The sequence below is a fragment of the Mixophyes fleayi genome, chromosome 7, assembly GCF_038048845.1.
Source record: "Mixophyes fleayi isolate aMixFle1 chromosome 7, aMixFle1.hap1, whole genome shotgun sequence".
NCBI classification, from domain to species: Eukaryota; Metazoa; Chordata; class Amphibia; order Anura; family Limnodynastidae; genus Mixophyes; species Mixophyes fleayi.
In genome coordinates this window covers 44,528,089-44,780,277 of record NC_134408.1, presented here as the reverse complement: position 1 = coordinate 44,780,277, position 252,189 = coordinate 44,528,089, and the positions used below count along the sequence as shown (strand labels likewise).

Genomic DNA, 252,189 nt, shown 5'->3' with positions numbered 1-252,189 from the left:
AAATGCTTGATGGTCTGGGATGACCTCCACCTGATCCAGGTGGACCTGTGAGGAAATGACACCTCTAAGGCTTTTAACCAGGATTTTGGTGAACAGTTTGAGGTGAACATTTAACAAAGATATTATACGAGAAGTGCTGCAGTTGTTGGATTCTCTTCCATGTTTTGGAAGAACTGCAACCTCTGTGTCACGGGCACTAGGAGTTCTACCCAGGATTCACCAGTTGATAATGCTTACCAGAGGGGCGGGGTTTACACAGCGGTCCTCTGGGCAGTAGGGTGAATGGTAGGAACGTATATAACAGCAGATGGAGAGAGAATGGAATAGATGAGAGTCAGTGACTTGCAGCTATACTGGTAGGAGAGTAGAGTGGACGTGAACAGGTGAAGGAAGTTAACGGGAGAGTGAGTGGTCTGCGGATAGCAAGTTGTACCACTGCTATGGAGGGAAGACTTGTCCAGGTGTAGGTAGGTAGCGAGAGAGTCAGTGGTCTGCGTATAGCAAGTTGTACTACTGCTGTGATGAGAAGACTTGTCCAGGTGCAGGTAGGTAGCGGGAGAGTCAGTGGTCTGCGTATAGCAAGTTGTACCACTACTGTGAAGGGAAGACTTGTCCAGATGCAGGTAGGTAGTGGGAGAGTCAGTGGTCTGCGTATAGCAAGTTGTACCACTGCTGTGAAGGGAAGACTTGTCCAGGTAGGTAGGTAGCGGGAGAGTCAGTGGTCTGCGTATAGCAAGTTGTACCACTGCTGTGATGAGGTGAGGACTTGTCCAGGTGCGGATAAGTGGAGGAGTGATAAGAGTCTGTAACTGTATAAATACAATTGGAGAGCAAAGGAGCTAGTCCCAAACAGATATGCAGCGTCACAGCTAATAGTCTATAGCGGGTATGTATACCGCTGCTAAGTAGAGAGGCTTGTCCAAAGCGGATATGCAGGATAACAGCTGATAGTCAATAACAAGTATGCATATTGCTTTTGAGTAGAGAAGCTTGTTCAAACAGATATGCAGCGTAACGGCTAATAGTCTATAGCGGGTATGGATACCACTGCTGAGTAGAGAAGCTTGTCCAAAGCGGATATGCAGGATAACAGCTGATAGTCAATAACAAGTATGCATACCGCTGCTGAGTAGAGAAGCTTGTCCAACGAGGATATGCAGGCACAGCAGGAGAGCTAAGAGACTGTAGCGGGTATGGGAACCGCAGGTGAGCAGAGCAGGTATTCCAGCAGACAGCTGAAGACACGAGCAGGACACAGGAGTCAGTAGCGGGTATGGGAACCGCCGATGAGCAGAGCAGGTAATCCAGCAGGAAACTGATGATACGAGCAGGACACAGGAGACACCTTCAGAGAATCACAGGGAATGAGACTCAAGATCAGGCAACGATACCATGGCCACAGGTGCCTTAAATAGGGAGAGGTGATTGATCCACCAATTAGGTTAAAAGCAAGGTCATAAGAGTTCATGGATGCTGCGCATGCGCAGTCCATCAAGATGGCGGACGGCCGCAGCTCAGGACAGGCGCCGGCAGGAAGGATAGAGAACCACGCACCAGCGCAGAGGCACTCACGGTCCGGTGAGTGACACTCTGCCCTGGTGGTGACCTTTGTGATTAAATCATTCTACCAATGTAGGGGTGAGGTGTCTTTGGAATTTCTTGTAGTAGATCACATAAAAAATAAACTTTACTTCTTTCCTTTTTTTGAATTTCCAGCATCGGGTGATAGAGCAAGAAAGGGGAATTGGAGACAAGTAGAATTATATATATATATATATATAAATATATATATATATATAATGTCGACTATGTAGTATATCTAATTACTGATTGCTATTTTCTGTTGAATTCATGTATGACAATATATATTGTATGTAACCTTGTAATGTAATCTCAACGTGTGCTTTGCTAGATGACATGAGTTTGAAGTTATGCAAGTACCATTAATCTTTTGAAACTAGCCAGTCCCGGGATAGATAAGGGTCTTGGGGGAGTTTGAACCCAAAGTTGTACACCATCTAGCCCAGCAAGAAGGACTAGAGGTGAGAACTCAAGGTCTTGTGAACATTCCGATCTCCAGACATCCCTAGCTCACTTTGAAGCCCTGTGACATTTGGGAGATCAATATGTCTATATTCACAGCTAAACTCCAAAAGGTGGGGGGTGAGGGTTATGAGGAAAAAAGTGTTTAAAATCTTCTGCTCTTAGACATCAAATCGTTCATTTATTTGAGGGTGCCTGTCAAGGCTGAAATGTGCCATTCTCCTCAATGTGTATTCCTCACAAGCGAAATCCTGAACTTGTAAGTAAGGACTTTGTTTTTATTTCCTATTTTATTTTCCGAAACTCTTTTGTGCAAAACCTATTGTATGTCTGTTTATTACCTTTTTGTAAATAAGCCTTGGAAATATTTTTCAGATTAAACATATTTTATTTAGCGTACTCTCCGTGATTCTTTGTGAACTTACGAAGCGCAGGGAGGCTCATGCTACAGGTGTATGTGATTTAAGTGTGAAACATTAATACGTGGTTCTGGTGAACGTAAGGACACTATACTAAATCCTTTGCGGTGGCAGAAAAGGTGTATTCATTGTTAATTAACTAAGGTAACACCAGTCACGGCCAGCTGTTCAGATTGCTATATCAGGGACAGGCTGGGCGTTTGTGACAATATATATATATATTGAGGATCAAAAATATAAATATTGGCAAATAGAGAATGAGGGAAATTTAAAAGTGGCAGTGATGAATTCACCCAATAGTACTTAAGTATGTCCTGTCACAGCTCCTGCACACCATCACATAGCGCTGTTATGTCAAACAACTGGCCTTCTCTCCTAAATTTCAGTGTGACTGGACTGTATCTGTTCTTCGTAGTAGGCAACAATAGGGGTGAACTCCATGGCTTTGTTATTGCATAGGTCAGGATGCTAACAGTCATAGTGGCTCACTACCAGCCTACCTAACGGACCAAAGAGGTCACTCAGCTTGACAGGCCACTTATGGCCCATTGGTATAGTACAGCTATCCAGCAACTAAAGTTTTAAATGCCAGGCCAGCAAATCACGGCACCAGACCATCTGGAATTTGCCAGATGGCCAGTCTGTTCCTGCTTATTGGGACATATCATTATGTAAGAGACCTATATTACTGTCACTAAGATTAATTTTCTATTGCCAGTTACAACATCCAAAAGGGGATGTGAGATCCAAGTTCTCCTAATATCTGAATGTTAGCTGGTTTTCCGTCAAGAAATCACTTTATTCATAAAGAATCTCATGTATTTTCATGCTAGTTGGGACTCTATCCTGTAGCTCAGAAGCAGTTTGGCTATTACAACCCTTATGATGCTGTAAAGCCACATTAAGCTGTTTTGTATGTTTTAATTTAAAAAAAATTAGGAATGGGAGGAGAGCAGGGGGCAGCATGACCAGGGCCGCTGGTTTGAGCAGCATGAGGTAAGGGCTATTTAATTAATGGTGGGTGGGGGCTACTGTTTCATTGGTGGGATAATGGTGGAGGTGGAGGCACTGTGAAGGTTACAATAGTACCCACACCACAATAGATATTAGATGACCAGTAAAGCATTTAAAATCTAATTAAGTTAACGGTATCCTGAACTCTCACCCACCTAGAGATCGAGTTTACCATTATTTTACAGCTCCCCTTTCACAAAAGCAGTGTACTCTAACAGTTTAACATATCTGAATGTCAGCAACAACTAAAATGTGGACAAATAAATTGGGGGCATACCACTATTATATCGAACTTTGACAAAAACATTTTTTTAAAAAAAAAATGTTACAAATATTCTTTTTGGATTTTTCAGGGGTATCGTTAAATACTTGTTTTATAGATAGAGACTTTTGATGCTAGCTACAACTATCTTTCTTTTTAAAATGTTATTTTAACACTTTCTATCCATCAGTAAGATTATAAACCGCAAATTTAGGATATATTGAAACATATAAGGGTTAGTATGAGTGGTCTTCAGGGGCTGGCTGGGCTTGGGGGCAGGAGGGTATCTGCCCTCAATGGGCCGGTCGCATAGTGGGCTACCTTGGGCTGGGTCACTGGGCCACCTGCATTTAGTTTTCCCTTAAAATATTCCTAATAGGCTGCTGAGCCGAGTCTCGCCCTTCCCCCCCCATGCTAAAATTTGCCATCCAGCCACTGGTAGTCTTTTTGGACCTTTTTGAGTCATCTTGCCGTGCACAATAGTATGTCATAGTTGATCCAAACAGACAGTAATCTAAGATATAGATTGTGGTCAATGGTCCCTGATGTGCTGACATTCACTGCAGAAGATGGCTGTAAATAGCAAATGAGTTTGTCTTACACTTTCTGAGTCATTTAACCTGGGCAACAAATTGCCATTATATATTACATTTAGCATTTAACTAGACAAATGCTCCACACAGAACACTATTTGAGTCTGGTAAAAAATACAACAAAGCTTTAAAGTAGAAATGTGCACAAAATGTATATTTTTATATTAGATTGAATATTGATTATATGTTTTACTCCCATTATTCAAAGTAAAATTTAATCACTGTGGAAATCCGAAGTAGACAAGATATTGCATTCTTAAGAATTAATGCCAAAACATTGACACAAAATGCCTCAGTGATGTTGTTGATTCCGAGTGAATGGATAGGAAGCGCTGTCCTAAACCTTGGTTTGTCCAATACAATGACTGCCCCCACAGGGTGTAGGTGACAGGTGCAGTTTAAAGAGCTGGGCTGTGAGGTGAAGGAGGCATATATTGAAGAAAATAAGAGTGAAGAAAAAAGTGTGGAAAATACTAAGAGATTTGGTAACTTATTAACCTGATTTAAAGTTGCATGTAGATGCTTTTGTGCTATGTAAAGATGTGTCTTAAATTCAAAATTATTGCACTGCAGAGGTTAAGCACGCTTCTTTTAGAGGTGTCTTATTTGTAGTTACACAGATCTTGAAATACTTTAGCACATTTTGCATCTACATAAACTGGGTGTTATTTTTAAAGTTGATTATAATATTTATCGCACCTTTACTCCAGGCGCATCTAAATTTTTTTCTTTAATATTTTAAGATACTTGCAACCAGGGGCTTGCTGGAAAATGTTCAGCTCAGCAGCCTATTAGGAACAAAGGAAAAAAATATAGGTAGCCCAGTGACCCGGCCCAAGGCAGCTGTCACGGAATTAGCAGGGATGGTCGCTAACCGGTAAGGGGGGGGCAGATGCCCCCTGCCTATAACTGAAAATACAGACATGAAAACAAATTGTTCAGATACATCTTTACTCTCAACACTAAATCACACTCATGGTGAGAATTACAGTAAACAATGTCAATTTCTTTATGCTGAATTAGTATTTGTGGGCCAGGGTATTAAACCAGGGCACCATTGGGCACCATAGGCAGGGCTCTTAATTAGAATAAATAATCCTGCAAAACAAAAAACCTCCAAAAAAACCTTCAAGGGTCACTGAGCAAGTACATCTATCTATCTATCTATCTCTATACATATATATATATATATATATATATATATATATATATATATATATAGTGGCAAGAGCCCGCTACTGCAGAAGCACACGCGAACAACAACTTCCTTTTTATGGTGCTTTATTGTCAGGATGGTTAATGTTTGACACCGTATACTTGCACAGCAATCATGGAGACCCTAAACACTAGCTATACATAGTCCAGCTCTCTCTCAGGACCGACCAACCAATCAGCTCACCCAGCATTGGTCTCAGTGCAGAAATGATATAAACAAGCTTTTATACCTGATACTCCTCCCCCAGCCTTAGCTTGATGGACAGGTGACACACCCACCTTCTCTTTAAAAGGAAACGCCCATCACTAGCTCTGTAATTCAGACACACCCTGTCTGTTTGCTGAGAGGAAGGATTTCAAGTCATGTAAGTTAAACCAAACTTAAACTATTGCTTTTCATACATAGGTCTTTATATTCAATCTAGGTGCATTACTGCACAAATGTTTTACTCTACTTCCCTGCTTTCTCTGCATATTGCCAGCTAAATGCCTCCTTTTGTTACTATATATATATATATATATATATATATATATATATATATATATGGGCCCCGCTGCACTGCTTTGCCCGGGGGCCCATAATATTGTTAAGATAGCCCTGTATTAAACTGAAGAAGGGACCTACAAATCACTGTAGAGTGCAGCAGGTTACACATCTCAATACAGATGAAGATTAAGTTGCCGGAAAGGGACCTGTATAATCAGTAGTCACACTTACAAATAGTCCTGTTCCCATGAACACATTTATTTTCATTACTGTCTGCCTACAGAGGGATTTCTGTGGGATCGATAGGCCACTAGGTATTAGCAATTATTTATGTAGCTCTTCTTAGGCATGCTGACAGGTATTTTCTAGTTTGCCATGCATTGTCTGTCCATATATCAATTCCCCCCCACCTTACAGCCTAGAATGTTGTTGGTTGCATGGATGGGTGTCAACAACGGCAGTGCAAGAAAAATGTAATACGTCTCACAGCAATTCATCAATGCTTGTTTTAGTATTAATGACCAGATCAGGTGCTCTCCACATAAACCTAGACAATAGTAATACATGTATGGCATATTTTTATTGTAAAAAATTTTTTTTTAAGCAGTTAGTATTGATGTATCTGTGTAGACTTGTTACAAATTAAAGAAAGTATTTAAAATAATATGTAAATGCTATAGTTTTTATATTTGTGTCAGACCCTCAAACCTTTTACTATACACCAATAACCAAGGTTATCTCCTCCTATAGCAGTCCCTTTTTCCTTTAGAGCGAGATGTGCTCACCAATATAGTCTGTTGCACAGAATTACTGGTATTTATTACTCAGGTATAAAAAGGACCTAGGATGACTGCCATAAACACAAAAAAAGGAAAGGTTCCTGTGTAAGAGTGTGGAGCAAATGTGGGCAAATCCTGCCCAGCACTTTAAATACTGTTCCAATATTTCATTTAACCATTACTTGGAAAGAAATGAAGAAAAAAATATTTATATAAATTGAATTTCTCAGACTGATTCAATGTTGATTTCTCATGAAATGGAACCATGTACTAGATGAAAAGAAAAGCTCCAAACTCATCTCATTTGCTCTCCAACTCTGCCCTACTCCATTGTTCAAGGATAGATAAGTGTCTTGGGAGATGTATGTAAGAGTGTATTAATGCCATGTGGGAACAGTGTATTAATGCTTTGTGGGGGGTGGTCTGGGGGAAGATTAATAATTTTATTTGAAGGTTTTTGTGTGGGGTATTTATTTTATGTGGGGGCTGATGTAGATGGTGTATGAATGTTTTGTGAGGGCCGGTGTGTGGTATTAATGTTATATGGGAGCTGGTCAGGAGTATTAAGATTATTTGGGGGCTAATGGAGGTATATTAATGTTATGTTGTGGCTCCTTATTAAATATGGGGTTGCTTAGGGTTATTAATGTTATATGGGGGTTCTTTATTAGTTGTTTGTGCTACTAATGTAATGTTGACTTGGCGGGCTATTATTACTTATTGTAGGACCCATTAATGCAATGTGGGGGCTATTTATTGACAGGGGTCATTGGGGGAAATATGTCTATTTATTAAGTTTGAATGCTATTAATTTGATATTAGGGCTGGTTTGGGAGGGGAAGTCTATTTATTAAATTCAATTCAATTCATTTAATGTCAGGGCTAGTTTTGGGGAAAAATGTTTATTTATTAAATGTGAATGCTATCAATTTACTGTCAGGACTGGTCAGGGACAAATTTGCCTATTTATTAGATGAAAATGTTATTAGTTTAATGTTGATGGTTCAGGAGGCCTAATTATTAAAAGTAGACCATATTAATTTAATGTTGGGGCTTAATTGAGGAGAAGGAGTAGTTTCAATTTACTGTGGTTAGTATTGATGTAATGTCGGGGCGGGTTGGGGGGAAAGTGCTCACTATTTGCTTGGTTTTTCAGGAGTTGAATAGTACATATTTGTTTTCTAAACAGGGAGCCAACATTTCAGGACTTAACCCAGCAGCAGCAAATAGTTCAATCTGCGAGAACAGGAAGGACAATATCACAGTCTGCCAGCTGTCCAATATTAGGGGACTGTCCTGCCCTGTCAGGACTTTTGTCCCAATTTTCAGAGCTAGTCATTAGGTATGACCCGATTCATGCTGCTCTCCTAACGGACCTGAGTGCAACCAAGCTACCCCTGCCTGTGACTATAATTTTCAGGGCAGCGCATAATGCATGGATGGTCATTTACTGCACCGTCCTAGTGCCTCTGTTATAATACACTGAACTCCCTCAATCAGGACTCAAAACCTGCTATTCTGACAGCCTTTTGGTGCTCAGCCTCACATAACTGTAAGCTCTCACTGAGCCTCACAAAGAGTTGAACGCATATGTATCCAAAACATACACAAAAAAGCGTGATGCAGAAATGGCACACTTACATGATTATGTTGCGTCTCACATATCTTAAGATTAGAGATGAGCAGTCAGATTTGGAGAAAACTGACAGATCTGAGATTTTGGGCTCCGAGTGAAACCGAGTAATGACTCAGTTCCTCGCACTAAAATTTTATCTGAAGAAATGTAATTTCCGGAAAAAATGCTGGATCTTGCGAGTTTTGGATCCACATCTTCTATATATAGCCCTCTCTCATGTTTTCATCTGTCATTTTACAACAGACAGCTCTGCTGTGAAAATCACATTTAAAGTAGACTACAGTGTTAGACAGGGTACAAAGGACAGATAAAAGAAGAGAATAGCAGTTATTGATTATCATTTATTTTAATGCAGTTTAATTCTCCAAAGATCAGTGAGATAGAGTAATTTGCAGATCAATGTTTCCATATATTATATGAGTTAGACATAATTCTGAACTAATTAGTATTTAGTGGAGAAAGACAGTGTGCTTTTGCTGTATGACTATGAGCAGCAGAACCCCCCAAAAAATTAGATTTATTTATTTTAAGTTTTTCTAGTGAAAGTAATGTTGTGTGGGGCAGTGACATCTGTATTAAGTGGGGAAACACTGGGGGATTGTGTGTGAGGGTCAGCAGCAGAAAAAAATTACTATATATACACCTCCAAAAAAACTACTATATTCTAAACTTTTTTGTCTTTTTCAATACTTGTGAAGTTGTTAAGGATCATACAATGACATCTATATTAAGTGGGAAAAAGGGTGTTTGTGTGCATATTGCAACAGCTGCAAAAAAAATGTCATCTGCATTGTCATCAACTGAAGCAAGCCCATTAGATAAATTAAAAAAAAACAGTGTAGGCAATGTAAGGTGCACAATATAAAAATGTCAAAACACTGCGCACATACTAAATTTGGAACATTAAACTGCATGCATCATGGAGAGTGCAGAGACAGTAAGAAGCAAAGGTCATTAGATAAACAGCAGCATCAGTAAATATTTAGACAAGTAGATAGATACCCAATTGTAAAGGGGTAAGTAATTTGCTGGCACTATATAAATAAATGTTTATGATGATAGACGAAGGTGGCCTGCACCCATGCTAAAAAAAATTCAAAGACAACGCACACGATAAATGTGGAACATAATAGGGCATCCAACACAGACACTGATGCTTCAGAAACAAGCAGAGGTAATTGGATGGACAGTGGTATGAATCGATAAGAGTTAGACATTTAAAAAAGTAAATAGACAATGTTGGCCTGCACAAATACTAAAAAATTGAAAGACTAGTACAGCGCTACGAGTGTAATAGCTTAGGGCGGCCAGAACTCTTAATCAGGCCCTGATGATATATACGAAGGTGGGCTGCACCCATAAAAAAATGTTGAAAGACTACATACTTCTCGCTGGTCAGATGTCATGATACTCACCTCTCCGTTCTCCAGCACCGTCCTGTACACTCTGTCAGAGCCTTGCTTTTCCCGCTATCGGCAGTCACATGACTGCAACTTGGGGTGGGGAATTTGAAAACTGCAAAGGTATTTAAACCTAGCTCTGACACTTGTTTATTGTCAGAGCAACTTGTTGTCATCCCAACTCCTGTCCTGTGTCGGTTTTCTTGTGCTTCATAGTATCCTAATGGTCTCCTGTGTACCAGTTCTGCTTGGCTGACCATTCTTGCTCTCCTGCATTTTGTGTACTCACCCCGGCTTGTTGACTTTTCTCTGCCTCATTGTTTACCTGGCTTCTGGTGTACCACACCCGGGCTTGTCCAGACTCTGTTTCTGCCTGCTGATTCTGCACTTCGTCGCCTGATTGTGTTACCAGACTCAACTTGTCCTGACCCTGACACGGCCTTCTGATTTGCACAGCCGCCAGCTTGTATCTGGATACCAGTGTCTGCCTAATCCGCAGTGCTACATCTTGAGGCAGGCCAGTGGACCGTGACCTGTGAGCTCTCGGCAGCTGAGCCCATCCCACCTTGCAGCGGTCCTTAGAGAACATCGGGGAGCTCGTTAGACTCCGCACCTCTGCTCGGCCAGCGTCAATCTGGGTTAGCACTAAGATCCTATACATTACGGGCCACGGCGGTGCCTCAAGACGCTGCGACTCGCTGTGCTCATCTGATTGCGACTTGCCGCTCTCCATGACGACTGGGACGTCGCTTACGGTTTTATCCTGGCCATTGCTAGGGCAACGGTCGGGATGCTCAGCTGTCAAACCGCCGCATCCCAGCAGGAGGGACAGCCGGGTGCGAGCACAAATGGGTCCAAATTAATTATTAGCCTCCTGTGGCTGAATTCTTCCTGCTGTTACTTCTAGTTTTTGATTGGCTATTCCATGTATTTAAGGCAGGGAGGGCCGGTTATAGCGTTCACTGCCTGTGTTGTTGGTGACCTGCTCTGTCTTCTGGCATTTCTAATTGATCTTCTGTTGTGACCTTGCCTGTTTGCCTGTTGCCTCGACCTTGTGCCTGAATTTTGGATTTCGCCTCTTTTGCTTCTGACCCTGACGTTTACAAGAATTCGGAACCTGCTTATTTGCTGCAAGCCCCTCCTCTCACCTGAACCTTGACCTTCCTGCTTGCTATGGACCCGAGACCTAGGCCTGTTCCTGATTTTCCGCCTCCAGTCTTCCAGTTTCTTACCCTGTGCCATGGTTATTTTGATAAGCCTCTACTACCATAGAGATAAGTCCTGGGGACATCGGAGTACCTGCAAATGTATATAGTTCTACGGGAAAGGCGGCTGCTAAATGTGAAGACCCCTACTAGTCCGGTTCTAAAGGTTTATCAATAGCCGTGGTCCTAACACTAGCCTATTCATTACAGCAGAGCATTCATTGATAACCAAGAGCAGAGCTTTCAAATACCTTATTTTACTTATAAGTGCTTGTTTCTGCTATGAGTAAGGTAGATCTGGCTGAATAGTAATATGTGCTATAATGCTGACTTTGTGGATCAGTTGCCATGTATATCTACATCCAGTTACCATGTATCTCTACATACTAATGTCCAATTTGAGATTAAAATGGCAATCTCAAATTGTCCTTTTGGCTAAGCTCAAGTGTATTATCTGACCTAGTACGGATGTTATATTAGTGAAGTGTAAGAAATATGTTCAGATAGGCCAATAGTTGGCATTCCCACACAAATATCTATGTATAACTAACAATGATACAGATTTGGTTGCTAAAATCATGTGTCTTGACAAGACAATGGAATTGAAAGTCCACATTCTAAAAAATTAAAATGACAGAATTTGGCACTGGCAACGAACACATGTATAAATGGAGATATGATGGCTGACGATTTACACTATGTGATGGAGCTGGAGAACCGTATTAACTGGTTAATTATTTTTTAAATTGAATTGGAGAAAGCAAAAGTTTCAAAATCCTTCATTAAGAGAGCTTGCTGCAGACTTTGACTAAAATTGATGAAAATTTGGACAGTTGTGAAGGGATCATTAGAAAGGAGACTGGAAATGAATGATAGTACTATAAATAGAAATATAGGCGCAAAAACAGCTCAAATTCACATAATTGTACCTATTTTTTTACAATTTCAGCACACATCTCTTCTATAGATATGTGCAGCTCAGCATAGTGTGTTAAATGTTCTTCATGAAAATGCATTTAGAGAAACATCAAGATACACTTTAAACATATCGCAATGTAGCCGCACACTAGAGAAGCCAGTCAGCATATTCAATTTAATTGAAACAAATAAATAATTTTAAAAAATAATCTTTGTCTTCCCCACGAAATACAAAGCTGCAACCAGCACTAGGCTATGACAGACTGGGCTGATCACACTATAACAGGGAAACACATTTCATGGGGTCCCCCTGCAACCAGGGGAGGGCTGGCAGACTTCAGCCCAGAGGGCAAGCACACAGCACTGGCCCATAAGTAGCGGTCCATCCTTAAAGGGTGTTTTTTTGGTACAATATATATTTATCTATATAAAAAGAGGCTATTTTAATGCTGCTTAATCCATATATATATATTTTTATGCCCAGGCCCAGAGCTGGATTAAGGCTCTGGGGGGCCTGGGTACTTTAGACAGGGTAACCCCCTATGATGTAGCATGGTTACCATTTTAGACAAATAAACAGGCAATACTGTGTGCACTACTGTTAGGTGCACACAGTTCTGCCTTCACGAGCAGTACACGGTGAAGCGGGACATACCTCCCAACTGTCCTAAGCGAAACAGTCACACAAATTTGGGACTGTCTCGCCAGATTCAGGACAGTTGGCAGACTATCCTGCTCTCTCCTACCTGTCTTGTCACTGTCACCACTTGTGGCTGCTGGTTACTTTAGCTCATTTGCTGGTTGCCTGGATCCTGGAATGTTGGAGGCCCTATTTGAAAAAGAAATGGGTACATGAAATTTAGAAAACTCCAACCAGTCCCGATGTTAAATCAATAGCACTCATGTTTTATAATTAGGCCTCCCTCCAGCCACATGGAGCAGACCTTCCTAACATGCCCCGCACACCACTTCCACATGTTTTTCACACCTCTCCTACATGCCATTCACACCTATCCATACGTTCTAAAACATCTGCACACCCTACATAACAAAGCAGAACGATGGCACAGAGCAGGGGGCTGTAGATGAAGGCTCTCCGGGCTGCTGGCAGCCCACCCACTGCCTGTTACCCACTGCTGATCTAAGTCTTAAGTTAAAAAACAACTTAAAGCTGTCACCAAATATTTTGAATGACTTGTGGTCACCTGAAAATTGGTCAGGTAGATTTTTTTTGGGTTCCACAACTGCTAGAGACTAACACTCTAGTAGCATCTTTATGAGCAGCAACCTAATCGTTTCATGTACTAACTGGGTCAAGAAGACTTGGAGCTGATTGGCAGACACTTGAGCATGATTTGCCTGCTGGGATAAAGACCAATAAAAACAATAATAACCCAGGCTACTTGTGTTTTCAGCTATAGTAGACACTTTTTCTTTAGAGCTAGATGTGCTCGCTAGATGGTAATCTGTTGCAATTCTAATATACTAAATTCGTTATAGTAATACATAATAGCAAGTGCCACTGTGGGATTAAACATGTCTATAAGTACTGAATAGATGTAGAATGAAGAAAATAAAGACTGTTGCTCCACCACTTATAAGCTGTTGTCACAAAAGTGAAATATGGTGCCAAGGGAACAGTATGCTATTTTTTATATTTTTTTTGTTTACACAAAGTACAAATGAACACTGTGATCAATCTTTAATCGGGGTTCAAGGGAATGCCTTTGTTCAGATTTGATTCCCACTTATTCCTATAGGAGTGTTTAAAAAAAGGTAAAGATTTAATGAAAACACTGTAGATATTAGTTATTAATCTTCCCATATAAACTGAGCCATCTGAGATATCTAGAATTTATTGAAAAGTGTAAAAGGGTCTCTAAAGATCTTTTCTTACTTGCACACTCTTAGGAGCACATGCATTAATGGGCAAAGGCTCTTCACTGCAGTCTCTGAGCACCTATTAGTTTGATGTGTGTTTCTTTCTGTGTTCTAGATGGAACCATTCAAGCACCTAGCACATATTAAATCTATGACGTATAAATCTAGATCTGGCAATGTGCCCTTTGTATGCTGAATGCCTTAGTGGCTTGGTTTGTATTTTGAACCTTGATGTTTTTGCTGATATCTGGATTTCAAATTTGCCTGCTTATTTTGTACTGCTTTGTCAGATTGGTATTATGGACCTGCCTGTCTGTTTTGCCTTCATTGTCTGATTTGTAGTAATCTGATTAATAAATACCTATAAGCAGAGTTTTCATTAGACCAGTATACAGTGGTGTACCATACAACTACTTGTAAATTTCCATGCAGCCACTTTTAAATTTCCACTTCAACTACCGCTTATAACAGGGTGCTAAAGTTATGGGGGCAATAGAGTACTAGTGAACTAGCTGCTAGTAGTGAGGACCATGGTTTGCTGGATATTAGTGTGGATTGGCAGCAATAACAGGACATTTAATAAAAAAAACTAACAGGCCATCATTTTTCAGCATGGCAGTTAATCTAGCGCAGATTGTTGTGGATCAGTTACAAGTTTGAATCGTATAGTTGAGGAAGTTTCGGTCAGACAAAAAACTCAGCAGGATGCTATTAAAAAGCTGCTTCTATACCACCTGCCTCCCAACTATTTGAACCAAAATTAGTCTCCCAGATAATTTTTCTGATAAAAAGATACTTAAACGACCACTAAACACCAAAATGTAATTATTCAGATATGAACCATGAAGGTAAAATTCATTGTTCAGTGTTATCCTGAAACTCAACTGCAGCTCTGTTATAGGTAGAGCAGTAAATCCCCACTACAATAAGGCACCCAGAATTTAATTACCTAGATTGTTGCAAGCCAATCTTGTATACACATATGGAGGAGTTTAGTCTGCTAGACCAATCACTTTTCCATATTTTTTTACAAATATGTTTGACAGTCAGGTTACATTGATTGGCATACTCTTCCAAACATTGATTGGCATACTCAATTTACCTAAAAATTGGAGAATTCTGTAATTTATATTGAAAACATTTCACAATTACATTTTACACATTTTAGATTTTGTTGTAATTAGATACATGAAAAAGTGAACCAATCATTTGTGTAATATATTTTACCACCAAACTCTCTGCTCGTGCTTTGAAGAAGACTTATTTTGTTAGGCTGTGCATCACGATTCTACCTTCTCCAATCCTTCGACCTTGGCTTCCCTTCCCACTATTCTACCTTCATCCCTTACTTTGACTTCTTTCTACCTTCTACAATCTATTGACTGTAACTTGTACCTCATGACCAACCCTCTCAGGACTAAGCAGCTTGGCCGGACTGGGTCTGTCTCTGATAGCTACACCAGCCAAGTGGGTCTTTCCTGCCGGCTCCGTGTCTGAGGAGAGTCCTTGGTTTGATTCCAAAGATCTTCATGCAGATCATCTCAGGGCACGCTTTGTCTGGGCGGGGCATCTCAGGGCACTCTTCTTATGCTCCTCTGCATTGTCTGCATCTGGTTAAATGTAGAGTTCCATTGCAGTCTTTCAGTACCTCTTATGTTATATGGACATGACTCACCCTGCACAATCCCTTGCAGGCACATGCTTCCTGGTACATTGGTATACTGTGACCATACTTAATTCATGTAACCAGTTTGGCATTTATCACCTGTATAAATCCAGGCCTGCAATAACAACTTGTGTGTTTCAGGTTCGCTTTGCTGTAGTTTGGGTTTGCTTCTTCTAGTATCCTGTATTCTTATTGACAAATCTTCTATATGGCAATCGTAGCTTCACTACGCATGTGCTCAATAAATGTGACTCCCACTCTGCTCTTCTTAGAGCAGAGTGGGGACTCGGGGGGCTGACCTGGTTTTGTTGGGCCCTGTTGCGGTAGTGCCCTTTGAAGTGGAAGTAGTTCCTCTCTGCTTTATATTGGGATTTGTAGTTACTCTTCAAGGTCAGATGTTGTTATAAATAAAATAAAATAACGTTAAATAAAAAAATAAAAAAATAATTAAATAGATCTTGTTATTTTTGGCTCTATAACTACCTAAGACAATGAGCAAATACAAATCCTTAGTATCACTAATATTATATACCACTTTTAGTGGCTTTACTCCCATAGATACCATACACTCTATACACCCAACCATCCACCACCTCCTCTACACAAGTACCCGAACCTCTCTGCTTCTTTTATGTGACACTTGTCCAGATGTGTCTTGGTACGTGCATGTACCATGCTGATGTTACTAGTATTGGATTAAAAAGATGAACAGTGCCAGTGGTCTGAGCCTGAGCAACAGGCATTGTGCTATAGTTCAATCCTAAGCATCCCTTGTGCTACTACTACTGGTATTTCCTATCGCAGAGTAACGGGTCCCCTCTAGCTCCAACATCCACCACATGTGTGAGGTGTGGGTCCACACCCCTGCATTGACACCATTGAGGGATGTGGACTGCCTATGAAAGTATGTCAGATTGTCTTGTTGCAGGATGGCACTGACGCAGTGCATTGTAGGAGTTCACAGCTGTGCAATGCATAACGGTTGCTGGCGAATGCTCAGTGGCATCGTCAACCTGCACTTGCAGAATGATATTGCATAAGCGGACCTCAATTTCAATGTGTCCAGGTGTGTGCAGTGTTGTCACATATAGGAGCACAGGATTCAGGGATCACTGAATTGGGCTTTTTAAGCCTGGATCTGGTGCTCCACTCACTCCTTGTGACCACTAGCTCTAACCAATGAGAAAGTATACCTCTTCCCCCACTACCACCATGTAACAACACAGTAAGAGAGAGTTTCCCAAATCCAGTCTTCATAGAATCCTAATAGTACAGTGCATGTTTTCTATATTCCCTTGCTGGAGCACATTACTGACTGACAGATTTTAAAAGATCTACAGGTGGAACTAATTATTCACTTGTGTCCTGGAAATTCTTCACTGTTAGGGCTTCCAGAGGACTGGATTGGGGAAACAATGCACTAAGCTGTCAAGGAAGTACACGAGAGGACACATAGGTAAGTAAGGGTCACAGACAAACAACACGACAATGGACACAAAGATGGAACAAGGCCAGGGTAACAAAACAAAAAGCACAAGAATAAACAAGATAAAGGACACAAGGGAGACACAAGTAACCAAGATACACACAAAGGGTTAATTAAGCAAGAGCACTAAAGATAGCAAGAGCACTAAAATATTACACATAGATGAAAAAAACAGGAAAATTAAAAGCTGCTAAACAAATTATCATATATAAAACAGGCACACGAGTCAATGCGGTGGTCAGCAGAAAGCTGTGATGTTGTATTGTATTTTCTGTGCTGAACCGTTCTATATATGCTGCGTGTAAGATTTTTGTTATTGAAGATATATTTTGTAACATTTTATTTTGTGAGTGCAAGATATTGTTTTATATTGTGTGTGTCTGTATACATATACAGATATATATATATACACATATCTAATGCAATTAAGGGGTATCTATATTATGTACAGTTTTGATACAGGGACTCAAGTGTGGTTATTCTGTGCAAGTGTTGTGTGTTATTTAAGTGGTAAAAGGATGGAGGTATTCTTGTCTGAGTAGCACAAGGGAAAGCGTGAAAAGAATCAAGTAAGTAGTTCTAGTATTCTGGTTTTCTATAATAGAACCTGGATACATTGTTTGGCCTGTGACATTTTGGCTTATTTCCGACTACTTTTATTTCCTAATGACCCTGACCTCAGCTTGTTTCTAACTACTCTTGTTTTCTAGTGACCCTGAGCCAGGATTACTTTCTTAATCTGATACTGTGCTGCTTGCCCTGACCCCGGCCTGTGTTTGATTATACTTTGTGCCTTTTCCATGTCAGTTGCTGCTTACTGGGTTAATCTGGAGTCTGCAACCTGTGGATATTCTGCTGTGAAGTCTAAAACTTTCTAGTCTCCTTACCCAGGTGAGGCTGCAAAAACTGTTAGCAGCAAAGTGGGTCCATATTTGGTCCTGTGACAGCTTGCTCAGGCCATGGAGCTAAGTGCATGTGCCTGTACTTGTACAGTCTGCCTGCTACCTGTATATTCTTTACCTATAATGGAAATTTTTATGCATGTAGGGGTTTTCCTAACCAATGTTCAACACCGTTTGCACCGCTGCTTGGATATTTTGTGTCAGAACATGCCGAAGTGGAATATGACATTTTTTTACTCTCGAGTGAAGCTCTTGCTTGGACCTCGCACTTCTGAGAGTAGAATGATCTTGTTATACAATACTTCAACCTTCATCTCAGCTTTCTGCAAAGTCAAGGGGCTGCAAGTGCCAGTTATGTTTAACTCTAAAATCAGGTGTAAGTTTTGGTGAATGTGCAGTGCATCATAACACATTTTTAAGTGTTTAACTCTGAATCAGACCCTGTTAAGGTGTTATGTACAGGGAGTCGATTTTTTTCCCCCCATGTAATTTCCAATGTCTTAAATCCTGTGCTTTTTGGTCTACCATGACTTCAGTAACATCTTCTATAGACTGGTGATCTAGAAAGGAGTACTACTTGCTTTGACAACAGTCTCTGAAAGTAAAATCAATTCCTACTATACCTTTCACAGTATATGAATTGCAATCCTCTTTGCCATCTGTCTTGCTAATCTTTTTTTAATAAATGCAAGGCTGGAACTTTAGCACCTCATCCACCATACAAACGTGCTATTGATCTCACTCCACCCGTTTGTCATGTTCATCCTGTTTCTTTATTTGAAAATACGATTTAAAGTAAATTAGCATTTTCTGTTGGAACAGGGATCTTTTTAGTAGAGAAAAAAAATTACCTCTATTGATTTAAAGGGTTTTAATAAAATCCCCCCCTCCCCTCAAACAAATTGTACCCGGAAAATATTGCTTACGCTTATTATCCACAGTCCACCTGACAAACCAGGATTCTGGAACAGTATCTTAGAATCTAAAGTATGTGTCTGTACATCACTGCTTGTTGCTCACCGCGGAATTCATTCTAGTACTATTGTGTTTTCAATGAACTGATAACTATAAAGGTATTTTCTATGTATAGTAAATATCTAATTCTACGTTGAATAGTAACATATATTCAGGGGTGGGCTGGGCCGACGGGCAGGGGGGCACAGGGGGGCATCGGGCCGCTCTTTCTGACAGCTATTTGGGCCGCCAACTCCACCCCCCCGCCCCATCAATGACGCGCCAGCATCGCGTGTCATGTGATGCGGCCGCCTGTGCGCCCCCCCCCCCCGGGCTGAACTTTGCCAGCCCGCACCTGCATATATTTTACACATTCTACTGCTGCAGCATTTCAGACTCATTTATTTTACATATAAAATGATCCCCTAAAGAAACAAAGGAAATTTAACTACTAGGAAATGAAATATTTTTCAAAACCATTGACTGCAGTGCTGTTGGCTACATAATTGTATAAAAAATGACCAATTGCTTAATACGGCAGCAAAATAAGAAAATATGCTTGTTTTAAAAACTGTTGAAACTTTGTGATACATGTCGCCTTTTAACAGAGCTCATAAATCATCACACAAAATGTAAATGCTCAGGTTTAGGGAGTAGCTGTGAATACATAATGATTTCACTTAAACAGGAGATGCAAGTTTCAATAACAGCTAGGAGTGTGAGTCCTTTGTTGCTCGCCCTACAGGAATTAGGTAAAGATAACTCCTAATAATTTGCATATCTTTCTTGCGGCTAGATTGTGCCGCATTTAATGAAGGTCTTTCTCTGTGAAATCAGCAGTGACTAGAAATATACAAATTAAGTAGTATTCTAGAAATTGACACTTGGGATGCTGCTAAAATCATTTAGCAATGTTTCTGTGAAGATACATGCTCATGCTTGGGGATTTTAATTGCTATTAGAACTTCAAATGGTGCTATTAACCCATCAAATACATTTAACTTCAATTACAAATAATGAAGGGAAAACTATATCAGTACCAATTGTGTGACCACTTCAATTGTATGCTCAGACAGTAGTGCTCAAACAGTTTGTGTCAATGTGTTATTGTTCTGCAATCCTAAGTGTAGCCCCTGGCCTGCTGGGTTCCTTATTGGACCTAGAAGGGAGGCGTGTCGGGGTGTGTGTGGGGGGTGTATGTGTGTGTGTGGGGGGGGGGGGGGGTGGGTAAATCTCGCCTCTTGGCTGCTATCAAATTGACCCTAGTCTCTCTTTTTGTCTGTGTGTGCATATATATGTTAGGGAATTTAGACTGTAAGCTCCAATGAAGCAGGGACTGATGTGAGCGAGTTCTCTGTACAGCGCTGTAGAATTAGTGGCGTTATATAAATAGCTGATGATGGGGACGACTCACACAGACACACACCAGGTAAAATGGTAAGAGCAACTTTTATTAAATGGCCGGACAACTGGAAAGTCAGTGGGCAACAGATAAGGAAAAAGGAACTTGTCCTCATATAAGATAAAGTGGCTTAAGTGACTGTAACTGTGACATAATAAATGCATGTAAATAGACAATAGTACAAATTCTGTGCAGAAGATTAGCATAATATTAACAACATTGCAGGATATTCAATAATGAAACAGTAGAAGAATCAGCATGAACATTGATGACAATGACACCAGATCACAATAACAATGATAACCAGGGTTCTTTATAACACCATGTGACTAGTAACTGTACCATGTTTAATATCTCACTCTTAACATGTAACCACTTAAATGTGGGGCGACCTATCCTTACATGGTAAATATCATGTAAGGAGTTCAACATGAACTGGAAAAACACAGGGATCAGAGGGATTAATCTCTTAGTATGAACCCATTCTCTGAGTCTCTGAGAGAAAACGGAGAACCACTACAATAATTGTAATAAAATGACAATAAGTTATACTGAGTTCCTCTATAGTAAGAGTAAAGAAGATGATGGAAGGAGTAGTCCCAACAATGATAATGACTATTAAGATACGAGTAGTAGTTCTAACAATACTAATGGACACAAATGTATGTATAAAATGAGGGAAGGAGTAGTCCTGTCGTGGTTAAGTAGTTCAGAGCCAGACTTCTAGCTCAGGAGGGCATCTGTACTGGTGCTCAGTCCTGTATATGGTGCAGTATGTAGATAGGATATTCACACTTGCTGTGGACACTAACCAGTTATGGAGACTGGTGGGCACTAGGTATAAAAGGTCCGGATGGGTTCCTAATGACTCTCCTCACTAGGCTACAAGGTAGAAGTAGTAGCAAATGCAGAAACTTGGATCAGCTGGAATAAATCTGGACACTCTGCTGGCAACTGAAATGATTGCAGGACTCCATATGGACAACCTCTCTCTCCACAATACTCACTCTCCTAGCTGTTAAAAAGTTGAGTGGCAGACTTGGTGGACTTAGCTGCGTTGCTTTGCTTCCTCCATCCCCTTTTCTCAGTCAGGCTGTGGTCCCGGCAATGGCCACGCTTCCTTCCACGCTTCTCTCTCTTTGTCAGAGCCTTGATGGGCTCTGACATAAAGTATGATCTCTCTGCTCCTTAGTCATGCTGAGATGTGTGGGTTTCAATGACTAAGAAAGCTTTGGAATACTCCTAAAGTGCTGTTCCTAATCCACTCTCTATACACTCCTGAGACCCAGCCTCCCTGGACAGGTGAGCGCTTGGGCCGGGGTTACAAGTGTTAAATGTTCAATTGTTCTGTGACCCAAAATGCATGTTGAGGCAAACTGTTGTGGTGACCCATCTCTGTCTGATGAGAGTGTGGTAGTCATGGAAAGTGCACCTTAATGCAGAATCAAGACAGAGAAAAAGAATGTTTATTTACTATTAGAACTACTATGGATCAAGAAAGAAAACAAATATTTTCTTTTATGTTTAATGAAGTGATGAACAAGGTTTTGGGGTGTTGTTTATTAATTTAATGTTTATTTTAAAATTGTGTATCTCTCCATTATATTGGAACCACTTAGGTGGCAAAGTTACCACTCCAGAGTTCCCAATTTTGTTATTTACCCTGTCCACTGGAGCCTGATGGAGGGGGGAGAGTCTTAGCTCTCTTCCGTGTGGGTCTGGTAGCTTCAAGGGGGGCATCCTGTATGTTGCATAGGACCCCCTCCTTAGTCAGGAACCAGCCCATGAGTTTTTGAACTAGCCTGGAGTTTGCCAGATAGTCAGACACTAACTTGTATGTACATACTACACTTTTCATCGGCACTCAGAGAAGTAAAACATTCAAACTTATCTAGAGAAATATGAATTGAAAGCAAAACTTTTATCAAGTCAATATATATTGTTTTATTGCCAGTAAAATGTTTACATGTCAGACTCCAATCCAGACAAAAAAGGTCCGTGTTTGTTTTTCTATATATTTAGAGAAGCTCTTGCCTTCTACTCCAGTTTTCAGTGATTGTTCATTGGTTTTTGTCTCTTCCCTCCTTAACATTGATTTTAGCTGAGATTCATTTATTTATTTTTACTCAATGTTCTTTCTTCTCTGCAATTCCCTGCGGGCATTCTGCTAAGATCTTTATTTTGTTTCTCTCTACTTCTGTTTCCTGTGCACTAGGGAATCAGCTCTCTGTAGAACACACCTGAAGCAATTCCCCTCATTTTGAGCATGAGGTAATTTGTGTCAATCTGGAACAGCTCTCAATGAAGCTTGTTTCTAAGTCTGAGCAAAAAGTTGCAGTCACCTGCCACACTGAATTAATACTATACATCCTATTACACTGACACCATCACTTATACATCTCATTGTACTGTTCTTGCCCATGTCCGTCAATTTTCCCCATTTTCTTGCGCTTGTATCCCCCCCCCACCCCTCCGTCCACACATTGCTCACCTCATCCAAGATGTTCTTAAACAGCTGGCAGGAAGAGCCACAGCTTTCCTGTGGGAGTTGGCAGATAATGAGCTGTCTAGTGGAGCCCAGTGAGAACTCTAAGAGGCACAGCACAAGCAGGCCAAAACTATCCCTAGTATCCTCAAAATATAGATCATGTTCTCTGATAACTCATATGCAAAACAAACATTATTCTCTGATGGCTAGTATGAAGTACAGACTCTATGCTCTGGCAGGGCCGTCTCTTCCATTGGGCACAATGGGCAGGTGCCCGGGGGCCCTGCGAGCCAGGGGGCCCGTCAGAGGAAGCGCTAAAAATAAATCCGGCAAAAAAAATAAAAAAAATTGAAAATACTTACCTTGCGGTCAGCTGGCGATCCGGCTCCCTCCCTGGTCTCCTCCTCCGTGCGGCGCTTGCAGTGCATGTCGGGCATGACGTTATCACGCCTACCCAACATCCATTGCGGAGCGCAGCACGGAGGAGTCCCCTGCGCGAAAATAACTTTAATCAGCAGGCAGCAGCAGTGACTCGGAAGAAAAGTGAAGAGGATCACATCGGAGAATAAGCTTAACAGGTAAGGTAAGGGTTTTGTTTTTTTTAATTATTTCAAGGTACGCTGACGGCTGGCCAGTGCATAAAAAAAGTGATTATATATATATATATATATATATATATATATATATAGGGGCCCCGGTGCACTGTTTTGCCCGGGGGCCCATAATGTTGTTAAGAGTGCCCTGAGCTCTGGTGACTAGCATACAAAAGAGGACAGAACTGACTTAACTATACAGTGGGTCTTGTACCATGCAGAGCTCATCCTGTGATGGATGATGTACAGTACACACTCCATAGTCTAGTGCAAATTATTTACTTAATTTCATTACCACCTTCAATTTAAAACTCTGTCGATAGGTCAATAAAGCTGCTCCCAGCTGGCAGTCAGTTGGCATTCAGAGCAGGTCAGGAAACTGAGCTGCTATCAGGCACAAATTGCAGAACCTGATGGCAGATCTAAGACTCCATTGGAGCACAGGGACAAAACTTTGAGCTAGTCTGATGTGCATAGAAATAGGGGAAACAGCTCTGCTCTAGGAAGCTGTCCCCTCTTCTGTGACATGGCCTGGCCATGAACCCTATCACCCTAATTACATCACTGGATGATTTCTCATACAATGAAAACAACAATGAATACTTACCCTTTAAATGGGGAGCCTAAGTAAAATGCATTGTTACATAATTGGTACAATCTTCATTTACATATAAGGCTAAGAAAATTCTGCTATGGAAAGTTAAGCTCTTACACGATCTGCAAAGCGTTACATTTTCCTTTTCATAGACCTTTTGAGAGTTGTGAAAAGTATTGTCCGCCAACATCAGATAGCAGATAGACTTGTTACTGTGTACAGGAAAGTGAGAATCACCAAACCTTTTCTGAACTGTAAATTTGTGCCTTTTCAAAAGTATAATTGGATATGTCGAGAGAGTTGCAAGAATATGATTACATGCTCAACAAGACTGAATGAAGATGAAAGGTGGAAATGCCTCTGAATTCTGTGAATGGAAATGCCAGGTCTGCTGTATCTCTAGAACAATGCATCAAAAGCCTTGTTGATTTCATACTCCTGCAACTATATATATATATATATGTATAGATATATATATATACCTGCCTCCACGGAGATCTAGCGCCATTTGAGAGAGGGACAGAGAAGGTTTAGGTCACAGTATAGATCAGGAATAGAGCAGTATAGAGCAGGCATTTTTCTGAATTTGCACTACAAAGTATTTGGGGTGTCATATACTCCCTTTTAAAAAAGCTGAATTGTCTAAGTGCTGAACTCCTAATATAGCACAGTATTTTTCTGAATTTGCACTACAAAGTGTTTGGGGTGTCATATACTCCCTTTTAAAAAAGCTGAATTGTCTAAGTGCTGAACTCCTAATATAGCCCAGTATTTTTCTGAACTTGCACTACAAAGTGTTTGGGGTGTCATATACCCCTTTCTTAAAAAGCTGAATTGTCTCAGTGCTGAACTCCTAATATAGCACAGTATTTTCCTGAATTTGCACTACAAAGTGTTTGGGGTCTTAATAAAATGGATTCACAGCAGTACATAGATGAGCAGGAGCAGCAAGCAGCTGCTGCCACCAGTCCTGGTGGTAGTCTTCCTTGTACGTCATCTGGTAAAGCCTATGTAAAAGTACATAGTCTTTTGAAGTCAGGGAAAATATCACACAAAAAACACCTTTTACTGTGTTGAAGAGAAAAAGAGCTGTAATCCAGGAAAAGTTAACTGTCGATAAGAAAAATTGGCAACATGCCATTCTACACACGCAGTGGCAAAGAAAGAATGAGACCTTCGTCTTTCTCTATGAGTGCGAGATCGAAAAATGTTACTGATGCTTCTTCTTGTAAGGTCACTCATGATCAAGCAAGACCAAGTATTTCGGAGTCCAAATGTGGTGCACAACTACTGTTACGTGTGAAAGCCGAGCTGCAAGAAAACAGTAAGGCATTAGAGGAAAATGTATGCTCAGAATCAGAAATAGCACCAATCCCTGAGGAGAGTCCATCCACGAGTGGTATGTGTAATCGTGACCATTCTGATAGTGTACCCATAAAGAAGGGCCCTTTCAGCAATTCATGCTGATGTGTGCTTGAACAGCCCGAGTGTAGCCGGTAATACCCAATTGAGGATGCCACTTTGGAATTGAAAGAGGATGAGGGGGTTATTTGAGTAGCCGATGAGGGTGCTAATGAGGATGTTGATGAGGTTGTTTGTGTAAGTCCTGCACCAGTGGAAGCAATTCTGGCACGTGACAAGAAGAAGGCCATTGTCATGCCTGGACATAAGACCAAAAAAGCCACTTCTTATGTGTGGAATTATTTCTACCCAAATCCTGACAACAGTTGTCTAGCCATTTGTAGTGTATGTAAAGCCACAGTCAGTCGAGGTAGGGACCTTAACCATCTTGGAACCTCATCCATGTTATGCCATTTGACGCGAGTTCATGGCAAGGTGTTGGGAAAAGCTGAAAGTTATGGTAAGAAAATAATAACAAGCAGTCCATCATCAGCTAGGACCCTTCTCTCACCTATATCCCGACGCCTGCAATCTACACCCGCAACACCGTCCTCATCAATATCCTCAGTAGTGATCGGAGTTAGCCCTGCATCCAACTTGGTAAGGCTCGATGACTCCTGCACTATAATTGATTCCTCTGAAGAATTCTTGAGCGTTAGTCCCACTGCTGCTACTGTTGCTGCTGCTGAGGGTGAATCTTCCTCCCATAAGCAGCCCAAGAAGAAGAGCACTAGTGTGAAATAATCTTTTGCTAGAGGAAGCAAGTATGACAGCAGTCACCCAGTCGCAAAGTGGATTACAGACTATGCTAGTGTTAGATCTGCATCCAATATCCACTATAAACACAGCTGTTTTTTCACAGTAAATTGATGTTTGCGTCCCCGTTACAAAATTCCACCGCGACACCATTTTTCAAGAAAAGCTATTTCTCAACTATAACAAAATGTTTGTAAAAATGTACTAATTGGGCTCAAAAATGCCATTCTACCTACTGTACACTTAACCACAGATATGTGAACAAGTGGAAGTGGGCAAACCAAAGACTATATGACTGTGACAGCCCATTGGGTTGGTCACTCACCTTCACAAGCAGGAACAGCAGCAGCATGTACACCACTACGTAACATTTGTCACAGGCAGGCCACTCTTTGTATCACCGGCTTCACTAACAGGCATACGGCTGATAATTTGTTACGAAAACTAAGGAATGTCATTGATACATGGCTTATACCACTTAGACTCTCCTCAGGATATGTTATTTCTGATAATGCCAACAATATTGTGTGAGCATTACAGCTGGGTGAATTCCATCACATTCCCTGTTTTGCTCACACAATAAACTTGGTGGTGCAGAGCTTCTTGAAAAATAACCGTGAGGTGCAGGAGATGCTTTCGGTGGTCAGTAAAATTTCGGGACATTACCGGCATTCTGCCACAGCATGTAGAAGATTGCAGCAGCTCCAAGAACAATTTAATTTGCCCTGTCACCAACTTAAGCAAGATGTGTTAACAAGGTGGAATTTCACCCTGTACATGCTTCAGAGGATGGAAGAACAGCGCAAAGCCATACAAGCCTATTGCACAAGCCATGACATTGGGAAAGAAGGGGGAATGTATTTCAGTCTTGCACAATGGAGAATCCTTTCTGTGCTGTGCAAGGTGCTGAAACCATTTGAAGTTGTGACATGTGAAGTGAGTTCAGACTCTGCTAGCTTGAGCCAAGTCATTCCCTTAATTCGACTTTTGGAAAAGCAGCTTGACAAACTGAAGGAGGAGATGAAAGAAAGCAATTCCGCAAAGTATGTTGGCCTTGTAGATCAAGTACTTAATTTGCTTCACAATGATCCAAGATTTATTAAAATCTTGAAGTCAGATCACTATGTTTTGGCAACTGTGCTTGATCCGAGGTTTAAGACCTACATCGATCCTATGCTTCCAAATGACCGAGATCTGAACAGTTGCAAGGAGCTTTTGGTCAGCAAGTTGACCGCTGAACTTGGCCTTGGCTTGACTACGTCTCTTCCTTCAGTTTCTCAGGCAGCTGCTGCTCGTAAGAAATTGCACTTTCCAAAGAGGCCATAACTCCATTCAATCCTACTATTAACATGCAAAGGATGGTGGAGGATTATTTTCAAGAGTTAATTAATATGGAAATGTCAGAAAGTCCCTTTCCCTACTGGGAGGAAAAACAAGCCATTTGGAAACCCATGTACAAACTTGCTTTACAATACTTAAGCTGCCCACCCTCCAGTGTGAATACAGAAAGTGTATTCAGCACAGCCGGGAACCTTGTCAGTGATCGACGTAGGAGGTTACTTCCTAAAAATGTGGAAAAGATGATGTTCATCAGAATGAACTACATCTTCCACGAGGAAGGCCTTTACCGGCAAATACATCCAAGTACTGACACTTCTCTAATGGCGGATTCCAGTGGAGATGAATTAATAGTCTCTGATGATGATGTACACACTGATGAGGGTGAGGATGATGCTGAAGATGATGACGACATCATGTTGACAGTGTAGAATTCACTTCACAGCACTGTTGGTCTAACATGCCTTTAGGCCATTGATAGCTGTTTTAGTGGGGGCCTAAACAAATCAAGCACTTCAGCCACAAAAGTGGCAGCACTTGACGCTGAAGTGCTTGGTTTGTTAAAGTGTGCATGTCCTTTGTAAGATCTAATATATGGGAGGGTGGCAGGGCCCAAGGACAATTCCATCTTGCACCATTAATCTTTCCTGGCACTGGTGTGTATTTCTGCCATTACTCTAACAAGCCCATTGTTAGCTTGTTTAGGGAGGGCCATTTTGGACTTGCACTTCAACCACAAAAGTGCCACTCCTCGTGGATGAACTGCTTGGCTTGATCAATTGTACATGCTACCTCTCCTAAAATTGAATGGAAATCAATGGAAATTAGTGTTAGTGATATTAATAATAATGTAGGTACAAAATAATAAAGAAATTATGTGATTTTACCCCAAAAAATGAAATTTAATAAAAATAGCTAAACAAAACCAAAACATGCAAGGGCGGTTTTGGCAAAACCAAAACCCGAAGCTAATCCAGATCCAAGACCAAAACCAAAACACGGGGGTCAGTAAGCATCTCATATATATATATATATATATATATATATATATATATATATATATATATATATATATATATATATATATATATATATATTAGAGACCCATATATATATATATGGGTATATATGTATATGTGTGCCTATATGTCTGCCTACTTTCTTCAGTAATTTAGTGTGTTAACCTAATCTCTTCGGGGATTTGATTGTTGGTCTATTATAATAGATGTGTTTTTTCTTTATATTCATTTTCAAGTAGTAATACATGTAAAGTACCAGTATTAAGGATCTCACTGTAGGCTATATTGCAAATTACAGTCAGTACGTTCTGCCCCGGCTAGCTGGTGGCTACGGGCAACCAATACCAGAGGACCCCATCCCCCCCGAATACACAGATGTTTAACACAGTCACATGTGGGCAGACTCTAGTGCGGTGGTGCAGTGCAATGAAATATTGGGCACCAGGCCATCTCAAATCAAAACAGAATAAAACTTTATTGAACTCATCTTCTCCTCCATCACAAAAGAGCATAACGCTTGCAGGTAAAGGTTATATGACCACTTTAAGTCCTCTAGCACACATTTTGCAGCAGTAAAATATTTCTGACAGTTTATGCACCTGATGTTGTAGGAACAGTCATTACACAGCATCAGCAAAGCCAATCATATACACAGACAGTAGCCATGGTCCAATGGTTCTCGCACTACGCTCATGCGCACCATCCCCTGCGTCGGGGACCCTCCTTTTCAACTTGTAGCCACACTGCCTTCATGCAGTGACCCACCTCAAGTATGGGGGTGCTTTCCAAGGGGGCTCCTACTGGTGCTGTACAGAGTAATTCCCCATTATCCAGGGACTTCCCATCATCTCTCTGCTGAAGCTGCATTTAACAATTTGGGGGACCACTTTCAGAATATTTTATAGTTGTTGCACATCCCAGTTGTCAGGGATTCCTGCATCACCTCATCATAGTCACACACTGGCTTACTGACTCACAGTACTCCCCTGACTGCAGGGTCCAACGGTACTGTTACACATGGCACTTTCCCTCCTGCTTAGGGCACACAAATCAATCTAACAGGGCATTTGGCCATGAACTCTCCCCCCGGGTGCTGACATTGGGACTATCCAGGGGCTCTCTTTTCCCCCCTGCTGTCGTACAGATGTGCTTCCGTGGCAGCTGCCACTCACTAACCCCTCACTAACCCCTATCCAGGGTCTCTGGCTGCCATCCATCCATGCCTCTCTCTCTCAGACACACTTCTCCAGCAGCTTCTCCTCCAAAGGCTCTACCTTTGTGCTGGCCTTTGGAGCTGGGGACTCTCCCCCATTTGTCCACTGTCATACCAGTGCTGTACCACTCTATACTCTCTCTCATTCTGCACGGGTGCCAGTTCTGGGGTACCCCTGAAGGTGGGGATCCCCTATTCTTCACTATAGGGCTCTCTTGCATAATTGGAGGCTTTTACCCCCTTGCTTACCACCTCTCACAGGGTAATGTGGGGCTATTGCTGCCCTTGCTGGGCTCCATTCCCCGTACAGGGGTTCATAACTGCCCTGACTGGGCTAGCAAGTTTGCTTATAGGGTTGCTTGCCACTTTTGCTTTTACACTTGCCGGGAACCACCTCCTCCCTCCCGGGTCCCGGCTAGAAGATGACTCTCTTCTATTGGCGCTTATCCCCATTGACCACGCCCACTTCGGCCATTGGCCACGCCCACCACCCATCGACCACGCTCCTTCGATGCCGCAACCACTTGCGTCATCAGTGGCGGAGCCTAACGGCAGCCCTTCTTTCACTAGCACTATAGTATTCAAATGTATACATAACACAAAAATACATATCAAGTACAACGAACCTGACTGAGACCATTTAGTGGTTAACTTGGGCTATGTACTGCCAGTGTCTGGTACATGGATCGGGAGTGATATATAACAAGAGTGAGTACTAAGTTTATGGGAGGGGGGATGTGGAGGAAAGAAAAGTGGTGTAGGTGGAGGAGATAGTATAGGAGAAGTATGTTATAATGACAGGAACAAATGTTGGAAAGAAAAATATGTGCTGTCTGTAGCATAACCGCAGGAGTGTAACTGGGCATTTGTTGTACTGTGCAATGGTGAAAAACTTACATATACATATAGGGCTTTGGCAAGGAAGGTGGGCCCTCCTCTGTTACTGACTCATAGCAACAGCACCCCCTGCACTGATGGTAGTTATGCATGTGCATAGGAGCCAACTTTTTAAAATAATTGAGGGTGCTCTTGTAACCCCCATATGACTGGAACATACAATGCGTGGGCATGGTTAGCGGCAACACAAATATCGGGGGTGTTTAAGCACCCACAACACCTGCAGAGTTGGCATTTATAGACTGTAACATACATTGCCGCTACTAAAGTAGTTTAATCATTACTCCAAGTCAATGTCTAGGGAAGGAGGATAGATGTTCACAGAAATATGACAATGTGCAACAAATTACTTATCAGGAAACATGGCTTTTATAATATACAAGAAACGTAAGACAATGCAATTTACCTTGCCAACAACAAATCAAAACATAATTTTATACTCAAGTTAAGCCTGTTTCGTTTCTTTTTTTAAATCAAGCGGTTTCATTTATTATAATAATTTATACAAAAACAGTACCTTCATCACAAATATAACAAAAAAAAAAACAAATCAAAGAACCAGGAAAACAAGTGTGACAAATCCAATAAAATGTTAGAATAATTATAAATGGCAAGTATGTTTTTATGAAATAACATTTCCCATCAGAATACAGTATATAATTGTTACAGCAATCAAAATATAACAAATAAGGAATGCAATACACAATTATTGATAACATAGTACAGCACGATATAGCATAACTTGTCCTCGCAGGTCAACCACACAAACCAGGTCCCTGCTCTAGACATAAAGCGTAAGGGGAATCGGTCCATCTACTTCAGATACTATCAAATTTTGTTTTAAAACTTTTTATTTGTGTCAACAACAAGTGATACTGAAGAAAAAAGAACATTAAAAGAGAAGAAAAAGATAACAACATCGGAGGGAAAAAATCCGAACTATACATCAGTACACAAATCATAAAAAATGGAAACAGATGAGAATTGGAAACCCGATATAAGGTGTTGTGTTGCGATTTTTGTATCAAGAACAGGAAAAGATATCATAATACAAAACTGGGTACCAAAAAGCATCATGGGTTGTTGGCATTATTTATTTATAATAGGGAAGGAAAAGAGAGGAAAAAGAAGGATAAGAGATAGCAGAGAAGGAGAGGCCAGGATATGGTTTGGCCAGCCCAACCTCATCCGAGCCGAATAGAGAAGAAGAAAAGAACAAGAAAATGCAGGAGGAAAAACTAGGGAGGAAAATATCAATGGCTCAATCACTGACCACAGAAGCAAAAGAGCATGTGAGGGGGATGGGTAGTGAAGGTACTGGGTAGTGGAGAGTGGTAGAAGTCATACCAAGGTTTCCAGACTTTGTGAAAATTGAAGACCGCATCGGGGAGGTTGTATACTCTACCACCACTATATACCAAACGCATGACACAATTGCTCGGAGGCAGGGTGGGAGCTCTTCCATTGCTTGGCAATCTGCATACAGGCTGCGCCACAGACATGTTGCACCAGCTTGTGATTCTGCTTAGAGATTGATTTTGTGTTAGAGCAAAGCAGCATGACCAAGGGGTCAGGAGTTATGCTAATACCCAGAATCTGGGTCAGAAGGGTAGCAACTTGGATCCACAGGGTGGTTATGAGGGAACATTGCCACCAAATGGAAGAAAGAACCCACACCTCCGCAAGCCCTCCAACATAAATTGGAATTCCCAGGGTATAGTCTGTATATTATTGTGGGTGACATGTACCACAGAGTGTAGACCTTGAAATAATAATAATGAGAGGTCTGTTTTCGTACAAAGGGTCGTGAATGACTGATTGACAAATTTACCCAAAATGTGTGTAAATTGGGTGAGACGCGTTTTTTGCCAAGACAGCACGTAGGTCCTGGAATTCCCTGCTGGGAACGATGGGTGTTGCCATATTGGCGTAAGGGGCGAGAGGAATTTAGTGAGTTCCCAGGATTTGATTGTCTGTCCCATATGTTTAAAGTGAACTACAGGGTAGGCTAAGAGTATTGGTCTTTGATTCCGAGGGAGCCAGGGGAGAAATTTCAGGAATCATTGTGGCCTGTGATGCCCATTTAGCTCTTGGTCTGCTTGTCAGCAGTGAATCAGCTTTATTACCTTTCTCGCAGAAAGTCTGATTCATCCAGCATAAACTGCGCTCAGTCTGTTCCGCTTCAATCATCTGGAGCTCCCCCCTGACTTCTTGCAACTGTTTGAGCAGTGACGTGGAATGGGATTGTTTATGCAGGGTCTCTACATTGCGCAACTGAGTTGATAATTTATTAAATGCATGTTCTTTTTTCCGGTGGGGTGCATATTTTATGATGTCCCCTCGGATCACTGCCTTATGGGCCTCCCAAATCGTAAGCATGGGTTAAGTTAAGCCTGTTTTTGTTGGTATCTTTCTGTAACATTGTAATAGTCAGGGTTGCTAATAAAGACAGCAATGATAATATTTTTGACCCGACAATGACTCACGCTGTAGTTTTCTGAAGATGAAACTGCAGCCTTCTTAAATGTTGTAACACTTCCACTGTGAAACATAGAGAGAACAATCCACTTGTAAAAACTATGAGTGTGACATTACCCTTATGATCCAGCCTGATGCTGGTCTTACGAATCATTAGAATTAATCAATATTGACTTTATTCAAGACGACCAGAGTAACCTAATAGTACTTAGAGACAGTGTCAACATTATCCGTGTTTTGATGTTATTAATAAAATATGTTACTGTTGTCAGGGCATGTACATTGTCTAAGAGCATTAGTTCCAATGTTTTTCATGAAAATGTATTTAATAAATGATTAATTAAGTTGCTTGTTAAACTTTGATGTAAAAAGCCAAATTAGAATAAAATATAGATGCTTTTTGTTGCACTTAGGTTCCACAAGTGGTGCAGAGTCAACTGTTAGAGAACCCTTAAATTTGAGGTGTGTTCAGTTTTTGGTTTTTTTTTACATTTTTCAGAAGAGATATTGTACAGAGAAGCATGTGATCCAAGTGGACACAGTTACATAGTACTTAATGCCTAATTTGATCAAAAATTATTCATGCAGAGAAAAAGAAATAATAGAACTAAGAAGTTGGATATGTGAACTTAATTTCATATAGAGGTAATTTGACCCAATAATCTCCATGCATCAGTGTGACAGAAGGGACTATGGGGTTTATTTATTAAAATAGTGCGATGTCAATCAATATGCATTGATGCAAATCACAGCGATACATAAGGAAACACTACTGTAATTTACCATGCCAGGCCCCTCTGGGAGATGTCCTCCCTTCGCCATGAACTCTTTTCATGAACGCTGCCGAGGAATGGAGGAAGCGGTATGTGCATAGTTCTTCCAAGATTGCGGGAACCAGCGAAGCCAGAGAGACTTCAGCTACATCCTGCTGAAATTGACAGGAAACGCCATACTGACAGGTAACGCCATACAGGTAACGCCATATTGAAATGGTGTTGCCTTGCTGCAAAAAAACTTTGCTTTTGCCAGCTTAATAAATTGGAGAACTTTGCTGTTCCCATATTGATATATGGGGTTTGTGTAAATAAACATTAAATGGGTTATGGCAGGAAAATTCTATGATTTCTACTGTGTTGAACCCTTCATAAATGATATGATGGCCATTTTACGGAGAAAACAGCTTACTTCCCCCATGGCGGCTGGTTCTCAACTTGGGGACGCCAAAGAGAAAAATGAAAATGCTTGAGGAGTGACATGATGTCACTCATTCAGTGTATTACGTGTCCCTGGAATTTTGGAATTCTAGTAGTCAACTGTCTTAGTCTAATGGTAGCACTGGACCTGTTCAGGACCATGCTTCTTCCACTATTTAGGGTTGGCAAGTAAATTATATTTTACTGGACTAATAGATAAAAACAATGTGTGTGTAAATGTTATTGAGAAGGCAGGAACATAAATAAGTAAGCCATGTTTCCCCCAGAAGCAGATTCCAGAAGCCTAGCAGAGTCACATTTAGAGGCTGATTCATCAAAGCAGGTGTCTGCCTATTTTGAGCATATCGTATGCAAAGTCAGAACCGGACCATATGCCAGTAAATGCTGCCTTGTCCGCTCCATCTTCATACACAAAAGACACTTACCTCTGCCTATTATTTCAGGTAGAGAACAGGGCAGGGAAGGGGCATTTGGTTGTAGTCAGGGGCGGGCTGGGCCGGTGGGCAGGGGGGCCAGACAAAAAAAAAGATGATTTTGGGCCAGTCCCTAGTCTGTACTTGGTGGCTGACCCTTCCCACGGGACCAACCACCTTCTCTGATTGGCCATGGATCCTAACGATCTGTCCCTCCTCCCTCCCTTCTACTATGTGATATGCTCTCTATTGCTGTCACATGAGACGCGTACCACGTGACAGGTGCCGTCCCATGTGTGAAGAAACTACACAGCGTGCGGATGGATGGAGCTAGGTAAGTAGTATAGTATATTTAAGTGTGTGTGTGCGTGCGCGAGCCACTAAATGAATGTCGTGTGTGTGTGTGGAGGCCACTAAATGAATGTGTGTGTGTGTGTGAGGGGGCCAGTAAATGAATGTAGTGTGTGTGTGAGGGAGGGTGTCTTAATTTAACAGCGGAGTGCAGGTGGTGGGTAATTATTGTGCTGTTTTATTTGTGGGGTGATGGAGGGGGAATTTAATTTAATACTGGGCCCTACAAATTTAAAATGGAGTGATTGGACATTTACTTTAATGCTGGGGTAGATTGGGAGCTATTAATTGATTGTGGGGCTGTTTGGGGAAAATTAGGTCTATTTTATTAAATGTGATTATGAATTATTTAATGCCTGGGATTGTTATATTTAATTGTTATATTTTTTAAACATAAATGCTATTTAATTTATTGCTGGGGTTGTTTAGAGGGAGGGAAATAGCTTTATTTATTAAATGTTTATGCTATTTAATGTCGGGTCTAGTTGGAGGGAAATAGATTTAGTTATCAAATGTGAATACTATTATTTTAATATTTTGCTAGAGGGAGACCTAATTATAAAACGTGGGTGCTATTTTGATTTAACACCGGGGCTAGTTGGAGTTTTTTAAATTTCATGTTGGGGGCCCTATTTGTTTTCCAAATAGGGCCCCCAACATTCCAGGATCCAGACGAGCAGCAACTGATCTAAAGACACCAGCAGCCACAGGTGGTGAAAGTGAGAAGAGCAGGTTTGAGAGAGCAGGGGGTATATTTACTAAACTGCGGGTTTGGAAAAGTGGAGATGTTGCCTATAGCAACCAATTAGATTTTAGTTATTATTTGTTTAGTACATTCTACAAAATGACAGCTAGAATCTGATTGGTTGCTAAAGGTAACATTTCCACTTTTTCAATCCCGCAGTTTAGTAAATAAACTACCCTTTAAGGATGGGCCAGTGCTGTGTGCTAAACTCTGCTAGCCAGCCCCTGGTTGTAGTCTATTTACAGTAGGGGCGTGCCAATCTCAAGCGCACAGAGCCACGTCCGAATCAAGCTCTGGGCATCTAAAAGTTACTTATTTTTCTGCCGTATCTCTTGCTCCAGCTACAGGGCTAGTCTAAGTCCTGATCAGTAGTAATGACAGTTTTGTCTGCATGCTATAATATGTGTTTGCAATCAGGAGCAACTGTGAACATTTATTTTATGTTCAGTAGACATTAAGAACATCCTAATAAATGTATTTCATGGGTGTAAAAGTAAATACAAAAAACTGTTTTATCATTAATGCCTGTATTATTAATAGGTGACATTAATTCAATATTTATTTTTTTCTGTGCGTTCTTTTCCGAATTTATAATCCACATTATTGGACTATCTTGCAGTGTCTTGTGTAGTAGAGAACAGCAGACTTACACCCAAATTTATCTGCACATTTATCTTGAGATCAGTGGTGAGATTCAAATAAATTAACAACTGGTTCTCTGCCCTAATGACCGTTTTAAGTATACAAAAAGATATCAATATCAAGAGGCAGTTATCTAGTCAAACCCAGGTGTGCGTGTGTGTATAAAATATTTCTTATTCTATGCTGCTGATCTCGAGATGATAATAGTAATGAGTTATGTTATGCACACAGTAGTGCACCCATTTCAAATTAATCTACAGTAATGCCCCCAGTTTATATTATGCCACAGTAATGCCCCTCTTCATCACACTCTGCCATGCTGCTTTTGCCCCCCTCCACACTCTGCATGCTGCCATTGCCTCCCCTCCACACTCTGCCGTGCTGCTTTTGCCCCTCTTCACACTCTGCCGTGCTACTTTTGCCCCTCTTCACACTCTGCCGTGCTGCCTTTGCTCCCCCTTCACACTCTGCCGTGCTGCCTATGCTTCCCCTTCACACTCTGCCGTGCTGCCTTTGCTCCCCCTTCACTCTCTGCCGTGCTGCTTTTTCTACCCCTTGCTTCCGTTCCTTCACCTACCTTTTCTATCGGCTTCTTTCTTTTCTTGTCTTCTGTCTTCTTGCTTGCCGCCGACTCCTCTCTGCGCCACTCCTTACTGAATGTTGGGTGTGATGACGTCACGCCCTAGATTCAGTGCGGACTGAGCAGAGAGGAGGAGTTTCGACGCCGCGGACAGGTGAGTTTTTTTTTTCTTTTTTAAAGGAGCTGCTCTCCCCCACCAACGAAGAGGGTGGACTCAGCCTGTAGTCACCAGTTCGCAGAATCGAGCCTGAAATTAGGTGTTTGTTCTGGCGAACCGGTGAGTACCGGCTGAATCCCACCACTGCTTGAGATCCTTTCCTTGTTGAATTTGTGAGTGCACAGAGCCGATTTACGTGCGTTTTTAAAACAAACGCACGTTGCACTCAGTGTGTCTGATTCATTAAGGAAAGTAAAGCAAAAAAATGAGTAACTTTTCACCTTGGCAAAACCATGTTGCATTGGAGCGGGATGTAAATTTAAAATGTGATGGCAGATATATATTTGGGGTAGGGCATGTCCTAGACCACCTTTAAATTTCCTTGTACAAATAAGCTATCAAGTATTTGTGTGCTACATGAAAAAAAGACAGTATTTATCTTATGTGCAAAATAAAAAAAAAATTTGCACCCCTTGCATTGTAACATGGTTTTGTCCAGGAGAAAACTTATTCACTTTTTTGCTTTCCTTTCCTTAATGAATCAGGCCTAGTATGCGTGACTTGATGAATCAGACCCTTAATGTGTAATATTATACGTTTTATCCTCTAACTGCACAATAATATACTTTCCCTTACCTATGTTTTCTTTTGGACAGGTATGTTAATAGAGATCGCAGGTAAGTGTCCTGGAAATGGCCAGTCTGAGTCTGTTTGTAAGGGATTAATGTGACAATACAGAATAATCTGCATGTAAAATTCCAACAAAAAGCATATAGGCCAGCTTCGATATGGGAGACCTGCCGGCCCCATCTCAATATACCGGTGTCCTCTCTTACAGTTCTACCTCTTTGGGGTAACCCTGCCTTTCCTCCTGGGCTCTCCTCTGCCTTCTATAGTCCCTGGGTCACTGCGGGAGTTCGATTTGTCGGAGACCTATTAGTCCAGGGGGCCTTTATTTCCTGGGATGGGCTCCGCTCTAAATATCCAAATCTCCATCCTAAATTCTACGAGTATTTCCAGTTACGACACTTTGTGGGCTCTCTCCTCGGGGGGGGGGGGGGGGGGGGGCTCCTCTCCCCTCTCCCCTCTCCCCTCTCTTAATTCCCCCTTTGAATCCCTATGTCTCTCCTCACCTTTAGGTAGGGGCACGATCTCCTTTATCTACAGCTTAATTCTCAATGCACTTTTACGTCCAGGTGGCATGCATGAGAGAGAGTGGGAGAGGGATCTGCCCCCCCCCCAGAGGAGGATTATTGGGAAATCATAAGGGATCAAGTAGCCACCACCTCTATTTCCACCTTGGTGAAGCAGAATGTATATAAAGTATACTATAGGTGGTACTACATACCTGACAAACTCACTAAAATGTTCCCCTCTAGTTCTCCACTATGTTGGCGGGGTTGTGGCCAGATGGGATCTTTCTTACATATTTGGTGGTCCTGCCCTAAAATATCCTCCTTTTGGGATCGAGTTAGGACCCTCCTCTCCTCCCTCCTTCCATGCCCTGTCCGGAAAGACTCATGGGGCTAGATTTACTAAGCTGCGGGTTTGAAAAAGTGGGGATGTTGCCTATAGTAACCAATCAGATTCTAGTTGTCATTTTGTAGAAGGTACTAAATAAATGAAAGCTAGAATCTGATTGGTTGCTATAGGCAACATCCCCACTTTTTCAAACCCGCAGCTTAGTAAATCTAGCCCATGGTCTTTTCTTCTCTGTTATCCTCTGAGTGAAGATGATAGACATTCTGCGAAATTGGCCTCTCATGTCCTTGCTGTTGCCCGATGTCTAGCAGCTAAGTCTTGGAAACAGGTTGAACCCCCCACTATGTTGGCCCTGCGATCCTATATCTGGTTTATTGCCCAGATGGAACAGATTACATACCACCTGCATGATAAGGATGATAAATTTCACCAGATTTGGGCTCCTTGGCTTTACTTATAACCCCATACCTCTTGTACCAACTCCTTCCCCCTAAGAAGAACTCCCTTTGTTCATAGGTGGCCTGACTATTGATGCTGTCTCCCTTCCCAGAGTATCTAGGTAGTAATCTCCTTTGAATCCTTTTTTATTTGTTTCTCTTCTTAAAAAGGGAAAAGGAAAGATAATGGTAAGGAAATGTGTGGATAAAGAGAAGTGTGTTCTCTTTTTCTTTCTTTCCTGGTGACGACCAGTGCCCCCCCACACACACACACACTCACTATATTGTTATAAAATGTTATAGTTTCTTGAGTATTCTGGATAACAATTGTATACTTACCTGTCTGTTTAATGACAACCTCTTGCTGTGTTTGATATTTGCTACTCAAATATTTTCAGCTCCATTGACATACGCCTGTGTTATGTATTGTTCTCTGTTTTTGTCTCTATTTTGGCAAATATACTAATTGTTGATTCTTATCTGTACATCATAGCTATTTTTCAAAATAAATAGTTAAAAAAGCATATAGGCTCCATATCTATGTTGGAGAAAGATGACATTTCTATTGATACGTCTGTTTGCTTTCCCACACACAGAGATTTGATCAGCCAGTTTAGCAATTGGCCCCAAATTGCTGCGTGTGTGGGCTAAATATACCCAGGAACCCCTATCAACACCTGTTCAGTATAAATGATGTGTTTTACTTAGCATGCATTCAAAAATAAAGTGAAACACATTTACCTCATTTTCTTTTATAAAATGAGGACTGCAAATGGTGACATTGCTTTTCTGAGCATTTTACTATATTTTAATCAGTTAAATATGTTCTTCATTGCTTCATACATTTAATGTGTAGTTTTCAGACCTCATAGATCAGTGTTGGCTAACCTGTGACACTCAAGGTGTTGTGAAACTACAAGTCCCAGCATGCTTTGCCAATATATAGCAGCTTATTGCTGGAAGGGTATGCTGGGACTTGTAGTTTCACAACACCTGGAGTGTCACAGGTTAGCCAACACTGTTATAGATGTATATATTTCACTTTATTGTATCATTTAATTTACAGTATAACAATATGTTAGGTATCGTGTGTCTCTCTATCTGTTGTAGAACTATAGGTCCCAGCATATTAGTTTTTCATTTAACACAAAAAATTGACAATTTATATATTTGCCAAAGATTTACCTAATTCATCTTCTTTGAGCCAAAATTACAAATGGTACCTGTTCACATCAGTCCCAATTGCAGAATTGTTTACAGTCTAAATCCCTTCTACAGTTGCGTGCAGCAACAACCACACTATTTCTAATTTAGTCAGAATCCAATTGGTCTACCATTATGGGAGTAACCCAGAGTACTCTGAAGGCACACACACAAACACGGGGAAAACATACAAACTCCAAGCAGATGGCACCATGTTTGGAATTGTGTCTTCCCTATATTGGTATATTAGACAAATGTCTACACTACTACATATATCTTTGTCCTAAAATCACCAATAATCCTTAAATTGTATAATAAGCAACAACATGAAGACAGTGTCAATTTTTGTTGTACAAATGTGTGTTCATGGGATGAACACAATTCATAACACAATATCATCCATCAGTCAATGGAGCATTCAGTGAAGCATTTTAAGGGCCCCATCTGCCAAGCAGGCCACCATTTAGAGAATGAATTTAATAAATGCATCAGCAAATTGGCTTTGGTATTACAATTTAAGAATTGATATACACTTCCAGCAGCAGGTGGCGATAATGAAAGGCAAATATTTGCTTGGTATTGTCAATGAAACGCTTGCAGCAAATTAACCCAGCTCAACCAAATCATCATTTCACAGCATAGAGCCCAGCAACCTTAACAGCACAATGTTATGTATTTCACTTGTCTACTATAAACTTCAAACACATTTCACTACATAAAAAAATTACCATAATACCGTTTATCTTTGTGCTGGTATTGAATGTGTGTGTGTGTGTGTGTGTGTGTTTGTGGTGAAACTACCACTACCTGGTGCAGCAGGTGAAGTGCATCGGGGCCCATGGAGATAATGGGGCCCACTGAATTGGAGATGCAGAGAGTGTCGAGGGTCCCGGTTCCCCCCTTCCTGCACTGGGGCCCATAGCTTGCTAGTTCCGCCTCTGCATTTATATATATATATATATATGGCTAACATGGAAAATCGAGCTAAACCAATGTGATACAGATGCCCCAGTGCACTAACATTACCAAAAGACAATAACATACATTGAGAAAGAAGATGCATGTCTTCATTAAGGCAATAAATACCAATATCCAGATATAATATTTATATATACTGTATATACAGGGGAACTGGCACTGTACTGGCACTTACACACAGGCACCTATCTCCTTCATGTTTTAAACGGATTGGGGAAAACATGAAAGGAGAGGAACTACAGCCAATCATTTTGTAGAGTATGTACATAAACATTTTCTCTGTGCATCTCTTGTCCTATCATCTGTCCTGACATTAAGCAGTTTCCTGGTTTTGACAACAACCTATCTTTAAGGTTTAGTCAATGGGGTGCATGTAAAAGTGTCATTTTTTTCAAAACATGAACAGCTGTGAGTTATGGCTAAAAAATAATCCCAAAATCTAGACACCAGATAATACAGTAAAAATGAATGAAAAACATATGAAATGAAGACATTTGCAGCATTAAATGTTGGGCACATGAAATGGCACACCGATAACAAGTTATAAATAGGTCAAGCATGTCTTCTGAGTTTGTTTTCTTTTTGTCTATATTTTTTCATGTTTTAATGAGGGGTAAAAGATGCCCATGTGCACATGTCAAACGGAGGCCAATTAGGACAATATATTTTCCCCATGGCGCATTAGTGGGGCACATTATGAATTTCCCTGGTTGGAAGACACTAAGGGGGGGGGGGGACCTCTAGTTAGAGGGACTTGTGGTTTACATATATTTAGGCAAATTAGGCATCTACATATTTTAGATGTATGGAGATATCCTAAGGTCCACTGTACCTGTCTTACTGTGCAAGGGTGTTTATCCAGTTTATGCAATCAATACAAAACACGAGAATTTTAATGTTCAGTAAATTTATGATCCCTAAGAAAATAGTCTATTATGGTTGATGCCTGAACCCGAATAAGAACAGAATAGTTTTACAATGATATTTATTGGGAGTGCATCATAATTTTACTTCACATTATGTAAAGTTGTTTAGTTATTTTCGCATAAAACCACATTCCTATATTAAAACAACAACAACTAGGGTATGTCCAGGAAGAATTGTATTGCATTTGAAGGTAACTGTTTATAATGTTCCATTGATATCTTTCTTTAGCAGCTCATGTGCATAGAGTACAGTGCCAGTAGCAAAACACATAGGGCTCATTTTCTAATCGAACTTGAGTGTAACATTTACCCTGGCAAGCAACCAATCAGCATATGTGGGAATTCTTACATCTAAGTAAATAACAGCACCCGATGGGGCAAGGATTATCATGACAGGTACTGAATAATTCATTGTCAATCCCTCCCTCCATTTATAAAGTGTATTACAATGACAAAACCTCCGGGTAAGAAAACCCAGCTGTAGCAAATCTAGATATTAATTTGTGTCTGTCTAATGCAAATTACGTAATGAAAGAATGGGTGACACATTGTAATTTTGAGCTTCACTAGACCTACAAACACGGTAAAGGTCACCAACTTAGACTTTTGTTTCGAGACATCTCACGTTTCTTTTCTAAATAAATGCCCTACATTTCGTTGTCTAAAGGCAAGTGCCTGGGGTTGAATGACTATAAACAGTTCCGCTTAGACTCTGAGAAATTTTCTGGAGAACTTGATTTTAAATCCATTTTTCATTTGCAACCTACACCAGGACAAGTTACTCTGTGTTCCTCTTGTACTTTAAAACAATATCGATCTGTACACAATTAGCAATATATATTGTAGTTACCTGAAAGTTCAACAATAACATTATATTATAGTCGATCTCTCTGGTAAGATGATTTTTTTTTAATGATGTTGCTAACAGTGTGAAACTATGAACCACATTGGGAGCACCTCAGCAGACAATAGGTTAATCCCGTGTCCCCTTCTGCGGTACCCAGCTTTCATTTAAAAAGAACCCTCATGTGCGCATGCGTGCAGCATCCTTTCTGCTTCTGAACGCTCCGTAGGGATACAGTAACGTCACAACCCAGCCCTCCAGCCTCCCCCCCTAAAAGCTGAGCTGTGGAGCCAAGAGGGAGACATGAGGATGGAGTGAGTGGGAGCAGGCACAGTCCTCCCTCTTCACCCACCCACCCTTCACCTCTCAGCCTACCCAATATCTAGACAAGCAGCAAGGAATCTAATACAAGGAGTACAGAGCAGAAGCAGCTATGCACACATCCATGGAGTTAAAGAAATCCATCTCTGCCACCTTGGAGACAGACAAGCCAATGAAGAGCTATGGAGCAGTGGAGGAGACTGACTGGAAGGCAGGGGGGCTGGGGAGAAGAAGTAAGTACCGCTTTATAATATGCATACTGTAATACATGACAGGGCAGCAGCCTAATTACCCACTCTGTTCATTTTCTACCAGTTCAGCGTTTACTTAATGACATATTACCATTTAATCTACATGCAATATATGGTTAAACTACAGAACTGGTCATTGCGCTCACATGCTGAGTGTGTATATTTCTGTGTCCATCTGTTTTGGTGTTATAGTGTTCAGGGAATGTCTGTACTGTAGCCACTTCATATTGAAATCCTCAGTTATCTGTATTCCTGTTGTCATTACTGCGCATACTGTAAAGAGGAACACGATTTACCCCAGTGTATGTCCTCAAGTATTGCATTTATTTACTTTGACTTCATTTCACCCAGTGTACTCTGTTCTTACACCTGTAAATACTATTGCACACACACATTAGCAAATACAATAACCCATTTGCCACATATTGAATTTTAGTGGTAATACAGAGGATTAAGCTGTTTTATTTTATGGACCCACATTCCGTTAGGATTTATATATTAAGTTGATTTTATAAGTTGGCTTTTTATGATAGTTCAGTTGCAGCTATAAATTCTAGTTATTTTTCCAAAGTATGCAGTATACTAACTGTAATCATATAATAACAATGCTGTTTTATAAGAAAATAACCATGGTATGATATTTTTGCTGATTTAGACTTGAATATTTGAATTTAATTATACAGAATGGCTTTAATGAAAATTTGGGGCGAATTATTATTAGCATTTTATTTACTAAACAGTGCAGTGTGTTTTTCTACAAGCACTTTGTTTATATTTATATAAAAGTCTCTATGGTGCAAATTGTTCATATTCATTTGACATACAGCAAAGAGCAAAGGAAACCAGAGTAGGGACATGAATTACATTTTATTTGAAACAAAACACAATGTCAAGATATCCATTGAGAATATATACATAACAACCTAAATGCAGTGTTGCTGACATTCCAGAACAACATATTTATCTAATCTAAATGGAAGCTAATTTGCTGTACAATGAAGCAAGATTACTATAATAGTTGTCTAATTAGCCCTATTTTTATCCTCTAGTCCTTATTTTTGTTTTATTTTGCTTTGGTGTTTTTCTGCCGCTTGGCTCTCATACACCCTATTTATGCTGCTCACAACAGATACATTCATATTGCTCTGTTTATTTCCACATTGAAATTTAATGACATTGATAAATTAATGTGGACATGGTTCTGATTAAAGATTGGAAGGAGTATGCTGATAAAGTTTGGATTGGTTATCAGAAAGTCATTTGGAACATTAACAGATTCTTGTTACATATCTAGTCCGGCTATTTTAAGTAAATTCTTTGACTCCAGTACACAGTATATGGAAGATGAGTCATTCCGTCGAGAGATCATACACAGTAACTTTAATGAGGCACCATGAAACGAACACTGTATTACTAACTGTAAGCAGATTTTACCAGGGATGCATTGAATATTGCCATCTTTGATCCAAATGGTGGGAGGACATTGTGTTTCTTGGCATGTGATCGTTTACATAGATATTCAGACATTTGCAGGCTTTTGTGTTGTGTTTGATCAGATGTCAATTTGATTTAAATATTTTATGTTAATGTTTATACTTTTCAAGTACAGTTCCACACTTTTACTCAATAGACAGGGGGATTGGTGTTTGTGAAGACTGTTGTTGATGACTACTTACTCTTGAAACCTTTGAGTGGTGGAGATTTAGTAATGCATATTAAATGAATAGTAGAGAGGATATTAAAAATAACGCTTGCTTCACTAAAGACTGTTGATCCCTTGTCAGGTGATAGGCCTATTATTCTCATGTAGACATTTCAGATGTATGAACTTTGTATAATACAAAGGTGCATTTCCATACCCCAGTATCTCATAACACTATTCTGTAGTATCATCATCATCATCATCACCATTTATTTATATAGCGCCACTAATTCCGCAGCGCTGTACAGAGAACTCATTCACATCAGTCCCTGCCCCATTGGAGCTTACATTCTAAATTCCCTAACACACACACACACAGACAGACAGACTAGGGTCAATTTGATAGCAGCCAATTAACCTACCAGTATGTTTTTGGAGTGTGGGAGGAAACTGTAGCACCCGGAGGAAACCCACGCAAACGCGGGGAGAACATACAAACTCCACACAGATAAGGTTATGGTCGGGAATTGAACTCATCACCCCAGTGTTTTGTGGCAGAAGTGATAACCACTTAACCACCATGCTGCCCTATAGTAGTGTAATTACCACCAATGCAGGGGGGTGCAGCCATTGTGAGGCCTCAGACTGGCCCAGCAGCCTCCAGTCTGAGTTGCCCTCTCCCGATTGAGGCTCCATTTTTGCTTTCAAAAGAGCAGAGTTAGGCCTCTTCTGAGCATACGCGGGTCAGGTGGAGACCCAGGTGTTTAAAAAGTAATTTTCGACAATTTCCATATACCCTCACCCCTTCCCTTATACAGCACTGGTCACTATGTGCAATACCACTGGAGAGCATAGGATTCTGAATCTCCTTGGACTAACATCTATTTGATGGACTTCACAAACGTGACTCATTACCATGTGTTATATGTTAGTACAGTACGATAGTGTGCTCACATAGAGATAAGCTAATTTGTTTTGAAATTTCATGTGAATCGCGTTTCGCCGCAAAACAGACTGTTTCGTATAGGTGTGAAGCTCTGGCTATATAATCTTTGAATTTTATTTTTTCCTTGACATTCCACATAATACCATCCTACACTGTATGTGTCAGTTCACCTTCGTAGATTTTATAGTTTATAAACAGATTTGTGACAAAGATGGTCAACGCAGTGTGCTATGGGGTAGAGTTGTGGTAGGACTGGTAACACCTAAGGTAAATTCCAGTGGTAGTTTTGAACATTTTACACACCCCTATGCACACATAGAGAACATAATACTAAGGTAGGGACAGCTGGACAGCACCTTGGATATGGCAATGTGCAGATCTGTGCTACTGTTGTTAGACAGGAGAGAGTTGGAAGTACTAACTGTTTCAAACCTTTGACTTTTATGTTGGTAATTGCAACAGTCCACGGTGAGATCCAAGTAAGCACATCTAGATTTCCTGACAGCCTCTCCATACATGGCTGGCATTTGCCCCACTTTCTGCTGCGCTGGTGAAGCGGTTTGCAAAGAACTAATTTAAAATAAATGGTGGTATATTCATGATAACAGTAGAGCAAGTTATATGGAACTGTGTGCTTCTAAGATCCTGGCTACTTGTCCTGAGCACATGAAATGTACCCATATACTCTGAATATCGAGGTCAGGAGCAAACGCAGGATTTGTAGAGGGGTGTTTCCACACAACGCTGCCAGTGGGCGTGACCAGCATGCATGGGGCGCGGCTATAATTTTATACAGTGCTTGGCTGCTCTCCAACTCTTCCTATGCCCATAATATACATGGGCAATGCTGCGTGTACTACTGTTAGGTGCACGCAGCTCTCCCTTTTCAAGCAGAGCTGTGTGAAGCGGGAGCAGGGTCCAGCCAACTCAATTATAGAGTGCCCCAGGTTTTGCAGGGGGGTTTCCAGGCACTAGGAACCCCCCCCCCCCCTCGGTTTGCCTATGGAGTTGAAGCATATAATAGAACTCCAGTCTTCAAAGATATTTTAGATAAAACCCAAAATCTGCTAGAACAGGAGCTTACCCTTCTCCATCTGTCTTCTTGATATGTTTATCTTAATATTCATGACATTTTTAAAGACGGCAGCAACCAAGATAATGTAGCACATTCTGTGTCTTGCTGAGAGCAAGGTTAAATTAGTTTATCACTATTTTGTGACTCGGTGGTCTCCTTTGTGTGTTTCCAAGCAGGGAAGATTCCCTTTGCCTGCTGACTGCTGGAAATTTTTCAACATTGGAATTGTCAAATCTGTCATGAACAGTTTGAGATTTGCTGGCCTATAAACTACACTCTGACCTTAGAGAGTTTCCTCAGATCAGAGGATTCCCATTTAAAGGGAAGGCAAAGTCACTATTTTATATTAATTTACATTAAATACTGTGTAATACTAGCTGAATACAGTAACTAAATTGGTTATACTTAAATAAATAAGTCTACCATGCCCTTCTTCTCCTACCTGATCATGCAGATAATAACTGACAGTCAGGCAAACGTACTTTGCAGAAATGCACATTATAGATTCAAACACAGGGGCAGAAACAGTAATGTCACAGGAACTCCATTTCAGCTTTACATCCCATACTTTGTACCCCCTGCTCCGGACTCCCTGAAATTCAAACGCAAGTATAGCCTGGAGAGATAATACTCTACGTTTTACATAAATCACTGCCTACTGCATTCCTCATTAGTTTAAACGTTTGCAGATTTTTTCCAAGATAATGTTTGTTTGACTCTCAATAAAGAAGAACTTCAACCAAAATCTACATTCTAGTGTCTTGAGTTCCTCTCACCTCTGATGTCCCATTTGCTGCATCTGTTGGTTCAGAGATGGACTGTCTAACCCAAGTCTCCTGTATACAACGCTCTCATTTCAGCTAATTCAGTAAGGGTAGTTGGTTCTAGAAAGGCTTTTTGTTTTGTTTCAAGAGATTGTATTTTCAGGAGAACCATTTACCAGATTTTTATAGGCAGCTGTGATGTCGATCTCCAACCCATGTGTGCTTCCATTGCTTTATTAACCAATAGGCTGGGGCACATAGTATTTGGGGATGGGAGCGGTGAGATCCTACCTACTTCAGGGCTATCTTAATGCATAGGCATGGTGGGCAGTTGCCCGGGGGCCCCACATGCATGGCGGCCCCATAGGCTTGCCAATTTGTCAATATATTATTCTGGAAATTGTACTCAGAGTGTTCATGTGCATGACGGTGACCAACTGTGCAGGAGAATGTTCATTGTCAAGACTGAAACTGATAATAAAATCAGCTTTGCAGCACAATGGGGCAGCAACGTTTGAACTGGCTTTCACTCATGTGTATAGAAAATGACATCCTGAAGATTATTGACTTCAAGCCAATTATAAAACAATTCGCAAATGTTTGTGTTGAACACATGATTAATAGTAATTTCATACTGTGCCATCTCCGTCTGTATGATTTACCATTTTAATGTTGAATTTCTTGTTTTTCAACTTCAAGGCTCATGTTATATTGTCTAAACGTTTGTGTGGATTAATTTCTGCCGTACAGCATGTTTTTTAATGTTTAAACACTGATTTTGTTGGAGGTACCAATAAATATAACCTTAAATTTATCGATAATTTCCATTTTTATTCTTTGAGTGGTTGTGTAGGTAGGGCCCCAGTGCATTGGAGCACTACCTAGAGGACCCAGAACCACACCATAAGCAAGTGAATGCAGCAACTTTCGAACGCAAAGGACCCTTACTACTACCTACAATTTCATGGGTAGAACAAGGAGAGGAAGGGCACATACACTTAGTCAATGTACAGTAAAGGCGTGCTAACCTCAAGCGCACACCTCTGTCGTATCACTTGCACCAGCTACAGGCCAGGTGTAAGTACCGATTATTAGTGATGACAGTCCAGTATGCATGCTAGAACATGTGTTTGGAGGGTGAATTGTAAAAATCCATTTTTTATACAGTAGACATTAATGTACAGTCCTATTAAATGTATTTCATGAGAAAAAAAATGTTTAATGTTTAGTCAATAATGACTTTATTACTAACAGGTGACATTAATTTAATTATTTTTTTCTGTGCCACATATGTATTGGACGTATTCTGCAGTGTATTGTCTGTTAGAACAGAGCGCACCTAGGGGTAGATTTACTAAAAATTGTGTTATGATCAGTGGTCAAAGTGGGGGTTTATATGGTGATATGCCATGCCGCCACTTCTCCTACTGTCTTCATTGTAAAACTACAGAATTCCATCCACTTACATTGCCATTACATTTTTCATACCGTGCATCATAAATAATTATAGCCCCCCATTAGCAGTCAAATAGTATTGCCTAGTTAATATAATTATATATTTATATTTCCCCATTATATAATAAATTGCATTGCATCCTTAATGTAATGGAAAAAAATTAATTTGCCCCATAAGATAATTCTAAATTAATTTAGCCCCTTAATCAATAAATAATGATTGCCCCCATGATTTATATGCTAATGAAGCTTCTTCTTATGTTCTGAATGGCAAGATAACTCACACAGCATGAGTATGAGCAGTCTCGCCAGTCACGACCACCTCTTTTTTCTGGCGCTTTGTTGAACAGCAGCTTAGTAAATCTGGATGTTTGTTTTTTGATCATGTTAAAAATCGAGATGGCAATTTGTAAAGTGCTGGTTTATTAAACTGTGGTTTTCAACCTTTTAACTGACAGTTTGGCCTCTGGTAAATCTGGCAGTTTTTAAACCGGCAGTTTAATAAAACCGCCTTTTATACCACTTTCATACTGCCACCTCGGCAGTATCCCGGGTACATGAACCCGGGATATTGACGGAGGACAGAGTCTCCCACCTGCCAAATACCTGGGTAGACCGTGTTCACACTGAACATGGGTCTGCCCGGGTCTCCATGGCAACATCACAAGAGGAGCTCTGATTGGCTCCTCTTGTGATGATTTTTTTTTTTACTTTTTAATTGGTTCTCACCGTTCACACTGGCATCTACCCGGGTCGGACCCGGGAATAACCCTGCAAAAGACCTGTGTTCAATTTCAGGTAATCTGACCCCCTTTCCCACCAAGCCAAGACCCGGGTTGCCAGGGCTCGCCCCGGCTATAACCTGGGTCTTTTTTGCAGTGTGAGATGGGTATTAGTAAATCTACATTTACATCCACCCATTGTTGAAAATAGACGTGCATATGCCCGAATTACATGCGTTTTTTAAAAATGCGCACAGAACGTTCATTTTGCATGCCTTAATGTATCAGGCCCAGAGGCATTAAATGGAGCAGATCATAGTTAAGGACACATAAAATTTGTAAGAATGTACTAAAAGTTTCACTTACGAAATGAAAAAAATGAATAACATATGACAATCAATATGTTACTATTTCAATTTATATGGGGCACAATGCAAGCACAGAAGACTCCCTTGTTGGTGGTGTTTGGGGTGTGTGTGAAGGAAGTCGATTTTACATTAAGAAGAATGAGTTTGTTTTTTAGCCTGGTGTGGAAGGCGAGAGGGCAATATGAGCATTTTAGCCTAGGTTGGCCTGAACCCATAAGCAGGCTCTTTGTGTATCAGTGCATCACTCATCACTGTTGGTAAGAGAGCCTTCCCAGTGTGTTTGTAAAATGTAAATGAAAACAATTTGTCTCCCCTATTGTGTGAGTCCTAATAAATGACCCAAATAGCAAAAAAACACAGAATGACAAATAATTAGCCACTAAATTTAATATGGCCCACACACAGGCACTGAACCTGTAATAGGGCACATAGCATTCAGAAGTTATATTTGTGTGGTTGCAATAATGTTGTGAGACTAACAAAGGTATATTTATGGTTACGTATATATTTTAAATTTCTGCTATTTTTCCTGATATAACACAAACCATATGTGGAATAAAGAAATATTTATGTCAGTCCTCAAATCCCAATATAAAATTAATAGTTCTAAAGCTATTTTTCATTTCACTGATGCATAGCAAGCTTGTTAAATTTGGACTGGTCACTAAGGTATAAAACACCTCCAGTAATATCTAATATATATTAGAAGCATCAATGTTAGCGCTGTGTTGTCTTTTAGATTTTTTATGAATGCCAGTACACATGACCTGTTTAGGACTACCTACCTTGTGTGGTATGTAGTCATTTCATCATCCAGCTATTATTGCCCTTTTATAATATTGACAGGTAAAAGAGATGTAAAAATGCTTAATTTGGTTTAAATTTATGGTACTTTGAGGCATTTTATTGTAGATGAATCATTCGCTGTCCTTTCTTTCTTCACAGTCCTGTGTTTCCTTGCTTGTTTTTAATACCCATAGTCCATATTTATTTGCTGTTAACTCATTACATTGAAAATTAAATAACATGAAATAGAATTAGCCGAGCAAGCGGAAACCCACGATATGACATAGTCTAATGAAATTGACACAGATTTAATCCTCTTCTAATATGTTTTGAAACTTGAGTGGCCAGATTTCTGTTTGCTAGAAGCAATGTACTATACAATTTACATACACAACTGGGCTCTCTGTAATAATAATGTTGTCTACCTGAGGCAGCCTACTGCTTATTTTTACACTTAGTACACCTTTAGGAATCTACATTAGCTGCAGGTAGTATTTTGCAGACATTAGGCATTTTGTTTTGGTCATTAGTGTATAAATACCTCTATCTGCAGGGTCTACATGATTGTGTCTAACTGATTATGGAGAATCATCATCATCATCACAATGGCGGATCCGGGGGGGGGGGGGGGGGGGGCGATCGGGGCGTTCGCTCCCCCTAGCAGGGGCTTGCTGCCAGCGGCTGCACACTATATGCAGGTCCGTTCGGCAGTGACAGGTAGGGACAGTGTGCTGCCCGGCCGCTCTGATTGTGTTTAAAACACAATCAGAGCATCCGGGCAGCACACTGTCCCTACCTGTCACTGCTGAACGGAACTGCACATAGTATGCAGCCGCCGGCAGCCTTAGATGTCAAAAAGGGGGTGGGGCCCAAATCGCCCCCCCTAAATCGCCCCGGGTAGAAGAATTCTCTAGATCCGCCCCTGCATCATCGCCATTTATTTATATAGCGCCACTGATTCCACAGCGCTGTACAGAGAACTCATTCACATCAGTCCCTGCCCCATTGGAGCTTACAATCTAAATTCCCTAACATACACACACAGACAGAGACAGACAGACAGAGAGACTAGGGTAAATTTTGATAGCAGCCAATTAACCTACTAGTATGTTTTTGGAGTGTGGGAGGAAACCGGAGCACCCAGAGGAAACCCACGCAAACACGGGGAGAACATACAAACTCCATACAGATAAGGTCATGGTCGGGAATTGAATTCATGGCCCCAGCGCTGTGAGACAGAAGTGCTAACTACTAAGCCACTGTGCTTACCACTAAGCCACCGTGCTGCCCAGAGACCAATTGAAACAGCGATTGTTACCCTTTAGCCTATCCTGATAAATAACCTTTTCAGGGAGATAGGTCTTTAAGTATGATTTAAAATAAAATCTTACCAGCCTAGGGGGCCTGTTTAATATGTCCAGCAATAACCAAGATTTTCTATTGCTGTAATGATAGAAAATTTAGTTGCACCCCAATTTCAGAAAAAAAATTAGTTGGGGGCAACTGAGTTATTCTCTGCTTCTCAGTGATACTGACTGGCCTTACCGCTTTGCCAGCCAGTCCAGGGTGCTTCTGCGCATGCGTGAACCTTCATTGACGGTTTACACATGTGAATTGGAATTGCAAGCTTGGAATTGGGCTTTCAGTTCCACTTTCATTAAATAGAAAGCTTAAAATGGACCGATGCAGAACCAGAATGATCATATGAAATTTAGAAAGCACATTTTATACACGTCTGGTTATGCGAGTGAACATCAGAGAAGTCTTAAAATACAGGGAAACCTTATAACGTCATAGAAGTAATCCATACAGGATAAATAATGTAATTATTCTGACAAAAAGAATTCCACCTAATGATATTCTCCACACTCCAATCAATGCCTGTAATATGCCATCAAACCTAACACCACAGAAAAAGATGGTGAACTGAATGAATGAATAAATAAATAATTCAAGTCAGCTTGAATTCCTTCAACTGCATGGTTTCACCTTGTGTATTAATGATGACGCCCTACCTTGCATAAACTCTTACAAAGTAGAATCTGAAGAAGATTTGAAGAAAATGTAGAGCAGAGGCAAATGGAAATACCATTCCATGTTCCTGTCTCTTTTCTCTTAATCTTCTATTTACTTTAATAGCTAACCTCATTTTAGCTTCCCAGGACGCTGGAGCAGAATAATGAGCCAAACAATTTTTATTGGATTCAGAAAGTCCTAAACTACATTGACTGAGAAGGTCTGGATCTGTTTAGCTCCTGGAGCAAAGTGTTGGATTTCAACTTTGTGTTGTTCAACAGTCTTGCGGTCTTGTTTGTGTGAGCAAAAATTAGCCTATGTAGATGATTTTCTATGTGGATCATTTATCAACTGATTACATGATTGGGTTCCGAGAATGAAAATTAAATGCCCAACCTTGAGGCATGTGATACCTGTCACCCTGTGTTTCTCAATAGCTGCTGGTGATAGAGGATCGACTCTAATGTCATCTCCTGAGCAGCAATCATCATGGACAGATATTGCACCAACTGTGTAACAATTTGATGCTGATAAGTAAAGATTTAAGAAAAACAACCAAGCATACTGTCCCATTATAATGTAATGTGATACCATGAAAACTTTTGATGAACACCAGCAACCCAGGTTACTCATGTTTCTCACCTATAGAAGCACACTTTACCTGAGCTAGATGCGCTCCCCTGCACTCTGTTGCCTCCAGGACTTCAGTATGGATTTATTGGTGTTTGTCACTCAGACATAGAAATTACATGGAATAGGCAGACAAGACAAGTTTAATAACAAACCAAGATCGGGAATCAGATCGGCAGTAACAATACAGACTCAGCAGGCAAATCCTTTATCAAAAAGAAAGCAGCGCAGTTCCTGGACCCATATCACTGATAATAATCAAGGTCCACTCTACAATCTGCAAGCTGATATAATAGTCTGTCTTATTATCATGTAAGGGCCCATCCTTACCCTGTTGGCCTAATTGTTATGGGGGGACCTTTGCAAGCAACAATCCTCCATGTCTTTTTGATTAAAACACCTCAGTGTATCTCTACACAAACCCTGTTTCATTATCTTATCTTATCATATCTACTACAAAATGATGAAAGACAAGAAGGGATCCCAGAAAAGATACTTTGGCTAATAATTAAATCACTATATCATGTCCCTTACCATGGTAGGAGTTTGATGACTCACTTCACCTGTAGCAGATGATAATAGATGCAAACAGCAGCTATTCCTTCCCTTTCTGCAAGAGAAGTCTTTAAGCAGATATCAGCACCGCCGCGGCAAAGTAACACATAGCTGGATAGGGGATCCCTCGTTCCCTCGCTGTAATGTTCCAACCTTATATCTTATCATATATTCCAACAGTCATACAATATATCACCTCTATTTTGTAAGGAAACCGCACTGAACCCCTTTATCAGTCACAAACCGCACTCTGCGCACTTGTGACTTGGAAGCTTACTGTAAGGGAACACAGGATTCCAGCCAAATCTCACACTCACCTCTTCCTCTAAGGCTATCAATTTAGCTGGTCCCGTCCCAACACAAACGCACGCTTCACACCTCTCAGCAACTGCCACCAGCTACGAACAAGGCCCGTAGCAAGCCTATGACTTAATCACCCAATTGCACACACTCTGTGTTGTGATAAACAGTTAACCCCTCACACACTGGTTTCTAAAGAGTTAATCTAGCCAAGCAATCTGTCTCTTCTAAACAGTCAATGAATTTGTTTTAGAGCAATAGGGACAGAACTATTAAATTGTTAGATTTAATATACAAAAAGTGCAATGCTTACAGAGAATAAAAAAAAACAGTAAGATAAAAATTTGACATACAAGTAAAAAATTGCAAACAGTTATAAAAACAAATGGGATGAAAGTACAGAGCATAGTTTACTTATCATAATCTGTATGCCTGGGGGTAGGCAGAAAAGATGGATAGTCCTTCAATTAGATTGATCCCCAAGAAACTGACAACTTGCCCCTTCCCAAAACGGGTTTTTTAAGCAAAATGAAATGGGACGTTCTTCACAGGGGCGTGTTAATGCTAATAGGGGGGCAGGAAAGTCCCGTAGGTGTAATATAGTTTTCTCACAAATATTCCCAAAGTTTTGACCTTTGGGTAATTCTTCACAGATATATCCCAGAGACATAACTCAGTACCTGTCATTCACAACCGTGGTGTGATTTCTGCTCCTCAGTATTGAGTGGCACCCAGATTTCCCAAAATATGAACTATGAAGACATTTTCCTTTGAAACCCATATTTCTATATACCTGTATAGGCATTCAAATGTCGACTTTGTCTCCAAGATTCTCATCGAGGCATCTGGCTCTCTCATTTACACTTAGTGGTTCTTTGTGTTTACAATACCTATAGAAAGGAAGTCAATTAGGAATATATGATCAAAAACAATGGATGTATGTGATCTGCATATGTTAAGCAGGTCTCCTCGCAAAAGGGTTTGCTCAACTTAGTTACCTCCTACTGGGCTAATTGTTTCCTTTTTAAAACATTTGGTCAAACATTTATCTGAGTTGAAAATCAGGTTCATTTATGTATCAATGCAATATTTTATTTGGTCCCTGACATTCAATATTGTATTTCATCATATCAGATTTATGCTCTCATCCTGACAGGGAGACTACTATATTGTGTGTCTCAGCATTGAGTTGTAATGGAACATACTTAATGGAAACCCATGATCTCAGGGTAGATATAGGAGTCTCTCCATAAGAGGAATCATATGCGGTATCTACTTGCACAAGAATTCTTTACCATTTTAAGGGACATGAAATAGTTCTACTAACAAATGTGGATCGGCAAAAGGACCCTGTATTACGCTATAATTATCCTCACGGGGAGCAAGGTGCCCCATCATATCACATTCTACATCACTCACTGTGTTACTCAACAAAATCTACAAATAGTGAGGTGAGCTGGCCACTCGCCTCACTTTTTAGTTTATTTGCTTATATAACGCTCTCAGTTAATTATGTAGTTGCGGATACTGTATTTTCAATATTGTTTTATAATTTCTCATTTAATCTGTACTCCAATTTTTTTGTTATCATTTATTGTTTTTATTTTTTTGTGTCGTATGTATATGGTTAGGTCATGATATAATCTATATCATAGCTAATTATTAATAAATTATTATTTTTCATGCAGTTGGGAGCCCTGTGTGTAGTATTTTGCTATATTATATATATATATATATATATATATATATATATATATATATATATATATATTTTAGTTACTATACATTGAACTTATTACTTGGGTGCTTCTTGTTTGTTTATAATCTGTTTACTTTTTGAGGGAGCTGACATGTAATATTGAGAATTTTAACTCTATAAGTGCCTTGGATATTCGTTTTGGTTCTTGTTAAATACAGTGCCAACCCTGGAAAGGGAACTATCCCCATTTGATACCCAAAACATTTAATTTCACGTATTTACAAGTTTTCAGTGGAGAACCTATTTTTGGGCTGCTGCGCTATACAGAGGCCTGGGATAAAGACCTAGCTAACTCTATTGGTAACCCTCAGTGGGTAAATTTGTTTCAACTTATTCAGGAAAGCTCCAAGAGTATCTCAATGTTTGAGACACAATTTAAGTCTTTACTAGGTGGTATAGATACAAAAGCCAAATCAGCGAGATGTTCCAAGGAGTGTCTAACTCATGTTGGAGATGTGGCTCTGGTGTGGATATTCTGTACCATATATGGTGGGACTATCCTGGGTTCACCATATATTGGCAGGATATTATTAAATTAGCAGATTAATTATAGGAGGTGAGTCCTCCCAAGCCATGGAATTTTGGCTTCTAAATGCAATAACTGCTGTAAATGTTAAAAATCACTACTTAAGCACATTAACAGTTCTGAAAAGGCAATGCTACCGACCCATTGGAGACCCTCTTCCCCAATCCATTGAGGAATGGTGTAAGCTTAATTTCTATATGGATATAAAAGATTTTACATCATCTGCAAAGAACCTTTGCTCTGAGTTCCAAAACACGTGGTATTAATGGCTAAATTACAGGGATTCTCATACTTACAAATCTCATTTCAATCAGGGATTGCAGTCTTCTTGATTCTTCTCTCTCTCTTTGGGATATACAGCATGAAACTATGGGAGTTCTCCTTACCCATTCTCCTAAATACTCTGGAAGCGGAATCATCGATAGCTCCGAAAAGGGATCTGACTTTAAACTCTTCACTGATCACTATCCCCCCTGTACCTACATATCATCAGTATAACTCCACCACACCCATGCTGGAGATTCAGAGGTCCAAGTGTATGATACTGAAGGTTTTCCTTTGGCTTTTTCCTCCATCCGCCCTCTCTCACCCCTTCCCCGTACCCTTTTCCACTTTGTTCATACTGTTTTTTACCATGAATACTGCAATTTCAAATACACTTGTACCAACATGTTTATTGTATTGTAAAAATTATAATAAAAAGATATTATATAAAAAAGAAGCAGGGTCAGAAACTAGTAGAGCAGCGAAGCAGCGACAGTATAAAATAATCAGGGGTAAGGCAAGCTCAAATGATGCAAAAGTCAGGGTTGGACATGTGTAATGAAAGGCTATGGTTCAAAGTTGGTGCACAAGATGTAGGTGTAGACAGGTCCTTCCTGGTCCTTCGTATTCAAAAACTGATTGCTAGGCCAGACCTGACAAAAAGCAACTTATTTCCCTCAAAACTATTAACTAAATAGTTATCTGTAAATTATTGTATATTTAGGGTGTAAAATTCATGTGCTTCATAAAACACACTATATTTGGTCCTGTGTATTAAACCTTTAATTCCACCCAATTGGCAGTGCCTATATATATCTACCATATCAGGCGCGGGCTGGGAGGTATCAGCCCGGGGGGCACATAGGCGGCCGCATCGCGTGTCACGTGATGCGGCTGCCTGTGCGCTGACGTAAAAAAAAAATGACTGCATCCACGGTGGGGAAAGGGGGGAGGCGGCCGGCCCGAACAGCCGCTAGACTGAGCGGCCCGGGTGCCCGCTGCCCCCCTGCCCCTGGTTCAGTCCACCCCTGTACCATATGTATCTTCACTTCACTGATTGTCATTGCTCATTTTGTTAGTTATTACTTTCTTTTTGTGGTTAGTATGAAACATTCTTTAGTTGTCATCTTATCCTTTTGCCAGTGAAAGTGAGTATCTTATGCAGCCAGCCCTCAGCGCTCACAATATCAGATTTAGGCGATTGTTCCTTTGCATCAGCAATTTGATTACAATAATTGTCTTACACCCTAATTCACCATAACTGCCTGTTGAAACAGATAAACACACGATTACTGCATCAAGTCAATCCTCACTATAGATTTTCCAAATCCTTTTAGGAATAGGTTATAATTAGAGTCTCACAATGTTTACAGAGCCTTCTTTAGGGTTAAAAGCAAAGCAAAAAAAGGAACAAATTTGTTCCCGGACTAACTATGCTGTGATGCAAATGTTGCAAATGCATTTGTTTCATTTGTTTTGCATGCAAGGGAAAATTCTGTCTGTGTTTGCATGTAGCACACAAATACTGTGTAGCTTTATTTTTGCACTGTAATTTAGAGTTGAGTTAGGACATCCCGCTCTCAACTCTAAATCTGTCTGCACATTTTTAATTTGTTCCTCCGCCTTCCTGCAGTGCAGCATGAATTTGCCAAGGTGCAAATTTGCTCCTCACTGTGCTCCTAATGCTAAATATGGCCCAATTGTCCTGAATCTCTCGGCTGCATTTGACATCGTTAACCACTCTCTTCTCATGCAAACACTGCAATCCCTAGGTCTTCAAGACACTGTTCTATTCTGGTTCTCATCCTATCTTTCTAATCGCTCTTTCACTGTTAATTTCTCTGGGGCCACCTCTGCTCCGCTTCCTTTATCAGTTGGAGTACCGCAAGGCTCAGTGCTAGGTCTTCTGCTGTTCTCTATCTATACTGCTTCTCCTGGAAATCTAATAAGTTCCTTTGGATTTCAGTATCATCTCTATGCGGATGATACTCAAAATTTTCTATCCCCTCCTGATCTCTCGACATCTGTGTTGTCCCGTGTAACTGACTGTCTTTCTGCCATATCATCCTGGATGTCCTCTCACCAACTCAAACTTAATCTTTCTAAAACAGAATTAATAATATTCCCACCCACCAACAAGAGCATACCTGACATTTCTATCTCTGTTGATAACATGACCATAAATCCCACCCCACAAGCTCGCTGCCTAGGTGTAATCCTTGACTCACATCTATCCTTTGTTCCCCACATTGACTCTATATCTAAATCATGTTACATACATCTAAAGAACATTTCCAGAATTCGCACATATCTCACGCAAGACACTACTAAAACCTTAATTTATGCACTTATCTCCTGCATTGACTATTGCAATTCCCTCCTTATTGGTCTTCCCCAAAACAGACTCAAACCCCTACAATCTATTTTGCACGCTGCTGCAAGATTGATTTTCCTTGCAAATCGTTATTCCTCAGTTGAATCACTCTGTATGTCTCTACACTGGCTGCCTGTTTTCTACCGAATCCAATATAAAATACTTTTACTAACCTACAAGGCCATCAACAAAGCTGCACCAACATACATCTCCTCTCTTGTCTCAAAATATCTCCCATATCGTCAACTCTGTTCTGCACAAGATATGCGTCTCCTATCCACCCTCATTACATCCTCCCATTCTCAGTTACAGGACTTTTTTCGGGCTGCACCCACTCTATGGAATTCTCTCCCTTGCATAATAAGACTCTCCTCTGGTCTACAAACTTTCAAGCGTTCTCTGAAAACCCACCTCTTCAGACAAGCTTATAATATTCCTTACCCTATTACCCGTTACACAATTTCACACAAGACAACTACTCCCTGACCAACATTGTTGTGTGACAGGATCATTTAGCTTATGAGTCACTTTTACCTTTACAGCCTGGATGGGCTGAAATGCAAAATGTAGACTTAGCCTTAGCCTCATGTGTCAAACTCCCATTGTCCCATAGATTGTAAGCTTGCGAGCAGGGCCTGCTCACCTCTTTGTCTGTTTTACCCAGTTTGTTTATTAGTTTATAGAAAAAGGATATATCGGCGCTTCTCCTTTAAAAAGTGTCTAAGCTGCCAAGTGAATAAATACAATACAAAAGGGCATGAAGAGAAAAATTAATCTTTCTCTAAACTCGGCGCATAGGACACAAACATGCAGTGCACAAAAATACATACAAATAAAAATAATAAAAGTGGAACTAAGCACAAACAATGAAATGATAAACTTGCAGTGATGTTTATACTCTTTGCTGCTGTAAGCAAGTGTAAACACTTGGTATGGTATAGCGGAAATAGATCTTACCCTATTCTTTCCCTGTCAGTGTACCGCTCCTCCACGTTCTACTGTAGCCAGATGTATTGCACGCAGTAGGGGAGTCCTTAGAAGTGAGAAGACTGTGTGCGCAGATAATCCTCACTCTTTAGCACACTTTCGATTAGAGCAGTGGCGGTGAGGACGTGGATCGCGTCCCTTCTATGTACAGAAGGTCTGATGGGCCAAAATACCTCCAAGTGTATATCTATGGGTATATAACCAACACGTTTAATCTTACAAAGACTTTTCCAAGGATGGGATAAACTCAACCTCCTATCTCCTTTTATAGTGGATTTTTAAATAAACTTTATTATTAGTAGGAAAAATTAATAATGTCAAATTAAATTAGGAAGAAAGGGGAGAGTATATAAAGATCTTATAAAAAACTTTAAATTCTTGCCAAAAAAGATCAATGTTAAAATAAATTCTTATTGAAGTAAATGTTATGAAAAATGAAAATAAAAGTAGAATTAAAATAAAAATAAAAATACTAAAGTTGCAATCACACATACCAAATGCTATGTCGACATACAGATCTAGAGAATTCACAAATACAATTCATTATGGATAGCATTGAGTTCATACTCACCCACAATTAGGTCCGGGGGCCCCCCCCGTGACCAAAAAAACCCAAAAAACAACCACGAGAGAGAGCTGCTGCGCATGCGCCCACGAATGCATTTCGGCAGCGCTGTCCTATACAGCAGCTGCGGCGCTGCCAAAGAAGCGTCAGCGGCGGTGCTGTATACAATACAGCACCGCCGCAGACGCTTCATTGACAGCGCCGCGGCTGCTGTATAGGACAGTGCCGCTATGGTGGGCACTGAGTTAGCGCGGGGGGGGGGGGGGGGGGGCGTTTCTGGAGACTCAGAAACCCCCCTGCGTGCGCCACTGAGGTCATTTATAAATATGTAATACAATAATGATCCCAGAACAAAGCCTTGAGGGACTCCACAAGTAAAATCTAGGTGGTTGAAGTTGGAACCAACCGCAGATTGACAAAAGCTGGAAGCTTCTTGTAAAATAGGAGTGAATACACTTTACCGCATGTGTTCCAAAGCATGAGCACCAAAGTTTCCTTAACAGTGTAGTGTGACCCACAGTGTCAAAAGTGTTTGTAAAGTATAGGAATAAAGCTTCAGTGAACTGTTCATATTCCATTCCACACTGCAGTTAATATATATATATATATATATATATATATATATATGTGTGTGTATATATATATATATATGTATGTGTGTGTGTATGTATATATATATATATATATATATATATATATATAATATATAATATATATATATGTATATGTGTATGTATGTATGTACATATAAATATACAAGTTAACCCGTGCATGATACTCATGCATTCTAGTCAAATCAAGCTACTTAAGGTCTTAAAAAGGTTCTTGTCATGCATTTGGGCCTAGCCCAGGCCTCCTCAGGGCAAGAGCATTACTTCCCGATGCAAACGGGGGGGAAGGGGGGATGATGGAAGTTAACTGACTTCACTATTCTAATTTTTTTGTCAAATAATGTCAGTATACCAAATTTCAGGTCAATTGGATGAGCCCTTTCTGAGAAAATAGTTTTTTCTTTCATATATTAGATAATGCTAAGAATTTAGTAGGTCAGTGTATAACTCCGCCCAGCAGGTGGCGCTGCAGCTTGGTTTTTTTTCCACACACAGACACACGCCACTAGGCTTTTATATTATAGACAAGTTAACCCGTGCATGATACTCATGCATTCTAGTCAAATGAAGCTACTTAAGGTGTTAAAAAGGTTCTTGTCATGCATTTGGGCCATAGCCCAGGCCTCCTCAGGGGAAGAGCGTTACTTCCCGACGCAAGCGCCCTTTTTTAACGTGGTTTTGTCCACATGTCACCACCTCATAATTTTTCTCCATCACCTCATCCTTCATCTTTATAGCCACATCTATCTAGATGTCTATCCAGACACAGGGATCTCTCTCAGCGGTCCTGAGTATCACACTCCTCTCGCTCTGTCACCCCCGGCAACCACCAACCACTCCCAACTGTCACCCCCGGCAACCACCAACCACTCCCAACTGTCACCCCTGGCAACCACCAACCACTCCCAACTGTCACTTCTCCTTCAAGAAATATATATATATTTTTAAAATCTTTATGAACACTTTTAACAATTAACAAATTAAATTAACAAATTAAAAACATCTTAGTATACCAAATTTCAGCCCTTTCTGAGGTTTTTTTTCCACACACACACTAAGAATTTAGTAGGTCAGTGTATAACTCCGCCCAGCAGGTGGCGCTGCAGCTTGGTTTTATTTTTTCCACACACACACAGACTAACACACACCACTAGGCTTATATATATTAGATATATGTGTGTATATAGATGTATATATTAGAGATGCTCACTGACCCCCATGAAGTGGTTTTGGTTTTAGATCTGTATTTTTTTAAAAAAATTAAAATTGCTAAAATATGCTAAAATCACATAATTAAGTTCTTTTTTTTGGATCCTACATTATTATTAAATTCAATAACACTAATTTCAAGTCATTTGCAGTCAATTTTAACCACCTCACAGGTCACAATATTATTTTCATACACTTTCAAAAAAAGATTGCAGCAGTTCTTGCCAGTGATAAGAAAAAGGCCATTGTCATGCCTGGGCATAAGACCAAAAATCCACCTCTTATGTGTGCAAATATTTTTACAAAAATCCTGACAACAGTTGTCTAACCACTTGTAAAGCCACACTCAGTAGAGGTAGGGACCTTAACCATCTAGGATCCTTATCCATGTTACGGCATTTGAATCGAGTTCATGGAAAGCTATTGTGAGAATCAGAAACTTATGTTAAAGAAATAACAACAAACATCAGCAACCTCCCTTCTCTCATCTAGATCCCAGCACCTGCAATCTACACCCCCAACACCTTCATAATCAATATCCTCACAAGTGATGGGAGTTAGTCCTGCAACCAAGTTGCTAAGGCTAGATGACTCCTCCACTAACCATGATTCCTCTGAAGAATTATTGAGCATTAGTCCCGCTGCTGCTGCTGCTGCTGTTGGGGGTGGATCTTCAACCCAGAAGAAGACTACTAGTAGTTTACAACAATTGACTGTTAAACAATCCTTTACTAGAGGAAGAAAGTAAGAAAGCTGTCACCCGGTCGGAAAGCGGATCACAGACGCCATGGGGACTATGCTAGTATTAGATCTGTGTCCAATATCCACTATTAATGCAGCTGGTGTTGGACAATTACTCTTGAGGTCTTCTGTCCTCATTACTAAATTCCATCACGACACCTCACCTCTACCAGAAGGTTAGTAAAAATTTATTTATTGGGCTACAAAATGCCATTCTACCTACTGTACACCTAACCACAGATATGGGGACAAGCGTAACTGTGCAAACTAATGATTATATGACTGTGACAGCCCACTGGGTCGGTGATTCACCTTTCAGCAGCAGGAACAGCAGTAGCATGTACCCAAGTACGTCAAATTTTTCTGAGGCAGGCTACTCTGTGTATCATCTGCTTCACTAAGAGGCATATTATTGTTAATATATATATATATATATATATATATATATATATATATATATATATATATTTATATTATTATTAGTGTTAATAGTGTTATTGGGGATAAGGTCACCTCTAAAAAGAGATGTGTTTGCAAAGAGCATATAAAGATTTTAAGGCTGTGGGAAAGTCTGATTGAGCGTGGTAGGGAATTCCATAAGTGGGGAGCAGCACGGGAGAAGTCTTGAAGGCGGGAGTGAGAGGTGGTTATCAGACATGAGACAAGGCGCAGGTCAGAGGTAATACCGCTGACAACCTGTTTGAAAAACTAAGGGATGTCATTGCAATATGGCTTATCCTGCTTTGACTCTCCTGAGGATATGTGATTTCTGATAACGCCACCAATATTATTTGAGCATTTAAGTGGGGGGAATTCCATCACATTTCCTGTTTTGCTCACACAATAAACTTGGTGGTACAGAACTTTTTAAAAAATGACAATAACATGCAGGAGATGCTGTCTGTGTCACGAAAACTTTATGGTCATTTTCGGGATTCTGCAACAGCATGTAGAAGAATGCAGCAGCTGCAAGAAGACTAGAATTTGAGGGGGAATGTACTTTAGTCCATCGAAGTAGTCACCTGTGAAGAGAGTACAGACACGATTAGCAAGTGATTGCCTTAATTATAGTTTTTGAGAAGCAGCTACAGAAATTGAAGGAGGAAATTAAATTAAACAAATCTGCTAACTATATTGTAATTGTAGATGAAGTACTTAATTTGCTTCCCCAGGATCAAAGAGCTATCAACATCTTGTAATGACGTCTCCTCCTTCAGTTTTTCTGGCAACTGGTTTTAGGAAAAAACTTAGCTTTTTCCAAGACACCCAGTAGTGATGCAGATGAATCAGCACAACATTTTGACATTTGCTCTGCTCTAAAAGAATTGCCCAAAAATTGTGACAGTCCTGCCAAAAAATGAGCTAAAAATTCCACGAGGAAGGCCTCTATCGGCAATTACATCAAAGTACACAGACTTCTGTGATGGTGGATTCCAGCAGGGATGAATTATTATTGTTTGAGGAACATGTACACAATGATGAGGGTGAATATGATGACAGTGTACATTGCAGTTGCTGAAATCTATCTAAGAGAAGGGAGCTACCTGATGCTGGTATGCCTGGTAATATTTTAGGGAGAATAGCATCTTGGCAATTTTATGTTTTTCTACAGGAAACTTTCACCTTTTTTTAGATAGTTTTTTTTTCTTTAAAATGGTACAAGCTTTTTATTTACATTTTGGTTTTCCTGACTTAAAACTACTATGCACTTGAACATAAGCTTTAGCACATGAGGAAGAGGGATTAGAATCATCATGACTGAGACTGAAGAGTGACAACAACAATGTCACCGCTCCTGTCTCTGTATGAGCTATGGCACAGTACAATGTCACTGGAGACTTTCAAGAACACTGACAGCCCTATTATTACAATTTATGTTTCAGCACTGAACCCTGCCACCTCTCTTGTTTCTGAGTGAGCTATGTTACAGTAAAATGTAACTGCAGATTTAGAGCAAGCCAGCCAGCCCTATAATTTCTATTTCAGCACTGACTATTAGCAATGGAGCACTCCTCTTTGTCTGTTACCTCTATAACACAGTAGAATTTGCCTGCAAATTCAGAAGACAAGCCTGCTAGCTCTCCTATTTGTATTTCAGCAATGACAATTAGCAATTGAGCAATGGAAATCTTGTCTTTGGATGTATATTATTATTATTATTATTAATTTCTATTTATAGGGCGCCACTAGGTGTCAGCGGCGCCGTACAGGGACAGACAAGATTACAATACAAGGTGAGACAGCACAAAACAGTAAACAATAATCACAGTAACTCAGAGGTATATAACACTGTACACTTTTTGGTGCAAATTCAGAAGAAAAGTCTGCAAGGACTAGTATTTCTATTTCAGCAATGACAATTAGCAACACAGCTCTCCTTTTTGTGTTTTACCTATATAACACAGTAGCATTTGACTGCAGAATTTAATTTTTCTACAATGAGATTTAACACTGGAGCTATGAAGCTCTCCTGAATGTCACTGATTACTTTGTTTAACACTGCTACCACTAGATCGCCGTGGAGGGCGGTATTTATAGATTCCAAAACTCGCTAGATCTGACGACATCACAATGACGTTTTGCCTTGCTTTCGAATCCGAAAAAGTGAGAAAGTAGCTTGGTACTCGGATCCCCTAAGTTTGGGTGTGTTCGGTTTCCGAGGAACCGAGCCTGAGCATTTCTAGTATGTATGTGTGTGTGTGTGTGTATGTGTATATGTGTATATATATATATATATATATATATATATATATATATATATATATATATATATATATATATATATATATATATATTATGACTGAATCACTTATAAATAACTTCTGGTATAAATTTATTTAAAGGAAATAGCGCAGGACGCTTATTTATATAATTGCACATGCACTTATTTTTGATATTGTGTATATTCTGGTAAGGGAAATCTGTAATTTCTGAGACCAGGGGGAGAGAATTAGTTTTAGCCTTTTGTATATATTGGTGTAAAGAAATGTCTTGTTTTTGGTTTGTAACTTTTCTTGGGGAATTATTTTCTTTGGAGGAAATGTGTATTCTGCAACTGTTGGAAGAAAGGACTCATGCTACTTAGACCATTTGATGTGTGAGGGTCGTAGGAAGATGTAATTAGACTTGCTGTTAGATGCCCACTGTGTCCAAATTAAGATGCAGGATATCACAGCAAGGTTTTAAGATATCACAGATAAGCGTACATATTGTTAGCTTTGCAATGCACGTAAATCTATGTTTCGGTAAATAGGTTACATCCTGATTCTAAAAATAGCCTGTAAGGCTGTGTCAAAAATAGTATAACAATGGAGCCCTTGTAAACTGAAATGTATCATTTTGATGTTCCATCTGACCTGACCATTTATACCTTTAATCAGTGGTACTGCCCTTGTCAGAACACTTGAGCAAAAATAAATATCACTCTTTGCTTCAAGACCCTGCTTGACAACTTCTTCAGTATTTCTGTATTCCTGTGACCTGCAGACCCTAAATCTAGTCCCTTCTCTGGCTTTTTGTAAGGTTTGGACCCAGCTCTCCAGTACCACTGCTCTGCTGCTACTCAGCAGCTTTGGCCAGTGTAAAAGGAGAGTTGGGATCCATCCACAGCACCATGATCCATAGTAAGCGGTTAGGGCTACCAGCCCAAGTGTACCAGCACGGGAGTACACTAGTGGCGACAGTTACCCAGAAGGAACTGGGTGCCATAAAGGAGTCCAGTGGTGTCAGCAGGCCCCTACTGCGGCAGGAAGGATGTATTTGGAACAACGAAAGGGTGCGGTGGCTTTGTCCCATAGATTGTAAGCTTGCGAGCAGGGTTCTCTTACCTCTCTGTATATATTATCCAGTATTGTTTTGTTAATGTTTGTTCCCAATTGTAAAGCGTTACGGAATTTGCTGGCGCTATATAGATAAATGTTGATGATAATGCTGATGAAAGTAAGCCCAGCCGGTTCCCAGCAACAACAGACAGGGTGGCATAGGCGGTCCATCCTGTCACAATATATATGTATCATACATGTAATATATACACAAGGATGATAAATAGTATATGAATCATGCTCTAGTCTAATCTACAATAAATATATAGTTTGACTTTGATTAGATTACATCGCCATCTGGTTGTCATATGTGACACTTCAAATGAGGTTGTAATTTTTAAAATAATATTACTTGCATTAGTGGCATTCAAAGTATGGAAACGAAGGTTAGGGAGGGACCTGTACATGAGAGAGGTTACAAATTTACAGATAAGGGCAGAGCTGAGACCAAAGGAGCGAGTATGACTCAGAGTGGAAATTTGAACAGTAGTATACTAGTGTGAGTATTATAGTTGGGAGTAGTTTAGGCTTTGGTAGAGAGGTGATTTTGAGAGAGCATTTAAAGATTTGAAGTTTTGGGGAGAGTCTGATCAGGTGTGATAGGGAATACCTTATATGGGTTACAGCACAAGAGAAGTTTATGCATATAACATTTCTGCATTCAGAGTAATTTTTGAAGTATTCATCCTCTCAGGAAGCATATTGTTTTCTACTGGTTTCTTCACGTGAAATAGGTGGGCAGCTAGGGAGGGCATAATTAACAAAACGCAATGCCCCCTGTCTCTTTTTACACCATATTGATCCCTTCATGCTGTTGAAAGAACATGCAGTTAGAAGTTGGTCTGTATTACAGCAGATATGGGGGTTGAGGGTATCCTCAGAATACTTTTCTGGAAAGTAAAATTTCAATATGGAAAGTGTTATTCATACACCTTGTGTACATTGTTTAATTGATTTTGGAATTTAAATAATTGTTAATTTTGAAAGTGTGCCTGTCACCACAGTGGAGACAGGCATTGTTGTGGACTGATCCAATATTTATACTATTGCAATCTATTAGTTCACTAGGAACCAGTGACATTACTAAGGCCCCAATAGTCATGGGTTAGCTATAAAAAATGATATCCAGGACAAATGAAAAATACTCTAAATTACCCATGCAAAAGCACATCCAACTGCTTGTACTAGTGTCTGGTTCCATTTATATTGGATTGGCCCATATGCATATATGAATAAATATAACTAATTGACGAAACAGCCAAATGCCATAGTGCACATATCCGATTGTACAATGAGCACACATGGTGTAATATCAGTCATAGTCCGATTGTATTTCTAAGCAACATCTAAAAGTTCCTGTTCAGATGTTGATCAGCAGTAATTATCTGCTCACATACACTACGATTTACAGTCAGTTAGGTCTAAAATGGCCTAATCACTTGTCAGAACCGCAGTGAGTTATCCTATAATGTGACCCATAATTATCATTTCAATTACACACTGTTTTGCTGACAGTATACACCAAATTAGGAGCATGTACAGAAATAAATCTTGCTGATGTCCCTTAGGAATAAGATGTATCATACAACAGATGTTAATGTCAATGATTGACTGCTGGGTTAAAGTATACAGTATATATCCCACCTCTGCCAACTCAACACGCCATATGGTGTTACATGCTTCAATGCAAGTACACTGCACACAGCTACAGAATTCTGTCCAAACCAGGGATGCCAGCTAGTTACTACTGACAGTTTAATAAGACAATCCTTTTCTGCAGCCATCCTTTGTATACTACAACAATGTTAGAAATATATCACAATCTTGCTTTTTTATTTTGTAATGACAGACTTTCCGTTTTCTTTTTTTACTGAATTTACCAACCCTCTCTTATTTCAACTTGTTGTATTAGGAACCCACAGGCCCGCATATGGCATACAGGCTTGCTCATGGATGCAGTTAAAGCGCTTGAATGTCAGGTCACATACTTCCCAAGATTCCAGGAGAAACATTTTTTCTTAAAAAAATGGATACGGTGCGATCCACACAGCCACTCCCAGTCTGACAGTTTTGACACAATTTACAAAACTATGCCTTAAATCAGGAAACACTGGAAATAGGCACTGTATGGGGTATAAACTAGAGATGCTGAGGCTCGGTTCCTCGGGAACCGAACACACCCGTACTTAGGGATCCGAGTACCGAGCCGTGTTGGCTCGGTACGGTCGCGCGCCCTCGGTATTGAAAACGAGGCAAAACGTCATCGTCTTGGATCTTGCGAGTTTTGGATTCCTTTTTAAGATCCAAAACAACGGTGGGTGGGAGGAAGGGCAGACCCTCCTTTTTCTTTTCTGCCACTGCTGTGTGCCAATGTGTCCTAGATGTGCTTGGAACTGCCGTGTGTTTGAGTCATTGCTCTGTCCCTTAGCATTCAGCCAGATCGCTGCAGTATTTGTCCGAAAGTGTATGAAAATAATAATGTGATCTGTGAGGTGATCAAAATTGACTGCAAATTACTTAAAATTAGTGTTACTGAGGTTAATAATAATGTAGGATCAAAAAAAGGTAAAAATTTTATGTTTTTAACATATATTAGCATTTTTTCTAAAAAATCCAAAACTAAAACCAAAACACACAAGGGCGGTTTTGCCAAAACCATAATACGAAGCTAATCCAGATCTGAAACCAAAACCAAAAACAGTTCATGGGGGTCAGTGAGCATCTCTTGTATAAACTAGTTTGGAAATATAGATGGCTGTGGGGCTTACAGATCCATAAAGACACTGCATGAAAATCATGTTGTCTATTGCTCTACACTGTAAGCCCTAATTAAGCAATATGTTAACTAGACCTACATATTTTACGTGTTATACTAGAGGATAAGTATAAGTACAGTTTTTGCTGTATTTTCCTTGAATGACCGAAAACCTCCATCTTCCCAGAAATTAATGCGTTCTCAATTATCCAGGCAAACCAGAATCAAGGTAATCTTCCGACAATAAAAGGGAAGCTTTAAAATGACAATAAGAATTAATCCGAAAAACTGTAAATCAACTTTTACAACCAGCTACAAGTGAGAGACTGACATTTATGACATTTCAAGATATTGAATGGCTGAGAGTCAGCAAATCCATAGTAATTGCCATGCAGTAATTTTTACAATTGAACTGTAGTGACCAATTGCTCTGTTCTCTGGGCATGTCCGTAAAAACAAGACTTATAATACCAATGTGATTTTTCAAGTAGTAAAACATCTGAATATAAGTAAATATGAATTATTTACAGAATGCTAAAGTAATTGCAATCTCCTGAGAAGATACATTATGGATTTGCTGGGAATTTGGATGTGACAGGCAGACAAAAAGGAAATTGGACAATGTTACATTGTAAAACTGTGTCAACTGAGAAGGTTGCAGACAATCTTAGTTCTCTGATTGAATATATGTTTAAAAATGTCTTATGAATCCAGACACTTTATACATAGTCACAAAAATAATTAACACAGTAAATAGTGATGTTTTCCTTTGTCTGGAAAAAATATTTCATAAGTTCTAACCTCATTCTACCTCTCCCACAGGCAAAACCACCCAATATAGAGAGAACATAAGAAATCAAATTTCACTGACATTTAAATGAAATGGTAATTCAGTTCTGGACAGCATGCAGGAAAACTTCAGGTTCTCCATGCATCATTGCATCAGACAGGCTAGCTCACAGCAAAATAAATCATTTACATACAGTTTCTAGCAACAAGAAATATTCTGGATGGGAGGGTTCACCACGCTCTTGTGGGGTAACAGAACTGGCATTTTATGGCTATAAGCATTGGTTCAACATCTATCAAATATCCACCTCTGTGACACCTGGCAAAGTGTTTTATATCAATCTCAGAAAAAAATCGAATGATATACATTTTCTGTTCCTTTCATAGACCTTAAAAGGAACTTTAATTACATTCCAAGTGTACAACTAATATATGAACACAACACAAAATCTTTGTTTCTTGTCAAGCAGGAAAGGTAATGTGTTTGGGAGATACATTGGTTTATTATTGCAGCCACTGCACAAACTATGCACATTGTCATCCGATTTGATAGCTTATTTGTACACTGAAATTTAAAGATGATATTTGTGTGCTACATGAAAAAACAGCCAGTATTTAACTTATGTGCAAAACAGAATACTAATTTGCACCCCTTGCATTGTAACATGGTTTTGTCCAGGAGACTGAAAATAAGAAGTTTCTTAAGTTAAGATCCTTAATGAATCAGGCCCCTAATCACTAGTTGTATTTGTTTACAATTGCATACCTGTAAATTGTATCATATCATAATCTGCTCCTGTTTTCCCCACTAAATTTTCCATTGTACTAACCTGTAGTGAATGAAATGATTCATAGTAAGACACTTTTAGGGGCCTATTTATGAAAGCGAGAAAACACATTTCTCAGCTGAAAATGAGTGATTTTGCAAGAGAATTATGTCTTCTCCCTATCAATGATGGGGTTTGCCAGATTTCTCCCGGTGAAAGCTTTTTCACAAAAAAGCCTGTTTAAGAATGATCGTGGCAGTACAAATGTACCACTACAATCATCATATCACTTGCAATTGCAAGATATATTTAGAGAAAAAAGTCTTTACTTATTAAGTACAGCATTTTTCCTCATTCGAATGCCGGCATAATAATTTTTTTCTTTTTATGTTTTTTTACCATTATTTTTTACTGCATGACTTTATGCAGAACAGATGACTTCTAAATCTACTGATGGCAAGATAAGTGTCGGTTGGGGTGGAAGATTGTAATAAAGGGGTTTAGCGTCTCTTTCTGTTAGTGTATTATGTCAACCAAGTATAGTTATTTTCAGAAAAATGCCCATTTTTGTGCGATAAGTTTCCTTCTGTTATCTATCACCATATTATAGGTTTTCTCTTGCCAGAGATATAATTTGTCTTCAAGCACAAGTGTGTGAGGTTTTAAATTGCCAAAAAATCTTTCAAGTGGCAGCTGCAGAATACCATTGTCGCTATGTGAGTTGTATTACAACTTTCAGGTCAGATGGGTGGGAAGTTTGGCGTGAAAGGATCTATGTGTCCTCTTAAATTAGGAAGAACTTCTGTTTCTTCTTTTATAACCGTTTTGTTGAAACGCCCTTACACCTGTGTCAGGAACTGGGAGCTATAAGGCAGCAATAATAGGTGCCTCCTATAATTAAAATCAAATTTGAAGCCCAGTTTTGGTATATATGAGCCCAATGTTCAAACAAAAATAACCTACAGAATAGGATTACTATTTTATAAAATATATTTAGGACATTTGAGCTAGCTAACATTAATTACTTGGTTTCTTACAAAATGATTAGGCATTTAAAATGCATAATACCTTTTTTAACCACTTCAAATGTTCCTTATTTTTAATACATCATTGGCTTCACTGCAATGATAGCTCCATACACTGCTAAACATGTCTTCTCATTTCTCATTTCTCTTATTCCCATAAAAGTCATTCCGAGACCAATGTGTGGAGTTGCCCATGTCATCCAATCAGATTTTAGCTATAATTTTCTAGACTGTACTAGATAAACGATAGCTAGAATCTGATAGGTTGCTATGGGCAACACCTACCACCTCCAATTGAACTAAAGACAATACTTCTGTTACCAAAATATATTCCTGAGTGTCTACTGATAACAAATAGATAACACTAGTCTGTTATACATATTGGATGAGTATTTTACATTTTCTGTTTGTTAAATACTGAGACATATTAATTGTAATCAAAGCAACTTAGACATTTTTACTATGCTTGTGTCTCAATTTAATTACAATTTAAAGCTCTCCTTACAAATTGTGACATTGCCAGCAATTTTGTGCATTTGGCAGCAATGCAATGCCTGATAATAATCTGAACTAAATTGGCGGGCATGTTGGATAACACAGTCTGAAGGTGACACAACAACTGGCCCCAGTGTAAGACAGAAGTCCAATTTGGAAGTACACATGGTTGCCTGAGCCAAGCGGCAGGGTCAGCCTGTGTGTGGCCAGCTTAACAACAGATCCTTATTAAGATGGTGATTTTGTTTTTGCTATTGAGCATTATCTTCAACAGGTCTGGACATGTGTGATATAGGTACCAGTATGATTTACCCAAATAGATAACATAACAGACTGTGCCTCCACCACTCTGCACCAACCTGCACCTTCAGCATTCTGCAGCAGCCTGTCACCCCCCAGTGCTCGGCAATAGCCTATGCTAGGTTGTTTTATATAAGGATTTTTTCTTGGGATTCCCATTTTGACCATGACAGATCAAGGAAAATCATTGGGGGCGGTTTATTCAATTAGTTTATTTGAAATTTGTGTTTTCTGCTTTTTTCTTTGGTGTAATGGGCAGATGTCACCACACGGGTCACAATTCTTAATGACTCTGGCCCCCTCAGCACATGGAGGTCAGGAAGTGGTACAGGAATTGTTACAGTGCTGTTAATCATAGGGGTGGTAGCCTCTGAGAATGGAACCAGCCCTGCATGTACCAGCCTGGGTCTGGTTTTCACTATAGCAGGGAGACCCCATGCTTGCGGTTTCCCTGTTTTAGAGGAAACAAGCCAAGGCTACTTAGCGCTAGGCCTGAACATTGGATGGTATGCTGCCCATTATTAATTTTTTTTTTTTTTTCATTACACGGGGCACTTTGTATGGTAAGTGTCTTGTATCATAGATAGATAGATAGATAGATAGCCCCCCATGCAGTTCTACGTAGGTGCAGGTCTGCGTGGACTTTACACAAACCTTTAGTCCAGTGGTTCCCAAACTGTGTGCCACAGCTCCCTGGGGTGCCACGGCGATCTCACAGGGGTGCAGCGGCCAGGGCCGGTGGTAAGCAAGGCGGGGGACTACTTGGTTATTATTTTGGCTTAGGGGTGCCTTGAAAAAATTATTGAGACCCTAGGGGTGCCTCGAAGTGAGAAAGTTTGGGATCCACTGCTTTAGTCATAGCCCTAACATTAGTCCAAGTTACGTCATTCCTAATGATAGTCCAAGCCCTAAACCAGTCATAACCTACACTGCCCTCCTTCACTCTAAAAATGCAATAGATTCATTAGACAGTGGAATTGTACTCCATTCATAACATTAAGTACAGACAAAAGTATATAGTATACATAAATACAAAATAAACACTTACAGTAAAAAGCTTCTAGTAGTGGGGAATTGAATGTGTGCAAAATGTTCTAATGTACAGTATAACATCACAAAAGGCAAGATTACAAACTATTTAAATAACTGGTATTCCAAAAACCTCTGTATATCTTATTGCATTCTGAATCCAAGGTGCACAAACTCTAGGTCGATATCTCACGTGGGGTGGCATACTGACACTTGGTGTCACAAGTGTGTGGCACATTGACAGTTAGGATTCCAAGACAATGACACACTAACACACAGTGTCCTAGTGGTTATCAGAGATCAGGCGAGGAGTACGTCAGAGGTAGATCTAAGAGGGCCAGAGGGAGAGTATTGTGAGTTGAGATTTGAGATATATGAAAAGGTGGCGTTGTTGAGGACTTTGTAAGAATGGGTGAATTATTTCTTTGGATTCTGGAGGACACCTAGAGCCTGTGTAAGGATTTGCAGAGTGATATGACAAATGTGGAGGGGTGAGAGAGGACGGTATACACTCAGTGGACACTTTATTAGGTACACCTTTCTAGTACTGCATGAGACCCTTTCTCCTTTGTCCCCAGAACAGCCTGAATTCTTTGTGGTATAGATTCAACAAGGTGCTGGAAACATTCCTTAGGGATTCTGGTCCCTGGTGATATCGTCATGAAGTTGCTGCAGATTTGTTGACTAAATATTCATGCAGCTAATCTCCCTTTCCATCAGATCCTAAAGGTGCTCTTTTGGATTGAGATTGGGTGACTGTGGAGGCAATTGGAGTACACTGAACTCATTGTCATTTGCGTGGAACCAGCTTGAGATAATGTTTACTTTGTGATATGGTTCCTTATCCTGCTGAAGGTAGCCATTAGAAGATGGGCAAACTGTGGCCATAAAGGCATGTACAGTGTCAACAACAATACAAAGGTGTCAGGATTTCCAGTATAATAACCACTGAGAAAATGCAAGTGGAACAAAGTGGTTTTTATTTAACACGGGTTACACAGGTAAGTGATGCAATAAATGGTAAGGCATGAAAAGTCAGCAGAGTATGGTAGTTATAGCAAGGAGACAAGGTGCAATAGCCTGCGACCAATACACAGGAGATACTGGAGACAGGATGCAATGGTCTGCGAGGCGTTACCACTAGACATTGGAGATGACACAAAGGATGCAATAGTCTGCGGACCGATACACAGGAGATACTGGAGAAAGAATGCGATGGTCTGAAAGGCGTTACCACTAGACGTGGAGATGACACAGAATGCAATAGTCTGCAGACCGATACACAGGAGATACTGGAGACAGGATGCGATGGTCTGCGAGGTGTTACCACTAGACAGTGGAGATGACACACAGGATGCAATAGTCTGCGGACCGATACACAGGAGATACTGGAGACAGGATGCTAAGGTCTGCGAGGCGTTACCACTAGGCAGTGGAGATGACACACAGGCTTGAATAGTCTGCGGACCAATACACAGGATATACTGGAAAGAGAATGCGATGGTCTGCGAAGCATTACCACTAGACAGTGGAGATTACACACAGGATGCAATAGTCTCTGGACCGATACACATGAGATACTGGAGACAGGATGCAAACTGTGGGTGTTATACAAAGCTGAGTCAGGGGTCACAGGAAGAGATGACAAAACGGAGGGACAAGCAGAGGTCAAAACCAGGAAGTCAAACAAGGATCACTCACAAGAGAACCAGCAGAGGTCAAGGCAACAGATGAACTGGCCATGACTGCTGGGGGAAGACAGTCTTTTTAGACCAGGGACAGGTGCTAAGCATCCTGGAATAATGAGCTTAGCTCTGGCAGGTGGGAGAGTTGTCCGAGTACCACAGTGGCCCCTTTGATGGAACAGTGGTACTGCAGGCTGGATACACACAAAGGCAAAAGTCCAACATAGTACCTGGCAGACAGGAGGTGCAGGAGGCAGATCGTGACATAACGTTGACTGTGGCATTTAAACAATGCTCATTAGGTATTAAGGGGTCTAATGTGTGCCAAGAAAACATTCCCTACACCATTACACCCAGTCTACACCTTTGACACAATGTAGGGTGAATCCATGGAATTATGTTATTTATGTCAAATTCTGACATTTGCATGTCGCAGCAGAAATCGACATTCATCAGACTAGGCAATTGCCCAGTTTTGGTGAGCCTATGTCCACTCTAGCTTTGGTTTCCTGTTTTTAGCTGACAGGAGTGGAAACTGGTGTGGTCTTCTGCTACTGTAGCCAATCCATTTCAATGTTCAATGATGCTCTTCTGCAGACCACTGTTATAATGCATGGTCATTTGAGTTACTGTTGCCTTCCTGTCAGCTTGAACCAGTCAGCCCATTCTCCTCTGACCTCTCTCATTAACAAGGTGTTTTCGCTCACAGAACTGATGCTTAATTCTCTGTTGTGCTCAAAAATCCCAGGAGATCAGCAGTTTCTGAAATGCTTAAACCACTTTGCCTGGCACCTGCAATCTTTCCATGATCAAAGTCACTTAGATCACATTTCTTACTCATTCTGATGTTTGGTCTGAACAACAACTGTATCTCTCGACCATGTCTACATGTATACATTTTATGCATTGAGTTGCTGTCACATGATAGCTGATATTTGCATTAACGAGAAGGGGTACAGGCAGTGGCAGAACTACCATTGGTGCGACAGGTGCCATGCACAGGCGCCCATGGAGATAATGGGGCCCGCTGCTAGGCAGAGGCAGAGGGTCAGGGCCCCCAGATTCCCTCCGCCCTGCCTCTCTGCACCGAGACCCACAGCTCGCTAGTTCCGCCTTTGGGTACAGGTAATAAAGTGGCCAATAAAGTGTATATAAATTAGAGATGCTCACTGACCCCCATGTTTTGGTTTTGGTTTTGGTTTTGGATCTGGATTACCTTCGTGTTTTGGTTTTGGTTTTGCAAAACCGCCCTTGCGTGTTTTGGTTTTGGTTTTGTTTGGTTTTGTTTTGATATTTTGATTAAAAATCAATGTTTTTGGGCCTAAAATAACCAAATTTAGTGCTCCACCTGTTTCTAGGATAAGTAATGTAATTGTAAAGCTAATAAATTATCCAAAAAACAGTTTCATTCCTGGTAGGCCTTCATTAATTCTACACACAAACCAGAATGTCTTCCTCTCCATCTATGAATATTGGCAATGCAGCCATCATCTTTGGATGTATATTACACCCTACACTTATACTTAAATATGTAAAGAAATGGACAAAGGCAGTTTGGTTTCTGTTTCTCTGGGCCCCCCTCCAGTTGTTGTAAATACAAAAAAATTCAGCTGTTATAGACTGTACAATATTAATAGAAATGGACAAAGGCAGTTTGGTTTCTGTCTCTATAGGCCCCTCTACATTTGTAGAAAATACCAAAAAATTCAGCCGTTATAGACTGTACAATATTAATTGAAATGGAGAAAGCCAGTTTGGTTTCTGTCTCTCTAGGCCCTCCTCCACTTGTATAAAATACCAAAAAATACAGCCGTTATAAACTGTACAATATTAATTGAAATGGAGAAAGCCAGTTTGGTTCCTGTCTCTCTAGGCCCCCCTCCACTTGTATAAAATACCAAAAAATTCAGCCGTTATAGACTGTACAATATTAATTGAAATGGAGAAAGCCAGTTTGGTTTCTGTCTCTCTAGGCCCCCCTCCACTTGTATAAAATACCCAAAAATTCAGCCGTTATAGACTGTACAATATTAATTGAAATGGAGAAAGCCAGTTTGGTTTCTGTCTCTCTAGGCCCCCCTCCACTTGTATAAAATACCAAAAAATTCAGCCGTTATAGACTGTACAATATTAGTTGAAATGGAGAAAGCCAGTTTGGTTTCTGTCTCTCTAGGCCCCCCTCCACTTGTATAAAATACCAAAAAATTCAGCCGTTATAGACTGTACAATATTAATTGGAATGGAGAAAGACAGTTTGGTTTTGGTCTCTCTAGGCCCCCCTCCACTTGTATAAAATACCAAAAAATTCAGCCGTTATAGACTGTACAATATTAAAAGAAATGGACAAAGACAGTTTGGGGTCACTCTGTGTATGACACCCTACCCTTAAGGAGAAATTGCCCAAACAGCAGCCTTTCAAGACGGAACGTGATATGGAAATGCCACAAGTCCCTTTCCTCTTTGGGGGTAGATTGCACCCTACACTTACATAGAAAGTTTTAAAAAGATGTTATCGTCATCATCTTCAGCTTCATCCTCACCCTCATCAGTGTGTACGTCATCATCACAGACTATCAATTCATCGCCGCTTGAATCCGCCATTAGAGAACAGTCAGTGCTTGGATGTCTTGGATGGTGAAGGCCTTCCTCGTGGAAGATGTAGTTCATTTTTATAAACATAACTTTCTCCATATTTTTGGGAAGTAACCTTCTACGACGATCACTGACTAAGTTCCCTGCTGTGCTGAACACTCATTCAGAGTACACACTGGAGGGTGGGCAGCTTAAGTATTGCAAAGCAAGTTTGTACATGGGTTTCCAAATGGCCTGCTTTTCTTCCCAGTAAGGAAAGGGACTGTCAGACATTTCCATATCGATTACCTCTTGAAAGTAATCCTCCACCATCCTTTGCATGTTAATACTCATATTGGATGGAGTTATGGGCAAGGTCACACATTTTTGGAAAAATCCTTCAAACCAGCCCAGGGGGTAAATGTATCAATATGCGGGTTCTTCAACACCCGCGTGTTCAGCCTCTTCCGCGATTAAATTTCAAGCGGCGCTGCATTGTAAAGGGAAGTTAACCCTTTACAATGCTGCGCCGCTTGAAATTTAATCGCGGAAGAGGCTGAACACGCGGGTGTTGAAGAACCCGCATATTGATACATTTACCCCCAGATGTTAAACTGTTCTGGTCTGCCCTCTGCGTCCTCCCTGCTGTTTTTGGGAAAATTCAATTTTTTTACGAGCAGCAGCTGCTTGAGAAACTGAAGGAGGACATGTCGTCAAGCCAAGGCCCAGTTCAGCAGACAACTTGCTGAGCAATAGCTCTTTGCAAAAGTTCACATCTTGTTCATTTTGAAGCAAAGACTCAATGTAGGTCTTAAACATTGGATCAAGCACAGTGGCCAAAATGTACTGATCCGAACTCAAGATCTTAATAACTCGAGGATCATTGTGAAGCGAATTAAGTACTTGTTCGACAAGGCCAACATACTTTGCTTTCATCTCCTCCCTCAGTTTCTCAAGCTGCTTTTCCAATAGTCTAATTAAAGGAATGACTTGGCTCAAACTAGCAGAATCTGCACTCACTTCACACGTCACAACTTCAAATGGTTTCAGCACCTTGCACAGCACTGAAAGGATTGCCCACTGTGCAAGACTGAAATACATGCTCCCTCCTTACCCAATGTCATGGCTTGTGCAATACGCTTGGATGGCTTTGCGCTGTTCCTCCATCCTCTGCAGCATGTACAGGGTGGAATTCCACCTAGTTACCACCTCCTGCTTAAGTTGGTGACAGGCCAAGTTAAACTGCTGCAATCTCCTACATGCTGTGGCCGAATGCCTGAAATGGCCTGAAATCTTACGGGCCACCAAAAGCATCTCCTGCACCTCACGGTTATTTCGTAGGAAGCTCTGCACCACCAAGTTGATGGTGTGAGCAAAACAGGGAATGTGCTGGAAATCACCCAGCTGTAATGTTCGCACTATATTGTTATCAGAAATGACATATCCTGGGGAGAGTCCAAGTGGTATAAGCCATGTATCAATCCCATCTCTTAGTTTGCGTAACAAATTGTCAGCTGTATGCCTGTTAGTGAAGCCGGTGATACAAAGAGTGGCCTGCCTGTGACAAATGTTACGTAGTGGTGTACATGCTGCTGCTGTTCCTGCTGGTGAAGGTGAATGACCAACCCAGTCGGCTGTCACAGTCATATAGTCTTTGGTTTGACCACTTCCACTTGTCCACATATCTGTGGTTAAGTGGACAGTGGGAAGAATGGCATTTTTCAGCGCAATCTCTACATTTGTACACACTTTTTGGTATAGTTGTGGAATAGCTTTACGGGAAAAATGGTGTCGCGATGGAATTCTTTACCGCGGACACAAAACCTCAATTAACTGTGAAAAACCAGCTGCGTTTATTGTGGATATTGGACGCAGATCTAACACTAACATGGCAGCCATGGCATCTGTGATTCGCTTGGAGACTGGGTGTCTGCTGTCATATTTGCTTCCCCTAGCAAATGATTGTTTCACAGTTAATTGTTGAAATGTAGGACTTTTTCTTGGCCTTCCTCTGAGCTGACAATTCACCCCCAGCAGCAGCAACAGCAGCAGCAGTGGGACTAACGCTTTCTTCAGAGGAATCAATAATAGTGCAGGAGTCAGCCAGCCTTAATAATTGGGATGCAGGGCTTACTCCGAGCGCTACTGAGGATATTGATGAGGATGGTATGGTGGGTGTATTTTGTAGCCGTCGGGATGTCGGTGAGCGGAGGGTCCTAGCTGATGATGGAGTGCTTGTAAATTTTTTTAAAGAACTTTCAGCTTTTCCCAACACTTTGCCATGAACTCTCGTCAAATGGTGTAACATTGACGAGGTTCCAAGATGGTTAAGGTCCCTCCCTCGACTGACTGTGGTTTGACATACACTACAAATGGCTATACAGTTGTTGTCTGGATTGGGGTAGAAATAATTCCACACATAAGAAGTGGATTTTTGGGTTTTATGGCCTGGCATGACAGTGGTCTTTTTCTTATCATGTGCCAGAACTGCTGCCACTGGTGCAGGACTGACACAAACAACCTCATCCTCATCAACATCCTCATTAGCGCCCTCGTCACCTCCACAAATCTCCCCCTCATCCTCTTCTATTTCCAAAGTGGCATCCTCAATTTGTGTATCACCGGCTACACTCGGGCTGTTCAGCCACACATCAGCAGAACTGCTGAAAGGGTCCCTCTTTATGGGTACACTAACAGAATGCTCACGATTAGACATCCCACTGTTGGATGGACTCTCCACAGCGATTGGTGTCATTTGTGATTCAGAGAAAACATTATCCTCTAATGCCTTACTGTTATCTTGCAGCTCGGCTTTGACGCGTAACAGTAGTTGTGCACCATTTGTAGGCTCGGTAACAATTTTAGATCTGCCACTAATAGACAAAGGTGAAGGCCTCATTCTCTCTTTGCCACTGCGTGTATAGAATGGCATGTTGGCAATTTTTTTTTTATCGGCACTTAACTTTTTCTCAGTTACACTTCTTTTTCGCTTCAACACGGTAAATTTTTTTTTGGTGTGTGTTTTTTTGACTGCTTTCAAAAGACTGTGTAGTTTGACATCGCCTTTCCCAGATGACGTGCTGGGAACACTACCATCAGGACTGGTGACAGAACCTGGTTGCTGATTCTGCTCATATGTGGACTGCTTAGAATCCATTATGAGCCCAACGCACTTGTAATGCTACAAATTGTTTTAGATACTGCTGACAAATATGACTTTTGACAGCCACAAAAATTAATGCAAAAGAATGGGGGACACCCCAAAAGCACTTGGGAGTGCTAAAAATTATTTTTCAGACTGCTGACAAACAGGACTTTTGACAGCCAGAAATATTAATGCAAAAGAATGGGGGACACCCGAAAAGCACTTGGGAGTGCTAAATATTATTTTTTTAGACTGCTGAAAAATAGTACTTTTGACTGCCAGAAATATTAATGCAAAAGAATGGGGGACACCCCAAAGCACTTGTAGTGCCAAATATTGAAAAAAAAGACTCCTCTATCCTCCTCTCTTCTCTATCAATTGTTATCAGAATTGGAATCAGAATTGTATTCTCTATCCCTGCTCTCATCAGCCTGTGACTACACCCTGCTCTCTCCCTCTGTCAAATGGCGATGGATTGCTGTGGAGGCGGGTATTTATAATTTTCAAGTATCACGAGAACCGAGCCCCGACGACGTCACAATGACGTTCGGCCTCGATTTGGATTCAGAGCCGGCGGGAGAGTACCGAGCCTGCTCGGCTCGGTACTCGGATAGGCTAAGTTCGGGTGGGTTCGGTTCTCGGGGAACCGAGCCCGCCCATCTCTAATATAAATAGCCTTTGCACCTCTTTTGTTCTGGATACATACTCTTTCTTTATAGAAAGAGTATGTATCCAGAACAGACAGTGTTTGCCAGTTGGAAAAATCCCTTATCATGTGTGCTTTGTTTTTTTATATGATTTCCTGTTCATATCAGACTGTATCCACCAGAAATATAATTTTAAATCAGTTTAATGCGTGCAAAAATAGACAAGAAAGTGATTAAATATTTAGCATATTCAGTCACTCTCTCACCAACTTTCCTGTTCAGCTCCATATATTGTGAAAATCCTCTAACAGTGGCAACCAGAGCACCCTGTAGATGATGTCGCTGTGTTTCATCCTCCCAGGACTACAGCCATTTCTGAAGCTGCCAATTGTGGTGAAGCGAGGTAGTGGAGGTACTAGTATCACCTCCATGGTGCTGTTGTTGTAAGGACCCACTGTCCCTGACAACAGAGCTACCAGCAGAAGAGAGTCAACAGGACAGTGGCTGAACCATCTGTTCTTCCTACATGTTGGCATATTGTCCCTTTCATAAATTACGATGACACAATTTTATCATTTAGGCCCCTATTGCTTACTTTTAACATATAAACTGAAGTTCAGGTTCAGTTTGGTATTTGTCACAATCTTTTGTTGGTTTAAGTATTCATCAGCATCCCACAATATTTACTCATTACAATCCCATCTAATATAAAAATGTATTCAGAACATCTTGTTTCCAGGTTTATTCTGTACATTTAATATTGTTACACATTCCAAAGTGGACTACTTTTCATGTAAGCGGAGTAATGCCAGCTCTTACGTGTCTACGTACAAACAGACAAATGCATCAGACAAGCATGAAAGGCGTCATTTGCCTATGGGCATAGTGCAGTCAGACATGCGCCGGGCCACCAGCTTGGCATAACACATTTCAGAGGTGTTTCACAGTGAATGCATAATTGTATCTGTAAAGGTAAATACCTCTATGTAAGAAATGGGTCATATAATCCGACTACAGCATCAAACATGTAGAAAATAAAACCAAATAAATAGAGACTGAAATAGCAATACAGAATTCCTGCATTAGTGAAATGGCCACTGTGTTACAATACACATATTTGTGCCCTGTGGCAACAAATTTACTGGTTAGTGGTATAAATGTTTGAGTGTAAACACATCTGCTGTGTAATCTGACAGAATAATTTGATGAGGATATTGCATTTTCTGCACAGATTTCATTAAGACGCGACCCATCATTATTTGTTAAACTGTCTCTGCACATGTCAGATGTAAAACCATCTGCCTACTATGAGACAATTAAAATGAAGAACTGTTTTTTAGATTATGTGTTTTAATGCCCATAATACAAGCCTTGAAAATGCCAAAATACACTCCACATAATGAATCAATGTTCATATAAAGATTGTATAACATTATGTTTGCAAAAATATTTTATTTGCTTTGAATACATTCTAATTATGTAGTTAAAGCAAGGCATTATGGTTCCTACACGCAGCACTTAACATTCTGCATAAGCTGCAGTTAACGCAGGATGGACCTACGCTGATTGAGGAGCAGCGAAGCCAGCACCAGTGAAATTGGGTCATGGAGAGCAGGGAGCACTGGTAATTATAGGATTGGGTGTTACCAAATTGTGGGTGTGTGTATGTCTGTGTGTGTGGGGGCCTCACACCCAAAATTGTGAGGCCACATGAGGCAAATACTTCACAGAATAGTTTTGAAAATTATCTCTAGTTTCTATTTCATTAATTGTGCTGGGAACATTGTTCAGCTGGAGTCACTGACTGATATTCATGTCGTGACAGATTCCACTCTTTAGTTTATCTTTGGGAATATGTCCCAGTTTCTAGAGTGGCACTCATGGAAATATCATCTGCTATGTATCCTGTTTTATTCAAATTTGTAAGGAAGCCAAGTCTAGTGAGTGACTATTTTGTTGCATATAGTTCATACCTTGGAGATTTCTGAGCTAGAGCTCCAGGGTGTCTAAAGATACTCTACATTGCCAAAAGTACATGGACACCCCTTCTAATTAGTGTATTTGGTCATTTCATCAACTTTTCCAAAAAAGTAAAAGTTAAATTTCTGCCCTGTATAGAGCTGCCCCGGAGAACTGTAAGTGCTGTTATTGTGAAGTGGAAACACCTTCATTGACTCTGCATTAGTGCTAATGCGTTCACTGAAGTGATGAAACATGCTTCACCATGTGGCAGTCTGAGTTTGGTGAATGCCAGGAGAATGCTTCATACCTGAATGTGTAGTTTCCACTGTAACGTTTGGTGGCGAAGGATTAATGGAACTGTTTAACATGGTTAGGCCTGGGCCCTTTACTTCCAGTGAAGGGAAAGCTTAATGCTAAAACATACAATGACATTCTAGAGAATTGTCATATAGATGAAATAGTTCTCTTTGGCCATATTGAGAGTTATGAAACAATATCATGCTACTATCTGCAAAGTCTTAGTGATCAATATTAGTCTAGCTGAGAGACATGGATACATTGATACAAACATATTATGGTGTTTCACATAACTCTCATTAGTCATACTACACTCTTCAGTTATGTTTCAGGACGTGGAAATCCCATTCTATGACTTAATGTATACAAAACTCATTTGTATTAATTGTTTTCAGAGTATATTATCTAGCAATGTGTTCTACTTCCATACATATGCCGTACAGACATCGGAAAAAACAACAAACAGGATGAATTTTTCTGCTTGTCATAGAAAGTGTCTCAACATTTCTCATCCTCCTGATTCAGATGTCAAATTAATTACAAACAGCAGCTCCTCCAGAGCCCTGATTCCACCCGATTGTTTTACAAACATGTCTACGTCTGGAGTATTTTTCTACATTCCCCAAATGATTAGAAAGCAGTAATAATATTCAAATGGAGCCAAAACCTCATATGCAGAGCTAGAATTAAGTGATCGAAAATGACATAGACTCCATGGAGCTCAGACACATATCCCATGCAGTCTAATCAAGTCTTAGAAGAGCTGTATTGAACTATGAAATTTGTAACAAAGATGTATTATTAGCTACAGGTGTAACCTGCAGAGGAGATTAATACTCTGGTATATTATCTGTAAATATAGCTATTAAATCTATCAATCAGTATAATAGAGAAGGGTGTGTTATTCAGCAGAAAAACTGGCTTTAATAACTGAGAGGTTGAAGTGCTGCGTTGCTATACTTAATGAGGGGTTGGTTACCTAAATCATAGTAGAATATCGTGCTATGACCAGAAATAAATTATATTGGTCTCTGAATATATTTTGTCTGGGGTACATTTTTATTGCTTCCTGTGTGATTAATACATAGACAGTGACAGATATGGGTGACAGCCTGGGAACTAGAACAATAGGGAAGCCACGGCTCTGGCCCCATCTACCCTGGGGACCCACTGATGCCTACCTAACTTCTTGTATTTCTGTCCCTGGCTTATGTGCTATGCAGGATGGGGGTGGTGAAGGGGCATATGCATGTAGGTCTCCCCTCTTCCTTTGGACACTTTCTTAGTTCTTCCCCTGCCGCAATCAAGGCCGGATTAACCTGAGGTCTAACTGGGCTACAGCTCAGGGGCCTCGGGCATCTGGGCGTCCCATCAGAATTCATTGGGTCGGGAGCATCCCCGCCCCCGGCTATGACTGGCAACTGAAAAATGTCAGACAGCTAACAGCAAATGTTATGCTGTTAGCTGCCTGCTGTCACTGTAGTACTTCCGCGGCGCGCAGTAATCTTCTTACTGAGGAGATCTCATCAGAGTGAGACTATGAGTCATAGTCTCATGAGATCTTCTCAGTAAAGAGCTTATTGTGCGCCACGGAAGGACTACAGTGACGGAAGGAGGTAAGCGCTGGGGGGCCCTCATATTACCTTTAGCCCGTGGGCCTCCACTCTCTTAATCTGGCCCTGGCTGCAGTGTCCAGTGGAGGAGGTAGCAGGTCACACCGCTCCTCAGTGATGGGGGTGATCTGTGCAGAATGCCAGTGACAGCATCAGTGGGAGTCACCGGTTCTCTGAGTTCTTTCCCATGTGGAGCCTGATCAGTTGCAGATGCTGTGAAGAAGACCTGTCTGAGAGGAGGCTTTGAGGCATATGTAACAAAGGGACAATGGTGGGGAGGCAGATGTGACAAAGGAGAGTGGGGAGGGCATATGTTACATTATGTGACATTGGTAGGGATGATTGGAGTTATATGAGACAGTGGGAGATAAGATGAAGGTCATATGTGTGGTGGGAGGGTGTGGTCATGTAGAGAGTAGGGCTATGAGTGACAAAGAAAGGAAGGATTGGGTGCATATGTGACAAGGGAAGGGATGTGAATGTGACAAGGGAATGTGCACCAGGATTAAGGTCGGATCATGCAAATCTTGACTATTTATCAAATGTATATTATGGAGTGAATATACAAATAGGGATACATTATGTCTATGTCTGTAGCATTCTACCATTTGGAAATCAGCAGGAAGAGAACACAGGAATTCCCTTCACCGCTGAGTAGAATGAATCCCTTGCAATGTCAGCAGATGGGAGCAGGGCCTGGAATCACACGTTTGCCAGCTATACTGGATCCGCAACTGATGGGCCATAATGTGTCCCCTCAGTGGGCAGACCCCATAGCAGCAACTACCTTTTTTATCCCAGTAGTTACACCACTGGTCCAGACTTACGGCCCTTTCATTTACTATTTTCTTCATTTTCTACTTTGTTGCGACAATGTTGCTGCGCTCATAAAACAGTTAATCCATTATACTGTAGAGAAGCAGATACATTAAAATGTTGTTTTGTCATTATAAGGCATCAGAAAATTAATACAAGTATTATAGACTTCTGATTACTCTGCGCATATCTTCATTTTACAGTTACAGAAACACTATAAATGAAAATCCCAAAAAATCTATTTTGCTTCCTCCATTCCTTTTTTCCTTTATTTATAGATTGCCCGTCATCTACATGAGGTGGAGGCAGTCATTTCTTGGACTGAACCAATATTCCATAGATTGCATTATATTGATTCACTAGCAAGCAGTCACTGAAGGTTTCATGACCAAAATTCATGAAGTCCTAATTCCAAGTGAATTCATAAACTGCATTTATTGATATTAATGAAGCACACAAAATGGCTGCCTCATCTAAACAGCTCCCAGGCCTGTCTGGCAAATAACTAGTCCTGGCCTGGTGGATACAGTTATACAGCTAAGTCACAACTATATCACAAATTATATTTTATTAGTTAATTCCAAATATGTCTTATTTGGAAACCATTCCCCCAATTGGAAAATCAGTACAAATTAGGCTACGCCCCTGATCCACCCAAGCCCTGCCCATTTACCTGCAACTCCTTGTCCATTTGTCAGCTGGCTCCACCAAACATTGGAACCGTTAATAAGTACATATGATAATACACAGTATAACTCCAGTTATAGCAATCCCAATTTATTTTCAGTCAATAATAGTAGTAAGGCTGGGGTACTATAGTTCGAATAAGAAAACACAGACAACAGTACTCTGACATAGTCATTGCGAAGCTGTCATTCCCAACATACTGCTAATCCTGACTGTTTGAAACACTGACCACCAACAATTGCGACCCATCAGCATTCCGGCACCACAGATGGAGGTCACTTTCAAGGGCGACACTATTATACCTGCTGTTAAGGGGGCAATGCAAGGAGGCACAGGTTGTACAATGAAGAAGCCTTCGTAAAAAACATTGTACAACCGGCGCCTCCTTGCATTGCCCCCTTAACAGCAGGAATAATAGTGTCACCTTTGAAAGTGACGTCCATCTGTGATGCGGGATGTTGATGGGTCGCAGCTATTGGAGGTCATTGTTTTAAATAGTCGGGATTAGCAGTATTTTGGGAATGACAGTTTGGGATGACTATGTCGGGTTAAGTGTTGTCAGCGTTTTCTTAATTGCTGTAATGACTACCACCGAGTAGTAGTTGGTTTATCTATAATTAATTGTTGCAAATGTGTATAAAGGTGTGTGTTTATTTGCAGACCCTCTCCCAAGGGTATTGAAGATATTATTTGTTCTATTAGGCATTGAGTGTTGTATGTCAGAGTAATGCATTTTTAGATTTACTGGCATGTAAGGGGTTATTCAGTTGACGTTAAGTCCTCTGTTATAAACCGCATACACAAAATTTTTATCAGAACACAATGTCCTCTAGCTGGTTTACTTTTGTGAGATTGAGTTAGTAATAATCACCAATGTGGATATTTTCTGAGACCTAGGAAATTGATTTTATGTTTATTTATCATTACTTAAATTTGGCATTGGCTTAGTTGCCTGGATAAAACTTGAGCATATAAAATCTGATCAATAGAGAATATATCTCATTACCAGTATATCATGTCTATTAATACACAGGTGACATTTTTAAACATGATTTTAAAGTTGTAGAACACAAAAATGTTTTTTGTCTATACTTTTACATAAGTCAGGCTAGGAAGAATAGGTCATAATGAGTTAAATTACATTGAAATACTTTAAAAAATGTAATGCTGATTAATACAATAAAGGGGCTATCCACTTTTGTACAACCCCATTTACACATCCCCTCTGTCGGATATCAAATAGGACTTCTCTGGTATTTCCCCCACTAACTGAAGCCAGGTGCTTGATCTTGCTGCAGACTGTATTCTACCATGCCATGAGCAGTGTAACAGGTGTCCCAAGTGAGGACCCCTCTCTTTGTTATATGAGGGCTTGTTATATTAAGGTGGGATTGTCCAAAAGTGGACAGCAGTGTACAATCTCTTTAATGATTGTGAATGTGTAGTACAGTCTGGAGTACTTTGTGTACCTCACTCCAATATTAATAGATTTTTGTTAGTTGCCTTTGTCCCTTAAAAAACAAACAAGTTTTCGAAATAGATAAAACAATAACAAGTTTTCAACACTAGTGTTATATTTCAGACAATTATGTAGTTAATGGAAGTTAGATAAAAAATAAATCATTTGAAATAATATTTTTCCTATTTTGGGTGTATTGCAAATATCTACCAATGGTTGAACTGGTTCCTCACCTGCCAGTACAAAGTAAATAGCAGAAAAGATGACGTAGCCGCAATGAGTGTTATGTAATGCGGCCGCCTGTGCACTGGATAGTATTCTGTATATGCGGACGGCACCGCATTCACCAACAGGCGGCGACGGCGGCCCAAAGGAGGTACCACACCGCCCAGCCCGCCCCTGACTGTGGTGTGGGAAAAGGAGAAGCTGCTGGAAACGTCTATCAAGGTGAAAATAAACACGCAAAGTAGATTAGCACAAACAACACACAAACATTTACATACCACTTAAAGGGTGTTATATAACAAAGATCACACAGTATATAATGCATACATTATTATAAAACATTACATTTATCATGTTCTCCCCAGCCACATCATGCCATCCTCACCCACATCATTCTCTCCCCAGCCACATCGTGCTCTCCCCAGCCACATCATGACACCCCCCAGCCATATACACGACACCCTCCCAGACACATCACAACACCAGCTTCACACACACATCACAACACCAGCTTCCCAGACACATCATGACCCCCCACCCCAGAAACATCATAACACCCCCTCCCCAGACACATCATGACACCCCTCCCCAGACACATTATGCCACCCCCAGCCCAATGTAATTACCTATGCTGTGCTGTGCTGGAGCTGCTGACATCCATTAAGGTGGGAACTTCCTGTAGCATGAGCATGGAAGCTCTTAGATTTAGAGCTCCTTGACTTGCTCTGCAGGTTGTGTCCTATCCAGGGACTTGGAGTAGCTATCAGCTCTCTACCCTAACCCCCCCCCCTTTACCTTCACCTTAAATGTAATTTAACAAAATAATAAATACTGCTTCTGGTGGAGACCCACCCAAGCAGGCTCAGGCCCCAGTACTTTGTACCCACTGTTATGTTCGACTAGTCACTATCAATAAATATTGCCCACTGCGATCAATGTGGTTCCAACGCACAAAAGGGATTTAAAAGCAAGATGTAACAAATAACAATTACATAAAATAAAGTACAGCCGATACATACGCAGCGCACTGGATCCAGCATACAGTCATTCAGTCCTGAAGCTTGTGGTCAACGTAGACTGAATGATGGTCTCAGTGCCTGGTTTATATACAGATTGTCTTACATAAAAAACAGTGGTGATGTCATGGCATTTTTCCATTGCCTCAGGATTTAGGACAGTCCAGTATAATACAGGTCATAGATTTGAACGATGCCCTCCAAGGGTGGGGGTCAACTTTCCAAAAGCTGCTTACTTGTCTTCCCACCGAAATACTGGTTCCAACCAGTCTATTAGCATTACAAACACAATATCATTCTGAGCATTAATCCTTTATCACCCATAACTAGCATACGCAAGGTATGATCACTTAGCCGATTGTAGCGGATGTATAATGGTAGAAAGTGGATTAATATGACACTAAACATGATACATTTCCTATATCCTGAACCTTAGATGTCGATAAAGTGGTTTTAACATTATTATATTGAACTATTAAATCTATTACATTTGACTATAAAAGACTATGTGCTGGAACTTTATTTTCGGTGAAGTATTTACAAATGAATGTATGGGTGTAAATGTATATAGAAGTATTCGCTAGTGTTATTGCGTAATACGCCCTTCCACATTGTAGCATGCTATTCGCATATTTTCAGATAAAGCTAATTAAATTGATGGTTATTAATTTGAAACAACTTCTTCTAATTATTTGACTTTCACACCTCCACAACCTTCTTGAAGCACCTGCATGTATTTTAGAAAGGTGAGAAATGTATAATATATAGGGTCCTATTTATAAATCTTCTTCAAAATCCCTTGAAAATGGCAGTTTTCGAGCGATAGCCGCATTTTGAAGGATCGTATCAATTTATAACTAGTGCTTCGCAGAATATATCAGAGATATTGGTCTCTTCCAACGCAAAGCAGTCTTCAAAGGTTTTTATTGGGACTGCTATTTTGCACGACTTGGGAAATCCCAAAATCAAAGATTTTCGGAACTTGTGCCCGATGACTAATGCCATCTGAAGATGGCGTCAGCCATCGAAGCCTATGGGGAGAGCATTGCCATAGAGGGATCTTCGGATCCCTCACCGCATCTTTAAGGGTGGCCACTGTGCGATAGTGACTATATAGGAGAAAGGTAAATTGTGTGTTTGCCGGGACAGTTGTTTATCGTGACTGCTGTTCCAGCAGAACATTTTTCATAAATGATCACAATCTTTGATTCCTTATTATTATTATTATTATTTTTTTTTATTTATAGGGCGCCACTAGCTATCCGTAGCGCCGTACAGGTACAGACAGAAACAAGATACAGGGTGAGACAGCACGGTACAGTTAACAAAAAGCACAGTAACACCGAAGCTCAATGTACAGCTAGATGAGAGGTGAGAGCCCCAAGTGGGGTAGAGAGAGGGGTAGAAGGGCAGGAGGACCTCGTGGAAGAGACAAGGAGCTGAAGAGCAGAGTTAAGGTGGTGGAGAACAGAAGGAGAGGAGGCCCTGCTCGAAGAAGCTTACAATCTAAGGGGAGGGTAGGACGGACAGAGACTCAATGGTAGGAGGAGGGATTGGTGAGAACAGAGGCAGAGACGGAGAGGGGGGAAGAGGAGAATGAAAAGTAGGGAGGTAAGAGGGGGACAGGAGGGAGGGCAGGAGTGGGAGGGGGTAGGGGGAGACTGGGAGGAGGTCAATTAGGTGGGGGACTGGAGGGCTTTAAGGAAGAGGTGGGTTTTTAAGGCCCGTTTGAAGCTGGACAGGTTGGAGGAAGTTCTGATGGAGCGGGAGAGCTGGTTCCAGTGGAGGGGGCAGCGCGGGAGAAGTCTTGGATGCGAGCATGGGAGGAGGTAACCAGGGGGGAAGAGAGGCGGCGGTCGTTAGCCGAGCGCAAAGGGCGGGATGGAGCGTGAATGGAGATTAGGTTGGAGATGTAGGGAGCAGTGGAGTTGGAGAGGGCCTTGAAAGTAAGAGTGAGGAGCTTGAACACGATTCTGTAGGGAATGGGGAGCCAGTGGAGGGATTGGTAGAGGGGGGAGACAGAAGAGGAGCGGCGAGAAAGGAAAATGAACCGAGCGGCAGCATTGAGTACGGAGCGAAGGGGAGCGAGATGAGAGCGGGGGAGGCCAGTAAGGAGGAGGTTACAGTAGTCCAAGCGGGAGATAATAAGAGAGTGGACAAGAGCTTTAGTGGCATCTTGGGAGAGGAAGGGATAATCCTTATCATTGTGATAAGGAATGAAAAACATGTGTTACTTGTTAAATATGCCCCATAGACTGCATTGATTTGATGGCACCATTCACTTGATGGCATTTCCTGTATGTCACACTGCTCTGCTCTGTGTTGCTACATTGTTCTTTGTATGTTTTTCCAATCCAGTTAATTGAATGTAGTCTTGGTTCATTCATGAAAAACATTTTTGAGAAATGGTCTGCACTAAATTGTAAGAACATTACTTTTCTTCCTACTGTTATATGGTGAAAAGAGCATTTTCAATTAAATGGAAAAAGCTGCTCCCTAATCCCTGGTTTTCAGGAATGCTCTATTAATACAGCTCTTTCCTAATAGAAGGGTACATACATAGCTGCATTAAAGGTGATCAACTGGGGCACTAGCACTGGGGTCCCCAAAAACTAATTTTGCCATCACACATTCAGCCTCTGACAACCAATTAATTGTGTGGGATGGTAGCATGCCCTGTTTAAAGAGAGCCCTTTGTGGCTGTTGTCCATTGCTCTGCCAACACTGGGCATTATTAACTGTAGGCAGTCAGTGCAATGCTTGTCCAACCTGTACATGTGTGGGCTGGATTGGGGCATGGATTCCGTGCATGTACAGGTCTGGCAAACTCTTTGGACATGGACGTTTCAGTAGCAGGGGCCCCCCACAAGTTACTTGCCCAGAAGGACACATAAATCTTAATCCGACCCTAGTGCAGTGCCTTATAAGGGCTTTCCTGATGATTTCCTGAAAGTTTTTTTTGTCCAAGGTATATAACGGAGGTGGTCAGGTAGTGTAGCATATTTTATAGATTGGATATTTTCCTAATGTGTCCCAATATGAGCAAATTGTTGTCACTCCTACATAGATAGAGCAGGATATCAATGGACTTGCTCAATGGACTCCAAATCCATTGAGCAGGACTCAATGGATTTGGAAGTAAAAAAAAATCTCTCTGTTTTGCGCTTGTTATAATACATGTAAATAGGTCTGAAAAAGGAACCCATAGTTTCCAATGACTTATAATTTATAAATCAATTAAACTGGAAACCTGTTCTGTGTAGGCAGATCTTGTTGTTATTAGCTTATAGCTAATTCCACCCAAAAACAGAAAACCCGATTTTAGTCTAAGTAATACTCAGTCCTGCGATTTCTGGCAGACTCTCCTTGTTCCTGTAGGGCAGACAGCGTGTTAACCACCAACAACACATTACCAGTGGGTGCATTCAGAAGTGAGCAGAAAAATGGTAGGTGTCTGCAAATATTGGGGGGCCACTGAATAGCATGAACAGTAAACTCTAGGCAAGTAAGCCTTTGGGACTGAGTATATTCCCCTAAAACTAAAACTACAGACTTTAAATTAGCCTTTAATACATAAAGCTGCACAAAAAAAAGAAAAAACAGATTTGAAATGCAAAATCATGACTTAGTTGGGATTGTCATTTTTCAACCTATTGACAATTATTATTATTATTATTATTATTATCGTAGATTTGTAAGGCGCCACAGTGTTCCGCAGAGCCGTACAGTAGGGAAAACAGTACATACATAAAACAAGAACATTCAAGGCAGACAAAATAAGCCCTGACATGAAAACAAAGGGTATGAAGAACCCTCCTCATTAGTGAGCTTACATTCTAAGTGGAAGAGGGCATAGCTGAAACAAGAGGAGCAAATGTGGCTCAGAGTGGAGATTGGGACAGTTGTGAGGTGCATTAGTGTGAATAGTATCATTAGGGATCAGAGATGGGTTTTTAAAGAACATCTAAACATATGAAGGCTGTGGGAAAGTTTGAGCATGGTAGGGAATTCCATAAGTGGGAGCAGCACAGGAGAAGACTTGTAGGTGGGAGTGAGAGGTAGTTACAAGTAGAGATGCTCACTGACCCACGTGTTTTGGTTCTGGTTTTGGATCTGGATTACCGTAGTGTTTTGGTTTTGGTTTTGCCAAACCGCCATTGCGTGTTTTGGTTTTGGTTTTGTTTGGTTTTGTTTTGCAATTTGTTAAAAAAATTTAATTTTCTTGGCCTAAAATAACATAATTTAGGTATTATTTTGTACCTACATTATTATTAACCTCACTAACACTAATTTCCAGTCATATCCATTCAATTTTGACCACCTCCTAGGTCACAATATGATTTTCATATGCTTTCAAAGAAAAATTGCTGCAGTTCTTGCCAGTGATAAGAAAAAGGCCATTGTCATGCCTGGGCATAAGACCAAAAATTCACCTCTTAAGTGTGGAATTATTTTTACACAAATCCTGACAACAGTTGTCTAGCCATTTGTAACATTTTTAAAGCCTCACTGAGTAGAGGTAGGGACCTTAACCATCTGGGATCCTTATCCATGTTACGTCATTTTTCAGCGAGTTCTTGGAAAGCTGTTGGGAAAATCAGAAACTTAGGTTAAAAAAAATAACAACAAGCAGTCCAGCATCATCTGTCACCCTTCTCTCATCTACATCCCAGCACCTACAATCTATCCCCCCAACACCTTCATCATCAATATCCCCAGCACGAATAATTTACAGTTAAACAATCCTTTGCAAGAGGAAGCAAGTATGAAATCTGTCACCCAGTCGCAAAGCGGATCACAGACGCCATAAGGAGCATGCTAGTATTAGATCTGCGTCCAATGTCCATTATTAATGCAGCTGGTTTTAGACAGTTACTTAAGGTCTTCTGTCCCTATTACCAAATTCCATCACGACACCATTTTACTAGAAAAGCTATTCCTCACCTCTACCAGAAAGTTCATAAAAATGTAATTATTGGGCTACAAAATGCCATTCTACCCACTGTACACTTAACCACAGATATGTGGGCAAGCGGAACTGGGCAAAGTAAAGATTATATGACTGTGACAGCCCACTGGGTTGGTCATTCGCCTTCACCAGCAGGGACTGCAGCAGCATGTACCCAAGTACATCACATTTTTCAGAAGTAGGCTACTCTGTGTATCAGCGGCTTCAGTAAGAAGCATACAGCTGACAATCTGTTCCAAAAACTAAGGGATGTCATTGAAAGATGGCTAATCCTGCTTGGACTCTCCTGAGGATATGTCATTTCTGATTACAACCCCAATATTGTTCAAGCATTACAGCGGGGTTGAATTCCATCACGTTTACTGTTTTGCACACACAATCAACTTGGTGTTACAGAACTTTGTAAAAATGACATGCAGGAGATGCAGTTTGTGTCCTGAAAAATTTAGGGACAATTTCTGTTTTCTGCAACAGCATGTGGGAGAATGCAGCAGCTGCAAGAAGACTAGCATTTGAAGGAAATGTATTTTAGTCCAGTGAAGTAGTCAGCTGTGAAGAGAGTGCAGACACGGTTAGCTTGAGTCAAGTGATTGCCTTAATAATACATTTTGACAAGGAGCACAGAAATTTAACATGTGAAATAAAAAAAAGTAAATGTGCTAACTATATTGTAATTGTAGATTAAATACTTAATTTGCTTTGCAAGGATCCAAGAGCTATCAACATCTTATTTGGACGTCTTCTCCTTCAGTTTCTCTGGCAACTGCTTGTTGTACCAAAAATTGCTTTCCCAAGACACCCAGTGATGCAGATCATTCCGCACAACATTTTGATATTTGCTCTGCTGTAAAAGAATTGCCCAAAAATCGTGACAGCTCTGCCCTAAAATTAACTACTAATTCCATTTGGAAGGCCATTATTGGCAATTGCATCATAGTACACAGACTTCTATGATGGTGGGATGAATTAGTATTGTTTGAGTAAGATTAGCACTGAACCCTGCCACCTCTCCTGTTTCTGAGTGAGCTATGGTACAATATAATGTAACTGCAGATTTAGACCAAGACTGTCAGCCCTATTATTTCTATTTCAGCAATTACAACTGGCAATGGAGCAATGGAGCTCTTCTCTTTGGGTGTTACCTATATAACGCAGTAGAATTTGCCTGCAAATTCTATAGACAAGCCTGCTTGTCTTCCTCTTCATCAATGACTCTTAGCAAAAAAATTTTTGGTGTGTGTTTTTTTCCCTGATTTAAAAAGACTATGTACTTTTACATCGCCTTTCCCAGATGACGTACTGGGAACACTACCATCAGGACTGGTGACAGAACCTGGTTGCTGATTCTGCTCATATGTGGACTGCTTTGAATCCATTTTAATGAGCCCAAAGCACTTGTAGTGCCAAAAATTGTATTAGATAGATACTGCTGACAAATATGACTTTTTTTGGACAGCCAGAACATTTTTTGTTTCACACTGGGGAATATTGGACATCCCAAATCACTTGTAGTGCAAAATATTGTCTTATATAGATACTGCTTACAAATATGACTTTTTTGACAGCCAGAAAAATTAGTGTAAAACACTGGGGAATATGGGAGACCCCAAAACACTGGTAGTGCAAATTTTTTTTAGAAATACTGCTGACAAATATCACTTTCAGTGGTAGATCTCAGAGGGCAATTGGCCGTGATTAAGCCTAGTTCCTCCACACATCCATGTAGGTAAAAGTGATGTTATAATACCAACATGACACCATCCAATGGGCCCTACTCCCCAACATAAGAACAATCAAGGTGGATATGGTCGATTAACAGCCAACTTCATATTGAACTAAAACGGACACAGCAGTACAATAATTGCTGGATGACGTCACAAAGCAGAAAGTAACAGCTTTTATGCTCTACCTCTGCCTTTTTACACATAAACGACCTAAAGTGACACTGAACTATTTTTGCTTTTATCTTCTCCAAATTGCATTCTTCAGTGCATATATAAAGGTCCAAGCTGAACCAAAGTATTATTTATATAATTAGTTAAGCAGGATGTTAGCATTTTTAAAGTGTTCTTATAGGAACATTTCTATGAAATGCTCACAGTAATTGCTTCTTGACATCCAAAGTGAAGACAGTAACAATACACATGATCGCTATTTTCTCATTGATATTTGTCTGAAGTAATCGATCGGGTAATCATATAATGCAATATTTTAGCATGTGCACAGTCGTTTATTATACTTTTTACCTTTTCTGTTATTTTTATGCTTATGTTTTTATTAATGTTTTTCCAAGATAGGGGGAAACCAATTCCAATAAACACAAAGGGGGAAGAATATTCTAAGGTGAGAATATAAGAAGGGCCAAACAGAAATGAGAGTTATATAAGGGGGGAAATGAATATATTGAATCTGCAGTTCTGATTGGACCCAATATTTAGGATGAACATGCACTTAACAAGTCAGAGATGTTTCATTCTGCTGTGGACAGTGGACCATGACAGTCTGGGTGACAGGAACACAGAAGTAAGAGCATTAATCAGCAGTCACTGTTATTCCTGTTCACCCAACATATAATATAACCATCACAGACAGAACAATGAGCACTGCCATCAAGGATAAAAGATAAAGAGATTTTGGGGTAATTCCACAAGACATGGAGGGAAGAACTAATTTCTTTGCAGCCATGGAAATAATTTGGATGGAATTTGGGGTGTAACTTTCCTATCCTCCCCAGATTGGTTACTAGAAGTATAAGCATTTTACTTATGTCTGATTTTAGCAATATAGGTAATGCTGATTAGACCGGTTAAACTCCAGTTAGAATAATTTCAGTTCCCTACAGTTCTTCAGTTTGGAGTAATCCCTACAATAGTATATACTTGCCAACTCTCCCAGAAAGTCCAGGACTCTCCCGAAATCTGAGTAGGACTCCCGGGAGGGTAGGCAATTCTCCCGAATCTTGCCCACTTTCAAGTGAAGTGCGCAGGATGAGATCATCAATGATGCAATATAGGTTGAATCACATCATTTTGGCCCCTGCCCCTACAACAATTTGATGATTACATTTTGGGAGCAGGGCCACAATAACCTAATGACCTGCCCCTCCCTTCCCCTTCCATCCACCCACTACACGCCCTCTATCCGGCATCTCTCGGAGCTCCATATATCAAAGTTGGCAAGTCTGCTATATTCATATTTAGTCGACAAGAAAGAAGTGTACCTGCACCAAGGTATTGTATTTAATATATAAATTACAACATCCCCTAGTTTATTAATAATCCAGATCTGTTCAGAATCTAAATATTAATATTTATCTGATGGGTGCATCCAAATAATTAGAACATAAGTATACAAAGTAGGAAGATTCTATATTCTACATATTCAGAATTGTTACACATAACATTCGCATTTATTATTGCCATCATTTTCTTCGAATTTCAAAGGGCAATTCATGACTGGGCATTTCCATCTAAGTACCTAACTTCTAGTGCAGTATGTTGCCCATTATGATTAGTTTACTGCATTTAATTATAATTTGTAAGGTTATATATTAACCAATTATGTCTAGGTAAAATGAACAAACTGAGAGCCTAGCAGCCTATATGGTAAGAGAAAATGCATTGTACAGTTGTTCAGTATTGAAAAAAAAGGGATATTTCCAAAGACAGTGACAGCAATCTTTTTAAACCCTAGAACTATCCCTGGGAATTAGGTATTAGGATTAGTTGATAATTTTGCAAACCACAAATTTGTTTTTGCAGTAATCTCCCGCAAACCAAGAGTGTTTTACATGGCTTCACAAATCATCTGCTGGATGAAATTCCAGAGCTATTTTGTACACCATTAGCTAATATGTCTACATTTTCTATTTTTCAACCTTTGATTTCTTATTCTTGGCACACACCTATACCGCTCCATATAATATAATTACATTGTTTCCTTCTGCCCACACCACATTAAGTAATCTTCCTAATTTCTTGGCTATCTTCCTGCATCTGCATTATGAGATATTCTACTAAAGACCAGAGTTAATCACTACATAGAATATGGAAGTAGGAGTAGATTTTCCTTATAATGAATTGATTTTATCAAAAGATATGTATTATGACATAAAAGAAGGTTAAAAAATATTCAATATTATTTAATAATGTTTTTCCAGGGCACATATGAATGATTTCTATTTTTTCTAACAGCTTTTTAAGATAAAAAGTGGAGAACATTAAACAATGATTAAACCTCTATTCATTATAAAGGCAAACATAAGAACAAACATTCTGTTCCTAAATACGTCAGCCTTTTGTTGACATTTTGCAGATTCGTGATACTGACAGTGTCTCAAGAATGTTTATAGAGATTTTATACAAAATTATATTATGCTTTTGTTTAGCTAGTCATCTCTTTAGCACCATTACTTGTGATTAGCTCCTAAACTAGATGATAATTATCCTTACACAGTTGAATACATGTATGTGAACCACTGAGGACTTATAACATATACAAAAATCCCAGAACTCCCAAAATATGCTATACTGGTAAAAATAAAAATAAAAAAAATAATTGTTATTTATTATAGCAAATATATAAAATATTGCAAACATGACATTTTAAACATCAATGTGCCTACAAATGAAATGTATCCCCAAAAATACAGTGAAAAAGAGCCTGACAAAATGAACAAAATAATAACAGCAACATATTTAGAAATGACAACAAGATGCATCTAAATATAACTACGCACTTAACAAAGACTCGCGGGTATGAATACGTTCTCCTAGAGAGGGACCCAGGTGCGGCCAGGTTTAATCATAGGTGCTACCTCAGGGAAATAACAGGCAATGGGGAACATCAGCTAACTCCTCCCAATATCTCCAGGGCTAGACAATCAAAATACTAATGTTCTACAGATGGGAGATCGGGTAAACAAAACAAGGAAATAAAAAAATGGGAATAAAAATTTGTGAGACTAATCACCATCAAAGTCAACCGGAGGGTATGGCTGGATCACGCAGAAATAATTTATTGTAGAAATTTATTCCAATTAGTGGTGGAGGCACCAATTCACATTGTTGCAAATGTACTTTTTTATATTGGTATGTCTTTGTATGTAAATGTATGGCATTCTGATGCAGAATGTCATGTTTTGGTTTTGTAACTTTGCTAGAGGAAGTCCCAAGTAAGCATATGAGTGGAAGGGATGTGTTTTGACAACTGGCTGGAAACAGGTAATCTCATGTTAATTAGAACTTTTCATCGCTGAATGGCCAACATGTCTGTTGAACCTGAAAGCACAGGAGGGGTAATTAGATTTGTTGGTAGACTTCCTATGTGTGTAAGTCTCAGGACGCAAGTGATCACAGATTAATGTGAATTTTGCAATTTAAACTGCCTTTAAAGTATGATTAGAGAAAATGTTACATCCTGATGGTAAACATTCAATATAAAACCTCAGACAATGTGGTTCCACTAGTAACAATGTGAAAAGGTGTCAAACCCCTCCAGGCTGAATTATGTGCAGGCTGCAAGAAACACCTGATTGTTTAGAGGGACAGGTCTCTGTGTAAATCTGTATAAAAAGTGGACTGTTTGACCATGTAATGTATTATTAGTCCATCTGTAACTCTTGAAAGATCACGAGTACTAGTGTAACTGTCCTTATTAGGACATTTGAACTAATAAAATATCACTGCTTCAAGATCCTGCTTTAATGCCTACTTACCTGCAGGAATTCCTGTGACCTACAGATTAGACCAATCTTATCCGTTATCTGGATGTTCTGAGGTTGGAAACCAGTATTCCAGTACCAATGCTCTGTCCGCTACTCTGCAGCTCTGGCCAGTGTGATAGGCCAGGGGGAACCATCCACAGTAACCCTGATCTGAAGACAAGAGGTCAGGTGTACCAGCCAGGTGCCGATCAAGGGGGTACACTAGCAGTGAAAGTTACCAAGAAGAGCACAGTTCTAGGTGCTGGTGAAGAAGCCTAGTGGTGGCAGCAACAAAAGTCCCTCCTACTGCAGTTAGCGGGCGCAGTTTGGGAGAATGAAAGGGGATGGTGGCAAGGTAAGCCCAGCCGGTCCCCAGCAACAACGGACAGGGTGGCATAGGAGGTCCATCCTGTCACAGAGGATCATCCTCGAAAAGTCTGGTTTCATACCATGAGGTAGATTTAAAACAGGACTGGATTTGACTGTTGTTGGGGCTGGACAGAATATTAATAGCTTTCCCAAATTCTTTAAGAAAGGAGGATTCAATCCGGTCCATCCAAAAGATATAGAACAATTTAGTTTTAAGGCCAGATAATGTTGGTAGAGATTCCTGAATCCACACCTGCAGGATGCTTTTTCAAGCAGCTGCAGATACGACTAACTATAGTTTGCTACTATATTTTGTCATTTTATATGAGGGAAAATAGCTAAAACAGCCCACTCTGGAGTCAAAGGAGGAACAAAATTTGTGCATCTGCCTCCAGATTCATTTAATGTACGGACACTCCCACATACAATGATAAAATTGAGCATCACCAACATGACACTTAGGGCAGCTACTAGACACAATAAGGACTACAATAAACCTACGTGTGGGGACAAATACCCCCGATTAAAGATATTATAAAACATTTCTCTATATATAATGAGTGAGAAGAGATAGTGTAATGATTTAAGAATTACTTATATGGATATGTGAGGAAATGCTCTTAACCAATAGGACATCTCCTCAGATATTTATAATATGTCGAGTTAGGATTCCTTGCCTATCCAGCAGCAAATCAAGGTCATTACTCTAATCAGCAGAGGACAGAGAATCCATTATAGTATGTACATAATGTCTGGCCTGGAAAATTGCAAACTTCTGCGTGTGTGGTAATTCAAACTTCTTCAAGACCTGTGGTAATGTAAGGGATATCTGTGAGGGAGTAATGACTCGGATAATACCCCTGGACTGCCAATGGTTGAAAGGATAGGAGGCCTGGCCAGATTAAAAATCGAGATTATGTAAAAATGGTAAATATAATGAGTGGTGACTATTGGGGTTGAACTTGTGCCAAATAAAATATCTAGACTCTTCAGGCATTTCTTGCTTATGAAAATGAAGAAAGGCGGTCAAGCGGACATCCGACAAAAATGATTGCGCTAAGTCATAATTGGCATAGGTGTTACCAGCACGCAGCCAATCTCTAATATAGAGTAAGGTTCTTGCGTAGCTGTATAATCTTAAATTAGGGAAGTTAATGCCTCCATTTGATGTACACTGCTGAAACGTAAAGACAAAGAAATGCGTAGCTTTGTAGGGTACATGAGGGTTAATCTAACATGGTCAAAAAGGAACTTACATAAAAGGGGGAAATTCCCTCTTCTTCTGAGAAACTATAGACAAAAAAAATCTCGAAACGCCAATACTTTATAACCCCAATCAGAAACAGATCCCTTCCTTCTATAGGAATACAAGATAGCCTCCTTGTCTCTAAAAAATTTGGCAATAACAGCTCAAGATAGATTGTCACTGTTATTATTTCCACGATCTGGCCTCAACCTATGCGCCTTTCAATGATTACTGTCAGACATTTCCAGAGTGGAAACAAGTTCTGTTTGGAGAAAGTTTAGGAGATTTGGACCTCTAACGGATCCTGAAATGCCCACAAAGTGTAAATTATTTCACCTATGGCGATTTTCAAGATCATCTAGTTTCTCCATCAGCGAGGAGATAGATTTAAATTGGGCAGCTATAGTGTTCTGTAAAGAAGCTGAATTATTCTCCACATCACTGCTGCCGCAATAGCGGTTTGGACACTTTCTAGTTTTTGTTCAATGATGGTCATATTAGCAGTAAGCATTCTCTGGTAGTATCAGAGACATTTGGAGCAGTCTCGGCACAGTGTAGATAACCTAGGCCACCCCGACAGATGGTATCCATCCCAGGGCACCCTTGAGATATCCAGCTAGCCAGTCCTTAGGAGACCCTAAGCAGGCAGATATTGTAAATACCACAATGATATAGCCAGGAGGGACGTCAGGGAAGATGGAACAAGGCCCTGTCTATAGGCTGATGAAATATGCCAAGTAGCCATACAATAGTACATGCTGATATCAACAGTACCTGTGAGATAAACAACCTCTTCTTATCGCCTCCAAGCTGGTAAAATGACTCCAGTGACAGCCAGTGAGAGTCCCATGTAATCCACCATGAGGTGGCTAATTTAGCCGTCTCTAGAGGTGCAGTCTGATGTATTACCAGTAAAAGGAGCCACCACTGGAGAGAACCGCCCCGATACAGGAACCAACCGCTGGCCGTTGCTCAGGCAAAGTGATTTACAACTTCGGGCATAGAGGGGTGACTGGCGGGTCTCAACAGCTCAGTAGAAGGGGAGGTTGGCAGAAATGCCAACACCCTCCATTCATGGCCCAGCGGGATCTCAACCAGTCTAACAGAGTACTCGGCAGTGAGGATAGTCCCAACTGTGTATCACAAAGTGGGCAAGATGGCAGATATGGCTGCCCTGGATCTCAGGATCGGACTCTGGGTACAATTTAATTGAAGGGAGTCGGTGCCAGTACAACACACCTGCCTCCGCTTATTCCAGGGAGTACTCCGATGGGGGTGCGTGCATTACCAGTCATGATAACACCCCAATTTGCATAGATAGGAATTGTAATACTAGAACCTAAGTAAAATGTGGCCACTCTTGAGCTTCACCCACCCGGAAGTTAGCAAAATATTTAATTTTGTTCTAAATTTATATCATACCATTTTGTAATTTTCTGATATAGCACACCAAAGGTTTTTCGAGTATTGAGAGTTGTGTATTATAATAGTACAATTACTTTGTATAACATCCTTTATAATATACTGTATATTGACAATATAATATACACAAGCTTCCATGGGATCTGTAAGTCATACCTCTTGATTTCCAGTGGAACAGAGCTGTGTATCTCAAGTCCATTTCTCAAGCACCCCCAACAGATCATGTTTTGAAGGCTTATTTAATAGTGCACAAGTAAATGATTCAATCTGATTGAGAAAGTAAGTATACCTCCTGCTCCTTCAGAAATTCTGAAAACATGTCCTGAGGGTAGTTGAGAGTTGGAGTCAGTGGCGGATCCAGGAAGGGGGGGGGGGGGGGCGATCGGGGCGATCGCCCCCCCCCTAACAGGGGCTTGCTGCCGGCGGCTGCACACTATGTGCAGGTCCGTTCGGCAGTGACAGGCAGGGACAGTGTGCTGCCCGGCTGCTCTGATTGTGTTTTAAACACAATCAGAGCATCCGGGCAGCACACTGTCCCTACCTGTCACTGCTGAACGGACCTGCACATAGTATGCAGCCGCCGGCAGCCTCAGATGTAAAAAAGGGGGCGGGGCCTAAATCGCCCCCCTAAATCGCCCCGGGTAGAAGAATTTTCTAGATCCGGCCATGGTTGGAGTTGAGGAACCCTGACATAGACAATGGTGCTCAGAGTGTAATGGAAAGAGCAAGAAATTCACAAGTGTGACAACATCCCACTTAATTGTGCTTGGCCACAGGGCCAACAGTTGCTGATATTTCCCAACTAGTTAATAATAATATGGTATTTGCAAATAAGTTTCTAAATAAATTAATAAAACTGTTCATTAATTAATAATTTAGATTTTAAGTAAACAGGGCCTGTTTGTGCTTTTCTGTATCTTTTCATTGTATGTTCATGTAAAGTTTGCATGGTATATTCAATGCTGCTCAGTGTCTAGTTGTATAGAGGTGTAAATAATGTTAGTCATATAAATTAATGAATAATAGTACAATAAATCCCCAGTAAAGCCAACCACAAATAGATTAGTACAACAATACTGTTTAATGAATACAATCAACAAATCGTTTATGAAATTCTCAGTTGTGATTACTTTAGTTACAGCTCCTGAGCAGCAGCACATAGGACACTAGAAGGTCTCATCTCTCAACATTTTAAGTGACAAGTGACAGAAAATTGCTTCAAGGCGCTAGTAGAACTGAAGCAATAATGCATCTGTCTCAATATTGTGGCAGAAGTGTTTATTATAGGGAAAACAGATTGGTGAATATATTGGGCTCTTTATTAAAGACATATCTAGGGACAGGTCATGTTCCAAAGAGACTGGTATAAAATGAAATTCATTTAATATATGAGACAATGACTGGCAGTAAGTGAGGGTGTCTGTGTGAAGAGGGGACAATGTAAATACAATACCACATTTGTAGCATATGGTGTATTGTTTCTCAATATTTTTTTTTTAATTAAGTATCATATTTGGAAATAATAATAAATAATATCATCATGTTTACTGAAACACCATGTCAGTCAGATATATACTACATGGCTAAAAGTATGTGGGCTCTCGAACATCATATCCATATGTGCTTGTTGAATATCCCATTCCAAAACCATGGGGATTATTACGGACCCCCCCCCCCTTTTCTGCTATAACAGCCTCCACTCTTTCCTCAGATTTTGAAACATGACTGTAAGGATTCCCATCCATTTATCCAAAAGAGCAATAGTGAGTTTGGGCACTGATAGTGGATGATAAAGTCTGGCTCACAGTCCGTGTTCCAAATCAAGCCAAGATGTTCAGGGGTTGAGGTCAGGGCTCTGTGCAGGACAGTAAAGTTGTTCCACACTAAACTCGGGAATCTATTTTCTTAATTCAGCTTGCTTTGTTCATAGAGGCATTGTAATGCTGAACAGGAAAGGGCCTTCCCCAAGTTGATATATTTAAACCATTTTTTTCACTTGTTTATTGCAAATTAATGCTGTAGGCCTTACATTAATCTGTCTGGTGGTGCCAGGAAGAAACTGAAGTCTCAAATAAATAAACTCCTTTGTTTCTTTGAAGGTAATTGCATAACAAGTGTATATGCACAATGTTACATGGTGTGTCAATCCCTATAGCAAATTTGAATGAGAAGTATAAAGTTATATATTTAACCTTCTTTTAAATCTACAGGTCTTTGCAGATAAAGAGTATCTAAGCCAAATAATTCAAATTGCACCCACTAGCATCGCATCTATTTTAGAAAGGTAAAATATTCCTTTTTCAATCTTGTTGAGCACTAAGTAGCCCTTTAATGCTGCACTACCACCTACACATTACATTTTACTAACCGGCTTCCTCCCCTAGGCATAGCCCCGGGACCAGCTCCCTACAGTCATTTTTCCCAGGGCTCTGTCGTTATACTCACAATCCTGGATGAGTTGCTGTATGATGCTGTAGATGGGATGTGTCAGCCTTAGAACCATTCATAGCTGCTTACACTTCCCCTACACAGCCATATAAAAGTGGCATATGAAATTGATTTGGAGCAGCCTCTAGGACTTCGGCGAGGGAGGAAGTAGGTAAGTAAAATGTATGAAGCAGATGAGTGCAGCTTTCATCCTTGTGTCATCTTTTCTACCAGCCAGTGAATTGTAGGACAGTTAACTAGCAGTTAGTTATCAGCAATTAAAGGTCTGTATTATATCTAAGTATAGTTACTATATATCTCTGTTTATTTTTGGGAAGCAATATTTCCTTAATTTGAATTCTGCTGCAAATATGTTATGATTGTCTACAATTAGACTGACAAAGCCTCATCTACAAAAACCTTATAACACATCAATTTTGCTATGCAAATCATATAACATCCCAATCTATTAACCCATGTCAAAATTTAGAAAAAAAGAGGAAGAATTTTAAAAGGTTGAATGAATCAAGTAGAAATGCCTTTTAAAGGTTGAAATTATACTTTCAGATTATCATTTATTGTGGCCTATTAGCGACTTTACCATAATTGATAAGTCATAATCCTACAAAGCAGGTCAATGACATTTTTGAAAAATATTACTAATTTATTTTGTACATGATCTGTCAAATTATGTCTGAAAATAATAAAGCTAAGATAATTTCAACTTGGAATGTGTTTTAATATTGGAATATTTATAGAGAAAATGCTAAAATACACCTTAAAATATATTATGTGAAGCTGAGTTGCGTACAAGTGATCTGGGACTTTTGTCAATATGAGCATGAGTTTTTGTCAACCTTTGTGTCAGCATTACCTGATTTCTGTTTACTCCCAGGCTTACAAAAGTCTATTTGTATTACAGCACCTGGTAGAACAAATCGGGGGTACACAGTGATGGATTAAAATAGAAGCTTTTAAGTGTTTGTAACAAGGGCTGTAGTAAGCCCCCCCCCCCCCTGATGATGCGAATGATTGTGTCATCGACGGATTGTGACCAACGTCTCCATGGGGCGTGGTCAACGGGTATAAACGCCAAGAGAGGGGAGCCATCTTCTAGCCGGGACCTGGGAGGGAGGAGGTGGTCCTGGCACCCTGTAAGCAAACTTGCTAGCCCAGTGAGGGCAGTTATGAACCCTGTACGGGGAATGGAGCCCAGGGAGGGCAGCAACAGCTCCACATTACTCTGTGAGGGGTGGTAAGCAAGGGGGTAAGAGCCTCCAATTATGCAAGAGAACCCTATAGTGAATAGGGCTGCAGAGGGGATACCCACCTTCAGGGGTACCCCAGAATTGGCACCCATGCAGAATAAGAGACAGCATGGAGAGGTGCAGCACTGGTATGACAGTGGACAAGAGGGGAACAGTCCCCCACTCCAAAAGCCGAAAGAAAGGCAGAGCCTTTGGAGGAGAAGCTGCTGATAAAGTGTGCCTGAGAGAGAAAGGCATGGATGGATGGCAACCAGAGACCCTGGATAGGGGTGAGTGAGTGGCAGCTGCCACGGAAGCACATCTGTACGACAGCAGGGGGGAAAAGAGAGCCCCTGGATAGTCCCAATGAGTGGCAGCACCCGGGGAGAGAGTTCATGGCCAGATGCCCTCTTAGACTGATTTGTGTGCCCTAAGCAGGAGGTAAAGTACCATGTGTATCAGTACAGTTGGACCCTGCAGTCAGGGGAGTACTGTGAGTCAGTAAGCCAGTGTGTGACTATGATGAGGTGATGCAGAAATCCCTGACAACTGGGATGTGCAAAATCTATAAAATATTCTGAAAGTGGTCCCCCAAATAGTTAAATGCAGCTTCAGTAGAGAGATGATGGGAGGTCCCTGGATAATGGGGAATTACTCTGTACAGCACCAGTAGGAACCCCCTTGGAAAGAACCCCCATACTTGTGGGGGGAATCACTGCATGAAGGAGGTGTGGCTACAAGTTGAAAAAGAGGGTCACCGACTTAGGGGATGGTGCGCATGAGCGTAGTGCGAGAACCTCTGGACCATGGCTACCGTCTTAACCATTGGACAATGGCTACCGTCTGTCTGTGTATATGATTGGCTCTGCTGATGCTGTGTAATGACTGTTTCTACAACATCGGGTGCATAAACTGTCAGACATATTTTATTGCTGCAAAGTGTGTGTTAGAGGACTTAAAATGGTCATATAACCTTTACCTGCAACTGGTATGCTCTTTTGTGCTGGAGTAGAAGAGGAGTTCAATAAAGTTTTAGTCTGCTTTGAATTGAGATGGCCTGGTGCCCAATATTTCATTGCACTGCACCACACCACTGCACTAGAGTCTGCCTACATGTGACTGTGTTAAACATCTGTGTATTTGGAGGGAGTCCTCTGGTACTGGTTGCCCGTACCCACCAGCTAGCCGGGGCAGAACGTACTGACTGTAAATTGCAGCTATGGCCACCAGAGCGATCCTACACATTTTGGTCCAGTCAAAGGCTGTAAATCTTTCCTCATTCAAAATAAATGGTGCAAGTATGACAATGACAAGAGATAAAGGGGGTCATTTTGATTTATATTACACTTTTTACATGTACCAGGAAAGTCAGCGAGTGTTTATAAAGTGGAAATATATAAGAACTATGGACACATAATATGAATGTATATGAAATAAACATACAACATATGGACATGTTTTGAATATTTCATCTGTTTTTTGTAAACTTTATAATTATCTATTTTATATCATCAATCCATATTTTGATGTAAGGTAGATTACAGATTTTTATGCTGTATGGGACATCTATACAAGATTGATATCAGTAGGTCCATAAACAGTGGAACAATTATTACTTATTAACACCGGGCTGTTATAGGTTAGCCCGGTCACACTATATCAGGGAAACCTGTAGAGCTGTTCTTGTTTACTAACATGTTAGATGAAGGACTGTAATAAAATGTAAAATGTAAAAATGGTCCAGTCAGAAGAAAACAGACCCCCCTCCCCCCCATGATACCTGTCCTTATGAGCAAAACAAGAGTTCTACAATTCTAAACCCAACTTGGCACTGATTATAGCAGTCTATACCTTGTATAGTATAGATACAAAACCAATTCAAAAAGCAATTAATATACTTAGATAGGAAAAAATTGCTGCTTATTTATAGAAGTTGGTGTGTATCAACTTCAGTTATGATGGAAGAAAACAAAAAACCTAAAATCAAGCGCAAATAGATCCTATCTAATTAATGCCACTGTAGATTTAAAATATATAATAAAATGTATTTGTACAACCATTAATATATATATTAAGCAAAAAATTTAAAAGAAAAGAAAATATCAAAACATACTTTAATACCATTAATTCAAAATAATTTTGGTCTTAAATTTTGTTGAAATCACCTATAGTGCACATATAGGGAAAAAAAGGTCTCATAGACAATAGTTCATTGCATAATCTGGAATTTTTGATAATAAGAGATCACTGGATTAGCTCACAGTATAAGACATGATTGTATCTATTAAATTCCGCACATTCATGTCTGATATACACCACACTATTATGTGATCACAATTCCTTCTTCAGTCACGATCATTCATATGATACAGCCATCAGTATAACAACCTGGAGATGCAGATCATGCTCAGTACATCTGACTCATGAGGTCCTGCAAGCGGCTTTTAGCTCTGACTGCTAGAGCTACATCCCGAATCACTCTTCTGCAATTTAAACTGGTTCTCTCTCCGTTATATCGATCTTACCCCACTCCAGGCTTCATAAAAAGGGGGAATGTGCAATATTGATGGTGGAATCCAACTGAGATTGTGATCTCTCCTTAAATCAGTCGATCCGATCAGTAGAGTTATAATTTGCAAGGATTGAGATTTGATAAAATAACTCAACATTTTTTATACGTAATAGTTTCTAAAAAGGAAATAAAAAGAAATGCAGTTTACTAACTACAACATTGTTTTAGTTTGTTACACATACATTGTTAAGGTTTTCATGAAAGCATGAAAACCCTAATTTGGACATTAATCTATATCAAAATCTATGTATTACATACCCAAATAAATAAATGTGCTAAGCACGCTCTGCGTTCTATCCTTTGAATGAAGCAAAAGTGCTTCTTTGTCTTGCATCTCTTTGAGGCAATGGAAATATCAGAGGTAGTTTAGTAGCTTGCAGTCTCATAGGTAACAGAAACATTCTATGCAGGTTAGAGGCATTGCCAGTGATGTCACAACAATCATAGCAGCTGACATCTTATGCTATTTTTGAAAATAATTAAACTTTATTTTTAACAAAACTGTAATGCCAGTGTAAAACTAAACAATGTATTTTCCTTCAAATTTAGTTATGTGATTTACCTAGTTTATTTGACATCTTCTATGAACATATCATAGCTTTACATTAAATGTAAGACATGTTGTAACAAAATGAAGCACTGCTCAGCCAGAGGTGATGACCCCGGTGGCAGGTGGCCATTGCTGAAATGTATACAATCAGCAAAGAGGATGCACTAACTAGTGGTAATGATATTGTATAAAGAACTAGTAGTAAGGGTAGACTAGCAAACAAGGATCAATTCTGCAATTCAGCGGTCTGCAACAACAGGATTCATATAAGTAACAGAAGCACTCGAATTCTGGTAATAGGTAGCAGGCGCAGGTGTAACTTATTGAACAATGTTAAAACATAGGCCAGAGCCTGATATGTACATAATGAAGTAACAGCAAAGAAATTGGCATCTTGATGCAATCGGTAACAGTGTAGCAGCAGACAGGTTTACAACACAGAATCAGTGGTCGATGTGGGCCGCTATATGGAGGGTATGTCATACTGCCACTTCTTCTACAACTTTCATTGTATGCCATTTACCATACCGTTACTTCTAAGTTTCCACTTTGACCACTGGGCAGAATCATATTCATGAGAACCAGACAATAAGTGGCTAAACCTTCAGCTACAGTTACGACTGACAGCAATTATATTTCAGAGACATAGGGGTAAATGTATCAAGCTGAGAGTTTTCCGGCGGGTTTGAAAAGTGGAGATGTTGCCTATAGAAGCCAATCAGATTCTAGCTGTCATTTTGTAGTATGTACTAAATAAATGATAGCTAGAATCGAATTGGTTTTTCAAACCCACCGGAAAACTATCCCATAGTCTGGTGCTCAGTGAGGAATTAAGAGCAGGCAAGCTGCAGTTGATTCAAGTCCAGTATACAGAAAGAAATAGCAACAGTTAGGTTCTCAGCTGAAGTCTGGTTTACAAATACTGAATAAGCAGGAGTCAGGGTTCACAGCCCAGTATTGAAGCAGGGAATAATCAGCGGTAATATTCACAGCCTGTGTTCCATTCACAGGTAGTGAAGTCAGACATCAAAGCCAATTCCAGATACACAGGAGAAGGAAAAGCAATAGTAGGGTTCACAGACAAGGTCTGGTACACAAATGTAGGGTAACTGGAAACTCTAAACACTGAGCCATGGGATTCAATAATCTGTGTTTGCAGTATTCACTTATAGTCACAGGTGAATGTCAGGCACCTGTGAAGACATTACTCCTTGTTAGGAAACTTTCTGTTAACCTGTCTCAACCTGAAAGCTAGTGTAGCAAAGCTGTATGACTTGTACCATCTCAACAGTTTTCTGCAGGTTCTAACAGCACAGGAGCTCATATTGTCATGGTTTTGTGACACATGTGCTTTTGTTGCTGATACTTGGAGTTACAAAACATGGGAAGCAACAAAGCTTCTCTTGTTTGATGACACTACTCTACACTGTCTTCAGTAAAACATATTTTGGATATGTCGCAGAGGTAGGTGAATAAGTCCTACCTATTACCAAGCAGGGGCAGGCTGGGTTGGGGGGCATGGGGGTATGGGGGCATCTGCCCCCGGGCCAGTCCCATAGTAGGTCAGAAGGCCACCTTCTATTTTTTTCCTTTAAAATGTTCTTAATCGGCTGCTCAGTCGAGACGTGATCACGGGGCTAAAATTTGCCAGCCCACCCCTGCTATCAAGTCACTGACTTATAACCTATTTGTGATGATAATGGACTCAAACACTGTGACATAAGTTTTCCAGCATGTATTTTAACTACTTTGTAACTATCCAGTGTGATATAAATAGGATATTTCCCCAGACTGGTAATAATAAGACTGGAAGAACTGGTAAGTCTATATCAGAAGTAATCAGGTCAGGCTGGGGCTGGCCATTTAAGATCCAGGCAATCCTCTAGTTGGTCTCAACCATTAGGTGCACTACATCTGGAATATGTGATACAAGGTAACATAGGAATTATGACCTTACCTGACATAATAAATTAAATGATGTTCATATTGTAGATTATTTTGCATTTATGATATAAAATACATGAACATACATAATGAAATATAATATTTTGTACTCTGCAGTGGGCTCCTGTACCTGGATGTATTGGTGGGCTTTGCATACCACACTGCAACAGTGAATCCAGTCAATGTTACATCTGGGTGTGCATTGAATCCATGGACATCATCCTGTAAATTTGCAGAAAGAAATAAGCTGCATATTTAAATAGTCTGCTTGTTAAAATCAGTCCACTGAGAGTGAAATTACAGGCTGCTTGGATGACTGGTAAAATTATGAATTTTACAGGAGATTTGTATTTGTGGCTTTTACATCGGCTCATGTAACTTTAATTAGCAAATGTGTGTTGGCAGCCAACGTTCCAGCATGACGTAAAACTTTGCTTCTGGTCCAGAACTGTTCAGTTCACTCACGAGCTGCAGGTCACCAGTAAAAGCTCATACGCAGGCTAATTTCTGCTGTGTCTAGGAAGCATTGCTTAGATTATTTTGGAGAGTGAGTGGAGAATAAATAAAATACCAGGGATATTCGTTTTACCGACACAAAAAGAAAAACATTTGTTTTATCAAAAAATGTAAACTATTTTAGTATGTCTCTTTATCAATAGTCATTTGTTTGCCTTACATTAATGTACAGCCTGGGAGTGGATGCGGCAGAGTGGTCAAAGGCTGTTAACATTTAAATTTATTTCTTGGGCTATGAAGAGTGCAGGAATATCACCTATCTATCTTAAACCAAACTATGCCCCCCGCGTATCTTGGTGCTCCTAGATACATGGGACCAAGTATGAATTTGTGCAACGTGATGGCTGTTGTTCCTTTGGGCTCTGGGTACTAACGAACATAGCACAGCATGGAGATACTTAACTGGGTTATAGTAGGAGGTAACCCCTTTGATGTATAGGGAGATGCGATAACAAGCCCTGGTGGTGGTGAAAACACCCATAGTCCTTGGCAATAGGTTTCTTTATCCTTTGATAAATAGATCCAATATAGTGTAGGTAATATTGTTGCTAATGAGATATCCATCTGTGACACCAAATTATATAGACCAGAATGTAACACTAGTTTTCTGATTATATATAGCAGAGGCACTTTTTTGTATAATGTTGTCAATGTGTGTGTGTGTGTGTCTGTGTGTCTGTTTATGTGTTCTTTTATGCTTTCAATCGTCAAAATGACAACAATATGAATTCAATACAAAAGATTAATATATAGATAAGCACATTTGCATGGCAAGCATCATTGTCATAATGCAACGATCAGCATAAGTACTAAAGTCAACTATATTTCAGTACATAATAACGATAATAGAAAGATTAGCATATTACTATGTGACTGGTATAAATTTAGTAATAAATACTTCACTTTTAGCATACAACCACTCAAACCTAGGGTTTAGTGCAGGCAACATTCATATTTGGACTTACAGGCGCACACACACCAAACTTGCCAATTTTATGTAAATAAACACAATATAGATAACACAAAGAAGAAACAGGTGTGATCTTAAATAAATTATACAATTTTGATGAGTTTGTACTCTGAATCATAAAAAAGGTAATGTAGGAGCAGGTATTGTTAAATATCACTGTGGTAATTGTAGTATGAAGACCATGAGTTACATTAAGTCCTTACCTAAATAATAGTTATAAAATGATGTATCTCTCTCTTGAAGAAGATGAGGGGAGTAGTCCCAGCAATAATAATGACCAAAAATATATGAGGAAGATGAGGGTAGGAGCAGTGTTAAACAGTTGAAGGCCAGACTTCTAGTTCAGCAGGCCGTTGTGATGGAGCTTAGCACTGTGTATTGTGTACTAAATGATTAAGCAGGTTATTTACACTTTCCTTGGACATAGACCAGTTCTAAAGACCTGGTGGACACTTGAATTAAATATCCAAGGTTTTGATGTGTCCCAAATAGCTCTTTTCACTACACCAAACAGATGGTAGCAAATGCAGGAAATTGGAACAAGTCAGGTGCCCATGCGTACAAATGGAACCGTTAAAATTTTCCATTGGACACCTGATCTGGATCTGGAAAGCTTCTGGATACCTGGACCAGATCTTAACTCCCTATGGACACCTGGACTGGATCTGGACTTCCTCTGGACACCCGCACTGAGTATGGATTCCCCTCCCCCCTCTGCAGCTTTCTCCCTAGCCAGTACAACTCTGTATCTGGCAGCTTTCTCTCTCACACTAGCAGCTCACTCTCTGGTACTGGCGATTTGCTCTGCTTTGGTAGCTTACTCACTGACAGTGGCAGACCCCCCACTATGCCCCCGGATCTGGCAGCTCTCAGTTTGATATTGGCAGTTCCTTTACTGATTCAGGGAACTCTCTCCAACAATTCTTCCTGGCTCCTTCTCTGCTGCCAAGCTCCTCCTGGGCATGCTGGAAGGTGTAGTTTCCAGCATGTCAGGAAGTTATGCGCAGCCAGCAGCTCTTCTTTCCCTATCTCTCTGCCTCCGGAGCCCACAACCACTGGGTCTGAGGGGTATATAAGCAAGGAACATCCTAATCCGCATAGCACGTCCATTCAGAAGAAGCAAACTTTTATATTCCCTGCAGTTGCCACTATTTTGCAATGGCATCTTTTTGAGCAAAAATTGGCGCATAACATCACAAAACTGCCTTTGAGCTACCAGCTTTCAGATTTAAAAATTTTTGAATGACTTTTATTGTATTTAATTATTTCTTTGGATGTTTTTGGTAGATCTGCTCAGGTGAATAAAACAGATTAATTTAATACCCCCATTCATACTGCACCAAAATCACGGGTTTTTGCCGGGGCGAGCTCAAACGAATGGTACAAGTCAAAAATCCCGGGTCTAAAAACCCGGGTCTTCAACCCGGGATTTATCGAGGGGTAATTCCCGTGTCGGACCCGGGTTGCCTGCACTATAAATGGTGCAACCCGGGTTTTTCAACCCGGGTTGCACAGAAAACAAGCTGATTGGCTGTCTGACCTGTAATGCTCACAATATTTACATTAACTGCATACATAAAACCAGGAAAAAAAAACTTGAGAGGAAAACAACAGTATGGACTGAAACAACTACTTCTATCATCCACACTATAAGAAACAAACGAAAGAGAAAGGTCGCACATACTTTACATAGGTGACTAAAGTAAAGTACGGAGCGGTGAGCAGTACAGAACGGAATTGGTGGAAACACTGAAGAAATGTCCGATTGTTTACAAATGATACAATGGAACAATAAAAATTAAAATATCTTATAAGATACACTCACACATCTTTATGGACAAAACAGCAGAAAAGCAGACTATTACAAAAAAAAATGTTTTCAGCCAATAAAAACTGCTCTGGTGATGACTCCCACAAATTGCCAGGGCACAGACTTGTGCAGTATGAACGGGGTCAACCCGGGAAATTCCCGGGTCCGAGGTGCAGTATGAATGGTGTTTCTGAGCTGGGACGCTCCGAGCCCCGGCAAAAACCTGGCTTGAAAAACCCGGGATATTGCCGGGGCGGCAGTATGAAAGCGGTATCAGTTTCTCTTAAGTGTGCTTGACCTCGGTCCTAACAATGCTATCTTTTCATGATTTGGAATCTTATCATCTAGTTTTGACCTCAGCTATTACTGACACCTCTTTGCTTACTCCTTTAGTACTCTGTCTGGTTTGATTTTGACCTAGCATGTCCACTCTCCTCCTCAGTTTATCACCAGCTACCACGCCAGAACTGTCCATGAGGCCAAGTCCATACTTCCTTGCATGGGTCCCTGGTGAACACCAGGGGCGTGTTAAACACCATTTCTCCATGTCTTGTGGTCAATCTAGCAGGTACATCCTTTTTCAGCTGACAGGGTAAGTCAGAATTCATTATAGCGTTGTCTCTCCTCTGTATAAGCTGCACAAATACTCTGTGAAAAAATTGAGGATAATGTTTATCCTCAATTTTTTCACATGATTTATATAGGTGCGTCTTATACAGTGGAGCGTCCTATACGTGGGGAAATACGGTAAATGTTCTCGGGGACAAACCATGTTACAATGCAGGGGGTGCAAATTAGTTTATTATTTTGCACATAAGTTAAATACTGGCTGTTTTTTCATGTAGCGCACATACTTTATAGCTTTAATTTTACAATGAAATTTAAAATTGATCTAGGACATGCCCTATCCCAACTACAAATCTGTCCGCACAATTTTACATTTTTCTCCGCCTCCAATGCAACATGGTTTTGCCCAGGTACAAAGTTGCTCCTTTTTTTATGCATTGCTCTCCTTAATGACTCAGGCCCATAGTGTTTAACACTGTAGCAATCATTAATTTTTATCGTAGAAAATTTTACTTTACACCAAGTGCATGCTACAGTAGAAGTGATTACAGTGAGCAGCATATTGGTAGAAAACTTTAAATGTTTAAATGTGGGAGCTGGGCCAAAAGTGATAGAAGTGCATGCTTAGTGGTGGCGTTTGGACCAAGTTGCCTAATGGGAGCCTGCTCAGATCTTTCGAAGCAATTGCTCATATATAGAAATGCTGCAGCTCTATAAGTCTTTCTTGTCATAATGACCCCCACTCAATTTAAGTTGCCCTACCTTTGCATTATAGCTCAGCCCCCCGGGGTGGCTGCTCGGTGCAGTCATTTTCCCCCAAACTCTGTGGTAAGTCTCGCAGCCCCAGCTGAAAACCAGTGATGTGTGAAATTTTGTTTTTAATCCAGCTTTAATCAGTGGCGGATCAAGGGGGGGGCCATCGGCCATCGCCCCCCCTAGCAGGGGCTTGCTCCCGGCGGCTGCACACTATGTGCAGATCCGTTCAGCAGAGAGAGTTAGGGAGAGAGTCCTGCCCAACTGCTCTGATTGACACAATCAGAGCAGCCGGGCAGGACTCTCTCCCTAACTCTCTCAGCTGAATGGATCTGCACATAGTGTGCAGCCGTCAGCAGCCTTAGGTGTCAAAAAGGGGGCGGGGCTAAATCACCCCCCCCTAAATCGCCCCCGGTACAATTAACTTCTGGATCCGCCCCTGGCTTTAATAGGGCTGATACTCCTTTATGTTGGAAAAATCTCTGCATTTGCATTTCTACATAATAGCACATGGAATATTTTATATAGTGGAGAATGATTAACATTTGTGAAAGCATTCCAGGAAAACGAAGTATTATGTCTTATTGTCTCTTGTTAGGGAGGTAGGATTGCTGGTCGTATGATGAATAAATTATTAAGAGAGCTAAAAATACTCCAATGTGTAGTAAATTCTTTGATGTTATTGCCTATGTTTCTAGAATTCAATGTACAGTAATTGGAAACAAGTATAACCATGAATCCTTAGCTTGATTTGTCTACAATTATTTTGCTCTTGCTGGGTAAATCATGAGTTCTCCCTTGTGCAAGTGATACTTGGTTCAGGAGTGATTGCTTGGCAATGACAAGTAAGAATTTGTAAATGTTTGTTGACCCTTGAAGCCCTCTTTCCACATCATGTAGGCATTGCTGGGAGGTGAGGTAGGCAGTGGAAACACCTGCCTAGGGCACACACTGACTTTTAGAGAGAATATTCCACCTAATCAGTGCTGCCACTCACAATTGCTTTGTCTGTGCACCTAACTTGTCAACTGCAATAATCTGTTTAAGCTCTACATCTCCATGTATCAATTAGTTGAAACGGGCAGATGCAAAAATAGTGAATCATAATTCCATCACTTTTATGTCCCTGATGCACCAACCAATTGGTGACAATGACGTTTAATTACTAGTAGCTTATCCCTGCTCCATATTATTATTATTATTATTATTATTATTATTATTATTACTAATAACTTGTATTTATAGGGCATCACATGTAGTCCGCAGCACCTTACAGAGGGCAAACAACTCTCAACACAGCTGCTGATAGCGTGGATGGGTAATGGGGTGCAAGTTGAAACCTGTGTCCATTAGCATGGTCGCAACTAACAGGTTTAAAGCCACTGAAGGAAGTGCGAAGACAATGGATTAGTGGAGGGGCAGAGAGCCCATGGTGGAGGTGTGCAGTGTAGCTGGTGAGCAAAAGTTATAGATATTGTATCTGATTTAACTATTTGTTTCTGTATATCTATTTGTTCCTTTAATCCTCTTAACAAGTCAAATGTAAGATCCATATAATGTTAATTAAGCAATAAGCCTATTGCTGCATTTACTGTGAATTATCCTGCAATCATCCAATCTTCTAGATCACACCACTGTTCTTTGAGAAGCTGCCACCTAGCAATAGTTGGTAGGTAGTTGGTAGTCTCACCAGTGGTCGAAGTGGAGACTTAGAAGTGGTGGAATGAAGAAGGAGGATGAGGGAGGGAGGGACAGAGCTGGAGATGTTAGTGCAAGACAATAGGGGATGGAGGTAGAACCGTAGCTAGGGGGGAATAGAGCTGGCAGTCAGGTGAGGGTGGCAGAGACAAAGGTCTGGGTAAGGGTGGCAGATGTCAGAGAACAGGACCCAAGTGGGGACAGTTCATGGACAGAGTAAGATGTCCAGGTAGCGATCGGGTCCACGAGGCACACGGTGAGGTATGGCACAACAGGATGGCAGTGGGAGTTCAAAGAGCAGCTTCGTTCAAACACTAGGTCACAGAGACGGTTTCAGAGTTGTTAGCAGAAATCGGGTCCACTGATTGGCAACTAAAGTTATGAACACTGTTGGAGAATGCACAATACTCCTGCTATAACAGTGCAAAATAGGATCAGCAGCAGAAGATGCTGCAGGCAGCAGAATGTTGGTAGGTGGGCTGATGATCCATCGGGTCATGCAGTAGGTAGGGTAGCGCAGGACAGCTGGGACCCAGTGACGGAGACAGACTACCGAAATGGCAGATCTAGAGATGAGCAGGGAATATACCTCAAGCATGTTGGCGTTTCAAGCCTAGGTCGTCCGCGGGTCTTTTTAACTTCTCTGAATACAGAATCTGAGAAGTTTTGTTCCACAGGTGGGCAGTGTTCCCTAGCTGTATTGTGAGTATGATTTAAAGATGGAGGATGGGGAGCCCAGATGGTAAAGGATTTAGACAAGTTCACTATGGTACTGCAGTGAGAGAAGTGGCTGTATAGCATACCGCCGTATACTGCCTCACTTCGACCACTGAGTCTCAGGAATAATTCTGACTCCTTACCTAAGGAAGGCTACTGTAATGAGTCTATTTTTTAGGCAAAACATTCCTAGAACGTTTCCTGATTTGTTTAGGTTTTTCAAATGAAAAAAAGGGCTATTTGAAGTTGAGTAATACCAACTCAGAAGTGCTAACTTCAGATTTAGAACTTTATGTATGGAAATTAATATCTGTTTAGTTTAATGAAATTTTGAGAAAAAATCAATAGATCTTCTGCTAACTAAGAAATGGGTAAAACCAGTTTGTCTATGATTCGTGTAGGACATTTGGAAAAAAACGCTCCCTTAAAAACTTGCCTACACACCCTAGGGCCCTCAACCCTAGATCTGAGTGTGACTATGTAAAGTATGCGTTTTGCTTCTCTCTTAGTAAAAGGAGTGATCCTATTCTAAGAAACCATATTGGCATTTCTGATTTACAGAACTTTATTGAATCTGAGGTTGACCATAGAGCTAATGAAAACCTTTGTTTTGAAACATTACATCTCTTTGGCCCAGACTTCAACAAAATGGTGAATATGCAGCACTGATGAATGCGAATGATTTCTTTGTTTCTTCTACAGATTAAAAATGTGTGAAACACATTACGTTTTGAGGCGGAATAGGCCGTTTTGCAGATATACGAAGTCTTAGTGATACAATTTTCAAATTCTGCTTTTGCTTTGTTATTGCCGCAGAATGTAATTCCGCACAGAATTTGAACATTCTCACATAGCAGAATTGATACTATATGAATAGAGGTGACATGACAATGATCAGTTAATTCTGCTGTGTGGTACGGTTGGGATAGAAATGAATAAACGGCCTCGTTTCACCATTATACCAACAGATGAGTAATAGTTGACTCTATCTTTCTTTCAGAAGATGTACTCTGCAAACTGATACTTCAACTTAAACACATCACACCTTACATGAGACTCTGGCAAAGGCCTTGAGATAAAGAAAAAACAGGACTCACAGTTACAGATTTACAATGACAAGATTTCTTCTTCTTAATGAATAGTCACTTACTACATTAAGCTGGTTTTGAACTTTGGAATTCATACTATAAAATTTCCAAAGATCACGGATATTTTTCCCTGTTTTCATTAGAATGGACATTTCTACTAGTGGACAGTTGTGATATTTGACCTGTCAAAAGCTCCATACAGCTTTTCACATGTAATATGAACAGTTATATTTCTCGTTAGACAAAATGGGGTACTATACGTTTCTAATACATAGACAATATCAAAGTCTTCCACCCTGACCTGGCCAATCTATTGCAACACAGAAATTTGATGATTACTTTACATCAGAATTTGTGTTTCAATCTCATTCTGAAGAAAAAAAATAAACTTTACAACAACATCTAGATTTTCTTGGAATTATTTTAAATACCATCTCATTATTCCCAAATTGAAATGAGTAGTGAACCAAACTTTTATCATTAAGAGTTGGGATATTCTTCTACACCCACTGCTTTTACCCAAATACAGTCAGGTCCATAAATATTGGGACATCGACACAATTCTCATATGTTGGGCTCTATACACCACCACAATGGATTTGAAATGAAACTAACAATATGTGCTTTAACTGCAGACTTTCAGCTTTAATTTGAGGGAATTTACATCCAAATCAGGTGAATGGTGTAGGAATTACAACGGTTTCTATATGTGCTTCCCACTTTTTAAGGGACCAAAAGTAATGGGACAATCGACTCAAAAGCTATTTCATGGACATGTGTGGGCTATTCCCCCGTTATTTCATCATCAATTAAGCAGGTAAAAGTTCTGGAATTGATTCTAGGAGTGACATTTGCACTTGAATCTGTTGCTGTCTACTCTCAATATGAGATCCAAAGAGCTGTCACTATCAGTGAAGCAAGCCATCATTAGGCTGAAAAATCAAAACAGACCCATCAGAGAGATAGCAAAAACATTAGGTTTGGCCAAATCAACTGTTTGGACCATTCTTAAAAAATAAAAACGCACCGGAGGGCTCTGCAACACCAACAGACCCGGAAGAGCACGAAAGACAACTGTGGTGGATGAAAGAAGAATTTCTTCCCTTGTGAAGAAAAACCCCTTCACAACAGTTGGCCAAATCAAGAACACTCTCCAGGAGGTAGGTGTATATGTGTCAAAGTCAACAATCAAGAGAAGACTTCACAAGAGTGAATATAGAGGGTTCACCACAAGATGTAAACCATTGGTGAGCCACAAAAACAGGAAGACCAGATTAGAGTTTGGCAATCAACATCTAAAAAATCCATTACAGTTCTGGAACAACATCCTATGGACAGATGAGACAAAGATCAACTTGTACCAGAGTGATGGGAATAGTATGGAGAAGGAAAGGAACTGCTCATGATCCAAAACTTACCACCTCATCAGTGAAGCATGGTGGTGGTAGTGTCATGGTGTGGGCATGTATGGCTGCCAATGGAACTGGTTCCCTTGTGTAACCCCTGGGGATGCTGCAATTGGACTTGAGCTCCCAGGGGCTAATAATCACAATTGCATCAGTAAGAAAAGAGATGGCTATAGCTATTTACCAGTCCAGGAGGAGGAACTACATCTCCCAGAAAGCTATTCTGAAAAGGGGGCGGAGCCTAAGAAGACTAAGAAACCAGAGGGCGGAGAGAGAGAGAGAGAGAGAGGAGCATCCTGGGGGAGACTGAGCTGTGTGACCAGTCCAGATAGGTGACCCTAGGCAGAAGGGCATTGGATTGGTGGTCTGAGCAGAGAGAACAGACAGTCTGCAGAGATATCAGAGCTCAGTGCAGTCCTGAACAGAACCTGCTGGAAGTCACAGTTTGAAGCTGTAGGAGGAGGTTTGCATGCACCTCTGAAGAAGGACATTTTACAAGTCAGCCATTTTGGAGATAATCAAGTTCAGACCTGTGACACACACGGGTGCAGATAAGTTACTGTTTTTTTTACCTATCTGTTATTATTCAAGTGGGGTTTGGACTATATCTGGCCACAAGGGCTGAAGAGTTAGGGAGAGATGGGTGGGCAGGTAAATGTGCACCAAGTGTTTTTCTAATCAGCATTTGTGGAACTACAAGTCCCAGAATACAAATAGGAAATGATTTTACAGTTGTTGCTACAGGAGGGTTTGCATACTGTGACTGCTGTACCTCACTGCAAGTGATTTATAGACCTTTAAAAAAGCTGCAAACTGGACACATGATGCGTTCATGCCATGCTGCATCCATACAGAAGGGCCCCAACTTGCAGTGCACTGCTCCATTTGTGTGGTGTGTTTGAATACTGCTGATGTGTGCGTTTGGCAGTACATTGTAGAGCTATAAGGAAAAATATATACATTCACCCCGCAAGATATTCCCAGTATCAGGAGCAAGTAAGGTATCTGATATATTTTTCCATGTGTATAAGGCTGTGACAGTTAATGTTCATATTGTATGCTGTTAATGTTATTGATTTATTGCAAGTTATTTTGTTAACTTGGTGTTCATAGTAAGAACTATCCACACTGTCTTATTACTGTATTGTTTGCACTATTATTTCAACTTATACCAAAGTATATTTTTCTATAAAATTACAAAGCTGCATTCAGGGTTTCAATTTCAATAAATGTGCCTGGATGACTTTTGCAGCACACAGTTTGTCACAGAGTGTTAATACTAGGCAGGGGGTTTCCCGAATCTCCCCCTGGTGTATCTTTTGAACACCCCCCAGAAGAGAAAGCAGCGATTCGGGTGGAGGCACTGAAAATCAAGTACCGAGGTGAGAAGCATCTGCATTGTTCAATATATATACACCCTCACAACGCTTAATACAGAAGGGGGTGTTACACTTGTATTTATTGATGATGTGACTGCTGACAAAAGCAGCAGGATGAATTCTGAAGTGTTTCGGGCAATATTATCTGCTCATATTCAGTCAAATACTTCAGAGCTCATTGGACGGCGCTTCACAGTGCAGATAGACAATGACCCGAAGCATACTACAAAAGCAACCAGAGTTTTTTTAAGGCTAAAAAGTGGAATGTTATGCAATGGCCAAGTCAATCACCTGACCTGAATCCGATTGAGCATGCATTTCACTTAATGAAGGCAAAACTGAAGGGAAAATGCCCCAAGAACAAGCAGGAACTGAAGACATTTGCAGTAGAGGCCTGGCAGAGCATCACCAAAGATGAAACCCAGCGTCTGGTGATATCTATGTGTTCCAGACTTCAGGCTGTAATTGACTGCAAAGGATTTCCAACAAAGTGTTAAAAAGTGAAAGTTTGATGTAGGATTGTTCAGTTTGTCCCATTACTTTTGGTCCTTTAATAAGTGGGAGGCACATATAGAAACCGTTGTAATTCCTACACTGTTCACCTGATTTGGATGTAAATCCCCTTAAATTAAAGCTGAAAGTCTGCAGTTAAAGCACATATTGTTAGTTTCATTTCAAATCCATTGGGGTGGTGTATAGAGCCCAAAATATGAGAATTGTGTCGATGTCCCAATATTTATGGACCTGACTGTATAACCTGTTATTGACAACAGATGGCTCAAATTACAATCCATAAAGCTATAAGAGGGTCTGGTCAAAAGAATAAAAATGTAATTTAAATCTAACAGAACTCTTGTAAGTTTTGTTGGGTCTTCAACGTATGATTCCTTTAAATTTCCTAACAACATTACTTATTCAAACAGACAACAAAACTACAGTCTAATAAATTGTATGATGACATTTAAATCCAGGAATTTGTGCTTAGAGGCAGTAAACATATGGCAAACTTTCCTTTCTCACCGAATATCTGTACTCACAACGTATTTCCCAGGGGAGGAAAATGAGTTAGCAGATGCTCTCTCAAGTCAAAATTTATCGTTATCCCTAGTTTCCCTCAAGGAAGACATCTTTCATAAGAAAGACAACAGAAATTAAGAGAAACGATCTTTGTGTTCACAACCTCAGCCCAAACACAGAAGTTTGTGGTAAGGATATGGTCCCCAGGGACATGGGACATTTTTAAAACCTACTCCTTCCTTTGACTACCAAAGTCTTTTAGTTAATTCAGAGGTTGGGAGTTCAACATACTTTCCTAATATGTCCAATTAGTCCATCAAAGCCAAAACCTTCCTCCATGAACTGCTCAGTTAGACCACACACCAAAAATTATGGGAAGCAATGATTGCAAAATTGGGATAACTCCAAATAGACTAATTCAGGTCTAATCTATTCCTTGAAAGAGGCTCTTAATGTTCTTTCACAGAAGTTCTACATTGAATTTGCTACAACTGCCATAAAATCATACAAACCTGCTCACGAAAATGTTAAATTTCTAAACTTACATACAAAAAACTTTTAATGAAGTTCACCCATGCTCACTCTTCTCTTGGAAGCTCTATCTTCTTTTGATAATACTTCTATTGAAGTGTTATCCCCACTGTTATAGTATCACCATTCTTGGCAGAATTTTTCTCATACGTTCCTCCAACTCTTGGTTTACTATCACTCCAGGCTTATTGGTATATTTTAACAAAACAACTCCTTGTTTACCCCAAGAAATCATAAGATTTATTTAAAAAAAAAAAAAAAAAAAATTAATTTCAGTCTTCAGTGAGAATTAATTTGTTTTGTTTCAGGATAAGCTATTACGAGTCTTCCGGAAAAAAAATCAGAGTAGGATCTTAATAATGCAACATCTTGGACATCTCACGTTATCACTAAACAGTTTTGCTATCATTGATATGACCATTCTTCAAAAGGCTGACTACTACACATCTGTTGCTGAGTGGCTATCCTTATTCCAAGGAACAAATTAAGTTTTTCGGTCATAAATTCCGGCCAAATCAATTGTTTACAGTCCTTGTGGTTTGTTATAGACAATTGCATTAAATGCAGTTATAGTCTTTGGTGTGTGTTACAACCCCTTTAAAAAGCACCTATTGTAGTAATCTATTATGAATGATTAAACCAACATATTTACAACGCATTTCACCAATCAGGCTTAATTTACAATTTCGTTAGGCCACTTTCTGTATATATTTAAAAATATTTAAAACAATAAAACCATATTTAAAAATATTTAATCAATGGAAAAATGTTTAATTTAAAGAATAGTAAAGCATCCTGAAATGGCGATTATAGGACAAGTAATTTTGGGTTGCATGTACGGCTGCAACCCTTAAATAGGCTTCCCCTTGCAAAGACACAGTAACGAAATCACTGTCAGTATCCTTTTGGTGTATAGGGTGAAGCGGTAAAAAAAAGCCCTATCTCCGGCAGAAGGCAATAGGGCTTTTTGCCCTTGGAAGAATGTGACCTAAATTTTTCTTTGCTATTGTAAAAAAAAAACATTTGACACACGCACTTTGCCCGAAAAGTTTATCTCAACCTGTGCTCGCCCTAGGTACAGGTACACTGTGTCTAGTGCTAAACCGGAGACAGCCTATAGGACAGAAAGATGAGTACCTACACTACATTTTACTGAACATTTATAGAACAAAGGTAAATATAAACCTTACTAACTAATAAGTCATATTTATACTTTACCAAAAAAAATCTCTTAATTATTAGGACACTGGATTATGTTTTACAAAACACATTTGATACTGTCATTAAGGACATTGATAAAACCAGTATAACGTCAATACTATTTATTCAATGGCCTTTATGCAGAGCTAGTTGTTTATGATTTGGGTCATTAATTTTATGACAAGGCTGTGTGTTGTTTAGTGGAATTAAATACATTTAGCATGACGCTATGAGTGCACTCTTCCCTGGCAAAGTAATACAGGAGTCACACACTACTCACATTTGTTGGAACTTAAAATAAATTGATTGCAATCCTGGATACATTTTAGAGATATGATTTATTTAGTTATTACATTTGTTATGAGTTTATATGCAGTGTATAATGTAAGTAGATCCCCACATACAAACATGTACAGAAAGTCATAACTCTTAGGGGCGGATTCAGTTCGGCGCGAGGGGAAGGAATGTGTCTGTACCAAATTAGCCTGCAAGACACCTCACAAGTAATTGAATCTGCCCATAACAGTCTATAGAATATTACTATATGCATTTTCTTATCATGATTCCCACATGTAGCACCTCTGGTGGTTCCCTATGTTTGTTTTTGTTATTTTTATGATTATAGATTTTCCTATAAGGACATATCGCAGATATCTCTGTTGTTTTGCTAGAGCTAAGATTTAATTTTTAATCGCAAACACAAGGAATTAGCATTTTTTTCCTTTTATGGGAAAAGGACTGGTCTGTAGGTAGTATAAAGGCTAGCTGTAAGAGCAGCATAGTCCTTTGCTTTGAGCCTTATCAGGTAGCAGCTCTAAGGTTTGCTTTGTTCTAAAGTTTCATGTTTGTCAATTAACTTGGGAACGCTAATAACTAGCAAGATTGGTTCTAAAATAATCTGAACTTCTGTGATTCATAATCTACCCAGAGCATTCAGCAGAGGCAAGTCCTCATGTAAAAAATAACTATGAAATGGTTTGTTTAACCAGACCCACTTCATGGCCCCCAAGAGTCCTACTGACACCTAAGATACCGCATGTTAAGGGAAATGTGAGTTTCACATAATACCTTAAATATAAGTATCTCATGTAATTTTACCTGGAGTATTATCATCTCTACTAATTTTAACTTGTTGAAGCAGTTGTCAGTTATAGTTTGAGGATGTTATGAGCTTGAAACTCAAACTTATGGTGGACACATCCTGACTTAAGTTTTCCTAACGCCAAATTATAGGATCAATTTCCAGTTTTGCCCCACGCATGGGTGTGTGCCTGTTAGTGTGGTCTTCATATAACAACACATACAGGCAAATTGTGGTCATCTGTCAACCGGATCTAAGGAATTACATGAAAATGAATTCCTTTTTGGAGTGCTGGTATTGGGCCAGTTTACTATTTATGCACCAATGTTGTCACGTGTGGCCAGCTTTATTATCAGTACTGACCCTCATTTGTAAAAACAAGTCCACATAGAGATGACAGTGGGGGCATTCTTTTAAGCTCTAACTGCCCTTCTGCCACTCCTCCATACAATGCAGTGTATACAAGGTTACAAGGAGTCATGACGGAGCACTGAACCAGTTTTCCTGTACTTTTGGCAGTCAAGGTGTTAAACTGACCACCTTGCCAAGCAATAGTATTGTAAAGGTAATAATAGTTGCAAGGCAAGGTTTAGAGCCAGGTATGACATATTGTTTTGAATAGTAGTATATCTTTCTTGGACCCACAATAGCCTAAATAAAAATAGATAATTCCACTTATAATAATGATGTTCATGTTATGGTTCATAAAAAGCACTTACAGCAACAATGCCTGTGGACGCTGACCTGATTCTTTCTACATAGAACCTATTGAAAAATACTTAGTGTAACCTTGGAAACATTTTGAAGAAGGGACTCTATTATTTTGGTAATGAAGAAACCTCTGACAACCAGGAAGCGTCAAGATATTTCATGTCTCCTCGGGAAGATGATTAGGGAACACAGTGGTGTTGTATTGTGCAGTTATTTTAGCCAAAGTGGAGATTATTATGATATATTATTATTATTTATTTATTAGATTCCGTAGCATTGGATACAAAAACAAGTAACAAATAGATGAGGTAATGCACATAAGTAGTACAGACGAGTGTGAATAATGCTATGGGGACTCACATGGAGTGCAGCAAAAGACATGACAGGATGTACAAGGGAGTCAGTCAGTAGATAGATGTGGGACAATAGGTAGAGAGGACCCTGCCCGTGAGAGCTTACATTCTAGAGGGAGGGGTGGTGAGAGACAGTAGGACCAATTGGAAGAAAATAGAGATGGCAAGCGAAGGAAGATGAGGTGATGGATAAGATGGTCAGGAGGTGGTAGGAAGATGAGCTTGAAAAGGTGAGTTTTGATTGAGTGTTTGAAGGTTTGAAAGCTTGAGAAGAGTCGAGTGAGGCAGGTTAGGGAGATAACACTTTCTGACTGCTAATGCTGGCCAAACATTATGTTATTTACTCACTTGGCTTGGTCACAATATGAGTGTATCTGTGAACAAAAATGAACATAAATGGTCATTCGGGGATCTCATTTCTCCAAGTCAAAGACCTCACTCACTTGCTGTAATTTTCAGCAGTACTTTCACCTACCATACTAGCTGTAGTGGATGATCAGTCTATTCTAAAACAACCAGATTGACAACATGATCTGCATGTCAGTTGTCAGCATTTGGCAGGCATTGTTCTTACTTACTGTTTAGACCTCATTCTCTTAAATATACCCCAGCATACCAGGGAGGTGAATTGAGAATTCAGGGGCTCATAACATCCATGTAACCCCGTGGTATCCCAAGCAAATCTGAGTTCATTACAGCGGTCTCACTTGCTATCCTTTAAACCAGCTCTGTTCAGGTGCCTCATATTTTGCTTTTATGATGGCTCGACATGATTCAGTTAAGTGGTTCTGTATAGCAGATCAATGGTAATATCAAAGGGATGGCTTCACATTATGGTCTCAGATCCTATGTTCCCACTATATGTAAAGGAATACAGCGGATTTGTTATGAGATTATTTGCTCAAAGCAGAAGAGCTCAGATGCTGCAATGTGTTGGTGAGTCATACCTCTGCAGTACAGCCACTTCTCCACTCTTGTCATTCAACAGGATATTTTTCTCTGCAAGAGAATGGACACTGGTAGAGCCATTTAAAGAGAACAGTTGTGTAAAGCATATTTATCGCAGTGGTTTTTTTTTCTTTTTCATTTTTAATGCATTGTTTTCAAACTTCACAGATATTCTAGAAAATATGAACAGTGTCAAAGTTCTAATGTTGATTTCAAAAGCAATAAGCAAAATCCTTTTAGAATGAACATTCTGTATTCACCATAAAAGATTCATTGTACATCAACATAGCACAAAAAAGCAACAGTGGGTCCATTAATTCAACTTGTTAATGGCTAATAAAAAGAGATATGACCGTTTATCCATTTAACTGATTTACAGGACATGTTCCAATAATTAATTTTACACTTGTTTTGCCAAAAAGAAAGAACCACCTGTTATACTTTACGCATCTGACTGTTTTGACCATGTGTACTTATAATCAGGCTCTTCCCTCTTGTACTGCATGAGAAAACTGTTGTATAGAAATGTTCATATATGGTGCATGAAGGTAAATGAACTGTACAATGTTACTCTAACTTTCCATTGCCCCTGTTAAAGTAAAGTAAAGTGAAAAAGGATATATCTTCTTTTTTACAATCAGTGAAAGCAACATCCCAGTGGTTAAATAAGGCAAACACTGAAATAGCGAAGAGTAATGTCAGTTATGGTTGATGGGACATCACTGAGTATGAACCTGTTTGTGAATGCACCGAGTGGCGGAACTACCATTGGTGTAGCAGGTGCAGTGCACCAGGGCCTATGCGGAATATGGGGCCCGCTCCATGGGGAACTAGTGAGCTGTGGGCCCTGGTTCCCTCCTCCTTGCTTCCCTGCACCACTCGGTAAGTCCGCCTCTGGATAGACCAATCCATACATTTCTGTATTTATGAGACTTCAAGACAATTACCCAGTTGAAAGAAGGTCCACCATCCCAGGCAATTTGTAGTAGTGTAATCAGTGGTCGAAGTGTAAATGTAGAAGTGGCGGTATGGAAGATGTAAGTTAAAGGAATATGATGGTTTTACAATGATGGCGGTAGGAGAAGTGGCAGTATGGCATATCACTGTATACCAGACCACTTCCTTCGCTAACTGTAATCCAATTAGATGTTCACCTTTTGTTTTCAAAACACTCTTACAAGATGGAAGTTAAACTCTGATTCACTTCTATGTGTTGCAGCATCTTTTATTTTTCTGTCTACAAGCTTCCATAAATAGTATATAGGGCAACCTCAGACCCTGGTGAGACCACTTCTTCCCCTGCTGTCTTGGAAAAACTAGGGGTGTGGGAAAGAGCTGAGCCTCTATCCTATGCATGTGCAGTGTTGGCAAAAGCCGGTGCTGTGCATGCAGCTTAGGATAGTGTGACCATGTGGATCCATAGGAAGATATTGGTCTGTATACTCACTTTCCCCCACCAGTAATATAGCTCAGATCGCCACCATCCCTGTCATAAATATTGGTGTCTTCCATGACATGTATGACCAGTGCAGCCCCCCCAAAAATAATTGTACATTCATGAAAAATTATCTAAAGGTAACTTTATATAAAAGAGGTTCTAGTGCAGTTTAGACAAAGGAAACTTCTGATTGCACTGTATTATTCTTGGAGTGTTCCACTTGGCTATAAGACCACAACTAAGTGCTACATTTCCAGTCTGAGGAGCCGACCCCACCTTTCGACTGCTAATGTAAGAAGCTGCGGGGGGAGGGAGCAGTGTCTGAGGGGCAGCATTTAGGGTGCACGCAAGGGCTTGTCTGGCTCAGTGGGCAACACCAACTTTTCTACAGTTTTCAAAAATGTCCTAGTAAGACTTGAACATATTTCTAGATACACCTCTTAGAAAGGGTTGTAAATGTATTGCATTATGAAGGCTGGTGTAGAGATATGTGCCAATGATGAAGACAACATCAGCACCTATCTTACCTGTTTAAAGAAAGTAATAAATGAAAAATGCTAACCCCACCCATATATCGTAAATCAATAGCCAACATCAGTGCTATAGCCTGGGCTGATAACTGCTGAAGCAGGGGGACAGCGAATTACGGTACCGCTTAAAGGCAGTAACCAGAGCCAGGCTTTAGCAGGCTGGTCTGGTCGCACTATAACAGTAACACTTGCAGAGTGGTGTCTCCCTATCATAATGTTCAGCATAGGGCTAGCGTCAGGGGTGGAACAAGTAATTACCAGTCCACATAGTAAACTTTGGGGGAGGGCCTGGTGATGCAGGTCCATTCTCCTGAAGTCCTGACTCTACTTTTCTGAGCATGTTTGGGGGATGGCTCATGTGTTTGTGTCCAAACATATCTTCACTCCACATGCATCGGCTCTGTCCATGCTCAGAAGAGCTGAGGTCTCAGGTGGGTGGACTGGTATTGCCAGGCTCTCCTCACCTTCAGGCACCGCAGCATCCCCCTTTTTCCCTAGAGACAACCGGTCCCATGTTGCTCTTTCTGTGGGTGGTACCATGGCAATGTCAAAGATAGATTACATACAGCCCATCAGAGTGGTTTTCCCGCGCTGACCGCATCTGATTCGCCCCCATAATCGATAAGGTGAATGTTCATTCACCATTGCGACAAGTAGAAATGTTGTGGACCCATTACACACATACGGGACCCTGGCAGAACCGGTGAACAGCACATAAAAGGTGAAGATATTTTATTTTTAATTAATAAAACTCCCCAAAAACTTTTTAGCTTTGGGAGAAAATTACCCTTTAACTACAGAAGAGATGTGAGGTCCCTACCAAACTGGTGCTGAAAAGTTGTAATCTATACATTCAACTTTTTTATACATTGGATGACTTAATATGCAACCAGCACCAGATCTATTTTCCTGCTTCCATGTTCTGCCATCGTTAGTGTAAAATAGACTGTGTTCTTAAACACTGCCAGAAGGTTTCTATATGGAACAATGTATTGACAGACTGAGCTTTGAAAAAGTCTATTCCAGATGAAATGCGTCAGTGATAAGGATTGAAAACTAGCTAAATAGCTAGATAGATTCATGCTAGATAAATGCTTGTTGAGATCTGCACTGCAGTAGAGTATGGTCTTGTAGCTGTTTCAATTCTGAATAATTAACCTCATAGTTTTATGACTGATCAGTATGTTTCATGTGGGGTGGCCACCTCTGACTTACAAGGTAAAAAATATTGAAGCTTGGACTCTGTAAAAATATATTTTTAATACTTTGGAACAGCAGATTAACCCTATGGAGTTGATGGGGTGTTGAGAGACGACAGTCGAGAATTTGTGCAGTATGAGACTCTATGGTTTTTTAATGGCTCTGACTTTTAAAATAGACTGCAGAAATGACTGGAAAATGTGTTTTATCTGTGCCGTGTGCTGCAGATCATACATCTATAATCACACTAATTATTTTATATGCTACTGTTTTCATTTGTGTAAATAAGCATGATACAGTCTTGTAAAGTGAGATGTTCTGTTTTATGAACTATATAGTGTTGATATCTTCCTTTCATGCACCCAAACCTCCTTGTTACTGTGATTGGGAGCATAAAATAACCACACGGACACACGTTTAAATTTGGCAAACGGGCACAATTTTATTTAAACAGATAGATAATGGCGGTGGCAAGAACAATGCAAGTCAGCTAGCAACTAATAGCCAAACCAAACAGTGGAAGGTCAGATACCATTACACCACTGGTCTCAGGAGATATATTCTTTTACGATTGGCCAGTGCTAAATCTGACATCAGAGTGACTACACCCCTTTTGGACTCAAAATGACATGACCACACAAAGCAGGTCCAGGGATCCTTCACACAAAAGGACCAAGGTTACTTTGAAAGGCATGGGGGCTAGCAGGGGGGGGGGGGAATGTCAGAGGGGGATAGGGGAGAAAGGGTATGGCGAGCAAGGGGGGATTGGCAGACAAAGGGGAATTATGGTGAGATACTTTGGGGAGGGGGACCATGGAGGGAGTTGGGGGCAGAGGTGCCTGGAAACCGTGGGCGGGAGTGCCACTGAAATACATGAAACCTGGCTGTCATCAGGGGCGACTGGAGAAATGGGCAGGGAGAAGGTGGAAACCGGCTGAAGAAAAGTGTGGGGGGGCAGTGAAGTGAAGTGCTAGCTGCCAAAATGGGGCTCGGAGGGCTAGGCAGCTGCACCACTGATAACATAGCTCTAGTTCCATAATTGTGCATATATTATTTTTATTTTTCAATTTATTTTTAATTTATTTTATATAATTTTGTTTTATGTGATTCCTTTGTTTAATTTTGTTGTATGTTGTCTTATTTTCATTATACTCTAGGGCACCTTCATTCCTCCGATGTTCAACTCCGAGGGGGTGGGTGAGGTGCCTGAGCCCCAACTTATGGGGGACCATGCTGTGAAGGCAGGGGGCGGCTAGCATATTACCAGCTTGTCGGGGGAGCGAGCGAGCAATTCGAGGGAAAAGGTGATCGAGATCCCTCCCTCCACCGCTCTCCACAATTCGTTGTACCCCCGGCCCGGAGAGCTGAGCAGCAATGATGCTCATCCTGGGGCACTGGCTGGCTGGCTGACTGCCCAGCCACGCGAACATGTGTATAGGGAAGCTCAGGACCCTTCCTGTTCATATTATTGGCTGGGTATGCAGAAGATTTAACCTCAAATGGGTAAGTGGATGACAGTCGCACAACCATAAGTTTAAGTGCATTTGGCTTATGACCTCTCTTGTCACGTCTGCGCATAATACACATTTTTGCAATGCGCATGCCCATAAAAAAATGCGAAAGCAAAAGTCTCTTTGCTGACTCATTACATTTACTTCCCTTTACACTTCTGAGAGGCGGAATGGGAGAGCGAAGGGGCGAGTGAGTGTAGACTGAGTCCAGCAAAGTCGTTTCCCCGTAAATGTGACTAGTCAGACCTGAACACAGACGGATATGCCAGTTAGGAGGAGTAACTCCTGTGGACGCTTCTCTTCAGCTGCTTTCTAATTGGCTGATTGGAGATTGCTCTCTCCAGTTGATGTACTTATATGATGTGTCTGTTCGCATTTCTCACTTTTAAGCCTTACAACTATTGCTCCAAATAAGCAGAAGATTCCCATTGCTCTCAGGCGTAAGGGGACAGCTGTGGGGGTGTTTCTAATTAATCACTATTTGATTGCTTAATTCCAATCAACGCATTTAATTAGTAACACTGCAAGCACACACTATAATACTATTAGAAATTTGAGGTTTTTTTCAGGTTGACAGAGGGGGGGAAGGGTTACAGCACTAGACACATTTTTATATGAATTCTCTATGTTAATAAAAGTATATTTTAAAAAGTTGTATTCCTCTATATGAATTACCTTATTGTTTAGTTATTTACTGTTGGGATATTAGGTCACTAACAAATTGTAATTACATCACACAGCGTATACAATTCTTGAACCTACTTGTACACAACATTGTGTATGGGAACATTAAATAAATGATAATAAGTGCTAATAATGCATTAACTGTGAGCTAATTTCTTTGAACTACTATCATTGAAAAATACAGCATAGACTCTGCTCTGAATCATGTGCTGGCCGCATACATTTAATGTACACTTTTTATCAACCTGGCACATATGTGACCGATAAAGAACTGGAAGTTGCTCAATCAATATATAGGCTATATCAGGTGCCTGAAAGGGTGGGGTTATCCTGAAAGCAACAAACACACAGAGAGATCCCCCAGCACACTGCTATAGATCAGATCAGAACAGACCTGCCATTTCTACTGTAGATAAAAATGCAAAAGTCTTAGTTGCACACATTTGCAAATGTATGTTAAAGCCACGCGCCACTCCACGGCTCTTTTGCTAATAGGGTGGACCTAATAGCAATCCAATGTCAGCACTCCCCCTCAGCTACTGACACCAACATGCCTCTCAGACAAATAAAGAACTGGAAGTTGCTCAATCAATTTATAGGCTATATCAGGTGCTTGAAAGGGTGGGGTTATCCTGAAAGCAACAAACACACAGAGAGATCCTCCAGCACACTGCTATAGCCAGCAACAGATGTGCCATTTCTACTGTAGATAAAAATGCAAAAGTCCTAGTTGCACACATTTGCAAATGTATGTTAAAGCCACCCGCCACTCCACGGCGCTTTTGCTAATAGGGTGGTCCTAACTCTAAACAATGAGAGTCCCATATATTTGGGCCATACATATGTGTTTTTAAATTGAGAGTACATATGTGACCAATGCAGACTTGTATACATCTCGAGATTTATCTGACTCAGCAAACACATGGAATTTTGTATTGTTTTTGGACGCATTCTACGTCTCTAATTTTTTAACATAAAATGTGCCCAGCTCTACATGTCTGTTTACATTGTGTAAAACACACTGCATCATAGCCTGTTGGTTACACCATAAAGATAAAATCATCACTATATAAGCTTTTGTCCAACCACAGCCCCCGCGTTCACTTATCAAATAGATCTACTTCATAGACCACCCCCTCTTTTTAGCAACTTAAGAGTATCAGTATCTAGCCATAAAGGAGGTATATCCTCATGGTTTAAAACCCTTTGATCCCCCACTGAAGAACATAAACATAAACTTAAAGGAATGGGAGCTGGCATTTAATATGCCTAAGAGTACCACTCACTCTGAAATGCTTATTAAGATTATTCATCATTTTTACCAAACCCTAGACAAAGGCCATAAAATTTGTTCTAATGCTTCCAAATTTTGTTGGAGGAACAGCGGTGATGCTGGGAGTCTCATTCATATATTTTGGTCTTGTCCCATATTGCTTAATTAACAATATATTAAATAACTTACCGTTCGTTTCCTGATGTTGTCTTCCCGCAATTCCTTGTACCCTCGCTCCTTGTTTAACCTTACTATTCCTTTTCATGGTTTTTTACCTGTTTATTATTATTTACTGCTGCTTTATAAAAAACAATCTTGAATAAAAAAAATTATTATAGACTTACAGCAAGCAAAAAATTTTTTTAGGTGAAAATAGCCCTTGTAGAATTGATAGGAATATAATCACGGTGGGATAATGTGAAGATACAAGTGGGTGAGGGTAACATTATTCTTCATCTGGCACGAACTGGTTAGCTTACAAAATGGTCAATACCTTAAAACATTTCCTTATATACTTTGTTATTCTCTTCTTCTGAGTTTGATGTATTACAAGTGCTGCACATATGCTGACTATATGAATTGTGTATATAACTTATTGATTCAAGTACTGAGGGCAAAGTTATAGAATTCGGAGGCACTAAATTACTACATCATTGGTGCTTTGCTTTTGCTGTGCTGGCGTATTTATACTAACATTTATTTATCTGGTACACACACTGTCTCGGCATGCTATAAATTTCCCTGGAATTTGCACTCATATTTTTTCATTGGTGTTGGCTCCTTATAAAATATTGCAGCCTGTTCAATTTGTTATAGTAAAGTAAAACAATAAAAAAAAAAAAGACTTTGTTTGCAACAAGCCAAATAACACGAACGATAAGTTCAATGTACAAGCATAAGCTTCGGATTATATTTGCATTTATTCATTTAATTGACAATACCATATTGTTAAATATAATGCAGGTGTGATTATAGATTAAACAGAATCATTCAGAAAAGGCAGGTGAAGTGGTGCACAAATAGATGCTAATGATGGGCACTAGATCATCTTCTCTGGTGAATAAATTCTATGTATTTATATTCAGAGTCATTATACAGATTCTCTTGACTTCACTTCTCATAAGGCACTGGAACATAAATCATATGAGCACATTCAACATGTGCAGCATAATCATTATTTGTCATCCCACTCTTTCTCAAGCTTATCAAAAGAGATTAAGTTGACTTAAAGCTGACACTCATTAGCTGCGTAACAGATATTCCCTGTTCGCTTATTTCTTCCTGCTCTGTGGCTGGTTGGGTAGTTTATTGACACACTCTTATCTAAAGCTGACAAATGCATTGTCCCAATGTCTTTTTAGTATACCAGGCTATTCCGTACACTGGGGTACCCAGTTCTCTATATCTCACATAGGTTTCACACCATCATTCATTGAGGGTCTCAGTATCTGGCTCTCACATAGATCAGACATGTTCAAACTCCAAGCTATTGTTTTTAGCACATACACCCAGTGCCCCTGATTTATCTTCCCTGCATCCCTAACACGATCTGTAACCTCTTTGTCTCTCAGCACCTCTTCCCCAAACTCTCCACCCCCGAAACCCACATTTCTCATTCCGCTCACACTCACAATTCCTCTCCCTTCTGGGTATCTCACACACTTTCACCACAAATGGGCATTAAAATTATACACAGTCTTTTTAAATACTATAAACAAATGCAAATGTTTAAATAATTTACTGTAGACATTGTAAACAAAAAGAACATCAGTGTTTCCATGAGGTTTTGTATTAGCCTGATTTATAACTGGATAATTATTGCTCATTGTAGATCTTTTCAGCAGTGGTGTTCTAACGGTTTACCGAAGATGATTGTGGGGTTCATGTGATGAAGCCAGAAAAGCACAATTGTCTTCGGGCTGGCAGCCAGGAAAGAAGGGATAATGAATTAACTGTATTATAAAGTATTTTGGGTTATGAGAAAAGAAATATTTTTAATCTCAACCATCTGTTTTCTTTCTCATCTGCAATTAACTTGAATCTTGTACTTTCTGCTGCATTGATTTGCAAAATATTTGCTATTTAAATAGAGTGTAAGGCTGTGTCATCCTTCTACTATCTACAAATTCCACCAAGGACCCTGGAGAAGTGATTGCTTAGGAGAAAGGGGGACACTGCTTGTCAACACAATCTTTGTGTATCAAAGCCGTAATGTGCAGAGGGCCATGGAACACGTCCCACACACAATAGTTCCCGACTACATTGTATCAAGAAGAAAATATTTTATTTCTCGTCTGTACTAAAACAAACCAAGAAAGAATAAATATTTTATTTTAGATTTAGTGGTGAACAAGGGTTTGGGGAGTATTTTATTCAATTAAAGAGTTGTTTAGCATTCTGTGGGTGCTATTTTTTACGCTTTTGTTTTAATGGACAGGGGACACAAGGACCCCTATGCATTATATTGGGATCACTAGTGGGTCCAACTTTGCCTCCGCAGGGATGCCAAACCTGTTAGTTACTCCAGCCCCACAGACCAGAGTGGTTGGGAAGAGCTCCTGCATTTTTCAGTGTGGGCTGGTAACCTCTGGGGGTGGGGTAGGGGAACACTGTATTTTGTGGTCTCCCTTCTCCCCTCACAGAAGCTTAAGTCTTGCACTGACCAACCTGGAACTGATTTTCACTATACCTAGTCAACTCCATACTTTATCTCCCTGTTATAGTGTAAACCAACACAGGCAGTCTAGCGCTAGGGCTGTATGAGGATTTTAGGAGAGCAAAAAGGATATTTAAAGAAGAACACATCTGTAGCAGAAAATTGACTCTTTATTGAGCTCTGATTTGCTGCAACTTCAAATTAGAAAACCATCTATCATGAAATTTGTAATAAACTATAACTGCTACACAGTGAAAAATAAAATATATGGATAGTATTCAAGGGCCTTGTGTTATACATCCTAGCTACAGAAACCTGGTTTATTTTTTCTTTCCTAAAAATAGTACTATTACCATTTTTACTGCAGATTTATTATAGTAGCAATAATTTATATGTACTTCATTTATTATATGAAGCAGATATAGGGCCTGAGTCATTAAGGAGAGTAAATCATAAAAAAGGAGTAACTTTACACCTGGGCAAAACCATGTTGCATTGGAGGGGGAGATAAATTTAAAATGTGATGGCAGATTTATAGTTTGGATAGGACATGTCCTAGTTCAACTTTACATTTCAGTGTAAAATTAAAGATATCGGACCTCATTTAGAGTCGGACGCAAAGTCCGTTTAAGAAGTGTAGGAGTGGGAGTGTGCCGCAGCTTGGAAGGGTATTACGCGTGGCAAGCAACCCCAGTTGCGTCCCACTCTTAATACCCTATCGATATGAGGTCCATCAAGTATTTGTGTGCTACATGAAAAAACAGCCAGTATTTAACTTATGTGCAAAATAATAAACTAATTTGCACCCCTTGCATTGTAACATGGTTTGTCCCAGAGAGCATTTACTACTTTTTTTTGCCTTACTTACTTTGATGACTCAGGCCCATAGTGTTTTCAGCCCGATGATCCAGCTATGTTTACAACATAACGTGATATTTTATTTGTAAATTTTCATTCATGAGATTAATAAATATTTTTCTATTTACCCTGTGATATTCATGTTTTTACATTTAGCCCACCTTTAATTTTCATCCATTGTATGCTTTAGGTTGTTTGACTCAGGAATTTATACCTGGCAGACATGAGAGAAACCACAGCGATATACTCTTTGACTTGCTTTTTTCTTTCCTATTCTGCTGAATGCCGTTCCACGCTGTATTTGTAATTTCGCACTTCGATGCATTTATAGGCTATGAACAGAGCAAAGATGACGTTGGTCCATTCATTCTGCTGTGTGGTCTGGTTGGGGGTAGGACCGGGATCACTTAAGGACAAATTCTAGAAAATATGTGCACAATTTTTAGGCCAAATGTGTAGTAAGGGAAAAACTATTTTGCAAACACTTTTGAATTTTTTTCTCATCTCAAATAGCTAGCTATTGTTATTGAGAAGAAAGCTCCTGAAATGTGTTGTCATTCTTTTATTACTGTATGCATACAAAACCTCACAGATCTATGAGTGCATGAAAAATGTACCTTTAAGTACAAAATTTTCGTCACTTTAACAATAATGTCATAGTACAAATGGAGTAAACACAAGGCAAACAAGGAAGCTTGACAGCGGATCAGGAGCCAACATGGGTTGATTGATCTTACAAAAGAGTGTAAATTTGCCCAAAAAATTATTTGGGGGAAGAATAGATAAGTTGCTCCTACCATGTCTATACATCTCAATGTCCTCTCTCCTGATTGCTGCTTCCTCTGTTGTTAACCCTTCCAAATTTTGTTTTCTCACAGTAGCATTAAGCGATAATATAATTGAAGGAGTTTCTTAATGTTTTTAAAACAAACATGTTTATGTAAGAAAATCATTTGTAATAACATTAAAGGGAATCTGTCGTGACCTAACACAATACTAAATATTTAAATTTGATTAATAATATCACACATGGAAGAAATCATAAGTCAGGTGCTTGCGTGGATTTCCTCCGGGTGCTCTGGTTTCCTCTCACACTCCAAAAACATACTAGTAGGTTAATTGGCTGCTATCAAATGGACCCTAGTCTGTGTTTCTGTCTGTCTGTCTGTGTGTGTGTGTTAAGGAGTTTAGACTGTAAGCTCCATTGGGGCAGGGACGGATGTGAATGAGTTCTCTGTACAGCGCTGCGGAATTAGTGGCACTATATAAATAAATGATGACGATGATGATGAACTATCAGCTCATAAATTCAGCACAAACAGTATATTTGTTTTAGAACTCTGACTAGACAGCTGTTTGTATCAGATTTCACACGATATGATGCCAGCAACTGCCTAGTCAGAATTCTCAAGACAGGTGTGTTGCATAAGCACTATAGGAATAGCAATATTTGAACATTATTATTTTTGTAATTTTATGTTTACCATATGCCAGGTGGAATTACTGCAATAATTATGCAGAATGTCTTTTCTACTTAGCTTCCTCCTGTTCGAGGGGCGTGGTGGCATCAATTCCTTTTTTATTACTCCCACATCATTGTGGTTACATGTTTTTAATCTAGCGGCAATTCTCTAAATTGTGGCTTTTGCCTGTGTGATTATTGATGATCAGTGATCACAGCTCTTCACTGTAGGCTATACTACTCCCACCTGATAGTCATCTCTCTGAGTGTCCTACCAGCTACAGACCCATCTCCACTCTGAGTCACATTAGATCCTATTGTCTCTACATTGACCTCTACCTCTAGATTGTAAACTCTCATCCTCTCTATCCTCTGCCTCCCGTTTGCACCAACTTTGTTAACTTCATATGTACTTTTTGTTTTATTGTTATGTATGATTTGTATTTTGTATGATTTGTCATTCTGACTGCCTGCACTGCTTAACTTATTTTTCGGTACTGGGCTAGGTTGCTTGTACATGAAACTGAATGTAAAACAAGAGTAGAATAGACTAGACCGTTATGTTATATCTAACCAAGGTTAGTTATGCAAAGCAAAAAAGACCAGTGACTGGATCACTGATAAATAACTTTTGGTATGAATTTATTTAAAGGAAATAGCGCAGGCCGCTGATTTATATAAATTGCCAATGCACTTATTTTTTGATATTGTGTATATTGTGAGATAGAAAATCATTATCTCTGAGACCAGGGTAGAAAATTATTTTTGTCTGTTTACCCTTGCTAGAGGAAATGCATTATGTGTGATGTATATATCTGATACAATGAGCCTTTGTTTACCAAGCCTTTGGTCTATTGTGATGTGGGGAAGTGGCTTGTTTTTGGGGTTTTTTGTTTTTCTGTGTGTATTCGGGGACTGACTGAAGTATTCATGCCAGTCAGACCTTTTGACTTGCTAGTAGGTCTCCTGCCTCTGAAATAAGATCCAGGAAATCAAAGCAGATTTTTAAGAATTTCATAGCTAAGTGTAAATATTAGTGGCTTTGCAATGCATGTAAATTCATGTTCTAAAAATAGCCTGTGTCCAAATGTGTATAAAATGCACTGACACTGAAATGTATTCTTCTGATTTCAACTGACCTGATCACCGGGACCTTTAACTAGTGAAAGCAAATAAACATCTTGCTTCAAAGACCTGCTTGGAAACATCTTCAATATTGCTGTATTCCTGTGACCTGCAGATTAGACCCTAAAACTAATCCGTTCTCCGGCTGTCTGAGGTTTGGACCCAAGCTTTTTCAGTACCACTGCTCTGCCTGCTACCCATGCAGCACTGGTTAGTGTGATAGGCCAGGGGGGGATCCATCCACAGCAACCCTGATCTATAGTGAGAGGTCAGGAGTACTAGCTCGGGTACACCAGCAATGAGGTACACTAGCAGCATCAGTTACCCAGAAGGAACGTGGTTCTGAGTGCTGTAGAAGGAGCTCAGTGGTAGCAGCATTGTAAGCCCCTCCTACTGCGGCAAGAGGGCGCTTTTGGGATAACGAAAGAGAACAGTGGCAAAGTAAGCCCAGCCGGTTCCCAGCAACAACAGACAGGGTGGCATAGGCGATCCTTCCTGTCACAGATTTCTGGTGGCAAGCGGTGGGATAACCGCAGGTGGCTTTTCGTGAACCAATCAGGAGAGCCGAGTTATTCAGGAGAGGAATAACTGCAGCCAGGAGAACGCACAGGATGTCTGATTACACCAACATGTCCAGGGCGGATCTTGGGACTCTGTGCAGTGCCAAGGGCATTGACATCAGCCATTCGCCAAACAGAGCGGAGATGAGAGAGGCGCTGAGGGAATGGCACCGACAGCATGGTACCCAGGTGGAGGAAACTGATGGCGGCAAGAGGACGCATTTGGGATAACGGTGGCAAAGTAAGCCCAGCCGGTTCCCAGCAACAACAGACAGGGTGGCATAAGCGGTCCATTCTGTCACAAGACCAATTAGTAACTGCATTCGCTTGTTCGAGTATTTTAATGTTAGACTGAGAAATACGATGCTCAGCTACCCTTCTTTTAACGTATACTTTATGTGGGATGTTTTAAGAGCATAATAAGTAGCATATAGGCAATTAAACTTTGTAGGAAATTGTGTGTCAGTTTGGTACTCAAGTCAAAGACGCCAAATGCACTCACATGGACGAAAGATTTAGTCATTTAGGGCCTGATTCATTATGGAGCGCAAAGCAAGCGCAATGTACTTTTTTTAAAAACACAAGTAAATCGGCTATATGCACGTCCATAACAAGATGCGGATGTGAAGATATGTGTGGTGATGAATATCGGTCTAGGTCACCTTTGTTGTATTAGACAGGACACTGTATATATCCAATACATATGTGGAATATAAACTCACAAAAGAACGCGCAGAACAAAACAACTATTCAATCAATGTCACCTGTTAATAATATAGTTATTAATGACAAAACATTTTATTTCATTTTTATGTCTACTGTACATAAAATACATTTTTACAGTTGCTCCTGATTGCAAACACATGTTCTAGCATGTATACTCAGCCGTCATCACTAGTAAACTTAGTAACACTTAGGGGTATATTTACTAGAGGGCGGGTTTGAAAAAGTGCAGATGTTGCCTATAGCAACCAATCAGATTCTAGCTGTCATTTTGCAGAATGTACTATAAAAATGACAACTAGAATCTGATTGGCAGCTATAGGCAACATCTCTACTTTTTCATACCCACAGTTTAGTAAATCTAGCCCTTAGATTAGACCTGTACCTGGAAAAAGAGACAAGACTGAAAAACAAGTACCTTAGAGATGCCCAGACCTTGAAACGGACGCTGCTGCATGCACTCTAGCTTGGCACGCCCTTACTGTACATTGACTATGGGCATACACCCGTTCCCCTCCCCGATCCACCCCTGAAAAGGTAGCCTGTAGTAAGTGTCCTTTGTGCTTGAAGGTAAATCGGACGCTGCTGTGTTCTGAGGGGCAGATTCAATTTGGCCACGTTAGTCTAGGATTAACACAGCGTTAGTACTTTTACATTTAATACAGTAATTTTAACCCGGATTTTTACTCGCGGCCCCGAGAGGTGAGAGCAAAAATCAGCATTAAAATTTACCATACTAACAGTAATAGTACGCAGGCTGCATCATTCCTAGAATAACTCGGCCAAATTGAATTGGCCCTGAGGCTTATAGTCAGGTTCTGTGCATGCACAGAGTAATTATGCGCATTATATGCAACAAATTGCGCTACTTAATGAATCAGGCCCTCAATTGCTACCTACTAATGTTATATGGTCATCATTTGTATGTTTATGTGTTAACAGCTACAAATAGGCATGAAAGACACAAAAGAAATTGGACATTCTGTACTGGATTAATGGCCCCAAGTAATTTTGTACAAAAGAAAGTTGCCTCTTCTGATTTTCCTTTGTTCCGGCCTAATTGTGCTTAACATAACAGTGTATAAAACCCAAATGAATGTTAATTGGCACTAGATACAAGAAGTACAGTACATCAGCAGTTACTCAACAAATTCCCCTCTTGTTTTTATAACAACACTAAAACAAATGACCAGTGTCAGTAAATCCATTGTTTTGATGTGTATTTTATGACCAATGTAAATCTCTGGAAGCCCCAAGGTACAAGATACATCATGCCAATTTATTTATCTCCAGTGAAAAGGAGAATTTAACAGTCAGGTTCTATCCTGTCGGTCTATGTTGCTGTAGCAATTGTATGTCAGTTTAGTGGCTGAAGCTGTTTTACTAGTTTGGGTTATTGAGCTCATATTATTATAAGGTCAAGAAAAAAAGATTAGTTAAGAACTTTCATTGTTATGTTGCTGCAGATCTCTGGCGTGTTTTCTTTAAACCGACAGCTTATATTCAAACCAATGTTCCAGAAAATTAACTTACCAGAGCATAATGAGCTACCGATTATAATTATGCGTGTTTAAAAAGTTGGCAAAAGAAACATTCCCAGCAATGATTACAGTGGTTCTTGTCTTTCGCTCTACTTAACTGTTCAATCACAAGTTACATGGAGCATGTAATAAACAATTTCAGCTAAATTAAACATATTTCACAAATGTCATGTGTTCATTATGTAGCTTTTTTTAAAAAAAAAACAAAAAAAAACAACAACACGTTCCTCTCATGTTGCTTTGTGGGGGTATGTGTGGAGGTGTGGGGGTATGTGTGGAGGTGTGTGTGGAGGTGTGGGGGTATGTGTGGAGGTGTGGCGGTGTGTGTGGAGGTGTGGCGGTGTGTGTGGAGGTGTGGGGGTATGTGTGGAGGTGTGGCAGAGTGGAGAAGAGTAGAGATGTGGAGGTGTGTGTGGGGATTATTGGATGTGTGTGGAGATGTGTGGAAGGTGTGTGTGGAAGGTGTGTGTGTGGAGGTGTGTGTTGAGGTGCGTATACATGTATATAGGTGAGGGGATGGGTTGAGTGCATCTATCTATCTTTATCGCTTTGAAGGTTCTCCTCTGTTCTATAACTCCTGACTTGTAAAAGTAAGCAAAATTATCCTATAGATAATAGTTGTCCCTAATTTCCAGGGATAGTCCCAGGATTTAAAGATTTGTCCCTTGAAATGTATTGGACATAGTTTTCGTTATTAAAAAAATACAATTGCTAATTTTCTGCACATTAAATGCAATTGTTACCATTTATTCTTATTCTCTGGGCCTTAAACATTCATTTTTTTTGGAGAGGAGTATAGAAAATGTACAGAATACATATTAAATGCGGTATACACAACATGATGGAAAATGTAGTGCTCCAAGGTCCACCAAGATGAATGTCACAGATGCCATGCAGAGGTGCACCAACTCAGCAGCACAGTGCTTCTAAAAACTATTTTAAAATGTTGGTTACTGTGCTGTACATGCTTAAAGCAATGAGAACACAACAGTCATGTTTAGTAATGTTTGCCTGGCAGGGCTTTATAATGGTATAAGCAAGTTTTGTTGACCCAGCTCATTGTAACTGTCACTTTCCTGGTTGCCGATAAGGGAATCTCTGGGCCATAGTGACCAATTCTAGTGTCATCTAGTGAATGGCAGTGAATCAATGTAATAATATTCCAGAGTCAGTCACACCTCCATCAGCATAACCATACCTGAATGTGCAAACACTACAAACACACTCCTATCACCTGGCTCTTTTCACCTTGGAGCTGTTCCCTCCGTTTTCTAAAGCCTTGTCTAAAGGTACACCGTATGTATATTTGGACGTCTGCAGCCTTAGATCCCATCCGAGTAGAGGTCTGTGGTCCCCATGTAAAAAAAAAATCTCACTCCATATTTTCAAATATATTTTCATTTGTTCTTAAAACCTGTTTACAATGTTTCAATGTTACTTTGTTACAAGTGTATTTCATACCTTTACTGCTGTTACAGTGGAACTATTTCCTATGTTGTGTTGAATCTCGTCCTCAATCCATTCATTGTAATGACCTCAGTTATAATGTGATAGTATTGTATTAAGGATGTAGTCATGGAAAAAAATAACTATTGCTGTTCACGGAAGCTGCTAACAGGGCAAATTGTAGACCCTCCAAGCCAGCGACCTGGGAGTTTCTCAGAGGTCTGTCATCTGCTTAAGGCTAGGTACACACTGAAGCATTTTCGTCCAATAATTGAGCATATCAGCCGACATACAACCGTTCTTTCGGAAGTCGGGTTAGTGTGTATAGTGACACGATGATCTAAAGTCGTACAAAAGTGACGTTTGGCGACTTTCTTGGTTGGCCGTACTGTTTAATATTTTACGATCAATCCACCTAATGATCATGTAGTGTATATAATTTTCCAATCTATCCACGACCAAGTGCCAATAGTTCTGTGAGCTGCGACTCCTTTGGGGGCATTTGTATGTTAATTTCTGATGCATGCACCAGTCTTACATGATGTGGTGTCCGTACGTCACTCCTTTTGTAATTAGGTGCTTCTTAGTAAAAAATATTTTATTTTGCAGTTGAGAACGAACATACAATGTACACGTGCTAGCAAATGTATGAAGAAAACGTGTTGCCTTTACCTTTTTTATGAGGTTTGGGGTGGTTACTATTAAACATGCTCTGCCCCTTATTTAAATTTCTTGGGGATATCGTTACATAGTCATTTAAGTGTGTACAAATATCTAATCTTTGCTCATTACAATATGGTGCTGAAAAGTTGCTTCCCGGACGGTCTGTCTTTCGTTAATTGTCCAAAACGTGACTAGTGTGTACGCATTAATCGTCCGAGTGATTGGACCTTCGGTCGAAGGGAAAGTCGTTGTAGATAACACGTTGGTCGGAAAATTCTTCAGTGTGTACCTAGCCTTAGCTGAACAGAAAGAGAGGACAAACATACAGGTAAACAATGCGATTCTATTAACCAAAGAAACAAAGACATTATTCACTCAGTGAAACCTTATAATACAAATACTTTTGTGTCAGCTGTGTCTGTAGAAAGTAACAATTTGTCATCACCAACAACAATCAAATGATTCTGCTGCTGATTAAATGGTTGTCAATATTGTTATTTTGTTATTTGTTATTATTTGTTATTTGTTATTATTATTTTGGTATTTGTTATGTTTGTTTTTCAATATTTCTACTACATGTATATAAATGCGCCTCCCCAAATTAAATGCGCCTGGATGGTTAAATAGAAGCCATCCCATACTGGCACCTCCTGAGTAGCTGTAAATAATGACTGGGGAGAAGGACTCTGCAGCCACTTGCTGACCAGGGAACAATCCAGTAGATGTGTCCTCTTGAAGAATTGAATCTTTTCTAAATATCTTGTCACATAAAACAAGTCTTGGTTTTGCATGATGGTGCAAATCACTCAGACCCCAATTAGCTAGTAATGCGCTGATACAGCTTTCCCTTCCCCATAGGAAGAAGTCTGTAGTTGTATCCACCTTCATGTCTAGATCCATGCCCGTCAAATAAAAATGAGTGAATTTGTTAAAAAATAGACATAGGGTGTCACATTACTTCTTAGGGATTTTTTTGTTTTTGCTTCTTTACGGTCATCCCAATCAAATACCACTTCTTCGGCACTGATATAAATGGTTTAATAGATCCTTGGTCTACCTGACTTGTGAAACTTTCCTTTCCAGTTCTAAAATAAAAATACATTGCTTTTAAACTGTATTTAATTCTAAAGTCAATTCATTAAACGTTGCTCTTCCTATCAATTTAGGCTTTATATTAGCGGACTAATCACATCATTGGTTACTGAAGTGCTTGTTTGTTTGTTTATCTGGTTTCTTATTTTCATTTGACTGGTGGTGCACAGTGTATAATGAGTTAGTGACTCCTTTCCACAAATCTTCCCTCTACCCATAGATTTTCTAGTGGTGCAAAAGTTCTTTTGCATTTTATATTATTCCTTTTTTTATTTTTTTATCTTTTTATTTATAACAACAACAGAATACAAAAGTCAAACAGCAAAAACATGGTCAGCGATCACAAAACTAAAAGACTAATCATCTTACAATATGCAAAATCATAGGGGCCCATTCATTTCTGCATGATGTCCAACTGCATACATATCTAGGTAGTACAGTAATCCAACAAAGCAAATTTTCCTGCGCACCTCTGTGGAGTGTGAAGAATAATCTGTGATATTGCATCGCCATGAAGTGCCTCGATTACCATTCTGGAGGCACACCCTAACACATTGTGAGTATTGAATCGGCATCATAATTTGGTACTGCCGTCCCCGTCCTGCGCATGCACAGGATCCAGTCAAGCAGCAGTTGATCTTAATACACAAACAACAGCAAGCAGTGAAATCTGCAGGAACAGGTAAGAGGTAACAGAACAACCTGCCAACTGTCCTGGAACTCAAAGGACAGTCCTGATTTTGGGTGACTGCTCAGTCAGGACTTTGCCCCCACTGCAGGCACAGTTGGGAGTTATGTCCCACTTCACATTTCTGTGCTCCTGAATGGTGAGCTTTGTGTACCTAAGAGTAGTGCACGCAGCATCGTCCATGTGTTTCAGGTGGGTAGGAAGAGGTTGGAGAGCGGCCTTCCATTGCTAAAAACATGGCCACACCCCACAGACACTGTGCCACAACCAAAGAAGAATCACTGTGAGGTTATCGGGGCAGATATTCTTTTTTTGCTTTCACATCAACTAGAGGCTGGCCGCACCTCTCTGGTGGCTTTCACACACCTTCAGTGGTGGAGTATTTTGGAGGCCCGTATGATTGCATACCCCCTGGTGGGTCCTTCATGCCCCAGTCCGACACTGCGCATAGACATATGCCTGAGGCCCAAAAGGGACTGCACTACACATGCGCTGGCCCCCACTCATGCTCAGAAGAGCAGGGGCCTGGGAATGATAGACAAGCATGACTGGGTCCCCCTCACCTCTGGGCCCCATAGCAGTCACAGTAATGTTTTAGTACAATAGGATCCCTATAACTAGAGTTGGTAACATTTTTAAAACTGTTACTCAGAATATTTAATACGTATTTGACTGCAGAATGTCACATGTTCCACCAGTGGAATTTGGCCATAAGTGTTCAAAGTTCTACCCCAGCTACACCACACAGCACAGCACAATGAATTGACAGTTATGGGCACAGTTCTATCCATCGCCTAAATATCCAACAAAATGTGAATTAACAAATACAGTGCGGAATGGCATTGGATGGAATGACGCATAAGTGGCGCTATGTATCACCTGTTCTGCTGCAAATCATGATTTGCATGAAACGATGACGCAAAGTTGCTCATCTCTACCTATATCTACTTTCTACAAAAGAACATTTCCTTATGAAGTGTAACTAAAGGGAATTGAAAGAATGTGCTTAAGTCAGAAAATAAATGTAAATGCATAAACTGAAAGGTTTAATGTGTTTATTTTATACTCAGCTGGAAATGATGCTTACAGAGTAATTTTATGTTTCCTTTTACAATTTAAAAGGACTGCGGAAATTGGGCAATTACAACACTAGGAACAGCAAATAATGTTTTCGTAGCGTTATAGATAGAACAAATGTGTATCTAAATATGCGTGGGCACATCTGTAAGTAGAAGAGGGGATATAATAACTTAGAGAAATGTGCAGCAAAGCAATCTAGTATATATATATATATATATATATATATATATATATATACATTCTTTTGTGACAGATTGACATAATTGACATGCCAACCTTTCAATAATGGATTTAAGGTGAATGAGGTACTTAAGTGACATTAAGATGTAAGTCTATCAAACAAGAGTACATTGTGAGTTTTAGATATCAGGGTAAGCACTGAGCTGAAGAACTCTTCAGAAATAGTACAAATGTGCCTTTATTATCTTTATTGAGACAAATTGAAGTATCATCATACTGCATATGTTTATGCGACACTTCAGATTGTAGGGTACTGATTGGGTTTCAGCCCAGGACCTTTGATCTTTAGTCTGTAGACTATTGGTAGTCCTTTTTCCATGACAGACCTCTGGGTGTATAAAAGGACTGTTAGTATACTGGAGGATGCTAGAGGATTTTGTGTGATGTTCCTGTATCCAGGTCTTCTTTGGATCTGAACTTACTTATTGTCTTGGGGGTATATTTACTAAACTGTGGGTTCGAAAAAGTGGAGATGTTGTCTATAGCAACCAATCAAATTCTAGCGATCATTTTGTAGAATGTACTAAATAAATGATAACTAGAATCTGTTTGGTTGCTATAGGCAACATCTCTACTTTTTCAAACCGTTTAGTAAATATATCCCAAGATCTTTTAAGCTTTAGAGGTATCACTTCCCTAGTTTTTGAACCAATGGATTTATTGGAAGTCTGCAAATATAGCTTGCATTTTCCTAAGTGAGACCAAAAGAACAATTTTAGTTATTTCTGGAACAATTTACTAAACTCTATTCCAAATGTAAATTAGATTTGAAGTTTGTGTATTTGAGTGTCTTTCATCTTTATATCTTGATTGGGTACTTTAATGTAAAATGTACAAATAACTATTGCACTCAATATTGATAATAACCAAATAAAAATAAACAGTGCCAAAAAATTGTCCCCCCAACCTCCACAGCACATAGAGAAATAACCTTAATTATGGGTACTGTACATTGTATTTTAAGCTATCCCCCACCAACTGTGAAATTTTTGAACATGTGAAAAAAAGAGACTCAGATACAGTAGCCTCATGCCAACACACCAATGATTCATCTCCCCTGTGCCAACATCTTCTTTGGTAACTCAGAATATTCATTATACCAATCTCTCTATATAGAACGCTGATCTCTATGTGATCTCTATGTGCCTGTGTGCACATAGTCTACAATGGTTTAGGTTAAGCTGACATCATATGGGAGATATGATGCAATAAATAAGCAAAACAGAGTTATCGACTCAGCAATTGTTTTGAATTCAGGGGTCTGGATGTGGGTAAACTTTGGGGCTCCTGCACACATGTGAGTGCTCTATCGCGTATTACTGTGTCATCCATGTTTTCCCCAAAATGCGGCTAACAGTTGCCGTCTTGCTCATTGGCTCCTGTTTTCCAACATGCGCTGTCATTGCTGCTACTTTCCTTCAATATATAGATAATCATTACTGTATATTTCAGTGAATGTTCTAATGAATCATTTTGTAAAGGTTACAACTGATAAAATATTACAGCTGGTATGAGCAAAGTGGCATGCTGAATATGACTAGGCCTTTTAATTCTGAAGATAATTGAAGAGAGTTTTCCTGTCCAGACTTATTCATTTGGAGCCGTGTGCTGCAGTCTTCTGTTAAGTTTTAGCTTTGCATGAAATGGAGATAGAATTATGATAAATATTGTCCTCCTGCAGCTGTAGTGTATGACTAACTATGGCGCAGGACATGAGCGTTCTCAGACATGGTGGCTCATTGTCAGCCCTGCTTCAGCATTTAATCACGCACTTAGTACTAATAAGCAGATGATATGCATGATTTGTACATATAGAAGAAATAATCACGGATTCCTATAAACAGATGCATCATGAGCTTTCTGGTGTTCCGCAGTATAACACAGAAAGATTTTGAACATTTAAAGCCATCAACACCATCATTGTTTTTTTCCATTTATTAGTTTGCTCAATAAATTTTGTTTTCTGGTTAAAATTCATGTCCTATAATACACACCAATTAAGCTCCTGTAAATTAATTATTGGAAGACATTTAGGAATGTTGTTCTACAGGTAACAGTGAAGATATGTGGTGTTGCCTGTAACAACCAATCAGAGGTGTGCTTTCATTTTCTTTCCTGTACTAGAAAAATGACAGAATATGATATATTGGTTGCTATTGGTAGTGCCTCCTTTTCTTACATTGTAAGAGATGTGCCTCATTTTGGTCTATTCTTTGTACACGAATGCACAGTAGAAATGAATAGTCTAATTCTTAGGAGGATCGATGATCCCAGTCTCCTTTTCATTCCACTTTTGTTTATGCATATCTCCCAACTGTCCTGATTTTTGGCAGGACATCCCAATTGGCGGGCTGCAAAAAGGGTGGGGTTTAACCAGAAATGGGTGGTTGTTGTTTTTTGTTTTTTTTTAAAAAAAGCACATTTGTGGGAGGAGCTTGCGTAGAACTGGGGTGGTGATTATTCTGTCCCGATTTCATAATTCTAAATGTCGGGAGGTATGTTTATGTCCTGTTTGCACTAGTAATATGGAAAGTATATAAGGCATATGACACACATATTTAAAATAAAGTACTGCTGGAGCAACCACAGTATTTTCATAGGGGGTTTCCACCTTTGCCTTTGTCATGAAAGTATTTACATCATACTTGCCAACTTTTCCTCATTGGCTTCAGGGAGATCCCAGGGGAGGTGGGTGTGTGGGGGCGGGGCTTGACAAATCTCATCCTTTTGGACCTGCTCCCTAAGCGATTGTCACAATTTTGGCCAATTACAGCAGGGGGCAGGGCTAAGATGACACAATATTTGCGTCATTAAGCCCCACCCCCAACTTATCTATTGTGGGTGCGAGAATCGGGAGGTTGTCCTGCTCTCACAGGAGCCCTGGAGGTCTCCCAGAAATGCGGGAGTCTCCTGGACATTCCGGGAGAGTAGGCAACTATGCGTTAAAGAAAAGCAGCTAATGAATCTCTAGAGACTGAAGTGTCATTTACATTTCTGTCCCCATTACTGAAGTCATGTTGTCTTACATGTCAGTCTTTGATTAAATCTTGGTCTCCGTGAAAATGGCCATCTCCATATGCATCAATACATAGACATATGACACAATTTCTGAACTGTGTCATCATGCCAAAGATGGCAAAGCCAACCAGGTCTTCTACTGGCTCAGTATCAGGGAGAATGCCAGACTCTTCAGGGAGTGAGGGAGATCACCCCTATTTCAGGGAGTCTCCCTGACATTCAGCGATAGTTGGCAAGTATGATTTACATTAGATGTATAACATTGCCTAAATTAGTGATTAATCCTCTTATGCACCTCTATGACAGGTTTTCAACACCTCTTTTCCATGTGATGGGGAAAAAAATGACCATATAATTACTGAAGTATATTCATTTATACTAAGTAACCCTTTTTGTGTGTAAATGTATTCAGAGTACCCCCAATGTAAGTAAGTGTATACCATGACACTTCTTATGTATTTAAATGTTTTAAAAAGACCTCACATTTTTTGTATTGTTTTATTTCTTACTAATAAATGTAATCGTATTTTGAGTTGCACTTAACAGACTGAAGTTTCCCATTAATATATCTGGTTAAAAGGGACACCTCAGATACAAATTATCACCAAGCATATTTCTCCACACAGTTACAGATAGAACAAAGCATTAGCATCGAAATAGAATCATAGAGAAGGTGAATGCTCTTTTACGGATCAGACTTGGGAGTCAGTGGAGGAGTCTATACAGGAAAAACATGAGAGAATCTAGAAGGAAAAGAGGGACATTTGTGTTTCCCTCCAATAGTGGGAAAGTAGGGACATTCTATGTAGATTCACCTAATATGGTCATTGGTGGGATATGGTGACACGTCTGAAAACTATGGCTTTGGGGTATGATGTGTACACCAAAGGGACCATGTAGATATTAAATCAAGGTGACACTTCTTGATGTAAGCATTAGTGTAAAATAGGTCACTTCAACTACACCATCCCTGTAATGTGTATTTAGTGGTGATATGCTGCCACCTAGAGTATGTGCTAGGTACAACAAACCCAATTTAGGGTTATATATGTCAAGAACTTAATTTTGTTATCAATTTGCTATTTTTTTGACTATTTAAAGTACATAACCTAATTGTTAATATCATCATGTCTCAAAAAGCATTAGCTGAGAAATACAGAAAAATACCTTAGTTATTAACTGAGAACTTTTATGTTGTCAAGGTTACACAAGTGCACATTTTCAGTGTTGTTCCTTGTTCATTTAAATCCCATGTGAATAGGTATTTAAGCACAAAAACCCTATAGTGGTGAAGAAATGCACTTGTATATTTGGTATGGTTTACATTCCAAGAATTCATGTGATCGTTTAGACTACAACATTTTGGTAGGAGAGAGTGTTTTGTATAAAATAGTGCTGATCACCTCTTCTATACTGTTATATACAGCACTCTCATTCTCTACATCGCACCTTTGCTAACTTGACTTCGGTACATGTCACTGTTTCCCTGTTTGTCTATGTGTAGACGAGCTTGCCCTCAGACCTTTGTCTTCTGCTTACAACTTGCGCATTCAGAAATTTGCCAATATTTCTGTTATGAAATATTCACATAATGTGTTTTTTGTTAAATTACTTTACAAAATACAAAGCAATATTTATAAATCCAGCATGAATAATGAAATTGTGTGTGCGGTCCGACCTATCAAGAAAGTTGAAAATAAGTGCAACATTTTAAGCATACAGCAATGTATTGTACAAATGTTATGCAAACCTGGAAACAAAACCCTGTAACGCTTTATTCAGCAAACACCTCAGAAGCGCTGCTGAAATTTTCAGCGCAAACATCAAAGTTACATCAGTGGTAGACTGGGGAGGGCTGGCAAATTTTGGCCCAGGGGGCAAGATTCGATTCAGCAGCCTATTTTAAAGGGCAAAACATGCAGGTGGCCCAGTGACCCAGCCCAAGGTAGCCCACTATGGGACCGGCCCGGGGGGCAGATGCCGCCCTGCCCCCCCAGGCCAGCCTGCCCCTGGTGGTAGAAGTGGGATTGTTAACGACGGTATGCCATACCGCCACTTCTACTGCCTTCACTGTAAAACTATCAAATTCCATTCACTTACATTCCCATTACATTTTTCATACTGCCACTTCTAAATTTCAGCTTTGACCACTGAGTTACAGTAAAAAAAAAGCAGAGTAGAGCACACAGGTCTTGACGTCACTGGTATCACTTCAGCGCAAACATCTCAAGGCCAGAAAAAAACCCACACAAACACAATGAAAAATATGCAGTAAAAAAAAACACCTTGATAATCTCTGCAGCATTTTATCTGTGTGGTGATTTTGTAACTGCTGCTCACAGTATTATTTTTTTTTAACCACTTTTAACCACCAAAAACAGAAGTCACTGGTGCTGAAGTGTATTGTAGCAAAGCGGTAAAGATGTCTATATTCTCTCTCAGCCATATCTCTGGCTTGTGATAGAAAATAATAAAAAGGAGACATTTCTGAAAACTGTTCTAAAGGTAACTGCTTTCAAATTCTAACCAGTTTTCAGAAATGTCCCCCAATAGCATACATCTTAAGTCAGGTCTGTCTTTAAAATATATGGCTTCACAATATTTAACCCATGTCAGAATAGATATAATTAGGTACTGTTTCTACAACAAAGCATGTAAACATTTCAGGGAGATTCAATCAGAAAATTATATGCGTGATGTGTCTCCGGAAAGGCTGGCATGCATTTTGTTTAGTTAAATATCCACTTATTTTTGCTTGCCCCCCCCCCCCATAGAACTGCGAGCAACAGTCAGCTGATATGTTTACTCTACCAGCGGTGAAAATGCGCAACCGCGTTGTTCCCAGAAATATCGCGGCAAATGGAATCTCCAGCTTTGTGTTATTAATACTAGAACCAAATATGTTAGGATAATAGTACTAAATAAATATATATATATATATATATATATATATATATATATATATATATGTATGTATCACCAATCTCACCCATAAGGGCTGGAAATATATCACATGTATTTTTGAGCACAGTCAGATATGAAGACAGGGAAAATATAGCTATAAGGTAGCTGGACAATATAATGTAGAGTGTTATAATAATTATGGGCAGGGACTTTCTGTAGTTATCACTGCAGTTATCACTTTAACGTTCATGCTGATTTAATTAATTATTAATTTAATGCAATGTGTCTATTGCACACTTAGGTCAACTTGACATTGTTTCTATGGCTGAAACAACCATGACGCCAGATGAAATTGAACTTGAAATGACTAAAATTCAGCGGCTTCGGGAAGTCTTGGTGAGAAGAGAATCAGAGCTCAGGTTCATGTGAGTATTTTTTATTATTATTATTATTATTGGCAACATTGTAGGACAATTAGTAAAAACTGTGTAAATAAAGGAAGGAATAACAAACATACATAACGTACATAATAAAAAGCAAGGTCATTATATTGCATTTATTGCACACATGAACAAAAATGACATAATGGAGAACACTAAATTCACAAATATAGATGTACAAGTTCCCATGTCTTGATAGATGTTTGAGCTAAATTGCTCCATCATAAAACACAGGCATTATAGCAAAGGTTGTGTTATAAACGGGTGACACATAATAGAGTTAATTATATTTAATGTACTTTTATGTAGAAAATACACCTGACGAGTGAGTTATAAATAAAGAAATCCCTGTACTTTAATTTTCTTTAGAGTAGAGAAAAAGCTTTTCTTCTCTGTTATCAACAATGTTATACTCAGAGAATTGCATTGGCAGCATCCATTAATAGATTTAATACCAGGATGTCTGGGGGGCACAGAAAAAGTATTCTCCCACATCACAAAATCATCTCAAACATTTTTGGTTGTGATCAGCTTTAGAAATGTTGCACATATACATGTGAAAGTTACCGGTAGTTGTAAGACTTTTCTTTAAGACATCTTGTATTCACTTTTGATTTACTTTAACTACTTCCCCAATTGTAAAGTGCTACGGAATTTCCTGGCGCTATATAAATAATTGCTGATGATGATGATTAGCTCCTTTAAATTTCTTATAGGCTCCACCATTATTATCGGCACCCAGCAGAGGCTTAACTAGAAATAATAGCGTCTGGGACAAGAAAGACAACTAATTTGTTCCTTGCCCACAAGTTTAACCAAATTGGCCTGATATATTAATTTCCTTGTGCCCCCTTTAGCATTGTGCCCTGGGCGGTTGCCCCTCTTACATAACCCTCTTTACAGCCCTGGCATCCATCATGGATGCTAATAAACGTGGTTAGTACTTTATAGTGGTTATACATTGAATTTAAAGATCATTTGTATTTGGAAGTTGGTGTGATACCTTCTTATATAAGTAATGTTATCTGTTTGTTGTGTTGCTTTTTACTACCAGTGCAGGTACAGCTTGTGAAATTAATATTTTTATGGTACAGTATTAAATTTATAGCCTGATGTTTACAAGCTTGTATAACTGCGGATGTCAGCAGTCAGCTGTGTTACTGATGCGCTTGCACATCCACTCTTATAGCCACAGTAATTATTCAGAGCTACCTCATGAATTGCAAATATATTTATCACACAAACCTTTATGATTTTGTGGAAACCAAACGTGTTGGGATAAAAAAACATCTAAGTACATGTCCTTTGTTCAGACGCTAATATTTACATCTCTTTAAAGCATAAAGCTGTAGATGATAAATGTTCCATTCAAAGCAGATTCTTTTGTCATTCAAAGTGACAGTATATTTAACATTGCTATCAGCCTTTATGTAAATGAAAGGAAGAATTCAGATTGCTTAAAAAACGCAGACAAAACAATACTCAAAATATGACAAAAATCATTATTGATTCTTATGTCTATTATTGATAGCTATTTCTAGAGATTTTACAAAGCTGTCTGTTTGTACTGAAAAAACAAGCACCTCCTACATAGCAATGAAATGTTAATGCTTACAGACGTTGCCCAGTCAAATTAGTACTGGCCTGCTGAAATCAGGACATTTGGGAGGTATGTGTTTCGTAGGAACACCGAGGGGGGGGGGGGGGATTCCTAGTGCCTGGAAACCCCCCCTCCAAGCCTGGGGCACTGTATAATTGAAGTGACTGGACCCTGCCCCTGCTTCACACAGCTCTGCTTGAAAAGGGAGAACTGTGTGCACCTAACAGTAGTGCATGCAGCATTGGCCATGTATATTATGGGGATAAGTAGATTTGTAGAGCAGCCAAGCACTGTCTAATATTATAGCCATGCCCCCATGCATAGCTTTAACCAAGGGAAACCAATGTACATAAGGATCAGAATGGAACTAAACCGATGAGATGCGTGATAAGTGGGGGACGAAGCCGAGGTCGAAGGATTAGAGAAGGTAGAATAGTGATGTACAATCCAACAACGTAAGACTTCTTCAAAGCACAAGCAGAGAGACCCTAAACAAATTTTTGCTCCTGCAAAGGTGTGTTACAACTGAGGGACATAAAGGCTACAAACGGGTGAGATAAGTTTTCTGATTGACTTGTCATTTTCACTGAAGGGCTGATTGCAGAGTAAAGAAAGCTGTGTAGTAGTCCAGATAAGGTGACTATCTAGATTGATGATACTGAAAAGACTCAGGGTCCAACCTGTCACATCAAACTTTTGAAACTGAACACTTTGGCATAAGCAGCTTAATAATATGTTTTTTATTACAACTGAACAGTTTGTTAAAACTTAGTTCAGTTCAAACATTTATATGTCGCTTTCTTCATTCAAGTTACAGACAGACTAACAAGTGCCATAGCTTTCTGGTTACATCAATACATAAATATAACATATATATAACTTATTTGTATAAGGCTTTGAATAGCACAACAGTGGTATATGGCCTAACTAGCTAATTATATCACATTATTTCCTAACAGTTTGGACACAGTCTCTGTGGTAACAATACTGGTAATGGAATATGATGTCTAACAGTATACCTTTCCTATCAGAATATGTGTGCCACCAATGCCGCAGCTTTTGCTGGCTATTTAGGCATTTGTGTTGGCATATACATATTCAAAATTGTTTACATACATCATCATCATCATCATCATCATTTATTTATATAGCGCCACTAATTCCGCAGCGCTGTACAGAGAACTCATTCACATCAGTCCCTGCCCTAATGGAGCTTACAGTCTAAATTCCCTAACATACACACACACACACACACACACACACACACACACACACAGACAGAGAGGGAGACTAGGGTCAATTTGATAGCAGCCAATTAACCTACCAGTATGTTTTTGAAGTGTGGGAGGAAACCGGAGCACCCGGAGGAAACCCACGCAAACACAGGGAGAACATACAAACTCCACACAGATAAGGCCATGGTCAGGAATCAAACTCATGACCCCAGTGCTGTGAGACAGAAGTGCTAACCACTAGGCTACTGTGCTGCCCCATGAGGACAGAGTATCAGCATATGCCAGACCCACACATGCTCAGAAGAGATCCACTCTCTGCTCTTCTCAGAGGACAGTGGGGGCCTCAGTAGGATGACCTAGCATTGCGAGGCCTCGTCACATGTGGGCCCCATAGATGCCGCATCCCCTACTGTCGTAGTAGCTCCACCACTGCCTTGAGCTGCCCCAATAGATAGAAGGAGTTGAGGGGAGTGGATTGTGCCAGAAATAGAGACACTTATGGAGCAATTAGAGAATTAGGATGTTAACAAGAACAGTTCTGTGAAGGCCAAGGGAGTGACTGGTGTGCAGGAGAAGAGGGGGGTTGACTGTATTGAAAGATGCAGAGAGGTTAAGGAGAATGAGTAGGGATAAGTGATCCTTTGACTTAGCTGTGAGTAGATCATTGGTCACTTCTGGAAGGGCATCTCAGGGGGTGTAGAGGGTGAAAGCCCAATTGCAGGGGCTGAGGTGGGAATAAGTGGAGAAAAAGTAGTTTGGAAGCAAAGGGAGGGAGATAATGGGGCAGTAGTTGGAGAGAGAGAGGGTTGAAAGATTTCTTGAAGATAGGAGAGATGAGCACATGTTTGAAGTTGGGAGGAACAGAATGAGCTCTCATTGACTCTCCATCATGTACTGCAGCAGCTAACCTATCAGATGTTTAGAAAATAATTGAATTTGTACCCAGCTTTTCCCATGTTTTTGATCCCCGAAGAGAATCAGGGATGGCAAATTTGTCCCTTCTGATGTCACTAACCCAGTGGATCCCAAACTTTCTCAGTTCGAGGCACCCCTAGGGTCTCAATAATTTTTTCAAGGCACCCCTAAGCCAAAAAAATTACCAAGTAGTCCCCCACCTTGCTTACCACCGGCCCTGGCCGTGGCTTCCCTGTGAGATCGCTGTGGCACCCCAAGGAGCAGTGGCACACAGTTTGGGTACCATTGCACTAACCTATGCCCCAAGTCTCCACAGCCTGGGGGCTGCTTGCCTGTAGTAGAGGAGGGCTATGCCATGATTATTATTTATTTGCCTCCCCTCTACTAGAGGCAGCCGAAAGCCCAGGTGCTGGTTAATGTGATTAAGGAGGATCCCATGCTGCAGATTCTACAAATATAAGAGTAACTGCATTTTTTTTCATTTATGTGGGTAAATTGTAAAAGAACAACTCAATGGCAGCACTGCTCTATTGTTATAACTGCCTCACCGGAAACAGCCCCCCAGTGTTGGCAATGCAGTATTTTATTATATATTTTTAAATAATCGTTTGTGCATGGTTGGAGTTCTGTTGACTGTATAGATGCTTATGACCTTTAATTAATAGTTGAAACAAGAGAAAAGCTAATAGAGGGTGTGAGAGCAGAGAAATAAAAAATTACACTAAGATGTCCACCTTTTAAAGTAACAATGGGAGTTTGTAATAATCTCATTTACCCTAATTCGCAGACGGCTGAGGAATCTATTTCGGGAAACGCAGAGTTCCGCATTCCCCAGACTTCTGAGCTTGGGATATTTTGATGAGAGTAAATAGTTCAGTTTGCGGGTGTCAAAACATTTGATTGGATGGCCTTCGTCATCTACTCTCCATGGTCTGGATATCAGTAAATTGGTAGTTAGTTGGGACTGTAATATAAATCATCCCCAGACCCTGAAGGTATATTCTCTTTAATCTCAGCGTCAAGATCCGACACCAAAATCTGAATTACTAATGCACAAAAAATATGAAACTGTCACAACTGTCTGATAACGCTCAAGCCTAAAACTATCTATGCCCATCTGACTTTAATATCCTGAATTCATGCATAGTTTACACAGATTACGTTCGCTGCCAGCAGTATCTTATTAAGGAGAGCATTACAATTCCTGAGCAAAGATAGAGATTTCACCATAGAAACACTGACATCAAAAGAAAACCATCTGATACTGCCAGCCTATTCATTTTCTTCATTAAAAGATAACATTTAATATGTTTTATATAAAACTAAATATATTTGAATATTACAATATATTTCACTACAGCAAAATTTCATAATGTGGATTATATTATTTGGCTTATTATTTTGCTAGATAGAGTTTCTACTTACTGAGTAAACAAAAGCTCTATTTTATGTATAATAAAACTGTACAGTTGGGGCATAATGTTCCATCGCAGGATCCCCTTTGCAAAATGTGTTTTTAAAACTGAAAGCCCAAACAAGGCTTCTCTGCCCATGCGCCAGCCTCCGTGTATCATCTGAAGAGAACAACAGTGGTCTCTGGGTCACTGAGGTTTCTCTGTCTCCCTCTGGCCCCATAGCCAACGCACCTCCTGTAATGGTCGTTATTCCGCAACTGTGTAGAGTTGGTCTTAATGTAAGGTTATGCAACATACTAACTCAGAGTAACTCAAAACATTAGTTTAATCACTATACTCATTAAAGAGCAAAACAGGTACATGATCCACCTTTACTCTGAAATGTAGTGTGAGCTCCCAAACACAGTGGTCCTCTACCTAGACAAGTACAAAACTAGTAAATACTTATATTGTGATTGCCGTAGAGAGCTTGGTAGGATGGTCGTGGACTCACTTGGCATTAACCTTACGATGAGCGTCCAGTGTCTTGTTTCTCTGGTGCGGGTCTGGTTGAATATCCCCAGGAATGCAGTGTGGAATGCAGAAGGACTGAACTATACAAAGCAATACAAATCGTAAGCAAATTATATAAAGATAATAGAAGAAGTGTACGTTGGGCAGCATATGTCCTATCCCAATGATGGGCGTTGGAGTGTGGTTAGAAAGGGGGAAATGCCACTTGTGTCTAAATTATCTGATTTTGGGGTGGTTTAGAGAAAATTTACTGAGAGTTGCATAATAATCTCTGTTGGACACAGCATCAGTAATTGGTACACTGTATTGAAGGTTACACAGGGTGTGTGAATTGCATGCGCTTGATTCGATGTACAAGTTTTCCCTTTCATAATTCAGTCTTTCCACATGTTCTTTTTAGCTATAATTAAGTATATCATGTCTCTGACAGTTTATCTCAATCCCTAGTAACTACTATTGTGATACTATGTGTGACAGATACATGGATTAGCTTTATTCCACACAAGGGGTTTAGTGTTATACTGCTGGAATCCGTAATTTCTCCTATAGTTTGTTAATGCTCCTCTCGACATTTACTGAGTCCCGAGGTCTCTCAGAATACAAGTCAGCTTGATACTGAATCTGGTACGACAATGTAGTAATCCTGGCTATGGCTGCCCTGGTCTCTTCTTCAGCAGGACAGTCACTCTCTCTGTCTGATTCCTTTCATGCTGCTGGTCCCACCAGAAGAGAGCTTGATGGTTGTGTTATTTATGCCACTTTCTTCCAGAGATCATTTCAACTTGAGGCTGATGGGTGAAATTGGTTAGTCAGCGACCAATCACTGGCAAGCTCCTCGGGACCCAAGTGTACTGTCTGGGCTGACCAGGCTACACCTGTCTATTTTCTCCTATTGCTGATGAAACTCTGTAGGCAGCATGGGTTACAATGTACCCTTGGTGAACTCGAACACATTCAGCTCAGAATTGGAAAAGTTCACTGCCTACAAAAAAACCTGGGTCTATTATATCCTGGCTGCTCCTGTAAATCTTGCCACATTGTTGACCATACATGGCAATATATGTTCTTACACGTACACGTGTGGTGCAACTACATAAGACCCCGACCCATCAAAGTGCTGTACTTGAAGAGTATCAAAAGCCTCTCCAAGTTGGTCATTTGCCAATGTCTTGGGGTGCCTAATATAACATAGTTGACTTATAAGTCTCTGCTATTTTCTGTTTGCCAGGCACTACTAGATGTTGGAGCACAACTCAATCACCGGGATTCATTCTTTTTTCTCAATGGTGTCACCAGACACACATAAGCTCAAATGTGCAAACAGGTGGCACATTTCTTAATGATAAAGTGAAGTGAAGGGTTGCAGTAGGAATGGGGTTGAAAGGTAATAGGGTTAAAACATAAATACAATCATGTGCAATGCTATTAAATGCAGACAATTGGCTGGTTAAAATAAGGATATAATTAAGGAATAAGTATAATCGGTTAGCATTGGTCTTGTAACAGTGCATTACTAAGCAAATGTAATTAATTATTACACTCGTCTCAATATAACTAATGGTTAACAGTATATTTTATACCATACCCCCACTGGCTTTAATTGTGTAACTCTCACTTATTAATGAGATGTGCATTTTTTTAGTCCCATTGCTGCTGACACTTGGTAAGTATCAAACATGCACAGAAATGCATCCATTTCTGCAACTGTGTTTTGAGTTTCCTGTTTCTTAAGCTACGTGCAACTTTACATCTAGTATGTAGATGCCTCAGATGTAAAGTTCAACACAGAAAATTACACCATGACAATGGTACATACCAGGAAACGTATCCTAAAAGTTTATTTTAAGGATATGTCTGAAACAAAATCATGCATTTCAAAGTCTCAGATGGCTTTGCTCCCAAGACTAAATCTGGCCCAATATGTTTAACTACTATATACCTCATCTATAATATGTAGAGCTGCATTTAAAGCTGACTCTGCCTTGGCATTGTCAATAAATATGTAATTGTGCACTTCACATTCTCCTGACCTTTAGCTTATACTTCCTCCTCTATCAGGCCCGGCGCTCCCATTAGGCAAGGTTAGGCACTTGCCTAGGGCACCGGGCTCTGGAGGGCGCCTGGAGGGCGCCACAGAACTGGAAATTAATTTTAAAACTGTGCGGCGACCGCTGACCATACCTGTCACGGCCGCCTCACAGCATTCAGATGCATGGGGAGGGGGGGAAGAGGCTTTTGCTCACCACCGCCGCCTCTCTGCTCCGTCTCCTCCCCTCCACTCACTAGTGTCATTGAGTGGAGGGGAGGAGATGGAGCAGAGAGGCGGCGGTGGTGAGACAAGGTAAGAAAAGACGGGGTGAGGGGGGAGGAGGGAGGAGGGCGCCGATTTTTGCGGGGGGGGGGGAGAGGGCGCCGATTTTGCCTAGGGCGCCATGGACCCTAGCACCGGCCCTGTCCTCTATATTTTTTCTGGGGAAAATAATCGGTTGGAAAAGACCAAATAGTAAAATGAAAATTGTAAATAAAAGTATCATAAAGCAGTTTATATGACCCTGATGAGGTGCCCATGTGCCAAATACAGCAAAAGCAGAATACATCCATGCATATATATCCTTTGATAACTGCTAGTAAAGAGTTACGTTTATACAGCTCAGAATATGCTGGTGACTCAGTTTAAACACCTGTCATCTAAGTCATTCCAGGAGGAACACAACATTTCTTAAGGCAAATGTCTGGTGTTGACCTATGCGTCACATACTTCGCCCCCACACCGTCTGGGTTGAGTTCTTCTTTCCTTAACTCTAGTTACTAGTATCACATAATCCTATAAAATTGTAATAGAAGCCAGCATTTCTGGTTGTCCCTTCTTATGTTAAATAGTTGCACCCGCCATGGGTATTATCAAAGATGTGAAGCACTTCAGGATTGAGACATAGATTGTCTGAAATAACAACGTCATTTAGCGCTTGTTCAAACCGCTCCACTATTAATGCACTTTTCACTTGCTTCTGAGTACTTAAAAATAGGTTTAATGGTTTCTTATGGGCTTGTTCCCACCATCGTGCTCTAAAATGTTAACGTCATGTTTAAAATTTTCAAATGCGGCATGACCTATTTCTCATGTGTCAACGCATGCTGCCAGAACAATATATTTATTGGTAAAAACACATTACATAAAATTAAATTTCAAAACACCCCATCAAAATGTAATTAGAACCTGTATATTTGTTCATGTGTTTTACCACTTTCCTGCTGCAGGTGTGGAATGAGGCACACATTTTAAAAAAGAGGAAACATTGTATTTTGTTCTCTTTATTTAAAAAAGAAAAATAAATAGAATGCCCATAACAAACATTCTTTTTTGTGTTTCACTCATGAAGATATTTTTTTATTTTTTTTTAAGCAGCTTTCCTGGTTGTTTTTTTTTAATTTTCACTGATCTGCTATTTCCACTCAACCCTCTACAGCTTTCTGTAGGTCATAGGGCACTACACCACGGGCGGATCTAGAAAAATGCTGTATCCAGGGCGATTTAGGAAGGGGGGGGGGATTTAGGCCCCGCCCCTTTCTAACATCTTAGGCTGCCGACGGCTGCACACTATGTGCAGGTCCGTCCAGCCGTGACAGGCAGGGTCAGTGTGCTGCCCGGCTGCTCTGATTGTGTTTTAAACACAGTCAGAGTAGCCGGGCAGCACACTGTCCCTGCCTGTCACGGCTGGACGGACCTGCACATACTGTGCAGCCGTCGGCAGCAAGTGTCTGCTAGGGTGGGGCGATCGCCCCGATCGCCCCCCCTGGATCCGCCACTGCACTACACCAACACAACACGACTCAATCACACATGGACTTGATCATAGTACAATTCCATTGCACTCTATAGACATACAGCACTACACTCAACTAACACAACCATGACCAGAATGCAATTTTTTGCGCACTCTATACAGACATAGGACACTACCTACCCAGTATAACATGACCACTGGATGTGATCATAATACAGTTCAACCGAATTATACTTTTATGTAGTTTTGGGTGAAATTAACTGAGATAAAATAAAATGTAACTTACATGTATTCTATTGATGCATGAATGGGAAATTCACAGGAGAGGAAACTTGATAATCCTGTGTTAATTTAAGCACAGACCACGCAATCAGGAGAAAGGATCTCCTGCCCCTAACAGAATGAATATAAATGGGTCTGAAAAGAATCCAGTGTTTCCAAGAACACCTCTCCGCTCACGTGTTTACTGGCACTGGTGCATTGTTCCACTCTCTGCGCTTACTGCAGGTTTGAACCTTTTGGAGCTCACTTGATTTCTGTAGGTTTTTCTGTAAACATTTCCTTATCTCCCGTCCCCGTCCCCTTTATTTCATTCAGTACTTTAATAAATCCAAAACTCATTGTTTCTATACTTTAGCTATATAAGTGTTCAACTACCACACATTGCTTGTTATACAATACACTGACCGGCACTAAATCAATTATTTTCTGCACTTGTCATCAGTGTAATTTGCTGGCTAAATAAGCAAATATCCAGGCAATACATTGGCACCTCAACTGGTGTATTGTTTACTACACACTGACTTGTCATTAGTGCTAATAACTATATAGGTGTAGAAGTATACAGACAACCCATTGTGATAACAATCAGTGAATTGTTAAAACACTCCATTTGTGGGAAAATACATATTCTTGCTGTTCTAATAACTAGTCAATCTATGCATCAACTCTCTTACTAAAGCCCATTTCATTTTTAAGTCACAATATCCAATTTACTTTTAGTGACTGCCATTTACTGTGGTGTCAGACAGGTGCTTTTAATGCTAGCGCTGTTCCAAATGGAAAAGCATTACCATTAATAAAGCTTAATTGCTCCCACGTTGGCACACTGAAGTGACAAGGGACTGATTAGACTCTGAAGACACTGTGTCCACCATTCACTGCAATGTTAAAGCATGGGAGTGACTGTGCTCTGTTATCACTATTGCTCTTCCAGCTGAAAAAGTGTTAGCAGTAAAAACGCCCATCTGCCACCACAATTACTCCCAGTGGCTGTCCCGATGCCAGGGGACTTGGTGCTCCATCAGCCATATGGCACGCCCCAACATGACATGGACGCACACCCTAGTATGACATGGTGCTCACACACTGTCCTTAAATGCAAAGATCAAAAGATGGTTTGGTGCAGTAACAGTGGTGGGACTGCAGGGGGTGCAAGGAGTGTGCCGTCCGTAATAGGGCCCAGAGGTGAACGTGGCTCGGGAACACCCCTCCCCAGGGCCGTCTTAACGACATTATGGCCCCCCGGGCAAAGTAGTGCACTGGGGCCCTACCTACACAACCACTCACCCACTGATGTACATGTAGTACGTGTATGCTGTTTTCATTACGGTTAAGATATGTATTCGCAACAGCAAGATCACATGTACATATAACAGCTGATACTGAGGTGATTAGTCCACCTAAACGTTTCAATAAAGAGGGTTTGAAGGTTCTGACTAAATCTCCTGGAATTGTATGCTGAAAAGTTTTAAAACCTACGGGGCCCCTATGCTTGTGGGGCCCCCGGGCAACTGCCCAACGTGCCCATGCGTTAAGACAGCCCTGCCCCTCCCCCCCGTGGTCCCCTCCAGGGCCGGATTAAGGGAATGGAGGCCCCTGGGCTAAGGGGGCCTCCATTCCCCCGTGAGGGCCCCCCCCCCCCCCGTGATCCGAGCTGCCCACACCCCACCGTGATCCGAGCTGCCCGCCCCCGGCACTTACCTCCTTCTCTGGCGCGCTTTACGCTCTTTACTGAGGAGATCTCGTGAAAGTGAGACTCACGAGGTCTTCTCAGTAAGGAGACTACAGCGCGCCGGAGAAGGACCACAGTGAAAGTGCTCAGCAGCACTGATCGCGCCGGGGGTGCCCCCGACCGATCAATACTGCTGCTGAGCACTTTCAAGGGCCCCCTGGATGCCATAGGCCCCTAGGCTATAGCCCAGTTAGCCCTATGGTTAATCCGGCCCTGGTCCCCTCTCAGCTCTCAAAAGAGCAGGGTGAAGTCTTCTTCTGAGCAGTGCATGCACAGTGAGCCCCTATCTCCCTATCTATATTTTGTTATTGGACCTGGCAATGCACTGTTCTGCCCCTCTGCAGTGATGTATGTATAACTTGAGCTATAGTGGCATAAATTCAATAATGAATTCCATTAACCTGCTCTATGTAGAAGGTTGTGTCCTTAAGATTCTCTAAAAGCAGCATTATAAAATAATTTGGTTGAATTACCATGTGTGTTAATTATATTTTATCTAGTATTTTATCTAGAGTATTGCTGGAAGCTTTTTTCATGTGATTTAAGTATCAATTTTTTACCTTAATTCATTTTAATCACCACATGATGCCCCACATCCTGTTAATGTTGCTCAGTGAAGTTTGTGTGATATGACAGATGTTTGCAGTTCATTTGAAAAAATTGTCCAATATGAAAATTCAAAACAGGTTAAAATGTCTCCAAAAACATGCATTGTTAATGGATAATAGAAACTATTAAGGAATCGGAAGAAGCAGCAAGTGAAAAGGCCTTGAAAAAGGTTTATGGTACTATCTCTACAAAATGCAGTAATTTCTCAAATAAAATGCAGTCTTTTTATTTTTAGAATGAATTTCGCTAACCCAATTATCAGAACTGTTCAGGAGACACTCTCATCACCTGCTCCAGAGGTTCTTACAGTTCCCTGTCTTTCTGTAGGTGGAGGAGTTAGGCAAATTAGGAAAAATAGAACAATTTTTTAAAAAGTGTTGAGTGCTTGTCATTAATTTCTCTTATGTGCGTCGGAAACAAGACCTGTGAAGGATTTGGAAGCTCAGATGGGAGATTCTCTTGGGCAGATGATAAATTTCAATTCATTTGTGTCTAAAACTGCAAACATAAAAAACGATCACAAACAGAATAAAACTGCACGAATATGCAAAGTTGGAGGAATCTCCAGGTGCATTCTGCTCTGCATTAGTAACATATGTGCTAGGTTAACGTCAGACATACACTTACACCCAATTTGCTAAACTTTTATTTTGATAGTGAAATATGCACCAGCTATTAGATCATCATCATCATCATTTATTTATTTATATAGCGCCACTATTTCCGCAGAGCTTGTACAGAGAACTCAACTCACATCAGTCCCTGCCCCATTGTGGCTTACAGTCTAAATTCCCTAACACACACACACACACACACACACACACACAGACTAGGGTCAATTTGATAGCAGCCAATTAACCTACCAGTATGTTTTTGGAGTGTGGGAGGAAACCGGAGCACCCAGAGGAAACCCACGCAAACACAGGGAGAACATACAAACTCCTCACAGATAAGGCCATGGTCGGGAATTGAACTCATGACCCCAGTGCTGTAAGGCAGAAGTGCTAACCACTGAATATAGCAGGTATAACTCCCCTTCTTGTGTGCGGAAAAAAAACTTGCTAACATTTTATAATATATGCATGGTGAATGAAGAAAAGATCTATCAGTTTCAGAGCTGAATCCGCAGTCAGCTAATCAGTAGCGACCAGCAAGTGTCATCATCATCAAAGTATATTTGCATCGTATTTACTACGGTTATTGACAGTTAATTATGAGTCTCAGGTCTGCATCTGTTTGCAATTACGCGAATGCGCCCTTACTGTACTTAGCCTATATTAGAGACTGGCCCTTCCCTTCTCTGTCCCTGACATTCCAGTCGCAAGGAGGAGCAAGTGTCAGATGTTAGCAATTCTGCATACACGGATAGGTGGGTGACTTGTTTTGTAGGCCTGTGCAGTACAAATGTGCGGATATTCCTCAGCCCTATCTGTTTACTGGACTGTGGCTCACATACTCTCGAAAAAATAGATGCACAGGTGGCAGGGAAGTGTTTGGTTGACGTTGTATTATAGAGGGTGGAAGACTGTGTAATACGTATGTATGTGCTTGCATTTAATGAGAGGAAAGCTTGGTCGGGAAGACTAACTGTAGTGGTGAGTAGTTTGAACTGTATAATCTAGAGTAGTGAAAAAGTAATATGAATGTGACCGGGAATATGTTTTTAGAAAGAATGGGTATAGGATGGTTGTTAGCATGAAAAAAGTTTGATATTTTTTATATAAGCTAAGAAATAGTGGCGTGGATGTGAGGAACGCAAGTGTGGATATGAGAGAAGAAATAAAGGTGTAAAAGAAAGGGTTAGAGAGCTTATGGTTCCCATTTAGAGGAGAGTGTATATGTGCCCTTGGCATACATAGGAAAACACGCACACAAGAAAAAACGTACTTGTCTCCCTAGGTAGAGTGGAGTGCAGCTTGCAATGCAAATAACTCCAAATGATTAGTACTTACACAAGGCGAACTGGTGTGCAGGTACACAACATGGAAATATAGGGTACTCAACCATTAGATCTATGTGATAGTACTCAATGACAACATGACATTACTTTATTTGTAGCCAACCTGATAACATAATAAAAGTATTGATTAATTCATTACATTATTATTTTGTATACAATGACTATAATAAATAATTAAAATATCTTCTATCTCAATTATCCACATTCACAGAAACAAAAAGATCTTACAATATCCGCAAACATAAATAATCATAAATGATGTTAAATGATGTTCCTGTTATTAAATCCAAGTCAGCAGTACCTTTCTTCCAATAATCCACACCCGCTATGGAAAAAATCTAGAGACGAAAAAGATGGAAAAATGGTGTAGTGTTTATAAACCATTAATGAAGGTTTTAAAGAGAGCAGCGTACATTTTTCAAAAAGAAATAAACTTTCTCTGTCAGAGACTTGATGGAAGTAATTCCTACGTGATTCATGCCAGTCATTTGGAGTAAATTCATGCAATATGTTGAAGTGGTTTAATAGCATCTCTTTCCACAGCTAGCAGCAGGCTGACAGGGTGGGTCTGCACTGAGACTAATCAAATAACAATTAGGGTAATGCAGTCAGATACACAAGATGCATAATTATTAATAAAGTGAAAGTTGTATTTAATGTAATAAAAAAAAGTAAATAACTACAACACCTCCATATCAGTTATTTTTCCCTTTAAAATGGAAATTGTCTTTCCTGCAGCAATCTGTATGGGAATGTCAATTATGTGAATAGACAGGTGAAACGTGATATAAAATACCCTTAACTTTGATGCTTTAATTGCTATCAACTGAAGAGAACAATCTGCAATCAGCCAGAAGCGCCTACATAGTACATCAGGGTATGGTTACACCAGCCATCTAGTACCTTTTAGACATCCTGACAGTCGTGTCTACATCCACACAATTATGTGCTCAGCCGATCATTACTTGTCCCCTCTCTCCTCCATACCACTTTTCTAATCGTAAACATTCATTATTGGAAGATATGCAAACAATCTTGATAGGAATTTACGGATATGGTTACTGGTGTGCCTGTGTAGTATGAATATGTACACCTTATGCAAAGAAACAGACATACATCCTACACTAAATGAGCTCCTATGTAAAGAAAAAGTGTAGAGAAAGAAGAAAGATAAAACGTGTAATGGGTTGTATTTTATTTTATTTTTTTTTAAAGTGTGTGTAGCAACCAAGGAGATGAATATAGTTGTTAGGATCCTGCCTGAATCGTGTGATTCCATGAGCATGACAAGTGATGACAGATTTCTTATGGGCATGCTCCATTGCATTTCATGGCTGGTAAAAGCCTAGGTTCTGGAGCTTGCTTACTAAGCATACTCTGGGATTATGCTATTCGATGAGTAATCAGTAGATTCTGAATCAGACCTGGGCATATATTTACTAAACTGCGGGTTTGAAAAAGTGGAGATGTTGCCTATAGCAACCAGTCAGATTCTAGTTATCATTTATTTACTACATTCTACAAAATGACAGCTATAATCTGATTGGTTCCTATAGGCAACATCTCCACTTTTTCAAACCCGCAGTTTAGTAAATCTAGCCCCTGGACAGCATATTGATCCTGCTTGCCTGTGTTCCAGAGTTTCTTACACATTTAAAACAACCTAGTATTGATTTGATGTCCATAACGTTGCAAGAGTAGATTGCTGGCATCTTTCACTAGATATACCCTTTTTAGTAATATATTTAAAGAAACTGGGGGCACGTGTATGCTTAAGAATACTGGATTTTCACAAAACTATTGAAGCTCTATCAGGCACAATGGGCTTAACTTCTTTCATTTTTAATAACTTATTTGTTGATTATATTTCTAATCCTATATGCATAGCTGTTATATTTGTTAGTAAATGACAAAGTCCTGTCATTTGTGATCTTATTTGAACTCTAGGTATTAAAAGGAAATTTCTGTTAACTTCAAAGTAGGCGGATTCCAGAAGTGCGCAGGATGACCTATATCACTAAATGATATAAGTAAATCATTAGCTTGCTTGTGAAAAAAAGTTTGATGGATGAACAACTTCAGCGGGATGTCAAATGATGCCAAATGATTAATTAAAATAGTTTGTGGAGGTAAGAAAGTGGTAAGTATGTTGGAACAGTGTTCTTATGGCTGTAAGAAAGTATAAAAAAGTAATTGTGCTAAATCAAAAAGTAAAAGAAGTATATGAGTAGCTTGATGATATAGTATAAATATTTTTGAACTGCATTCAGTTGTGGATTATTGGAAAGCAGAGTAAAGCAGCGTATATAGTAACATTTATGGCTGGTTGGATGTTGTGTAGACAGGGCCGCTATCAGAGTGGTGTGGCCGGTATGGCTGTGAGGGATCCGAACAGACCCCTCCGTCTGTCCTGGCCCCTTGGTCTGCCTGGGGCCCCTAGCCCAGCCGCCTGTCTTCTGTCCGGCATCGTGGCGGCTCCCAAACACTGATAGGCTGGGAGGATGTGGCGCGGTGACATCATCACTGCCCGGCCCTCTCCTAGTTTATCAGTGTCTGGGAGCTGCCACATCACAGAGGCAAGGTAATCAAACCTTTCATCTTGGAAGAGACTGCACCTAAGGTCAGGTAGATGATCATTTGCTGTGTGGAGAGATTGAATAATATAACCATCTAGGGCAATTCGTTGAAATATCACTTCTTACATTTAATTTTAAAAGCAAAAAGATAGCATCCCAGAGCATGTACTGTTATCAGGGAGGAGGGGGAGCATGTACTGTTATCTGTAAGGGGGGAAGCATGTACTGTTATCTGGGAGGGGGGAAGCATGTACTGTTATCAGGGAGGGGGGAAGCATGTACTGTTATCAGGGAGGGGGTAAGCATGTACTGTTATCTGGGAGGGGGGGAAGCATGTACTGTTATCAGGGAGGGAGAAGCATGTACTGTTATCAGGGAGGGAGAAGCATGTACTCTGATAAGGGAGGGGAAGGCGTGTACTGTGTTGAGGGGAGTGGAACATGTACGGCGAAGAGGGAGGGGGTCATGTACGGTGAAGAGGGGGGGTTCATGTACGGCGAAGAGGGAGTGGGGATATACAGCGAAGAGGGAGGTGGGGGGGCTGCCAGATTAATTAGTACTGGACCCCATAGTTTCTTATGGCAGCCCTGTGTGTAGGTTGAAATGGTGTAAAAGAGATTTGAGAGAACTAATGAGTTTTAGTGGCATAGAGTAATAGAAACTTTTATTAGAAAACATAATCTGAAAATGTACAAACGGTGGATTTTAAGGACAATTTTTTTTTATGAAAGTGTTGTATGATAGGAATTGTTAGCAATATTGGAATGCTAAGAAGAAAATTGGAAAGTAAGGAATAACAAATAGGCAGAGAGTAGTTGAATGGATGAGTATGTTGTAGAGAGAAGTATGAAAGAAATTAAAGTTAGAATTTCCTAGAGTCAGTTGTGGAGTGAATGAGGATACATACTGGTGTTATATAAATAAAGTTTAATAATAGTGATTGGGCATTTGATTTGAAATGTGAGTTTACATAGAAGGTATGTAAGTGTTTATGTTGGGTATGAAAGTCTTTAGACTGGTTATGTAAGGACCTAACAGGAGTGAATTATGTCTTGAAAAGTAGTACTGTTTGTCTTGTGGAGGGATAAAAACAAGAATATTATGGCTAATGATGGTATGTATGACTGAATATTTGTGGGATGTAAGGAATCTGTATGTGTTTAGGAAAGACAATATAAAAGTGAAGGACTTTACTCAAAAGTTGTTAAAAAAATTATATATGTGCTGTTTATGGAACTAGGGTTAGGACTCTGTCTTTATTTTGAAGTAGGCCTGTAGAACCTCTGTACTACCAGAGATGCTGCTGTTTTACCTGGACAGATTCTCCTTGCCTGCAAGGGGTTAAGCCACCTTCATTTGATCACCTGTGTCTGGGCTTTTAAGGCTACTTTTTTCAACAGACTGGTGCCAGTTAATTTGTTACTGCTGCTGGTTTTTCAGAGTACCTCCTGTGATCTGGTCCTGATTATTTGACTCCTGGTTGGTCCACTGTTTTGCACCTTTGCTTGTAACCCAGACCCCAGCTTTGTTTGACTTTGCTCCTGTCTTCTCCCTGTTATTGTTGGGGATCTTCTGACTTCTGACCCTGGCTTGCCTGACTTTTCTCCTTTCTGATCCTGTACCTGCAGTTAACCTGTCATGCATGATATCCAGCATCTTCAGCTTCCCTGCTAATCCTGGTATCCTACTTCATCTGCTAAACCTAACAATCCCGGTATCCTGTTATCTCCTGTGATTGTGCAGAGCTGCACAACATCTACTTCATTCAGCTGTTATCTGTATTATCAATCCCATTGAACTCTGCATTTGCTACCTGCTGTTTCTATGGACTCTATGCTAGCTATTGTACCATTGACTGCACCTAGTTATACATGTGTGATCCTTGTTTATAATAAAGGCATTCTGTTTTTAAGTACTACAACTCTCTCCATGGTTTTTCACATTGGAAATCTATAACAGTTAGAAAGAAGGTGCTGGTTTGGATGATGCAGAAGGGGTGCCGAAGGAAGAGAAATTGAAGTATTTAGTCGAATATTGGGTTTTTGGTGCAAAGTTGGAGTGTGATTAAATAAAAAAAGACAAAATGATGTGATGAGTTGTGGATAATGCTATGAAGGTTATAGTGCTTGCGACATAGGATAGCGGTGTCATATTTTTAAACAACTTGAATTTTTACAGAACAACTAAAATAAATTTCAACCAGAAAAATCCTTCAGAAATAAACAGTGAAACAGGATCAGAATGCTGTATAACATTTGGGGCTAGATTTACTAAACTGCGGGTTTAAAAAAGTGGAGATGTTGCCTATAGCAACCAATCAGATTCTAGCTGTCATTTATTTAGTACATTTTACAAAATGATAACTAGAATCTGATTGGATGCTATAAGCAACATCTCCATTTTTTCAAACCCACAGTTTAGTAAATATACCCCTTGGAGTACAATATAACCTTAAGCATACCTTGTTAAAGTATATATGATAATTACTTAATTAGCAGAAATACAAGTGTATACACTTATGACTCTCTAAATACAATAAATACCACAAATAATTTATAACAAAATCAAATAACTACAATAAAACATAGACTGACTCAATTAAAAAGTGAAAATAGAAATGTATTTATAGCAATCAATACAAAACAAAACAGTTCATTTCATAACCACAATTCATTAATAATAACACACACAGTCATATGCAGATTTAAAATATAAGGTTAAATTAGCAGGTTAAATGGGAGTTAAGTTGAAAAACCACTTATTATTTGGCTAGTACATAGCCATAATACAGCAGCTAAATTAATATATAGATAAATGTAAACATTGTTTAATTTATACTTATGTCTTTACAGCTGAGAACTTTCTATAATAATTAGGATACAGTTTGTTCCACTTCAGTGTTACTTACCGATTCTAAACACTCAAAATGAAGCTTTTATAAAAGGGTGATTATTCTTTGCTCACATTAATGCTTCAGAGCTCTTGGTTATATATTCTATTGTAGGAAGTTAGTTAAGCCTAAATAAAATAACCCAATAATATCTTAGAACATATGATTGTAAAGTGGACATACAGAATATCAGGCCAAATTGAATGTTCCACACTGGCAACATAATAAACTATTGTGAAATGTGAGATGTAGTAAGTCTGTAAAGCATAAATCAGTGTTAGAAATATATATTTAAGAAAGTATGTTTAATCACTCCAGAAATGGAAATGCCTGTAGGCGAGTCATAAGCTCCCTGTGGCTCTGCATGGGAAGGACTAACTGGGTTAGCCACATCCATGTCTGGCACCAAGGGGGGAGGGAGAGGGAGAGGGAGAGAGGGAGAGGGAGAGGGAGGGAGAGAGAGAGAGTTGTGATAGCAGACAATTAACCTACTAGTATGTTTTTGGAGTGTGGGAAGAAACCAGAGCACCTGGATTATATGTACAATCTAAGTAATATCAACTACCATTCAAAGCAAGAAAAATAATAAAATGTCTAATGATTTTTTTTTAATTGAACACATTAGCTAGTCTGACTCCCAAATGTCCTAAGTACACAATGTCTTTCACCGTTTTATATTATGTGTTTTAGTGGTGTTACCTGTAGTTTTGTACATTAGGCTGTAGCTTATACAGTTGTATCAGAAAGCCTTCTGACGTATGTGCGCCTTTGAAAACTGCAGGGAAGCTGTTTATCTTTTTATAACCAATAGTAATTGTCCCTCTTTTGACCATTTGACATGTTGCTACCATCATAATTAGTTTTTACTAATACAGTACTGTCACCTTGTTTCATAAGACAGTATCTTACCTTTGTCTCCCTACCCCACTCATATTTCTATCAGTGATCAGAAGGAAAGTTTAACCATTCCGGGATCATGACCTATACTTCTTGTGGCGTCAGCCAGGAAGAAGAAAAGTTCAGTTACTATTTCTGTATTGCAGCTGAATTAAGTAGATTATAAAATAATCATGCTGCAGAAAAGATGTGATGAAACTCTAGTATACATAGGAACAGTTTACTTCCATACATTTAGAGGTGTATGCATATGGTTTGGCATCTTGCAATGCGAACAACTCAAAAAGCAACTCAAGACTATGACTTGTGCTAGGCGTACCATTGTGATTATGCACCTTGATGGACGTGAAGGATACTCAAGTGTTAGGGGTAACTGTTAGTACTCAGTGCAGAAGGGGCTTTATCCTATTTGTACACAACCTAATAATGTAATAAAAACATGTTTTAATACATTAATATGTTGTGTACAAATAGGGTAATGTGTTTGTAAACACAACAGAGAATAATGTTTTTCCCAAAAAAAAGGGAAAGTTGAAAATTAAATAGAAGCAGTCTGTATAGTAATGACAACCAAGTAATGCAAGTAGATGATTACAAATGTGCTTAATGAATTGATCTAATCTAGCCGTAATGCTAAGGAATGAAGTACTATCAGCCCTGTCATGTGAGAGGAAATGATGTGTTACTAAGAGAGGGATTCTTAGACAGAACATCATTGAAGGCTAATACAGGTTGTGGGCAAAAAAATGAAAACACCTTGGTAAATGAGGGAAACAAAGTCTATTGAATGCAGGGTCTACTGAACTGGTGTGACTTTGAGTACATCAAGAAAATAACATCCCAGTACATTATCTATAAAAGTCCCGGATTGCCCTGTTTGCCTATGACAGGCTGCAAGAGGAGACTGCTTCCGCATTCGCCGAAATTCACGACATTGAATGGAGGGGGCACAGCTTAATTGTGTCATTAAGCCCCGCCCCCGCTATCCAATGCCATGAATTTCAGCATTTCATAGTGGGGGCGGGGCTATGGTGATGCAACGATGTCACCACGCCCCCTCCTACCCTCCTACCCCTTGTCACATGTCTTCTCCCCCGGATCTTAAAAGTTGGCAAGTATGCTAAAAGGGTGTTATTGTTGCGGTGCTTTTGGCAGGAGCTTATGCTTCAATGACCAAATGGTATATTTACTAAACTGCGTGTTTGAAAAAGTGGAGATGTTGCCTATAGGAACCAATCAGATTCTAGTTGTCATTTTGTAGAATGTACTAAATAAATGATAACTAGAATCTAATTGGTTGCTGTAAGCAACATCTTCACTTTTTCAAACCTGCAGTTTAGTAAATATACCGTTAAGACAGCACAATAACTTCTAAGGTCATGTCAGTATGAAATGAGGGAAAAATATCCCCAGCAAAGGGTAGAAGTGGGCAAGAGCTCATACTCCAGGATTGTGATAACTGTGCATTAATTCAAAATCCAAGGTGAGCAATTGCAGATCAACAAACTACAAACTTCAACTTGTGGTGAGAGCAGTATCGAAAAAAGTTCTGAACTGTACAGAACAGGATATCATAGTCAGGTTGCAGTGAATAAATTGCTCATCATACCTGGCAATGCATGTTTGGAAGCTCAGTGGTGCAATGAGCACAGGAAATGGACCACTGAGCAGTGGAGGAAGGCGATAGTCAGATGAATCATCCTTCACCATATTCTCAAAAAAATGTGTTTATGTGTGGTGCCAAACTATAGAGCTCTACAGCTCTGACGACATCTTTGCAACACTATAGGGTTCCTGTGGTTCCATAACGTTGCTTTGCATTTTCTTGGCATGGTTTGGTGCAATTATTCTCTTAGAAGACAAGGTCAATGCTAATATGTTACTTAATGGTTCTGAGTGATCATCTTCTCCCAATCGTGCAGCATTTATGTTCTAATAGTGTCTTCCAGGATGACTATGCCTTGGCATGTGTGGTAGAGCAAAGGTTCGATGCGCATGACACTGATGCCATCCATATGTTGTGGCCATCTCATTCACCAAATCGAGCGTAAAATATGGGGTGTACTTAAGAATATGAAACTTGGTGCCCAATTATAGAAAATGTATAAAGTCCTCTAAGTACACTTTATCCTTTACTTAAAGTATGTGAAAAAACAGTGTCCATGATTCAACAGGAACACTTCTAGTTTGCAGAGGTGTCTGTTGGGAACAGAGAATAAGTGCACACCTTGATATGTGTTGGGTGAACCATCTAGACGCACAAGTTTAAAAAACATTTTGTGCTGCATATCCAGTGTCAATATTTTCAATTAACTTAATACAAAATTGTAAATTAAATGTCCAAAGTGCATGTGCCATCAACAAATTGTAATAACACCACTTCAATCATATAAATCAGATATACTCAAAAAGGATATATTTATGTGTACATGTGTGGGATCTATCTGCAATTATTAGGACTTAGAGTTTTCAGAATAAATGGGATTTTCCATTATTTCAATCATCATGACTAAAATATACAAAACTACATTTAAAGATTATATCTTCCATTCCCCACAGAGTTCATGTTATTCTCCTTGTTACTTCCTTGTATAGTAGAACTCCTCACAGTGACTGTAGATGGAGACCCTTGGAGGTATATGTACTAAACTGCGGGTTTGAAAGAGTGGAGATGTTGCCTATAGCAACCAATCAGATTCTAGCTGTCATTTTGTAGAATGTACTAGAATCTGATTGGTTGCTATAGGCAACATATCCACTTTTTCAAACCCGCACGTAAATCTAGCCCTTGGTGATCATAATTGTGGGACATCATAAGAGCAGCAGCAATTAGTTTTTCTTCTTTTAAATTTTCAAGACTTTATGAATAATGGATTTCTGGATCCCACATCTGTACAAGAAAAGAAAAATTATACCAATGTTTTTTAGTCACAAGGGAAAATGCACACATATTTATCTGATATTGGCCTGTATTTTATACCTTTCACTGTGTTACAGAAAAATCTAAAACATTCAGGTTAATATGTAGCTATAATACATGCAATCTCCCATAAAGCAATGCTACTGTGCTGGTTTATCATGCATTTGGGAATCCTTGTGCTTAAAAACTATCCAGGTCTCCAGGATGCACCTCTCTGTCCTTTTTGCATTAGGGTGTCAGCTGCACAGTTAATAAATTAAAGAAGTATTCTTAAAATAATGAAAATACCTATATTTATGTCTCTTTCTGCTTAGTAAGGTTACTAACATATATCCATATATTATACAGAACATACATACTGAAATTAAGTGTAATTAAGCCTTTAAATAGAGTGCATTTTCAGTACCAGGTGAGAAAAGCGCATGGAACATAGGAACCAGTAAGACAGTGGAGAAGACTACACTGGATATACATCATATAGGAGACTGAGTAGGTAAGATATCAGTTGAAGTGTGGTGATCTGCTATGTAGAATAGTGATCTGTTAAACTCTAGGGGCTAGATTTACTAAGCTGCGGGTTTGAAAAAGAGGGGGTGTTGCCTATAGCAACCAATCAGATTCTAGCTTTCATTTATTTAGTACCTGCTACAAAATGACAGCTAGAATCTGATTGGTTGCTATAGGCAACATCCCCACTTTTTCAAACCCGCAGCTTAGTAAATCTAGCCCTAGGTGAGGCTTGGATATTGGTAATGACAGCATGACGCTGATTAAAAGCCACTTTATTATAGGGTAGGCAACAGAGCGTTATTCTCAACTGAGGTCAGAGATCAAGCAAAATGTTCCTTATAACTAAGGGTATCATTTATTATATATATATATGGTTGCTCACTTTCTACTATATGTCTGTTCAGTGCCTCCTTTGTATTTTTATAACAGGCTGGAAAATTAAAATCAAAATTAAGCCAACCAGTGAACATAATAAAAAGTGCCACACAGATCTGTAGACATCTAGTTCTTGTACTTAAAGGAGCTCATTTACTAAGCTAAACTGCAGCTCACTAACCCCCAGCATGACATTGACACAATAAGACACAGCATTTAGGGGCCCAAAGATCCCCCAGCGCCCCAATCTGCAGAGGACTATCACTATACTATCATTCGTGGCTGCTCTGATGATCGGATCATGGATGGCCAAGCACCTTCACCTTCTTACTGGTGGTGGCGGCGGCAGCTGTGGGCACAACTTTCAGTATCATGTCTCCACCAATCCACTGTCTCTCCTCATTCCAACTGTACCACATCTGAAGCTGCACAATGACAGTCGCCAATGACTGCTTTAATTTTGCTGTTTGCTATGCTTCTACTTTACTTTCACTTTTTTTTTACTTTATATGTCAAGTGTTTACCACACCTACATTGTAGGAAGATATTTGCTTCCTGGTTTATATTATTGTATGTAAATTGTGTCATGATTTCCCAATATACAGAGCTGTGTAATATGACGGTGCTTTACAAATAAAGGGTAATATCTGCTGAAATAAGCAGTTGTTTAAGAGGTAAATGGAAAAAAAAACAGAGTAGGAGGCCTAACGTGACAGTGGGCAGCCCTGTGTGATGTGCACATTTTTAGGTGAATCACGCCGGGATAGTAAAAAAATGTGCACATCAATTGCTATAATTTTTCCAGCATCCTGTAAAATTCCAGAACACTTAACTGATCCATTTAAATGTGTGCATCCCTAAAAGTGGTAGATGTAGTGTCCCAGCAGACCTTGGGGTAAATGTATCAATATGCGGGTTCTTCAACACCCGCGTGTTCAGCCTCTTCCGCGATCAAATTTCAAGCGGCGCTGCATTGTAAAGGGTTAACTTCCCTTTACAATGCAGCGCCACTTGAAATTTAATCGCGGAAGAGGCTGAACACGCGGGTGTTGAAGAACCCGCATATTGATACATTTACCCCCTTGTGTGGTTTGTGGATGCTATTGGAGCAGCACAAGTAAATCCAGTAGATATTAAAATATATACCGAGTACTTTATAGTGCACCAAGATCATGAATGTGATTTGTTGTCTCATAGGTTTGGATTTTGTTTACAGTCAATTGAATGTCACAGTTAATTTGTCCTAATATCAGGATCTTCTTTCTTTTTGCTCTTGCAGGATTGATGACATTCAGCTGTGCAAAGAAATTATGAGCCTGAAACAAGAACTACAGAGCTTAGTAGATGTTCCAGGTAATTATTACCATTTGCCATAAACTCTAAATAGGGATAATCATAGAAGATATATATTATATTGTGTCAGGAAGTAGATGAGAATATTATTCAATTTGCTCTGTACTCTGTACTAAATAGATGTCCTATAAAATAAGAAAAAGGACAATGTAACATCAGTGTGTTATCGACTGAGCTTAACGTGTAGATAAAAAAAGAAGTGGAGTTCAAATATTATATGACATATGTTGCAATGACATTAAAATGTATCTTTAAACGTTAAAGATAATGGAGCCAAAATTAGTGCTGGGACTGTGTTACTATGTTATTCCAGCACAAATTAAGCCTATAATGTTCAATAATTGGAGGTAAATGATTATCCATTTAATATTATCTAATAATGATGCAAAATGTAGGATTTTTTTCAAATACTATACCCATATGTGTGCTGGACTCACTGAGATACCTGGCTGGAAAAGTCGAAGGAGTTCAGTCTCCAAATCATACTTTACATTATTAGATTATATGATTGGATGCACTGTGGCTTCTTGGTGATGGAATGGTCAATGTATAAAGAATTCTGCAATGTTAGGGGGGTATTCAATTGTTAGCGAGATCACTAAAATACTTGCGCGCTAAAAATATTACCGTTAATACGATAATATTGCGTGTAAATACCGTTAATACGGTAATTTACTCGCTGGATTTCAGCTCGCAGCTCAGCAGTGCGAGCTGAAATCCAGCGAGTAATTACCGTATTAACGGTAATATTTTTAGAGCACGAGTATTTTAGAGATCTCGCTAACAATTGAATACCCCCCTTAGAATCTTCCTACAGTGTAGGTTGTTTGTAAAACATCTGCTCCACTGTTTCTGGAGTACAAGAAAATAAAAATGTTTGCCTGAGAATACAGCAGCTGTAAGAAACTGACAGCAGTGATATGTGAGACGGACGCTAATGAGTAAATGTATCAAGCTGCGAGTTTCTGGCGGGTTTGAAAAGTGGAGATGTCGCCTATAGCAACCAATCAGATTCTAGCTGTCATTTTGTAAAATGTACTAAATAAATGATAACTAGAATCTGATTGGTTGCTATAGGCAACATCTCCACTCTTCAAACCCGTCGGAAACTCGCAGCTTGATACCCCTAAGGCCTTGAGGATTCAGCTTGGCGATAGAAGAAACAACGGTTCTCTTGGATTTTCCTGCAGCTGACATTGTCACGAGTAGGTCATTAGAGCATCCTGCAACTACTTGGGTATAATATTTGTAGCAGCCTGGAAACGAAAAAGCCTAGTCTTTGTAGCATTGTTTCATACTGCAAACATATATTTTGTACTCTATATCACTGAATAGATAGATCATTTATCTGCATTTGTTGATCACTATAAATTTAATAGCTTACATGATTTTGGATACCCATTTCTAATTGTATTTTTGTACACACAAAAAAAGAAGAAAAACATTTTGTCCCAATTAAATTATAAGCAAATAAAAAAAACCATTTATTTGTTTATAAGTTGCACCTATATTTTACAATATGAAACAAACCACATTTTACTTTGCTACTGTAATTATGTGTTATATATATATTGCCATCAACAGCATTTTTTAAACCACACAATTACATTGTGTGCTGCATTTTTATCTGACTATGATTAACTGAATATCATTCTTTTCTTTGGAATACTAAAAATTATCTTCAATTTTCTGTCATCATACATTTATTGACATATTAAAACATCCTCCTCTACTTTCTGTCTGAATACAAACCCAGCATTTATAAACATATTTTATTTCATTTTTAGTTATTTCTAATTGCTACCAAAAGTACCCATCTCAAATGAAGAAGTAGGGCACTCACCAGAGGATTAATATGTCATTCCAATGTTGGAATCCTTTCAATAGTACTTGTATCCTATAATTCTAGGACATTCATGCTCTGGAGACCTAGAGCATAAGTGAATTAACACAATGCAAAACAGAGACTCAAATTCCTGTGGAATGTAAATAAAATCCATACTTTCATTCATAACATAAATATATTAAAACACTAACACAAATGTATCAAAATATGATTTAAAATACATAAATACTGTAGTATAAATTAGGTTATATGATAGGTTTTTTATTTTCACTTATTTTTCCTAAAATTTGTATATTTGTTTTCACTAGAATTTTGTAGGGTTGCAGTGTCATATTAAAGGGGGAAGGGTCTGATATAATTTATCTTGCTTTCAGGCTTTACATCACCTGCAATTTCAGTTAGGGTGTGTATACTTTTTATGTCCCAATTGAGGGTCACAAATTTTAATATGTGTCTCCCTCTGCAGATATAAAACAACCACTGGGTTTAGAATTCAGCCAAAATACAAAGCCTTCTTTTTCTACAAGCCTTCAAGTTAAAGTCAGAATAGACTAAGATCTTTCCCTTTCATGTTTGTAGCAAAAAACGTGGATGCTCTATAAGAGCTGTCAACTTAGTTACTTTTGTCAGGGTATGACAGTGTTTTTGGATGATATCATTGACCTGTTTGGGTACTGTGGAATAAGTAAAACACAAAGGTAAAACAATCTATACTCCCATCATTCTTAAAGTGCTGAGTTTTAAACAATATTGCTATCTGAGTGGTCAAAATTGGGAGTAGAAGCATTTTACTTAAAACACAATATCATCATCTCATTCTGCTGTTTCTTTTATTATTGTTGTTCATCTCAGATACATTTAATATGTATTAAAAGGGATGGATGAAATAATGCTTGATGTAAAACAAATTTTAAGTAACAGTTTGCGATATAAAGTACTGTGAAACTGGGCATTTTTACTATAAAAGGTAATGCCTAAAAATATAAGAGACAATAAATTCATAGTAACTATAAATCGCAAGCCACCAAAACACATACTCAAAAAGTTAAGGTCATAGGGCCTGATTCATTAAGGAAAGTTAAGCAAAAGTAGGTAAGCAAGGCAAAACCATGTTGCATTGGAGGGGGAGGTAAATGTAAAATGTGTGGCAGATTTATAGTTGGGGTAGGGCATGTCCCAGATCAACTTTAAATTATAGTCTACAAAAAAAGCTATCAAGTATTTGTGTGTTACATGAAAAAACAGCCAGTATTTTCCTTATGTGCAAAATAATAAACTAATTTGCACCCATTGTATTGCAACATGGTTTTGTCCAGAAAACTTGAGTAAGAAAACATACTCAATTTTTTGCTTAACTTTCCTTAATGAATGGGGCCCATGTGCATGTAATACAATTAACTTCCTTTATAGTTACTATAATTGCTTTTATTAAATGAATAGTAACAAAGGGGTACAGTTGTGAAAAAGGGTATTTGGGGGATAGCTTAATATATACATTGACAATATGTAGTTGTCTAAGAACATATTAATATAAATCATTTCATTACAATTTAGTAGTTATAACCCAATATAATGCTATAAATAGTGTACAAGGCTTATAACACATTTGGCTTTTCCAGTGTGCCATCTCTTGAGATCTTTTAGATCAGGCCTTGCCAACCTGTGACTCTCCAGGTGTTGTGAAACTACAAGTTCCAGCATACCCTGCAAACTATTGGCTGGATGAGCTTGCTGGGGTTGGCCAGGCTTGCTATAGATAAAAGATATTGCCTAGGTAGTAGCAGTTTAGGGAAGAAATTAGGACAGGTACTACAAGGGATTAGTGGCAGGTGGAGAGTTAATAATGGAATATACTATATTATAAAAAAAAAATGTTTGCTGAGCATGTTGAGCACTATACTATGCCTAATTTCATCATCATCTATTTATTTATATAGCCCCAGTAATTTGGAAGATCTTCAAGAAGTAATCTGCTTGTCTGGAAACAAGTTTTTATTTGTAATTTAACAGAGATAGGAAGTGTTTTGATGCAGCTCTCCCACATTTCCCAAACAATTTGGACTCCAGTCTCTCTGTGAAAAGTTGTTTTCAGCCATTCCATCTTAGAAATAAAACAGAGTTTTTCTATGCACAGGGTGATTAATGGTGGGCTCTGATGCAGTTCTGGAGAATATTTTTTTTTGCTGCTTTCTGCCACCTTTTGTGAATTTTGCTTCTGTGTTGAGAATCCATAGAAAGGCCCATTCTGGTGAGAGGGGTACAAAGTTTAAAGATGCGCAACTGCATAGGTCTTGACTTGGATGCAAAATATTTCTATTGTTGGATAATCCCACAGAGAGTGATAAAGAGATGCATCTGTACATGTGCATTTCTGGCACTGAGGCAAGGGTTATAGTCTAGTTAAATGACTTTTAGAGGGGGGTAATTAGCTTTTGTAAAATATCCTTTAATGCATTTTCCTATACATTTTGCCGATATGGTTGTAATTTATTATGCGAGAAAGGGGAACTGTAATAGTCATTGAGAGTTTCCAGTTTTCCTGTTGCAGCTAAAGTGAGGAGTGCAAATAACCATATATAGATAAGAGATTGCTTTTGATAGGATTTGTGTGCTTTGAAGTCAAGTTGATTGTTCCACTCTGTGGCAGATAGGACGGGCAAAGCTTTGTGTATGTAATGTTGTGTTAGTAAGATAGGTTACAGGGATTCATAAATTCAAATTTAAAAGGACCTGTTGGTTAGTGGTTTTTTAGTAATTATTTTGTTAGAGATCTAATGGTGGTCAGACCTTACTGTACCCAGATGTTGAAAGGATAAGCAGCATTTCCCTTTTGGAACTCACTGTTGCCCAACCGAGGGAGAAGCAAGATGTCATGGTAGTTCAGGCACCGTGGTCTCCTATTTTTGGCATCTACAGAAACATTGACTGTATTTAGATGTGCAAAGCAATTGAGTGAAAATGTTGTGTTGCCTGTATAGTAGCAATGCACTGTTTTGGAAAATGGCAGCAATCTGAGGGTGTGGCCTAAACGTGCATATTATGATACCACATAGGAGACTTGTAGAAGTGTTGTAGAAGGTAGACCCAAGGAAACACTAGCCCAGTGGTTTTATAAGTAAGAATTCTGACATCAAGATCATCACCAGGAAAGGCAGATAACACATTTTGTAAAGTACTCAATTCTGATTTATTAAAAACATGATCATACAAATCAACCACTATTTTACTTTCTTTAATAAATATGGAGGAAATAGTGGGACAGTATCTTCAGTATTTCCCCCATATTTACCCACCCTGCCCTGCACGGGGCTCTATGTATATTATATATTCAAATATTTTGCCATTATGTCATTTCAATGTGTGCCAGTCTTCATTCAGTAAGGATATAGATTTGTTATATTTACTTCTGTTTCCTTTATTTTAGATTGTATATTATCATATTGATAATGCTTTTATATAATTTTGCATGTAAAATATATTTACATTTTCCATGTTTGCCTTTTTGATTTTCACTAGCAAGAAAAGCAGCCTTCATTGGTAGGTTATGCCACCGTCCTCGTCAAACAATGAGTTGGGCTTGCTTTGTACCTTACCTGCAGTGTCTGGTATACATAGAAACAACTTCTTACCCAAAATCACATATCACATAAGCAAATATCACCACTTATATATTGGAAACATTTAAAAGCTCTGTTATATAAGAACTTGGTGTTCTAAGTTGTCCTTTAAGTGATAGAAATGTACACATTTTGTACATTTTCTAAGGGGTTTAGACCTCTTGAGTACATTGAGCCTCCAACTGCCACCAAACAAATAAAAGTATTAATGTTCCATTTTTGCAGCAATCTGCCTCTGATTAGCAATTCCATCCTCCATAGAGAGCGCTGGGCTCCTGACTGAGGCTGCTCCAAATTCTTTAGGATTACAGAAAACATCATCTAGAAAATGACTGCACTAAAGCCTAATGGAAAAAGGACGAGGGAGCCAGAGGCAAATCCCATCCCACACATTCCCCATACTTCTCACAATGTCAAGCTGAGAAATAAAACTAGGATGTCAGGATTTTGTTTCATGTAGCAACATTATAATTGTGTAGGTATTAAAAGTTTATGAAGCACAGAACAGTAATAGCCTCTAGATGTCCAAAAGAACCTCTAAAGACTTCCCACTGGCATAAATTTATATGATTGCTCAATGTGTCTCAGAACCATAGACAAATTTTTGATTTTAAAATATAAATGACTGCAGTTACGATAGGGATAGTATGATTATTTTGAAAATTAATGTGTAATGGACTCATTAAGAAATTTATTGTTTATTCAGACTATGCAATAACATTTTTTATAGTTTTAAAGGACAATTATCACAAACGATGAAAACATTATATTCTTAGCATGTTCGGTGCAAATGTAGTCCACAACTGAAGCATTTGCACTGAAAACACTAATACACGATCCATTAAATCACCAGGTTAAAGATAAAATAGAAAAGTTCCCGTTGTACCAGCATTTATTATTATATGCAATATAAAAAGTATTGAGTTTATTGCCACAGGTTTGAGGTGACAAGAATCAGCTACGTACAGCTAATGGACATAGAATAGAGACACTGTTAGTTTTACTAATCCTGCGATAGTCAAATTTAGTGATCCATTCTGCCTCGAGGGGAGATCCAGATCACAGTTTCTATAAGTGACAAATACCATATACCTTTTATTAGATCTCCGTAGGTCTTGTGCTATTTTGTATTGTTATATCGAGGTCTTTCTGATATTTTTGTTTTTATATAAAGTTATTCTTGTATTGTTCAGTATGTTTGCTGGTTTTGTTTGCAGTACGTTCGATTTTAACTCAATAAAGAAATATTATACATAAAAAAAGGAAACACCTGGATAAAGGAGAGGCAACAAACATATTGAAAGGAAGTGTTTTCACACAGGTGCTGCTCATGTGTTAATCATACTTACCAAGTTTTGAATGTTGGATAACGGGAGCCAGCCAGGGGAGGTGGGCGTGATGGGGGCCCCCGTGACGTAATGATGCAAACGCGTCATTTTACAGCAGGGGCCAAGCGCTGTGATTCCCGATGAATTGCTGCGTTTTGGACCTAATTCTGCTGACTTCACTAGGAAGTGGGCAGATCCGGGAGATTGCCACACTCTCCCGGGAGTCCGTGAGACTCTCGCGAAATGCGGAAGTCTCCCGGACATTCCGGGAGAGTTGGCAAGTATGGTGTTAATAAAACAAACATCAACTAGCGGTCTGGATCATGCATAAAAATGTTGGACTGCCCTGGTTGCCTATAATCAGAACTAGCATGGCTGATGTCCCCTCAGCCATGCTAGTCCTGATTATAGGCAACCAGGGCAGTTTCACAAACAACAATGTCTAAGGTGATGTCAGAATGGAACTGAAAGAGGAACACATCATCAGCACAGTGCAAGAGGGAATGGAAACACATACTTCAGGATTGTGATATCCATGCAAAGCAAAACAACTGTAGATCAAATAACTACAATGGTTAATCTGTGGTACAGGCAGCCAGTGTCATCAAAACCCACACAAACATGGGGAAATATACCAGCTCTACTCCTTCTCAGACTAGAACACATGGCTCCAGAGCTGTGAGGAATTCAGTGTTGATAAAAGCACAGTGATGGCAGGTAAAAGAGTCCAATGAATCATCCTTCACCATCTTATGACAATGGATGAGTGCTAGTGTGGTGCCAACTGTCACAATAACACCCACTTGGGCATGTGCGATGTGTGGGTGTAAAAGGGTAAATCAAAACCAAATCACTTGGCCTGTCTAAAAACTCCCCCAATTTTTTTGCCACCATTTATATTTAGTTCCAGAGCTGAGACTCTGAGGAAGGGTTCAGTTAGTCCCCAACACTTACACTTCTCAAAAATATGTCAAATATTCTCTGCCTCTGCCATGTGAATAGGTGGTTTTGCCTAATTTGGAGATGCTGAATTTAGTGGGAAAAAAACCCCCTCAGATTATCTCTATAACATCACATTTATTAGACACACACAAATAACAAAAGCAGTATAGCTATATCTGAAAAAATAAGATAAGTAAAAATTTCAAATAATCTCTATAGAATTGAAATATTCTCATCGTATTCATTTTTAATTTTTTTTTAAAAAAAAACGACAAAAACGTTTAAAACTACAGTAACTAAACTTCAGAAACTCATAACAATCCAAATTAGCAGCAATGTAATTGTTAATAATAGATTAAATGTAAAGTTACTTTGCTTTAGGGAAATAGGATGATGACGCTTTCCGTTTGTACGGTGTCTCATTGGTCACTCTAAATAGGAACCTGCAGCAGTCCCCCAGCATTGCAGGGTCCCAGCGTCCTTGGTAGAGATGGTCCTTTGTCAGAATGTCTTGGTGAAAATGTTCCCCCTGTTAGGTGCTGATATCGTTGGTTTGCTTATTCCTTCATAGAATGGTCTTCAATTATGTAATTATGCATGTTCTAAAAGAATGTTCATTTGCAAGTTGACCTTTCACCCCTGATGAAGTGCTGTGCGCAGAACATGTTTTATTATCCTGTACTGCTGCTTGGCCTAGACCTGTGACAGTGTCTTATGAGATGATGATACAGAATAAGCCATAATTTTATCTTACCTTTGTAAGTGTGTTGGGAATTAAACACTTTGGAAACAATTCCACACACGTGTGGCCACTTGCTGTGCTTTTGTTGCTCTTTATAGTAATTCAGTATCTGACTTCTGGATCTGAACCTCTCCTTGGGACCATTTCAGGAGGATTACAGATAAGCTTTATATGATTTTCAAGTTATACACAAGTTTATAGTAGAATTATACACAAATGTCTGGTGTTGAGAAATGACTGCACTATGAGTGCTCTCTGGCTCTATTTGTGTTTTCATCTTTAGGCTGCTCCCTTGCTGGTTGGGGGTGATGAGCTGGAGTAGCTGCTATCACAATGACTTACCATCTTAGAGTACTGAAAGTTTTAGGCAGATGTGGAAAAAATGCTGCAAACTAAAAATGCTTTCAAAAATAGAAGTAATATTTTATTTTTATCAATTAACAAAATAAAAATTGAATGAACAGAAGAGAAATCTAAATCAAATCAAATAGCCCCCACAGAGACCTGATCACATCATTGAGTCTGTCTGGGATTACATGAAGAGACAGAAGGATTTGAGCAAGCCTACATCCACAGAAGATCTGTGGTTAGTTCTCTAATATGTTTGAAACATCCTCCCTGCCGAGTTCCTTCAAAAACTGTGTGCAAGTGTACCTAGAAGCTAGAAGAATTGATGCATTGATGCTGTTTTGAAGGCAAAGGGTGGTGACACCAAATATTGATTTAGATTTCTCTTCTGTTCATTCACTTTGCATTTTATTAATTGTTAAAAATAAACTATTAACACTTCTATTTTGCAGGCATTCTTACTTTGCACAGAATATATATATATATATATATATATATATATATATATATACAGGGCTGCCAAGAGGAATTCAGGGCCCCGGTACAACAAATTTGTGGGGCCCCCCCTTATAGTTGAGCATGCAAAAAAATTTTGCGCCGCCTCACGGCGGAGCAAATTTTTTCAAAGTTGTAGTTAGGCATTTGGGGGCGTGGCTAACATCAAAATCACTAGGCACTCAATTCGCCGGAGCGTCACATATGTCCAAGCACTCCTGACTTTCAGGACATCTACCACCACAGTGTAGTATACAAAGAATGCAGTGTGTACACAAACAGTTCAGTCTTGGCCTGCACCTAACATTGGGCACAACACTCACCAAAAATTGGTATTGTCCCTACTAGAATCACAACATTTCACACACTCTGCTGCTCTCTCCTACCTGTTCTTCTCACTTTCTCCACCTGTGGCTGCTGGTTTCTTTAGTTGTGGCTTGTCTGGATCCTGGAATGTTGAAGGACCTATTTGGAAAAAAAAATGGCTACACTTAGAAAATTACAGCCAGCCCCGGCGTTAAATCAATAGCACCCACAATTAATAATTAGGCATTCCTCCAGCCCCAACATTAAAATAATAGTATTCACATTTAATAAATAAACCTATTCCCTTCCTGCAAACAGCAATACCTATTTCCCGCAACCATCACTGCCATTAAATAACTCATAGTCACATTTAATAAATAGACCTCATTCTCCCCAAACTCATCCCCACATTCAATAGCCCCCAAACCACCCCATCTTAAATTAAGTCCCCACTATTAAATTGCCTCCCCATCACCCTACAAACAAAATAGCACCCATTAATTTGCCACCATCTACCTCACACTCACTACATTGCAACAAGCCCCCTGTGCACATTACTGTGCCCCTTCATCACTACACTGTGCCCCCTTATGTTCACACTGCGCCCTCCATGCTGCTTCCCCTCCTTTTTATTCACTCTGTACATTTCTCCCACTTTTTTTTCATTCTGTACATCTCTCCCCACTTTTTTTTCATTCTGTACATCTCTCCAGAGCCGTAACGAGGCCGGTGCGGGCGGTGCCACCGCCCCGGGCGCAGTCCCAAGGGGGCGCAGTGGCCGCCCGCACCGACTTCTGTGTGAGGAGTGAAAAGAAAAAAAAAAAATTAAACAGACCTCAGATTCAGACTGCCGGCCGCCCGGCGCATCCAAGATGGCGGCCGGCACCCGGCTCCACCCCCTTCTGAACTCTGCCCTCTGCCTCAGCGTCTGATGTCATGACGTTGCTAGGCAGCAGAGGAGCAGAGAAGCAGAGAGGAGCCAGGCAGCGACGGCTGGACAGGAGGTAAGTTTCAAAGCAGGGGAAGGGGGATGTAAGCTTCAATTATGGAGGGGATGTAAGCTGCAATTATGGAGGAGATGTAAGCTGCAATTATGGAGGGGAGGGGGGGATGTAAGCTGCAATTATGGATGGAGGCAGGGGGGGGGGAATGTAAGCTGCAATTATGGATGGAGGCAAGGGGAGGGGGAAAGTAAGCTGCAATTATGGATGGAGGCAAGGGGGGGGGGGAAATGTAAGCTGAAATTATGGAGGGAGGCAGGGGGGGAATGTAAGCTGCAATTATGGAGGGGGGAGGGGATGTATGCTGCTATTAGGGAGGGGGGGAATGTGTGCTGCTATTAGGGAGGGGAGGAATGTGTGCTGCATCTTGCTATTATGGAGGGGGGGGATGCTGCTATGCTTTATGAGGGATGGGGTGGTATGCTGCCATAATGTGTGAGGGAAGGGGGGTATGTATTAATATAATGTGTGATATGAGGGTAGGGAGGTTGGGTGTCTTAGTACATGGGTGGGAGTTAGGCTATTAATTTAATGGTGACGTTTAGGTGGGGGCTAATTATTTAATGGGTACTAGTTTATTTGTGAGGTGCTGGTGGGTCAATTTAATTTATTGATGGGGCTTTTTAATTTAATGGTGGGGTCTATTAATTTCAGGTGAGGTATTTATCTGTATTGCAGTCACAAGAATGCTCTCTGTATAGTATGGTGGTCATAGAAATGCTCTCTGTATAGTATGGCTGTCATAGGAATGCTCTCTGTATAGTATGGCGGTCATAGGAATGCTCTCTGTATTGTATGGTGGTCATTGGAATGCTCTCTGTAAGGTATGGCGGTCATAGGAATGCTCTCTGTATAGTATGATGGTCATAGGAATGCTCTCTGTATAGTATGACGGTCATAGGAATGCTCTCTGTATAGTATGGAGGTCACAGGAATGCTCTCTGTATAGTATGGAGGTCATAGGAATGCTCTCTGTATAGTATGGAGGTCACAGGAATGCTCTCTGTATAGTATGGCGGTCACAGGAATGCTCTCTGTATAGTATGGAGGTCACAGGAATGCTCTCTGTAAGGTATGGCGGTCACAGGAATGCTCTCTGTAAGGTATGGCGGACACTAGGAGGCTCTTTATATTGTATGTGTGTGTGTACATGTGTGTGTATATATATATATTTTTTATGTAAGTGCACATCCACATTATTTATGTAATAAATGTATTGCTATACAGCATTACACTATGTGAGTTTCTTCCTCTCCATTATCCTGAATACTACTGATTGTATGAAGCATCTGCTATTCCCATGGGGTAATAAGGCTCAACTTGATTGGTGAAGATACCGGTTATACCTACAGATAAGCTTTAAAGATCTTTTATCTGGTACGCATATTATATTGGCACGGCGCTGGTGTTCTAGAGTGGTTCCTCATTTCCTTCTTCCTGTTGATCCACTATTATTACCTGAGTGTCTATATCTATTTAGTGGTTAAGATTCTGACTTTTGGTATACCTTTCTGTATTTTTATATACAGTATTATACTATTTGGCGCCCCCTCCCATTTGTTTTGTGTTATATATATATATATATATATATATATATATATATATATATTATATTTAGTGTGATGGTGACAAGGGGGCACAATGATAGAGATGGCTCCATGGCACGGTGTGATAAAGGAGAAACTGTTATGGAGAGCACAGTGGGATGAAGGGGCAGTGTGATACAGATGGTACCATTACATTTATGTTTTAATTTCAGTGAGTTTTATTTCAATAACCAATTAATTTTTTTATACAGCTAGCATGTGATAGCTGCATTTAAAGTACTTTGATTCTATGAAGGCTTATTACATAAAGATCCTTACAAAGCCAGACCAAGAATAATGGAGAGGGAGGGGGTTTCAGTGCGGTCTAGAACTTGTAAAGTGCTAGCCACGCCCCCACAGTAGGTTGACCACACCCACCCGACAATTGACACTCCCACTTAGATGGGGGGCGCCGATTCCCTGTCTCGCCCAGGGCACTAAAATGGCTAGTTACGGCACTGCATCTCTCCCTGCTTTTTTTTCATTCTGTACATCTCTCCCCACTTTTTTTTTCATTCTGTACATCTCTCCCCACTTTTTTTTCATTCTGTACATCTCTCCCCACTTTTTTTTTCATTCTGTACATCTCTCCCCACTTTTTTTTCATTCTGTACATCTCTCCCCACTTTTTTTTTCATTCTGTACATCTTTCCCCACTTTTTTTTTCATTCTGTACATCTTTCCCCACTTTTTTTTTCATTCTGTACATCTTTCCCCACTTTTTTTTTCATTCTGTACATCTTTCCCCACTTTTTTTTTCATTCTGTACATCTTTCCCCACTTTTTTTTTCATTCTGTACATCTTTCCCCACTTTTTTTTTCATTCTGTACATCTCTCCCCCTTCTTTGTCACACTCTCCCTTTCTACTTTCCTTCCCTTGACTCTCTGTTCTTTACTTACTTGTTAGTTTCTTTCTTTTCTTCTGTGTTCTCTTCTTTCTTCTTGCTTGGTCCCCTCTGCGACGTTCCTCACTGACTGTCGGGCGTGACTTGATGACGTCACGCCCGACAGTCAGTGTGAAACGAGCAGAGAGGAGGGAGGGCGGCGCGATCAGGTGAATATGTAAATTTTTTTTTTTTTTAACTATCTAGCTCCCCCCACCAACGGACGGGTCGGACACCCCAAGCCCCCCCCCCCCCCTCCCCGGGAAAAAAAAAAAAAAAAAGAAGACAAAAATAAAAAAAAATTGCAATAAAGAAAAGTGTAAAAAATAAAATAAAATTCAGCGGTGGGGGCCCGGTCCGGGCCCCCTGGCATGGCCGGGCCCGGGTAAATAGTACCCGCTCCCCCCCCCTCTCGGCGGCCCTGTATATATATATATATATATATATACATACATATACACACACAAAGCTCTACGGTCTATGGGGCAAATTTAACCCAAGAAATCTATAATCCCACCTGTGATGTACATAACGTTCAATAGCTAGTGATTTTAAATTATAATTGAAAAAAAAGTGCATTCCATCGTCATATAATCATTTAAGTAAAGAATCTCAAAAGAGAATCACACCATCAACCCACATCTGTTTCTCATTGTACTGCAACACAACTGTCTCTTATTGGTTTTTGTGAAACTAGGCTCCTACTCCCACCTTCCAAAAGACATAAAAAGGAAGCAAATTAGTGGGTTTCAGTTTATAATTCTATCACATAACGTTATATTCCACTACCCACACCATAAAAGTAAAAGAATATATATTCAATCATCAAACACTCATTAGAGGGTTCCTAATTTATCCAAATGATTAAAAAATGATAAAATGTAATAATACCCTTAGGGAGGTAACCCAGAAGGGACTAGAGCCATCAACCTCATTAACACATGTCCAATTCATCTTACTGAGCCACAACAGCCTCTCATGGGTTTTAGGAAATTTATCTCACAGTTAACAAAAAATACACATCTTTCAAAAGACATAAAATTGTAAACTAAGGCATTCAAACTTATGATCTTGACATCCACATAGTACATGTACATCTATTCTCACAAAACCTATTCTCACTTAAACCTAATAAATATTTAACTATTAAGGGCACTGATTTTATGTAATCTCTAGCCCATTCTATATCTTATTATGCCATGTTATTTTAAATCAATTCATTCAAACCCTGTGGGTATAGTGCCCGCAGTAAAAATATCCAGAAAGCCTCCCTATTGCAAAGATTACTATATCTATCCCCACCTCTTAAAGTAGTAGGAATTGAACTACAATTATTCCATTTAAGTTACACCCATGATTTTGTGCAATGTATCTTGACAATCTATGTGCTACATTCCCCTTCATAACATTTCTTCTATGCTCCAGAAAGCTCATGTTGAGTGTTCTTGTGGTTCTCCCCACATATTAACTCCCACAATTACATTTCATCAGATATGTTACGAAAGTTGATTGGCAATCTATAATATAAATGTCTAGTGGCGTGTGTTAGTCTGTCTGTGTGTTGAAAAAATAAAACCAAGCTGCAGCGCCACCTGCTGGGCGGAGTTATACACTGACCTACTAAATTCTTAGTGTGTGTGGAAAAAAAATTCAGAAAGGGCTGAAATTTGGTATACTAAGATGTTTTTAATTTGTTAATTTAATTTGTTAATTGTTAAAAGTGTTTATAAAGATTAAAAAAAAATATATATATATATATTTCTTGAAGGAGAAGTGACAGTTGGGAGTGGTTGCCGGGGGTGACAGTGGGGAGTGGTTGGTGGTTGCCAGGGGTGACAGAGTGAGAGGAGTGTGATACTCAGGACCGCTGAGAGAGATCCCTGTGTCTGGATAGACATCTGGATAGATGTGGCGATGAAAATGAAGAATGAGGTGATGGAGAAGAATGATGAGGTGGTGACATGTGGACAAAACCACGTTAAAAAAGGGCGGGAAGTAACGCTCTTCCCCTGAGGAGGCCTGGGCTATGGCCCAAATGCATAACAAGAACCTTTTTAACACCTTAAGTAGCTTGATTTGACTAGAATGCATGAATATCATGCACGGGTTAACTTGTGAAAACATATATACTGCAACAATCTTTAAAAACAAGCACCCAAGAGCAGTCATTGTGACATCCACTGGAATGTGTTAGGAACTTGTGATCAGCAGTGTCAAACTCTCCGCCTTTAGATTGGCAATCTCTTTATTAGATCTTTCTCACATGAGTAGAACCTGACACTTTTCAAATATATGTGGAAGGAAAGAGTACATGGCATAATATATTGTTTAAAATGTGGTGATAACACAAATCTTCTTACAAACAACCAGAGTAAAATCACATTCTTAATATCCAACAGTAATTTATGTATACATACCTACCAGAGGAAGCAGGTACAAGAACGTGTTTCATCATGAAGTATTCCTGGGCGATTCCATCATAAAGCTCATTCCATCATAAAGCTCATAACAAAGCAAAATGTTTAAGCTTCCCGATCTCAAATGCCTTTCGACAAACATTGTCTTTTTTAAGGATTGATCATGTGGTGATGGGTTGCTGGTGGGGAAACAGGTTGCTAGTGTAGAATCCCCATCTCTCAAATATTTCTTTATGGAACCAGCATGCAAGGAAAAAAAAATCTAGATTTAGTTCTCTAGTCGAATAAAATGTAGGACAGTGCTTTGGCTTCTAATGTGGTTTAATATAGAGGCAGCGATAAAGCAGAAGCACAGCAAAACAAAGATTTTAGAAAGGCTAACTGTAGTCAAATGAGAACTCAGTTATGTAATTCTCTGATCGGGTGGGAATTAATAAGTAGAGGGCATGAACAGTGAAATCAATGTAAAAATGCATTATAAAATGCAACAAATATGCTAGCAAATACAAAGGAAGATAAAGCCGGTTGTTCTTTCAATGAAGTGGCAGTTGTTCTAAATCTTAAGAAAACTGTATTAAAGAAATAAAGACAGACTATATCAGAGCAGGATAAAAGAGCCTATAAAAACTACTCTGAAAGAGATTTAACAAACAAAACCTGTGTTGGACTGTCAGTAAAAAGGGTGATAAAATGTTCCTTAGATACATTAAAGGAAAACATAAAGGGAGGAATAGTAAGCTAAAAACTGAAGGGGTGGATATGTTAAAGGAGACAAAATAAATTGCAGTCTCACTATTTTCGTACTATATTTATTGTTGAAAAATCAATGGAGTCGCCAACACTAGAGGGAAAGATATACACTATTGTATTGTAGACACAAATATGTTTTCAACAGAAGAGGTGTTACTTGCACTCTCAAAATCAAAGTCAATGAATGCAGATGGTTAACATCCAAGAGTATTAAAGATAAAACTTATTTAACCACATTGTTCCTTTAATGTTATAATGTGCTGATGTTCTATTTTTTTTTAAATTACAGACATGGACCCATCACTGTTGCTTTTGCTCCCCGATAAATAGCTTCTAACAAAAATAGTGATGCATTAAATTAAGGATTAAACTCAGGATTCAAGAAACCGAATCCAAGTCTGGATTTCCTTGTGCTTAGGACACAAAGTTATTGCTCAAAATAGCTAACATTTTAATACGATTTTCTTATGTCATTGTTCACGCTTAATGTTAGCATGAAAATAAGTGTCTGGATTTGGTTTTGTTTGGAAGCATATTCAGTAAGAGGATTAAGTAGTTCAGTGTAAAAACATTTGACACTAAAATTGGAATAAAAATATACCACACTCATTTCTGTCTCATTTCACTGAACTGTGTTGCAGAGAAAGATAAAACGAATCAGCAGAAGAAAAGAGAAGATGAGCTTATTCAGAAGATTCAGAAGCTGGTACAGAAAAGAGATTTCCTTGTAGATGATGCAGAAGTTGAGAGATTAAGGTGAGGTTTCTATCGTTATGGGATGGAATCAAGCTGATTACGTTGTGTACAAAGGATATTTTTTTAGTATTGATATTGATCTGATGCAGTGTGATAGAGATTTACAATGTGCAAATGTAGTGTTATTTGGTTTTAAGCTTATTTTTTCTTGTTCTTGTCTCTATATGCCTTCAGGTTTAAGTCTACGCAATTAAGCATTTATATAGTTATATAGTTAGTAATATTGACAAAAAAGTCTATTATCTTCAGTTTCTCATGAATTCTAATTTTGAGGATATGGAAGAAGCCAAAACAAAAACTCCATGTGACATTTTCTAATTTGGTGTCACAAAAATTCTCTCTGACATCAAACACTGGCAATTGGATAGAATGTCTAAATCCATCACCTCTATAATGTAAAGAACCCCTTCCTGTGCTCTTCCATTTGTCCTCTGCATATTCCTTGGCACGAAAAGTTTATTAGACAAATCATTGTTTTAAAAAGTGGAGATGTTGCCTATAGCAACCAATCATATTCTAGCTGTCATTTATTTAGTGCATTCTACAAAATGAAAGCTAGAATCTGATTGGTTGCAATAGGCAACATCTCCACTTCTTCAAACCCACAGTTTAGTAAATCTAGCCCAATGTGTTTCTGGAACAGTCCACGGAGACACAGCGTGCTGATGTTGAGGACGAAATCTCCTCTTATTTTTCCTCACATCTCTACGAGGTGTGAGGAAATATTAGTGGAGAAACCTTACTATAATGGCCGGCAATGTGCACAGCCGGACATCGTGGTGATGTCTAGCAGCACATCATGGCCAATCTCCCCCTAAGCATTTAACAAGCCTAACATTAGATTTCAATCAAGTAGCATGTATAGCATTTCTCAGTTGAAACCATTGACACTGGCTTGATGATGTAGGGCAGGCCTGTCCAACCTGCGGCCCTCCAGATGTTGTGAAACTACAAGTCCCAGCATGCCCTTCCAGCTATCAACAGGTTGTCTACTGGCAAAGCATGCTGGGGCTTGTAGTTTCACAACATCTGGAGGGCAGCAGGTTGGACAGGCCTGATGTAGGGTCTATTTTACACATGTAACCACTAAAAAAAGGGGACATTTCCTTTAAATTTTATTTTGCAATCTTAAGGCCAATGTTGCTCATTGCCATTAAAGAATCATGTAAATGTTTATAGGGATGGTTCCAATGACCCAATACCCCTGTGAGCCTGCAGCCGGGAACGATGTCACATAGCAGCGTCGTTTAGAACCTGCATGTTCCATTTACTCAGATTCACTGAGTAGAACATTAGGGAACTAATGTGTCATCCTTTGACACCCCTGGCTTCAGAAAGCATTGACATGCAGTGTCACTGGCGTTGTCTTAACACCGCTTTGTAAGAGCCCTAAGGCAGCAGATGCATTTCTCCTCTCTCTATTTGTGGTGCGGACAGGGAATCACTTATCTTTCTTCACTTTTCTCTAGAAAGATGCCATCAATGTAAATTAACTTGGATGTTAGACAAATTGTTCTGTGTGTATAAGTACTGATTATACAAAAAGATAATAATTTTTATGTATAATGTTTAATTTTCTGCTCCCAGAGAAAAAGAGGAAGACAAAGAAATTGCAGACTTTCTTCGCATCAAATTAAAGCCCCTGGACAAAGTCACAAGGCCAGTTGCCAGTAAGTGTTTATCTGTTACACTAAGCACTGAAAGGCCATTCCCAAACATTACTAAGCACATTCTGCACAATTCTGGGATATGTAGGTTGTGATGACACATGTACGAGATATACTGCATGTATATTAAGTCTCTGTTCTGCCCAACATGTTCCAGACATCATGGTTGTTTTTCAACCTTAGTGATTCTATACACATTTTCTTTACAAGTCAATGCTCAACCTACTACCCACCCCTTCCTGGCGCTGCATGTTTTTTTTCAATGGGTTCGGAGTTGCATCATGAGATAACTAGACTCACTTTAAATATCATTCTATCCCCAGGAACAGTGGTGTGTGTCCAAGTTTTTACTAAATGTTATAGTTTATTATGCTTGTAACACAAAAGGGCAGGAATAAAAACCTCATCCAAAATTGCACTGACATTGTTGGCTACAGACTTCCATAGGGACTTGACTAAAATGTTGAAGGCGCCATTTCCTCACTTACCTTAACAAGCAGGCTGGCCAGCTGCCTCCTCTTCCTCTGCACCCATTCTGTACTTCACTTCTCGCTTAAGTATCACATACTGGCTTTGCGTTCCCCCTCTCATCTCGCTCTGTTGTATAACAGCGGACACACAGCTCTTCTAAGTTGCAGTCAGCTGACATCATCAGGACGTAGATTAAAATCAAACATGCATATTTAAACAGCATCCTGGGCACTATTCCGTGCCATAATAATTGGTCACTACCTTGCTCCAGCACACTATCCTGCTTCTCAGTGTGTTTTACTTACTAGTTATCCAGACCTTGGCTTGTCAGATTATATTCAGTACTACACTTTCTTTGGCTACCAGCTTGTTACAACAAGGGGCAAATCTGAAGACAGCAACCTGCAGACTTGCAGAAATTCAGGCCAAAAGCCTTTTCAGGAATTTGGGCTTTACTTCAAGGAGTCCATTCGACTACGCTCCTTTGTTCTGCCAGTGCAAACCTTGGTTTGCCACTGCCTCCAGATCCTGCTTCGTGACAAAGCGAGAAAGGGAACACCACCCCCCTCCCATTCTTGACACCCACCTCTCTGAGCCCAGTGAACAAAGAGAAGGAGATTGCGTATGAAACAAGAGCATGCTACCCCCCTCCCTGTTGGAGGACTGTGTTGTTATACCTCTTATTGCAGCATTCCCAACCTGCTGGGTCCTGGAATGTTGGGGCCTGTTTGTAAAATGTATAGGTACATGAATTATGGAAAGCAGATCTATATGTAAACACAGAACGTAGCACATAGCACATACAACCTTCAAAAGATCTGTACATTACTGTAGCAGGGAGAGAAACTGTCGCATATAAGGAAATGGTTAACCTCCTTGACCAGCTGAAAAATTCGGTTCCAGTAGGGTAACATGGTCTTCTGAGTGTCAGGCTACCTTTGTTACTATCAAGCAGATCCTTTATGAGGGTCCTGTTTTACATACTTTACTAGATAATTTATGCTACATTTGGAAGCCTCAAAATCTTGACACAGTCGCACATTGGAGGGAGTAGATCATCTGGTATTATATCTCTGTCGGAATCTGTGCCCTAAGGAAAACCCAGTATTCGGTGGTAGAGAAGGAGTGCCTCAAGCTCAAGTGGGCCATAGAGGCAATCCATTATTACCACGGTAGGGTACACTTTGTTGTGGTCACTGATCATGCTCACTTAAGGTTCTATGCAAGACTCAATGCTTGCCTGACAAGGTATTACGTTGTGCTCCGGCTGTTCGCTTTTGAGGTCACCATTCAGGATGCTTGCATATTAAGGCAGACATTTTTTTCCCCAAGTACGGCTAGAGTGCTTAGCTTCTGCCTCAGACCACCTTTTAATGGGGGAGGTATGTGGTAGGGCGAGAAACTGCCACATATGAGGAAAGTGTTAACCTCCTTGGAGGCAGTATCATCTCCCACCCATTCCTCATTAAGAAGGAGTTTGGGCCTATTTAAGGGCTCAAATTCAGTCTATCTGGGGAGGGTGGAAGTCTCACACATCTCCACTGAAGGATCAATATACCCTGAACTTTGTGCATAGCTCGGCACACCCACTTCACTCATTCCACAATACCCCCACATACCCCTCATTTGCTCCAAAAATCCACCACATCCTCCTATATGGTCCAAAACAGCCCCACATGCACTCAGACTCCCAGAAGTTCTCAGATACTCACATACTCCAAACCTCCCCTCACATGCCACTCAAACCTCCCTACATCCCCTCTACATGCCCATCAGACCTCCGCACATGCTTCTTACCTGTCCCTCAGACCTCCACACAGGCCATCAGATCTCCCTGAATGAGATTGATTGCAGTCAGAGCCAGCGGTGGTGTGAAAATGTGAGAAACTCGCTCCTGCATGTATCATCAGTGGGTGACGGGCAAACGGTGGCTCCAGGCTCCTTACAGGAGTACCCCCTGTACCACCCTGATGCACTTTGAAATGTTGTTAAACAATGTAACCCTGAGTAATTCACAAGCCATGTTTCAGATAATGCATAAAGTACCTATCACTACTGCTGGTTATTATTTACAACTTGATGTTACCTCTTGAAACATTAATAATTTTTCACAATATATCAGAAAATTGCAACAGCATTTAGTTCTATAATACAAAATACAAAATATATTATTGTAATATAGAACAGGGGTGGTCACCCTATGGGTCTAGATGCTATAAGAGTTCCCAGCAACTATTTTTTAGGGTCACTTGATTGTAAGATATACTGTACAATGATATCCACCTTCTTTCAGGCCCAAAATATGGCACATTGACACTTGGGAACTCTTGACACTTGGGAAGCTTAAAAAAATAAAGTTAAACACCACTGATTTCTAACACATTTTCATCTTCTCGACAAAAACAGATAGCAGGAAGTTGTATTTTCATGTAAAATAAAACAAGATACTTACTGCTATAGAAATTAAGAAGGATTACATTACGGAGGCTTAAACTTGTAAAATAAATATATAATATAATATACGTTATTTATAAAGAACTTTTGAAATTTTACAAATATATTTGTGAATGTTATTAGTAGTTTTTATATACATTTGTTTTTTATTTGTTGGTCCCTTGATAACCATCTCTTTTGGAATGTTGCAGATGCCATTCCCGAAAAGAAAACTGAACTCCCACCAACTAAACCTTCTATAACAAAAGCAGGAATGGCCATCCTCAAAGATTGCTGTGGAACCACCCAGTGCAGTGTCATGTAACGCACAGCCTCTGTTTGGACATGTGAAGGCTCCTACGAAATGATGGGTTCCTTAACAGAGGGTTCAATGCATCCAGAATCCTGCTACCAAGAACTGTACGTGCTGTAGATATTACAGTGACGCATTTACCAATAGTGTATCAATAGTGAATCCCTCGCTGTCGCATGGATCACTCAATGAGCATGTTTAAGGGGAGAGTGTATGTACCAAGATACCTACATATATTTGTTTACAGGGTGGCCAGCAGACAGTACTGATTTGTACCAGCCTGAGTGATTACTTAGTAGAAGTAGCAGTCTGTGTTCTGGTCTCCTATGAGTAATTAACATGCAGTGTGACTGAGAGTGACTAATACAGGTGACAAGCCTAAGGCCCTAGACAACTTGTTTCCTTGCAATATTTAAAATGCTGTTTATTTGCCAGTAAGACCTGTAAGGAGCTAGGTATGTGCCACCCCTAAAAAGAAATAACACAACATATTATCCAACTGGATAAATCAACCATAAATCAAGTATTGCTCTTCTTTCTTTTGTCTGCATTTCATTGTAAAATCCCTAAAAACAATTAATTTTAGCCACAGCTTCACCAATACACCCACAGTTCATAGCATCACCTAACAGAAGGGGAAAGTATAACATTTAAAGGCTTTGTAAATATGCTATAGCACATACTGTAGCAACCAAACAGACATATAGTTTGCTTGAGACTGATGAAAGTGAATGTCTGGTTGATTTCTCTGGGTTGCAGCATATTTCTGTTATTTAACCCATATTTTTAATAACCCTGTAAGTTTATAACACAATCAGTAATGTTATTAAATTATTTATATTACACCATCCATTGTGTGTATAACAACAACCATGGTCTCTAGTCCGCTCATGTAAACTATTAACGCCACCCACTTATTAAATGACCCTGAGAGGTACTGGGGCACCAGAAGTGTTCCGCTTAGGAGGTACACCCAGCCGTCTTAGGCTATATCCAAGCTGACTTTTTTTCAGATGTTTTTCAAGGCGTCTCGTGTACTTGGAATGTGCAAATGCACTACGTCTAAAATGTGCATATACATTACTGTGAGATTTAGAAAAGAATAAATAGGAGAAAAAACTATATCTGTGTGAACGTGGCCTCAATCACTCACTAACGTTCTGTGCAAATGACTTCTATGTTGTCTAAAGCAAAAAACAAACAAACTTTGACACACCTTATAATAAAAAGGGCCATATTCTCAAAAGTGGAAGAAGGAAACATTTTGTAAAATATTTCCACATAACAAAACATACTTTATAAGTCCAATTTCTCAAAAAGTATTTTGGTACTAGAGGATTACGAGACCCACTAGACTTTTTTTAAGCACAGAAAACACCCAAAATGCACAAGGCCACCAACATATTTTAATCCATGGTGGTAGTTGCAGTGTTTATGTATTGTTTATGTGCTGTTGTTGTGTGTTATACTCTTTCAGTTTCAACGGTCTTTGATTTGGTTGCAAATCTTAATTAGGATGCAACATAAAACATACTGAAAAAAGAAAAAAAGGGCATGCATTAATTGTACTGTATTTTGTCCTGTTTGTCAAAAGTACAAAAAATGCTATTGTGGTCTTCACTGTATACTGTGGCTATCTCTGAAATTTAAAATGATCAGACATTTGCTCATTCGGTTATTAGATGTAACCAATAACATGTAAAATTACATAACTATGGGTGACATTGCCTTCAATAGATTTTCCAGTTGCTTTTGTTTTTAAGCGTATTTTGATTAATTTCATTACTCCACTTTCGAGAATATGGGACACATGTATTTTACCAAGTATGTGTATAATAAAGAATATAAAAAAAATCCAGCAGTTTGTAGAATTTGTTAAGTATTTTTCTTGCACATTAAAAATCAGTGTATGTGAAAGCAGTAGGATATTTATGTCTTAGAACGTATTTTACTATAAAGTACAGTCTGTAAATGAATAAATTATTGCATCTTTGTGGCTTTCAAAATATACAGTTGTAATTTCAATTTAAATACAATGGCATTTCATCTGCAGTACTTACGCTTGAAAAAAATGAATCAGGAAGATGCTTTTGTGTTCTTATATTAAGTAAAAAAAATCCTTTTGTTTTTGTATTGTTTTATTAATGAAAGGTATGATTAGTTAGGGTATGTTAGTTCTAGGCTTTTCCGACAAACTGCATGTTAGCCTATTAGGCAACACCTATTAAGATGATGACAGACCACCTTTTCAAATATGTGCCATATCTTACAGGATACATATTCAATTTGCTTGCCTTGCAAAATGGATGTCATTGTCAAGAATCCAACAGAATTCTGTGACATCAATCATTAGGCATCATTCTTGCTGTCCACATGAGCAGCTGCAAAACTTGCTATTCACAAGTCACTTAAAGAAAAATAAATAACATATATATATATATACATATACACACACATACATGCATATATTTATTAAATTACATTGTATTTGTCACAAAAGCCAGATAGTGGAAAGGATCTTGATCTCTGCTTGAGTGACCGTTTACCCCCAGATAGGTGCGGAGTCTAACGGAGGAGATGTATTCACCAGGGATTCCCGCAAGGGCATATGGTCTTAGCTGCTCTCAACCGCAGGTTGCGGTCCTCTAGATGGCGCAGAGCAAATAATTTGGAGATCCACAAAGTAACTGTAAGGCAGAATGAAATGTAGCCTCAGGTGTAAGGGAATTCAGGAACAGGGCGGATGCTGTGCGATGAAGTATAGTCACAGGTCCTAACAGCAGAATAAGCTGAACGATGATGCTGTGAAGCGATGAGCTGCAGGACTCAGAAGGACTGAGGTATATGATAGTGTAGTAATTCAGGAACAGGACTAACTGAGCGAAGATCTATAGTCACAGGACTTAACTGCAGAGTAAGATGAACAAGTATTGCTGTGAAGCGATGAACTTCAGAGAGCAGAAGCACTAAGATCCACACAGGTGTTATAACTCTGGAACAGGACCAATGATGAGCGATACTCTGCAGTGAGGCCACAGGTCTTGACTGTGATATAAGCTGAGCAGGTAATACTGTGAAGCGATGAACTGCGGAAAGCAGAAGCACTGAAATCCACACAGGTGTTATAACTCTGGAACAGGACTGATGACGGGTGAAGCTGTAGCAGAAGAATGAATAGCCTAACTCGTGAAGACCGGAACAGGGTAAGTATGAGCACGGACAGGAGTCAGAGGAGATGCTTTCTATCAGGTAGGGAGACCTGATGATCTGACACCCATAGAAAGGAGGAGGATCCTTATAAAGGGAACTCACTGGTGATGGCCCTATCACCATGGAGCAGAGGTTTTTAAAGGTTCCCGGGATACGCATGTGCAGAATACTTGGCAAGATAGCGTCGGAGAATAGAGGAACGCCAGGCTGTACAACAGATAGGAGTAACCCACGGAAAACCCATGGATCAGAATGGGACTAAACTGGTGAGATGTGTGATTGTATTGTAGTTTTCTGGTAACCTGTATGTTGTTTCGTTGTTTTTCTTTTCTGTTTTTTTGCTGTTACACTAATTGCAAACCATTAAATGACTCCTGGCCAAAGTAGGTCACAAAAGTTAGCAAATGTAACTAAAAATTGTTTCATTCCATACTCACAAGCATGTAGTTATTATTCAAGATTGTGTTGTCAAAATAATAAAAGTGATCTTAAAACTAATTCACCAACAATTGAAAGTCCCGATGAGCATCCCAACTCATGTGTACACACCTACACAATTTAAGATCTGTGATCTTCATCTCTAATTTACATCTGCTGTAAAGATATTGTTCCATTGTTAATCATGATTTTTATGACGTTTTGAAAACTAAATCAACAGATGCAATGTGTTTTGTTAAGATAAAACTTTATCATGGGAGCATACACAGTCTTGCAAAACCAAATGGTCAGGAATTGTGTGATATGCACGATAATTGCATAGGTGCGTACCCATGTTTACCCACCAAATACCTCCAAGATGTATGAATACAGTGTTCAATAGACGGGTTGGGTACTATGGGTACCTGTATCACTTTTAATTTAAAGCAGCAATGTTGGGTTAAGTGTTTAAACACTTAACCTGCGTGGTCCTGACATTGACGTTTTAAATTAAAAGTGATACAAGTCGCAATGACGTGAAAATCTACTGATGGACACCTGCCTAGTCAGAATAACTTGGAGTCGCCAATCTGCTGCGATCGGAGATCTACAGCGTCGGTCTGGAGGGAAGTCTGCTTATATTACAATCATTTTTTCCCACATTCGTAATTTAAGTTTAGTACTTCTCGGTGTCGGAATGGTGGTAATTTTGCAAACGATTACCACCACAATAGACATTTTTGAATGTTGAATTAAAGATTTAACATTATTTTTAAATTACATTTGTAGCTACAAAAGTCAACTGCACAAAATTATTTTTGCTATGAAACAGTCACTTTTAAGGGGATAGTAAGTTCCAGCTTCATCACAATATTTGAATGCAATGCGGTTGCGGGACAGCATGAGCAGAGGATAAAATGTGGTCTCAGGATAAAAGGTGAGCATCACATGATTGACTAACATCCTACCCAACCTTGAACTATTTATTCGGTTAGGTATGACCCACTGCTGCCTAGTCTCCCAACTACATTTCAGTAAATACGGTGATGCAGCCAGAGGGTTCCTACCCTTTAAGATGGAATTTAAGGAAATATAAAGCCAAAGATGGAAATATAGGCTACTGTGTTTCCATCATATTAAAAATATTTAAAATGGATGTATTATAAACATTATATAGGTTCACATCATGGGGAGCTTTCACTCAACACCCCTCTGTCCATTACAACTTTCTTTCTTTCACTTTACGTGGAACTTTGGCCTTATGCATATTAGTCAAACTATGCCTCAGTGACATTACAATAATATTTCAGTCACAGGCTAAAGCACCTGCTGCCCCCAGTAGGTGAATGCATTGTGAAGCTCCTTTGACAGTCTATGGCTCATGCGTAGAAGTTGCTTTATTGTGCAAGCGCTGCTCCACCATACCCCCCACGCTTGTTCGATTCCTGCTGTTATTCATAAAACAGAGAAACGGAAAATTCAATTTATTTCTTTTGTCACGGATGAGGTGCCCCTGTAAGAATGGTGCCCTACTGCTTCTGCTAGCTCTTGACTAGGAGAGACCACAGGAATTAGTCTTGGGCCCTGTCTATTACAATGTTATTAACTGTAGCTGCCACCACAACTTCTGTGATCATGGAAAACAAATGCCATGCTCCCAAGAGGAGAAAATGCTGCCCCATCCCTGCTCCATTCAAGTTAAGAATGAGGATTGGGACATCTCCAAAATGAAGGGGGGGGGGGGGGGGGGGAGCCTGCGGCACCTTCAAGTGGTAGCGCATTGGCAACTATGGTGTGCACACCTTTCTGTGGACATATGCCTACCCTTTTACAACTAAAAAATAATAAAAATTGCCCAAAAAGCACATAAAACACTATGGGTCTGATTCATTAAGGAACTTAAATGCCATTATGTGCAGTATTTTGTTTAAAATCACCCTGCACATGCCCACAACCAGTCTATACACCAGTGAACGCAGCAAAGGACCTTTACTACATCCTACAATTTCAGGGGTGGAGGGGGAAGGGAATTGAAGTATCCATGTAATCAATGTAATGTAAGAAGGTGCCAAGCGCCAGTGCACACAGCAACATCCGATTCAAGCTTTGAGCATGTCAAAAGGTACGTGTTTTTCTGTTATATCACTTTCACCTGCTTATGCAAGTGCTGATTACTAGTGATGACTGTCACATATGGAAGCTAGAACATGTGTCTGCAATCAGGAGCAACTGATGCATTTTATGTGCAGTAGACATTCATAACATCCTATTAAATGTATTTCATGGCGACATTGACCTGTTTACACACCAAATACTGTGGGGACCTTGGTCATAGTGGGGACAAAAAAATAGGTCTCCACAAAGTTTACCAAGGCTAGTCAATACAGGAGACCATGCTGATATACGCGGCATAAAAATCTGTGATCCCGCGAGTCACTTTTGTTGTACCAAAAGTGTGCATGTGTCTGATGTCGAGGGGAGAGCGTGCGTGCTTGCCACGACTACAGGTAAGTGGACTATCCATATTCATGTCTCACTAGGATCAGGAAGAGGAGGAGATTGCAGCTTTCCTGCTTTTATACACCAAACTGGGACAAGACACGGTCACATCCCTCTGCTGCTGAAAGTAAAGGGACAGTGGAGCATGATACAGCCTAGCGGTGTCTCCGCCTATAGACCAGAGAGCAGTGGAGATGAGTATGCCCCTGACACTTCAGAGGCGAGTGGTTCAGACACCAGCAGTGAAATTCCATTGCCCGGTAGTGAAACAAAGTGCACGTTCCCAGATATGTGTTCTATGAATGACCATCTCGACCTGATGGCAGCAGTGTTTTAAATGTTATCCAAAAAACAGTGATGGCTCTAGGGCATATAACAAAATGCAGTACCGCCTGTACTGTGAGAAGCCCCTCTCAAAAATAGCCTGGCATATGGAACATGTTCCCCATAAAGAGACAGAATTAGCCTGGACCATGAAATTCCCTACTCCAAACAGAGCTGCATGCAATGGACACATCTTCACTACAGAGGCAACTTTGCACACAACGCTGAGGCGATAAGGACAGAAAGTGGTGTTCTGATACCATGCAAACTTCCAAAGAGAGGGATGCTGAAGGCTTCATCCACTGTGCTGCCTGACAAGACTTGTTTGCAAGAAAATACCTGTGGTGACACATGAGGAGATGTAAGCTGATGTAAGCTAAACCTGGCAAAAACAGTCCAATCTCTATGCGCCTTTGCTCAGCCTGTTCCATCTGACATCAGTGGTGGCTTTTGGAAGCAACATGACCCCAGATGAAAACTCGCAGTCAAAAATGACAGATGCTGCTCCATCTGCATAATGCATCGCTTAAACCGGGTTTGTTCAGATGTTGGTAGGCACTAGTACATCTGTCAGAAGCTTAGAGAAATGTGTAGGCTACTGTTACAGGGCAAAAGAGTTAACCATTCAGAGAAGATTGAAGACTTTACCATCCCATCAAACTTTCTGCAAGTAGTAGATGCTGAGAAGCTGGTAGCTGGCTGAGAAAAGGAGACATGTACATTTAAGACACCCGCGCTGGCACTGAAGGTCGGGCACAGCTTGTAAAAGATATCGAGCATTGTGGAGTGCTGAGCCATGATGGAGGGCTGCACTGCTGCGGTTGAAAATACAAGCAACTTCAGGAAGATATTTGAGGCAAGATGGAACAAGATGATCTCATTAACTGCCTTGAAAACTCTTAAGGAGTAGAAAGGGAACATGCCTCAGCTCTTACCTTTCACTGAAAATGTGAAAAAGTTACACTTGTATCTCAATAAGAAACAGCAAACATACTGAAGCAGTTTGTCCACCGAGCCTACGATTAACAACTGGGAATTGCTTGTTAAAATCACCCTGGCACAGGGCATCCTGTTCACTCAAAGAAGGGAAGGGGACGTTTCAAAGATGTTGCTGACTACATTCTTCTCAAGAGATACTACAACTATCCAGGAAGATGTGGCCCTAGCGCTTTACAAGGTTGAGAGGAAGTTCTGCTGGCTCTTTACACGGATTGAAATCCTGAGAAAGTGAGTGAGAAAAGTTCCCAACCTGTTGCCACCAGCCAAGGCGCAATGGATTTTTTTTGCAGAGAAGCGTGAAGAATGTGATGTGGCTACCCAAAATGTCTATATGTTTGCCTGACCAGCTGCCCTGTCACACAATTTCATACAACTGTTTGCCCGAGAGTATTGGGGAGGGTGGGGGGGGACACCTCACACCCTGTCTTCCACAGAGTCTTGAAAGCATGTTACCACTCTTTCAAGGGTCCTCAACCTAAACGACACAGAATTTAAATCAGTTAGCGGACTTCCTTGGGCATGACATGAAGATGCACCAGCAGTATTACCACCTCCCAGATGATACCCTTCAACTTGCCAAAGTCAGCAAACTTTTAATGGCTCTTGAGAATGGCAAACAGGCTGAATTCAAAGGCAATAATTTGGATGAATTGGACTGTAAGTTGGAAATCTTGTGTCTGAGGTATATTTTTGACTTTTACCTTGTTATTTACATACCTGTTACTTTTCAGAACTGGTCCAGCTACAGCGTGACAGCCCAGATGATGAGCAATCCCCTTTGACAGATGGACAAATGGTCAAATATTAAGTCAACACTTCCACATCAGATGAGAGGCGGTGTAGGGACCCAGCAACATGGGACCAGCGCTCAGCCAAGGCTTCCACAGATTGGTGTAGCAAACAGTTTCCTTATGCAAAAGTACTTTGTCTTCTTTGTATTTCACAGATTTATAATAGACCACTCTGCTTCCTTTCAGGTTGTAAAGAAGTGCAGAAAAAAAACCTGGGACAAATATGTGATCCCATATTGATTGGAATTGGTCGGGGGTGAAATTCTACAAAAAGAACCATATAACAGCTTTAAATAGAGATCAAACCTGTTGAAATGATAGGCAGGACTGTAACCTCCATGGCTAGGTGACGGTGTATGCGAGTGCGTGGATGTCCTCAGACGGAAAAAATACATGATACTTTCCCCACCATGCAGTTCATATCAGTTGTTTGAGCAAAGTCATACTGTAAATCTCAAGTGGTAACTCTGGTGACAAACAGCTCCTTCAAATACCCATATGATTGATCTTTTGACAGGGCATTAGGAAAGGGATGTGTTTATGCGCCATGTTACGAACATGGGTCCTCACAATGCAATAAAAACAAGTGTGTGTTAGGGAATTTAGACTGTAAGCTCCAATGGCGCAGGGGCCAAAGCGAATGACAAATATTCTCTGTACAGTGCCGTAGAATAATGGTGAGTATGATCCAAAAGAGCAACCTGCAAGATGAGCTTGTGGTCCCAAATAGGGCTGAGGATCTAGAAAGGACTCACAAACACCTTGCAAGATCAACCTTTAGGATTAGATACCTACTTGCTTTGAAAATAGGACAGAAGTACAATGCACCTTATGTTAAATTCAATGCCATTCCTTTCTCCAATGGAGTAAAAGCTGCACAGATGAGATTCAAATGCTCTGGGTCACATCTCCGCTCCCTACAAATTTCCATGCTTAAAATGAGTAGATATGCACTCTGCACAGACACATATATAAGTTCTATTCAAAAGTAACTTTCTCAAAACCATATCCCCAGGCCAAGATGGGGAAGAGTACTTATTAAAAAAATAAGTACTGTACTGTTCATAAGTACTGTTCATAAGGGAAGGTGCATAGCCAGGACTAACATATTTGTGTAATGTGCCCCATCCATTTCCAGACTAATCTTTGATTCAACTCAAGGAAACAGGATTCTGATGGGGTGGCTCAGAAACCCCAAATGAACCACAAGAGTATATCTCTCAGATTCTGGGCCTATAAAAGGTAGCTTCTCGTCGAGGCACAATGCTGAGGTTGAGGCACAGTTCGCTGCCCCCCATCACAAGAGTTTTGAAAATATGAAAAGTTTAGCAACTGGTGGCTGATATTCTGCCTTCCTATTTAATTCCCAGCCCAGAATGCAGAGTGCCTTAAAAAAATGTAAAAATACAGCCTGGAATGATCTGCATCCTCCAATAGCATTATTCACATAGACTTGGCCATCAGCAGGGAGGCCCCACCCAATGGTATAGATATGCCACCCTTGTGACATTTGATTTAAATAAGACGACCACTGTCTCTTGTAATGAGATCCACCAGCTCAGTATTTTGCTTTATTAAGAAAAAAACAAACAAAAAACCCCAGGAATTTAGCTTATTAGGAAGACCAACCCTGTGGAAATAAACCATCCCAAGAGACTGGTCATTGTTCTTCAGGTCAACATCACAAAACTGACAGTAGCTCTCTTGCTATATATGATCAGGGGGATATCCATCCTTAAAGCCAGGGGAGGTGTGTTGATGGGAAAAATATATCTATCCATCTTCCTAGTAGTATACAGCACTCATTTTGATTTTGTTTCCAGATTCCCTTTTGGGAGTGGTTTAACATCATGAACCACAAATTCCAGTGTAAGTGAATTATTAACGGACAAATTAATTAAATAAATTTTGTTAATTTTCGAGAGACTCCATGGTAGCTATAATGGTGCAGCATCCCTTACCAGGCTAGGTAGAAACAGGTAACCCAAAAGAACACCCTGGTTGGTATTTAAGATAGCTTCTCCTCTTACCTTGTATCTTTGAGCAACTTACCCATGTTTACTTCTGAAAAATACAAAACATACCATACTAGCATGGATAGGAAATTGGGTCATCATGGAGTCTCTCGAAGAAAATGAACTATGAATAATTTGTTCTTTTCTCCTTTAGACTTCATTGCAGCCATAACTATGGGATGTATCAAAACTATAGAATAGGTAGGGCCACACAATGAACAAACTCAATTGATATGCTGTAATATAGATATATTTGGAAGCTGAACGTAAAACATATCTTTCAAACTGAACATCCAAGGTAGATAGGATGTCCGGACGATAATGACCAGTGAAAATATGAATAGGTGAATATCAACCCTGAGTCTTGCTTGCCCAAGATGTTACAAATAGTTGAATATGGAGGATCTCTGAAACATTGCGTCCGTTATACTCTTGCAGGCCTGTTAGGTACTTCTCTGATCCAATTCCAGATGGTTTGTTTAGAGGGTGCATATCCTCTTCTGAACCCAGCTGTAAGCATGAGAAACTTATGTCATCATCACCATTTATTTATATAGCGCCACTGATTCCGCCGCGCTGTACAGAGAACTCATTCACATCAGTCCCTGCCCCATTGGCGCTTACAGTCTAAATTCCCTATCATACACACAGACAGAGAGAGAGACTGGGGTCAATTTTTTTGTTAGCAGCCAATTAACCTACTTGTATATTTTTTGGAGTGTGGGAGGAAACCGGAGCACCCAGAGGAAACCCACGCAAACACGGGTAGAACATACAAAATCCACACAGATGCCACACAGGCCATGGTCAGGAATTGAACTCATGACCCCAGCGCCGTGAGGCAGAAATGCTAACCACTGTGCTGTCCTCCTGAATGTTTCTGTCCTAGTCATATATATGGAGATCTCTCTTACTAGATCCAGTGGTCTCTCTTTCACATTTATCCTTTAGCTGTGGGGAAAAAAAAAAATAAAAAAAAAATGTCACTAATATTTTCTGATTAATGTAGAAACTATGCTAGGTAGGAAGTCTGGATTGGCTCTAAGTATTATTGCATCCAAGTGAATAGCAAGAACAAGCTCATTGCACTATACTACTGCAGCTCACCCACTCTTCAGCCAAATAGAATTGCAATCAAGAAAGCAAGTCTCCTTGAGATTGATTACAAATGAAAAAAAAATGTCACACATTAGTGCATTTAGAACTAAAAGTAAGATCCCATGTGGCTAAAGCTGGGTACAAACTACACTGTTTTTGTCCAATAATCGGCTCAAACAGTCGACATACGACCACTCGTTTAAAAGTCGGGTCAGTGTGTGCAGTGACACGGTGGTCGAAAGTCTGCCCAAATGGACGATTGTCGCCTCATTTGGTTGGTCGTACCGTTTAATATTTTCGTTCCAATCTCGTTTCCGTTGTGTAGTGTGTACAAACTTCCGACCGATCCACGACAATCCTCCGATACTTCCTCGACCTGGGGGGCGTGCGTATGTTAATTTTTTTAGGTCTGTCCCAGTGCCACGTGGTGCAGAATCCGCACATCACTGTGTTTTGTATCGATGTATATTGCACCTGTCTGGCTGCAGACCATTACACTTGTATAAAGCACATGTATTATTACCCTTTGTGTCTATGTCGGCAATGTATTCATATTTACTCTTTACACACTTATACTTTTATAACCTAATAAAGTTATATTAACCTTTATTAACTTATAATTGTGAAGTACCCAGAATAATCCACACAGTGTTCAAGCAACATTTTTATTGCATGAAAAAGGTACAAAAATTTTAACAGACACAGCTGTCAGAAAGATCCGCATGAGAAGTGAGCGTGCCCATACCAATCAGAGAGCTGAATACTGCAGAGTATTATTTTTAGTATTTAGTATTTTTAAAGGTGCTACTGGTTCATGGCAGAACAGGTCTTGATGTCGCTTGGGTTCCTATGCCCTTTGATTTCTTTATCTACGAAACAAGGAAATAAAAAATGTTTACCATTTAACTTCTATATCTGTAATTTATATTCTACGACAAATACTCTCATTTTCTCACCTTGCACACTGCTCAAGATCAGTTTATATTTTGGTCCCGGTGGCGAAATCGCAACAATAGCGGGCTTAACCTCCGAGCATTCTGGAAAACAGGCACCGTTTTGGTTATTATAACGGTTTTTCATTTTCAATTAGAATGAAATAAAGTCCTTCTAACAGGTACACTACATGTGCTACTGACCTTTTTTTAATGTTGTTGTCGTCCTGGTCCAGTACTTTGACCATCATCTCCACCTCTCTTGGGCTCATTGAATTTGCTCTTCTCGAGTATCTCCATCCCACACCTTAACTTTTCCAACATTTTTTGGCCCTTCCAGCACCATCTCTGACTCTATCTCCGTCTCCATAGCTGCAACCCCCACTGACATCTTCTCACTCGCCACCTTCTGTCGCTCCTCGGCGCCAAACAGGTTCCTCTGTCATTTTATACACTCAGACATAGGCGTTTGTTTCTGCTATGGACCAATCAGCGATGATGCACGCCGAGAATGGAGCATTCCATTACATACGAAGGGATTTTATTATTAGGGAATATTCATTGCATTCCACTTTAGCAGTTTAATGTTTTTCTAAATTTAATGTATATTACTAAACTTCTATTTTATAGGAATGAATGAAGAGACAGTGTAGTCTTCTCTTTTTAGGCAGCTTTGGGAGTTAACTATAGCGAAAGCTCTGCCCCTTTATGCTAATGTCTTTGGTATCTTGTACATTTCCCGCAAATGTCGCTGCAGTGTGTACGAAATTTAAATCATTGCTCACGACAACATGGCTGTAAAAAGTCGTTAAAGGGACGTCCGCTCTTCCTTTTATCATCCTAAACAAGGCTAGTCGGTATGCAGTCCATGGACCGAGCGATCGGAACATCGATCGCATGTAAAATCGCTCGGCATAAAAAGTTGGTAGAAATTTCTGTAGTGTGGAGGAGGGAATGGAGGTACTGTATGCAGTATCGTGACTTAAGGCAGAAGCAGGGAACTGCTGCCTGGATGTAGGAACAGAGGAAGAGGCTGGGGGAATAACATCATCTGCCCCCTCTGCAGAGCCTGCAGCTTCCTCCCCCCCAGCGACAAGACCAAACAGGTCTCCCGCAGGGAGGGGATCGGCGGGGAGACAGGCATCATTGGCGGCAGTGGGTGAAATAACGGACACTCCTGGAGCGCCCGTTTCTAAGATGGCCGCCAGACTTACATTGTGCAACTGCGCATGCGCTGCCGAACGCACGCGCGACTGCATGTGCGCGCGATGGCACGCATGTGCGGTCACCTTCTTTGCCGCCGCGGCGGAACCCCCCGGCCGCACTACACTACTAGCCGAGGGGGGGGGGGGGGTGGAAGAAACCCCCAGCTGCGAGTCCCTGAGCTGGGATCGCCGCTTGGGGAGAGAAGCGGGCGGGAGAGAAGCCTCAGCGAGGCGGTGGGGGGGACACGCAGCCTCTTAGCCCGCAGCATGACTAAGGGAAAAGAGGAAAACAGGGGAGGAAAACCCGATGAAAAAAGGGGAAAGAAAGAGGGAGGGGGGAAAAACAGAAAAACTAATAAGGAAAAGAGGGGGGGGGGGGGAAGGCAGGAGGGAGATGAAGAGAAAACGGAAGGAAAACACAGAAAAACGCTGAAAGGGAAGTACAAAATAACAGAAACACAATACAGTAAAAGAACACAGTAAAAATAGCCTAACACAGTATAAAACAGTGAAAAACTCACTGACCCCTGTGTTTTGGTTCTGGTTTTGGATCTGGATTACTGCCTTGTTTTGGTTTTGCCAAACTGCCCTTGCGTGTTTTGGTTTTGTTTTGCAATTTGGTTAAAAATCAATGTTTTTTGGGCATTAAATAACCTAATTTAGTGCTCCACCTGTTTCTTGGATAAGTAATGTAATTGTAAAGCTATATAATTCTGAAAAAAAACAGTTTAATTCCTGGTAGGCCATCATTAATTCTGCACACAAACCAGATTGACTTCCTCTCCATCTATGCATATTGGCAATGCAGCCATCGTCTTTGGATGTATATTACACCCTACACTTATAGTTAAATATCTAAAGAAATGGACAAAGGCAGTTTGGTTTCTGTCTCTCTAGGCCCTCCTCCACTTGTAGAAAATACTAAAAATTCAGCCGTTGTAGACTGTACAATATAAATTGAAATTGACAAAGGCAGTTTGGTTTCTGTCTCTCTAGGCCCCCCCCCACTTGTAGAAAATACAAAAAAATTCAGCAGTTATAGACTGTACAATATTAATTGAAATAGATAAAGCCAGTTTGGTTTCGGTCTCTCTAGGGCCCCCTCCACTTGTAGAAAATACAAAAAAATTCAGCCGTTATAGACTGTACAATATTAATAGAAATGGACAAAGCCAGTTTGGTTTCTGTCTCTATAGGCCCCCCTCCACTTGTAGAAAATACTAAAAAATTCAGCCGTTATAGACTGTACAATATTAATTGAAATGGACAAAGCCAGTTTGGGATCAGTCTGTGTATGACACGCTACCCTTAATGAGAAATTGCCAAAACAGCAGCCTTTCAAAATGGTACGTGATATAGAAATGCCCCAAGTCCCTTTCCTCTTTGGGGGTGGATTGCACCCTACACTTAAATAGAAAGTTTTAAAAAGATGTTATCGTCATCATCTTCAGCTTCATCCTCACCCTTATCAGTGTGTACATCATCATCACAGACTATCAATTCATCGCCGCTTGAATCCGCCATTAGAGAACAGTCAGTGCTTGGATGTCTTTGATGGTGAAGGCCTTCCTCGTGGAAGATGTAGTTCATTTTTATAAACATCATTTTCTCCACATTTTTTGGAAGTAACCTTCTACGGCGATTACTGAATAAGTTCCCGGCTGTACTGAATACTCGTTCAGAGTACAATTTATTACGAACCCACCCTTACGCACCAGGATAATCCTACACACATGCAAAAAAATATACTATGATCAACCATCAATCTTTTATTTCATACATTTATTCAGCATTTGAGGGTAGGTGCACCCACACAAAATTGCAGAATCTGAGAGAAAAACTAAAAAACACCTTATGTGTTGAGGGGCACTCAGAGGATAATGGAATTATAATAAAACATATTCAAATTTTATTAGTATCTATTAAAAATAGTAACGCTTGATGAGTGGTTAGACGAAGTGAAATCTTAAAAACAAGTGTATGACATAATTAACCAACAAATATATGACTGTTAAAACCGATAGTGAAACTATCGGATCGAGCTGTTTCTACCCCAATAATGTATGGATTCTATATTGGATGCTGAGTCACCTGGAGAATAATAAAAAGTTCTCCACAGGTAATATATACCAACTAAGACTCTATGCTAGGTCTAAAATTTATATGGCCAGATATATGAATGCTTCTCCTTAAACAATCAGTTAAACCATGGAGTTCCTTATATTCAAAGGACACCAAAATCAAGACTCCAATTATTGCTATAAAGCAAGGATAATATTTCCCAGCTGTATATGAGGATTCTCTTCCTTGTATACAGCGCCGCTGCTGCTGTATAGGACAGCGCTGCCGAAACGGAGCTGCTGCGCATGCGCGGGCTCAGCAGCTCTCTCTCTTGGGGTTGTTTTGGGTTTTTTTTCGGGTCCCCCTGACAATCCTGCGTGCGCCCCTTGTTATATAGTGTTGAGGTAGAGGAGAAACAGCGCGTGTAACGCAAACGCGCATTTCACTCTACTAAGTTGCCTTGACAAAGCTTAGTAGAGTGAAACGCTATAATAAATAAATATACAGCCACTATGAATAAAGTGTTTTCTAACCATAATTTACCTCCTGCTGTTTGGCGGCGCGTTCCGAGAGCTTGGACTCAGCTGCTTTGCTCCAGAGAGCAGGGCCATCTTAACAACATTATGGGCCCCCAGGCAAAGCAGTGCACCGGGGCCCCTAGATCTATAGATGTATACAGATACAGATATAGATATACATCTATAGAGATAGCGATAGATGTACTTGCTCAGTGACCCTTGAAGGTTTTTTTTTTGCAGGTTTTTTTCTTTTGCAGGATTATTTATTCTCATTAAGAGCCGTGCCTATGGGGCCCCCTTGCCTGTGGGGCCCCCGGGCAGCTGCCCATCGTGCCCAATGGAAAAGATGGCCCTGCCAGAGAGTGCTTTAATCGTGACGGTCAAAATTAAAGATACCCAGATAAGCCTGTTATATGACTATCCATGTAAGTGCAAATCTGCATTGTTTGTGAAATAAATGTATGGTTATACAGCGTTACACTATGTGAGCTCTTTTCCTTCTATAAATCTGGATACCACTGAGTATATATGAAGTATCAGCTCCAGACTCCATAAGTGCTGTGTGAAGCATCCGCTATATATATATATATATATATATATATATATATATATATATATATATATATATATATATATATATATATATATATATATATATATCCATCCAAGGGGTGAAAAGCTTCAACTTGATCTGTGGAGGCATCGTTTATAATAGAATAAAAAAGAAAGAAAAGCAATACTACTTCCAATGAAGGCAACACTAAAGACGCAAATATTTAGTCCAGTACTGGGAAATTATTCCATATCATTGAGGGGATTGTTGAAGATGGATAATACATAAACATAACTCATGAAACCAAAATTTTTTATTGATATGCATTAAAAATGAATTTAATAATTAAAAAGCGAAATATTAAAATGTTGGAGTCTGGGACAGGTAAATGAGATGGGAGTACACATGAGAGTGTAGTGGTGGTAGAATCACCTATATTTATGTATCTCCCTATCCACGATAATCACAGTGAGAATTCCTAATTAACCATCAAACATGATCAAAAACTGCACAGGTCATCTAAATGAATAAATATATTGTGTTAATAACACAAATATCTAATGATGTATATAATTAATACAGATGAAGTTCCTGAATGTAAGTTCTGTTTCTAAGTCCTTAAATGATGGTAAATATCTGTTCAATATTGTAAAGATCAACAGAGTATTCGTGATACCAGTTTATTTCTGAAATCAGCTTATTTGTAGACACACAATGTTACTGGCATTGTCTGACACCACAAATCCCCATGAGAGTCTAAGTGGGGTAAGCCACTGGGAGATAATTTCCCTCAGTTTCTCTAATATGTTGTCAGCGTTGTGCCTCCTATTAAAGCCTGTAATACACAATGTTGCCTGCCTTAGCACGAGCAGCCATTTTGTAGATGCTGCTACTGATGCAGCTGTTGCTGCGGAAGGGGATGCATCTACCCAGTGGGCTGTCACAGTCATATAGTCCTTCGTTTGCCCAGAACCACTTGTCCACATGTCCGTGGTTAAGTGGACAGTGGGTACAACCGCATTTTTTAGAGCACTGAGGACACTTGATCGTACTTCTCTGTACATTTTTAGTATCGCCTGCCAAGTGAAGTGGAATCTCGACGGGATTTGGTACCGGGGACACAATACCTCCATCAACCCTCTAAATCCCACTCCACTGATGGCGGACACCGGGCGCACGTCTAACACCAACATTGCAGTTACAGCCGCAGTTATACGCTTTGCAATAGGGTGACTACTATCGTATTTTGTGGTCATGGCAAACGACTGTTGGACGGTCAATTGTTTTGTGAAAGACTTACCCAGCTTTGGAAAGGCCTGATCGATGCCCTTCACTGCCTGGAAGAGTCTGATAACCACATCTTGTGAGGCCAACTTGTTTAAAAACAAAACAAAACACCACATGCTCAATGCAGACACTGGTACCATAACAGTACATGCCGAAAAGCGTTTGCCAAGAACATTCTGAAGGAAGCCCACAATCTGACGAATGGTAGTTGCTAAACATCTCAAAAATTGCTCTCTCCTGAAAATTACAAAAAAAGAAGAAATAATCAAAATAAAATATGAATTACCTGTTCTGAGCAATCGTCACACCAAAGCTAGACTGGTCACCATTACCAACCATGTGACTATACATATCAGCATAAAGAAAGCGAGTGACCTGCTTTTGTACTCAATATTTTGGGTATATTATCTGTGGTGGAGTAGGCTTAATCCCTCTGTCTATGGTGGAATTCCACCCCCTACTGGTGTAATGGGTGTGGATCCCAACCATAGTTATTAGGTCTTCAGATTTGATCTTATTTCTTTGGGTACCCAAGGGCTGTTTTCAGATAGCAGGCATATTTTGTCTCATATGGTCTCCCTGGATTACAATTTCTCACATCTCGAAAATTACTGATGAGCCATGAAAGAATAGTTGGGCTTCCAAAGGATTACTGTGTAATAGTATCCAATTTGTCTTCCACAATGCAGGGATCTTTTAAAACAGGAGATGGGCCGGACTATTTTTTTTTTTTTTTTTTTAACTGAACCTCTACCATCGGAGGATGCAAGGAGATGGTTCTATGGCCACTGCAGCCAAGGTCATTGTCCGTGCTGAAAAAGCAATAGTATACAAAAGATTCTTCACACAAAACTATGCCTTTCTCTAGAATTTCAATGCTTTAACATATATTGTCTGCTAGAATTCTTTCATACATCTGCATTATGTGTCTTCAAAGAAGCTTATTCGTTTTCCAAAGCCAATATAAAAATCTTCTAACATACAAGGCCATCAACAAGAGTGCTCATACATACATCTCCTCACTTGTGTAAAACTATCTCCCAACTGGACACCTCCATTTTGCACAAGATCGGCATCTCTCTTCCACTCATCACATCCTCCCATTCCCGCTTACAGGACTTTTTTGGGCTGCACCTACTTTGTGGAATGCCTCCCTGGCACAATAAGACTTTCCTCTAGTCTTCAAACATTCTCTGAAAACCCACTTCAGATAAGCTTATGATATATTCCTCAACCAGAATCTTAATGTCACTAGGTTACCCTATTACCACCCTCTACACAGCTAACACAAGACAACAACCCTCTGACCAACATTGCTGTGTGACTGATCACACTGCCCACTAAATACTTTTCACCTTTGCATTCTAGCTTGTCCAACGTGCAATATGATGTAGCCCGTGCCCTTGTGTTTCAAACTCCCATAGAGGTAAGAGGGCCCAGCTCGCAAGCTTACAGTCTGTCTATTGTTTTATTAATGTTTGTTCCCAACTGTAAAGCGTTACGGAAGTTGCTGGCGCTATATAAATGTTGATTACGATAGGACACCTAGTCACTAATGAGGAGGCCATTATCAATGCTTGGATTTTCACACAAGAACTATGCTATACTGTATATTTACAATGCTTGCAACATGTATCTGGTGTAGTGATGGGATGAAACACATACACGCAGATGTCAAGTAGTTCCACAGAATATGAAGTTACTTAAACCAACTCTCCATCTTTAATATAAAAACTAAAATCTCTATAACCTACTAGCCCCAGTTGCATCCATTTTTTAAACTGTGCTGAGAGTCCTCATCTCATACATTACAAACTCTTCAATTAGAGACATTTATGCCTAATCTTCATTAACCAGCTCCTTAACTACATGATTAGCAGGAAGCAAAAAAAATAAATTCTAAATTTAAAAAATAAATAAATCTGAGACTATAGAACCTGACCCAGATTTGAAAACGTGCGTAAGCAAAATTCCCACTTAGCCCAAATTAAGCACCAATCATGGCCTGCAATCCTTGAATGGTAAACACATACTTCCTTATATTGCGCGTGCGTATGTATGTATGTATACACACACACATACATACATACATACATACATACAAACACACACAAAGCTTCTTTACAGGCTTATGCATCCAGTTGCTCATCTTTTAAACAAGTTCTTTGTTAGAATGTCATGTGGTCAATACTCTACTTACATTTTGAATACTCCTACATATAATATGAACCAGTAACTCAGGCTCCATACATGTACAGTTGACTCAGTCAGGACCCATGAGCAAAATGTATCCTAGCTGCAGCTCTGTGCTACCTGCACATAGCCTGGCCCTCCAACTTCTGATATGGTGCGTGATCAACTGCCCTAGTAAAAAGTGCAAGTGTCAAAACCAAAAGTACTGCGCATGCGCGCGCGCACACACACACACACACACACACACACACACACACAACCTGCCTGAAAAATAAGGTACATTGTGATGAGCCAAGACACCTAGCTGCTTCAAAGTGAATTTAATCTTTTCCAGTCAAATTCTGCAAAATAATGTGATCAACTTGTTCAAGCAGAGGGTGACCTGTCCCCTTTAAGTTAGGGCAACTGGTGCCCCAATCCCTCTGTTTGAACACAGTGCAGTCATAATATTGCTGGCAATTTAAATGTGATTTTCCTCTATTCTATGGCAGCTTTTAGGAGACAAAAATAATGGTCTTCTCCCACACTGTCTACTAGTGGATATTCAGAGACCTCAAGGTTTATCCCTCCTTTGTATTGAATACTTTAATTGAAAAATAAAAATGGAAGTGCTGAGAAGAGGGTCAAAACATAAAAAAATAGGGGTAAACCGTAAAAGAAAAGAAAAAAAAAAAAAAAAAAAAGTGCCTAATTTCCTTAATTAGAACACGATATCTATCCATCAACCTGACCAACCTGCTGAGAAGGTACTTGGGAGTTAAAGCCTGCAGAAGTCTATAGGAGAGGAAGTTTAGCCCTGGGCTGGCACAAGGTAAAGGGAAAATATTTAGTGTACTTCACATTGTGAGCTTTTGCTTTAAACAGTCATTATGACATGGACTGTATGCATTTTACATTATTTATTTTACTTCATATATAAGGATCTAATATTGCCACATAGAAAAGGATACCAACTCAACCACAACAGGAAACCAAATGTTGTTGCTCTATTACAAAAGAAGTGGTATAATAAAGCATGTGGAAGATGGGTTGAGAAAAACAAAAGTAAGACATCAACATGCTTGCAAATAGTTTATTGACACACAAGAACTTGGTCCCAAGACACAAAATTAAGTATTGAGACTCAAAATTAAACAGAAAAAAAAAACAAAAAAAAACAGTGCATAATTTTAAGCCCTGGCGGATTCAAAAGCCTCCACAAGGTGGTAAACATTTATTTTAGTTACAAATTAAACATTTATTTTCCAGACAAAGTTTTAATTCAGCCTCATAATGAATTTAATGCAAGTTAAAAAAAAAATTAAATATGAAAAGACGTTCTGTCTATTTTCTAGTATGCATGTTACCATCCATACCAAAGTACATTTAATTGTAATTTATGTTTTGCTCTCAAACTAAGTGGTTACCAGTAAAGTATTCTTATATATGGAGGGGGAGGGAGGGGGGAAAAAAAATAATGTAAAATCCATAGCAGTTTTCATCAAATACAATAACTTATATGCTGCAAAGAGCTTTTCATTACTTTGTAGAACTACACTATTTCAACAAAGTATTTCAGGTGACTTGTAGTTCCATGCTATGAAAAGAAAGTACCACAGGTAATTCACACTACACGTTTCAACATGGTCTTGTGTCCACTTACAAAAAAACAAAATCCATGCATAAAGTTACACTGGGTGTTTACACACACTGAACTCTATTTAAAAGCAGTCTAAAACAAAACTATTCTGGACTTCACGTTTTGAACCCACCACCATGTTAAACTGGGAAAATGCTTTTGCTAAGGACTCAAGCTTAGAAGTGCAGAAGAAAAACAAACACATACAATTCTTATGTCTACACAGTAGCTACAACTTTCAGTTGGAAGTGGCCACAATTAAAAGATCCTTGTGCAAAATCCAGAAGGTAAAATAACTTAATAGCCATTATGTAAAAGCATTTTTATTTAGATGGCTACGGATTCACAGTTTTCCTTCACTTTCAAGTATATTGCAAAGAACCCAACACAACAAGTGTAGAACCTTTTGTAATAGGTTCTACAAGGAACCATCACTCGCCTGGCAGATACAACCCATTGTAAAGGCCAGGTTAGCCTAGAAGGAGTCGGAGGCCTTCTGACACTACATAGTCAAACAAGTCCACTGGCTTTACTGAAAGTGTGGCCTTTTTTCCCAAAAGCCATCCAGCAAGTCTTCTAAACTGACAAAGGTTTACAAAACCCAAGACACAAATTAGAATAAAAACAATTATAGACAATTAAAAAGACAAGATATGCCATCCCAACAAACATTACTGTCCCCTCATCTACCAAGTCTTAAAAAATACAAAGCCAAATCAAGGTTATTGATGAAAAACCTTGTCATTTCCACTTGTAGATGAACCTTCCTTTTCAGTGGAAATGGCAACATCTACAGAAGCTGACTGTACTACATCTACTAAAGCTCCTTCATCCATGATTTATGCATTTGATGCATATTAAAGGTATAATGAAATCAGAAACCTTTCCTTGTGTAAAACTGCATATCCTCGACAAGACAGTTAAATTTGTTGATTTCTCAGTCTCTAAATGCAAAACTCAAAAACACATTTCTTTTCGAACCGATCTGCGGGTTACACAACCTAAGGCAAGCTGCTTCATGAGGCTGGACACAACAGTTCAGTGCAAAAGTAAATTGTACTAAACTCTTCATATCTTAAAACTAAGTGGGCAGAAAAACCCACACAAATCTTCCTAGTTATGTTTACAGTCATTACAAGTCACCTGAAACAGCCCATGGGAACAACACAAAAAAAAATTATCCTCATACAATCTTGCACAAGAAAACCCCAAATTTACCAAAGTACATGACAACCCTTTATGCTCAAATAGTGGAGTGCCATAAAGAGAAGCAAGGGACAGGGAGGGGGTGTTAATGAAATAAAAATAAAAAAAAAGGGGGGGGGGGGGATGGGAGTGATTTGGTGGTGGACTGGCTTCTCCAATTACAGAACTGGAGCCACTTTAAGAGGCGAGGGTTTAAAACTATCAGATGCCGAGCAGATAGATTGATATCGCCTGAAAGGATAGCTGTAATCAATCTATTATTAACTATACACAAGTCACAATAACATTTTGGATTACATCAATGATGAGGCTTTCAGGAAATAAAATAGAGTTTTTTTTCCCCACCACAGAACATTTGCTGAAACCTGTATAGGGAGGTCTCCGGATTATAGCCGAATATTCAAAAATAAAAGCTTTTGAAGCAGCCTAATAAATAAGGTAAAGGACCAATAGTACCAAGGTCCTGAAGGGCACACAGCCTGGTAAAGATTTGCAGTTGATCTTTTGCTTAAACCCATGTGCGCCCTACTGTAAACGTTCAGAAAACAAGTTACAGTTTAGTTACAGGTGCAAATGAAAAGTTTGCGGCCAGTCTAACTCTGTTTCGGCTCTGTTTCTTTACTGGGCTTTCCAACAATTCCTTTGAAAGCCTGGATTCTGGTGGGTCATGGTCAGGAACGGAGGAGGGCTCAGCTGTCTTGTCTACACAGTTAGATATATTTTCACCATGGCAGTTAAGTGGAGTTTTGTTCCGATATTCATTCATCAAACCTGTGTGAGGAAGTCACATAACTAAGACAAAGCACATCATTTAAATTCAAACTGCATAGATACAGACCAGTTGCATGTGGGTGTAAGTAGGATGGGCCAGATCACACCATATGACAAGCACCTGCATGCATCAACTAATCACAACTAAAAGCAAGCCCGATTGGGATTTGAGCGAGTGCCTTATATGACTACTGTGACAAGTGTTATGGAAGCATGTAAACTTAATGCTGAGAATTAATCAGTGTGTTATCCATTTTTGACTCAAGACATTATGAAAATCTGGCAAGTTAACAGTATTTGTACGAAGGAATATATACACACACATACATACATACATACATACATACATATACATATATACACATATACACACACACACTTAGAACCTAAAACCCCACCCAAGAATAGAATGAACAACAAAGCACATAATTGTTGTCTCACCCGAGAGATGTTCCTCAAACTGAATGAGGTCTCCAGACGCTTGGGTGACTGGATCAGGGTGTAACTGAGGAGATGGAAGGCAGGAAGGAACTGGGCCACATAAGAGATCAACAGGTGAAGTGAGGCACAGGAGTTCTTTGTCAGTCTGGTGACAAACTTAATTATTAAACAAAAAAAATAAAGTATTAATAGAACAAAAAAAAAAAAAAGGGGTAAAATATAGCTATGGTAGGTATCAATGAGTATTTAAAAAATAAATAAATAAAAATATACCCCCACAAAATCTAGAATGCGGTTCTTGGAGCAGCATGACAGGAGTGACAGGGATGTGGCTTTTTAAGTCTACTTACTCTTCATGTCATTCTTCAGTACAACAATTCTCTTATGGCCATGTCCTTTGATCCAAACCACCTACACAGAAATATCATGAGAAAATATGATTAAAGATGATCTGTGATCCTGATTCCATACGATGTTCTAGTTCAATGGCTGCATAGGGTGGTCAGGATTTTATTAATTTGTTGATGTGTTAAAGACAATACATCTACTGCAGTCAACCTACAACGCCAGGATGCTCCCTTTATTTTTGTAAAAAATTGCAAGACACATGAAAACATGAGTAATTCCCATAAGGGTGAAAGGCACCCTAAGTGCTAGATATGTGCCCCCAATTACTCCTGCACAGTCACAACTTTTAAAATCTTTATTGGAGACATTGCAAATGGTATTGAATGGAAAATATGCCTTTTTGCAGATGACACAAAGATATGCAACAGAGTAGATACACCAGGAGGGGTAAAACAAGTGATGATCTAGGTAGACTACAGGATTGGTCAAGAGCATGGCACCTACAGTTTAATGCCAAATCATGCACTTGGGTCTCAAAAATCCAAGGGCTATAGCATTAATGGCGCTATAATGAAAACTACTGAGGAAAGGGATCTTGGAGTCATTATTTCAGGTGACAAAGGCAGGTAAAGCAATGTAACAAAGCAATGAGGAAGGAAAGTCAAATTCTTGGTTGCATAGGGAGAGGAATCGGTAGCAGGAAAAAGAAAAAAAAAGAAGTAATAATGCCACTGTATAGGTCATTGGTACGGCCTCATCTGGAATACTGTGTGCAGATCTGGAAGCCATATCTCCAGAAGGATATAAATACATCAGGGACTGTACAAGGTAAGGCAACTAAAATGGTGCATGGAGCAGCACAAAGGGAAAAAAAAACAAAACAAAAAGCCACTTACCCGGAAAAACTAAGATCTTAATATGTATAGTTTGGAGTAGTGAAGGGAATGGGAGGACATGATAGGAAGTTTCAAATATATTAAGGGATTTAATAAGGTACAGGAGGGAAATATTCTTCAAAAGGAACATAGGGACATGTACTGAAGCTGGAGGGAAGTAGGGTCAGAGGAAATTTGAGGGAAAAGTACTTCACAGAAAGGGAAGGGGATAAGTGGAATAGTCTCCAATCCAGAGGTGGTAGAGGCGAATACAGTAGAGCAATTTAATCTTTAAGGATATCCTTATGTCTATCCCAAGTATGTTTAAAGGACCAAATAGGGTTTGAAGTTACCATATTGTAATAAAAATGGGCAGTCTAGATGGGCCAAGTGGTTCTTATCTGCCGTCAAAAGGCTTCCATTACCCAAACTTCTAGTGTAGCCCTGGCCAACCTATGGCTATCCATAGGTTGTGACACTAGAAGCCCCGGAATGCTCTGCCAGCCAATAGCTGGCAAGGTATCACAGCAATTACCTGTGGAATAGCTCCCAATATCTCCTCCAGGCTGTTATAGCCATAATGCTTGGGTTGCAGCACTTCCCCTACGTATTTGCTGTATGCAGTTGGGAATTCATGTAGGAAGATCTGCTGGTAGTGGTAAGTATGCAGCAATGACCGTACATTTTTTGCAAACATGTACAGGGATGTCAGCTGGATGCAGTCCTCATTCACATCATTTGTAAGCACCTGAAAGAGAACCAGATTTAAATATAGCACTAGGGAAGAAAAGGGCTGTTAAACCAAAGCAAGAACAACTATTTACCTCAACCAAGTAAGGCAGGCTTTTTAATAGTTCCGTCAAGGACACAAACCCATATTCACATGGATTAAGAGGAACACCATGGACACTTTCATATATCTGGCGCAGTTGGTTAACAGTAAGCAAAGACGACTCATCCCATGACATGAGCAAAATCAGGAGCTGTGCTGTTAATGAGCGCAGTGACTTTCTGTTTATGAGCTGAATCTGCTTGCCAGAGGCGGTGTCTGTAATCTGAAGAAAGAAGATTCAGAAACAGCCTCTGCTCATTTTTACTGAGTCATTGCAGATTAAATCAGAAGTGGCAGCTTTCTGAAGCATAAACTAGTAACAGAGATTAAGGTCTACGAAATACAAATAAAGAACACATTTAGCACCACAAGGTTTAAACAAGGTTTATCTGTGACTATTTCCACACCATGTGACAAGGCAAGCTACCAGTTCCCAGTCAGATGCAAAGTTTGATGACTTAATTGTGATAGTGCAGTTATCCCAGCCTTCACAATGTGAGAATTAAATAAACCAGTGTAAAAACTGAGTTATAAAGAACACCATTAATTATTCATTAAGGATTCAGTTACCTTAACAACATGGCATAATTTCTGCATCAATGCTGGTACAGTGCTGATATCATAGTCGTGGAGCCTCAGACTGTAGCCAAATGTCTTGCTATATTCAGTAAGCAAGCTGGGCATCATTAGGGAGGCATCGTTCTGAGAGCGCAGAAGTTTAACAAGCTGGGAAGCTAAAGCTTTAATACGCTCCATTTCTGTCAGGGTCAAAATCTTTTCCTCACCACACTCTAAGACCTATAAAAGTGAGTAATGCAGAGACTTAAAACCCTGCACTCTATGGGGAGGGTTGGATTTGTACACCATGCACCTAGCAACATGATATGCAGGCAATGTTATGTGCACTTAATGTCAACTTTGACAAATACTTCCTATGTATACCCTAACAGCTGACCCATCACCCTCACAGTACGTGGTTTAGGAGAGGGGTGGGGGGGGGGGGGGGGAGGAGTGGAGGGGACCCCACCCACACACCATACACGGACCCAGGTCCAAAACAGCGGTAGTCATCTTGCCAACGAGCACAACTGCGATGACAGAAGTAGACACTACAATGCAGATAGCTGTTATGGTAAAATAAAAAGCATAGAGTTCTGTGTTTATAATACAGACCCCTATGCTTTTTATTTTACCTTGTGTATTAACAGTTCTTCCTTATACTGGAGCCAAATAGTCCCATATCCCCTTTAAGACCAGCAAATGCACGGTCGGAAACTTAAGGGAGGAGGATTAAACTTCCGGCATGCACGCCTGTCGCAGACCTTTACTTTCACTTTCTCTGTAAATCTACATTTACTAAATGTCGCTATAACAGCTATCGGCATTGTAGAATTTAATTCCCTGTTGTCGCAATTATGCTGGTTGCCAGGGCAGGATCTACACGTAACAATAGGAGGCTGTGCCAGAGAACTTTCATTGCACAATATATACTCCTGCAGACTCCAAATACGAGCAGATTAGACCAGACACAAATTGCACTTCTTACAGGCCCAAGGCAAACCTTGTTAAAATGATTGATCAGGCCACACAAAATTATCTGACATGTGTCCAGGCAGTTTTACTGACATAATTGCGCCCCACAAAGCATAAGATCTGGCAGTTCAGCCCAAAAGCCAAAACATATCGATCAGTCTGGTATGGCCACTATGCCTGTGTTTCGGAAAATTAAGAAACCAGCATTTGTTTTGTAACAAGTGACTAGCACTAAGAACAGTAGAGCACCCAAATAAAGTTAATCCACATTGAAATTGCCATAAGTTTGGATAAAAAGCACGTATAAGTACAATAGACAAGCATGCCAAGCCACATTAGTGACTTACTTGCAAGACATCTGGTATGGCTTCAAAGAGGTCAAGCAGTTTGGTGAACCCATAGTATGTCAGTTTACACTGGCGACCAAAGTGGTGGTGATAGGACGGAATAAACTTATTAAAAGGCATTCTGAAATTGGGCTGGTGACGTAACAAGTCAACCACTTCCTTTGAGAACTGCTTTGTCCGTTCAATCTCTTCAGGGGTACGTTCTAAATGGGGGAAGAAAAAAAAGAAAGAAGATAAGCATCATTATCTAGTGCTACCCCATTTAGGCAAGTAGTGCACAGGTTAGTTTAAAGAAGTGAAGAGTGATCATAAATGAACAGAGGTTAATTGTAAGGGCCTTAAAAAGGAGATGGGTTTAAAAATGTAAAAGCAATCTAATTTTTTTCTTTTTTAGTCTCTATTTTCAACAACATGTATTCCAATTTGTGCATAGAAGGAACAATGTTTTTTTTGTTTTATTAACATAGTTTCAAAACATACAGATATAGTTACATTGAAAGTTTAGCATTCTCAAAAAGGCAGATTCCACGGCAGTGGACCCGGGAAGATAAGTTTTGTCTGTAATGCTTCATTTCCACACAATAGAGAAACATGTCGTTGGGGTTTTTCTATTCTTTTTTTGTTCCCTATGGAAAAAAGGAGATAGGGAAAGATGGATGAGGGGAGAGGGAAATAAAAAGAAAAGTTGAAAGGGAAAAGTAGAAGGTGTTCAGTGTGATGCCAGGAGAAGACGCGTCCTGCACATCAATCTCCCGAAAGCACTAAGAAGCCTAAAAAGATATACGGGGCCTCCTCCCCATAGAAAAGGAGGGTGTAACAAGGGCCCTTTAGGGTGTACTTCTCCACGGGGCCTTTTAGATGCATAAACAGGGAAGTAAAAAAAAAAAAAAAAAAAAAAGCTCACAAGCTGTAGACTAGCGGAGTGCCTTACTGGGTAGCGGGCACTAAGAAATGGTAGGAGTACCAGGGATCCCATACTTTGTGAAAGTGTGCAATTTTGTCGTGGAGGAGACAGGCAATATATTCCATTGAGGCCACGTACCAGACCCAAGAGATTATGCTTTGGAAGCTCAGAGAGCAGGTGGGACTTCCAGTCTTCAGGTGTTTGCACACACGTCGTGGCACAAACATGTTGTACCAGCCTATCACAGTGTTTAGTAAGGGATGTGACTGGAGAGCACAATAGCATAACCAACGGGTCCGGGACACCTCAACATCCAATATTCTGGCGATAAATGCAGAAACCTGGGACCACCAAGTGTGGTAGAAAGACCCCACACCCCACCAAGACCTGCAGCACAGATCTGACGTAACTGGATAAATTGTGTGCAGTCTAGTAGACACAATATACCACCTTGTGTATACTTTATAGGTGTTCTCTCTAATCAACGTGTTAATGGAAATCTTGGGGATCCTATGTCTGAGCTTGGACCATCCCTCCTGATCTAGATATTCTTGAGTATCAAGTTCCCATGTGGCCTCCAATGGTTCAGTGGGATTGGTTTCAGGATTCAGAAAGGCATGCTAAATGAGAGATACCAATCATGAGGCTCCAATTTGATATATACAACGCCTCTCAAAAGGTGTGGGCTTATGCATGTTAATCATTTTACAATGAGCTTGTATAAAGCCTCTTATCTGAATGTAAGCAAAGTACAAGGATGAAGGAAGGCCTGTCCTCTCTCTCAAATCCAGGAAGATCTATGGAGCAAATTCCCCCACTATGTGAATGAACTGAGTGATGCCAACTTTCTGCCACGGTGATGAGTATGATGTGGAGTTTCCTACCGGAAAATCTGGGTGGTGCCATTGCAGCGTGAGAGGGTAAGAGAATGAAGTGAGCTTCCATCTTTTATGAAGCTTGTCCCAAATATCAAGTTTTAATTGTATAGTAGGGTGAGAATAGACTATGGCCGGTCTTTGACTCCGGGGGATCCAGGGGAGAAATTTCAGAGGGTGATTTGGTGCGAGTGCGTTCTCTAGGTCGACCCATCTCAGTCCCTGAGGCAGACTGCCAGAAGATAAAAATGAGCTTGCTTTCAGCTGTCAACCTCAGCCACATTAAGGCCTCCCTCTACAATTAACTTTTCATTTGATGAGGTTATGAACACTCTTGAATCCTTTAGGCAAACCTATAAATTACTCACCAAAAGGGGATAGCATCAAAGGATTTCTAAAACTCTCTAATAAAAGACTACAGAGGGAGAAAATGTTTAAAGGGTAACTCCCTTTTAAAAACCAAGTTGGTCAGCTTTCAACATACCAGCAAATATAATGCATATACCAGAAATAAGCAAAATACGCCAATAATTTATTGCAGCCCTTACCGATTGGTTAACCCTTCAGCAGAGTAGAGAGTCCAAAGAAACAAAACAAAAATAGATACGCAGAAGGTATATAATGTCAATCCTCCTTAGGAATATGGGGGGTGGGGGGGGGGGGAATTTAGGCTGTCATACTTCACTTATTTCTTCTTCCTACTACACAGCAGCCCTTTCTGCTGGGGTGTACCCAAGCAACACATTGGGGTGAACAAGATAGGCATAATTGGGGCAGATCAAGGCACTGCATTTAGAAGTATTTATTCTCCAGTTGTATGTGGAAAGTTGACAGTAAAAGTAGAAAGTCCAGGTTTGTCTTCATTGCCTTGACACTAAATATGTTACACTAAATAGGCAAGATGAGTATGGCTGGAAATGTAAGCAGCGTTTGCAGGTCTCCCAGATCTTAGTAAAAAAATCCAGGGTTGGAGAAAGTTTGATAAGGGACGAACTAGACTGTTTAGGTAGTACCCAAATACAAGAAATGGATGACAGCATTCGATAATTAGACTCAATGTCTACCCACAATAAGGAGGACAGAGATGCAAGAGGCTACAATTTGTCTCAGGTGGTCAGTCCAATAAATCTTTATATCTGGGAAGCCTCTTCCTCCATATTTAAAAGGTTTCTTTAGGAGGGTCAATTTGATCCTGGGAGACATACTTGTCCAGACAAACTTTGCTAAGCATTTCAGAACAGAAACAAGCTCTGATAACAGAACACTGATGTGGAGAGTCTGAAAGTAACAGAGAAGCTTGGGGAGGATCTTCATCTTTACAACCATGATCCTGTTCAGCCATAAAATTATGATGCTGCCAGGAGAACAGCTCCAATTTAATTTTAGCTAAGAGACCTGGTATTTTCTATTTTTGCCATCAAAAAGTAAAATTGTGAGGCAATGTTTTGGGGTTCTGGGTTAGAGATGTTGAGCAGTATAACCTCCAATTTGTGATATTATGGTTCTCTCAGGCCACAATCAATGAAACAGAATTTTGCCCAGACAAACTCTGGGCTGTTGGAGGGCTCATTGTCGAATAGAGATAACTGCCTCTCAAGATCCCCGATCTGCATTCCTACGGCTAGGCCAGGTTCTAATGGTAGCACAGAGGGGGCTCTACAATTAAAGCAAAAGTGAGAGGAAAGGAGACAGCACTGTCGTGTGCCATTTATAATGCAGATGAGGTCAGAAGGAGAGCAATTGAATATAACTCTTACACAGGGATGGGTAAAAAAGAAAAAAAAAGTGCAACATGGAGGTACAGGATATTCTATTAAAAAGCCTTCTCTGCATCTAAAATAGAAGACAGTTGGGGTCTTCCGGGTGTTAAACAAATGAAGTCAATGGCCTCCATTTAGGACATCCCTTGAGTAGCCGGCCTGGGACAAAAAGACAACTTGGTGATAATGAACCAAAAAATAGCATATAATCTTACACCGTATTAAGAAGAAGTGATAAGGGGAAGCAGCTAGAGCAGTTTTATCATAGCAGTAGATATATTTGCCCTCTTTGTGAATTACTGTGATTCTAGCATCCAGGGACTACTCATTTAGGATGGAATTGGAATGTTGCGATGGGGAAATCAAATATCTTAGTAGGTGTATTGTAAAGTAATCAGCCAATGGGCCTTTAGTGATTTCTCACTTCACAATCTGCTCATCTTCTATTGTAAATGCAGTCCTGAGCTGCCTCACTAATCGAGGAGAGTTTGGGGACATTAGCCACAGCAAGGAATTCATCCATCAGCTGTGTCTACTTCCATCTAGCTGGACAGAGGGTTCAAACAGGCTATAGAGATTCAAATAATTGGTTTGGAACTCAGAGTGAATCCGTTGGAGGTCATATTGCAAAACACCACACAAGTCACTGACAGCTAAGTTTCAGGCTGCTACTTTAGACGTGATTGAGCAGATCTTCTGGCGGATATTTAATATAACTTAGGGTTTAGATTTATGCTGCAATTCTAACTGCTCTGTCTTAGCCAATCTAGACCTTCTAGAACTGAATGCTAGGGCAATTATATGGCTTCCAAAGACTGCTTTATGGTCATCCCAAAGGGTCATTGGGGAGATATCTGGAGTATCTTCTGTATCAAAATATTCATAGGAGGGATTTCAATTAAGCAACAGTATCTGTATTATGAAGTAGAGACTTGTTGATCCTCCATGTGGATTTGGAGAGTTGCAATGTTAAGGATGAGAGGGACCACTGAGATAGGGGGGTAGGGACATTGTCTGACCAGGTTATGGAATTCATTCTGGAAGAGGCAAGTTTTATAGTGAGATTATTGTGGAACAGGACCATGCTGATCCTAGAATATATATTGTCAACTGAGGAATAGAAGGTGTAGTTTCTGGTAAAAGGGTCAGCAATTCCAGCCTGTACAAGTTTCAAAGAAGGGGGGGGAAAAAAAAATAAAAAAAAAAAGCCTGTAGAGCTTTTCAATTCTAGGTATCTCTCCAATTGGGCAGGTTAGATCAGTTTAAACTAGAAGGGTAGCATTAAAATCAACTCAATTTTCCTAGTATAACCTGAGTTAACAAGGAACATTGTTTTTTTATTTTGGGCTAGGTTTGTTGCATGAATTACCACCATTTATATAACGCCACCAGGTCACCGCTTTAAGAACCTGCTTTGATGACTATTCACCTGCTGTAATTCCTGTGACCTACACAGATTACACCACTCTAATCACTTATCTGGCTGTTCTGAGGCTTGGAACCCCAGTGTCTAGTACAAACACTGCCAGCTACTCTGCAGCTCTGGCTATTGCGAGAGGCCAGGGAGAACCATCCACAGCATCCCTGAATTGAAGATCATGGTCAAGGTCATGGGTACCAGCAGAGGTGCCCGCCAAAGGGGTGGACTAGCAGCAAGAGTTACCTAGGAGGAAGCAGTTCCAGGGGCCGGTTAAGAAACCTGGTGGTGGCAGCAGAGCCCCGTATAGTACTAAGAGGGGGCACAATTGGTATAAAGAAAGGGGACGGTGGTAAGACAGAACCAGCAACACGTCAGGGTGGCAGAGAAGGTCCATCCTGTCAGATTTTCAAAAGTGCAGGGGAGATTAAGATTGCCTATTGAGATCAGGAATCTCCCATCTTTATCCATGCTTAAGAAAGGGTGTCTCCTGGAGGAAGAACAGGTCACCTTTGAGAGATTGGAGGGAGGCATGTAATTTGGCACATTTATGAAGGAGTTAAATATTGTCTTTTGTGCAGTGATTCAAAGTCATGTGAAGGCCAATGGGTTGGGATCAACATAATAAGATTGGTACACGCCTTGAAGGTCAGAAAGACCAACATAACGATTTATGCGTCTGCTGGGGAGGTGGGGGCACAGGAGAGGGATCCGGAGAAAATGTCTAAGTGGGACAGTGGTCAGTGTATAACACTGGTTAGGCATTGGGAGTGATCAGTGAATCATGTGGGGGACCTGCAAAAAAGGCCAAGGCTCTATGAGGGTTGGTGGCTTACTGACAGCAGCGAGACAAATACGTTTAATAAGAACCATGAGAGCAATGGGAGAGAAGCTTTCTAGTGACCTTAGTTGTACATTAGACCTAGTGTGGGGGAGGGGAGACCTGGAAAGCACAACTCTCAACAAATAGCTTGTACAATTTTGCTACACATAACAGAACTGAAAAACTGGAGCTCATTGCTTAGAGTGTTGGGACTGTAGATCAGTCTCTCCTTGGGAGTCTTCACATTTGCCTTTGTTGCCTGTAAAAACATTTAGGCTCCATTCATCTAGCAGAATATGATGCTGAAAATCTGCTAATGTGTTGTCTATGCAGGACTAAAAGGAGTTTTACATTTTTATTTTTTTTGCCCATGCTAGAATCAGTGTCACTGCTGTCATCATAGCTATATGCTTTGTGCCCCCTTATTGCAATCCCATTGATAGAGCGCTTCAGCTGGAGATTTCTCATGGGCAAGATTACACATAGAACACTTATGTTGACCAAAACATTACCAACAATCTGAGACTGATTCTTTTTGAAGACCATTGATGTCTGTCCACCAATACAAAGACTTTGTCCTTTCTTGCATCTATGCATCCAACCAGGAATTTTAACTGTTGCTAAGGTACAAGTGACTATTGCCCTAGTTTATTATCCAGCCATTCTGTAACAGGCAGATTAAGGTCTGTGCCGACATGGGTGCTGTGCTCTGACTTCCCCACTACCAAGATGTTGTCCAAGTATGGGAACACTGCAATCCCCTGTGGTGTTGCAAAACACACGCAATACTTTCCAATACCTTGGTACTGTCCTAGGAGCTGTTGATAGGCCAGACAGTAGACACGCAAACTGGAAATTGTGTCCTAAGCAAAGGAACCCAAGGAAACCGATGATGTTGAGCTACAGGGATGTGAAGATATGCATCTTGTAGGTCAATGTTAGAACATCCACTTCCCCGAAAACATTCCTAATTAAACTGAAATACTGCATTCGAAAATGAATTGTTTCTATAGATGTTGAGTCTAGAACTGTCAGAAATTCCTAATGCCTTTAATGTGCTGGGGTTCGTGATTATATAAACATTTTTTCCAGGGTACTGCATGAAATTTTATCTTTTACCCCTTGCTTGCAATGTTCTGAACTCAATGATCCGGTGTAGTCTCTATCCAAACATCTGCATACCTTGCTATCCTGCACCCTAGCAAGCTGCAGTTTTGTTTTTGGAGTGTGGCCTTAATGAAAAATAAAAAATCTTCTGCTATACACTGGAATGTGATGTAGTTTGACTTCTGTTAACTTCTTAATCAGATCAAATTCATCACCAAAAATAGACCTTCAATAAAGGCAAGTGTCACAAATCTATTTTTGATTGACGATTGGCTGCTCAAAAGGTGCAGCCCAAGTACGCTCCTGGCTACTTCGAGTAGAGTTATGCTTCTAGTTGAAAACGTAATTGTGTCTAAGGAACCATCACTCATGATTTCTGGATTTTCCGCAGATTCCACCACTTTCACATTTTCATACAAATTATCCATGCAAATTCTCAAGTAACTGGCCCATCACTTATCCTGCTTTAAACCATTGTTCATAATAAAGCATTATTTTTCTGAGACAAAAATTAGCTTTTGAGGTTGGTGCATCTTGGACTCCCATAGTATTATTGATATTTGTGCATTCACTATTACAAGGTAAGCTAGTACAAAGATATTGGTTCTTCTTTAAATCGCTCACCCTGTTGACTCTTCATACTTTTACACAGATTCCAGAGACATTCTGCATGCTGTCCAATTCCATACACATTTGAGATATTGACCTTTTAATCCCTTTATATCAAAAGGAGCTTCAAGCTAGAAAAGTACTTCATCCATCCAACTAGTTCTTTAAATTGTTCTGGAGTTTGCACTGTATCTTCTCTATGTGGAATACATCTCATACATAAAAGCTTCCATACAGTTGCTAGACAGATTCTTGTCACAGGCTCCCCATATTTGCTTATAGGATTTACTGGTCTTGTTGCCTTCTACAAGATCGACAGGAGTTCCGAAAATAGGAAATGTACCCAACATTGCTATATTAATCATCCAGAAAAAAAACACTCCAAGCTAGGGGCTTATCTAGCATGGGTGTCTTTAGGCTTCTTTGGGTCAGGCTCCAGATCCAAGCTGTAGAATGTATAACTTTGACTTCTGGAAGGACAGCATGTTGAGTCCGAAACCACTCTTCAAAGTCTTCTGCCCCAGTACTAAAGATCCAGTGACCCCTGGAGGCAGCGGTCTCCACCACCACTCCAGGCCGTTATTAACAGAGTTTGGCAGGTCCGACGCCTGGTATACACGACCAGCATCATTAATAGGACATCAAGATCGTTCACCAACGTATGGAGCCCATGGCTCTCATTTTTTCAGGCCTATTCCCCTTTCACTTGACTTTATATCTACATATGTCCGTCCTCTTCTTTTTAATTCCTTTCTTCCTTTCCTGCTCCGTTCTAGTTTCTCTTTTCCCCCCTCTCTTTGCGTCATGTCCTCCTCTCTCGTGGCATTTCGCTCTTTCCCTCACATCTTTAAAAAAAAATTCTGGTCAATATTTATGCACGTAATTTGACCCCTTTGCATTGTTTTTTTATGTGTTTCACAATTTTATGTTGACTGTATATCATGCTTTCAGCGAGTTGTAGATGGCCACTTTCACTATATGTTGGTTATGCTTGTTATTTGACCTTCCAAAAAGAAGAAGAAAAAAAAAAAAAAAAAAAAAAAAAAAAAAAAAAGATCCAGTGATCCCAGATGCGACAATAGCAGCTTTGAGCTTAAGCTGTCAGATGATGTGATAACTGTGCTATTGCCACCGGAACTCATTCACCGCTTTCACTAGAGCTGGTGGGCTTGTGGTCCAGGGGGTCAACCCCATACCCCTGAGCCTACCAAGCAGGATGTTAACCCATGACCCTCTAGTTTTACTAGGAACATTAAGATGAGCCCATTTTGGGCACAAAAAAACCCCCAAACCCCCCCCCCCCCCAAAAAAAAACAAAAAACAGTGGAACGAGGAGTGACATTACATACCTTCAAGAGTGTCAATCTTTTTTCCTGTCTCTACTGAGCTGAATAAGTAGTGGCTGCAAGGAGCAGTAAGAGGAAATTATAACAAAGGTTGTCAACAGACAATAGATGAGTTTAAGTTGCATAACTTAAGTCTTAAAACAGCCAAGAGAAGCCACTGGACAAAAGTGCCAACAGGAATGAAGACTAAACAACATTTTTTTTTTCTTTCCATACCTCGTTTAGGAATTGAAATCACAATCTCATTTTCTTGCTGAGAAACGCATATCGTCGTATCAGGTATCTCTGATACAATGTCAACCAACTCACACACTCCATATTCTGTTACATCCCAGTTGCGTGAAAAGCACCTGATAAAAATAGAAGACATGGGTAAGACGCTCCTCCCCCACTACTTCACCACCACCAGGAGATACACACAGGATATTTTGTCTTTATAGCTACAGTAAAATAAATGGTCATTAGTTAGTGCAGTACATGGCAGCTAAATATTAGGAAGAAATGTGGCTGCAGTAAAGCTAAAACTATATCTATATCTACACATACATACGCACACACTAAAACCACTATTCAAGTATACTTACCAGTGGTAAGCTTGTAAGAATTCTCTTACAATAACCTGTTTGCTGGCCTGGGACTTGAGGAGCTTTAAAAGATCTTGGGTAAAGCGTTTTACCTGCGCTCTGTGAGTCAAAGTCAAAAAGCGTTTGGAGCCCATACCAAGGATCTGAAATCAAAAGCAAAGCAGCAATAGCAGTTTGGATAGACATGTACTATAACAAAGATCAGCCACCATAGTAGAACTGTTGACCAAAGATCTTAAGACATGGTGTGGCCTGGTCCCCCTTTTGGAAATGTTTGTGTATTAAGTATATGCGACTACTGTACTATACTGCTGACATAATGACCTTCTACATAATGTAAAGATATTTAAAATAAAGATAAGTAAAAGAATATTCACCAGGCAGGGATTAGATAACAGCAGTGCCCGAGCCTCTTCTGATAGAATCTGTCTGGCACATGCCAGACATCATGCCCATCAGCCCCAGGAGGAAAAGAGTTACACTAGAGACCCAGCCATTGGCCAGTAGTCCTGCAAAGTAGCCTTGGGCAAGGGGGTGGAAGTGGGGTCATGCATCAGCACTACACCCACTACCCATCAGTACTGATCCAAAGTAACGGGTCAGCGCTACAATAGTCGCACAAATCACTCACAAGCAAGCAGTTCCAGGTGTTAGTAAAGTAAAGTAACGTTTGCAGTCATACCCTCCTACAACTGGGACACTGGCAGGTCTGCAAAAGGCAGGTTAGTTCACACTGCGATAGTAGAAGTGGGCAGTGATCAAGCTAGTTTGTTTTTTTAAATAACCACCCAACACACAAACATATCTAGTAACCACCCTGACTAAGTGGGAGAAGCAAGGATCTCTCGAGTTTTTCCCCAACTATGTATAAAACCTTGTTGACAGCAAAATAAAGCTTGATGGGGGGGTGCCAGCAGTTTAACACAAAGAAGTAGTTGTCACACAGACCCTTGGCAGTACCTATTATAGTGACCTCTAAAACGTGGCGTTTCAAGCCACGCGCACACTGTACAGCTCACTCTACCGATAACAGACTGACCTATACCAATCAGTCATTTTTATACCAACACAGAGTGAAATTACTAAAACTTCATATCAGTCTTTACATCTCAAATCACCTGCATTTCACCACTGAATCTAAGGATTTAAGTTAAGCCCTACCGGGAAAAAAAAAAAGGAAGCAATTAAGTCTCTTTTCTAGCAAGGAATTGGACACATACCTGCAGGACATGTGGCACATCCTCTAGGAGTTCCATCAGTTTAGAGTACCCATAATCAGACACACGACATTGCTTAGCAAAATGATGATGATATGTTGGAATGAATTTAGTAACAGGCATGATGCACGATGGCTGATTTTTAAGTAGATCAATAACTTCTCGGCTGAACTGTATCAGCTGAGGATTACCGAAAGGACTTTTGGAACGCAACATCCAGGGATCTAGAACAAAACAAATTTACGAAGTTTACTTGCACCCCACAGCATTTAAGTTTGCAGAACAGGAGACATTACAGTACAAGAATAGATTGCACAATAAAAAAAACCAAAAAAAACATCTGGTAAGAAGGCATCACAGTATGTGTTACAGGCTCAAAAACTGCCGCAATTATATGCTGCTGTTTGAAGTGGAAAGTGAAATCATCAGGGCACAGTAAAATACCAGAATTGAAACTAACCAGAATTTGGAGGTGGTGGCTTGTTGTGTATCCACTTCACAACCTTTATGCCATTTTGGGCAGTTGCAATATTAACCCCTGGAACACAGGTGATCAAATGCTCCAGTGGCACTCCTCCCTGTGCCTCCTCCACCTCATGCAAAGCACTGAATTCTGCTGCAAAGCATTCAGGGAAACTGCAAGGAAAAGAAAACACATTAATATCACCCAAATTACCATCAACAATTGTTTCCTATATAAAAACATATCATCAATGTATGGGGGGGGGGGGATTAATTCAACTAGCCACAAAGTGTCTCACAGATGCTCTGGAGACACTTTGCGACAGAGATTTTAACAGTTGAATTCTCCCCCCCCCCCCCCCACATAGTCTTTAATCTTTCAAGAATTCATTGAACTTTTAACCACAGCTGCAACTGCTTTTGTAAATCCTCAGCCAATATATAAAGGAGGATTCTAAAGGGTTGTTTCATGTACATTTAGGATTAAGGTTATAATGCAAGATGAATACCACCGGTTTTTATACCCAATAGTGAAAATACAAATGGAGATCAAATTAAATCACTTGTCAGGGCCACATAACTCAGTAGGTAAATTATATATTTTACACACAAACAATTCCATTGATTGCCTCAAAAGTATATGATATGATATTTATCCTGTATTATAATCCATAATCCATTAATCCTTCATGTACTATACTATTAACACTCTCCCGTTATGCTCTGTAGTGGTGTGGATTGTACAAAACGTTCAACTTAGATCAAATTCTCTGCTCTGAAACACAGATTTTCCCGCTGCGACACTAACAATGTGGTTATATAAAAACACAAAACTAGTAGTTGCAGATGATCAAGTTTACTGAAGTGAATAGGTAAGAAACCCAAGAATCCAAGCTACCGACTTTTGAAATGCACATTATACATATTTTTTTTGCAAGTTGTAGCCAGTCATTCATGAACAAGACACTTTTGCACTAGTGAGGTTGACTGTCTCACCCCACCCACAGAAGGAATACTGACAAAAAAAAAAGTTTTATACTTATCTGAGGAATACTATTATGAACAACTGAACTGTACTTACCTTAACAGAGGAACAGTGCCCTCGTGTGTCTGCAAGAGGCTGTGAACTTGAGGAGCAAAAATCTTCAGAGACTGGATGACATATGGGATTATGTAAGAGTCTGGGTCAAAATCATGTGTACTGAAATGGATACAAAATAATTTGGTTATTTACTTCATTCAGGGTGCACATACAAATTACAGTAAAACGATGAAAATTAAATGTGTGAAAAACCCAGAATAGTATAGTAACAGTTTACAATGTGCTTGAGAGAAGGTTTCTTTAGTATTTAACATTAAATCATACCCCTCGGATACATAGATATGCCTCCAAAAAGATCATGACCTTGAAGGCTAGCAGAGTGGACACGGCACTCCATAAACTGGATCTCCCTCTGCAAGCAAGGCTGAGGAAGCACCAGTAATTCACAAATTTGTCCAAAAAAGAAAGAAAATAATAGCCCCAAAAATAAAGAACACATCCTAGATTAACAGAAAATCATCTATTTATATACCACCACTAATTCTGCAGTGCTGTAAAGAGAACTCACATCAGTCCCTGCCCCATTGGGGCTTGCAATCTAAATTCCTTAACACAGACACACACTAGGGTTAATTTAGCAGCCAATTAACCTACCAGTATGTTTTTGGAGTGTGGGAGGAAACCGGAGTACCCAGAGGAAACCCACGCAAACACGGGAAGAACATGCAAACCACACAGATAAGGCCATGGTTGGGAATTGAACTCATGACCCCAGTGCTGTGAGGCAGAAGTGCTAACCACCATGCTGCCCATCCGATCTGGGGGACACTGCTACCATGGGGATGTTCTAAAGCAGCTACCCTACAGGTGGGACCACTATCAGCCCGACACAGAGCACTACGACCAAAATTGGCGTCTGTAGATGCAAGAATTTTGTAAAAGTATGGACTGAGGACCAAGTGGCTGCTCTGCAAAGCTGGCCTGCTGAGGCCCTAGTTCTCGCTGCCCAAGAAGTCCCCACCGAACAAGGGGGATGGGCATTAAGTCAACATGGCACAGGTCAGTTATTACTGATGTAAGCCTGCCTAACAGTTGCAGTAATCCATCTTGCAATGGCTTGCTTTGAGGCTGTGCGTCCTCTTATGTGAATCAAAAAACAGAATCTGTGCGTCGAATCAGGGCGGTCCTCACATAAATTCGGAGCTCCCTGAACACATCCAAACACTCCATTGAATTCTGTCCAGAAGACGATGCCCCGCCTGAAACACCGGAACCACAATTTCTTGGTTCATGGAATCCTGAAACCACCTTTGGTACGAACGAAGGAATAGTCTGCAGAACTGCTCTGTCCTTGTGAAAAACCAAATATGGCTCACAACGAGAGAGCTCCTAATTCTGACACTCTGCGAGTTGATGCAATCACCTGAAGGAACACTACTTTCCACGTTAAGAACCATAGATCAGCTGAATGCAACAGTACAAAAGGAGGCCTGTTAAGCATATCGAGTACCAGGTTGAGGTCCCATGGTGCCATAGGCAGAACATAGGGTGGTTGGATATGCAAGACTCCCCGCAGAAAAGTCCCAATATCCGGCATGTCCGCCAAACGAAGGTGAAAAAACCGAACGGGCCGATATTTGTACCTTTAAAAGAGGCCAAACGGAGACCTACATCCAGGCCATCCTGGAGGAAAGCCAGGAAACGAGGAAGCAAAAAAGACGACATATGGCAGGGGTGATTTTCACACCATCAGATACAAGTGCGCCAGATCCGATGGTAGATGCGAGCCGAAACTGGCTTACGAGCTCACAACAGTATTCACAAATCTAGGAGAGACCACCAAAGGCTGGCTTTAACAGCCATTCCGTTAAAGTTAGCCAAGGCAAGTCCTGATGACGGAATGGGCCCTGGAGAAGGTCGAGGGAACATTTTGTTCTGCCCCGGCGAAGATTTGTGCTGCCACTGTCATTGCTGCTGCACTTCTGGTTCCACCCTGTCTGTCAGTTTACATAAGCCACTGCTGTGGCATTGTCGGATTGCAACCTGACCGCACAACCCTGAAGCAAAGTCTGGGCGCCCCAGAGAGCCATTAGCATGGCCTTCAACGCCAGAAAGTTGATTGACAGGAAGACTCCTGAGTCAACCAAAATCCCTGTAGCCGTAAGTAAAGGGCTACAGTTCCCCAGCCCCTCAAGCTGGCGTCTGTGTCCTGGACCAACCACCACGGGAGTCACCCTTACTTGTGAAGACAAGCAGATCCTCTGGCGTTCCAAATGCAGATGGGAACCTGACAACTTTGACAAGAGGCCCCACTGGAAGCAGCGGGAACGGAACAGACCATAAAGAATTGTTTCGAAGGTCGACATATTCCCTAGGAGACGCATGCATAAGTGGATGGTAGGACTGCGAGTGGCCAGGACCTGTGTAGTTAGTTCCTGTAATGACCTGGCCTTGTCCTCCAGGAGAAACACCTTTTGTTCTCTGGTGTCCATGAGCAGCCCCAGTCATTGTCTGGCAGTGAATCAATTGTGATTTCCTTAGATTTATTACTCATCCATGGTGCTCCAAGATCCTGATGGCAAGAGTCAGGTGCTGTTTCAACAGCTTCGCTGATGCGGCCTTGATGATTAAGTCATCTAAATATGGTATTATCTTGACCTCTCTGGAACGAAGACATGCCGCCATTACCGACATGATTTTTGTGAACACTCTGGGCGCTGTAGAGAAGCCAAAGGGGAGTGCCTGGAATTGGTAGTGAGTCAACCCTACTGAAAATCTCAGAAGTGACCGATGTCCCTCCCAAATGGGGACGTGAAGGTAAGCGTCCTGTATATCTACTGATGCTAAAAACTCGTCTGCCTCCAGCCCATTGATCGGAGGGATTCCATTCGAAACCTGTCCACCCCTAGTTGTAGATTTAACAATTTTTAGAGTTAAGATGGGTCAGAATGATCCATCCGGCTTTGGGACCAGAAACAGGTTTGAAGAGAACCAGTCTTTTCTGGTTGTCTGGTACCATGCAAATGACTCCTGCAGAAAGAAGAGAAGCGACAGAGCCGCATCGCCCGTCTCCTTTCTGGATCGTGGGGTAAGGATGTTGCAAAGAAGCGATGAGGAGCTGGGCCTGACAGGTCTATCATGTACCCTCACGTCATGATCCCGCGAACCCAAAAGGTCTTGGGAGGACTTTATCCACTGTTCTTTGCACAGACTCAATTGCGCCCACACTCCTGCTGCCGCAAAAAGGGTGGATGGCAGTCAGGATGCTGGTTTTTCGATAGCTTTTGCGGACTGCCGTCCCGTAGAGAGGGAAGACCTACCTCTATAAGAGGCCTCTAGTCGTCTGACCCCTAGTAAGAGAGCCCACCCCCAGAAAAGAGCCAAATCGAGGGGGTTTTGTCTTTGTAACGTTCACCGGCAGAAAAGTGCTTTTACCACCCGTGGCCTGGCAAATCATATTGTCCAATTCAGGGCCAAACAAGCTTGCGCCTCAATATGGTAACATTTCAAGTGATTTTTAAGCTTCTGTATCTGCGTCCCAGGACCTCAGCCATACGGTCCTTCTCACTGCCACTGCTAAAGCCAGTATGGAGGAGGCAACAGGCTGCATTTTGAGCCGCCTCATAAGTATCCAGAGGCTTCCTTTAGATGCAAAGCAAGGGGAACCGATTCTGAATCCTGCAGTCCCTCGGCCAATTGTTCTGCCCATGCTTCCATCGCTCTGGCAACCCACGCTGATGAAAACATGGGTCTGACAGAGGTGCCTGCCGCTACAAAGATACATTTTAACTGAGCCTCGACCTTGCGGTCAGTGGCATCTTGCAGGGCTGCTGTACCCGGCACCGGAAGCGTAGTGTGGTGAGCAAAACGAGCTACTGGAGTGTCAACCTTTGGGATCTGTTCCCAGCAGGCCGGGTTCTCTTCCTATAGTGGGTACAGAGTAAGGAATCTCCTTGGAACCGTAAACTTCCACTCTGGCTGTTTCCAAGCTGCTTTTGGTAGGTCTCTTAATTCCAATGACTGTGGAAAACGGATAGCGAGTCTTTTCATTATTTTTTTTTAAAAACCCTGATCCAAAGATTTGGGTTCATCCAAATCCATAAGGTCCAAGGCTTGCCTCACTGCTAAGCCCAGATAGTCAATGCCACGATATTTAGAAGTTTTTGTCGGGTCCATGACCTGCATAGAATTGGAGTCAAAAACGGCCTTGCACTCCTCTTCTGAGCACCTCACAGAATCAGAGAGGGATAGGAAAGGATTTGTAGACCGAAACCTCTTTTTTCTAGAGAGTCCAGATCTTGGAGTCTCTAGAAAACAGTTTAATCTATCCAGGCCTCTGACCAATGATAAGGACCACGCTGGTTCTCCAGAGGTAGGGCCTGGGTTCGGGATGATGGACCTGTCACAGCCACCTCCAATGTTGCGGCGGTCACTGGCATCTCCAATGGGGGGGGGGGGGGGGGTTGAGGATCCTGCAGCTTAAGCCAATATTCCCTCCTTTCTCTGAGGAGGAAGCTTGGTAAGATGGCTGCCGCCATCGCTTCATGCTCCGGTTTTTGGGGAGGGGGGACGACACACGTTGTCAGTGTGACAGCGGCTTGTTGGTAAAGGAGACAACCATCACCACAAGAAGGTAGACACTAATAAGTTTCTCCAGGGGTATTTGAGTTAGTCTAGATAAATGATTAATAATTTTGAGAAAGGACTTGCCCCCTGGATGTTCTAAATATAGCATTTGAAGAAGTTGGACAAATTGAATTCTTCCCTTCTTAATCCAGCAGCCAAAAATGTTTGTAGTAAATGCTGTATCAAGTTCCTTCTAAACAAGTGCAATGGATCTTTACAGATTATTTGTTTAATAATCTATTTCAACAGTATTCCATACTGAAATGTTTGATTCCTGATAAATCTAGCATTTTGGTAAAAACTGGTGGTAAAAACTTGGCAAAGGTTGTAGCTCCAAGGTATCTAGTGCCCCCAACCCCCAAAACATAAAACAAACAAAAACACCCTGAAATAAAAACAAATCCAAAAGCAATTACTGTCTGGTTGTTTTCACTGTGGAGACCCAGCATATATTACATATAGACAGTTACTGAATGGTACAATTTAGTTCTACAAATAATGAAAACATTTTTGACCTTAAGTTTTCTTGATTTCAACACATTTATAGGCTACTAAGCAGTGGTGTAGAAGCGAAATGGAGAGGGATAGGGAAGAATTGTGTAATTGGAGGCACTCAGCGATCATAATTATTAAAATATCTATGTCTTTATTGATATACATTAAAATAATCCCTCCTAGTTCAAATAGCGAAATATTAAAATAATTGTGACTATAATTGTGAGTTAAAAATAGCAAAATTTGCTATGCCCTGCTACTTTATACCAACATATATAAATTGTCAATGTATGATATTATTAGTCACTCTCTTATTGAAAACGTTTTAATATTCTGAGGTAACATTCATTAATAAAGATATATGTGGTGTGAATTAATTATTGCGGTGACGGTTGTTCAGTAAGGACCTTTTACATTGCTTCAATTTAATCTGAAACAATTAATTTATAAGTGACACAATGTATTGTCACATTGGTCTTATAGAGTGGTTACTTAATCACTGTTCATACCACTGATGTAATGAAGACTACATATAGATTTAAAATATATCCGTTATTATTGACCTATCAAGTACATATACATACTATCTTGTAAAGCCCAGTGAGGGTTAAACATTAGTATGTTCAGACCCAGCTGTTAATCCACAAGTTTAGACACGTTCTATCCATATATGGTAATATACCCAGGACTAAGCAGACTACAGAGTTAGCATTTGCTCTCTAATCTAGCAGTATATGCTGGTAATGTTGATAATGTATTATTTCATTTATCATTTAGTGGATTAGTTTTGTTGTTATAGGTCAGTCATCTGTTAAGTAAATGTCCTTCTAAATTACAGCCATATTGTTTAGCCGTCACACGCATACACACACACACACACATCTACTGATATCTATCACCCATATAGGGTTGATGTATCCTAAGGATTACTAAGTTTAAACAATTATAACAGAGTGAATGGGAGCAGTAGCAGGGTAAACGCCAACGCGCGTTTCACTACATGCTTTTTCAAGGCTAACCACAATACTAAGCAGTGGTGTCAAGCAACAGATAGATCAAACAACTAGAACATTATCTTAATGTCAACGGCTGCACTGCTGCCATAGGTAACATGAGGATTCCCACAAGTATTTTTGTTTTAATCCGGCTTGTGTTATGAAAGAATAGTGAAACTGGAATGTCTCCAAAAGTGAGCCTGCTGGCCATAGTTGGTCTACTTCTAAGTGCATCTAAATTTAAGAAAAGTGACTAGCCGTCAATTAAGTGATTACAAGTACAAACTTGAAGGTTATGATTGAGTTTTCACCTTGTCCCAAAACAAAGGTCAGAAGCTGCAACTCAGAAACACTATCTTTAGACGACCTTGCTGTTTTGGCGGTTAAGTGAAAATGAGCCAAGTCTCGAAGCATAGATCAGCTGTTTATTAGATAAATTTTGCATCTGCCAGATTAATGCATTCTATTGTAGTTGTACAAGTGCCAGCATACCTCAGCACTTAAGGTTTGTACAAGAATAATGTGGAGTACCTGAATTTCTTATTGGTGCAGTGCTGTCTGCAAACAGGTTCATGATACTCCAACTCTTCAAACACCACAGGACTACAAGTTGCTGAGGAGCCATCATGTGACTGGGAAGAGCCCAGTGGACTCTGCCTTGCCTGAAAGCTTGGCAACAGACATACTAATCTAGCGTTCCCCTGGTCACGGATAGTAACAGTGTCTGTTAACCTGTACAGATCCGACACAATCAGCTTGTGTCCATACCTAACAAAGAAAGAAGAAAAAAGAAAAAAGAAAAAAAAAAGAAAGACAGTTAAGGGCACAATTCTCTATGGGCAAATATCTATAGAATATGTTTAACAAAAAACAAGTTCACAATGGACACCCAGGAAAGAACTCCATGCATTCTAATAGAGCAGAATGTAGCCCACACACCACTTTACGAACTCTTGGATTAGAATTTTCTGGCTTCACAAAATAGTTCACGTTCGACTAGTGATATGAAGTACCCCAATCAATACACATAAAATCTCTAAAATAATGGACATTAGGATACAATAAATTATAAAA

At 40.1% G+C, this 252,189-nt stretch overlaps 2 protein-coding genes across 7 annotated transcripts in view; one reads left to right on the top strand and one right to left on the bottom strand.

The window, feature by feature from the left end:
* The first annotated feature begins 43,243 nt into the window (after positions 1-43,243).
* On the top strand, positions 43,244-205,630 carry BMERB1 (bMERB domain containing 1). Its single transcript, XM_075179772.1, has 6 exons — positions 43,244-43,566; positions 157,172-157,295; positions 182,804-182,877; positions 199,782-199,896; positions 201,484-201,566; positions 204,680-205,630. The coding sequence occupies exons 1-6, from the start codon at positions 43,446-43,448 to the stop codon at positions 204,790-204,792; spliced, it is 630 nt and encodes a 209-aa protein (XP_075035873.1). The 5' UTR covers positions 43,244-43,445; the 3' UTR covers positions 204,793-205,630.
* Positions 205,631-225,940: 20,310 nt separating this feature from the next.
* The window catches only part of MARF1 (meiosis regulator and mRNA stability factor 1), a 41,127-nt gene continuing 14,878 nt past the window's right edge, over positions 225,941-252,189 (bottom strand). For 4 of the 6 annotated variants that reach the window (XM_075179762.1, XM_075179765.1, XM_075179768.1 and 1 more), the window contains 13 exons: positions 251,647-251,883; positions 245,039-245,158; positions 243,956-244,131; positions 243,499-243,719; positions 242,279-242,421; positions 241,911-242,044; positions 232,854-233,056; positions 231,544-231,771; positions 230,966-231,196; positions 230,677-230,889; positions 229,269-229,329; positions 228,919-229,074; positions 225,941-228,477 (listed from right to left, as the gene is read on the bottom strand). In XM_075179762.1, coding sequence (XP_075035863.1) covers positions 228,257-228,477; positions 228,919-229,074; positions 229,269-229,329; positions 230,677-230,889; positions 230,966-231,196; positions 231,544-231,771; positions 232,854-233,056; positions 241,911-242,044; positions 242,279-242,421; positions 243,499-243,719; positions 243,956-244,131; positions 245,039-245,158; positions 251,647-251,883 — 2,344 coding nt within the window. In that variant the 3' untranslated portion in view covers positions 225,941-228,256. The remainder of the gene's footprint in view (positions 228,478-228,918; positions 229,075-229,268; positions 229,330-230,676; positions 230,890-230,965; positions 231,197-231,543; positions 231,772-232,853; positions 233,057-241,910; positions 242,045-242,278; positions 242,422-243,498; positions 243,720-243,955; positions 244,132-245,038; positions 245,159-251,646; positions 251,884-252,189) is intronic. The other 2 variants (XM_075179766.1, XM_075179767.1) reach the window with 2 other exon arrangements.

What these genes read in the sequence shown, in the direction of transcription:
- BMERB1 (XM_075179772.1), top strand. Translation starts at nt 43,446, where the DNA reads ATGCACACATCCATGGAGTTAAAGAAATCCATCTCTGCCACCTTGGAG. An exon ending in AGGGGGGCTGGGGAGAAGAA is followed by an intron (nt 43,567 to 157,171) that starts GTAAGTACCGCT and finishes TTGCACACTTAG; the next exon opens with GTCAACTTGACATTGTTTCT. An exon ending in GAGCTTAGTAGATGTTCCAG is followed by an intron (nt 182,878 to 199,781) that starts GTAATTATTACC and finishes ACTGTGTTGCAG; the next exon opens with AGAAAGATAAAACGAATCAG.